This window comes from Eubalaena glacialis, chromosome 7, assembly GCF_028564815.1.
Source record: "Eubalaena glacialis isolate mEubGla1 chromosome 7, mEubGla1.1.hap2.+ XY, whole genome shotgun sequence".
Taxonomy (NCBI): domain Eukaryota; kingdom Metazoa; phylum Chordata; class Mammalia; order Artiodactyla; family Balaenidae; genus Eubalaena; species Eubalaena glacialis.
This window is the reverse complement of record NC_083722.1, coordinates 110,699,143-110,983,649: the sequence shown is the minus strand read 5'-3', so window position 1 is coordinate 110,983,649 and position 284,507 is coordinate 110,699,143. Positions and strand designations below refer to the sequence as shown.

Sequence of the window (284,507 nt, the reverse complement as noted above, 5' to 3'; positions counted from 1 at the left end):
AGTAAGAATATGTTTAGTTTTTAAGAAATTGCCAAACTGTCTTCCAAAGTGGTTCTACGGCTTGTGGCATTTCTACCAGCAAACTGGCATTCCATCAGCAATGAGGGCACGAGAGTTCCTGTTGCTCCACATCCTTGTCAGCACTTGGTGCTGTCAATGTTTTGGATTTTGGCCATCCTAACAGGCGTGCAGTGGTAGCTCATTGTTTTAATTTGCATTTCCCTGATGACATATGTCGAACATCTCGTCATTTGCATATTTGCCATCTCTGTATCTTCTTTGGTGGTTTGTCTGTTCAGGGTCTTTGCCCATTTAAAAAAAAAATCAGGTTGTTTTCTTATTACTGAGTTTAAGAGTTCTTTGTATATTTTGGATAATAGTCCTTTATCACATGTGTCTTTTGCGAATATTTTCTCCCAGTCTGTGGCTTGTCTTGTGGTTCATTCTCTTGACAGTGTCTTTCCCAGAGCAGAAATTTTTAATTTTAACAAAGTCCAGGTTATCAACCATTTTTGATGGATCATGCCTTTGTTGTATTTAAAAAATCATAGCCATACTCACGGTCATCTAGATTTTCTCCTGTGTTGTATTCTAGGGGTTTTAAAGTTTTGAAGGGTGTAAGGTCTGTGTCTAATTTTTTTTTAATTATTGGAGTATAGTGGATTTACAATGTTGTGTTAGTTTCAGGTGTACAGCAAAGTGAATCTGTTATACGTATACATATATCCACTCTTTTTTAGAGTCTTTTCCCATATAGGCCATTACAGAGTATTGAGTAGAGTTCTCTGTGCTATACAGTAGGTTCTTATTAGATATCTGTTTTATATATAGTAGTGTGTATATGTCAGTCCCAATCTCCCATTTTATCCCTACCCCACCTTACCCTCTGGTAAGCATAATTTTGTTTTCTACATCTGTAACTCTATTTCTGTTATGTAGATAAGTTCATTTGTACCCTTTTTTTTAGATTCCATATATGAGCGATATCACATGACATTTGTCTTTCTCTGTCTGACTTACTTAACTCAGTATGATAATCTCTAGGTCCATCCGTGTTGCTGCAAGTGGCATTATTTCGGTCTTTTTTATGGCTGAGTAATATTCCATGGTATATATGTACCACATCTTCTTTATCCATTCCTCTGTCGACGGACACTTAGGTTGTTTCCATGTCTTGGATATTGCAAATAGTGCTGCAATGAACATTGGGGTGCATGTATCTTTTCAACTTATGGTTTTCTTCAGATATATGCCCAGGAGTGGGATTGCTGGATCATATGATAGTTATATTTTTAGTTTTCTGAGGAACCTCCATACTGTTTTCCATAGTGGCTGCGCCAATTTACATTCCCACCAACAGTGTAGGAGGGTTCCCTTTTCTCCACACCCTCTCCAGCGTTTGTTATTTGTAGACTTTTTAATGATGGCCATTCTGACCAGTGTGAGGTAGTACAATTCCACACTGTCGTGATGACTGTAGTTTTGTCCTAAGTCTTGAAGTCTGATACTGCCAGTCCTTCAGGTTTGTTCTTCTCTTTCAATATTGAGTTGGCAACTCTGGGTCTTTGGCCTCTCCATATAAACTTGAGAATCAGATGGTCAATACCCACAAAATAACTTGCTGGAATTTTGATCAGAAATGCACTGAATGGAGAGATCAACTTGAACTGACATCTTGACAATATTGAGTCTTCCTGTCCATGAACATGGACTATACCTCCATTTATTTCATTTAAAAAAAAAATAAATTTATTTATTTTATTATTTTATTTTATTTATTTTTTGTTTATTTTTGGCTGCGTTGGGTCTTTGTTGCTGCGTGGGGGCTACTCTTCGTTGCGGTGCACGGGCTCCAGGCGCGTGGGCTTCTGTATTTGTGGCACATGGGCTCAGTAGTTGTGGCTCACGGGGTCTAGAGCGCAGGCTCAGTAGTTGTGGCGTACGGGCTTAGTTGCTCCGCGGCATGTGGGAGCCTCCCAGACCAGGAGTCCCCTGCATTGGCAGGTGGATTCTTAACCACTGTGCCACCAGGGAAGCCCTCCATTTATTTCTTTATTTTATTGGAGTTTTCTAATTTTCCTCATATAGATCTTGTACACATTTGTTAGATTCATATCTAAGTATTTCATTTTTGACGGTGCTAATGTAAATGGCATTGTGTTTTGATTTCAAATTTCACTTGTTTGTTGCTGGTATTAGAAAAACAGTTGACTTTTGTATATTAACCTTGTATCCTGCAATCTTACTATAGTTGCTTTTTAATTCCCTTTTTCATTGATTTTTTTGGATTTCTATGTAGATGATCATGTCATCTGCAAATGAAGGCAGTTTTGTTTCTTCCTTCCTAATCTGTATTGCCTTTTGCCTTAGTCACAAGATACTATATACTGAGGGGCTTAAACAACAAGTATATTTATTTCTCACAGTTCTGGAGGCTGGGAGTCCGAGATCAGGGTGCCAGCATGATCAGGTTCTTGGTCGGGCCCTCCTCCTGGTTTACAGATGGCCCCTTTTCTCGTTGTAGCCTCACATGATGGAGACACAGAGAGAGGAAGCATGTTCCATGTCCGTTCTCATAAGGGCACTAATCATCCTGAGGGCTGCACCCTTGTGACCTAATCATCTCCCAAAGGTCTCATCTTCCAATACCATCACTTTGGAGATTAGGGTTTCAACATATGTTGGGATACAGATATTCAGTCCATAACACCTTTTATTTCCTTTTCTTGTCTTTTGCATTAGCTAGGACTTCCAGTAAGATGTTGAAGATGAATGCTGAGAGGGACATCTTGCCTTGTTCCTGATCTTAGTGGGAGTGTCTAGTTTCTCACCATTAAGTGTGATGTTCACTGTAGGTTTTCTGTAGATGTTCTTTATCAAACTGAGGAAGTTCCCCTCTATTCCTAGTTTGCTGACAGTTGTTTTTTTAAAATCATTAATGGATGTTGGATTTTTTTTAAAATGTCTTTTCCGCATCTATTGATATGATCATGTGATTTTTCTTCATCCTGTTGATGTGATGGATTACATTAGTTGATTATTGAACGTTGAAACAGCCTTGCATACCTGGGATAAATCCCACTTGTTCATGGTGTATAATTCTTTTTATACAGTGTTGGATTGGATTTGCTAATATTTTGTTGACGATTTTTGCATCAGTGTTCATGAGACATACTGTCTTCAGTTTTCTTTTTTTTTTGGCTGCACCGTGTGGCTTGCGGGATCTTAGTTCCCTGACCAGGGATTGAACCTGCACCACAGCAGTGAAAGCGCTGAGTCCTAACCACTGGACCTCCAGGGAATTCCCCAGTTTTCTTTTCTTATAATGTCTTTGTACAGTTTTGGTATTAGGGTAATGCTGGCCTCATAGAGTGAGTTAGGAAGTATTCCCTCTGCTTCTATCTTCTGGGAGAGATTGTAAAGCATTGGAAAAATTTCTTCCTTAAATGTTTGGTAGAGTTTACCAGTGAACCCATCTGGGCCTGTACTTTCTCTTTTGGAAGGTTATTAGTTATTAATTCAATTATTTGATAGATATAGGTCTATTCAGATTTCTTCTTGTGTGAGTTTTGGCGGATAGTGTCTTTCACAGAATTGGTTCATTTCATTTAGGTTCAGATTTGTGGGCTTAGAGTTCATAGTTTTCCTTTATTATCCTTTCAATGTCAATGGAATCTATAGTAAGATCGCCTCTTTTATTCCTGATATTAGTAATTTGTGTCTTCTCTCTTTTTCTTTTTTTTTTCCTTTTTTATTTTTGGCTGCGTTGGGTCTTCGTTGCTGCACGTGGGCTTTTCTCTAGCTTTGGCGAGCGGGAGCTAGTCTTCCTTGTGATGTATGGGCTTCTCATTGCAGGTGGCTTCTCTTCAGGCTTTAGGCACGCGGGCTTCAGTAGTTGTGGCACACGGGCTCAGCAGTTGTGGCTCGTGGGCTCTAGAGCACAGGCTCGATAGTTGTGACACACGGGCTTAGTTGCTCCACAGCATGTGGGATCTTCCCAGACCAGAGATCGAACCCATGTCCCCTGCATTGGCAGGCAGATTCTTAACCACTGTGCCACCAGGGAAGTCCCTTCTCTCTTTTTCTTAATTAGCCTGCCTAGAGGCTAGTTGATTTTATTGATCTTTTCAAAGAATCAGCTTTTGGTGTCATTGATTTTTTCCCTCTATTTTCCTATTTTTAATTTTATTGATTTCTGCTCTAATTTTTATTTTATTGAAGTATAGTTGATTTAAAATATTGTGTTAGTTTCAGGTGTACAGCATAGTGTTTAAGTATTTTTTCAGATTATATTTCATTATAGGTTATTATAAGATATTATCTTATAATTATAAGATAATGGGTGTATTCCCTGTGCTATATAGTATATCCTTGTTGCTTGTTTGTTTTATATATATGTAGTTTGTATCTGATAATTCCATAATTATCCGTAATTCCATAATTTCTTACCCCTTCCCTCTCCCCTTTGGTAACTACAAGTTTATTTTTTATATCTGTGAGTCTGTTTTTGCATATACATTCATTTGTATTATTTTTTAGATTCCAAATATGAGTGATATCATGTAGTATGTCTTTCTGTCTTATTTCACCAAGCATAATATTCCCTAGGTCCATCCACGTTGCTGCAAATGGCAGTATTTCGTTTCTTTTTTTTATGGTGGAGTAATATTCCAGTGCGTGTGTGTGTGTGTGTGTGTGTGTGTGTGTGTATCTTAATCCAGTTGGCTGTTCATGGGCACTTAAGTTGCTTCCTTGTCTTGGCTGTTGTATATAGTGCTGCAATGAATGTTGGGGTGCATGTATCTTTTCAAATTACTGTTTTCGTTGTCTTCAGATATAAGCCCAGGAGTGGAATTGCTGGATCATGTGGTAGTTCTAGTTTTAGTTTTTTGAGGAAACTCCATACTGTTTTCTACAGTGGCTGCACCAATTTACATTCCCACCGACAGTGTACAAAGGTTCCCTTTCTCCACGTCCTTGCCAACATTTGTTTTTTGTGGTCTTTTTGACAGTAGCCATTCTAACAGGTGTGAGGTGATATCTCATTGTGGTTTTGATTTACATTTCTCTGATTAGCAGTGTTGAGCATCTTGTCACATGTCTGTTGGCCATCTGTATGTCTTTGGGAAAATGTCTATTCAGGTCTTCTGCCTATTTTAAAAATTGGGTTTTTAAAAAATTTTGAATTGTTTGAGCTGTTTACATAATTTTGGATATTAACACCTTAATGGTTATATCACTTGCAAATATTTACTCCCATTCAGTAGGTTATCTTTTCATTTTGTTGATGGTTTTCTTTTCTGTGCAAAAGCTTTTAAGTTGACCTTTTAAACAAAGGTTCCATTTGTGTTTTTTTTTCCTTTACCTTAGGAGACAGATCCAAAAAATTCCTGTGATTTATGTCAGAGTGTCTGCCTGTGTTTTCCTCTAGGAGTTTTATCCCTCTAAGAGTTTTCCTCCAGGAGTTCCAGCCTGGTATTTAAGGCTTTAATCCATTTTGAGTTTATTTTTGTATATGGTGTGAGAAAATATTCTAATTTCATTGTTTTACATGCAGCTGTCCAGTTTTCCCAGCCCATTTATTGAAGAGATTCTTCCCCCCATTGTAAATTCTTGCCTCCATTGTTGTAGATTAATTGGCCATAGGTTTGTGGGTTTATTTCTGGGCTCTCTATTCTGTTCCACTGATCTATGTGTCTGTTTTTGTACCAATACCATACTGCCTTGATTACTGTAGTTTTGTAGTATAATCTGAATCACAGAGCATGGTACCTCCTCCTCTGTTCTTTCTCAAGATTGTTTCGGCTATTCAGGGTCTTTTGTATTTCCATACAAATGAAAAAAATTTTCTAGTTTTGTGTAAAATGCCATTGGTAATTTTCTAGTTTTGTGGAAAATGCCATTGGTAATTTGATAGAGATTGCATTGAATCTGTAGATTGCCTTGAGTAGTATGGTCATTTTAACAGTATTCTTCCAACCATGAACACGGTAAACCTTTTCCATCTGTTTGTGTTGTCTTTGATTTCTTTCATCAGTGTCTTACAGTTTTTTGAGTACAGGCCTTTTGCCTCCTTAGTTAGATTTACTCCTAGGTGTTTTCTTCTTCTTCTTTTTTTGCTGCGCCGTGTGGCTTGTGGGATCTCAGTTCCCCAACCAGGGATTGAACCCAGGCCACAGCAGTGAAAGCCTAAAATCCTAACCACTAGGCCACCAGCGAACTCCCTATTTTATATTTTATTCTTTTTGATGTGATTGTAAATGGAATTGTTTCCTTAATTTCTCTTTCTGATAGTTCATCTTTAGTGTATAGAAATGTAATAGATTTCTGTACATTAACTTTGTATCTACGAATTTACCAAATTCATTGAGCTCTAGTAGTTTTTTTGGTGGCATCTTTAGGATTTTCTGTGTATAGCATCATGTCATCTGCAAACTGTGACAATTTTACCCTTCCTTTCCAATTTGGATTCCTTTTATTTCTTTTTCTTGTCTGATTGCTGTGGCTAGGTCTTCCAATACTATGTTAAGTAAAAGTGGTAGACTGGATATCCCTGATCTTAGAGGAAATGCTTTCACCTTTTCACCATTGAGTATATTAGCTGCGGGCTTATTGTATATGGCCTTTATTATGTTGAGGTATATTCCTTCTATATCCACTTTCTGGAGAGTTTTTTTTTTTTTTATCATAAAAGGATGTTGAATTTTGTCAAAAGCTTTTTCTGCATCTATTGAGATGATCATATGATTTTTAAAAAATTAATTAATTAATTAATTTTGGCTGCATTGGGTCTTCGTTGCTGCGCACGGGCTTTCTCTAGTTGTGGCGAGTGGGGGCAACTCTTCATTGCAGTGTGCAGGTTTCTCTTGCACGGGCTCTAGGCGCACAGCCTTCAGTAGTTGTGGCACATGGGCTCAGTAGTTGTGGCTTGCAGGCTCCAGAGCACAGGCTCAGCAGTTGTGGCGCGTGGGCCCAGTTGCTCTGCGGCATGTGGGATCTTTCCAGACCAGGGCTCGAACCCATGTCCCCCGTATTGGCAGGCAGATTCTTAACCACTGCACCACCAGGAAAGTCCGATCATACAATTTTTTTATTCTGCAATTTGTTAATGTGGTGTATCACGTTGATATTTTTGTGTGTGGATATTGAAATATCCTTACATCCTTGGGATAAATCCCACCTGATCATGGTGTATGATCCTTTTAATGTATTGTTGGATTCGGTTTGCTAATATTTTGTTGAGGATTTTTTCATCTATGTTCATCAGTGATACTGGCCTATAATTGTCTTTTCTGTGTGTGTGTGTGTGTTATCTTTGTCTGGTTTTGGTACCAGGGTGATGCTGGCCTCATAGAGTGAATTTGGAAGCATTCCTTCCTCAGCAATTTTTTGGAATAGTTTGAGAAGGATAGATGTTTAACTCTTCTCTATATGTTTGGTAGAATTCACCTGTGAAGCCATCTGGTCCTGGACTTTTGTTGGGAGTTTTTTTTCTTTTAATTACTGATTCAGTTTCAGATTTCAGCACTGGTAATTAGTCTGTTCATTTTCTCTATTTCTTCCTGGTTCAGCCTTGGGAGGTTGTACATTTCTAGGAATTTGTCCATTTTTTTCTAGGTTGTCCATTTTATTGGTGTATGGTTGTTTGTAGTAATATCTTATGCTCCTTTGTATTTCTGTGGTGTAGGTTGTAACTTCTCCTTTTTCATTTCTGATTTTATTGATTTGGGCCCTCTTTCTTCCTTGATGAGTCTGGCTAAAGGTTTATCAATATTTATCTTTTCAAAGAACGAGCTCTTAGTTTCATTGATTTTTTTCTATTTTTTTTTCAGTCTCAGTCTCATTTATTTCCACTCTGATCTTTATGATTTCTTTCTAACTTTAGGTTTTGTTCTCCTTTTCCTAGTTCCTCTAGGTATAAAGTTAGGATGGTTGGTTTGAGATTTTTCTTTTTCCTAAGGTAGGCTTGTATCACTATAAACTTCCCTCTCTGAATTGCTTTTGCTGTGTTCCATAGATTTTTTTAAACATCTTTATTGGAGTATAATTGTGTTCCATAGATTTTGTGGTGGGGGGGGGATCGTTGTGTTTTCATTTGTCTCCAAGTATTTTTTATTTCCTCTTTGACTTTTTTTTTTCAGTGATTCATTGGTTGTTTAGTAGCATATTGTTTAGCCTCCACATGTTCGTGTTTTTTTGCAGTTTTTTCCCTTGTAGTTGATTTCTTAGCTTTTGTGGTCAGAAAAGATGCGTGATACAACTTCAGGTTTTTTAAATTTGATGAGGTTTGTTTTGTGGCCTAGCACGTAATCTATCAGGGAGAATGTTCTATGTACACTTGATAAGCAGTATATTCTGCTGTTTTTGTATGGACTGACCTACACATTCTCTTAAGTCCATCTGTTCTAATGTGTCATTTAAGGCTAGTGTTTCCTTATTGTTTTTTTTCTGTCTGGATGATCTGTCCATTGATGTAAGTGGGGTGTTAAAATTCCCTACTATTATTCTGTTACTGTCAATTTCTCCATTTATGTCTGTTAATATTTGCTTTATGTATTTAGGCACTCCTATGTTGGGTGCATATTTACAGTTGTTATATCTTCTTGGATTGATCCCTTGATCATTATGTAATGTCCTTTTTTGTCTCTTCTTGCAGTCTTTGTTTTAAAATCTATTTTGTCTGATGTAAGTATTGCTATCCCAACTTTCTTTTGATTTCCATTTGCATGGAATGTCTTTTTTCATCCCCTCACTTTCAGTCTGTGTGTCTCTTTAGATCTGAAGTGAGTCCCTTGTAGGCAGCATATATACGTTTTTATATCCATTCAGCCACTCTGTCTTTTGATTGGAGCATTTAGCTCATTTACATTTGAAGTAATTTTTGATAGGCATGTAATTATTGACACTTTGTTTAATTGTTTTGGGGTTTTTGTTCCCTCATTCTTCTTTTCCCTTATGATATGATGACTATCTTTAGTGTTGTATTTAGATTCCTTTCTCTTTTTGTGCGTGTATCTATTATAGATTTTTAGTTTGAGGTTACCATGAGGTTTATATATAGCAATCTATATATGTGTGATTATTTTAAGTTGCTGACCTTTTAATGTCAAACACATTTTAACATCCCTGCATTTGTACTCCCCTCCCCTCATAATTACTGTGACTTTTTTTTTTTTTTTGGCCTTGCTGCATGGCATGCGGGATCTTAGTTCCCTGACCAGGGATGGAGCTTGCGCCCCCTGTCTTGGAAGCGCGGAGTCTTAACCACTGGACCACCAGAGAACTCCCACTGTGATGTTTTTGACATCACATTTTACGTGTTTTTGTGTATCCCTTAACTGCTTACTGTGGATATAGATTTTACTACTTTTGTCTTTTAACCTTCCTACTAGCTTTGTATGTGGCTGATTTACTACCTTTAGTGTATATTTGCTTTACCAATGAGTTTTTTCCTTTCATAATTTTCATGTTTATAGTTGTGGTCTCTTCTTTTTTGCTTAGAGAAGTCTCTTGAACATTTCTTGTAAAGCTGGTTGGGTGGTGCTGTAAAACTTTTGATCTCTCCCTCAAATCTGAATGAGAGTCTTGCCTGGTAAAGTATTCTTGAGTGTAGGTTTTTCCCTTTCATCACTTTAAATACATTGTGCCACTCCTTTCTGGCCTGCAGAGCTTCTGCTGAAAAGTCAGCTGATAGCCTTATGGGAGTTCCCTTGTATGTAACTTGTTGCTTTTCCTTGCTGTTTTTAATGTTCTTTCTTTATCTTTAATTTTTGCCATTTTAATTAGAATGTGTCTCGGTGTGGTCCTTTTTGGGGTTGCTCTTGTTGGGATTCTCTGTGATTCCTGGACCTGAATGTCTGTTTCCTTTTCCAGGTTAGGGAAGTTTTCAGCTACAATGTCTTCAAATAAATTCTCTGTCCCTTTTTCTTTCTCTTTTCCTTCTAGGACCCCTATAATGCTAATGTGAGTACACTTGATGTTATCCCAGAGGTCTCTTAAACCGTTTTCATTTCTGTTCTTTTTTCTCTTCAGCTTCAGTGATTTCCACTACTCTCTTCCAATTCGCTGATCTGTTCCTCTGTATCATATAATCTACTGTTGATTCCTTCCACTGTATGTTTTTCATTTCATTTATTGTATCCTTCATCTCTGTTTGGTGGTTCTTTATATTTTCTAACTCTTTGTTAAAAACTTCTAACTTCTCACTCTGTTCATCTATTCTTCTCCTGAGTTCTTTGATTATCTTTATGATCATTACCTTGAACTCTTTCTTGGGGAGATTGCCTATCTCCGCTTCACTTAACTCTTCTGGGGTTTTATGTTATTCCTTCATTTGGAACACATTCCTCTGTCACCTCATTATTGCCTAATTTGCTATTTTTATTTCTATGTATCTGGTAGGTTGGTTACATTACCCAACTTTGGAGAAGCGGCCTTTTGTAGGAGATGTCCTATGTGTCCCAGCAATGCACTCTCCTCCAGCCAGGCTATATGCCATAGGGTGTCCCCTATGTGGACTGCATAGGTCCTTCTGTTGTGGCAGGCTGACTACTGTGGGTGGTCTGGTGGGCGTGGCTGGCCCTGGTCCAGTTGGTTGCCTTTTTTCTTTTAATAATATTAGCATTAGCTGGATACGTGGTTTCCCAGCTATAGATGATATTTCCCAGCATCCCTTGCAGCTAGGTATGGCCAACGGGATGAGAGTAGAGGAGATGTGAGCCAGAGTGCCTGACCCTTCCCTTCCTCTCTCCTCCTTCCTGTGGAGGGCAGATGCGATGCTGGTGAATTGGCTTCCACCATGCAAAGGAGGATGACACCCTAGGGCAAGGCAGAGCAACAAAGTGGAAGGAACCTTGATCCCTGCGTGACTCCATGGAGCAGAGCTGCTCTGTCAACCAGGACCACTCGCCTCTGGACTGTTACAGGAGAGAGAGTTCTATCCTGTTTGACCCAGAGTATATCGGGATCTCTTTTATCAGGGTGGTTTAGCCTGTACCATAACTAATCCAGACCCCAAGCCTGGGGTTTCCTAGCCAGAGACAGCTGGAAGTGGTAGGAATTGTGTGAGATATGAGGTTAGAAAACAGGCCTCAGTCCAGTCTTGGATGCTAATTTGCTGTGTGTTGCTGGGTAGCTCATCCAGCCTCTCTGGGCACTTCTACATCCTAGTCCACATTATAAACTTGCCTCCAATGAGATGAGGTTCGTAGAAGACACGAGGCTGGGCTTTGTCCTCCAGCCCTCCCTGTGGCTCCTGCCCAGGAGTGCCTGCTGGTCCCGGGCTCCCCTGATCTCCCTCCCCCACGGTTCCCCTTCTGTGTCCCCATGACTCTGCTCCAGCCCCCTGGCGACCCCTTGCTCCCAGAGTCCTGTAGCCTCCTGTCTCCTCCCCTCTGCTCCACCCTCTGGGAGGCAGGTCAGAACCCTCCAGGGCCCCCATTGCCTGGGGGATGGAGTCCTAAACCCTCGGCTGTCATCAAGGCCCCCCTGACCTGCCCCGTCCCTGCCAGGCGCCCCCGTCCCTGCCAGGCATCTGCCCTCGTCCTGCCATCTCTGTAGTGCTTCATCCTCCTTGGTTCGAACTGATCCCTCTCGGCTGAGCTCTCAGAACCCTCTCTTCTTTTTTTTTTTTTTAATAAAAATATTATCAAACCATTACCTTTGATAATTGACTTTATTTGTGGAGTTTTTTGTATACACAAAAATTTTAATTTTCGTATATTCTCATATGCCTTCACATTCTTACATAGCTTTGGAGTTTGCAGTTTTAATTAAGAACCCTCTCTTCTACCTCAGGGTAGCCCGGATTTCAGCCGCGTTGCACTACTTGCCAACGTATCTGTCTCCCCTACGAGAGTTTAAGGTAGATGAGACCAGGCAGCTTGTCCTGCTCTTTCCTGTGACCCCATGAGGCCTGGTACCTACTGTGTGCTCAGGAAAGAGGGGCTCTGGGTTCTGTACTAATGGGGGCCCTTTCTGGTACCACACTTGTGCTCTCGCTGTTACCTCACATGAAATGCCCTTCCCTCCTCTCTGCCTATCTAAATCCTATCCCTCTTCTAGAGCTCGTTCAAGGCCAGCTCCACCAGGAAGCCTGCAGTGATCACGCTGCCCCCCTTGGAGTTCCCCCAGCCCTGCCTGACCTTCCACAATTCCTGAGGCATGAGTAGTTTCCCTGGTGGACCGGGGGACACAGAGTCCCTGCGGCAGGCATGCTGTGGGGAGGAAGGAGAGGAGACCCTGGGAGCCCAGGGAAGGGATTCTGGACTGGACCTGGCAGGAGAGTGTGCAGCTCCACTCCAAGGGCAGGGGAGACTGCAGCAGGTACAGGCTGATCCAGCAACCGTAGGGCAGTGTGGACCCTGGCAGCAGGAATGCAGGGGCTGCAAGGGAATCTGGGAGGAACCCAAGGAAGGGATGGCTGCCGGGCTCTGAACTTGGGCCAGTCTCAGAAGGAGGCTGCACCTCCAGGGTTCTGAGGATGTGATGGTGGCCAGGCTGTTCCTCGAGGCTGGTCTGATGGTGGCCAGGCTGCCCAGGGGGCCCACAGACTGGGCTAGCAACCTCAGCAGGAGATGAGGAGGGAGTTGCTGAGTGCTGGAGCTGCAGAGGCTGGTGCCGAGGGCTCTCTACGCAGGAGCTCACAGCCAGCCAAAGCTCGGTGCAGGGCATCCAGCATGGCTGAGGGGCCAGACGTCCCCTCTGGAAAGAAAGAGTGGGCAGCAGGGCGGGTCAGTCTGCTCCCTCTGGCCCACAGAGCTGCTCCCCCTCCTCCCTGGGCCCTCCCCAGCCCTGTTCAGCTGTGCCCCCCTCTTGCTCCTCTCCCACTGAGGACCCTGGGGAAGGGACCTTCTAATGCACAGTTTCTGACCTCCTCCTTGGTGCCAGGGACTATTCAGGGCACTGGACATACCTGACCCCTGCCCAGCGGTGCCCAGTGAGGCCAGCGAGCAAATGCTCATCACCAGTCTGTCTCCCCGTCAGCCTGTGAGGCCCTGTCAGACAGGAGCCGGCCTTGCTCCTCCTGATTTCATCAGGCACAAGCTGGCACTGATGAGATTCTGCTGCCCTGAACTTTGTCTAAACAACGGGGCCACGTGACCTAGTGCTTAAGGGAGAGAACTGAGGTCTTGGCACAGCTGGCCCTTGGCCTCTCTGTGCCTCCATCTTCCCATCTGTGGAATGGGTATGATAACAGCCCTTCCTCTGCAGTAAGCCCAGGACTGTGGGCGAGTCTAAACTGCCCACAGGGAACTGCCTGGCTCCCTCGGGGTCTGGCCACACTGGCTTCTGTTGGGCCTTTTCCCTGGGGTGTCTGCTCCCTGCTCTTGTCAAATAGCACCTTCAGCTTCCTGAAGCCTGTTCCTGAATGTACCCTTTGCAGGTGGGCAGGGCAGGAATGAGGTGGCATTTTGCAGCCCAGACACTTAGGACAGAGGTGCTAGGTCAGGATGCCCTCCGGCTGCAGCCAGGCTCTGGAAGATGGGGTCAGGGGGCTCACCTACCATGTGCAGGGTCCCTGCAAGCGTCCAGTGTGCTCAGCAAAATCTTCCCCAGGGCTCTTTTCGATATGTTCTTAAAAAGAAATGGAGGGCGGGTGGCACTTGGTGGCCCTTGAGAGCTTCTGTGTGGCTCCCTGTGGCAGATAGAGTACCCCTGCCCATGGTCCCTCCCTGGCCCCCACCCCTAGGGTGGCCACACTGCCCAGACTCTAGGTGGGTGACGGAGCAGCACGCAGGACCCATTTCTTCAAAGATCACGTGCTTACAGATTACTGTCCTTGGGCCCAAGTAGGCACTTGGGAAATGACTGTGAACAGAGATGATGCATCAGCTCCTTTAATCCTTGAAAGAGCTTCTTTTATTCTCATTTGAAGCAGTGAAAAAAGCAATTCTGGGGACTTCCCTGGTGGCGCAGTGGTTAAGAATCCGCCTGCCAATGCAGGGGACACGGGTTCGAGCCCTGGTCTGGGAAGATCCCACATGCCGCAGAGCAACTAAGCCTGTGTGCCACAACTACTGAGCCTGTGCTCTAGAGCCCGTGAGCCACAACTGCTGAGCCCGTGTGCCTAGAGCCCGTGCTCCACAACTAGAGAAGCCACCACAGTGAGAAGCCTGTGCACCACAACAAAGAGTAGCCCCCGCTTGCCGCAACTAGAGAAAACCCGCGCGTAGAAACGAAGACCCAACGCAGCCAAAAATAAATAAATAAATATTTAAAAAATTAAAAAAAAAAAAGCAATGCTGAGAAAATGAGAAATCTGCCCAAAGCCACCCAGCTGGGAGATGGAAGAACCAGCATTTGCCCTCAGGCTCCATGGCCCAGAGCTGTGCTGGGAACCACTACCCTCACAGCCCACAGGTGCAGGGCTGCCACTTGCCACTCTCCCAGGCTGTGTCACATCAGGCTGGGCCTCGGTAGCCCTACATCCTGGGCAGCCTGAAGCACAGGCAGAGCCCACTTCAAACCCTGAAGACCTGTGTTCACATCCTACTTCCATCTCATAGTGGCTGTGCAATCCTGGCTAAGTTAGTGTCTCTTAAGAAAAATTTTTAAATGGTTTGCTGATGCTATTTAGAAATATTGATTTCTGTGTTATGATTTTTTAAAACATTGGGCACCTTGCCAAAGAATCACAATAATTTGCCTTTAGATTCTCTTCGGTATTCTGTGTGGATAAATGTGATACATAATTACTAATCACTTTGTTTCTTCCTTTCGAGTCCTTACATCCTTTCTTTTTCTTATTATTTATTTATTTATTTATTTATTTATTTTTGGCTGTGTCGGGTCTTCGTTGCTTTGTGCGGGCTTTCTCTAGTTGTGGTGAGTGGGGGCTGGTCTTTGTTGCGGTGTGCGGGCTCTAGGTGCGCGGGTTTCAGTAATTGTGGCATGTGGGCTTAGTAGTTGTGGGTTGCAGGCTCTAGAGTGCAGGCTCAGTAGTTGTGGTGCATGGGCTTAGTTGCTCCGTGGCATGTGGGATCTTCCCGGACCAGGCCTCGAACCCATGGCCCCTGCATTGGCAGGCGGATTCTTAACCCCTGCGCCCCCAGGGAAGCCCACATCCTTTCTTTTTCTTGTCTTACTGCATTGGCTAGAACCTCTATGTGGCACAAGCAGTGATGACAGGCATGCTTGTCTTGATTCTGATTTTTAGAAGGATTCCTTCTAACATTTCACTAATAAGTGTGAGGTTTGTGAGAGGCAGTTGGCTGAGACTCCTAATCTGATTAAGGACGATCCCTCCTGTTCTTAACTTGCCAAGAGGTTTTATAATAAGAGGAGCTGTTACTGACTGTTCATCTATTGAGATGAACACGTGGTTTTTCTCCTTTTAATCTGCACTGTGGTGTACTGTGTTAATAGATGTTTGATCTTGAATCCTCTTTGAATTCCTGGGATAAATCCAACTTAGTCATATTGCATGTCTTTAAACACTGCCAGATTTGGTTTACTAATATGCTATTTAATATTTTTGCATCCATATTTAAATACGACAGTAGCTTATCATTTTCCTTTCTTATTTATTGTCCTCTGGTTTTGAGATCAAAGTTATATTAGCTTCATAAAATGAATGAGAGAGCCTCCCCTTTTTTTGGATTAGCTTCCCTGAGCTCTTTCTGCATCTGGAAGTAGAGATGACACCTGCCCACGTGGGGAGAGCTCAGAGCCAGTCCCCGACACAGGCCGGGCTCCCCAGCCCCGCACCCCAAGCTCCTCCCCTGCCCTGGCTGTGCCAGCTTCCGTGAGCCTACCAGGTCCCGGAGCCTCTGCAGGAGCTGCAGCACGTCCTCCAGCTTCTCCTCCAGCAGGGACAGCCGCACCCTCTCTGTCTCCACCATCTGCAGCTCCAGCCTCAGGCACTCGTTCTCATCGACCTGCTGCTGCAGCTCCGCCTGTGGGGACCAACGGGCTCAGCGCCCACCCTGCTGCCCTCTGCCCCATACTCACAGCACCATCCCCAGGCGGGGCCCATGGTCTGCCTTGACCCTTTCACAGAGGCCATCTCATCTGGCCCCCCTGCCAAGCCTGCCAGGTGGCCAGGCAGATAGAAGCCCCACCGTCTCCCCAGGGATGGCACCGAGGCCCAGAGAAGCTGAATGCCGGGCCTAAGGCCACACAGTGAGTCAGGCTGATGTAAGAATACACATCCTTCCTTTTCTGGTGGAAGGACTCCATCCTCCCTTCTCTTCTCTATCCATCTGCTTTTTCTTTTTGAAGTTTTTTGGCTGCAAGCAACAAAAACCGATCTGGCTAGTTTGAACAGAAGGGGAATTCACTGGCAGGCTAGTACCTTGTTCCCAGAACAGACAGGAAGCTGGAGAACCTCAGGACGAGGCAGCAGAAACATCTCAAGCCTCTTGTCCGGGTGCTGCAGCTGAGAACGCTCTCCAGCCACTCCCCTCCCACCCCCGCCGCTCGGGACAGAGAGCCCCAGGAGAGGGGCCCGACCGGCCCAGCCACAGTCACTGGCCCACCCCTGGCCAGGGGGCACTGACGCTGTCGATCCCATCAAAATACCAGAGGGTGGATGGGGGGAGGTCGCAAAATGTTGCATGGCCACCTGCCTTCTAAAGCAGGGATGGCAGGAGTGAGGCAGCCCCCTCTCTTAGCACCGATGGAGGGAAAGAGAAGCAGCCGAAGGCATGGTGCCATTGGACGCTCAGCTTCGGGCAGGAGAGAGGAGGCCTGGGAACATGGTCTGTGGCTCTCAGGAACTGAGCTCCCCAGCCGCCTGTTTGAGATTTAATTAGAAAGGAGTGGTCGCTATGCCCTTTGGAACTGTATCAGATCACAGATATGTTTAAAAAACAAAACAAAACAAAACAGTACGGATTTAGAATTTCAGGTATATAAATATAAAACTCTTTCATCAAAATCAGTTTGCAAAAGTGCATTGTGCTAGAGGGCTTAGTGAAATAATAACTTTCCATAGCATTCTATGTTTGATTACTATGCAACAGGGAAGTTGCCATGGTGTAGACAGATGAGAAAAAAAATGCTAAGTGGTCTTGTTGAGATGGAGACACCTCTCTTGGTGTTGCCCAGCGCCACCCTCCTCCTCCACAACAAACTCACTAACTTTCCTTGAGGGAAGTGTCCCTCTTCCATTTCATCTGACTTTGATGGAGCTGCCAGTCATGGGACCCTGCCCGCCTACCACAGGGATTGGCCCTGGCATGGGCACATGACTGATCCTGGACCATTGGAGTTCTTCCCTGGGATTTAATGTACTCGGCTATTATTGTTCCCCTGGGGTTTCTTCAGTGGGCTGATGGGAGCCTAGAGCTGCCTGTGGTCCTACCTTCCCTTCCCCCGCCACATGGAGCAAGCCCCTCTGAAGTAGGGGAAAGTGAGGTCAGCACCCAGAAAAACACAGAGCAGATAGGTGGAGGCAACCTGAGTCCCTGGATCTATCTTAGGAAGCTGAAGTGCCTGAAGCTCATCTTAGCTGTTCTTTTGAAACTGTTCTCCCAGCTCCGTATTCTAATAAATTCCTGTTTTTCACTCGAGCTAATCTGAGATGTATCCTTTCACTTGCAACCAAAATATTCTTCATTAGATCTAAATCATCTTCTCTCTGAGTCTTGGTTTACGCATCTGTGAATGGGGCATAGCCCTTGGCTGAGATCCCTCAGTTCTTCCGCCTGTGAGAGACTCTAGCATTGGTCCAGCTCTCAGCCTGTGGGACTCAGCTGACCTCCTCCCCTGGTGTCCCCAGGGTCTTCCCACTGCAGCCCTGGGTCCCCAGCTGCTCCAGCTCCCCCAGGGCACGGGCATGGTCGGCACTGCCAAAGTGGGTGAAGTAGGTCATGAGCTTCTTGGCCGTCTGGTCATCACACCTGCAGTGAAGGAGAGTGCCAGCACTGAGGGAGCTGCTTTCCAAAGTCTGCTCCAGCCTGGGGGGGGGGTGTTATTACCAAGTCTGTCTCCCCTGAAAGCTAAGCGGGGCTGTGGCACCCCCTGCTCACCCACCCCCGTGGCCCCTCATCTCATCAGAGCAAAAGCCAGAGGCCTCGCCCACTCTGCCCCGTGACCTCCCGACCTTCCTCCCACCCACCTTCACTCATTCTACTCCAGCCACCGCAGGCTCCTTATGGCCCCTCCTACATGCCTCTGGGCCTTTGCACTTGCTGTTCCCTCTGCCTGGAATGCTTTTCCCTCATTTCCTTCAGGGCTGTGCTCAAACAGCACCTTCTCAGAGGCCCTCGCAGCATGTCCTGCCCCTGCCCCGCCTCTCCCTCACACCTGTCACCACTCACTGGAACAGAGGCTCCAGGGCAGAGGGCCTGTCTTGGTTAGTGCTGTTTTCCCGGTGCCCCCAAATTTGTTTGGCACAGAGTAGGTGCTGAGTATATGTTTGTTGACTTAAAGGGTTGGTGATAACAATGACCCTGGAAAATCAACCGAACTTTACAATATAATTTAAAAAGTCAAGGCCGCCCCCCAGTGGAGTACCTGCTGGGATCGGGCACCCGTGGGGCATTTTACATCCTCGATGGAGAATCCTCACAAAACCTCTGCCCGACAGGTGTTACTGTCCCATCTGAGAGACAGGAAGACTGAGGCTCAGAAGTTGGGCGACTTGGCCGGGGCGCCCCAGGTGTCAGGAGCAGTGGGTTAGGAAAGGGACCAATGTGTTGAGGGTCCCACTAGAGCTTCGGGGCAGGTCCTGGGACCACGGCCAAGGCAGTGAGAATCAGTGGGAATTAAACCACCAGGAACTGTGCCTTGGCTCGTCTCATTTCACCCTCACCCATGCCGGGGGCCGTCTTCTCCCCTCCCGCAACAGATGAGGGGACAGAGCGTCAGAGGGCAGGGAGGTGACCCAGCCTGGACGTGAATCAGGGTCTGTCACTGCATGGAGGGGCCGCCCTGCGCTTCCAGGACGACTGGGAGAGCCCGGCCCCCCGGCGCCCGGTCCTGCCGTCCTCACCAGCATACGCACCCACTGCCGCAGCTGGAGAGGCCGGCCAGCAGGGCCTTGACCTCAGCCGGTGGCCGCTGCGCCTCTTGCCACTTCCCATTGTCGTCCTCCTCGTCAGAGGCGGCCTGGCCCTCGACCGAGCGGAACAGCTGCTCGTCCGCTGCTGGAGAAGCACGGGCTGCAGGTAAGGGACAGAGGGAGGGGAAGCAGGCAGCTCTCCTGGGGGGGGGGCGGGGGGAGGGGAGAGAGGCCCTGGTGCCATCTCCCCTCCTGGTCCCCAACCCCCTCCGCCAGACAGCGGCTCTCCCACCCCCTTGGCCTGTGCCGTGCGGCCCCCTCCCGTGTGCCTGGCCCGGGACCCCCTCCCTGGGTTTCACACGGGGACACTGGGAGCGAGGAGCCCTCCTCTCTTCTCTGCTGAGAAGCCAGGGCCCATCTGTGCCCTCAACGGGCGTGTTATTTCCCACTGAGGACACGGTGATCCCAGCCAAGGGGGCCAAGACCCTCTCTGGGGCTGGGCCGGGGCTCTGCAGGGCTCGGGCGCCCCGTGAACCGACCTTCAGCTCTCAGGGACCGCGTGCTTCCAACGCCCAGGGATGTGCAGGGAGGGGTGTCACACGTGTGACTCCATATGCTCCCCGACGTGGCCATGCCTCCTGGTGCACTCCAGCCGGAATGGGCGTCAGAAACCCCGGGCTGTGTCGTGCCCGCCTGGGGTCCGGCTGCCCGGCGTCAGGCCCCGTCTCCGGGGGCACCTCCACTCCACCCTGGCTCGGGGGACATGTGAGTCCAGCCTGGCCGGTCAGAGCGCAGACCACTGAGCCACATGACTGGTGCAGGCAGGGCCAGGGATCCAGCGTAGCCAGGGAGAGTCGGGCCAGAACTTGACTCAAACTTCCAGGGAAGGGTGACACCGCTGTTCCTCCAGCCTGGGGCCTGGAGGGCGTGGGTCTGAGCTGCTGGGGGCCGCCTTGTCAGTGTGAGGGGAGCCCATGCACAGGACGGCAGGTGAGGCCGGGAGGGATGGGGTCTGCTGACACTCTTGGGCTTTTAAGTGAATTATGTGAAGCAGCAAGTTCCCTTTAACTAGAGCCGGTTCAGGCCGAATGGCCTGACACTCCCGGACAATGTCCTGACTGGCACGGCCGTGGAACCCTCCACCTCCCCGCCCCCAGAGGATCACACGCAGCAGCTTGGGGGTGGGCCTCGGCACCTGTATTTCTTTCTTTCTTTTTTTTTAATAAATTTATTTGCTTATTTATTTTTAATTTTTGGTTGTGTTGGGTCTTCATTGCTGCATACCGGCTTTCTCTAGTTGCGGTGAGTGGGGGCTACTCTTCATTGCTGTGCACGGGCTTCTCATTGCGGTGGCTTCTCTTGTTGCGGAGCATGGGCTCTAGGCGCATGGGCTTCAGTAGTTGCAGCACGCGGGCTCAGTAGTTGTGGCTCGCGGGCTCTAGAGCGCAGGCTCAGTAGTTGTGGTGCACGGGCTTAGTTGCTCCGCGGCATGTGGGATCTTCCTGGACCAGGGCTCGAACCCATGTCCCCTGCATTGGCAGGCGGATTCTTAACCACTGCGCCACCAGGGAAGTCCCTGGGCACCTGCATTTCATGAGGCTCCTGGGTGATCCTGGGCAGCTGGCAGGTTTGGGAACCACTGGCTCAGGTGTCCTGATTTTGGACACCCAGCTGGGTGGGTGCAGGGCCATTCTGTTTTGTCTCAATAAAAAGTGTCCCAGACCCAAGAGAACAGGGTTGAGGTGACTGGTCCATGACTTTTTGATTATGTGTGTTTTCAGTATTGATGATTTGTTTTTCGTTGTGGGAATTTCCTGATGATGTGTGTGTGTGTGTGTGTGTGTGTGGTGTCATTATCGTCACAGTCGTCCTGGTGCCCGAGGCAGGGGCAGTAGGGGCTCTGAAGTCGGGTGGGAGGGATGGCACCCAGCAGCCCGTCCACTCCTGCCTGTAGCTGGGCTGGAAGAGCCCTGAGAGCCCTGGGGCACTGGCTCAGACAGCTTTTCTCTCCTTACCTCCTGATGCTCCACAGCCACCAGACCCAGGTTCTTAAGATGATGGGCCTCTCTGCGCTCTTCTTGAGGGGTGACCGTCCAACCCTACTTACACACCTCTTATGATGGGGAGCTTACTCCACCCCAGGTCCCTGGCCCGACCCACCCCTGCACGGGATTGACAAGAGACATATTCTCCCATGCTGAGCCAGAACCTGCCTCCCTGGATCCCACCCTCCCCCACTGGGTGTCTGCTCTCAGGCCCGGGTGTAGGGGGGCTGGGGGCCGGGGACGCCCAGCCTCAGCAGGTAGGGGATGGGGTTCTGTCTGGAGGCCAGATTGCAGCATCAGCTCAGACAGGACCCTGCGAGCAGGGCTGGGGCACAGCCTGGTCAGTCGTGAGCTGGCAGCAAGCCTGGGTGTGCGGGACAAACCTTCGTCCAGGGGTCGGCTCCCCGAGCTGCTGTCGGACCCCCAGGCTCCCTCTGGAGGGGAGTCTGGGCCTCTGGTCCCACCATCCTCAGGTTCACTACTTTTGGCTTCTGGCTCTGGGCTGGCTCGTGGTGAGGTTGGGAGGTGGGTGTCCTCTGACCTGTGGGTGTGGGAAGACACAGGTGTTGAGAGGGAGGGGGCTCAGCCAGATCCCTGTGGGAGAGCGTGGGGTATGGGCCCGCCCTTCTCCACTCCTTGCTCTGCACAGCTAAGCTGTCTGTGACATGCCTGCAGAAGCCCCTGTGTGGTCTCTGTGGCTGACCCCATTGGCTCCCTACCCAGTGGCCAGTATGGCCGAGTCAGCCTTCCATGGTGGATATTCACCCAGCCTCCCTTGCAGCTAAGACGTAGGCTTATAACTGAATTTTAGCCAATGAGACTAAAGGCAAAATCTTCTGAGGAGCGTCTGCATCCAGGAGGGCCGGGCAGGGGTCCTTGATTCCAACCCCAGCGCTGCCAATAGGAACTGGCAGTGGGACTTGGGCTCCATTTTGCAGGTGGGTCACTGGAGCCGATGCCTCTGAGGTCCTCCCAGCTGTGACTGGGTTCTTGCGGTCGGGCCTCTGCGAGAGGGCAGGCACCCGGAAGCCATTGGCTTGGCCAGGAGCTCCTCTGGCCGCGTGCCGGTCAGGGGGACCACGGCAGCTGTCCTGGAGTAACTGGGACACGGGGAGAAGGCACGACAGAGAGCCTGAGCAGGTGTGGGCGCCCAGGGTTGGTCAGGTGAACTCACCACCCAGAGGACCATCTGCTGAGCCAAACAAGTGGGGGTCTGCAAGGTTGTACATGAGGCCCAGGGTAAGCCATCCGCCGCTTGGGGCCATCCAGCACCCCCTCCCCAGGGGTGACAGCTCCCCGATTGTCCCCGCCCCCAGCCACAGGCTGCTCACCTGCTCAGAGGAGGGCGTAGCACACAAATCAACATAATCCCACCCCCAGCCACCATGATTGGCTAAGGGCTGCACAGGTAGCCAATGAGATTCAAGGAGCTGTAGGCGCGGGGATTTCCCAGAGGCAGCTCCCCAACCAAGCAGGGGTGCCGTGGGGAGATGTGACAGCCACCTGGAGACGCTGGGGGCTACGGATAGAGCCTAACAATGACGGCAATAGGAACGGATCCTTGGTAACATTATTAGAGTTGCTGGATCAGGCTCTGCCTGAAGCTAGAGCTAAGCCTAACCTTTTGTGTTTTATGAGCCAGTAACTCTGACTGATAAAGTCCTGCTTTCAGGCTCCCCCAGTGCAAGCCGAGAATGGGAAGGTGCTTGGCAGTAATCAGTGTGAGACCCCCCCCTGGATGGGGATTCTTGGTTCAAAGAGAAACCGTGTGATTAGAGCTTAGGTCATATCATTTGAGGTCTGCCTGGGCAGGTGACAGTCCCTCTCAATTCCAGAGGCTCAGACCACAGCCAAAAGAAGAGAAGACACAGGGGTATAGGGTCATTGTCTCCAAGACTCAGGGGAGGAGGCGAGTAGCCTTTATGTGGCCCCAGAGGGCAGTGCTTGACCAGGATGAAGGGGAGGGGCAGCAAAGACGAGAGAGAGTCAAAAGAAGGCAGTTTTAGCTCCCTTTGAGGAAAAACTTTCTCACAAGGACTGCTGACCAAGAATGGAACGGGCTGTGTTGGGAGGTGGTGAGCTTCCTGGCAGAGGAGGTATGTAAGCAGATAAGGGACTTTAATGGGTGGAATTTTGCATAGAGTCAGACTAGGCGATGTCTAAGTCTTCCCACTGTGAGGAATTAATTTTTTCCCTAAATTATTTAAGGGCTTCAACAAGCAAAATGAGATGGGGGGACAGCCCTTATTCACAGTTTCCTAGCAGAGGCTGGGCCTCCCCTCCCTGCATCCCCTCAGCCACTGGAGTCTCAGAAGCCGGGTCCAAGAGCGACTTCCTGCGTCAACACAACGGTAAATCTTTCGGCGTGCTCGCTAGGTGCCAGGCACTGTTCTAGGGCTTTGAACATTTCCTCACAACAACCCCACGCGGTAGGTACCATCGTTCCCCCCATTTTGCCAGAGTAACTGGCTCAAGCCGCACAGCTCGGAAATGGAGGAGCTGGGTTTACACTCCGGCCCCTGGCTCTAGGCCCGCATCTCAGGGGCCCCGCCAGGTGCAGGGGAAGCTTGCAAGGCAAGCTTGGAATGGCCCAGCCCAGCTGCTGTCCTCGTTAGGTGACCACAGGTCACATGCAACGAAGTGGGGAAGAGGAAGCCAGCGAGGACAGAGTTCGGAGAGTGGGACGGATGAGGGCACACTTTGGAATTTTCCAAGTGCAACGGGGCTGCAGAGAAACAGAGTGGGGTGTTACTCTCGTCCAGCAACTGGTCTCTGACGGCCTGTATCGCCGCCCCTCTCTCCGCTGGGTCCATCTGCAGGATCGTTCGCGTGCCACACAGATGAGCTGTGATATCTCCACCTTGAAACAAACGAAACCACCCTCCCGCCATACGGCCCCTCCACCCGCTTCTCTGCCTGCTCTGCTCACATCTTGTCACCCGGCACCGCCACACTGCCGGGCCTGCAGAGGCAGGGCCGACCCCACATCGCTCCCTCACTGGACGCCTCCTTCCCTCGGCTTCCGGGAGACGCTCCACCTCCCCTGCACCCTTTCTTGTCTACTCTGCTCGTTCCTCCTCTTCATCCTGACCCCTAACCCCAGCGGCCCTCGGGCCCCACCCGAGGACCTCTTCTCTTCTTCGCATGCACTCCCTCTGTAAGGTCTCAGCCAGTGCTGTGGCTTCAAGCACCAGTGGCTTCCAAGTCTGCCTCTAGCTCTGGCTTCTCAGATCTGGTTTCCCAGTGAGCTCCCCAGCGCGGCCGCTGCCTTGGCGTCTCCGCCTGGAGGTCCCACAGCATCTCCAGCGCCTCCTTGCCTTCCTCCCTCTGCCCCTCCTGCTGCCCCCCATCCCCGTGTGAAGCGCCATCACCCACTTGGCCACCCAAACAGTGTCCATTGGGCTTGGCCACCTGGAGGTCATAGGCAGGGCCTAGCCCAGGGGGGCCGCAGCAACAGTGCTGGGCAGAGGGCTGCAGTATAGATGCTATTCTGTGGCACCTACAATGCCTGGGTCCGTGCAGGCGGGGGTGGGCGGGGAGAGGGGCGCAGTCCCTGCCCTCAGGGGTCCTCTGGGTGGAGACACGGGACCATCAGGCAGGGAGAGCAGAGACAGCCCTCATTCTTCAGGGCCGTGCCCGCCGGACGCAGGGCTGGACCTCCCCCAGACAAGGAGGGCGCTGGGTCTGCAGAGCGGGGCGGGCGGCCTGAAGGAGGCAGGACCTGGGGTTGAGCAGAATGAAGGAGGCCTGGGCGGAAGAAGAGAGGTGGCAGGTGTTTGGGGACAGACGGGGGCAGCAGGGCCAGGGTAGAGGGCTCGCAGAGCAGACCAGAGAGCGGGTGAGCTGGCCCTGACCTGGCACCCTGCTCTGGGCTGGGCCTTGGTGTGCTATTCTGGGCAACTCTCCTCCCTGGGCTCTGAGGTTGCTGCTTCTCAGAGGACGAAAAGATTATGTCACAGAGGTGTTGGGGGCAGGACGGTGATCCGGACCCGGGTCCACGCCCTGCCCAGCCCGACCTCCCCACGGCCCACTCCCTGCTTCACAGGCCCTGGAAGGCCCCACCGAGCTTCATACTACAGGTGGTGGAAGCATGTGTTAGGCTGACCCAGATGGAATTGCTGACTTTTCCTGCTTTTGGCCTGCAAAAGGCCACTTGAGAGTGGTTCAGGCTAAGAGGACACGTCTGTGTAATATTTCTTGATTGACTGACTGCAAACCCTCACTGCAGTAGTTTGGGAAAGGCTTTGTTGTTGGAATAGTCCGGCCTTAGAAATCTGACAGCTCTTGGCCCTGGGACCGGACCACAGGGCCCAGTGGTTTAATGAGGGTTTCCCGTAAGAACGAGATCCCTGGGGTTGGCTCTGGGGAGGAGATGGAGTGACCTGGGGGCAGGTGGAGGCCACCTGTGGTCCCCCCCTGGGTGGGCTGAGTGCTATGGCCCCCCTGACTTGCAGCTCCAGCTTCTTTGAATGCTCCAGCCCCAGAGTCACAGAGAGGACCCTGTAACCTGATAAGTATGTGTCTCTTTCCACCCACCCCCAGGCCATCAGCACTTGCTGTCATGGCCAGTTTCTGGAAAACAGCTCTGACCCTGCTCCAAAGCCTTCTGTGTCTTCCCATGGCCGACCAGAGAAGTCCAGATCCCCCCATATTCCAGCCGCTCCCCAAGGGAGTTTCCGCAAGTGATGAAGCTAAGATCCGGAGGAGGAAAGGATATATTTTGTTCCAGAGGGTCCCACAGGTGGCGAGAAGTCCCCCTGCCCGCCTCCACTTCTGCCCACTCTACTCTGGCTGCCAAAGGGAGCAGAGGTCAGCTCTGACCCCGTCCGTCTTCCCTGCAAAATGCTTCAGTGGCTCCCTGTGGCCAAGAGAAAGAACGCCAGTGGCCGTCACACAACCTGGAAGGTCCTCCACGGTCCGACCCGGCCCAGCCCTCCAGCTCAAGGCTGCTGATGCCCCCGGGCATGGCAGAGCCAGACCCACCGACCCTCCGGCGCGTTGCCCTCTGCGTCCTGGCACGTGATGACCACGGCCAGCACCTTACTGTGTGCCAGACGCTGCTCTGAGTGTCTTTTTTTCCCCTTATATATACAGATTTAATTTTTTAAAATTGAAGTATAGTTAATTTACGTTATGTTAGTTTCAAGTGTACCGCAAAGTGATTCAGTTCTACGTGTGTGTATGTGTATGTATATACATACACACACATATTCTTTTTCAGATTCTTTTCCCGCATAGGTTATTACAAGATACTGAGTAGAGTTCCCTGTGCTCTACGGTCGGTCCTTGTTGTTTACCTATTTATTTTATAGATCGTATGTACGCTCTGAGTGTTTTAATGAAAAAACTCATCTGTTCCTCCCAGCAGCCCTAAGAAAAACTTATTCTCATTCCTGCCATTTCACAGATGAGAAAACTGACGTCCAGAGCTGGGGGAACTTGCTGAGACCACGCAGATCCCTCGAGCTGCAGTGTGCACCCATCCCGAGCTAGTTCCGCCTGGAAAACCCTGCTGGTCCTTCAACCACCCACCTGCCGGGTCCCCGACACAAATGTCACTTCCTTTCAGAACTTGTCTCCCTACCTGGATGCCCTGAGCTCCCACGGTCTCCAGCGGCTGTTGTGCTGTGTTTCCCCCATCAGACTGCGTTTCCTGGAGGGCAGCCAGCACAGGACAGAGTGGCCCGTCAAGGTTTGTTGAACGATGAATGCGGGAACGGATGAATGACACCATTGGCGGCAGTTCAGGTCACTAGTGGGAGGGCAGGTCAGGCGAGGACAAGCCCAGCGCCCAGGGCGGGGGGGATTCCAGCTCCTCCCCGTCCCTCTGCTCTTGGATTGTTCCAGAAAGACAGTCAGGAGAGCGCTAGCTTTGGAGCCACAGACCGGGGGCGAGTCCCAGCCCCATCACTGTCGAGTCCCATGGATGGGGGCTGACAGAGGGGTGGACCCTCCAGGTGAGAGGGTGAGGAGGACCTTCCCAAACTGCAGGCATTTTGGGTCACTGGCCCTATTGTTGACTAGTACAGATTTCCTTTCATAGGAAACATTATCACCAAGAGTAAAAAGCCAGTGTCTCTTGCCATAAATAGAAGGTAACCAGAAAAACAAAGACAACAAAACAGCCAGTTCTAGCTAGATCCTGTTTTCAGGCTGTTCTTTCTTTGTTAAAAAGAGAGGTTGGCTAAGGGGAGTTAGAGATTCACCAGGTCAGTCCAGGACCTGAGACAACCAGGACTGCAAAGGCCGGCAGAGGCCCTCGCTGGCCTGTGACCCCACATTCACCCCCTGCCCACCTTGGGCCACTCTCCTCTGGGGGCACGGAGGGGCTGGGGGAACTTCTGGGGCCTGCAGAGACGCCTGTCACCCCACAGGCATAGCGGAGCACCTCCCTCTCAGCTCCAGGCCCTCCTGGGGAGAGGCGGGCCCGCGGCTGCCCACTGTCCCCTCATGCCCTCACGCCCGAACAGACCGCATCCTCGTGCCAGCAGGGCGTTCCCTCCAGCTGCACACCTCTGTGTGCCGCCCTGAGCCCCGAGTGAGCCTCCCTCTGACGCCTTCTTCCTGCTGGAGCCCGGCGGCCAACACGATCTGACAAGGGCCAGATGTTCCCCTCTACTCCTTCCATTCCTGGCCGCTCACGCCCAGCTCTGGGCCTCCGACGGACAGAGCCTCCCTTGGTTCTGCGATGCAAAGAGGGGGGTTCTCAGGAGCTGCCTAATCTGGGTTCCACCCCGCAGGACCGTGGCTTTGCGGTGTGACACTCCACAACTGCCCCTGCCCCCCGGCCTCCATCTCAATCCTCTGTTCATTCACCAGTAAACACTGATGGGCCCTGGGGTCCCATGAAGATGAAATGAAATAATGGTACTTTTAAACACGGGGACCTCCTGCCTCCGTTTAGTATTCAAGGGGATTTTAGGTGGCACTCGGATGAACAGGTGTGTGTGTGTGTGTGTGTGTGTTTTAAACAGTTAAGTATTTAGTATAATGTGTACTAAAGACAATTAATGAACCATTTTAGTTTTATGTTTATGACAGTGATAAAACTTCCTTTTAAATTAAGTAAAAAGAGTGAGATGATTTAAGGAAAAATAGTAACTAAAGGATAACAACACGGGTGCTCTGCAGGTATGGTAAAAGATGACACAGCTCCTAGGAGAGTGTCTGAAATTTGGCAAATGCTTGGACAGCAGCGCATCATAAGCTGTGGGCACTGTCGGAGCCAAGCTCTTGCCCTGTCCCTCAGCCACTCGTTCTGTCCCCCGCACAGCAGAGGACCCCACCGCTAACATACTGACACCCTCTTTTTATAACGGATATTTTGGAACATTCCTGTGCTATCCCTAAATGAGCTAATAGACCCTGTCTTTACATATACTTTGAAGAAATTAATGTGATGCCTTGTGATTTAGAGGAGAGAGAAAGGAATTTTATAACATACATTTCAATAAGTAAATGCTCAGATATAAAGAAAATTTCAGATGCTTAAAACTATTTATAATGGCTAAGTTTGAATTTGAGAGAGGTGAGGTAATGTTCAGTGGAATGTTGTTGACACTCTTTCCCTATAGTTGACATTTTGAAATAAGGACTAGGAAAACATATTCAGATAGATGGATGGAGGGACAGATGGACAGACAGATAGACAGATATGCAGACTCCCTGGGACACAGAGTAATGAATGCCAGTGGACACAGGAACTCCTTACCAGCTGGTTAAGCTTCACAAATGTTGCTATCATCTGTGATGTGGTTATGCAATGATGAGCCACCCTTGGAAAATTCCAAACAAATCAAAGTATAACCTTCCCTCAACTCACACAGCATTGCATTCTTGCAAAATTCTTTGTATATTAAACCTGTGCAAAAAAACTGTGTTTGTATGGAAAGCAGACTTAGGACCTAGGCTCAGATAATTGCAGTGAAAGCAAGTTTTTCGCAGAACGAACACACAGCAGGGCATTTGGAAGTCATGTGGGGTGCAAGGCAATCCTGGTGGGTTGTACAAGGCCTACCTGGAGGCCTGTATCCCTGGAATCCACCCCCAAGTGCTGGGAGCACTGTCCTCCTAGTCACGGAAACAAACAGTCCCTCCCCATAAATTTCCAGAATGTCTCTGGGGGAGATATTGCTCCCATGGAGACACCTTGTCCTCACCACATTCACAGGCTGCAGGAATTAGGGTGTGGGATCTCAGGGATCATTCCTAGAAATTCTGCCCACCAGCACAGTAGCCATGGTGCTGCCACAGCAAGACAGACACTTCATTGGAAAGAAAGGAGAAGTGAGTTGTTCAAGGCTGTACCCAAGCCAGGGGTTCATGGTTGCAACAACAGAAAACATCATTGAAGCAGGAAAGGAATTGGTGGGCAGGACACCCAGGAGCTAACAGAGTCGATCGACAGCTTGGAGGGCCAGGCTTGGGCAGAAAGCAAGGGAGGGCAGACCCAGCTGGTGCAGGAGCAGAATTTCTAGGAATGACCCCCAAGATCCCACACCCTAATTCCTGCAGCCTGTGAATGTGGTATCACTCCTGGGATAGTGTTATGTTATATGGGACAGCTGACCTCAAGCTGTGTCACCTCGTCACACGTGTCCCTTTAAAAGCAGAGAACTTTGTTGGCTGGTGCAGAAGAGGAAGTTAGGGAGATGTGAAGTGTGAGAAGGACTTGGGTCATTGCTGGCTGGAGGATGAACAGGGACACAGGAGATGGCATGTAGAGAGCGACCCCTGCTGACAGTCAGCAAGGGATGGGGATCTCAGTCCTACAACCACAAGGATCTGAATTCTGTCAACCCCCGGGTGAACTTGGAAACAGATTCTTCCCCTCAGCCCAAGGTCAACAGCACCTTAATTTCAGCCTTGTGGGAGCCTAGGCAGAGAACCCGGGCGAGCCTGCCTGGACTTCTGGCCTGCGGAATGTGAGATCATAAGTGGATGTTGTTTTGAGTGCCTATGTTTGTGGTAATTTGTTATGGTTGCATAGGAACCAAATACAACAACCCAAACAATCACACTCCATCTGTCTTGTTGGCACAATCTCAATTATTCCGTCAGGCACTGAGTGGCCAAGTGCTTCCAGACAGGAGATCTGATTGGTTTAAGCTGATCATGATTATTCCTTCCTTTTGCCAAGGATTGGTTTAGGAACAGGCATGTGATGTGATCCTGGCCAATGAGAGATGAGGGGAGGTCTTCCAGGAGGGTCTCTGGGAACAGAGAAGTTGAAGAAGGAAGTTATTTTTCTGTCTCTGGATGTGGCAGTGATGCCTGGGCCATGGCAGCTATCTTGTGACCATGAGGGGCCTTTGCTGATAGGCCAAGATGACAGGCTAAGAGTCGAAAGATGGAGAATTGGGTCCTTGCAGACATCACTGAGCTGCTGTCCCCTGGACTTCTCATGCAGGATTATCAATGTCCCTGTGGTTTAAGCCATTGTGAGTTGAGTTTTCTGTTACTTGCAGCCTAAAGCACTGTCACTGATAAACACTTCACAGCACTGCTTGGGGGTTAAATGAGGTTGTATATGTGAAGTCGTTAGTGCAGTGCATCATGACCACAGGTGCACAGAAACGCTGGCCTCTGTCCCCTCCTGCCTCAACCCCTGGTTGAGTCAGGGTTCAACCAGAGAAGTGGGGCCAGTAGGGGATGCCCATCTACATCCACGTCTGTAGCTACAGTGCTGTCTCAAGAGCTTTGTAACCAGGAAGTGGCCTCTGTGCTTGTGGGGCCAGCTCAGCGAGTCTGAAATCCAGAGGCAGGGGAGCGCACAGGCGGGCTAGACCCTTGGGCACAGCAGAAACTGTGTCCACAGGCGGAACCTCTTGGTTTCAGGGAAGCCTTCGGCCTTGCTTTAAGGTCTATTGAGTGATTAAATGGGGCTCACCCAGATTAACCAGGATCATCTCCCTTACTCAGAGTCAACTGGTTAAAGACTTTAATTCATATGCAAAATGCCTCAAGGCAACCTTAGGTTAGCGCTTGAATGACTTGGGCTGGAACCAAGTAACTCAGCAAGGTGACCCAGCCGGAGACCATCACACCCCTGGATTCAGCTTTTTCTGAAATGGATAGAAAACGTTACTCTCATTTGCTTCCCTCTCTGCATTCAACCCTCTGACACCCAGTGGCCCCCGAGCTTTGGGAAGCTGCAGGGCAGACAGGACATGCAGGGCCTGGCCAGGGCTGGCCAGGAGTGGGGTCGCCAGGCAGCCAGAGGTCCTGGAGGCTCGCACACCGGCTGCCTTTGCTGTGTGGCGTTTCCTGAGTGAAGGCTCGCAGGAAACAGAGACGGGTGTGTGAAAACAAAAGAACAACAGTAGGAAGAAGAGCTTGAGGGGGGGCCTTGGAGGAAGAGCCGAAAATAAATCCTGAAGAGGGGAGTGTGCAGACAGGCCTCGGGGCCTGGGAAGCCTTTTTGACTGTTCCTCGTTTGTGGTCCCTACCTGAATGCGGGGCACTGCCTCTACTGGGGGATGGGTGCAAGGGGGTGTCTGAGCAGACCCCCCACAGTCCGAGCTGCTAATTTGGCTCTGCAGTTCATCCCACAGATGAATTGTGTGCTGGAGACACTGTGCTTAGCAGAACGGCCCGACCTCCTGGAGCCTCCCTTCCCCTGGGCGACACGGACCCCAGTGAAGTCACAACAAAAATAAATGGAGGATGGAAAGGCCAGGGGCTGTGAGAGATGACAGGGGAGCAGGCTGGCCGGGCCGGGGCCTCTGAAGAGTCGTGGGATGTAGCCAAGACAGCTGGGTGGATGCGAATTAGTCAGGAGCTGGCTGGGAGCAGTCGGGGAACCCTGTGCCCAAAGTGGACCAGGGAGGGGTTTGGGGTTCAAGGAACAGAGAGGTCAGCATGGCTGGAGGGGTGCACAGCGGGCAGAGTGGAGGAAGCTGGGGCCGGAGTGGGGGCCCCATCTCTCAGGGCCACGGTCATGGCAAGGAGGCCCTCAGCCCAGGTATCTCAGGATGTGACTGTATTACTGTATTTGGAGACAGGGCCTTTAAAGAGGTGATTAAGTAAAAATGAGGTCCTAGGGTGGCCGTCATCCAATGTGACTGGTCTCCTTGTAAGGAGAGGAGGTTAGGACAGAGACATGCACTGAGGAATGACTGTGTGAGGACACAGGGAAGAGATGGCCGTCACCAGGCCAAGGAGAGAGGCCTCAGGGGAAACCAGTGCTGCCCACACCTTGATCTTGGACTTCCGGCCTCCAGAACTGCGAGACGGTGCACATCTGTGGTTGAGGCCGCCCAGACCATGGTATTTGTCATGCAGCCCGAGCTGACTAATACACTGCCACTAACACACTGTAGCAAAGCAGCCACCTCCACCGCGCCCTCCCCTTATTCATCCCGTGTACTGTCACCTGTTGGTCAGCGGTCTCCCCCCAGGATGTCAGCCCCATGAGGGCAGGGACTTTGCCTCATTCATGGCTGTTTCCCTTGGACCCAGGGCAGCACGGCAGTCTGGGCATGTGACAAAATGTGGTTGGATAAAGAAGAGTCAGTGGTTAATTCTGACAGAAAATCGTGAAGAGACCCCACAGAGAATCTCTGTCCCCTCCCTGCTTCAGGGTCTCTGATGTCAGTGGCTCCAGCCTTCTCTAAGTCATCTCTGTCCTCTCAGGAGGATTCAGGGCAGGTGATGGGAGCCTCAGGCGTTTCCCATGGTCCGTGCACCTGCCTGGTCAGGAGGAAACACCTGCCTTTCTGGGCCAGGCCCTCTGCTTGGCAATGGCCACAGGGGCAGAAAGGAGGGGCATTGGGCACCATTGCTGCCCACAGGAGCTCCCAGTCAAGAGGGACTGCTGTTCTTTGCAGAAGCCACCTCCCCTTCAATCCATCCGTGAGACCCAGGTCCGGTGAACCAGAGTGGCAGTGATTGGTCCAGAGTAGTCACATGACACCCCGCCAACCTAGCCAGTCAGCATATTCCAACATCCCTGGTACCACTGATTGGTTCAGGGATGGGCGTGACCCATGTCAGGATAATCAAGAGTTAATCTAAGGATTTTCTTGGAACTACTGGGAAAGAAATGCTCATTCTATTGGGTTACCCCATTAGAAGGATTGGTGCTAATCCTGGGCTCAGAGGCCCAAACATCCACTTTCTCATCTTCCCTTTGCTTGGTGCCACACTGCAGCCTTCACTCGTCTTGGATTCTCACTTCTAAGGGGAAGGTCACGAGGTGGAGTTTGTTGTTCTTGTCTCATGGCATCCTCCTTCTATCTCCTGATAACAGCCCCCACTTTGCTTTCAGGAACTGTCCCGCCCCCTACCCATCCTAGCATCCACCTCTCCCAGGCCACAGGGCTGAGTGTGCGTCCGAGTCCTGGTTGGCTGGCGTATCCTAGCGCCCTGGCCACGGTGATGGCCTAGAGGTGGCCTGTCACCCAGGCTGGGCTGGGCAGCGTTCTTCCCTGAGACTTTATCTGCAGGTGCTGGGAAGCAGTATGCAGGTCACTGAATTTGGAAAGTTATGGATCTGGGGTCACTGCAGCCTGTCCCCTCCCGTGTGCAGCAGGAGTGCGTGAAACCAAGCAGGGACAAGCAGAGATTCGGGGTGGATGGACAGAGCTGGTGGCACGGGATTTAACGTCTGCTCCCTGCAGGTAAGCGCCAACTGATGACAATGAAATTGGTGGACTACTTACTACGTGCCGGGCACACGTCGAAGTGCTTTTTACACGTTACCTCATTTAAGTCTTACCTATGACGTAGGCACTAAAATTAACCTCATTTTCCAGATGAGCAAATGGAGGCAAAAACAGGTAGAGTCAGAGCCTCTCAAGAAGTGTCAAGGCACCAAAGAAGATGGGCAAAGCAGGCAGTGACCAAAGGCGACTGACTGGTCTGGCACTTGAGGCCACCCCGGGTCCTCTGCGGCTGCCCCTGACCTGGGAAACCGATATCGTAGTCCTCTTGTCACCTGTCTGTGTGCCTGAGGCCACCCACCTGGCTTGGAACTGGGAAAGCAGGGCTCGCGAACGTAGGGTCTCAGAGCATCCCCAACTAACCTCGAAGGCACAGAGCCGAGGCCTGTTCCCGAGCCCCGAGGGAAGCAACACGAGAGCCCGGGACTCTTGGGCCCTTGAGGACGGAGTCCAGCCTGGGCTATGCCCTGACTGCCTGGGTGACCTTGGCCAGATCACCTCAGAGAGGGACTCTATCCACCGAACAACTCAACAGGTGGTCCCCGGCTCCCCGCCCCTCACTGCCTGCACTCATTCCCTGGCTCTGCTGCCCTCTGGGGCCCCGTCCTGGCTGTTGGGCTCACACGGACGTGCACTTGTGGTTTCTGGGCAGGCCTTGCTTTTCTGGATAGAAACGAACAGATGTCCTGTGCTTTCTGCCTTTAATAGCGTTGTGGAGGCCACGTGTCTGAGGGACATCGCCAAGACTCATCACAGAGCCCGCCCCGGACTTCTGGTCAGGAGCAGACAATGAAACCCAAAGCCCAGTGTGTTCCAAGCACTGTTAGGTGAGTTCCTGTAACTTTCGGCTGAAGGGCATCCCTAACTGATGAACCCACTGCTAGAGATGTCTTCCCAGCTGCCCCTGGAAGGTCATCTTCACGCAGGTGTGGTGTGACCGCCCACGTGCCATGCTGGCCGTAGTGGGTAACCTGTGGCCAGTGGAGCGAGAGGTGTCGGGGATGCAGCGAGAAATTGTAGGTGGGACTTGAGTTTAGGTCCAGGCAGTGTGGCTTCTTAGCAAACTCTGGCTGCAATTTCAGGGTGATGTATCAGGGGGATAAAAGGTCCGGTAATCCCCCATCGAAGGCTTCCTGTGTCCCAGCCGGACCCTGAGGACTCAGGAGGAACCACAGTCACCTGACACCCCCCTCCTCAGCCTGTACGCAGTGAGATCCTTTGCTGAATTGGGCTCCTGGGGGTCCGTGACTGTGAACGTGACCAGGTAAGATTCTCGAGGCACGGTGCTCACTCCCACTGACCCCTGAGGTCCTGGCTCACCATCCAGCCGGCAGCGCATAACGTGCCCACGACACTTCGGAGTGCTCTGTTAACGCTAGGGTGAAAGCCACTCGTGTTTGCTCTCCCCAACCCAGCACGAGGTGAGGACACCAAGGCTGGCTCTGGGTGACCCCTTGCTGGCTCCTCCCCCCAGAGGTAGGTCCCCATTGCCAACCTGGCTGCTGCCTGTGGCTCTAATGCCTGTTTCACCCTGCAAATCCTAAGGTGCTGTCCTTGAGGAAGGCTCTGACCTAGAACGGAGAATGGCAGGTTGAGGCTCTGCCCAGCTCCAGGTAAGGCCTCCAGGTGTGGGGCTGGTGGTCCATCCCTTCTCAGGCGCTGGACCCAGAAATGGTCTCCTCACCAGCCACCTTGCCTCTCACCTCCCCTCCTGCCCATTTGTCCTTCACAGGCAGCCTAAAGGGTCGCTCTGAAGCTCAAAGTGATCACTTCACTTCTGTTTCAAGCCCTTCTCTGTCTCCCTCGTTCTCTGGGGTGAAGGCCTCATGCCTCAGCCTGGTGCTCAGGGCCCTTCGCCATCCTCGCCTGCCCTTCCAGCTTCCTTTCCTGCCACTTTCCACCTCAAACCCGCCAGCCACAATACGTCTCCCTGTTCCCAAGAGGCACCAAGGCCTTCACACCTCCAAGCCTTTGCACTCACGGCAACCTGAATCTGTGATACCTCAGAAAACTCCTACTCATCCTTCAACACCCAGCTCAGATGACGGCATTCCCCCAAGAGATGCCCTAGCCAGCGTCACTCACGCTGGGGTCAGGGTCCTGTGCTTGCCCACACTCTGCAGTTCCGGTAGGACCCTGACACTCAGCTGACACTGTCCACTCCTTGTGGTGGTCTCCACACACAGGGTTCTCTGGGGCCAGACTCTGTTCATATCAAAAACACCAACCACCACTACCATTACAATTTATGGGGGGTACTGTGATAGGGATAAATAAAATAATAATCTCCAGCATTCGTCAAGAGTTTTCTCAAGGCTAAGCGTTATTCTAGGTGCTTTGTACGTATTAGCACTTTATCTTCAAATTCCCTATGAGGTGAATATAATAATCATTATTATACTTGTCACCCTCATTTTACAGATGAGGAAAAGGAGGCTCACAGAAGCAAGAATGACTGAGACATGGGCTTCCCTGGTGGCACAGTGGTTAAGAATCCATCTGCCAATGCAGGGGACATGGGTTCGAGCCCTGGTCTGGGAAGATCCCACATGCCGCGGAGCAGCTAAGCCCGTGCGCCACAACTACTGAGCCCACGTGCCACAACTACTGAAGCCCACGTGCCTACAGCCCGTGCTTGGCAACAAGAAAAGCCACCGCAATGAGAAGCCCGCACACCACGACAAAGAGTAGCCCCCGCTCGCCGCAACTAGAGAAAGCCTGCACGCAGCAACGAAGACCCAACGCAGCCAGAAACAATAAATAAATAAATAAATTTATTTAAAAAAAAAAAAATGACTGAGGCAGGTCAGAGCCCAGAGCTGCCCGCTCAGCCTGCACCTCCCTGCCCCCACGTCACTGAACACACACGTCCAGGGCAACGGGGCCCCAGCCCACTTCACAGATGAGGTAACTGAGGCACAGGGGGAGGGGCCAGCTCAAGGTCCCACCGTAAAGATCTGGAAAAGCTGGGATTCAAGCCCAGGTTGGGCTGGGCCTCCCGAGCCTGGGCCTCCACCCACCAAGCCCCGCTCTGCATCTCGACGGCCCCGGGTGGGCCTGCAGCAGGTGCTGGGCCAGCAGTGTCCCTTTGTGAGCCTGGGGTATTGTTCCCTGGACAAAGGCCTCAGTTCCCACTAGCGACCACCCACACGCTCACTTCTAAGGATAATGGAATCCACAGCCAGCCGCCCCCCAGCTCCAGATGGCGCCCCCCCGCCCGTCTGCTTCCCTCCTGACCCACTGACTGCGCCCACCCCCCATCAGGCCGGGCTGCTGCACTGGGGCGGAAGAAAGGAGGTGGCCCTCCAAGGCCTCATCTTTGTGTCCTCAGCATGGTGGCCGGCCCAGTGAGCTGCCCTACGCCTCCCTCCCCCCCCATTCATCCCAGCCTTTTCATCCTTCCCGGACGACAACAAAGCCACAGAGGCGGCCCCTCCTCTGGCTCCAGCTGAGCTAGGTTTTCTGTCTTCTGGGCGTTGGAGCCCAGCCCCTGCCCAGCAGTGCTGGCCCCAGGCAGCTGCCCAGGCGTCTTAAAGGCCCAGCTTCTTCTCCATGGCGCAGAGCAAGGGGCGGCAGGGCAGAGAAATGGCTGAGACACGGGGCTTCAAGAGAATCTAGTCACCGGGTGGAGGATGGTTCCCCTCGAAGCAGGATCAGGCCATTGGACCACTCGGGGCTCGCCTGGTGCTGGACTCCTGCACGCCCACGCCCTTTCGGCCAAGACGTTTTTGAGGCTGCATCCATCCATATGCTTGTTGGTCCGTTCACTTGTTCATTCAGCGTCTTACTGGGAGCCGTGGGCTGGGTGCTGGGCCAAACAACGTCAAGACATCGTGCTTCCCTAGGAGGGCTCACGGGCTGGGCCAGGAGGCCAGTAATAAGGATCCTTTTGGCCCATCCTCCCAGCAGGTTCTGAAGCACTGAGACAGGCAAGGTTGGTGAGGGTGCAGAGTGCCCCCAACTATCCCAAAGCGTTCAGCAGCCTGGGAGAGCTGACTTTGAGACAAGCCTGTCCTGCGTTTAAGCAGGATTCCTTCCGGGGCCTCCACTCAGAGATTCTTCAGTTGCCACAGGTGGGCTGTTCCCGAGACAAGAAAGGGGATTTGGGCTGTGAGTTCCCGAGAGGAGCAAAGGCAGGGGTGTGTGTTGTTTAACACGTCTGGAATATGTGCTCCCATGATTCTCCTGGGAGGATCTCAGTCTCAGAGTTCGACAGGGTTGGCTGTGGGTTTGTATATGTTTGGTGGGTAAGTGATTAAAGTTTGGTCAATCAGAGCATCCAATCATCCTGGCCCCCTGATGGGTTCTGGGATGAACATGTTTCCAAGTTGGTCCATTGAGGCTCAGCCTGGCACTCCAGTGGGATAGCTCAGACAAGAGATGACCTTTCGAGATGTAAGTGCCCCAGAGGCTACCAGGGGAGAGAACTTGCCTGAGAGTGAAGCAGAACTTCCATATCCTGGTGACATTGTTTGAGTACCTGGATCCAGCCATGCCTGAAGCTGGACATGCTTAAACTTTACTGAGAGCCAGCTTCTTTTTTAAGCAAGTCAGTTTGAGTCAGGCTTTCTGGCACTCATCTAAGAGACCTGGCTGATAGGAAGAAAGAGAAAACAGAGGAGAGAAAGGTGGAGAGGGTTTGGGTGTAGTTTGGGAGAAGTGACAGGGAAACACTCTAGATGGATGGGGGCAGAGGTTAAATGACACTGTATGAATCGTGATGTTAAATATTCCATATGAAACTATTTGCATCAGTGCAACGTAATCCGCGTCTTCCCCTCTGCATCATCTGTCAGGGTTACTATGCTCACAAATGTGCTGGGAGGAGGGACTGTCTTGTGGGATTTGCAGGAGCTGAGTCTCCCATCTGGGACGAGGTGGACCCAGGAGACCAGCCGTGGGAAGCAGCAGCTGATGGGGTTGTGGTGGACCGGGTAATCCTCCGCAGACTGGGCTGGCTGGGTGAGCCCAGGGTCTTTGCCCAGCTCCAGGAGGCTGCAGATCACGTTGACATGTGGAATACTTGTATCTGATCCAGGACTCCCATGGTTCTGAAAGCAGCAGTTACTCTCTTGGGGCCCCTCTGCACAAAGCATGTTTGTGTCCCAACATGCGTGTTCATGGCCTGTTCCATTCAGGCCCAGGAGACCCTCAGAGGGCAGTGGGCATGCCTGTACCAGTTCTGTGTACCCAGGTATCCGCACAGGACTTTGTCCATAGAAGGTGCTTAGAAAATGTGGAACGAATACATGAGTGTCTCCAATGGCTTAAATACTTACTGTCTATTCTCTTAGGTTCCTGGTCAGGATGGCGGATTGAGGTGCTACGGGAAGCTCTCTTTCTATCTACAAACACACAGAAGTGCTGGATAGAATATAACCATTTAAAAGAATCCAGAGTCAAGGTCAAAAACAAAAAGGTAAGATGCCCAGCTTGTGTAGGGAGCAGGAGATGGAGGTGAATTGCCCTTGAGGGGTCAGGACTTGGGTTCTGAGGCCCAAGTGGGGAAGGGGCAGGAGACCCTGCGTGCTGAGTGAAGACAAGGAGGCCCTGCATGAAGCCCAGGGCCATCCAGGGCCGTCTCATCCACAGACAGAGGCGAGAAAAACCCTGCTGACTGACCTTGGGATGTTATCCTAAGGTGTGGAGCTCAACTTCTCCCCACCTGTGTAGTGAGAAACTTTGAGCTAAGAAACGCATTTAGAAACCAGCCCAGAATCAGGCCCTGGTTGAGGCAGAGGGCGAGCTCCATGACCCTGGAGATCAGGGGGACCCTCCAGGATCCTGGCTTCTGCCAAAGCTAGGCTCATGGGCAGCAACCACAGAGCACACTGGGAACTCATCATCACGATGGGAAGAGCTGGGCGAGCTCGGGGTTACAGCAACCCCAAAGAGACGCGACAGAACGAGGTTTACCTGAGAAACAGGGAAAGGACTGGGTAGAACCCACAACAAAAGACTGAGTGGGAGGGAAAAGAAGGTGCAGGTTTGAGAAAGAACTAAAGAGAAGTCTGAGCAATGAGAAAGAGAGTTGCTGAGATTGCCCTTGAGGAGGTGGCAGAGAAGGGGAAGGAGGTTTGATTTGGAGTTGGGAAGCTCAGCTGAGTTCTGGATCCATCAAGCTTGGCTACGTGACTGGTGTTCTCAACTGTTCTATCCCCTCCCCTTTCCTTTCTCCAAAGAGGGAGAGCTTTGGGGGCAAGTCAGCCCACAAACCTGCAAGCTCTGACTACAGAAAACGGGGAGAGGAGGTTTGCTTCTGGGGCTGGGCGAGGTTTAGGGACAGGGAAACAAGTGACAACCATCACCTAATCACCGTGTGAAGGTCACTCTCTGGTCCTTGGTTTCCTCATTCATTGGGCATCTCCTTTGGATCCTCTGCAATATCTGCTCCCTTTTTCCTTCCTAAGAGAGACTCAGGTTTGTTTGGGGCATCAATATCACCAGACTCTCTTGCAGGTACGGGCAGCCACGTGACGCAGTTCTGGCCAAGCTGATGGAGGTACAAGTTCTGGCGGGAGAAGGTGGAGGGGCCTCTCCCTGAATACAAAGGCAAAGCTCACTAGAAGAAAATCCTTCCCACCCCCAATATCACTGGTCCTTCTTATGCCTGGACAGCAGACATGAGGCCTGGAGGTGCAGCAGCTGTCTTGTAACCATGAGTCAGCAACAAAAAAGGTAAAGTGGAAAGATAGAAAGAACACAGGCTGTGGGGGCAGACAGACCTTCCTTTTCCACTTTCTGGCTGTGTGGCCTTGGGTACGTCACTTAACTTCTCGGAGCCTCACTTCCCAAAACGTGTAAGATGGGGATAAAACCTCTTCCTTGAACAGTCCTTGTGAGGATAAAATACTGCATTGACTATGGATCCACTTTTTCTCCTGTAAAGAGCTATCCCAATGTTTGGAGTTATTTTTACAATCATGCTGTGACAGTTACTTTAGAGCAAAAGAAAGAAGAGACCCTTTATTTCTCCTCTTGGAGAAAGTTCCAAGGCGGGATACGGGCCTCAAGCCAACGGGCCCTGCTCTTTGGCCGATCAGCTATGCAAACAGGAAGTGACTATCCAAACATTTGGAGCTGCAGAAGGCTAGCCCAGAGCCAGCCTCCTCTCTCCACCATGGTGCCTCCTCGTCTCCCTGCTGGGAGCACCTCAAAAGTCAAGGACATGGTCCCCCCGATGAGGAACTAGGTTCAAAGCCACCCCTTCTGGCTGCCCTGCCCACCAGTCTGGGCCAGACCGCCTGCCTTTTGGGCTGAAGTCGGACAGCAGCCCCTTGCCCGGCTCCCACTGTCTTCTGCCCTTCCCCTCTCCTTCCATCTCTTTGTCACAACTGTAGCCAGGGTGATTTTTTTGCAGTGCAAGTCTGTTCCTGTCGCCCCCTTGCTAGAACTTTCCCATGGCTTCATGCTCTCTCGAGGGAAAGGCTGAAGACCTTGTCACAACCATTGGGGTTGGCCTGGCCTCGGCGTGCCTCCCCAGCTTTACCCCTCCAGCTGCTGTTCTAGCTGCTGGACCGGGCCAAGGTCCCTCCTGCCTCTGCGCTTGGCCCACACTGTTCCCGTTTTCTAGCACGCTCTCCCCCCTCCCCCTCCCTGGCCCATCTCGCCAGGTCACGTCGCACCCTCAGCACTCCGCTCCCGGGTCAGGTCTGCAGGCGCTGGCTGAGCCTGCAGCGGGCATGACGAGGGCCCTGCTCTCCCTGACAGCAGGCAGCCAGCTGTTGCCACACATCTGCTCACGTGGGGACCTCACACGCTCAGGGCGAGGATTTCGGAATGTCTTGTTCCGAATGACACCCCCGGTGGCTGGCATAGACCCTGTGCAGAGCTGGTGCTCGGTAAATGTGGAAGGCAGGCAGGCCGGGTGCCTTGTGATTGGAAAGGGAGGGAGCTCTGTTTACCGAGCACCTAAGTGAGCCAGGCCGGGCCTCACTGCTTCTTCACAGCCTCCCTGGCAGGCAGGGGCCCCAAGCTCTGTTCCATCCAAGAGGAAACAGGGACTCCAGGGGGGCCGTGACTTGCCCAAAGTCACACATCTGTCAGAGGGCCTGCCAGGATTTGAACCTTGGTCCCGAGCCCAGCTTCCTACCCTGGTGGAGCTAGCACAAGGGATCACTGCACATCTGTTTCCTCAGCTGGAGAATGGGGACATAATGGTACCTACCTCACAGGTCCGGTGGCTGTGAGCACTCAGTGAGTTACATCAGATAAGAGCTTAGCTCAGAGCCTGGCGCACCTTAGGTGCTCGGTAAGTGTTAGCTGTTATCATCGTTATTGCAATGCTCAAAGAACAAATATATCCTATTGCCCCCAGCGAATAGGCAAATGGAGGGGCTTTATGGGGGAACAGGCCCACGGATGGATGGGTGGGTGGATACCTGAAGACGTGAACAACACGGGGATGAGTTGAGGGGAGGAAAGCACACCTGAGGTGCGGGAGAGCGGGAGCTGATCTGGGGCACCCGGGCCGCCGGCTCACCTGTAGCGCCGCAGCTCGCCCTCCAGCCGCCGCACCCAGCGCTGCAGGCCGGGCACCTGCCGCGCCAGCGCCTCGAGCTCGCGCACGCGCGCCAGGCTGCGCAGCACTGCCTGCCGGGCCTCCTCCGCGTGCCGCCGCACCTCGGCCTGGCCCCGGCGCAGCCGCCCCGCGCGGGCCTCGGCTGCCGCCAGCGCGCCCCGCGCCTGCCGCAGCTCCCGCGCCGCCGCCTCGGGCCCGCCGTGCGCCGCCTCCTGGGCGCCCGCCTGGCTCTTCCAGAGGCCGACCTGCCGGAACAGGGCAGCAGGGCAGGCGGTGAGCGCCTCGCGCCAGACCCCACCCGGCCCAGGGCGCGTGAGCAAAGCAACCTGGCACGTTTCTCGCGCTCGTGCTCGCCGCCCTGGGCTCATCTGAAGTCGTTTAACCCTCGCCCTAACTCTACCGAGGCGGGAGCTCATGTCACTCCCTTTTAATAGATGCGGGCCACTGAGGCACAAAGCCCATATTCTGTTGTTTGCACAGTTCCAGTGAGTCCCAAACGCCTGCGCTCTTCTCTGCCCACCTCCTGCCCTCGGGGCACTCCGCTCCCCCGTGCTCCTCCACCCCTAGACTGGGGAGCGCTCTATGGGCGTTCCCGGCCCTCCCCGCTGTCTGCTGCTAGGCAGCCGGCTCCTTGAGGGTGCGGTTTTCTTCTGTCGTGTTCACTGCTGGGCGTCCAGCGCCTAAAACAGGCCTGGCACACAGTAGGTGCTCAGCAAATACTTGGAGAACTAATGATCCTGGACGATCTTATTCCACATAATGGCAGTACTTTCCCGCCCCGGACTTGGCTTCTCCGATGCCCGCTGGCCGTGGCCCCTGAAATCCGCGCCTTGCACCCCAGCGCACTCCCTGGCCTCTCTCTACCCCTCAGGGCTGTGACCCCGGGCTGTGTGGGGATAGGGCAGGGCTACTAGAACGTCAGCTCCCTCCTGGCCTGTGGTCCCTTGGGTCAGAGGCCGTCTGGTCCTCGTCTGACCCCCACCCCCCGCATGGCCTTTGACACACGGCTGGGCACAGCGCTCAAGTGCTTGTTGACTGAATTGCAGATGCCTGGGCTGCGCCCATGCCTCTCTCGGTGCCTGGCCCCCGCAGCGCTGAGTGGCCAGACCTGCCTGGTCGACAGTGACACTGTCTATCTAGCATCGGGACACCAGGCCTGGCCCTGAGGGAGGCCCTCCAATGTTTGTTGAGTGACTGCGCCGAGCTGCCTATGCACCTCGTTAGCTCCTTAAGGGTGGGGACAGGCCTTCCTCACACCGTATCTCCTAGGCCTCCTGGAATCCTGGCACCGCGGAGAGCTCCGGAGGCGTATGTGTGCGAGACTGCCCAGGTTTCCTGCGAGGGTCCACGGCTGGGTCAGAGAGGCAGGATGAGATGGGCTGTGTGTGTGTGGTGGGGGAATGGTTTTCTCGGAGGGACTGGAGTTCTGGGGGGCTGGAATGGATGATGTGAGTAGGGGAGGGGACTAGGGTGTGTTGGAGTGGAATGGGGTGGCCAGGGACAGGATGCAAGTAGGCTCAAGTGGGGAGGGCTGCCCTTTCTCCCCGTCCTCTTCCTCTGCCCAGCAGGGGCTCTGCAGCCAGCCCGCTGTCAAATGCCCCCCCCCCCGCCCCATTCCGTCATCACCCTCCGCCCCGGGACCAGGCGCACCTGCAGTGCTAGGCAGCGCGCGTCACTGCTCTGCAGCGCGGCCCGCAGGTCCTCCACCAGCTCGCGCAGGCTGCTGTTTTCTTCCTCCAAGCGCGCCAGGCGTTCGCTGTCCGGGCCGCCGTCGGGGCCGGGCGTACGGGGCGCTCGGCGGCGGCGGCGGCGCGGACGGCGCAGGCGGATCTGCGTCTCGATGTGCTCGCTGAGAGCGCCGCGGGGCAGACGGGGCCCGGCGCGGGTGCCGAAGTAGCCGCAGAGGCGCGCGTGGAACTGGCGGAAGGTGAGCTCAGGCGGCTCGGCGCGCAGTGCCAGGCGCGCCTCCTCCTCCGCATCCGCGTCCCCAGCGGTGGCCACCCCAGCGATCACATCCCCGGAGTTCATGTCTCCCGCGGCTGTATCCCCGGCGGCCTCCCAGGTGGCGGCGGCCTCCCAGGTGGCGGCAGCCTCCTCGGCGCGCAGCCCCAGCACCGCGCAGAGCGCGCGGAAGTCGGCGCGGGGCAGGCGGCCGGCGCCTCGGCAGTCCAGGTGGTGGAAGACCTCCTGCAGATACTGGTCCAGGCCCGTGGCCAGCACCACGATCTCGTTCTCCACGCCTCGGTCCAGCCCGTAGTGGTGCGCCAGGGCGCTCAGCAGCCACTGCGTGCGCCGCGCTGGTCGCTGGTACGGGTCGCCCGCCGCGCCTTCCACGCCGGTCCCCGTGCCCGGGCCGCTGGGCTCCATCGCCGCCGAGCGCCGCTCCTCGGGTCCCTCCGCCCCGCCACTTCCAGGGGCGGCCCCAGAGTTTCTTGAAAGGAGGGGCTTAGCGGTGGCGGTCTGGTTGGAGCGGCGCCGAGGGCCGTGTCCAGCAGCTGCGCTGGCCTGTCAGGGCGTCTGTGTTTACCCGGGTTGGCTTGGAGGGGGCTTGGTTAGGGGACCCAGGAGCCCCGAGACCCCCGCGGGGCCACCACTGCCTGGTCTCCCTCCTGATCTTGCTTCTCTCGGTGACCCCTGCACTCTTCTCCCCTCATCACTCCCGGGGCGTTCCTGGCATCCCCTCTTTTCCTCCCATTCCCGGGTCTGTCTGCTTTCAACTCCCCCACTCTCCACCCAGCTGCGTTGTGCAGAGAGTGTGCCCCGAGACGGGGACAAGGGGTGGGCTCGGGATAGGAAGCTGGGGAGGGGCTGGAGGGTGGCCCCCTGGTCCGGTGGACCCCTGGTCTGGTCCACGCCCACGCGTCACTCCACCCCTTCTCGCCAGAAAACCTTTCGAGGGTAGCCCCGCAAGCTAGCTGGGACTGTACTCTACTCCCGTTAAGTACGGAGAAGCCCCCCTCCCCTTAAATTCAGCGACTGGGTTCTTAAACCCGCTTCTCGCTCCACCAGGGCTGGTGCAAAGGGCCTCACGTGGTAACTAGAGCAGAGGAAAGCCCAGCTCCGAGAAGTGAGGGGATGCGTTAGGGCCATCCCGCTGGATAGAAACCTATCTGAGCCGGACCCTTGCTCTCTAAGCTCTGTGTGTGTTGAAGTGGGGGCGGGGGGGTAGGAAAGCCGTGGCCTTCCATCTTCACACCCGTTTGTGCCTGGGGAGTGGATTGGCCCTGTGACCGGAATTCCATCTCTGAGCTGGGGTTAGGCTACCAGGTAGCTGTTTGACCAACATTTTCTCTGGTGCCTTAGAACACCTTTCTGGAAGATGAAAGAAAAATCAGCCTCTCAGGTGAATGCAAGGCTGCTTTTCCTTTTTTTTTTTTTTTTTTTTGACAAGAGAGGTGTAGAGATGTCCTAACCTGATACCTGCACTGGGAACCCTCATCCAGCCTCGCAGGGGCAAGAGGCAGATTTCTTCAACTGCCCTTGGCTATACGATGGGCAGAATCTGGCCTGTGTACAGCTCTAGGAATTTAAATGTTAAATCCTGGAATTTGAAAAAGCACTAAAATTCTATCTCCTCTGCTGCAGTACCCCAGAATAAGCACTTTGTCCATTTGGCAAATTTCTACTCATTCTTGAAAACTTTGCCCACCACACACCTCTGCCAGGAAGGAGTTAGGTCCTTCTTCCCAACCATTTTGGATGTGCATTTTAAAAAAAATTATTAAAGTGGTAGCAATTTGACAAAAAATTTTACATCAACTCCAATTCTTGGCTTCTGCCTTAGAAAAAACACGTGCACAGGATGTTCATTGCATCGTTGTTTATAATAGTGAGAAACTGGAGACAACATTTTGCCCATTGGTACAGCAGCTGGGATGAATCACCACAAAAGGATGAGTGGAAAAAGCGACAATAACAACACCCACACAAAACGGTACTAAATATTTTCTGTGAGGACATGTGTATGTAAGCGCATAGAAAAAGATGGAGGGATTCACAGACGGATTCAGTGGTTATTTCCAGGGCTCGGAGGAGTTTGGCTTTCAGTGTAACATCTCTCTTTTTGACAAGGGAGATGTTTTTGTTTGTTTCTTTTCTCTTTTTCTTGTGGGGGGGGAAGACATACTTTATTTGCCATTTACAGACCACAAAGTTCACCCATTTAAGGTATATTAATAAGTGGTTTCTGGTATATTTATAGAGCATATAACCAGCATCACAATTTCATTTTTAGAACATTATCATCACTCACCCCCCAAAAAAAACCTTGTACTGGGTAGCCCACCTCCTGCTCCAGTTTCCTACCCTCCACTCCCAACCCCCAGCCCTAGGAAACCACTATTTTCTGTTTCTCTGGATTCGACTATTCTGGACATTGTATATAAAACAGAATTATACAATATGTAACGTTTTGTGACTGGCTCCTTTTTGAGAACATTAACAATAATGTTTTCCAGCTTCATCCAGGTTGTAGCTGGCATGCGTTTCATTCCTTTTTATTGTTGAGTAATATTCCATTGTATGGCTGGACCACCTTTTTTTTTTTAATTTTTATTTATTTATTTATTTATTTATTTATGGCTGTGTTGGGTCGTCGTTTCTGTGCGAGGGCTTTCTCTAGTTGTGGCAAGCGGGGGCCACTCTTCATCGCGGTGCGCGGGCCTCTCACTATCGCGGCCTCTCTTGTTGCGGAGCACAGGCTCCAGACGCGCAAGCTGAGTAGTTGTGGCTCACGGGCCCAGCTGCTCCGCGGCATGTGGGATCTTCCCAGACCAGGGCTCGAACCCGTGTCCCCTGCATTGGCAGGCAGATTCTCAACCACTGCGCCACCAGGGAAGCCCTGGACCACCTTTTGTTTATCCATTCATCTGTCGATGGACACTTGGGTTGTTTCCGCTTTTTGGCTGTTATGAATAATGCTGCTGTAAACATTCATGCAGAAGTTTTTGTATGTTCATATATTTTCACTTTTCTTGGGTATATACCTAGGGGTGAGATTGCTGGGTTGTGTGGTAGTTTTATGTTTAACTTTTGAGGGCCTGCCAGGCCATTTTCCAAAGTGGTTGCACCATTTTCATTCCTACCAGCAGTGTAATTCATGTATTTCTCAATGGGTAAAGGAGTACAGATGTTCTCAGTCCTGGACTCCTTCCCCTCCTCCCCTTCACAACCTCGATCTCAGTTCGCGGGGCCTCCAGCCTCCCTCGGCAAATCCCTACCGTCTTGGGTTCTTCTGTCACTTTCACGCCCACATCCGGTCTGTCAGGCTGTGCACCTTCAGAGCTCACCCCCAATCTGACCCCCTCTTCCTGCTCCACTGCTACCCTGGACCAAGCCCCCAGCATCTCTCACCTGTATCATTGCAACAGCCTTCTCCCAAGAAGTGCCCCTGAATTCCTACGTCTGTCCTCCACAGCCAGAGGACGCCCTCCTTCGCTCAGCACCCACCGTATCTCCCTCTCTCAGGGACTAAAGGCCCAGTACAGTGGGCGCCCATGTCCCCCGTAACCTCCTGCAATGCCTCCCTCACTGACCTCCTTGCCGTTCTTCTAACTCACCTCAGGGCCTTTGCATCTGCTTCCCCATATGTTTACAGCCCGCCCCCTCACCTCCAAGTCCCTTGCTCCAGCATCAGCCCCCTCAGTGAGGCCTTCGGTGACATTGCAAGCCCTTTGCGCCCCTAACAGACTCTCTTGCCTGGTGCGTCTGTCTGTCTCCCTGTAACGCACTATCAGCCGTGAGGGGAGGGACGCTTGCCTGTCTGTCCGCCGGGCTTGGTGTCGGGGACACTGAGAGAAGAGCTCCAGCCCCTTTCTGAGCTGCCTGCCCGCAGCTGCTGCTGGGCACAGTGTGGCATGAGGCTCTCCATGCGCTTTCTTTGCCTACAGGTGAGACGTACTTTTTAACTTGTATTTTAAGAAACAGCATTGTACCACATTGCCATTTATTTGCAGGCCTGCCACGAGGGCTGAGCTTCACAAGGCCAGAGACCTGGTACCCCCATGCCCAGCACAGGGCCTGGCATTAAGTAGGCACTAATTATGTCATTTGTAGATGTGGACACACTGCATTAGAAGGAAAACTACATGTAGCTGGCATCCCTGGGATTCAGGCATCCCTGGGCCCAGAAATGCTGGAGTCAGCGAGACTCCAGATGTTAGGTTGATTGGACTCCCAGCTGGACCGTAGAAACTTCTAGGCTGGGAGTCCCACCGCCGGGGGCATTGCTGTCTGCACTTAGAACAGGACTCTGGGGACTTCCCTGATGGTCCAGTGGCTAAGACTCTGCACTCCCAGTGCAGGGGTCCCAGGTCCGATCCCTGGTCGGGGAACTAGAGCCCTCATGCCTGCCGCAACTGAAGATCCCACATGCGCCAATGAAGATCCCGCGTGCCGCAACTAAGACCCAGTGCAGCCAAATTAAAAAGAAAAAAAAAAAAAGAATGGGACGCTGGAACTTGACTCTGGACTTTTTTTTTCCCCACACCTTTATGGGAGTATAAATGCTTTACAATGTTGTGTTAGCTTCTGCTGTACAGCAAAGTGAAGCAGCAATATGTATACGTATATCCCCATATCCCCTCCCTCTTGTGGCTCTGGACTTTTGAGCCGCGTCTCTGCAGATGAATCTGATTCAATTTCATGTTAATGCTGAGAGCTGGTGACCCAAGGGAGACTACCCCCGTTGCTGCAGCTGGCGACGGCTTTTGAGGAAGGAATCCTTTGAAAAGGAACTTTTCTGGGCCAGTCAGTATTGAAAAGAAAGACTTTAAATATCTTGCCGTGGAGCCATCGCCTGGCCTCTGCCCCCCGCAGCTCCTTGGGGGCAGGGGAGTCCGTGTTGATAATGGGGCGCTGTCAGGCCCATCTGTCTGTGGGCAGTGTTACCAGGCGCCTCTGAAATCATCCCCGTTGGACCCACAAGGTTTTTGTTTAAGGCTTGAAGTGAGCAAACTCAGAGGTCTCCTGCGCTTTTGTCTGAGCTGGGGGATGGGTGTGTGTCTGCGTTGGGGGGAGAGCCGAGAGAAGTGATTTTTCTGAAGTCAGCTCAGTATTGTTTGAGCCATTCCAAATAGTATATTGTTCACAGTGTCTAGAAACAGCCCAGCAAAATGCTAAAAAGCAAAAAAACCATCCCCCCTTGTGCCAACAAGAGAAGAACACAGGGTTCTTTTGATGTATTTGTTTTCAGATGTTTTCCACGCATTTAAGCATGAAAGAACTTTTGGGGGTGGTGAAAACATTCTATATCTTCATTGGGGTGGTAGTTACATGACTGTATACACCTGTCAAAGCACTTACAAGGGTAAATTTTACAGGATGTCAGTTGTACCTCCTTCATTGTGACATAAAGAAACGAGTTGAAATGCTGCTGTTGGGATCTTTCCTTGCACATCAAGCATCTTCCTAAATGGCTCCGCCATCATTACCATTGCTGCGTGACATTGTTCTCAAAGGCTGGTCCACACTCCCTCTTAGGACTGACCCGGTAGGTGCTTTGTCGTCCCAATAGGTGCATATCGAGGTGGTTTGCCGTTTTTCTCCATTCAAACAACACTGTGAACGGTTGGCTCTGTTTCCTGGGTGCTTTACTGCAGGGCCAAGGAGTGCGGACATTTTATAAGCTCTTGATGTTGTCAAACTGTTTTTCAGAAAGTTTGTGTCATTCTGTACAGTCCCCTGGAGTGTCTGGGATTCTCCGAGAGCCATCATTTTTAGTGTCAAAGCTTTTACATTTTTAGGAGTCTTGGTTAGTGGATTTGCTTAGTGTTCAGACGCCAAGTTTGACTTCTCTCTATTAAAAATGGGCCCGGGTTAGGCAAAGATTTCTTAGATACAACACCAAACACATGGTCCAAAAAAAGAAAAAAAATCAATACATTGGATCTCATCAAAATTCAGAACTTTTGCACTTCAAAGCGCAGTGGTAAAGGCGCCATTAAGAAATGACCGGACAAGCAGGCGACTGGGAGAAAATCTTGACAAAACACATGCGCAATACGGGCCTTGTATTCAGAATTGACAAAGAACTCCGACAGCTCAATAAGAAGAAGACAAACAACCCAATCGAAAAATGGGTGAAAGACAGGGACAGACATTTCCCCAAAGAATATATATGGATGGCCAATAAGCATGAGAAAAGATCCCAGTACCATCAGGCATTAGGGAAATACAAAGAAGAACCTCAGTGAGAGACTATTTCGCCCTCACAAGAATGGCGATAATAACTGACGGACAATAAATGTTTTTGAGGATGTAGAGAAATAGGAACCTTCACACGTTGCTGGTGGGAATGTGAAATGGTGCAGCCACGTTGGAGAACAGTTTGGCAGTAAAAGATAAGCATAAAGCCTGATGCATAAGTGTAGCATACTACGTGACCCAGCTCTCCCACTGCTAGATGCCTCTACTCAAGAGAAACGAAAACATCTGTCCACACAGAGACCCTCACGTGAATGTCCTCAGCAGCATTCTTCATAAATGTCTAAATGTCCAACCTTAATGTCCATGAACTGATGGCTGGATAGACAAAATGGATTTATGGCTCCATTTATAGGAAATGTTCAGAAAAAGGCACGTTTTTAGAGACAGAAAGTAGATTAATGGTTGTCTAGAGCTTGGGGTGGGAACAGAGATTAATTATAATTAATTATAGTACTTTTGGGTGAAACTTGTACACAAAGGATCTTATTAGGGAGATGAAAATGTTCTAAAACTTATTTATAATGATGATTTCACCACTTGGTGAAGTTATTAAAAATCATTGAATTATACACTTGAAATGGGTGCATCGTATGATATAAAATACACCTCAGTAAAGTTGTTATAAGTTGGGTGGGGGCGCTTTGCTTAGGAGAGGGATGGCAAGAAGAAAATGGGTGTATGCTTCCAGCTGCCAGAGTCTTGCGATAACTTCAGAAAGCTCTCTGGGTGCCGTGGGAGCTTTGGCGCTCCACTGCCCTGGAGGAAGAAGGAAGCGGGGACAGATTGCCCTCAGATTGCTGCACTCCACGGGGTGCCCCTTTGCAATGTGACTTTGCCCTTCCTCCTGTCTTATTCCTCACCCCCTTGAGTCTGGGCTGGCCCTTGTGACTTGCTCTGGTCAATGGACTATGGCGAAAGTGACGCCATGCTAGTTTCTAAGCTTAGGTCTCAAGAGGCCTTGCAGCTTCTACCTTGGCCCTCTTGGCACCCTGCCCTGAGAAGCCCATCTGAGGAAGCCACTGCCGCCTGGTGGAGGATAAGCAGCCACGTGGAGAGGAAGTGAGGTGCCCTAGGCAACGGCACCAACCTCCAGACATGTGGGCCAGGCCAGCTTGGACCTTCTGGCCCTGTCGACCCTCCACATGAGTATAACCCGGTGAGTGAGCCTGGGGGCCACCAGTGAAGAACCGCCCAGCTGACCCAGAGAACTGTGAGAAATAGCTAGTGGCTGTTGTCTTATCCACTAAGTTTTTGGGGTGGTTTGTTATGCAGCAATAGACAGTTGAAACAAATAACCCCTTTCCTTTCCTTTGACTTTGCCAGCCCTGACGCCGTCTTTGCTGAGGGGAGGTTGTAGACCCACCCCTCGTGCCTGAGTCTCAGGTGGCACACCTTTGCCCTCATTCCACCCCATGATGCCCCGGCTCTTGACCTGGACACTACCTCCCTCAGGGAAGTGGTTCCACATCTTGGCTGTGCAATGGGATCTTGGTGGAGGTGACTTTAACAAATAAGGGTTCTGTTCCAGTTATTTATTATTGCACAACAAGTAATCCCCACACTTAGTGGGTTAGGACAACAGTAACTTACTTTGCTGATAAATCTGCAATTTGCAGAGGGCTTGATGGGGACAGCTGGTTTCTGCTACACATGGTGTCAGCCAGGTGACTCAAAGGCTGGGCGCTGGAATCACCTGAGGTCTGGCTCTCACACTTTCGGCAGTGAGGCTGGCAGTTGGCCGGGAACCCGGCCGGCTGTTGGCCAGAGCATCTACACGTGGCCTTTCCATGAGGCTGCTTGGGCCTCCTCACAAAATGGTGCTGGATTCCTAGAGTGAGAGCCTCAAAGAACAAGGCAGAAGCGCATGTAATTTGTATGACCTGGCTTCAGATGTCACCTAGTGTCACTTCCACCCTACTCTGTTGGCTGAGGTGGTCCCAAAGTTCTGTCTGGGTTCAAGGGGGAGGGGACTAGACCCACCACGGGATGTGAAGAGTGTTGACATCACACTGTAAGAAGAGAGGGTGGGAGGGAATCTATTGAGGTGTTTGGAAAATACAATCTATCACCGGTTCCTAAGCCCCACCTCTGGAGAATCAATTCCACAGGTCTGGAGTGAAGCCTCAGGATTGAAGATTTGACATGATCCTGGGTGATTCTCATGCACATCCAGGACCAAGGCTCTTTGGTCTAAGACCTCTCAAGCCTGAGTTCAGGGCCGCCCCACAGGAGATGCTGGAGAGATTGGCTGCTGCCCTTGGTAACAAGGTGATCGAGGACCCTTTGGAGCAAAACCAGCCACAGGCAGCAGGTGGCACCTGACGGGCAGGAGGCCTGCTGTCTGTCCCAGGGAGGGTGGTGTCACTGACCAGCTCTTGTTAATGGGGCCTTTTGGGAGCTGGTGTATCCTAGTAGCCTTTTCCCCTTGCAACCCTGAGTGTCTCTTTAGTACTTCCTTGCTTATGGACGGTAGTCTGCAGGCTGCTGGACGGGGTATCATGGCACTCAGTGGTGAAACTTGAGTCCTTCTCCCCAGGGGACCTCACTGCCATTTGGAGACCTCCCCTCACAGCTGTTCTTGAGGTTCAGTTTTTTTAGACTGATCGAACCTGAGGAATGTCGGAGGGCCCCCGTCAGTGGGCAGTATTCTGGAATACTGGACTACTGTCCCCAGCCGCTGGGGATGGCCTAGGGAGGTGGGCACTGGGAGGCAGGGGGCTTGCGTCCACAGTTTTGCTCTTTGGCCACGGGTAGGTTGTGTCTCAGCTCAGAGCCTCAGTTTCTGCAACAGCTAAGTGTGTGTGGAGATTCTGCGCCCATTCGCTTGAACAAACTACTGCCCAGGGGCTTGGTACTGGGGCCCCCGCGCGCCACTCCCGCCTCATCATCCCTTCCCTGAACTTGCCACACGTTTTCACTCCGCTTGGCCTTTGCATATGCTGTGTCCTCTGCCTGGAATGCCTTCTCTTGCTTTCCTCGCCTGGCAAACCCCACAGTTTGGCTTTTGTCACCTCCTCCGTGAAGCCTGCCCCAACCCTTCCGGACAGTCGCTTCTGCGATGTGTCCCTCCGCCGCGGCCCCTTTGGTGGTCTGTGGTCTTCTACATCGGAAGCAGCAGCTAGGGGTCTCTCATCTGGGGGTGGGGGGCAGGGTGTCCGTCAGATAGTCTGGATTTCAATCCAGTGCCGCCCTATACCTGTGTGACCTCAGGCAAATCGCTTCACCTCTCTAAGCCTCGGTTTCCTCATCGCTGAGTTTGGGGCTCATGATGACTGAAAAGAATTCTCGGGCTTCCCTGGTGGCGCAGTGGTTGGGAGTCTGCCTGCCAGTGCGGGGGACACGGGTTCGAGTCCTGGTCTGGGAGGATCCCACGTGCCGCGGAGCGGCTGGGCCCGTGAGCCACAATTACTGAGCCTGCGCGTCTGGAGCCTGTGCTCCGCAGCAAGAGAGGCCGAGATAATGAGAGGCCCCCGCTTGCCGCAACTGGAGAAAGCCCTCGCGCAGAAACGAAGACCCAACACAGCCATAAATAAATAAATGAATGAATGAATGAATGAATGTATGTTAAAAAGTTAATTGAAATAATTTAAAAAAAAAAAGAATTCTCATGATATTTGAAGGACGTCAGTGACAGAAGCAGAGAGTCTATGCCAGAGAAGGATGGGGGGTGGGGTGGGGTCGGGTCATCTGAGTTTGCAGAGCCCAGTGCTTCCTTTGCCTTCATCAAAGAACGGGAGGGGGCCGCTGATGGAGCTGTAGTGGGGAGCTGGCAACGCCTCTCCCCTGTACTGCAGGTAAGGCTCAGGCGCATAATAGGTGCTCACGTTCAGAGCAGGAATTCCTTAAAGACTGAATGGGGGCTTCCCTGGCGGTCCAGTGGTTAAGACTTCGCCTTCCAATGCAGGGGGTGCGGGTTCGATCCCTGGTCGGGGAGCTAAGATGGCACATGCCTCACGGCCAAAAAAACCACAAAAAAACAAAACATAAAAAGCAGTATTGTAAAACATTCAATAAAGACTTAAAAAATGGTCCACATCAAAAAAAAAGACTGAGTGGATGACCGAATAACTGAAGGCATGAAGGCAGCTGGTTCTGCATTTGTATACACCTCTCTGCCGGACCTTGTCTGGGCACCTGGCCTGGGCCCCGCGGCTGAGGCGGGGAGCCCCGCCCCCAGGAGCCCCGCCCTTGGGCTGTGGCCACGCGCGTCTCCTAGCAACCGCCAAACATAGTGGCGAGGCGGCTCCTGCGGGCCTCCCTGCCCGGGTGGACAGACCAGGTCCTCGGAGCCTCCTCCGTCAGGAGGCTGTGCAGCTGCTGTGCGAGCTGACCGACGCCGTCGTCTGAGCCCACGCGGCTGCCCAGCGCGTCCGCTCACAGGTGCCGCAGGTACCCCCCCCCTCCGCCCCGTCCCCCGCTCCAGCTGCGCAGCCCCTTCTTAGCGTTTGCTGGCGTGCGGCGTCCATGGAGGGCGCTTGTGCCCTGAGCCCAGTACTCAGTGCTCGGTCGGGTCTTGCCTCGGGGTCCTCGCCCTCCTTGGCCTCACCAGGCTCTTGCGCGTGCTGTCCCCAAACCAAGGTCATATTGTGCTTTGGCACAGCTAACCCGAGGCCCTCACCCGCCACCCCTCCCTTGTGGTTCTTGGGGAATTGCACTCACCTGGAGCAGGCATTCCAGACGTGCTCAATGATTAACTTTGATCCTGAAAGGAGGAACAGCTGGGGCCGGGAGGACGGGACTCGATTTGGAGACACTGGCTTTGCTGATTATCACGATTACTGACGGCACCATTCACTGAGGTTCATCTAATCTTTGTTGAGTGCCCGCTGTGTGCCAGGCAGTGTCTGAGGCCTTGGCTGGTCATCCCGGAACAGGACAAGGCACGGGGGGAGGAGGGGGCAGGCAGGGCTTCCCTCCTGGGAGCAATGGTGGTGACGGCGGTGCCTTTATTTCCTTGCAGCCGGGAGTGCCGGCCGCGTGGGCCGCGCTGCAGCATGTGGCTGCACGCCTGTGAGTGGGAGGATGAGGACGAGGCGAGCACGGGGGCCGTGTCCTCCATGGGCAGCTTTTACCAGTCCGGGAGCGAGTGTGAAGTGGAGGAGAACCTGAAGGTTAGGGCCTGGGCCCAGGAGTCGGCCACCGGCCACCAGTGCAGCGGCGAGTCCTCAGAAGGGCCTGCCAGCACCTTCGACTCGGACGTGCCCCACGTCGTGCCCTGCAAGTTCATCATCTCTCTGGCCTTCCCAGTGACCGCGGGTAAGTGTGAGAGCAGAGAGGGAGTGTACCAGTGACCGTCTCCCAGGAGTGTAGGGCACCTGTGCTCCCTCTGCTGGCTCCCTAGGTAGGGTGGCCAGTGACAGGAGCAGAGGTCCGGAAAGAAACTGCCACTTTAGAGCCCACTGTGGTCCAGGCAAGGAACAGTTGTATGGGCTTCACAGACTCAATCCTCTCAAAACAAGAAGCAGGTGATGTTATTTCTGCTTTTTGCAAATAAAGAAATGACGGAGAGGTTAAGGCATTTTTTTCCCCCCATAAGCTGGTTGTGCATCATCTAATTCCTTGTTTAAATACAAATTCTCAGATTATTGGATCAAAATCTCTGAGTGCAGAGGTAATCAGCTACTGCCAAAAAATGCTGTGTAACAAACGCAAACAACTCCCCATTTCATTGGCTTCAAACAGAAATCCCTGTCCTGGGTGAGCAGGCCAGTTGATCCAGGCTGGGCTTCCTGCAGTAGCTCTGCCCTGCTTCTGTCTCTCTCATCCTCCTCTCGGATGTGTGAGCAACCCAGACGCATTCCTGCCATGGAAAGGCAGGGCACAAAAGAGGGCAAGCCCAGTCACCCCAGCACTCTTCAGGTCTTTGGGCACCTCCCACCTGCAGACATTTTATTGGCCAAAGCAAGGCACATGGTTGAACCCCAAGATTAAGGGCAGAGAAAAGTACTCCACTTTTTTTAAGGTGGACTATCTTTTTTTATATCAGCTTTTTAATTGAAATATAGTTAATTTACAATGTTGTCTTCGTTTCAAGTGTACAGCAAAGAGATTCAGTCATATGTGTTCTTTTTCAGATTCTTTTCCATTGTAGGTTATTACAAGATATAGAGTATAGTTCCCTGTGCTATACAGTAGGTCCTTGTTGTTTATCTATTTTATATATAGTGGTGTGTATATGTTAATCCCAACCTCCTAATTTATCTCCCCTCCGCTACTATCCCTTTTGGTAACCATAAGCTTGTTTTCTATGTCTGCGAGTCTATTTCTGTTTTGTAAATAAGTTCATTTGTTTCATTTTTTTAGGTTCTGCATCTAAGTGATATCATATAATATTTGTCTTTGTCTGAGTTACTTCACTTAATGTGATCATCTCTAGGTCCATCCATGTTTCTGCAAATGGCATTATTTCATTCTTTTCATGGCTGAGTAATATTCCATTGTGTATATATACCACATCTTCTTTATCCATTCTTCTGTCGATGGACATTTAGGTTGCTTCCATGTCTTGGCTATTGTATACAGTGCTGCTATGAACACTGAGGTGCATGTATCTTTTTGAATTAGAGTTTTCTCAAGATCTATCCCCAGGAGTGGGATTGCAGGATCATATGGTAACTCTATTTTTAGTTTTTTAATGAACCTCCATACTGTTCTCCACAGTGGCTGCACCAATTTACATTCCCACCAACAGTGTGGGAGGGTTCCCTTTTCTCCACACCCTCTCCAGCATTTACTGTTTGTGGATTTTTAATGATGGCCATTCTGACTGGTGTGAGGTGATGCCTCATTGTAGTTTCGATTTTTCATTTCTCTAGTAATGAGTGACATTGAGCATCTTTTCCTGTGCTTGTTGGCCAACTATATGTCTTCTTGGAGAAATGTCTACTTATGTCTTCTGCCCATTTTTTCATTGTGTTGTTTTTTTTTTGATATTGAGCTCCATGAGCTGTTTGTAAATTTTGGAAATTAATCCCTTGTTGGTAGCATCATTTGCAAATATTTGCTCCCAGACCTTAGGTTATCTTTTCATTTTGTTTATGGTTTCATTTGCTGTGTAAAAGCTCTTAAGTTGAATTAGGTCCCATTTGTTTATTTTTGTTTTTATTTCCATCACTCTAGAAGATGGATCCAAAAAAATATTGCTGCGATTTACGTCAAAGAGTGTTCTGCCTATGTTTTCCTCTAGGAGTTTTATAATATCCTGTCTTACATGTAGCTCTTTAATCCATTTTGAGTTTGTTTTTGTGTATGGTATTAGAGAATGTTCTAATTTCATTCTTTTACACGTAGCTGTCCAGTTTTTCCATCACCACTTATTGAAGAGACTGTCTTATCTCCAATGTATATTCTTGCCTCCTTTGTCATAGATTAATTGACCATAAATGCGTGGGTTTGTTTCTGGGCTTTCTATCCTGTTCCATTAATCTCTGTGTCTGTTTTTGTGCCAGTACCATACTGTTTAGATCACTGTAGCTTTGTTGTATAGTCTGAAGTCAGGGAGCATTATTCCTCCAGCTCCATTCTTTCTCAAGATTTCAGGGTCTTTTGTGTTTCCATACAAATTAAAAATTTTTTTGTTCTAGTTCTGTGAAAAATGCCATTGACAGTTTGATAGGGATTGTGTTGAATCTGTAGATTGCCTTAGATATTATGGTCATTTTAACAATATTGACTCTTCCAATCCAAGAACATGTGGTATATCTTTCCATCTGTTTGTGTCGTCTTTGATTTCTTTCATCAGTGTCTTATAGTTTTTGGAGTACAGGTCTTTTGCCTCCTTAGGTAGGTGTATTCCTAGATATATCAAGAAGTACTCCATTTTTTGATATGTCTTTTTTTGTTGTTCTGCCTGAAATATCTCCCCATGATGATTAATTTCAACTTCTCCTTGTAGTTCTGTTGATGGTTGCTTCAGATATTTTGGAGGCTATTTGGTTAGGTGTATACCATGTTTTAGAATTGACCTATCTTCTCGGTGAATTGAATTTTTGGTCATTGTGTGTGACCTCCTCTATCCATAATGGTGCTTTTTATCTTTGGTCGGTTGATATCAAGCAAAAGAGCCTGAAAAAAGACATCTGCAAATACCACCCAAAAGAAAACTGGTGCTTATTTGATTACCTTTAATCCTCACATCTCTTGCAGCATCTCCTAGATTTGTTTTTCTTAGTTTGGCACTTATTCCAAAGGCGTTTACAAAATAGGTCTCAACTTATGAGACCTTGCCTGAGAGTATTTTTATGGTGCCAGTACCTTCAAAGGATCTATCTTTGGCTGGATATAAAATTCTAGCTTCAATGTTTTTTCCTTCAATACCTAAATAGTTATGAATTTATTTATGAATGTTTATGTAAGTTGTTTACTTAAGAGAAATGAGATCCTATGTATCCTGTTGTACAACTTGCTCGTTAAAAATTTGATGGCACCTCTTAGATATCTTACAGGATATGAGCAGACCTGGTTTTACTTTGTTGTCGTTTGTTTTAAACACCTATATAGTATTCCATCGTATGTGTCTAATTTATCCTACCCTGTATTGGTGGGGTTTTTTTGGGTTTTTTTTTAACCTGCCTCTTACTGTCGAGACTAGGGGCAGGCAGGTAAGTGCCTGCAGTAAAAAAATTTAAGGAGATGCTCACCTCAGAGTCACGCGCTATAATTCCGCACACTGGCTTCCAGCCCTGGGGCTGCTCCTCTGGTGGCTGGGAGGACCGGACATGCATCTTAACTCCAAGCGGGCGGCAGCGGGGAGTCTGCACACGGCACCTCCTCCAGCCTTGGGCTCTTCTTGATTCCAGGGAATCGTGGAGACGGGTCTGCTTTCCCATGTGAGATTAGAACAAGTCTCATTACATCTGTATCTTCTAGGTCACAAAGGAAAATATTCAAGTTTGGTTGAAAAATATAGGAGACACCCTAAAATGGACAAACCTATTGCAAAGGTTCGCCATTACTACCACATCGAGTATTTCCTCCTGCCTGATGATGGGGAGCCTAAAAAGGTTGATGTGGTGGTGTTTCCAGCCTTGGCCAAAGTGTTCCTGGATTCAGGAATAAAGGTGAGTGTGTGTGTGTGTGTGTGTGTGTGTGTGGCCTTGCATATAGTCTGATACCCACAAGAAATAGCACGAGCCACAAAGGATGCTTGCTTCCCCTGGAACTTGCTAGAAATGTAGGATCTTGGTCTCCACCCTAGGCCTACTGAATGGGAATCTGTACAAACCTAATAACATTGATAGCAACTCTATAATTTTCTATGAAGGTATTTTTACCTAATAATTTCTTTGGTGTTTCAAAAGTTTTGGCAGCTCTTGTTATTTCTTTCTGTGTGTACACGTGAGTACGTGTGTGTACACGCGCACGCCTGTGTGTGCACACCCGCCACCCGCACACGCATGCACACTCCCGCCTGGGGCAGGGCTCTGGGTCAGGATGGGGAGTCCCTGGAGGGACACTCTTTGCAGGGAATTGCTTTTACTTTATTTTTCCGAGCAACCCAGAGGCGTGCAGGCCCGTCTGTGGCACCCATTTCCTGATTCCCTATGTGAGTTGGGAGCCAGAAGGGGGTGGGATGCACAGACAGACAAGCGGAAGGCAGGGCCTGCCACATCGTGGTAGCGGTCAGATCTTGGCCTCTGAGCTTTCAACGCTGAGAGTCTCTTGTTGTCCTTTTACACAGACCATCAGGCCATGGCAAGAAGGGGACAAGGTCTGGGTGTCGTGGACCCAAAGTTTTAACATCAACATGACAAAGGAGTTACTAAAGAAAATAAATTTTCACCAAATCACCTTGAGGCTCTGGGACACCAAGGACAAGGTTTCGAAAAAAGCCAAGCATTATCGATTAAAACCTTGCGGGTTTCTGGAAGATGCAGGATCTTTTGGTAAGTCAGGCATTCATGTTTGATTTGAGATGTTTCCGGAGGCGTGTGGCTTCTCACCGGTAACAGCAGAAAAGCCAGCCAGCATCTCCTCATTTGTGCATCTGGTTTTCCTGGGGCCCACGCTGGTTTCTGTCAGCGCAGTGACACCCCCTCCCTCCAGGACACGTGCGGCGATGGGAAGGGCGCCCCAAGTCTGTGTGCCGCCCGTCAGCCACCACTCTGGGCAGTGCTGAGGCAGGCATCCACCACCGGCCTGTGTCCCAGGATGAGTCTGGTGTGCTCCCTGAACAAAAAAATTAGAGGCTATCGAGAAACGAAACAGAAAACTCGAAAGTCCCACAGCCCTGTTTCCATTAGGCCCTTCAGACTCTTCCTCGTGTAAAGATTGTATCAGTGCCAGAAAGTCTCCTTTCGAACTCCCCTCAAAGTAGAGAGGCCTAGGTTGAAGTCACGCAGCTGAATTGAACCCTGTCTCCATCCTGAGCTAATGGTGACCTTGGGCACCTACTTCATCTGGCCAGATGCCTGGGGGCAGGGTGGTGGGAGTGCGCCTCCCTCCCCCTGCAATAAGGAGGATTGCATTGTGTAGAGGGAATTTTAAAACTATCATAAAATGCTGCCACTTAAAATATGCAGCAGCATTCTTGTAAGATGCATCCCAGTTTTCGGAGCTATTAGAAGGTAAAGTCGACGTGCTTCAGAGAATGGGTGGAATGAGGCACTGTTACGGCTGCTGATCGCGGCTTCCAGACAGGTACAACCCTCCCCACTTTCCATGAGCAAAGTAGGCCTGGACTTGCTTGTAGCGAGAGGCAGCGCCAGAATCAGAACCCAGTTTTGTGTGACTGGAAAGTCTTTTTTCTCCGGTTTCCAGCCTGCCCTCCTCAAAGAGCCTTCCCGACCTTGGGGGCCTGGGGCTTCCGAGTTTTAATCTTTCATTGCTATCCCGGGTTTCTTACCCTCGGCAGTGTTGGCATCTTGGGTCGGATCGTTCCTTGTTGCAGGGACCGTCCTGGGCACTGGAGGACTGTAGCAGCATCCCTGACCTCTATGCACTAGACGCCAGGACTAGCCTCCCAGCTGTGACAACTAGAAATTTCTTCAGACATTGTCCACAGGTGCAAAATCGCCCCTGGCTGAAAATCACTGATTTGCCTCTAAACTACTAGTCCTGGGTGAGAAAATGGGATTCAAGTTCTCTTTTCTCACTTGGACCAAAGGAAAGACCCGTGTCCTCAGAGCATGGGCTCTAAACCACCCGCATTGGACGCACTTGGAGTGCAGCCTCAATGCAGATTCCAGGGCCTGCCCCAGAGCTGCCAAGCCCAAATTTCTGGTAAACATCTGCCTGGCAGTGGGCTTACCCTGGAGCAGAGATGCCAGGGTGGGTGTACCAGGAGGACTTCCTGGAGGAGGGGCCATGGAGACAAGTTTGGAAGGGTAAGTGGAATCAGCTGGCCGGAAAAGGGAGGAGGCCGGGTGTCACAGGCCCTTCAGTGGGGCCCCTGGGCCTTTTGCTCTGCGCGTCCTTGGGGCCACTGCTCCTCCTTGAACCCTGTCCCACGCCTGGCGTCACTGCCTCTTAAGTTAACTAATTTTTTTCCATTAAAAATATCAGTGTGTGTTCACTTTGCAAAACAATTTAGAAGTAGATTAGCCAAAGGGAGAAAAAATTAAAATCATATGATGTCTGAGCAGAGACAGTCATTGCTAACATTTTCCTGTGCGTTTTACAACTGGGTACAAAATTTTAACAAAGACGGATCCAGTGTACATACTGTCTTAAGTCCTGCCTTTTTCCACTTAAGAAGTTATCATCTTTTTTTTTTTTATTTTGGAGGAGCTTTTTTTTAATCAATATTTTTTAATTGAAGTATAGTTGATTTACAGTGTTTACTGCTGTACACTAAAGTGATTCAGTTATTTGTGTATACATTCTTCTTTTTAAAAAATTCTTTTCCATTATGGTTTATCATAGGATATTGAATATAGTTCCCTGTGCTATACAGTAGGGCCTTGTTGTTATCCATTCTATATATAATAGCTTCCATCTGCTAACCCCAACCTCCCACTCCATCCCTCCCCCAACCCCCTGCCCCTTGGCAACCACCAGTCTGTTCTCTGTGTCTGTGAGTCTGTTTCTGTTTCATAGACAGGTTCATTTGTGTCATATTTTAGATTCCACATATAAGTGATATCATATGGCATTTGTCTTTCTCTTTCTGACTTACTTCACTTAGTGTGATAATCTCTAGTTGCATCCATGTTGCTGCAAATGGCATTATTTCATTCTTTTTTATGGCTGAGTAATATTCCATTGTATATATGTACCGCATCTTTTTTTTTTAACATCTTTATTGGAGTATAATTGCTTTACAATGTTGTGTTAGTTTCTGCTGTATAACAATGTGAATCAGCTGTATGTATACATATAGCCCCATATCCTCTCCCTCTTGAGCCTCCCTCCCACCCTCCCTATCCCACCCGCCTAGGTGGTCACAAAGCACCGAGCTGATCTCCCTGTGCTATGCAGCTGCTTCCCACTAGCTATGTATTTTACATTTGGTAGTGTATATATGTCAATGCTACTCTCTCACTTCATCCCAGCTTACCCTTCCCCCTCCCCATGTCCTCAAGGTACCACATCTTCTTTATCCATTCATCCGTTGATGGACATTTAGGTTGTTTCCATGTTTTGGCTATTGTGAATAGTGCTGCTATGAACATAGGGATGCATGTATCTTTTTGAATTATAGTTTTGTCTGGGTATATGCCCAGGAGTGGGATTGCTGGATTGTATGGTAATTCTATTTTTAGTTTTCTGAGGAACCTCCATGCTGTTCTCCATAGTGGCTCCCACCAACAGTGTATGAGGGTTCTCTTTTCTCCACATCCTCTCCAGCATTTGTTATTTGTAAGACATTTTAATGATGTCCATTCTGACCAATGTGAGGTGGTACCTCACTGAAGTTTTGATTTGCATTTCTCTAATAATTAGCGGTATTGGGCATCTTTTCATGTGCCTATTGGCCATCTGTATGTCTTCTTTGGAGAAATGTCTATTTAGGTTTTCTGCCCATTTTTTGATTGGGTTGTTTTGTTGTTGTTATTGAATTGTATGAGCTGTTTGTATACTTTAGAAATTAAGCCCTTGATAGTTGTATCATTTCCAAATATTTTCCCCCATTCTGTAGGTTGTCTTTTCATTTTATTTATGGTTTCCTTTGCTGTGCAAAAGCTTATAAGTTTGATTAGGTCCCATTTGTTTATTTTTGTTTTTATTTCTATTGCTTTGAGAGACTGACCTAAGAAAACATTGGTACGATTTATGTCAGAGGATGTCTTGCGTATGATCTCTTCTTAGGAGTTTAATGGTGTCATGTCTTATGTTTAAGTCTTTAAGCCATTTTGAGTTTATTTTTGTGTGTGGTGTGAGGGTGTGTTCTAACTTCATTGATTTGCATGCAGCTGTCCAACTTTCCCAGCACCATTTGCTGAAGAGACTGTATTTTTTCCATTGTATATTCTTGCCTCCTTTGTTGAAGATTAATTGACATAGGTGTGTGGGTTTATTTCTGGGCTGTCTGTTCTGTTCCATTGAGCCATATGTCTGTTTTTGTGTCAATACCACACTGTTTTGATTCCTGTAGCTTTGTAGTATCATCTGAAGTCTGGGAGGGCTATGCCTCCTGCTTTGTTCTTTTTCTTCAGGATTGCTTTGGCAATTCTGGGTCTTTTATGGTCCCACGTGAATTTTAGGATTATTTGTTCTAGTTCTGTGAAAAAGGTCATGGGTAATTTTATGGGGATCACATTAAATCTGTAGATTGCTTTGGGTAGTATGGCCATTTTAACACTATTAATTCTTCCAACCCAAGAGCATGGGATATCTTTCCATTTCTTTGAATCCTCTTCAGTTTCCTTTATTAATGTTTTATAGTCCTCAGTGTATAAGTCTTTCACCTCCTTAGTCAGATTTATTCCTAAATATTTTATTTTGGGGGGTGTGAGTTTAAAAGGGATTGTTGTTTACATTCCCTATCTGATATTTCATTGTTGATGAAGAAGTTATCTTCTTTTTTGTTTTAATTTATTAAATTTATTTATTTTTGGCTGCATTGGGTCTTTGTTGCTGCATGTGGGCTTTCTCTAGTTGCGGCGGCTCTTCGTTGTGGTGCATGGGCCTCTCATTGTGGTGGCTTCTCTTGTTGCAGAGCATGGGCTCTAGGCGTGTGGGCTCAGTAGTTGTGGCACGCGGGCTCAGTAGTTGTGGCATGTGGGCTCTAGAGCGCAGGCTCAGTAATTGTGGTGCACGGGCTTAGTTGCTCCGCGGCACGTGGGATCTTCCCGGACCAGGGCTCGAACCCGTGTCCCCTGCGTTGGCAGGCGGATTCTTAACCACTGTGCCACCAGGGAAGCCCGAGAAGTTATTCTTGAAACTCCTGTTTCCTGGGAGCAGAGACACATGAGGCCAAGGGAATGGGAAGTTCATCACCTGCGAGAACTTGTCAGCTTTCAGCCTCCCGGTCTTGAACAGAGCATCCCAGCAAGAGTTAGCATTTTCTTCTCTTAAATCTGCTCAGCCCCTTGGTTTCTCAGTACTGTGGGACAAAGACCGTCTGAAGCCCCCCAGGTCATGGCTGACTCCTGCTATGCCCTCAACTCTTGGCCACGCCCCACCCAGCACCTACTTGGTGTCACTGCCTGTGTGTTGCTCTCTGGAGTTCTCTAGCCCTCAGCTGCCTCTTCTTTCTGCACCCACGTTTATTTTTGTCTCGTCTCTCCTGCATTGCTCCCTGACCTTCCTGTATCACCCCTCAGACCCTCGCACTTCACTGCTCTGCAGCTTTTTATGGCTGCCCAGTGCCTTCGGGAACCAAGTCTGACATCTGAGTCCAGCCTCGAAGGCATCGTGCACCTTGCTCCCCAGGCCTCCTTTCTCATCTCTGCTGTCACCTTCACACCTGCTCCAGCCCTGGTCCCTGAAAACACTAGGCTTTTCCCCATTGTAGGGCTTGCCTTCGGGCATCAGGGGCTCTTAGCCTAATCTCTTGCTCCGAAAACTGTTATGCATCCTTCAGTGCTGCATCCAGCCACATCTCTTTTCTCTCCACATCTTTCTTCAGCATCCGTTACTGCCATTCGTTCGCTCCTTCCCTCTGCTCGTTCTTCGTTCCACACGTATTGGCTGCTGCTGTGTGCGTGCAAAGCCCCGCACTGATAGACGTGAAAGACACGGAGGGGTGTCACCCTTGCTGGGGATTGTCCTCACTTTGGTAAAGGATCAGCGCCCTGACCACAGGAGGGTGACTTAAGCGTCAATAAAATGGGGAGGTGGTGATGCCTTTCTTAGAGTGCAGCGTGAACATCAAATGCAACAACAGATACCGAGTGCTTAGTGACCTAGTTTGGGAGAAGCCGTTGCCAGTTGAGGTTTGCATTTCCCCGTGTTTTGAAGCAGCTCCCGGAGGGCAGCGGCCTTGCCTCCATTATTGGTCCAGCACCAGAAGAGTGATTGTCACAGCGTGGGTATCAGTGTGTATTTCTGATTGAGTCCGTGATGCTTTCTTCTCCTGCATTCTAGAGGAGGTGAAACATTTGGTTTTAAGTCAGAGAAGTTCGTCTGAACAGGGCATTCACGTCAAAGAGAAGCTGCACCAGGACCACGCACCAGGGAAGCCAGAAGAAGCAAGAAAAGGCTTAAGCTCTGGACATGGTGAGTGGAGACCCCGGCAGGGAAGGTGGTTGGCTGGTGTTGCTGGAGTGGCGCGTGCGCACTGGCGTCCGCCCCGCGTGGGCAGTGGCTGCGCTGCGCCCCTTCACCCTCCGAAGCGGGCGCGGCTCTCCCTGCACCACTCTTTCGTCGTGGATTCTTGTCCTTTCATTTTTGTGACTTACCAAAAAAAAAAAAAAACCTTTCCTAGCCGTAGAAGTTAGATACATCTTTTTTGTTTGTTTTTTAGAATATTCAGTGAATATGCTGGGCTGGCCAAAAAGTTCGTTCGGGTTTTTCCCGTAAGATGTTATAAAGTATAAAACAAGCAGGGAAAATAATCTGTCGTTCCGTCACCAGGAACAAACGTAATATTTTGGTTATCATATTATGGCAACTCCTTTGTTTTTGTGCTAAGATTTTTTTTTTGGATGAGGTTATTCTGGTCACATAATTTTCTGTTCTGAGATTACTACGTCATCACATGCACTATCCTGTTTCCTTAAGAACTTTCCGTAAACTTCATCTGTGGTGACTTTGTAATATTTCCTCTGCTGGCGACACTGTAATGTGCTTAACTATTCCCTGTTGGTGGGAACTTAGGAATCTTGGGGGTGTTTTCAGTATTCTCTACGGTGCTGAAGTGGACAGTTGAACAGATGGTAGACTTTTCTTCTTTTTTGTTCTCTGGGGGGTTAGATAAGGACCTAGAGGCCTTCTCTTGCCTCCATTTGTCCAAAGTAACCATAGTTATTCTGTGTATTCATTCATTACTCACGTATTATTGACAGACCTTTTTTCTGAATGCTTGGGGACTGTTGCCTGGGGGCTGGCATTGCATGTGCCTTAGTGAACTCGTGTAGAACAGGAAGTTTGGAGACGCTGGCTAATATTACTGACTTCTCACCCAGCAGAAAAGGCAACTCTTCCCAAGACCACTGAGAACTCTGAAGAGCTGCTCAGGACGGAAGATCTTGACACAGCACAGTAAGGATGGCCCTGTGTTATTTTGGAGTGTGGGAGTGGAACCCCCTCTTGTACTTGCCCCACAGATTCTCACCCAGAGTCATGTTGATTTTTGGTAACTTCACTTATGTTCGATATCACGCATTCCAGCTGAGATTAACGGAACGGAGAGAGGCATGCTGTGTCTTTGAGTGTGTGTAGTGCATCGGGCCCCATGCTTTTGCGTGCGTTACTGTATCGCATTTAATCATCAGCATTATCACTCTGTGGGGTGGTATTACCATCTCCATTTTCTCCATAAAGTAACTGAGAGGTTACGTGATTTTTACAAAGTTATAAAACTAGAATTCTTGGTCATCTTGAGAGTGTTGGTAACGCCAGGATCCCAGCCCACACCTTCAGATGACTGAGTCCACAGCCTTCCCTGTTGGGAGTGCAGTTGCTCTTGGGGCCTCCTGTAGCCTAATGAGGGTCCAGCGAAGGAGGCTTCTCAGATGCTGTGGGGGGTCAGGGAGAATGGAGGCCCAGCTGGTGGCTTGATGGGATAGGATGGGAAGAACCAGAGAACATGTCATTTTTTTCAAAAATTTTATTGAATTATAGTTGATTTACAATGTTGTATTAATTTCTTCTGTACAGCAAACTGACTCAGAACATGTTTTAAAGTGTTGATTAAAAATTTGTTTTGCAGGAATTTACAGATTAATTTGGGGAGAATTGACTTTTTTTCCCCCCCAGAATATATATATATATTTAACATCTTTATTGGAATATAATTGCTTTACAATGCTGTGTTAGTTTCTGCTTTATAACAAAGTGAATCAGTTATACATATACATATGTTCCCATATCTCTTCCCTCTTGCGTCTCCCTCCCTCCCACCCTCCCTATCCCACCCCTCTAGGTGGTCACAAAGCACCGAGCTGATCTCCCTGTGCAATGTGGCTGCTTCCCACTAGCTATCTATTTTACATTTGGTAGTGTATATATGTCCGTGCCACTCTCTCACTTCGTCCCAGCTTCCCCTTCCCCCTCTCCGTGTCCTCAAGTCCATTCTCTAGTAGGTCTGTGTCTTTATTCCCGTCCCGCCCCTAGGTTCTTCATAAACATTTTTTTTTAATTCCATATATATGTTACCATACGGTATTTGTTTTTCTCTTTCTGACTTACTTCACTCTGTATGAAAGACTCCAGATCCATCCACCTCACTACAAATAACTCAATTTCGTTTCTTTGTATGGCTGAGTAATATTCCATTGTATATATGTGCCACATCCTCTTTATCCATTCATCTGACGATGGACACCTAGGTTGCTTCCATGTCCTGGCTATTGTAAATAGTGCTGCAATGAACATTGTGTGAATCAATCATCTTTTTGTGTTTTTTTTTTTGTTTTTTTAATCTCTGTGTGGACAATGATAATCCAACAGTATTATTATCATCAACAACAGATTTTGTTTTAAATTTTTAAATTTAATTTAATTTTATTTTTATACAGCAGGTTCTTATTAGTCATCAATTTTATACACATCAGTGTATACATGTCAATCCCAATCGCCCAATTCATCACACCATCACCCACCCTCCGCCACTTTCCCCCCTTGGTGTCCATACGTTTGTTCTCTACATCTGTGTCTCAATTTCTGCCCTGCAAACCAGTTCATCTGTACCATTTTTCTAGGTTCCACATATATGCATTAATATACGATATTTATTTTTCTCTTTCTGACCTACTTCACTCTGTTTGACAATCTCTAGATCCATCCACGTCTCAAAAAATGACCCAATTTTGTTCCTTTTTATGGCTGAGTAATATTCCATTGTATATATGTACCACATCTTCTTTATCCATTTGTCTGTCGATGGGTATTTAGGTTGCTTCCATGACCTGGCTATTGTAAATAGTGCTGCAATGAACATTGGGGTGCATGTGTCTTTTTGAATTATGGTTTTCTCTGGGTATATGCCCAATAGTGGGATTGCTGGATCATATGGTAATTCTGTTTTTAGTTTTTTAAGGAACCTCCATACTGTTCTCCATAGTAGATGTATCAATTTACATTCCCACCAACAGTGCAAGAGGGTTCACTTTTCTCCGCACCCTCTCCAGCGTTTGTTGTTTGTAGATTTTCTGATGATGCCCATTCTAACTGGTGTGAGGTGATACCTCACTGTAGTTTTGATTTGCATTTCTCTAATAATTAGTGATGTTGAGCAGCTTTTCATGTGCTTCTTGGCCATCTGTATGTCTCCTTTGGAGAAATGTCTATTTAGGTCTTCTGCCCATTTTTGGATTGGGTTTTTTTTTAATATTGAGCTGCATGAGCTATTTATATATTTTGGAGATTAATCCTTTGTCTGTTGATTCGTTTGCAAATATTTTCTCCCATTCTGAGGGTTGTCTTTTCGTCTTATTTATGGTTTCCTTTGCTGTGCAAAAGCTTTGAAGTTTCATTAGGTCCCATTTGTTTATTTTTGTTTTTATTTTCATTACTCTAGGAGGTGGATCAAAAAAGATCTTGCTGTGATTTATGTCAAAGAGTGTTCTTCCTATGTTTTCCTCTAAGAGTTTTATAGTGTCCGGTCTTACATTTAGGTCTCTAATCCATTTTGAGTTTATTTTTGTGTATGGTGTTAGGGAGTGTTCTAATTTCATTCTTTTACGTGTAGCTGCCCAGTTTTCCCAGCACCACTTAGTGAAGAGACTGTCTTTTATCCATTGTATATCCTTGCCTCCTTTGTCATAGATTAGTCGACCATAGGTGCGTGGGTTTATCTCTGGGTTTTCTATCTTGTTCCATTGATCTATATTTCTGTTTTTGTGCCAGTACCATATTGTCTTGATTACTGTAGCTTTGTAGTATGGTCTGAAGTCAGGGAGTCTGATTCCTCCAGCTCCGCTTTTTTCCCTCAAGACTGCTTTGGCTATTCGGGGTCTTTTGTGTCTCCATACAAATTTTAAGAGTTTTTTGTTCTAGTTCTGTAAAAAATGCCATTGGTAATTTGATAGGGATTGCATTGAATCTGTAGATTGCTTTGGGTAGTGTAGTCGTTTTCACAGTACTGATTTTTCCAATCTAAGAACATGGTATATCTCTCCATCTGTTGGTATCATCTTTAATTTCTTTCATCAGTGTCTTATAGTTTTCTGCATACAGGTCTTTTGTCTCCCTAGGTAGGTTTATTCCTAGGTATTTTATTCTTTTTGTTGCAATGGTAAATGGGAGTGTTTCCTTAATTTCTCTTTCAGATTTTTCATCATTAGTGTATAGGAATGCAAGAGATTTCTGTGCGTTAATTTTGTTTCCTGCAACTTTACCAAATTCATTGAATAGCTTTAGTAGTTTTCTGGGGGCATCATTAGGATTCTCTATGTATAGTATCATGTCGTCTGCAAACAGTGACAGTTTTACTTCTTCTTTTCCAATTTGTATTCCTTTTATTTCTTTTTCTTCTCTGATTGCCATGGCTAGGACTTCCAAAACTGTGTTGAATAATAGTGGCAAGAGTGGACATCCTTGTCTTGTTCCTGATCTTGGAGGAAATGCTTTCAGTTTTTCACCATTGAGAATGATGTTTGCTGTGGTTTGTCGTACATGGCCTTTATTATGTTGTGGTAGGTTCCCTCTATGCCCACTTTCTGGAGAGTTTTTATCATAAATGGGTGTTGAGTTTTGTCAAAAGCTTCTTCTGCATCTATTGAGATGATCATATGGTTTTTATTCTTCAGTTTGTTAATATGGTGTATCACACTGATTGATTTGAGTATATTGAAGAATCCTTGCATCCCTGAGATAAATCCCACTTGATCATGGTGTATGATCCTTTAATGTGTTGTTGGATTCTGTTTGCTAGTATTTTGTTGAGGATTTTTGCATCTATATTCATCAGTGATATTGGTCTGTAATTTTCTTTTTTTGTAGTATCTTTGTCTGGTTTTGGTATCAGGGTGATGGTGGCCTCATAGAATGAGTTTGGGAGTGTTCCTTCCTTCGTAATTTTTTGGAAGAGTTTGAGAAGGATGGGTGTTAGCTCTTCTCTAAATGTTTGATAGAATTCACCTGTGAAGCCATCTGGTCCTGGACTTTTGTTTGTTGGAAGATTTTTTTAAACTTTATTATTAATTAATTAATTTATTTATTTTATTCATTTATTTTTGGCTGCATTGGGTCTTCGTTGCTGCGTGCGGGCTTTCTCTACTTGCGGCGAGTGGGGGCTACTCTTTGTTGCGGTGCACAGGCTTCTCATTGTGGTGGCTTCTCCTGTTGTGGAGCATGGGCTCTAGGCACGTGGGCCTTAGCAGTTGCGGCACGTGGGCTCAGTAGTTGTGGCTCACGGGCTCTAGAGCACAGGCTCAGTAGTTGTGGCACATGGGCTTAGTTGCTCTGCGGCATGTGGGATCTTCCCGGACCAGGGCTCAAACCCGTGTCCCCTGCATTGGCAGGCGGATTCCTAACCACTGCACCACCAGGGAAGTCCCTGTTGGAAGATTTTTAATCACAGTTTCAATTTCATTACTTGTGATTGGTCTGTTCATATTTTCTATTTCTTCTTGGTTCAGTCTTGGAAGGTTATACCTTTCTAAGAACTTGTCCATTTCTTCCAGCTTGTCCATTTTATTGGCATAGAGTTGCTTGTAGTAGTCTCTTAGGATGCTTTGTATTTCTGCAGTGTCTGTTGTAACTTCTCGTTTTTCATTTCTAATTTTATTTATTTGAGTCCTCTCCCTCTTGATGAGTCTGGCTAATGGTTTATCAATTTTGTTTATCTTCTCAAAGAACCAGCTTTTAGTTTTATTGATCTTTGCACTTGTTTTCTTTGTTTCTATTTCATTTATTTCTGCTCTGATCTTTATGATTTCTTTCCTTCTGCTAATTTTGGGTTTTGCCTGTTCTTCTTTCTCTAGGTCCTTTAGGTGTAAGGTTAGATTGTTTATTTGAGATTTTCCTTGTTTCTTGAGGTAGGCTTGTATAGCTATAAACTTCCCTCTTAAAACTGCTTTTGCTGCATCCCGTAGGTTTTGGATCGTCGTGTTTTCATTGTCATTTGTCTCTAGGTATTTTTTGATTTCCTCAGTGATCTCTTGGTTATTTAGTAATGTATTGTTTAGCCTCCATGTGTTTGTGTTTTTTACGTTTTTTTCCCTGTAATTCATTTCTAATCTCATAGCGTTGTGGTCAGAAAAGATGCTTGATATGATTTCAGTTTTCTTAAATTTCCTGAGGCTTGATTTGTGACCCAAGATGTGATCTATCCTGGAGAATGTTCCATGCGCACTTGAGAAGAAAGTGTAATCTTCTGTTTTTGGATGGAATGTCCTATAAATATCAATTAAATCTATCTGGTCTATTGTGTCATTTAAAGCTTCTGTTTCCTTATTTATTTTCATTTTGGATGATCTGTCCATTGGTGTAAGTGAGGTGTTAAAGTCCCCCACTATTATTGTGTTACTGTCGATTTCCTCTTTTATAGCTGTTAGCAGTTGCCTTATGTATTGAGGTGCTCCTATGTTGGGTGCATATATATTTATAACTGTTATATCTTCTTCTTGGATTGATCCCTTGAGCATTATGTAGTGTCCTTCCTTGTCTCTTGTAACATTCTTTATTTTAAAGTCTATTTTATCTGATATGAGTATAGCTACTCCAGCTTTCTTTTGATTTCCATTTGCATGGAATATCTTTTTCCATCCCCTCACTTTCAGTCTGTATGTGTCCCTAGGTCTGAAGTGGGTCTCTTGTAGACAGCATATATATGGGTCTTAATTTTGTATCCATTCAGCAAGCCTGTGTCTTTTGGTTGGAGCATTTAATCCATTCACGTTTAAGGTAATTATCGATATATATGTTCCTATGACCATTTTCTTAATTGTTATGGGTTTGTTTTTGTAGGTCCTTTTCTTCTCTTGTGTTTCCCACTTAGAGAAGTTCCTTTAGCATTTGTTGTAGAGCTGGTTTGGTGGTGCTGAATTCTCTGAGCTTTTGCTTGTCTGTAAAGCTTTTGATTTCTCCCTCGAATCTGAATGAGATCCTTGCTGGGTAGAGTAATCTTGGTTATAGGTTCTTCCCTTTCATCACTTTAAGTATATCATGCCACGCCCTTCTGGCTTCTAGAGTTTCTGCTGAGAAATCAGCTGTTAACCTTATGGGAGTTCCCTTGTATGTTATTTGTCATTTTTCCCTTGCTGCTTTCAATAATTTTTCTTTGTCTTTAATTTTTGCCACTTTGATTACTATGTGTCTCGGCATGTTTCTCCTTGGGTTTATCCTGTATGGGACTCTCTGTGCTTCCTGGACTTGGGTGACTATTTCCTTTCCCATGTTAGGGAAGTTTTCAACTATAATCTCTTCAAATATTTTCTCTGGTCCTTTCTCTCTCTCTTCTCCTTCTGGGACCCTTATAATGCGAATGTTGTTGCATTTAATGTTGTCCCAGAGGTCTCTTAGGCTGTCTTCATTTCTTTTCATTCTTTTTTCTTTAGTCTGTTCCGCAGCAGTGAATTCCACCATTCTGTCTTCCAGGTCACTTCTCCGTTCTTCTGCCTCAGTTATTCTGCTATTGATTCCTTCTAGTGTATTTTTCATTTCAGTTATTGAATGTTCATCTCTGTTTGTTCTTTAATGCTTCTAGGTCTTTGTTAAACATTTCTTGCATCTTCTCGACCTTTGCCTCCATTCTTTTTCCGAGGTCCTGGATCGTCTTCACTATCATGATTCTGAATTCTTTTTCTGAAAGGTTGCCTATCTCCACTTCATTTAGTTGTTTTTCTGGGGTTTTATCTTGTTCCTTCATCTGGTACATAGCCCTCTGCCTTTTCATCTTGTCTATCTTTCTGTGAATGTGGTTTTTGTTCCACAAGCTGCAGGATTGTAGTTCTTCTTGCTTCTGCTGTCAGCCCTCTGGTGGATGAGGCTATCTAAGAGGCTTGTGTAAGTTTCCTGATGGGAGGGACTGGTACATGACTCTTTTTGAATTATGGTTTTCTCAGGGTAGAGAATGGACATTTTTACATTTTGAAGTTCTCCCATCCATGATCATGGTGTATCTTTTCACCTAATTCAGCTCCTCCTTTATGACTTTTAATAGGGTTGATTTTTTTTTCTTCCTATAGATGTTGTGGATAATTCCTGTAAAAGAATTCCTGAATATTTTAGAGTTTCAGTTGCTTTTTATAAAATATATTAATTTTTCCATCATAATTGATAATGCAAGTTTGTCTGCAGACTGGCAGCCTCAGCATGACTGGGAGCTTGTTAGAAATGGGAATCTCAGGGCCACCCCAGGCTTGCTGAACCACAATCTGCATTTTATTCAGTGATTCATATTCATGTTGAAATTTGAGAAGCACTGGGTTAGAGGAATGCAATGTTATATTTTTAAAAATCTGCTTACATGCCGTCCAGTAAATAGATTCTTAGATCTGGTCCCTGATTTTTCTCACTTTCATTTATTTTTCTCTTTGTGAATTTTCTAGATGTGGTACTTCAAGACCAGTCATTTCTTTGGGAGGGGCAACCACTACGGAGATGAAGGAGTTAATTGAGAGGCCGTCATTTAGCAGCTTAACAAACTTGTTGGAAAAGCAAAAATTTCAAAGTAAGTTAGGATGGGACTTTGGAAATTTATAGTATAACTAGACCTGGAAAAGAATTATGAAATATTTCAAATTCAGGATACTTCAATAAGATTCAAATATTATTCAAAAGTAAAAACTACTACATGCAATTTTAACTTACCCGGTCCATCTCACCTCATCCGTCTGCCCATCCCATCCCATCCCATCCCATCCCACCCCACCCCACCCCACCCCACCCCACCCCACCCCACCCCACCCCACCAATATTTCTGTGCTCCTGGTCCATGGTGTTGTGTGTATGGGAAACATGAAAATCTCTAATATTGACCAGAGACTTCCAGATAAATAATTACACTTCTATGTGATAGATGCTTTGTAGGGTGGGTATGTGGGATGTGCCGGGGTGGAGAGGCTCTCTTTGGAAGATGAGAAGCCATTTGCTTCTTACGGTGGAATGCGGGAAATGGCACTCCTGAAAGCATGGGATCTGAGTGTCCGACTCCCAGCAAGGACCCTCCGGTCCCTGAGTCTACCTCCTCGTTCTTGGCCTAGATCTCCTCAGCAGTGTTTCAGCAAGCGGTTGTGTTTCCAGTATGAGGTGGAAAATTCTAGAGCCGGGGCACTTGCTTCCCATTTCCCATTCGTTGAGCTGTAACTGCTGCACATCGTTTCCTTAGCCCTCCGTCAATCCGCTTTTCCCAGTTCTAGTCCAATCCTGAAGCTTCTGGAGTCAGGCTCCTCACTGGCCGTGGGAGATGTAGGGCAGTAACGTCAGTCCTGTTTTTCAGGCCCTAAAAGACTAGGAACACCTTGCAACTCCTTCCAAGTTTTCTCTTTCCAGGTTAAACAGCCTCAGTCCTTTTTAATGTCCTTTAAGCATTTTAATGAGGTTTTCAAGCCATGCATTTTTTTTTTAAACTTTCAAAATTATTTAGTAGTTTCTTACAAAGTTAAGCATGAATCAACTCCATGGTCCAACAATCCTATTCCTAGACATTCCCAAAGAAAAATGAAAGTTATGCCCACAAAAGCAGTTGTACAAAAATTTCATAAAAGTATTATATATAATAACAAATAAAGTAAAACAAAATAAAACTGAGAACAACCCAAATGTCAAACCATAGGAAAATGGATAAACACAATTGTGATGTATTCATACAATGAAATAGTACCCAGCAATTAAAAAAAAACAAAAAAAGGAATACACTAGAGATACATGCAGTAGCAGAGACATTAGTGAAAGAATCTAGAGACACACACATACACACAGACATTACAGTGTGAAATTAAATTCCCATCAGGTACACATGAACTAGCAAAACCAGTCTATGATGATAGTCAGTGAGTGGGGAAGAGTGGGAATTATGATTGAAAGGGTAAAGAATTTTCTGGAGTGAGGAAAATGTTTCATATATTATTTGGAATGGTGATTACACACTTTTAAAAACTCATCTTAATAACTGTACATTGTATTATATATAAATCATGCCCCTTTTTTTTTCAGATAATAACCATTTGCATTATTGAGACATATAGTTGATATGTTAACATGCATATAATAAGAATTATGACTTACTGGCTTATAATTACAATAAAAAACCTCTGTCATTATTTTTTTTTTACACACACACACTGTATTTTATTTTTACAAGAGATAAATAGACTGACACCAAGCATTGTACATGGATGACCACAACAAAAGCAACAATGATTGCAATTACCAAACATGAAACACACTCATACTATGTCATAATATTGACATTCAGTCCAGTAATCCTCCACTGTAACAGCTCCTTTACTTTGCAGTGAAAATTGATTTGTATATTCTTTGCCTCTGAGTCCTTGTGGGATTTTTTTTTTTTAATTCAAACAGAAAGTCACAAAAATTATACTCATCCTCATCAGTTCACTCAGTCCCATGTAATTAATTTTTTTCTTCATCTTGATCTTTTGTTAGCACTTTATGAGTTCATCAGTTTTTCATTAGAGTTCTGAAATGCTTATTCATTCAGTTCAGCAGTACAGTCAGTTACCAGAAACCTGTACTTGTCAGAGTCTTTTCCATGAATTTCTTGAAGATGAAACCCTTTTATAGGAACATATTTGCAAAAGCATCAGAGTACACCCAGAACTGTCTGTAAATGACAAAAGAATTAAAAATGACCACGGTTAAAGATTTGATGAAAGTTCATAATAATGCAGTTGACAAGAAAATTAGTTATTTCTGAGATATACATTTTAAAGTAATAACTAGGATTATGACTTATAACATTATACCAGAACATATAAGATTTTTACAAATTTCATGTAATGTCTGAAACATTTATATTAACATATTTCCATACCAATAACCCAATGAAAGTTTAGTATTAGTTGTTCTGTTTGTTTGTTTTCTTATACTGCAGGTTCTTATTAGTCATCAGTTTTATACACATCAGTGTATACATGTCAATCCCAATCGCCCAATTCAGCACACGACCATCCCCACCCCACTGCAGTTTTCCCCCCTTGGTGTCCATATGTCTGTTCTCTACATCTGTGTCTCAAATTCTGCCCTGCAAACCGGCTCATCTGTACCATTTTTCTAGTTTCCACATACATGCGTTAATATACGATATTTATTTTTCTCTTTCTGACTTACTTCACTCTGTATGACAGTCTCTAGATCCATCCACGTCTCAACAAATGACTCAATTTCGTTCCTTTTTATGGCTGAGTAATATTCCATTGTATATATGTACCACCACTTCTTTATCCATTCATCTGTTGATGGGCATTTAGGTTGCTTCCATGACCTGGCTATTGTAAATAGTGCTGCAATGAACATTGGGGTGCATGTGTCTTTTTGAATTACGGTTTTCTCTGGGTATATGCCCAGTAGTGGGATTGCTGGGTCATATGGTAATTCTATTTTTAGTTTTTTGAGGAACCTCCATATTGTTCTCCATAGTGGCTGTATCAATTTACATTCCCACCAACAGTGCAAGAGGGTTCCCTTTTCTCCACACCCTCTCCAGCATTTGTTGTTTGTAGATTTTCTGATGATGCCCATTCTAACTGGTGTGAGGTGATACCTCATTGTAGTTTTGATTTGCATTTCTCTAATAATTAGTGATGTTGAGCATCTTTTCATGTGGTTCGTGGCCGTCTGTATGTCTTCTTTGGAGAAATGTCTATTTAGGTCTTCTGCCCATTTTTGGATTGGGGTGTTTGTTTCTTTAATATTGAGCTGCATGAGCTGTTTATATATTTTGGAGATTAATCCTTTGTCCGTTGATTCGTTTGCAAATATTTTCTCCCATTCTGAGGGTTGTCTTTTCGTCTTGTTTATGGTTTCCTTTGCTGTGCAAAAGCTTTGAAGTTTCATTAGGTCCCATTTGTTTATTTTTGTTTTTATTTTCATTACTCTAGGAGGTGGATCAAAAAAGATCTTGCTGTGATTTATGTCAAAGAGTGTTCTTCCTATGTTTTCCTCTAAGAGTTTTATAGTGTCCGGTCTTACATTTAGGTCTCTAATCCATTTTGAGTTTATTTTTGTGTATGGTGTTAGGGAGTATTCTAATTTCATTCTTTTACATGTAGCTGTCCAGTTTTCCCAGCACCACTTATTGAAGAGACTGTCTTTTCTCCATTGTATATCTTTGCCTCCTTTGTCATAGATTAGTTGACCGTAGGTGCGTGGGTTTATCTCTGGGCTTTCTATCTTGTTCCATTGATCTATGTTTCTGTTTTTGTGCCAGTACCATATTGTCTTGATTACTGTAGCTTTGTAGTATGGTCTGAAGTCAGGGAGTCTGATTCCTCCAGCTCCGTTTTTTTCCCTCAAGACTGCTTTGGCTATTCGGGGTCTTTTGTGTCTCCATGCAAATTTTAAGATGATTTGTTCTAGCTCCTTAAAAAATGCCATTGGTAATTTGATAGGGATTTCATTGAATCTGTAGATTGCTTTGGGTAGTATAGTCATTTTCACAATGTTGATTCTTCCAATCCAAGAACATGGTATATCTCTCCATCTGTTGGTATCATCTTTAATTTCTTTCATCAGTGTCTTACAGTTTTCTGCATACAGGTCTTTTGTCTCCCTAGGTAGGTTTATTCCTAGGTATTTTATTCTTTTTGTTGCAATGGTAAATGGGAGTGTTTCCATAATTTCTCTTTCAGATTTTTCATCATTAGTGTATAGGAATGCAAGAGATTTCTGTGCATTAATTTTGTGTCCTGCAACTTTACCATATTCATTAATTAGCTCTAGCAGTTTTCTGGTGGCAGTTTTAGGATTCTGTATGTATAGTATCATGTCATCTGCAAACAGTGACAGTTTTACTCTTCTTTTCCAATTTGTATTCCTTTTATTTCTTTTTCTTCTCTGATTGCCGTGGCTAGGACTTCCAGAACTATGTTGAATAATACTGGTGAGAGTGGACATCCTTGTCTCGTTCCTGATCTTAGAGGAAATGCTTTCAGTTTTTCACCATTGAGAATGATGTTTGCTGTGGGTTTGTCATATATGGCCTTTATTATGTTGTGGTAGGTTCCCTCTATGCCCACTTTCTGGAGAGTTTTTATCATAAATGGGTGTTGAATTTTGTCAAAAGCTTTTTCTGCATCTATTGAGATGATCATATGGTTTTTATTCTTCAGTTTGTTAACATGGTGTATCACATTGATTGATTTGCGTATATTGAAGAATCCTTGCATCCCTGGGATAAATCCCACTTGATCGTGGTGTATGATCCTTTTAATGTGTTGTTGGATTCTGTTTGCTAGTATTTTGTTGAGGATTTTTGCATCTATATTCATCAGTGATATTGGTCTGTAATTTTCTTTTTTTGTAGTATCTTTGTCTGGTTTTGGTATCAGGGTGATGGTGGCCTCATAGAATGAGTTTGGGAGTGTTCCTTCCTCTGCAATTTTTTGGAAGAGTTTGAGAAGGATAGGTGTTTGCTCTTCTCTAAATGTTTGATAGAATTCACCTGTGAAGCCATCTGGTCCTGGACTTTTATTTGTTGGAAGATTTTTAATCACAGTTTCAATTTCATTACTTGTGATTGGTCTGTTCATATTTTCTGTTTCTTCCTGGTTCAATCTTGGAAGCTTATACCTTTCTAAGAATTTGTCCATTTCTTCCAGGTTGTCCATTTTATTGGCATAAAGTTGCTTGTAGTAGTCTCTTATGATGCTTTGTATTTCTGTGGTGTCTGTTGTAACTTCTCCTTTTTCATTTCTGATTTTATTGATTTGAGTCCTCTCCCTCTTTTTCTTGATGAGTCTGGCTAATGGCTTATCAATTTTGTTTATCTTCTCAAAGAACCAGCTTTTAGTTTTATTGATCTTTGCTATTGTTTTCTTTGTTTCTATTTCATTTATTTCCGCTCTGATCTTTATGATTTCTTTCCTTCTGCTAACTTTGGGTTTTGTTTGTTCTTCTTTCTCTAGTTTCTTTAGGTGTAAGTTTAGATTGTTTACTTGAGATTTTTCTTGTTTCTTTAGGTAGGCTTGTATAGCTATAAACTTCCCTCTTAGAACTGCTTTTGCTGCATCCCATAGGTTTTGGGTCGTCGTGTTTTCATTGTCATTTGTCTCTAGGTATTTTTTGATTTCCTCTTTGATTTCTTCAGTGATCTCTTGGTTATTTAGTAACGTATTGTTTAGCCTCCATGTGTTTGTGTTTTTCACGTTTTTTTCCCTGTAATTCATTTCTAATCTCATAGCATTGTGGTCAGAAAAGATGCTTGATATGATTTCAATTTTCTTAAATTTACTGAGGCTTGATTTGTGGCCCAGGATGTGATCTATCCTGGAGAATGTTCTGTGCGCACTTGAGAAGAACGTGTAATCTGTTTTTGGATGGAATGTCCTATAAATATCAATTAAATCTATCTGGTCTATTGTGTCATTTAAAGCTTCTGTTTCCTTATTTATTTTCATTTTGGATGATCTGTCCATTGGTGTAAGTGAGGTGTTAAAGTCCCCCACCATTATTGTGTTACTGTCGATTTCCTCTTTTATAGCTGTTAGCAGTTGCCTTATGTATTGAGGTGCTCCTATGTTGGGTGCATATATATTTATAACTGTTATATCTTCTTCTTGGATTGATCCCTTGAGCATTATGTAGTGTCCTTCCTTGTCTCTTGTAACATTCTTTATTTTAAAGTCTATTTTATCTGATATGAGTATAGCTACTCCAGCTTTCTTTTGATTTCCATTTGCATGGAATATCTTTTTCCATCCCCTCACTTTCAGTCTGTATGTGTCCCTAGGTCTAAAGTGGGTCTCTTGTAGACAGCATATATATGGGTCTTAATTTTGTATCCATTCAGCAAGCCTGTGTCTTTTGGTTGGAGCATTTAATCCATTCACGTTTAAGGTAATTATCGATATATATGTTCCTATGACCATTTTCTTAATTGTTTTGGGTTTGTTTTTGTAGGTCCTTTTCTTCTCTTGTGTTTCCCACTTAGAGAAGTTCCTTTAGCATTTGTTGTAGAGCTGGTTTGGTGGTGCTGAATTCTCTGAGCTTTTGCTTGTCTGTAAAGCTTTTGATTTCTCCATCAAATCTAAATGAGATCCTTGCCGGGTAGAGTAATCTTGGTTGTAGGTTCCTCCCTTTCATCACTTTAAGTATATCGTGCCACTCCCTTCTGGCTTGTACAGTTTCTGCTGAGAAATCAGCTGTTAACCTTATGGGTGTTCCCTTGTATGTTATTTGTCGTTCTTCCCTTGCTGCTTTCAATAATTTTTCTTTGTCTTTAATTTTTGCCACTTTGATTACTATGTGTCTCGGCGTGTTTCTCCTTGGGTTTATCTTGTATGGGACTCTCTGCGCTTCCTGGACTTGGGTGACTATTTCCTTTCCCATGTTAGGGAAGTTTTCGACTATAATCTCTTCAAATATTTTCTCTGGTCCTTTCTCTCTCTCTTCTCCTTCTGGGACCCCTATAATGTGAATGTTGTTGCGTTTAATGTTGTCCCAGAGGTCTCTTAGGCTGCCTTCATTTCTTTTCATTCTTTTTTCTTTAGTCTGTTCCGCAGCAGTGAATTCCACCATTCTGTCTTCCAGGTCACTTCTCCGTTCTTCTGCCTCAGTTATTCTGCTATTGATTCCTTCTAGTGTAGTTTTCATTTCAGTTATTGTATTGGTCATCTCTGTTTGTTTGTTCTTTAATGCTTCTAGGTCTTTGTTAATCATTTCTTGCATCTTCTCAATCTTTGCCTCCATTCTTATTCCGAGGTCCTGGATCATCTTCACTATCATTATTCTGAATTCTTTTTCTGGAAGGTTGCCTATCTCCACTTCATTTAGTTGTTTTTCTGGGTTTTTTTCTTGTTCCTTCATCTGGTATATAGCCCTCTGCCTTTTCATCTTGTCCTTTTTAATGTCCTTTAAGCATTTTAATGAGGTTTTCAAGCCATGCTTTTTTTTTTTTGAAGTAAAGTACACAGAAAAATGTACAACAATGTACCCACAATTTAGGTATTAATATTTTGCCATATTTCCTTTATTTCTTTCTTGTTCCTTTTTCTTTTCTTTCTTTCTCTCTTTTCTGTTCTTTTTTTTTTAAAGGAAATTAGAGGCTACAGATACAGTTTACGCGCGCTTGGCTTCCCGTGCTTTTGAGAAGCGTACAGCTACCCTCGCCTAGAAATCAGTGTAACCCCCCCTCCCGCCCTTTCTCACACGTTCACACAACATTGTAGTGATTTTTGGTTTCGTGAGTTACAGAAATGACTTCACGCATGCATATTTAACAGCAACTTGCTCTTTCTCTTGACTTTATTTCTGAGATTTATTGGTGTCAGTACATCTCAGTCCAGCCCCTTCTTCTACCTTCTGTAAAGTGCCCTGTCGGGTAGTGCCCCCTTCATCCCTGCAGGCCCCCTGAGGGGCGTTTGAATAGTCACCAGTTTCCTGCTGTCACCAGCGCTGCGACAGCGACCGTCCTTGCGCGGGGCTCCAGCGCACGTTTAGGAGGGTCTAGGGCGCATGCCCGGCAGGGTCACGGGTGTAAGAAATGCGCCGTGACCGCTCAGGGGATGCTGCCGGTTTAGGGTCCCGGTTGTACTTCTTTGCCCTCCTGACAGCAGCCCCGAGATTTCCCGCTTCTCCTCCATGTCACCCTTGCATAGTCAGGGGCCCAGTTCCTGATTATTGGGATTGAGAGTATCTAGAATGCTTATCTGGTCAGCACTTAGGTCATTTGCCTATTCCCATTTCTTCACTTATGTTGTTCCGTTGTGTTTAGATTTTTTTTCTTGTTGATCCCCAAGCCTTTTTTTTTTAAGGTCTTTTGAATAACTCTGCATAGTTTCAGGCTGGGGTCTGTATCTTACCCTTTCCCTTCATGTAGGGTGTCTTGTTGTGTACCCCGGGTATTCACCTCTTCCCATCCAGTTTGTACTCTGGGTAACACTTAAGAGACCCTTCCTCATCCAGATGGCAGTCTAGTCTCCCAAGTATTCTTCTAACGATTTTGAAGTTTTTGTTTTCCACCTTCAGTCTGCAACTCATTTTGCATACAGCATGAGGTGCCCTATAATTTCATTTGCCTCCAGGTGGATAGTCAGTATCATTGATCGACTGGTACATCTTTTCCCACTGATTTGAAATGCCACCTCCGGCCTCTGTTAAGTCTCCCTATGTGTGTGGCTCTATTTCTGGGCTTGCCCGCAATGGTCTGTTGCATTGGTCTCTGTGTCACAGAACCTATAGCTCATGGTTTTAGTTACCCACACTTATGTGTCTTATCATCTCCTTTTTCTTCTTGATCTAAGCTGGGTGCTGAGCTGAGCATCTTATGTACCTTTGACCACTAACTCTTCTCGATGCCCTTAGGAGTCAGGTGCTGCCCTCATTCGACAGACGGGGGCGTCGAGGCTCAGAATAGTTAAGGCGCTTTCCCTGCAGGAGGGAGAGAGCTGATTCTAGAACTTTGGTGGTCCAGCTTCAAAGCGCTTCAAAGCAACCCTCAGCGCTGCACTGCGGTTATAAGCCGACAGGAGGAGAACTTGGGTATTGTGTGGCGCTGGTGTCGTCACAGCTGGCTCTGGGTAGTGGCGAGTGGGGGATCAGGACCCCGTAGTTTCTTGCTGCGTGTAACTGACGACTGCTGTCCGCGCTGGGATGCGTCTCCCGGTTGCTGGGATAGAGCAGGGGCACAGACTCTGCCTCCAGGGAGCCCCCCAGAGCCTTCCGCATCCCTGACACGTGAAGCAGTCACATACAGCCTCTGGGACAGGAGCTCCTCTTAACGTTTATTCCCTTCCTCTGATTTCACAGTTAAACGGAAAGAATCAGACACGGGGAGGAAAAGCCAGAGGAGGAGGGAGCGATCTCGCGTGGAGACAGACTCCAGGCTGGCAGGCCACGGGAAGCAGGGCACCTTCGCCATGCAGCTGGCGGTGATGCCGCTCCTCGCAGGTAGCCACACCCGTTCCCAGCAGCGTCCGGTCTCCTTGTCCCGTGTGGCTAGAATGCCCGCAAACAGGACACTCGCGGTGACCGAGCCCCTGCCCTACGCTGTCAGCCACCCCCGCCAAGTGGGCGTGTCTCCACTATACAGAGCGGGAAACGGAGGCGCAGCGAGTGGAGGCGCAGCGAGGTCAAACGCGTCGGCCAAGAGGACGCAGCGAGTAAGCGAAGCCTGGGTTTGAACCTAGGTCTGATTCCAAAGTCCAAGCAAACGTGAGAATAAGAAACGTCACGGTTTTGTTTGCTACATAAGATGCTCCTTTGTATAAACACGTTCCTGCAGATTTTTACAAAGACGTCTAGCAAAGGAAATGAGGAAAGGCAACCAGTATTTATGCCCTATCATTTACTTCTCACGACCAACTCTGATCTTCCCAGTGAACTGGTGCTGGTGGTATGGGGGGTGGTTATCATTGTCACGATTTTTTCAGGGAGGAATCAAAACTCAGAGAAGTCAAGCAACTTAACCTGAGGGCACACAGCTCAGTGGCAGAACAGGGGTTTGCTTCATCTGCTTTGCAAGATCTATCACAGTTTATAAACTAAGTTTGATAAACAATAAGTAGGTATTTATTATGTCCATATGTTTAGATAATGGAAGGCTCAGAATATATTTTGGGTAAAATTATGTGACTTTGTTTTAAAAAGGGAATATTGGGGGAACCCTCTTCTTTTTTTTTTTTAGAGAAAATAATTTCAAACTTATTTCACTGTGGGGTTTTTGGACATCAGGGTGAACGAGTGCCCCCTTCTGGCCGATCTGGAGAAACTTAGGCAAACGCGGGGGGTCAGTGAAACCCCATAGGGTCAGAGTCCAGTGCTGGGGGTGCCGGGAAAATCCTTATTCCCACAAGCGCTTGGGTTGATGTCGATATGTTTTGAGGAACTACTATTAACTTTTTTGTCCACACGTTTAGATGGATTTTTGAAAATTAGTTCCACCCAAAGTGAGTTTTCAGAGACTCTTACCCACTGCTGAGCCGTGTCCAGGAGGACCGGGCCTTTCACGCAGCGGCCACGTGGCCCCGCCTGGGGCAGTGACTTTGGTTCATGCTTCTTTGGTCTTGAACCCAGAAGCAACTGGTGCTGCTCCAGGCGGGTGGGCCCCGGGGGACCTGCCTGACCTGCTCCTTACTTTGCTGTGATGGGGGGGAGACGCTGAATGGTCCTGGTCTGCCCGGTGTGACCATTTCCAGCAGGTGAAGCCAAGAGGTGCCTGGGCCTCCCCTCCCTTTAACCTGTGCCGCCATGGCCCTGTACAGTGACAGTTATTGCAAGAGTGACAAACAGACTTTGAATCCTGGCTCAGCCCTTTACCAGCAGGTCACCTGCTTTCTCTGAGTCTCAGTTGCCTCATCTGTAAAATGGGGACAAGAACTCCCACCCCAGGGGGCTGTAGGAAGGATCACGGGAGATAATGTGTGTAAACGGCTTAGCGGGGAGCCCTGCACACAGCAGAACTCAGGCAGGTTACTGGTGAGGAGGTGGCAGCTGCTTTGCCCGGACATCTGGGTGGGCTGCGTGCAGGGCCCTGGGCCTCCGGCAAGGGGGGCAGAAAGACCCCTGCTCCCTTGCACCGAGGCCACGGCTCGTGGTCATGACTGCAAGTGGCCGTGGCTCAGCAGGCCAATTGTAGGTTTCTTTTTGCCATAAAATAGAATAGCATAAGATTATTCCAAAGTTAGAATGATTATTTTTGGTCATCTTCAATTTAATTTTTTTAAAATAAATTATTTTTTTGTATTTATTTTTGCCTGTGTTGGGTCACCGTTGCTGCGCGCCGGCTTTCTCTAGTTGAGGCAAGCGGGGGCTACTCTTCTTTGCGGTGCGCGGGCCTCTCATCGTGGTGGCTTCTCTTGTTGAAGAGCACGGGCTCTAGGCATGTGGGCTTCAGTAGTTGTGGCACGTGGGTTCAGTAGTTGTGACTCGCGGCTCTAGAGCGCAGGCTCAGTAGTTGTGGCGCACGGGCTTAGTTGCTCCGCGGCATGTGGGATCTTCCCGGACCAGGGCTCGAACCCGTGTCTCCTGCATGCAGGCGGATTCTCAACCACTGCACCGCCAGGGAAGCCCCATCTTCAATTTAAGATTAGGCTGCAGACTTTGCATACCTTAGTGGTAAATATTGTTGGCCAGTAAGTGTCTAGAAAGGTTCTGTGTTTGGAGTGAACTCTTCTGTTTACTGCATAGAGGAGGGGCCACACTTTTAGCCACGCAGGACTGGTTTTGACACTGGTTCTGCTGCTTATTGGCCAAGAGTCCTTGGACGATCACTTGACATCCCTGGACCTATCATGTTCAAGTCCGGCAGCTGTAGGTGCACAAACCTTGTGGTGGCCACTCGCCCTTGCCTTGTTCCTTACGTGGGACAGTGGTTCTCACCTTGGGCACTTATGCCCCCGGGGACACTTGGCACTCTGTGAGGCATCTTTGGGTGTCACAAGTGGGAGTGGGACACTGCTGAATGTCCCATGATGCACAGGATGGTCCTCATGACGAATAATTGTCAGTCCTCAAGTGTCAGTAGTGCTGAGGTTGAGATCCCTGCCCTGGATCATGGCTGACATCACCTGAGATTTCTGAATGTTGATATGAGTAGATGTTTGCACTAGAGAGTCCTTCTAAACTGGGCAATCTTCTCTGAAAAGGCTTGCAAAGTTCTAGAACACAAATCAGAATTGGCTATGGTCTTAATGAGTTGGTTTATTGAAGAGAGTCACAGGGAGAAGTGGGGGGTCCCCAGGAGATGCCCACGGCCCAGGCAGACAGTGCACACCTGGGCCCAGGACTTGTTCTGGAAGCAACTGCTCTTTCTGAGTGTGAGTGATGGGGCTCTCACGTGCCCTAAAAATATATTTACCAGCATCATGAAAGAAACAGAATTGGTCTTTTTGAGCACGGACCCTGTGCTAAGAGGGGCAGTGTTCCTGACACCTTCCCGTACATAATCCCTCTTCATCCTCTTAACCCTAAGAAAGGTGGTATCTCTGGCCATTTTGCACATGACGAAATCGAGCCTCAAAGAGCCTCTACCTTGTTGTAGGTCACATGATGCCTAACAGTCGGATTTAGGGTTTGAAAAATCTGCTTGCAAATCTGGAGCTTTGCTTTTTTTTTTTTTTTGGCCTTCACCAGTGTCTCTCCACCTGGTGAAATGTATGGGCTCCTTTTGCGAGAAAAGTATTCTCACAGCTGCCCATGTGCCCTGCAGTGGTCAAGTCACCCACCCTTTTCTGCAGTTGCACTGTTGCACAACTGTCACGGCAGGAGGTGTGCCAGGCTGGATTTGGCTCGAATGTACCACTTGTGTTCACTTGTGTCAGTACCTACACTTCCCTCCCTGGATTACAACAGTGAAAGTGACACCGCTGGGCACCAAACACAGACACTGGTGTTATTTGTTCCTGAATGTGTTCTAGTCTAAGAGAACTGCCTGGAGAAGTGCTCCAGAGCTTTCTACAGTGAAGGACTTGTTCCGTGTCTGCTCATAGCCACACATGGCTGCTGAGCGTGTGACGTGGGACTCATGTGATGAAGGAAGTGCCTTTTAATTAATTAATTTATTTATTTATTGGCCATGCTGCGCGGCATGTGGGATCTTAGTTCCCCGACCAGGGATTGAACCTGTGCCCCCTGCAGTGGAAGCGTGGAGTCTTAACCACTGGACCAACAGGGAAGTCCGAAGGAAGTGCATTTTAAATTATATTTAATTTTAATTAATTTAAACATAAATATCCACATACGGCCAGTAACTATGGGACTCGCAGCGCAAGTCTGGTGGTTCTAGAATTACCTGGAGAGATTTTTAAAAATCCCAGTGTGGAGGCTACAGCCCAGACCAAGCCCATGAGACTGGGGGTGGGACCCAAGCGTCATTGTTCCTGATCGTAGCCTATAGATGATTCAGGAAATGCTTATGTCACAAGGTGATCATCAAGATTAAATCACAAAATGAAATTCTCTTAGAGAACCTATGGGACCCCAGTTGAAAAAGTGGTGCAGACATGCTGCCTGTAGGTGTTTCCCAATTATTATTTTTTTAAGTTTTCCTCTTTTCGGTGTAGTTTTATCTTTGGCTCTCAGGTTGCCTGATCCCTTCTGTGCTGGCCTGGGGGCCGTCCTGAGTAACATCCTAACGCTGCGTGTATCTCCCCGCAGGATGGCAAACTGTCGTGAGTCGTGGCAGTGGGAGGTCGGCCAACGTCTTAGATTGTTTTTTGACCCTAACAACAGAAGTTCCCCTCATGACTGAAGAGCAAAAGCGGGACTTAAACCCCCTGACCATAGAGGTCAAGTGTGTTTCCTGCCTTCCATCACCGTCTGTGTCCTTCAGTGAACTAGAGGTAAGAGTGAGCCAGCCCAGCTGGTTTGAAAGCTGCTTTTCCCAGCCATCTGCCCATCGCCTGTCGCCCCTCACCCACAGTGGCCCTACATGAGAAGTATGATCATCAACCCCATTTCCTCATTTAGGATCTCACAGCCAGACAGCAAAGAGATTAGGTTCCTGGGATCAGGAGTTACCAAGTGTGAGGTCTCCTCTGCTACACCACAGGGTTCTTCAGGTGCAGGTAGCGACCCTCCGCTTAGGAGGAGCCCTGTGCTTCCTTGTTTCAGCAGCGGTGCTTGCCTAGTTCTCACTGATTTTGAACCAGCCAGTTTAGTGCTGCTGTTTACCTTGGGAGCCCCCTGTTCCTCTCCTGGTGGGTCCCTGTCCCTGGATTCTGTGTCTTGCTCTTGCTTTGTTTCCTCTTTGATTTTGCTGGAGCACATCCTCCTGTAGCCTTCTGAGAAGAGGTTAATGGGAGATACTTGTTTTATGATCTCCTATGTCTGAAAATATCCTTATTCTACCCTTATACTTGATTGATAGTTAGGGTATAGAATTCCAGGTTAAAAAATCATTTTCCTTCAGTTTTAAAATTTTTTTTATTGGAGTATAGTTGATTTACAATGTTGTGTTAGTTTCAGGTACACAGTAAAGTGAATCAGTTATACATATACACATATCCACCCTTTTTGCATTCTTTTCCTATATAGATCATTCCTACGTAGAATTCCCTGTGCTATACTGTAGCTCCTTGTTATTTATCTATTTTATATATAGTGGTGTGTATATATCAATCCCAATCTCCCAGTTTATCCCTCCCCCCTCTCCCCTGGTAACCATAAGTTTGTTTTCTACATCTGTGACTCTATTTCTGTTTTGTAAATAAGTTCATTTGTACCATTTTTTTATAATGGTACAATTATCCACATATAAGCAATATCGTATGATATTTGTCCTTCTCTGTCTGACTTACGTCACTTAGTAGGATAATTTCTAGGTCCATCCATGTTGCTGCAAATGGCATTATTTCATTCTGTTTAATGGCTGAGTAATATTCCATTGTGTATATGTACCACAACTTCTTTATCCACTCCTGGATAAATTATCCATCCATCGATGGACAATTAGGTTTCTTCCATGTCCTAGCTGTTGTAAACAGAGCTGCAGTGAACACTGGGGTACATGTATCTTTTTTTTTTTAATGTATATAAATTTATTTATTTATTTATTTTTGGCTGCACTGGGTCTTCGTTGCTGCACGCAGGCTTTTCTCTAGTTGCGGCGAGCGGGGGCTACTCTTCATTGCGGTGCGCAGGCTTCTCATTGTGGTGGCGTCTCTTGTTGCGGAGCATGGGCTCTAGGTGCATGGGCTTCAGTAGCTGTGGCACGTGGGCTCAGTAGTTGTGGCTTGCGGGCTCTAGAGCACAGGCTCAGTAGTTGTGGCGCACGGGCTTAGTTGCTCCGCGGCATGTGAGATCTTCCTGGACCAGGGCTTGAACCCATGTCCCCTGCGTTGGCAGGTGGATTCTTAACCACTGTGCCACCGGGGAAGCCCCATGTATCTTTTTGAATTACGGTTTTCTCCAGATATATGCCCAGTAGTGGGATTGCTGGGTCATATGGTAGCTTTATTTTTAGTTTTTTAAGGAACCTCCATACTGTTCTCCGTAGTGGCTGCACCAATTTATATTCTCACCACCAGTGTAGGAGGGTTCCCTTTTCTCCACACCCTCTCCAGCATTTATTGTTTGCAGATTTTTTTGATGATGGCCATTCTCACTGGTGTGAGGTGATACCTCATTGTATTTTTGATTTGCATTTCTCTGATAATTAGAGATGTTGAACATCTTTTCACGTGCTTTTTGGCCATCTGTATGTATTCTTTTTTTTTTTTAATATTTATTTATTTATTTATTTATTTATTTATTTATTTATTTATGGCTGTGTTGGGTCTTCGTTTCTGTGTGAGGGCTTTCTCTAGTTGTGGCAAGCGGGGGCCACTCTTCATCACGGTGCGCGGGCCTCTCACTATCGCGGCCTCTCTTGTTGCGGAGCACAGGCTCCAGACACGCAGGCTCAGTAGTTGTGGCTCATGGACCTAGTTGCTCCACGGCATGTGGGATCTTCCCAGACCAGGGCTCGAACCCGTGTCCCCTGCATTGGCAGGCAGATTCTCAACCACTGCACCACCAGGGAAGCCCTGTATGTATTCTTTAGAGAATTGTCTGTTTGGATCTTCTGTCCATTTCTTAATTGGGTTGTTGGTTTTTTTGATATTGAGCTGCATGAGCTGTTTGTATATTTTGGAGATTAATCCTTTGTTGGTCTTTTCGTTTGCAAATATTTTCTCCCATTCTGTGGGTTGTCTTCTTGTTTTGTTTTTGGTTTCCTTTGCTGTGCAAAAGCTTTTAAGTTTAATTAGGCTCCATTTGTTTATTTTTTGTTTTCATTTTCATTACTCTAGGAGGTGGATCCAAAAAGATACTGCTGCAATTTATGTCAGAGAGTGTTCTGCCTATGTTTTCCTCTAAGAGTTTAATAGTATCCGGTCTTACATTTAGGTCTTTAATCCATTTTGAGTTTATTTTTGTGTATGGTGTTAAGGAGTGTTCTAATTTCATTGTTTTACATGTAGTTATCCAGTTTTTCCAGCACCACTTATTGAAGAGACTGTTTTTTCTCCATTTTATATCCTTGCCTCCTTTGTCACAGATTAGGTGACCATAGGTGCATGGGTTTATTTCTGGGCCTTCTATCCCGATCCATTGATCTACATTTCTGTTTTTGTGCCAGTACCATACTGTTTTGATTACTGTAGCTTTGTAGTATAGTCTGAAGTCAGGGAGTGTGATTCCTCCAGCTCCGTTTTTCTTTCTCAAGATTGATTTGGCTATTTGGGGTGTTTTGTGTTTCGATACCAATTTTAAAATTTTTTGTTCTAGTTCTGTGAAAAATGCCATTGGTAATTTAATAGGGATTGTATTGAATCTAGATTGCCAAGATGACTATCTATAAAAAGTTCTGCTTGAAAAGCTGGCCCTTGGCAGGTGTCTAGGAACTTGAATCGTTCTCTGATGAGAGTGGTTCCTGGGCCTGACTGTTTCTGCCAACAGTGCTGACCATGCTTTCCTCCAGGGTGCCTGGCATATTGGGACACAGGCTGGGGGAGCCTAGTACCCAGCCCCAATCAAAACCCTGGGTGCTAGGTCTCCAGTGAGCTCCCTGGTGGACAGTACGTCACCTGAGTTGTCACAGTCAGTTGTGCAGCAGCTTAGTGCATCCTGGGACACACAGGAGGAGGCCATGGGGAGATGGCGCCTGTCCCCCTGCTTTGCCTCGCAGCCCTTTTCCCTTTGCAGGCTTTGCCTGGTGTCCTCTGGCCTTTGTGAAGCCCAGCTGTGGGTCCGACCACAGCCGAGTCCTGAGGTCCTCCTAGAGAATCATGGATCTGGGGGTGGCCCAGGGGCCGCAGACTCAGCAGTGTTTTCCTGCTTCGCGGGTCGCCGTCCCTGTTTGTACAGTCCTTGTTTCCTCAAGTTGGTTTTTCTGTTTGTTTGGTCTCCATCATCATATCTGTCTTAATCCCCTGGTTCGCTGCTCATAGGTAAGAGTGGGGGCCTCAAAAGCAGCCTTGGATGCCGAGCTGGCTTGTGGGTTCTGAGCCTCATGCTGCAGTGGCCTGGGTGGGCTGGTGGTGGGGAGACCTCAAGGTCGGTCTCTGGAGGTCTCTCCCAGTTGCCCGCCTGGAGGGTAAGGGTCTGGTAGCCAAGGGATGAAAAGGACGTGGGGTCTGCATTGGATGGTCCGTGAGCATTTGGTCACCTAATACATCTGGTTTGGATAGGAGCTGAATGCCATCAGCTGTCCCTCATTCCAGAGACCCTCTGGTTTTTTAATTTTTAAAATAGCAAGCAGAAAAGTAAAAATATCCTACAGAATCGACGATTTTCTCTTGGTGTACAGTTCTGTAAATTTCAATTCATGTGTGGATCAGCGTTGTCACCACCACAGTGAGGATACAGAACACCTCTATGACCGCAGCCCCCAAACTCTTCTGTACTAGCCCTTTATGACCGCATCTTCCCCACCCGCACTCCCGGCAACCGCAGATGTGTTCGTCGTGATAGTTTTAACTTTTGAAGATTGTCGTACAGATGGGGTTATATGTTGTGTAACATCCACACTAACAACCTCTGCTCCAGCAGGGAACAACACGTACAGGCTCCTTCACTCAGCACGATGCCGGCGAGATTCCTGTGAGCTAGAATTCATCCCTTTTTGCTGCTGAGTCGTATCCTGCAGCTGGATGTAACCGCAGTCTGTCTGTCCGTTAACCCATGGATGATGTTTAGGTTGTTTCTGGTTTGGGGCAGTTACGAATACAGCTGCTAAAACATCTGTGTACGTGCTTTTGTGTGAACGTAAACCTTCAGTTCTTTAGGATAAATGCCCACAAGTGGGCTTCCCGGGCTCTCTGGAGAGGGTATGGCTGCCTTCTCACCAGTGGTGTGCCGAGGGTTCTAGCTGCTCCTTATCCTCCCCAGAACTTGGTATTGTCAGTGTTTTATTTTTAATTTTGGCCACTCTAATGAGTATGCAGTGTTATCTCATCGGGGTTTACCATGCATTTCCCTCATGTAGAGTGATGTGGCGCGTCTCTTAATCTGCTTATCTGCCACTTTATGGCCCCTTTGGTGAAGTGTCCATTCAAGTTTTTGCCCACATTTCAACTGAGTTTTTTTTTTTTTAATAAATTTATTTATTTTTGGCTGCATTGGGTTTTCGTTGCTGTGCACGGGCTTTCTCTAGTTGGGGCGAGTGGGGACTACTCTTCGTTGCAGTGCGTGGGCTTCTCATTGCGGTGGCTTCTCTTGTTGCGGAGCATAGGCTTCAGTAGCTGTGGCTCACGGGTTCCAGAGCGCAGGCTCAGTAGTTGTGGCTCACGGGCTTAGTTGCTCCGCGGCATGTAGGATCTTCCCGGACCAGGGCCCGAACCCGTGTCCCCTTCATTGGCAGGCGGATTCATAACCACTGCGCCACCAGAGAAGTTCTCAACTGAGTACTTAGTTTTCCTGTTGTTGAGTTGAGAGTTTTTGAATCTATTCTGGATACAAGTCCTCTTTTGGATATATTCTTTGCAGATATTTTCTCCCAGTCTGTAGTCTGCCTTTTTATTCTCTTATTTTAATTTTGATGAAGTCTAAATTATACATTTTTGTCTTCTATGGATTGTGTTTTTGTGTCACATCTAAGAACTCTTCGCCTAACCCCTGGTGACAGGGGTTTTCTTCTATATGTTTATAGTTTTACATTTGGATCTATAATCAGTTTTGAGTTAATTTATGTATAAGGTTTAAGTTAATGTTCATTTTTTTTTTTTTGCATACACATGACTAATTGTTCCAGCACCATTTGTGGAAAAGACTTTTTTTTTTTTTCATTGAATTTCTTTTGCATTTCTGACAAAAATCAGTTTGCCGTACTGGTAGAGGTCTATTTCTGGATTCTTTATTCTTCTTTTTCAAAATTGTGTTAGCTCTTCCAGTTTCTTTGCCCTTTCATATAAATTTTAGAATCAGCTTGTCTCTATCTACAAAAACTTGTGCTAGGATTTTGCCTGGCTTTGCATTAAATCCATAGATCAGTCTGGGGAGAACTGACGTCTTACTGTGTTGAGCCTTCCAACCCCTGAATTCAGTGTGCCTCTCCATTAGTTTAGGTCTCCTCTTTTCTCTCTCATCAGTGTTTTGAAGCTCTCAGGACCCTGTATTCATTTGCCTGCACAACAAACTAGCAGCCTCCCGCCAAGCAGTAGGGGAGGGGAGGGCACTTGGGCCAGATGGCTTCTCAGGGGACTCACAACGGTTCCCTTGCTGGGCTCTTCCCTGTGACCCCCAGATCCAGACATGCTGGGTCCTGCCAGTTCCCAAGTCTTTCGAGGATTTTGCAGAGAATGTGGCTGGTTCTCAGCTTCTCCATCACGTGCTTGGGATTTGGCCTCCTCACCTGTGCTGTGTCTGCACCACTTGCTTGTCACCCTCCCAGCGCTCATGCTGGCTTCTCTTCTCTTCTCCTTGTCCTTGTATGTTTACATCTTAAAAAAAAATTCCCTGTGGTTTTAGGGGAGTTCGGTGAGGGGTGTAACCAGATGTATGTGTTCAGTCTGCCACTTAAACCGCATGACCTGATGTTTAGTTCATGTCCCCAGTGGGCTGAAGTCGCCCACACAAGGGACCATGGTGTCAGCGTCCCTGGCGCCCAGCCCGGGGCCTGGTACAAACAGGAGCTCGGTGACCATCAGTCAAGCATGAGAGCCAAGGAACTGGACATTTTGATACACTGTTTGTATCACAGTTCATCTGTTCAAAGAGGATTCCCCTCACTCAGATTTTCAGTTGCCTGCCCAGCTGCTGCCACTGCAAACAGATTACAGGTTGGGAACTTAAACTTGCCGGAGGGCAGGTCCAGGAGAGAAAAGCAATAGGGGATTTCCTTCCACTCTCTCTGTCTCATAGGGTTCCCCCACCCCATTCCTTGGAACAGAAAGGGAGCTCTGTCTCTCCATGCCTGGTGCATAATTCTGGGATTCAGGCTTCCTTTGCGTCTAGTCTGGGACATGCAGGAAGAGAATAAAACCCAGGAAACTCACTGGGTTTGGCCTGTTTCTCCAGTCTGCCCACTGTCTTTTACTTTTCAGAAGCTGCTCCGTGCATCTCTCTAGGGTTTTTTTTTCTTTAATATTTATTTATTTATTTAGGCTGCGCCGGATCTTAGTTGCGGCACACGGGACCTTCGTTGTGGCATGCGGGCTTCTTAGTTGCGGCATGCGGACTCTTAGTTGAAGCATGCTTTCTGTTGTATTCAGTGGGAGGTGCAGGGTGGGTGTGCTTATTCCATTTAACCAGATTTGAAAGCTCCTCTTTTATTTTTGTTTTTGATTATTGATTTATAGATACTCTTTTTATTAATATATAGTGGATACAAGTCCTTTGTCAGATATATATTCATTGTACGTATTTTCTGCCCATCTGGAGCTTGACTTTAATTTTCTTAATAGTGTCTTTGATGAAGTCCATCTTATCAACTCTTTCTGTTATGATTAGTGCTTTTTGTGTCATATCAAATAAATCTTTTTTCCACCCCAAGTTTATGAAAATACTACCCTGTGTTTTCTTCTAGAAGGGGTATGATTTTAGCTTTTCTGTTTATGTCTATGATTCCTCTAGAATTAATTGCATTTTCCTAACCATAAAAATGGTATATTTCTTCATTTAGATTTTCTTTAATTTCTCTCTGCAATGTTTTGTAGTTTTCAGTGTACAGGTCTTACACATCTTTCATTTCTTCCTAAGCATTTTATGTTTTGATGCTGTTGTAGGTGATATTTTAAAATTTTCAGTTTGAGAATTTTCATTGCTAGTAAATAGAATTACGATAGTTTTGACCTTGATGATATACTTTTACTTTTTAAAAACTGAACAAATAGATTTATTTTACGTACCTGATCATTCTAATACCTGTGCCTTTGTACATCTGGTTTTGCTAGTGGTACCTTTTTCCCTTAGGAGTTTTGTGATTTTTACTATGATCCCATGTTCGATGGAACTTTCTCTGTGGGAATTCTTTGAGGCCTAGGTTGGAAGTGGATTTCTCCAGAAGGTTTTCTTAATTATTTCTGCCAGGTACCTGGGAGCCCTACCAACCCAGGATTATTCTAAAATAAAATTTCAGCATCAATGGTAAAAGAAATAGTAAAATAAATAGTACCCTTGGAGTATGCATTCGGACCACACACTTGTGTAACGGTGAGCTTCTGATGATAAAGTCGTAGCATGCGCCAGGTTCCCTGTTTCTGTCCCGACACAGCCCTGCCCCCCGCCTCCAGCTCAGCCTGTGAGTCCTCTTAAACCCAGACCCAAGTTCTGCTTGGTCACTTTATATGCTAAAGATGAGCCGTGCCAGCCCTCCAGATGCGTGTCTGGGAAACACGAATTCTCTGTTCTAAAAGCCACTCCTCTCCGCACTTTCTGTGCCCGGCCATGGGACGGGAAGAAAGCACAGGGCCTGTCCTCGTGGCACTGGCCATCTTGGGGAAGTAGTTGCTTCAGCCGCCAGCTCGGCGCTGTACACGTGGCTCTCGGGCCTCGCGGTGGCCTTGCAGAGTGGGCTCTGTCCTTGGGGTTTGTGAATGAGGAACCACGGGCCGCAGGGGCTGCAGGGGCTGCCGGGGGTGAGCCTGGGGCCGGGATTTGAGCCCCTGGGTGGGGGCCACCTGGAGGGGAGGCGGGCCGGCAGGGGGCGCCGCGGCTGCACCCGTGACCGCCGCCCCTGCTCTCTCGCAGCGGCTGTGCACGCCCGTGTACTGCAGGTACCAGTTCCACAGGACCCCGGTGCACAGGACTGAGGGCCAGCCCCATGGGACCCACGTCTACTTCCAGGACGTCAACGTCATCTTCCTGGGGGCCATGCACCCCAGCGACCTGAGGGAATACCTGGAGGGCCCCCCCATGGTGGTGGAAGTTCATGACCGAGACCGCAAGTCAGAGGGGTATTCCCGCAAGCCCGTCCTGTTTGGGGAGGACCCACTGGATTCGTACCTCAACCTCCAGGCCCTAATTTCCCCCAGAGACACGGAGAACAACCCCTTTGAAACCCAGGATAAGATGTGGGACCCTTACGGGGTTGCCCAGGTCAGCTTTGCCGACCTCCTCCTTGGCCACAAGTACTTGAACCTGGTCGTCTCCGTCCACAGCTGCGAGCCCAAGGCCACGCGCCTCGGCCATGACGGCAGGAGCAGGAAGGTGGTGGGGTTCCGGGTGCCCGGAGACGGCCTGCGGCACGGCCCGATGCCCCCGGGCGGCTACCTGGAAGCCGGCTGCGTGCTGAAGCTGCGGGTGGGCGTGGCGGTGCCGCTGCGGGCCGGGACCGAGGCCCTGCACGCCGACCCCACGGCCTCCCGGTTTGGCCGCGTCATCTTCGTGTTCGCCTCCAGTAACCTTTCACTCCTGCACGGCCTCCTGCAGGACGTCACCGTGATCAACGCCGGGGCCCTGGGCCTGGACTCCTGCCCCGTGGAGGACATCCCGCAGATCCTGTCCGCCGTGAAGATGCGGGCGAAGATCCAGGAGCGGCCGGACCTGGACGTGCTCACCGGCTTCCACCTGCTGGACGGGCGGGGCCGCCTCCTCATCCTGGAGGGCTTGGCCGACCGGGGCCTGAGGCGGCTGTGGGAGAGCCACCAGAGCCGGTAGGTAGGTCGCCGCGTTTCTGGGTGGGGAGGGGTGGCCAAGCTCAGGTTCCGTGTCGCCGACTGTGGGAGGCACCTGTTGATTCGGTGCCTCTCGGGGTTTTCATAAGGCACTTCGCAGAGCTCAGCAACTGGGAGAACCGCTTGCCTTTGGTTGAAGCGAAGACTTCAGGGGTATATGGAAGGGAGGCTGGTTCAGGAAACTGGGTGCTGCCTTCAGCCTCCCGAGGCGCCCCCCGGCCGGCGGGGGGCAGAGTGTCCTGCACGGCCCTGAGCGGGAGACCCCAGGGACACAGACGTCAGCTCGTCCCAAGGGAGACAGGGCGGGTTATTGTGAGGCCGGAGGGCTGCGTACGCTGCAGAAGTCCCCTTCCCTGGAGGCCCAGGCGTCCCCGATGGCCGCCCCCTGGAGGTGTTGCAGAGGCAACGGAAGCGTCCCCTTCTGGGCTGCAGCCGGTGGCCCTTCGTGGTCCTTCCGTTCTTTAGTTTTGGTGACGGGATACCTCTCTTTTTCTTTCATGATTTGCAGCTGTCCTAGTTTGGATCAATAGGGCCTTCCTTCTCTAGTCTGGAGGCCCCCCTGTCTGTTCTCAGAGCTCAGATGCCCCATGACCCAGATGCTGACCACAGCAGGGAGTCCAGGTGTTGACTCTGTCCACCCAGGAGGGGGCCTGTCTTGATGTGCTGATGGCCAAGAGCATGGGGGCGGGGGAGGCGGGGAGGCTGCCTCCTGGCTGGTTATCCTCCCAGGAGAACTGAAAGCATGCATACACACAAAAACGTGCACATGGATGTTCATAGCACCATTATTTATAATAATCAGAAAGTGAAACAACTCAAATGTCCATCAGCTGATGAACAAAACATCCATACCATGGAATAATATTCAGCCGTCAAAAAGGAATGAAGTATTGATACAGATACTTCAACACAGATGAACCTTAAAAACATTATGCTAGGGGACTTCCCTGGTGGCGCAGTGGGTAAGACTCGCGCTCCCAACGCAGGGGGCCCGAGTTTGATCCGTGGTCCAGGAACTAGATCCCTCATGCATGCCGCAACTAAGAGTTCGCATACCACAGCTAAGGAGCCGGTGAGCTGCAACTAAGGAGCCCGCCTGCCGCAACTAAGGAGCCCGCGAGCCACAACTAAGGAGCCTGCGAGCTGCAACTAAGGAGCATGCCTGCCGCAACTAAGACCTGGCTCAACCAAAACAAACAAACAAAACCTCATTATGCTAAGTGACCTGGAGGGCATTGTGCTAAGTGAAATAAGTCAGACAGAGAAAGACAAACACTGTATGTTATCACCTACATGTGGAATCTAAAAAATAAACTAGTGAATACAACAAAAAAGAAACAGACTCACAGGGAGGACAAACTAGTGGTTACCAGTGGGGAGAGGGAAGGGAGGAGGGGCAAGATAGGGGCAGGGGAGGAAGAGGTACAGACTATTGCATATAAAATAAATAAGCTACAAGGATCTATTGTACAGCACAGTACAATATTTTGTAGTAACTATAAATGGAGCATAATCTATAAAAATTTTGAATCACTATGTTGTACACCTAAAACTAATATTGTAATCAACTATGCCTGAATTAAAAATTATGCTAATAGGGACTTCCCTGGTGGCACAGTGGTTAAGAATCCGCCTGTCAGTGCATGGGACGCAGGTTCAATCCCTGGTCCAGGAAGATCCCACATGCCGCAGAGCAACTTAGCCCACGCGCCACAACTACTGAAGCCCGTGTGCCTAGAGCCCGTGCTCCGCAACAAGAGAAGCCACCGCAATGAGAAGCCCGCGCACCGCAACGAAGAGTAGCCCCCGCTCGCTGCAACTAGAGAAAGCCCGTGTGCAGCAATGAAGACCCACCACAGCCAAAAATAAATAAGTAAAAATATTATGCTAATAAAAGGAGCCAGACATAAAAGGCTACCTATTATATGATTCCATTCATATGAAATGTCTAGAATAGTCAAGTCCGTAGAGATAGAGCAGTGGTTTCCAAGGTCTGAGAGGAGGGATTCAGGAGAAGTGGGCAGTGATGAAAATGTTCTAGGATTAGACAGTGTTTGTGGTTGTACAACATGGGGAGTATACTAAAACCGCTGGATTGTACACTTATTTTGGGGGGGGGTATACTATTTTATTCAAATTTAAATGTCACCATCAAATACTGAACTTAAGTATATGCTGGCCCTGTGTTTAGATTTTTGAAATAAAGGTGGACAGCTTTAAGGGTGCAATGTATTAAACACTGCACAATATATTAAACAATTAGAGAAAATCTAGGGGTGCTATAACTCTATATACCTTTGTACATTGAGTGGCGTTAAGTACAGGGACAAGCCCAGCACCTGGAGGAAAAGCCCACTGAGGACTGAACAGAGGCCCTCGGCTGCTGTCAGAATCTCCCCTTGACTTTCAACAAACCAAGGAGTCTGTCCGTGTACAGAAACCGCCGAATCTGGGACAAACAGCAACAGGATGAATATTAAGGAACTGGCTCTTGCCAGTTAGGACTGTGGGGGCTGGTCTGAAGCACGCGGGGCTGGCTAGAGCTGGGACGTGTTGCAGCTCAAGTCTGGGATCTGTAGGTCAGAGCAACAATCGATTCTAGAGACAGAATGGTGAGTGCATTCTGCAAAAACCCCTGGGGTTTGCCGACAAGTTCCTAGGATGCTCTCCTCAAATGGCAGGAATCGTACACTTCAAAAGAGTGAACTTCATAGTGTGTAGGAAAGAACTTGGCCTTGCCCAAGAGAGGTCTGGCTTTTGCCCTTGGCTTCTCGGAGGTGAGCTGTGTCATGCCTGATAGGAGTATCTTTGGTTAGGTTGGGGGCTGACCACACTGGATCTTAGGCTGAAGCCTCACCAGAGAGTCACAGGATGGAGGTTGGTGGGGCCGGAAAGACCAACAGCGTGACTTAGGGCAGGGGCTTTGGGTCGTGCAGTGTCATGGACACGTTTTTGTGTGGATGCATGTTTTCAGTTCTCCTGGGCAGATAACCAGCCACGAGGTAGCCTCCCCCTGCCCGCCGCCCCCTGCTGTGCTCTTGGCCATCAGCACATCAAGACACGGCCCCTCCTGACATGGAGACTGAGATTGCTATGTGGGCCATCAATCAATCAATCAGTCATTAATGGAGCCCCAGTAAAAACTCTGGACACCAAGGCTAGGGGGAGCTACTCTGTGTAGTGATTCTTTCATCATCTTAAATATATCTTTTCCAAAGAAAAAGTTTTGAATTTTGATAGAGTCCAATTTATTGATTATTTTTTCTTTTGTACACTATGCTTTTGGAGACATGTTTAGGAATTCTTCACAAAGCCTTAGGTCTTGAGTATTTTTTCTCTGTTTTCTTCTAAAAGACTCATGGCTTTATGGTTTACTTTTAAGTTTATGATTCGTTTTGAGTTAATTTTTGTATAAAGTACAAGGTTTAGATTGAGTTTTTCCCTTTTTTAAAAAAATTGAGGTATACTTTGCATGTAACAGTATGTTAGCTTTGGGTATACAGCTTCATGATTCGATATTTGTATATGTTGTGAAATGATCACCACAATAAATCTAGTTAACATCCATCATCATACAAGTTACAGAATTTTTTGCAATGAGAATGTTTAACGCCTACTCCCTTAGTAACTTTCAGATACGCAGTACAATATTACTAACTATAGTCACACTGCTGTACGTAACTAAATGTCTTTGTAACCTCTTGACCCCCTTCATCCATTTTGCTCACTCCACACACCCTGCCTCTGGGTGGGCAGCCACCAGTTTGCTCTCTGTATCTGTGAGCTTGGGTTTTTACTATTTTGCTTCTGTTTTTTTTACATTCCACGTGTAAGTGAGATCATATGGTATTTGTCTTTCTCTGACTTATTTCACTCCGTATGATGCCCTGGGGATGCATCCATGTTGTCCCTACTGTCAAGATTCTCTTTTTTTATGATGGAATAATGTTTCATTGTGTAAATGAACACATTTTCTTTTGTTTTTTTTATTAATCCATCAGCAGACACTTAGGTTGTTTCTGTCTCTTGGCTATTGTAAATAATGCTGCATTGAACACGGTGATGCAGATATCTGTTCGAATTAGTGTTTTTGTTTCCTTAGGATGAATACCCAGAAGTGGAACTGCTGGATCATATGGCAATTCTTATTTTTAACTTTTTGAGGAACCTCCAAAGTGTTTTCCATAGTAGCTGTACCAATTTATTAATACATCCTTACCAACAGTGCTTGAGGGTTTCCTGTACTCCACATCCTCACCAAAATTATTATTTCTTGTCTTTTTTATAATAACCATTCTCAACAGGTATGAGGTAATATTCCACTTTTGTTTCAATTTGCATTTCCCTGATGATTAGTGATGTTGAGCATCTTTTCCTGTACCTGTTGGCCATCTGTTTGTCATCTTTGGTAAAATGTCTATTCAGATCTTCTGCCCATTTATTTATTTATTTTTCCTTTTCTGTGATTTTATTGACTTTAAAATTATTTTTTTATTGAAGTATAGTTGATTTACAATGTTGTGTTAATTTCTGCTGTACAGCAAAGTGATTCAGTTATACATACATACATATATATATATATATATATATATATACACACTTTATTTTTAAGCACCTTCGTTTCTTTCCTTTTTTTTTAAGTTTATTTATTTATTTATTTTTGGCTGCCTTGGGTCTTTGTTGCTGTGCGGGGGCTTCTCATCGCGGTGGCTTCTCTTGTTGTGGAGCACAGGCTCTAGGCACGCAGGCTTCAGTAGCTGTGGCATGAGGGCTTAGTAGTTGTGGCTCGTGGGCTCTGGAGCGCAGGCTCAGTAGTTGTGGCGCACGGGCTTAGTTGCTCCGCAGTATGTGGGATCTTCCCAGACCAGGGCTTGAACCACGTCCCCTGCATTGGCAGGCAGAGTCTTAACCACTGCGGCACCAGGGAAGTCCCCACACATTCTTTTTTTTAATATTCTTTTCCATTACGGTTTATCATAGGATACTGAATATAGTTCCCTGTGCTATACAGTAGAACCTTGTTGTGTATCTATTCTATATATAATAGCTTACATCTGCTAACCCCAACCTCCCACTCATCCCTCTCCCATCTCCCTCCCCCTTGGCAACCACAAGTCTGTTTTCTATGTCCATGAGTCTGTTTCTGTTTTGTAGATAAGTTCGTTTGTGGTATATTTTAGATTCCATGTATAAGTGATATCATATGGTATTTGTCTATTTCTTTTTTTAAAAAAAAATTATTTATTTGGCTACGCTGGGTCTTAGTTGCGGCATGCGGGATCTTCAGTTGTGGCATGTGGGATCTTCAGTCGTGGCATTGGGATCTTTTAGTTGTGGCATGTGGGATCTTTAGTTGCGGCATGTGGGATCTAGTTCCCTGACCAGGGATCGAACCCGGGCCCCCTCCATTGGGAGCACACAGTCTTAGCCACTGGACCACCAGGAAAGTCCCTATCTTTCTCTTTCTGACTTATTTCACTTTTTATGATAATCTCTACGTCCATCCATGTTGCTGCAAATGGCATTATTTCGTTTTTTTAATGGCTGAATAGTATCCCATTGTATATATGTACCATATCTTCTTTATCCATTCATCTGTTGATAGACATTTAGGTTGTTTCCATGTATTGGGTATTGTGAATAGTGCTGCTATGAACATAGGGGTGCATGTATCTTTTTGGATTATAGTCTTGTCTGGATATATGCCCAGGAGTAGGATTGCAGGATCATCTGGTAGCTCTATTTTTAGTTTTCTGAGGAACCTTCGTACTATTTTCCATAGTGGCTGTACCAACTTACGTTCCTACCAACAGTGCAAGAGGGTTCCCTTTTCTCCACACCCTCTCCAGCATTTATTATTTGTAGACTTTTTAATGATGGCCATTCAGACTGGCGTGAGATGGTACCTCATTGCAGTTTTGATTTGCATTTCTCTAATAATTAGTGATGTTGAGCATCTTTTCATGTGCCTATTGGCCATCTGTATGTCTTCTTTGGAGAAATGTCTCTTTAGGTCTTCTGCCCATTTTTTGATTGGGTTGTTTGTTTTGTTGTTGTTGAGTTGTATAAGCTGTTTGTATGTTTTGGAAATTAAGCGCTGTCAGTCGCATCGTTTGCAAATATTTTCTCCCATTCTGTAGGTTGTCTTTTCATTTTGTTTATGGTTTCCTTTTCTCTGCAGAAGCGTGTAAGTTTGATTAGGTCCCATTTGTTTATTTTTGTTTTTATTTCTTTTGCCTTGGGAGATTGACCTAAGAAAACATTGGTACGATTTATGTCAGAGAATGTTTTGCTTATGATCTCTTCTAGGAGTTTTATGATGTCATGACTTATGTTGAAGTTTTTAAGCCACTTTGAGTTTATTTTGGTGTGTGGTGAGAGGGTGTGTTCTAACTTCATTGATTTACATGCAGCTGTCCAACTTTCCCAACACCCCTTGCTGAAGAGACTGTCTTTTTCCCGTTGTATATTCTATTTTTTAAAATAATTAATTAATTAATTAATTAATTAATCTTTGGCTGCATTGGGTCTTCTTTGCTGAGCGTGGGCTTTCTCTAGTTGCTGTGAGCAGGGGCTACTCTAAGTTGCGGTGCGCGGGCTTCTCATTTTGGCGGCTTCTCTTGTTGTAGAGCACGGGCTCTAGGCGCGCGGGCTTCAGTAGTTGTGGCTTGCGGGCTCTAGAGCACAGGCTCAGTAGTTGTGGCGCACGGGCTTAGTTGCTCCGTGGCATGTGGGATCTTCCCGGACCAGGGCTCAAACCCATGTCCCCTGCATTGGCAGGCGGGTTCTTAACCACTGCACCACCAGGGAAGTCCCTCCTGTTGTATATTCTCGCCTCCTTTGTTTAAGATTAATTGACCATAGGTGTGTGGGTTTATTTCTGGGCTGTCTGTTCTGTTCCATTGATCCATATGTCTGTTTTTGTGCCAGTACCATGTTGTTTTGATTACTGTAGCTTTGTAGTATTGTCTGAAGTCTGGGAGAGTTATGCCTCCTGCTTTTTTTTTTTTTTTTTCTCCCCTCAGGATTGCTCTGGCAATTCTGGGTCTTCTATGGGTCCATATAAATTTTTGGATTATTCTACTTCTGTGAAAAATGTCATGAGTAATTTGATAGGGATCACATTAAATCTGTAGATTGCTTTGGGTAGTATGGTCATTTTAATAATATTAATTATTCAAATCCAAGAGCATGGGATATCTTTCCATTTCTTTGACTCCTCTTCACTTTCCTTTATTAATGTTTTATAGTTCTCAGCGTATAAGTCTTTCACCTCCTTGGTGAGGTTTATTTCTAAGTATTTTATTTTGGGGGTTGCAATTTTAAAAGGTTTTTTTTTTGCATTCCCTTTCTGATATTTCACTGTTGGTGTAAAGAAATGCCACCAATTTCTGTATGTTAATCTTGTATCCTGCTACCTTGTTGAATTCATTTATCAGTTCTAGTAGTTTTTGTGTGGAGTCTTCAGGGTTTTCTATATATAGTATCATATCATCTGCATATAATGACAGTTTTACCTCTTCCCTTCCAATTTGGATACCTTTTATTTCTTTTTCTTGTCTGATTGCTGTGGCTAGGACTTCCAATACTATGTTGAAGAGAAGTGGTGAGAGTGGGCATCCTTGTCTTGTTCCAGATTTTAGTGGGAAGGCTTTCAACTTTTTACTATTGAGCATTATATTGACTGTGGGTTTGTCATAAATAGCTTTTACTATTTTGAGATATGTTCCCTCTATACCCCCTGTGGTAAGAGTTTTTATCGTGAATGGATGTTGAATTTTGTCAAATGCTTTTTCTGCATCTGTTGAGATTATCATGTGGTTTTTGTCTTTTGTTTATGTGGTGTTTGTGTCAAGGTATTTTTTGTCTTTTCTTTTGTTGTGGTGGTGTATCAGATTGATTGATTTGTGTATACTGAACCATCCTTGTGAACTTGGGTTGAATCCTGCTTGGTCATGGCGTATGATCTTTTTTACGTGTTGTTAGATTTGGTTTGCTAATATTTTGTTGAGAATTTTTGCATCTATATTCATCAAAGATATTGGCCTGTAATTTTCTTTTTTTTGGTGGTATCTTTGTCTGGTTTTGGTATCAGGGTGATTGTGGCTTCACAGAATGTCTTTGGGAGTGTTCCCTCCTCTTCAGTCTTTTGGAAGTGTTTGAGAAGAATCAGTATAAGTTCTTCTTTGTATGCTTGGTAGAATTCGCCTGTGAGGCCATCTGATCCTGGACTTTTGTTTGTAGGAAGTTTTTTATTACAGATTTGATTTCACTTCTAGTGATTGGTCTGTAGAAATTATCTATTTCTTTTTGATTAAATTTTGGTGGGCTGTATGTTTCTAGACAATTCCATTTCTTCTAGGTTGTCAAATTTGTTGGCATATAATTGTTCCTAGTATTCTCTCATGGTTTTTTGTATTTCTGTGGTATCAGTTGAGATTTTTCCTTTTTCATTTCTTATTTTGTTTATTTGGATTCTCTCTCGTCTTGGTGAGCCTGGCTAGAGGTTTGTCAATTTTGTCAATTTTGTTTACCCTTTCAAAGAACCAGCTTTTGGTTTTGTTGATTTTTTTTTTCTATTTTAAAAAAAAACTCTACTTTATTTCCTCCCTGATCTTTATTATTTCCTTCCTTCTGCTGACTTTAGGTTTTGTTTGTTCTTCTTTGTCTAATTCTTTTAGGTGGTAGGTTAGGTTGTTCATTTGAGATTTTTCTTGTTTTTGATGAAGGCCTGTATTGCTATGAACTTTCCTCTAAGAACTGCTTTTGCTGTGTCCCATAGATTTTGTATGGTTGTGTTTGCATTGTCCAGGAAGGAGGTGGCTGGGGCTTTCGACCACTCCTGGTGCCTGGGCAGGTGTGTCAGTGGCCCACGACCAGTCTTGTCCTGGAGGGAGTTGGTGGAGGCTCACAACAACTCCTGGGTTCTGGGCAGGAGTTGGTGCAGTCCCTCAACCACTCCTAGGGTCTGGGAGGGTTTTAGTGGGGGCTTGCAACCACTCCTGGCATCAGGGTGGGTGGCGGTGGAGGTCTGCAACTGCCCCTGGAGCCTGGGCAGGCTGTGTCTTGCCCTCTGGGAGCACACATACAGGGAAAAAAGGCTATAGTCTAGGTCCCACCTATCCCCTCCTACACCACCCAAACAATGCTGACTGGCCTCTGAGGCGTCTCAGGCTTCCTCCGCTTATACCCCCAGCTGTGGTGGCACTGGATTCCTCCCCCCGCCCCCCAGTCTGTCTCTACACAGCCAACCCCAGTCCTCTCCCTCGTTCTGATCTCTGGAGCCCAAGTCGTTCCAGCACCCAGCCCCTGCCAGCACTGGGGATGTGCGTGTCAGGCTGGGGAGTGCAGGTCTGCGGTACTGACCATCTGTGCAGTTCTCCCTCTGCTCTGGCTGCCACAAACTGACTGCTGCATTCTTCTCAGAGGCTCTGAAGCTCCCCTTCTGTCCTGGCAGATCTCCCTGCCAGTGAGGGGGCTTCCCAGGGTGCATGAACCTTTCCTCTTTCACAGCCCTCTCCCAGGGGTGCAGGTCCCATCTGGATATCTTTCTCACTTCTTTTTTTTTCTTTTTTCCTACCTGGTTAACATGGAGATTTTCTTGCCCTTACAGCAGTCTGAAGCCTTCTGCCAGTGTTCAGTAGATATTCTGTGAGAATCGTTCCACATGTAGATGTATTTTTGTTGTAGATGTGCGAGAGAGCGAGCTTTGTGTCCTACTACTCTGCCATCTTGATCAGTCTCGTGTTTTCTGTTAGCAATTAGCATCCTTTCTTTTCAACTGAAAGAAGTCCCTTTAACATTTTTGTAAGGCCAGTTTAGTGGTGATGAACCCTGTTAGTTTTTCTTATCTGGAAAACTCTTTTATCTCTCCTTCAATTCTGAATGATAACTTTGCCAGGTAGAGTATTCTTTGTTGGAAGACTTTTTCTCTTGGCACTTTGAATATATAGTGCCACTCCCTTCTGGCCTACAAAGTGTCCGCTTAAAAATCTGCTGATAGCCTTATGGGAGTTACCTTGTGTGTAACAAGTTGTTTTTCTCTTGCTGCTTTTAAGCTTCTCTCTTTGTCTTTAACTTTTGACCTTTTAATTATAATGTGTCTTGGTGTGGGTCTCTGGGCTCATCTTATTTGGAATTCTGTTTTGATGTGGCCTGTTTCTCTTTTGCCCTATGTGAAGGGGTCATTCAGCTAGTTTTTAGTTTTTGTTTTTGTATTTTTTCCCCCAGAGGAAATTGTTCCATACGTAGCTGTAGATTTGGTGTGTCCTTGGGAGGAGGCGAGTTCAGGATCTTCCTACATCACCATCTTGAACTGGAACCTAGGTTGAGTTTTTGTTTTGTTTTGTTTTGCCTACATATATCCAATTGCTACAGCACCATTTGTTGAAAATATTATCTTCCTTTACGGAATTGCTTTTGCATCTTTATAAAAAGTCAGTTGGTCATAATTGTATGGATTTATTTCTAGGTTCTCAATTCTGTTCCATTGATCTGTGTGTCTGTCCCTTCACCAATACTACACAGTCTTGATTACCATAGCTATATAATCAAAGTCAGGACGCTTTATTCTTTTTCAAAATTGTTTTTGTTGTTCTAGATCCTTTGCCTTTTCATATAAATTTTACAATATGCTGTATATATCTACAAAACATCTTTCTAGAATGCTGATAGGAATTATGCTAAACTTATGTATCATTTGGAGAGAACTATTTGAGCCTTCCAATCCATGAATATGGTATGTTTCTCCACTTATTTAGATTTTTAAAAATTTCTTTCATCAGCGTATTCAGCATACAAGACCTGTACGTATTTGGTAGATTTATATCTAAGTATTTTATTTTTTGAGTTATTTTTAAATGGTACTGTATTTTTTAATTTCAGTTTCCAGTTGTGCATTGCTTGTATATAGAAATATAATTGATTTTTCTATGTTGATTCTACAGCCTTGCTAAACTCACTTATTGGTTTGAGGAGTTTTGTTTGTTTGATTGTTTGTTTTTGGTAGATTCCTTGGGATTTTCTACACTGACCAAGATGTCATCTGCAAATAGGAATAGTTGAATTCCTTCCTTTCCAGTCTGTATATCTTCATTTCCTTAGTGTGCTAGCTAAGACTTGAAGTACTATTTTATGTAAGAGTTGTCACATCCTTGCTTTGTTTCTGATCTTTGGTGGAAGGCAGTCTTTCCCCATTATGTGTAGGTTTTTTGTAGATGTCCTTTATTAACTTGAGGAAGTTCCACTCTATTCCTTATTCGCTGAGAGTTTCCTAATTTGCTGGCTCACACAATTCACAAAAATCAATCCCAGACAGAGTAAAAACTTATTTGAAATAATTATGGACTCACAATAAGTTGCAAAAATCATAGAGAGGTTCCAGGTACCCAACACCCTGTCTCCCCCAGTGGTGACATCTGACATATTGATGGATGCAGTACAGTTAACTAGACCACAGTTGTCTGTTCTTACTCAGATTTCACCAGAAAAATCTTGTTGTTGTTCATTTTATTTTTCAGATTCCACACATAAGTGAGAACATACAGTATTTGTCTTTCTCTGACTTATTTTACTAAGTTTAATACCTTCCAAGGTCCATCCATGTTGTTGCAAATGGCAAAATTTCATTCTCTTTAATGGCAGAGCAATATTCCACTGTATCTGTATATCGTGTCTTCTTTATCCATTCATCTGCTGATGGGCACTTAGGTTGCTTACATATCTTGGCTGTTGTAAATTGGGGTGCATATATCTTTTCAAAATATTTTTTCATTTTCTTTCGATACATACCCAGGAGTGGAATTGTTGGATCATATAGTAGTTCTATTTTTAATTTGTTGAGGAGCCTCCATACTGTTTTCCATACTGGCTGCACCAGTTTACATTCCCACCAACAGTGTAGGAGGGTTCCCTTTTCTTCACATCCTTACGAACACTTTATTTCTTGTCTTTTTGATGATAGCCATTCTGTGAGGTGATACCTCATTGTGGTTTTGATTTACATTTCCCTAATAATTAGTAATATTGAACATCTTTTCATGTACCTGTTTGCCATCTGTATGTCTTCTTTGGAAAATGCCTGTTCAGGTCCTCTGCCCATTTATTAATTGGGTTGTTTTTTTAACACTGAGTTGTATGAGTTCTTTATATATTTTAGATATTAACCCCGTATCAGACGTATCATTTGCCAATGTTCTCTCATTCAGTAGGCTGCCTTTACATTTTGTTGATGGTTTCCTTTGCTGTGCAAAAGCTTTTAAGTTTGATTAGGTCCCATTTGTTTATTTTTGCTTTTGCTTCCCTTGCCTGAGGAGACAGATCCAAAAAATTATTGCTAAGACCAATGTCAAAGAACATATTGCCTATGTTTTCTTCTTATATTTAGGTCTGTAATCCATTTTGAGTTTATTTTATATATGGTATGAGAAAATGTTCTAATTTCATTCTTCGACACGTAGCTGTCTAGTTTTCCCAGCACCACTTATGGAAGAGTGTCTTTTCCCCGTTGTATATTCTCACCTTTCTTGTAGAAGAAAAATCTATTGTAAAGCTTATAGATAATACTATAGGAGGACATATTCATGACCTCAGAATAAAGAAAGACTTCTTGAATAAGACAGAAGTAGAAAAAATAAAGGAAAAAAATGACAGGTTTGGCTATATTAAAATTAGTAACTTCTGTTCACCCAAAGACCATAAAAATTGCGAAAAGAAAAGCCACAAACTGAGAAAAAAGTATATGCAATGTATGGAGCTAGTATTCTGAGAATACAGAAACGCCTGTGAACAAATAAGAAAACAGTAAAAACATCCCAGTGGAAGAATGGGCAGAAGACTTGAACAGGGACCCCCCCGCCAAAGGGGAACCGCCCCCACCCCAACACACAGACTCAGGGTGGGATGCGCAGGCTCCGTGCAGATTCACCGGGTTCAAGAAGGTGGAGGAACCTGAGCCCAACACAGTGGGTGGCACAGCGGTCGGGGGGGGGGGGGGGGGGAGGAGGACGCAGAGTCAGTGGGAGGGGCGGGTCGGTAGGGGAGGGGGAGGAGACAGAGATGGGGCGGGGGCGGCGGGACACACGCAAGCCCAGGCCAGTGGCAGGGTTTTCACCGCCAGCGTCCCTGGGAAAGCGCCGAGCTCCGTGGCGGGCAGAGCGGCAGCGGCGTGGGGCCCCTCTTCTCTCTTGCAGGGTCGCGCGGGCGGAGCCCGGCTCCTACAAGGCGCTCTACAACTCGCAGCTGCGCTTCCGCCGCCGCCTCTACGCCGACCTGGAGACTGTCCCGTACCACGTGCGCCTGTCCCAGCCGCTGGCGCAGCTGGTGAAGCACGCGGCGCTCTACGTGCGCAACACGGTGCCACCGCAGGTCTTTCAGGCGCTGAGCAGGTGCGGCACGGCCCGTGCGCCGCCGTCCCGCATGCTCTGCCAGGGGGCCTTCGGAAGCGTGCTGCGGACAGAAGGCAGCCTAACCCGAACCCCAGCTGTGCCTGCTGAATGTCTTTTTAACAAGGGGCCGTCCGCTCACCCTGGTGGGGGTGGGGGTGACCACTCAGTCCTCGAGCTGTGCTGACATGAGGCTCTGTGCCTTGTACCCTCTGCCTGGGCGGGAAGGAGCTCTGGGGTCCACACCCCCGATGGCCAGCCCGTTGAGGCCACTCCCTGGTGGGGCGTGGCTTGGTGCGAGGTAGGGAATAAGGCCATCGGAACTGAAAAATAATCAGAGCAGAAAGTGGGAAGCCTTTAACTGCGGGGGGACTGAGAGGGGAGAGGGAAGGGGATATCTCCCCCCACCTCAACCCCGTGGGCTCAGCACATGGCATCTAAGCTTCCCGTGCACGAGCTGGGTGACCCGGGACCAGCTCATCAACCTCTCTGTGTTTTCGTTTCCTCTCATAAAATGGGGGCCGTCTGACCTGTCGTGCCAGGCAGGCAGGCTGAGTGGGGCTCTTCTGTGTTCCAGGATCTACTGCATCTGCCATTACAGCTCCAGGCTCAGGGAGGTGATCACCGGGGACCTGCTGCCCTCCTCCTCCATGATCAAGGAGCTGAGCCAGGAGTTTGGGTTGCCCATTTCCCAGGAAGATCTTACAGAGGGAAAACTGCTGGCTATGTCCCCTCCTCCTGCCCCCAGTCTGGAGGACTTCCGGAGCCGGAATTCCACCCTCACTTCTGAGATCCAGGCCCACCAGGAGAAGTACCTGCAGTGGCGGAACACCATGATCCTGAAGAACAGAGACCAGAAGTACAGCCTGATCCAGGTAGGCGCTCCCACCCCCAGGCATCCCAGGCCTCCTGCGGCCTGTGTCTGTTTTCCTGGGCAGGGATCCCAGGCGGGATGGGCAGGAAGTGCTGCTTGCAGGGCACAACTGCGCCAGGAGCTTTGCCTCCCAACCCTGGAGTATCTTGTCCTTCCTGAAAGGTGAAGAGGAACTCTCTTATGTGTAATTCCTTTCCCTTGGCCCTGGAGTTCATCTTAGAGGAAGAACTGTGTGTGTGTGTGTGTTAACATTTTGCTTAAGCTACTGAGGGCATGGATGTTATATGATGTCCAAGCAACACAGGAGACAAACTAACCTGTGTGAGAAAATGTGAGTAGAGAGGAAGAGAACAGGAGACTGAGAAGCTGGTGAGGTGATGGAAGGTCAGGTGTATGTGGCCTGAATGGCCAAAGGCCTCCCTCAGCCCATACCAACCAAAAAGGCTTAAAAACGCCAACATCTGAGGTGTGCCTTGAACTCGTAGTCTGTATGAGTGAAGCCCACCCATGGGCTGTGTGGGTGAAGCCACTGCCTGGCCCTCCCACCCCAATCTCTAGTAAAAATTGTCTTAGTAGTTTCTAAGTTTTATATATGTGCCTTCTTTATGAAAATCAACAAGGAGGTGGTTGTGTTTTTCCATCGGTGTTCAAGTTTTTAGCTTTCTCAAAAGAACTGGTTCTTTGATTTATCAATCTACTTTTTTTGTTTTCCTAATTCATTAACTTCAACTTTTACTTTTTAAAATTTATTTTATTTATTTATTTATTTATTTTGGCTGTGTTAGGTCTTCGTTGCTGCATGTGGGCTTTCTCTAGTTGCGGTGAGTGGGGGCTACTCTTCGTTCAGGTGCGCAGGCTTCTCATTGCGGTGGCTTCTCGTCGTGGAGCAGGGGCTCTAGGCATGCAGGCTTCGGTAGTTGTGGCACGTGAGCTCAGTAGTTGTGGCTCGCGGGCTCTAGAGCACAGGCTCAGTAGTTGTGGCGCACGGGCTTAGTTGCTCCGTGGCATGTGGGATCTTCCCGGACCAGGGCTCGAACCCGTGTCCCCTGCATTGGCAGGCAGATTCTTAACCACTGTGCCACCGGGGAAACCCATCAACTTTCATTTTTTATGATATTTTAAAACACATTTTTCTCTTTTCCCCCTAGCTTGAGTTGACTATTTCATTTAATTGTTTTCTAATAAGAAAGGCTATTAATTTTCCTCTGTATATATCCTTGGCTATATTCTGTAAAGTGTTACATATGTGCTGTGTATTCTGGTGTTATTTGCCTTAAATTTCTTATAAATTACAGAACAAGACCTAGGTACATACCTATAAAAAAGTAAAACAGTATGGAGAGTATTAGCTGTCTTTCCTTACCTGTTTATCCCACCTCAGTGCACTTACATATGTACACATATGTGCACATATGTACATGAATATGTTACATTCATATATGGATTAGTACTGTTTTGTTAATGCCATTTAACAAGGCGTCTTGAAGATTTTACAATAATACAGCTGTACAGAATTTTATGTTAGTACAATTTATTTAACATGCCCTTATCTCTTATATTTTGTTGAAATCCTTGGAAATATTGTTCCAGATTTTTAAGAAATTATGTTTTTAATGTCTTAGGAATTGCTACTTTAAAATGGCTTTATTCATATTAAGATCAATAATTGAAACCCAACCATTATTTAATTTTTTTCTGTTTATAGTAAGATGTAATTAACATTAAAATCCATGAAATCCACTCATTTTAATTGTATATAAGTGGTGTCTTAACCACTGGACTGCCAGGGAAGCCCCAAATCAATGATTATTTAGTAAATTTATGGAGTTGCACAACCATTACATTCCAGTTTTAGAACATTTCCATTGTCACAAGTTTCCTTATGCTTGTTTGCAGTCAGACCCTGTTCCCACTCCCAGCCCCAGATATCCACTGATATGCTTTTTGCCTCTTACACGTGTGCCTTTTCTGGACATTTTATGTAAATGGCATCATACAATATGCGACCTTTCGTGTCTGGCTTCTTTCACTAAGCGTGTTTCTGAGGTTCATCTGTGTTGCAGAGCGTACCAGAAGTTTGTTCCTCTTTAAATTGCTGAGTGGTATTCTATTGGTTGAGTGTACCACAATTTATCCATCCATTCAACACTTGGTAGATTGTATTGCTTCTGGTTTAGGGTTATTATGAATATTGCTGCTATGAACATTTGCGTACAGATCATTGTGTGGAAATGTGTTTTCATTTCTCTTGGGAAGAAACCCAGAAGTATAATTTTTTTTAATTTATTTTTTTATTTTTGGCTGCATTGGGTCTTCATTGCTGTGCGGGCTTTCTCTAGTTGTGGCGAGCGGGGGCTACTCTTTGTTTCGGTGCGCGGGCTTCTCATTGTGGTGGCCTGTCTTGTTGCGGAGCACAGGCTCTAGGCGTGTGGGCTCAGTAGTTGTGGCTCGCGGGCTGTAGAGCTCAGGCTCAGTAGTTGTGGCACACGGGCTTAGTTGCTCCATGGCACGTGGGATCTTCCCAGACCAGGGCTCGAACCCGTGTCCCCTGCATTGGCAGGTGGATTCTTAACCACTGCGCCACCAGGGAAGCCCCAGAAGTAGAATTTTTGGGTCATTTAGTAAGTTTATGTTTAACATTTCAAGAAACTGTCAAGCAGTTTTTCACTGTTGTTCCAGCATTTTATGTCACCAAAAGCAATGCACGAGGGTTCCAGTTTCTCCACATCCTCACAAACGCTTGTTGCTTTCAGTGTTTTTGATTATAGCCATTCTAGTGTGTGTGTAGTGGTACCTTAGTGTGGTTTTACTTGGATTTTATAATCACTAGTGGTGTTGGATATCTTTTACTGTACTTATTAGCAATTTATCTATCTTCTTTGATGGAATATCTATTCATATCTTTAACCCATTTTAAAATCAGATTGTCTTCTTATTGTCAAGGTGTAAGAGTTCTTTGTATGTTACAAATACAGTTGCTTATTCAGAAATGTGATTTGTAAATATTTCCTCTGTATCTGTGGCTTATCTTTTTATTTCTTAATCATGCAAGGAAAAACTCCAATTTATCAATTTTTTTCTCTTTCAGTCATGCTTTTGGTGTCATAGCTAAGAACTCTGCCTAGCCCAAAGTCACACACAGATTTTTTCCCCAATGCATTATTCTGGGAGATACATATTTTTAGCATACATTTAGGCCTATGAACCATTTTTGACCAAGTTGTTTTGTGTCTTTATGATGTAAGGTATGGGTCTAAATTCATCATTTTATGTATGGATATCCAGTTGTTCTAGCACCATTTCTCAAAAAGTCTAACTCTTCCCCCACTGAATTGCCTTGGCACCTTTGTCAAGAATCAATTGACTATAAGTATTTTCTGTGTTCTCTTATGTTCCATCGACTTACATGCCTGTCCTTACACCAGCCCCACATTGTTTTGATAACTGTAGCGTTATAGTCAATTTTGAAATTGGATTGTGTAAGTCCTTTAAGTTCTTTTTCAAAACTGTTAGACTATTTTGGGTCCTTCGCATTTCCAAATAAATTTTAGGATCAGTTTCCCAGTTTCTACAAGAAAGCCTGTGGGAGTTTTCATGAAAGTTGTTATTGAATCTATAGATCAACTTGGGGAGAATTGCCATCTTTAACAGTTTTGAAGCTGCTAATTCATAAACCTGAACTGTCTCTGTTTTTATTAAGTCTTCTTAAATTTCCCTCAGTAATTTCTGTTGTCAGTGTACACGTCTTACACTTTGTGAAATTAATGGTATTATGAATTGAATCATTTAGTTTTTATATAGTTTATTGCCAGGATGTAGAAATACAATTGATTTTCATATATTGATTTTGTATACTGCAACCTTCTGAAATTGGATCATGTCATCCATGGGTAAAGATCACTTTACTTCTTCCTTTCCAATATGGATTCTTCCCTTCCTTCCTTCCTTTCCTTCCTGTATTAGTCAGCTCAGGCTTCCACACAAAACACCACAGGTTGGTGGCTTACACATCAGAAATTAATTTCCTCACAGTTCTGGAGGCTGGGAAGTCCAAGATCATGGTGCTGGCAAAGTAGGTCTCATCCTGAGGCCTCTTCTCTTGGCTTGTGGATGGCTGCCATCTCACTGTGTGCCCGTATGACCTCTTCTTTGTGAGCAGGGTCAGGAGGGTGAGCCAGCTCTGTGGTGCCTCTTCTTATAAGGACGTGAACCCTCTTGGATAAGCCCCACCCTTATGACCTCATTTAACCTTAATCTCTTCCGTTCTCCAGATGCGGCCACAGTGGGTAGGGATTCAAAGTACGGATTTGGGGGGACACAGATACTCAGTGCATAAGCCTCCCACCCTGCCCTCCCCTCCTCCGCACTGCCTGCAACCTCCAGTACAGAACACACTGTCGTATGTTGGGTTGTGGAAGAGACATGCTCTCCTTGTTTCTGATCTTGAGGGGATGCACTCAGTCTTTAACCACGAGGTTGGATATTCATTGCGGGTTTGGGGGAGATGCAGTTTATCAGGTTGAGGAAGTTCTCTTGTAGTATTAGTTTGTTGAGAGTTTTTATCATGAATAGATGCTGGATTTTGTCAGTTGCTTTTTTTCTGAATATACTGAGGTGTGGTTCTTATGTGTTATTAATATATTACATTACTTGATGTTTAGATTTTAAAACAGCCTTGCATTCTTGGGATAAATCCTACTTGGTCATGGTGTTTAATCTTTTCTCTATATGTTGCTGGATTTGGTTTGCTGATATTTTTTATTTTTCTCATGATATCTTTGTCTGCCTGTAGTGTCAGGGTAATATTTATTGGCCCTGTAGAATGAGTTGGGAAGTGTTTCTTTCTCTTTTATTTTCTGGAAATTTGTGAAAGGCTGGTCTTCGTTCTTTCAATGTTTGGTAGAACTAACCAGTGAAGCCCCTAAGCCTGAGCTTTTCTTTCTTTTTTCTTTTTTTAAGTTAATTAATTAATTAATTAAATTTTGTCTGTGTTGGGTCTTTGTTGCTGCGCGCGGGCTTTCTCTAGTTGCGGTGAGCGGGGGCTACTCTTTGTTGTGGTGTGCGGGCTTCTCAGTGCGGTGGCTTCTCTTGTTGCAGAGCCTGGGCTCTAGGTGCGCAGGCTTCAGTAGTTGTGGCACGTGGGCTCAGCAGTTGTGGCTCGTGGGCTCTAGAGCGCAGGCTCAGTAGTTGTGGTGCACGGGATTAGGTGCTCCGTGGCATGTGGGATCTTCTCGGACCAGGGATCAAACCCGTGTCCCCTGCATTGGCAGGCGGATTCTTAACCACTGTGCCACCAGGGAAGCCCCCAAGCCTGAGCTTTTCTTGGTGGGGAATTTTAAAATTACTGTTTGTCTCTATTCTTGTTATTTAGTCTATTCAGATATTTATTTCTTCTTAAGACAGGTTTGGTAATTTCTATCTTTCTAGGAAATTTTCCATTTCATCTAAGTTATCTAGTTTGTTGGCATATAGTTATTCATAGTATTCTCTTAGAATCCTTTATAACCTTTAAATTTCTGTAAAATCAATAGAATATCTCCTCTTTGATTCCTGATTTTACTAATTTGTGTCTTTTTCTTGGTCAGTCTAGTTAAAGGTTTGTCAATATTGGTTTTTTCAGAGAACCAGTTTTGGTATTCATTTGTTTTCTCTGTTGTTGTATTTCATTTATTTCCACTCTAAACTGTGTTATAACTTTCTTCCTTCTGCTGGTACTTTGGATTTAATTGGTACCTTTAGTTCTTGAGAGAAGTTAGGGTTTTAAATTTGAGATCTTCTTTCATACATGTATTTTAGCTACAGATTTCCTCCTGAACAGTACTTTAGCTGCATCCCATAAATTTAATATGTTGTATTTTCATTTTCAGAAAATATTTTATAATTTCCATTGTGGTTTTTAGAATTGTGTTGCTTAATATCCAAATACTTGGAGATTTATCAAATGTCTTACTATTGGTAATTTTAAATTAAATTTTGTTGTGACTGGAGGATGTACTTTGTATGATTTCTGTGGTGTGAACATATTGCAGTTTGTCTTACGGCCTCACATATGCTCCATCCTCAGGCTTGAAAGGAAAACATGTTCTTCTGATGTTGGGAGGAGTATCATATAAATGGCAAGTCAGGTCAGTTAATTGTTGTTCAGATCGCCTACATCGCTGTTGATTTTCTTTCTAGTTCTATTATTACTGATGGAGGTATTGGCGTCACTGTCAATGGCTGATTTACTGTTTCTCCTTTCAAATCTGTCACTTTTTGCTGATCGTATTTTGGTACATTTGTGTTTATAGTTGTTACATCTTCCTGATGAATTGACCGTTTAATCATGGTGAAATACCCCTTTGTTTCTAGTACATTTCTTGTCATAAAGACCAATCTGTCTTAAATTACTGTACCCCCTCCAGCTCTCTTCTGTATTTTTTCCCCCATCCTTTTACTTTGAAACTATTTGTGCCTTTGAATCTAAAGTGTGTCTTCTATGGACAGCGTATAGTTGGATCCTGTCTTTTATTTTTAAAACCAGTCTGACAGTCTCTGCCTGTTGATCGTCGGTTTATGTGTGTTATAACTATTGATGTGGGAGGAGTTATGTCTTCCGGGTTTTTTCCTGTGTATTTCACGTTGGTTTTGCTCTGCTGCTGCTGCTTTACTGCCTCCTTTGGCCTTGAACGGATATTTTTAGTGTACAATTGTAACACCTTTGATTTTGACCTTTAAAAAAGTGACTTCTGAGTGGTTTCTCTAGGTGTTTTCTTTCGTATGCATCTTTTTTTAAAAAATAAATTTATTTATTTTTTATTTATTTATTTTTGGCCGCATTGGGTCTTTGTTGCTGCGCGCGGGCTTTCTCTAGTTGCGGCGAGCGGGGGCTACTTTTAGTTGTGGTGCGTGGGCTTCTCCCTGCGGTGGCTTCTCTTGTTGTGGAGCATGGGCTCTAGGCACTCGGGCTTCAGTAGTTGTGGCACGCAGGCTCAACAGTTGTGGCGCTCAGACTCAGTAGTTGTGGCTTGCGGGCTCAGTAGTTGTGGCACATGGGCTTAGTTGCTCCGTGGCATGTGGGATCTTCCTGGACCAGGGCTCAAACCCGTGTCCCCTGCATTGGCAGGTGGATTCTTAACCACTGCACCACCAGGGAAGCCCGCGTTGGGTCTTCGTGGCTGCACGTGGGCTTTCTCTAGTTGCGGCGAGTGGGGGCTACTCTTTGTTGCAGTAGGCGGGCTTCTCATTGCAGTGGCTTCTTTTGTTGCAGAGCACGGGTTCTAGGTGCACAGGCTTCAGTAGTTGTGGCACGTGGGCTCAGTAGTTGTGGCTCACAGGCTCAGTAGTTGTGGCACACGGGCTTAGTTGCTCTGTGGCATGTGGGATCTTCCCGGACCACGGCTCGAACCCGTATCCCCTGCGTTGGCAGGTGGATTCTTAACCACTGTGCCACCAGGGAAGTCCCTTTAGTATGCATCTTAATTTACCATTCTACTTCAGATGATTACTAATTTAATTTGGGTAAAATGTAGAAACTATTCTACAATATAGTTCCATTTCCTTCCCTCCTTTGTGCTATTATTGTCATATTAAATCTATATATGCAGTGACCCCCCAAATACAGTGCTATAATTATTTTATGCAGTCATGTCTTTTAAATTGAAAGTTGAGAAAGGAAAATTTTATTTATATAATCTTTTATATTTACCCACATATTTTTTCCAGTGATGTTTCTTTCTGTAGATTCTAGTTACCATCTGGCGTCACTTTTTCTTTCAGCCTTAAAGCACCTGCTTTAGTATATCTGATAAGGTAGCTCACTACCAACAAATCCTGTGTTTAAATCAGAGAATATCTTTCTTTCACCTTCATTTCTGAAGGATAGTTTTTGCTAAATATAGAATTCTTGGTTCACACTATTTTTTTTCTTTCAGCACTTAGAAAATGTCGTGTTGTGGTCTCTGTTGTTTCTGATAAGTGTTTAGCCATTAATCACATTGTTGTTCCCCTGTACATGATGGTTTTTTTTTTTTCTTGTTGTTTCTAGGATTTTCTCGTCTTTTTCTTTCAACTGTTTGATATGTCCAGTTGTGGCTCTCTTTGTATTTATCCTACTTGGGACTCACTGGTAGGTTAATGTTTTGGGTCATTAGCTCTTCAAAAAATTTGTTCTATTCCTCCTCCCTCCCCCCCGCTTCCCCAGACTCCTAGTACATGTATGTTGGTTCACTAGATAATGTCCTGCAGGTCTTGAGGATCTGTTAATTTTTTAAAAATATTTTTTGTTTTTGTTTTTCAGATTGGATAATCTCTGGTTTTGTTGTCCCCATTTTCAAATTCAGATTCTTTGTCAGCTCAAATCAGCCACTGAGTCCCTCTAGTGAATTTTCAGTTTCAGTTCCTATATGTTCTAACTCCAGAATTTTCAGTTAGCTCTTTTAAAAAATGATTCCTCTTTGTTAATATTGTCTATTTCTTTATTCAGTGTTCTATACTTTCCTTGAACTTTCAGAATAATTTTTAAGTTTTTTTTTTTCATAATAGCTGCTTTGAAATCTTTGTCTACTAAGTCAACCTGCTGGACCCACTCTATTGACTGCTTTGCTTTCCTGAGTAAGGTTTACACATTCCTATTTCTTTGCATGCCTTCTAGTTTTTCATCAAAAGCTGGACATCTGACATACATGGCCACACCTTTGGATTCTGACTCTCTCCGCCTGGGGGAGAGGGGTGGTTGTCTGCTGAGTAACTTGCCTGCACTTCATCTGTGGAATCTGTCTCCTCAGGGGGTGTGGCCATCGCTATCTCTGCCGATATTTTCATTGTTTTCATTTTTAAGCCTGGTTTCCCTTGGGTCAACTCTGTGTCTGCGTCACTTCGTGATGAGCCAACCACTGGTCGGAAGTCGTGCTGAAGCACCTGGAGCCAGGAAGGTGCCGGCCTTTCCAGGGGATCTGGGGGTGCGTCCAGACTGCGCCAGCTCTGGCCTCCCACTGGGCCCTCTCACGTCTCCTCTGCACGCGCAGGCAGCCTGTCAGCGAGGGATGTGTGTCGAGCTTACCAAGGTCCCCTGAGGCCATCCGTTTCCTGTATCTTCCTGTTCAGTTCTGATGAATCTGCTGGTCTGTCGCTTGAGCCATGTAGGCTCACGACCTCAGCCCCACAGAGCATCCGGCCTTCCCTGTTTGCTGTTGAGATGGCTGTTGTCCCTTACAGTGACCACACATCTGGGGTTCTACAAGCTCCAATCTGACTCAAGTGAGCCTGTAATAGAGTGAGCAGTGCAGCCGCTGATTTTCACAGCTTGCCCACGGTAGAAGGATGACTGCTCTGACCGTGCTGAGATGTCAGGAATGATGCTGACGCCTACTCTCCTTACCTGAGGTTCAGTAGTTTTATGAGTTAACGCTTCTCACCTTGTTGTATGCCTTTGGACAGTTTCCAGTGGTAGCTTTTGACAGTTTTGTCCAGTTTTATCCTTGCTCTTTGAGGAAAGGACCAAGCTCCCAGCTTCACCATGTTAAAAGTCCTACCATCCTCCTGCCCAACTACAAGCTTTACTTATTTTTGTGTTTCCTACTATATTTGGAGTCTGTGTCTACTTTACCCTTTGTTTTGCTATTTTTTTTGACAGTAAGCTTTCAGAGTGCTTGCAGATCCAAGGTCTTAACTCTGTCTTTGCACTTGAGACATGGCTGGGCTGTTTTCAGGATTATAGAATCAAATCCTCCTCCCCCCTCTCCCCCAAATCCATTGCTTTTTAGAATCAAGTGTTGCAGATAAGTCTGATGCCTACCTGATTATGTTTCCTTTTTAGCTAAACTATGATTTCCTCTACTCTTTTAAAACTTTTTCTTAATCCTTGGTTCTAGGTGTGCAGGTGGGGGATTTTTTTTGTTTTTCACCAGAACTTAAAGGGCCTTCCACCATGATTTTTTTCCCTCTTAATTTGTACTTGTTGGTCTTTTGCACTGAGTTCAGCTATATCTTCCACTTTGACCACTGTTAGTCACAATTGTTAATAATTTCTCATTTTAAATTGCACCAGTCATATTTTATTTTCTAGAAATTCTCATGATTTCCTGTGCTATTTTCACAAATGATATAATTTTGTTATTATTAAAATATACATGTAAGAGCGTGTGTGTGTGTACTGTCAAAAATAACAAAAGCAGTATCTTTTTTTTTTTTTTTAACATCCTTAGTGGAGTATGATTGCTTTACAATGCTGTTAGTTTCTGCTGTATAACAAAGTGAATCAGCTATATGTATACATATACCCCCATATCCCCTCCCTCTTGAGCCTCCCTCCCATCCTCCCTATCCCACCCTTCTAGGTGGTCACAAAAGCACCGAGCTGATCTCCCTGTGCTATGTGGCTGCTTCCCACTAGCTATCTGTTTTACATGTGGTAGTGTATATATGTCAGTGCTACTCTCTCACTTCATCCCAGCTTCCCCTTCCCCCTCCCCATGTCCTCAACTCTATTCTCTACGTCTGCATCTTTATTCCTGTCTTTCCCCTAGGTTCATCAGAACCATTTTTTCCCCTTAGATTCCGTATATATGTGTGAGCTTACAGTATTTGTTTTTCTCTTTCTGACTTGCTTCACTCCATATGACAGACTCTAGGTCCATCCACCTCACTACAAATAACTCAATTTCGTTTCTTTTTATGGCTGAGTAATATTCCATTGTATATATGTGCCACATCTTCTTTATCCTTTCATCTGTTGATGGACACTTAGGTTGCTTCCATGTCCTGGCTATTGTAAATAGTGCTGCAATGAACATTGTGGTACATGACTCTTTTTGAGTTACGGTTTTCTCTGGGTATATGCCCAGTAGTGGGATTGCTGGGTCATATGGTAGCTCTGTTTTTAGTTTTTTAAGGAACCTCCATACTGTTCTCCATAGTGGCTGTATCAATTTACATTCCCACCAACAGTGCAAGAGGGTTCCCTTTTCTCCACACCCTCTCCAGCATTTATTGTTTGTAGATTTTTTGATGATGGCCATTCTGACCGGTGTGAGGTGATACCTCATTGTAGTCTTGATTTGCATTTCTCTAATGATTAGTGATGTTGAGCATCTTTTCATGTGCTTGTTGGCAATATGTATATCTTCTTTGGAGAAATGTCTGTTTAGGTCTTCTGCCCATTTTTGGATTGGGTTGGTTTTTTTGATATTGAGCTCCATGAGCTGCTTGTATATTCTGGAGATTAATTCTTTGTCAGTTGCTTCGTTTGCAAATATTTTCTCCCATTCAGAGGGTTGTCTTTTCTTCTTGTTTATGGTTTCCTTTGCTCTGCAAAAGGTAACAAAAGCAATATCTTATACCCACTATCCAACTTAAGAAATCAAACATTATCAGTATTTCCATAGTTTTCCATGTGTCCTTTCCCATCTCTTACCCCTTACCCATAAATAACCACTATCTCAACTTTTATCTTTCGCTTGCTTTTCTCTATAATTTTACTACATATGTATATAATCTACAATTTTAATTTTTGCTTAGTATTAATGATATTCAACCATGTTTGTGTATATAGCTATACGAATATACCATTATTTATTAATAAGCATTTGTATTTTCTTTTGTTATTTTAAAGTGTGATTATAAACATATGTTAACATGTCTTCTCCTTAAAAATAGGCAAGATTTTATTTCATAAGATACATACCTAGGATTACAAGCACTGATTGTACTTCCACTTGTCTGGAAAATACTTTAAATCTGACTATAAATTATCACTAATATGATGTATAATACCTCATGGAAGTTTTAATTTGCATTTCACTGTTTACTAGTGAGGTGGAATATCTTTTTATAGACTTGATAATTTCTTCTTTCATGAAAAAGTTTTTCCCTTGAATTTCAGGTTTGGTTTGGTTTTAATGTTCTTAATGCTATTGCAGTGGTATTTATATACGTGGTAAGTTTCTTCTGGTGTCTAAGTTGTCTTTTTACTTTCTTAATGGTGCCTTTTAATCGACAAAAGTTATTTTAAATTTTGTAAATTACCCATTTGTTCCCTTATGATTGAATTGTTTTTACCTTAAGAAATCTTTTCCTAACCCAGGGTTATAAAATTATTCCGAGGTTTCCTCTACAAGATTTAAAGTTTTGTTCATTTCATTTAAAGTTTTAATCCATATGGAATTTATTTTTTGTATGAGGATAGGAATCTAATTTCATTTCCTTCATATGACCTATGGTAGCAGCACTCTGTGAGAAGTTTGTCCCTTCCCCAGTGATCTATATGCCAGGTCTGTCAGAGCAAGTTGAGTTGCTGTTTCTTGGGTGATTGGGATCTTTATTGAAATTTCATTTACAAATGAATTCTTCTCTTCAAAGAAAATGTTCTTTGTTGCTTTTTAAAATTTCTGTGTTGTACCTTTATTTTCTATCGCACTGATTTCTGCTCTTATTCATTTCTTTTTAAAAAAATTTATTTGCTATTTTTATCCTTTTAAGCTTTAATTTTTATTTTTTATTGAAGTATAGTTGATTTATAATATTATAATAGTTCCTGGTGTTATTAATTATGTACATATACTTTTCATATTCTTCTCCAACATAGGTAATCATCACAAGATATTGAATATATTTCCCTGTTATAGAGTAGGACCTTGTTTATTTTGTACACAATAGGGTGTATCTGCTAATCCCAAACTCCTACCTTATCCCTTGCCACCCTTACTGCTCTGGTAACCATAAATTTGTTTTCTATGTCTGACTCTGCTTCTGTTTTGTAAATAAGCCCCATTCTCTCATGCTGTTTTTTTTTGTTCTTATAATTTTTATTGGAGTATAGTTGATTTACAATGTTGCTAGTTTCTGCTGTACAGCAAACTGAATCGGTTATACATATAACCACTCTTTTTTAGATTCTTTTCCCATATATATTATTACAGATTATTGAGTATAGTTCCCTGTATTACACTTACAACATGTTTTAGATTCCACATATAAGTGATATCATACGATATTGGTCTATCTCTGTCTGACTTGCTTCACTTAGTATGATAATCTCTAGGTGGATCCATGTTGCTGCAAATGGCATTATTTCATTCTTCTTTATGGCTGACTGATATTCCATTGTATTTATTTACTTATTTTAATAATGTATTTGTTTATCTTTGGCTGCATTGGGTCTTTGTTGCTGCGCGCGGGCTTTCTCTAGTTGCGGCGAGCCGGGGATGCTCTTCGTTGTGGTGCGCGGGCTTCTCATTGCAGTGGCTTCTCTTGTTGCGGAGCACGGGCTCTAGGCGCACGGGCTTCAGTAGTTGCAGCACGCAGGCTCTGCAGTTGTGGCTCGCGGGCTCTAGCGCACAGGCTCAGTAGTTGTGGCGCACGGGCTTAGTTGCTGCGCAGCATGTGGGATCTTCCCGGACCAGGGCTCGAACCCGTGTCCCCTGCATTGGCAGGCGGATTCTTAACCACTGCACCACCAGTGAAGCCCTCCATTGTGTTTATATACCATGTTTTCCTTACCCATTCATCTGTCAGTGGACACTTAGGTTGCTTCCATGTCTTGGCTATTGTAATAGTAATGCTGTGAACATTAGGGTGCATGATCTTTTCCAACTACACTTTTCTCCAGAGATAAGCCAAGGAGTGGGATTGTTGCATTGTATGGTAACTCTGCAAAGTTTTTTAAGGAACCTGCATACTGTTCTCCATAGTGGCTGCACCAATTTACTTTCCCACCAACACTGTAGAGGGTTCCCTGTTTTCTAGGCTCACCGCAGCATTTACTGCTTGTAGATTTTTTGATGCTGGCCATTGTGGCTGGTGGAAGGTGACACCTCACTGTAGTTTTCATTGGCATTGCTCTCAGAATTAGCAATGTTGAGCATCTTGTTATCTTCCTCTTTGGGTTTTTTTTCCTCTTCAAACAGTATAAAATTCGCCTCTTCAAATTGGCTTTTTGAAAGTCGGCTGTGTTTGGGATTCAGCGTTATTAACAGCCCTTCAGGCTTTGTGAATATGAGGTGCCCTGAAGCACCCGTTGTAAAGTTGTTCCGGGAAACGTCCACAAGGCGGCAGCATTTCTTCATGCCCAACTCCGGTTACTTGGCAACAAAAAGCCTTAGGGAAAGTCTGCTTCCTGGGCTGTGAATTAGAGGGGAATGTGCCAGAGCAAAGTCTCAAGGGCTTGGGTCTCACTACTTCTTCCCCCTTCAGCCTCACCCCTGCCCCCCGAGACAAACGGCCCTGAGTGTGTGCTGTGTTTCATAGGTAGGGTGACTCCCAGGAAGGAGGCTGGAGGCCCCCTGCCTGCAGGAGATGTGCAGACCAGGTGACTTCTCGAAGCTCCTCCAGCCCAGAGGGTCCACCGTCGTTTGGGTGCACTCGGCTTCGTTTAGGTGTAGGAGGGCCCACCTGGAGACGGTGGTCCCCTCCCGAGGGGAACGGACAAGACAGGTCCAAGGGGGGCCCCATTTGGGAGCACACCCTGCCGTGCTCCCTCATCCCCAGCACAGTCCAGCCGTGGGACCGAAGTCTGCTCAGGCTTCAGGTGTGTGACACCAGCCCGGGTCCCCAAGGCCAGAGGGGAATGGAGCAGGCGTTTCTTTGCTAGCCTTGTTCATTTTCATGGTATGTTGGAGTATAGTTGGTTTACAATGTTGTGTTGTTTTCAGGTGTACAGCAACCTGATTCACTTATTGATATTCATGTATCTATTCTATCCTGAGTTCTTTTCCCATATAGGTTATTGCAGAGCGTTGAGCAGGGTTCCCTGTGCTGCACAGGAAGGAGTCCTTGTCGGCCATCCATCACATGTGTCTGTACACGTACATACACACACATACACACACACACACACACACATACACAGATGCACATGTATATACACACACACATACACACACACAGACGCACATGTATATATACACACACATACACAGATGCACATATATATACACACACACACACATACACAAATGCACATATATATACACACACAGATGCACATATATACACACACACATACACAGATGCACATGTATATACACACACATACACATACACAGATGCACGTGTATATATACACACACATACACATACACAGACGCACATGTATATATACACACACATACACACAGATGCACATGTATATATACACACACATACACATATATATATATAAATACACTTGTGTGTATATGAAGCCCAACCTCCTAATTTGTCCTTGGCCCCCCACTTTTCCTTTTTGGTAACCCTACGTTCGTTTTCCGTGTGTGTGTGTGTGTGTGTGTGGCTGTTTTCTGAATGAGTTCATGTGTATCTGTTGTTCAGTCCCAGGTATAGGTGATATCATATGGTGTTCGTCTTCCTCTGTCTGACTCACTTCACTTACTGTTTGTGCATCCCAGGTCCATGCATGTTGCTGCCAGTAGCATTATTTCATTCTTGTTTATGGCTAATAGTCCATTGTATATACGTACCACGTTGTCTTATCCAGTCATCTGTTGGTGGACATTTTGGTTGTTTCTGTGTCCTGGCTGTTGGAACTAGTGCTGCAATGAACCGCGGGGCGCCTGGTTCATTTCCAATTATGGGTTTCTCCAGATAGATGCCCGGGAGTGCTCCTGGGGCCGGGCTCTTTTTAGTTTTGTTAGGAACTTCGATACTGTCCTTTATGGTGGCTTTTACCAATGTACATTCCCACGCAAACGGAGGAGGGGTCCACTTTTTTGGTCCTCGAATTACGATGTGGACAGTGAGGGCTTGTCTCGATGGTCCTTTTGGCAGAGGTCTGTTTACGCTCTCAGGACAGGTACCTGCAGGGCAGCCATGTCCCAGAGATCAGCTGGCTGGATACACACTGACAGTTGCTGGCGAGCAGGCCGCTTGTGAGGAGTGACTGGTGTCTCTTTCTCCAGAAAAACATCTCGGGGGCCTACGAGGTCAGCAAGAAGTCTCCCAAGTCTGTTGTGAAGGTGATGAAGATCTCAGCCCCGGCCAAGGATGCTGTCTATAACTATAGTATCCAGACCCTGAACTCTACAGAGCTTGCAAAGGAGGAGCTGTATCGAGAGATGGCCAAGGTGAGTTAAGGCCCAGGGTGGGGAGCAGCGACGCACCTCCACTCCAGGCAGGGCGGTGGGGGCTCTCCGGAGTGGGGAGGAGCCGACAAGGGACGAGCGCCGGCACAGAGAGGCGTGAACCCCCTACATGCCACATTGAGCCCAGAGGCCCCCAGCGCCTGTCCAGGTTTGCGTGGCTCTCAGTAGCCCTTCATTGCTGCCTAGGAAAGGCAGCCTAACCCCGGCGGGGAAAGCCTGGGCTTAGGCTTCCTTCCCGCCCTGACCACTTCAGAAAAGGGCTCTGTCAAAGGGGACGTGGCCCTCGCTGGGCTGCTGCCTGGCTCTGGTAACCAGCAGGCACCCCGCACCGCCAGCATCCTGCCCCCAAGACTGACAGCCGGTCAGCCCCACCAAGGTCTGCTGCCAGCCCGTCTATCTACGTCTGCTCGCGTTTCCAGGAGCCGAGGAAGAGACTCACGTACTCCCAGAGCCACCTGTCAGCCACAGTGGAGCCTCAGGATTCAGAGGAGGAGAAGAGAAAAGCCGAGAGGAAGTCCCGCGACGCCTGGCTCACACCCAGCGGGTTCCAAGTGACCGGTCTTCACAGCACGGGCAGGACACATCACCTGGGGCTGCCACCCCTTGGCGCCATCACAGAGGTGGGTGGCGGGAGTGGGTCTCCGGCGGGCGTCCGCAGGGGCCTCCCCCTGACCTGCTGCCCCCCGACGTAGGAGTGGAGGGAGAAGGCACTGTTTGCTAACGTGCTGGAGCCGGTGCTGCACCGAGAGAGCTGGGGCTGGGACCGGCGCCACCAGGACTTCGATCTGTACACGCAGCCGCCGCCGTTCTTGGAGCTGCCGCCCCCTCCGGCGCCAAAGCCCGGGACAGGTAACCGTGGGCAGCACCCGTTCTGTTTTAGCAGCCACACTCCTGGGCTGGGAAATCAGGATTCGGGGTGGGGGGGTGGGGGGGTGGGCTGGTGTCAGAGCGCAGGCTGGGCTGGAACTTCTGGTTCCAGCTGGATTCGTCACTTGCTGTGTGACGGGGGGCAGGTCCCGCCCCGGATCTGGGCTTGGTTTCTGTGAAAGGGAGGCGTTGGAAGGTAGGGCTAAGGGCTTTCAGGCTTCACACTGTGTTACCCATGACCAGCCTCGGGAAGGCTCTGGGCGCTGCTGGGCCCTTCCAGCTCCCAGACACGGCCAGTTGTCACCCGTGGGGGAGGGCGGGAGCCTGGCCACACCAACCCCTCCAAGTCCTCTTCATCCCCCTGTTTGTGAAGAGGGACCAGAAAATCATTTATAGGTAGAGAACCAAATCTGTGAATTAACAGAACCAGAATCTTCAGGGAGAAAGAGGAGAGGCGAGTTGATCTGGCCACAGACCCCTCGCCCAGAAAGCTAGACTGGATAAACAAACGGCGGAGTGCTTTCCCTCCCTGACTCCTAAGGGCCGCTGGTAACAGCTCCATGAAACCGGAGGACGTGCTGACAAGCTGCTGAAACTGGTCTCTCCCCTCCTCTGCACTGTGCCACCTCCCTTCAGTGGAGGCCCCAGGCTCTGGGGCTGCAGGCCGGGTCCCAGGCTCAGGGGCACTGCTGTGGTCCAGCCCAGGCTCGCTGCCCCGGCCCCAGTTCCCAGGGCGCACGGCTGAAGACACACGGCTCAGAGCTGCTCCCCACAGCGGGGGAGAAGGAGAACCTGCTGCAGAGGGGGCCGCCCCCTCCCGAGGGCTCCGCGCAGACTGCTGTCCCGGCACCAGGTGCGAAGCCGTGACCTCTCCCTCCGCGCCAGCACAGAAGCTGGGGTGTCGTCGGGAAGACGAGGCCGGCAGCAGGCCCAGCCCCACGCCCAGGTGGATGACTGACGACTCCTACTCGCAGGGGGAACGCCTGGCCGCCTCAAGGCAACGTCTGTGACGGACACGCCGCCGGGAACCGACCCGAGCGTGAAGCCTGCCAGGTGAGCACACCAGGACGAGTGTGTAGGGGCCCGTGTGTGCCACCGGAAGACGCTGCTTGTCTTGTCAAGCGGCAGAGAGAAGCGCCCGCTGGGAGCAGCACCTGCTGTCACGCAGCAGCACCATCACCTGAGAAGGACCAAAGCCTCACGGCACCGTGGGCCGGGCACCTGCCCCTCTGCTGCTGGAGCCCTCTTCGCACACAGGAGGACAAAGGGCGCTGGAAGCCATCACCAGAGGGGGGATCGGAGGGTCAACTTGTTAGGCTGGCTCTGAGGAAGCAGGTGACTGACTAGTGCAGCAAACAAACACTACAAGGGGAAACGCAAACTGTCCTCTTCTGTTAAACCGTTCCTGTTTTAAGTAAGTGCCTTTGGCTCCTAGCTTAAAGAATGACACATACGCAGTTTTCAAGCTGTTTCTTGGAAAACGTGTGGTCTGGCAGAAATGGCCACCCTGCTGAGACCCGTCCCCACCACCGCCGGCGAGCTTCCACCCCGAAGCCTCCCGATCAGGCGAGTCTCAGCAGCTCCGCGCTCTCCCCGTGTTCGCTCAGAGCCCGGGATCGTGTCCGTCAGGCAGCAGTGCCCAGGGGGGCCTGGAGAAAGCCCGTCAGAGAACTGGGAGAAACGGTTAACTTGTAATAAAGCACGTTCTCTACCTTCTGGAAGGCGTGTGTCGGGCGGACAGCAGCAGGGACGCTGACCCCCTGCTTCAGGACGTCCGGTCCAGAGGGTGGGCACAGACGTAGGCTCGCTTCTCCAGGACCTGCTGGGACACTTTCTTGATCAGTTCATCGAGATTTTCCGGAGAATCTGGGAGGGAAAGAGTAGGCGATCTTTGGAAAAAAATGTTCCAGCAATTCCTGTTATCATGAAGTCAGCCCTCCAGTGTGAAGGAGCCCTGAAGGTGGCAGCCTGTCCCCAGGAAGTGATTCTGGGCTGCCACCTGGCGACCCCAGCCTGCTGGAGGAGACGCCCTGTGGTGACAGCCGCGTCAGCAAGGTGGGCGTGGGGCGCCAGTGCCCAGAGCTGCGTGGAGTCCCACGCTCCTCCCTCTGCAGGTTGGCCGGGTACGGGGTCCCCCCAGAGGCTCTCGCCTCGCTGCGCTCCTGCTGGCAGGCCTCACCCAGCCCTTGGTGAGCAGAAGTCTGTGCGCAGCCAGCAGCCTTGGGAGGCCACCGCCAGGTCACCTGGCATCAGGTCCCACCCCCCATTCTCCCCCAGCCCGAGCCGCCCACTTACGCTTGTCCAGCTGAGACAGGGTGCAGAGATTCTGGTGGTAAGCTTCCGTGCAGAAGATGTTGGCCAACAGAACCTGCCAGAACCAAAGTCAGAGAGGATGACTGCTGAGGACCCTGGGATCTCCGGGCCTTAGGGCCGCCCCTGCCTGGAGCCTGACCTCTGAGCTTCAAAGGAACTCAGTCTGTCAGCCAAAGCGGGCAGCTTGACCAGGGTCAGGTGGCCTGGCTCAGAAGCCATGGCAGCCCTGAGCCAAACCAGCCCTGCCCCCAAGGCAAGTGACTCAACCCCTCTGAGCCTCAGTTTGCTCCTTGGCGGGAGAACGTCTCAATCCCCACAGCCACGGGGCGCGTCAAGATGAGGGCGTGCACACAGCAGGTGCCGCACCCACCCTACTAGCAGACGGGGTGAGGGCGCTGGGTTTCGGATTCTGACACTCACTCCCCACCCCCCGCCCCAGGCAGAAAGGTGAAAGGCAGTGGCCCTGTGTCCTGAACAGCACAGACCCGCCCATCGGAGATGAGAGCACCGGCTGTGGCCACAGACACAACTTGGCAACCCCACCCGTCTCTGGGTCAGCTGGCGTGGACCCTATGCTCACCCCCGACCCCCCGGACGCACCCAGCCCCTCCCTTCCCCACTGCCCGGCTTCATTAAAGTGCAGCAGGATGACGGCTGCAGGGAGGCTGCCTGGGCGGGCGGGAGAGGCGGGCCCACCTCGTGGTCGTGGTTCTGGAGCCCCACGCGGATAGAGCGGCTGGCCCGCGACAGCACGGCCGTCATCCCGTACAGGTTGATGAGGACGTTGGCCACTCGCTTCAAGACCAGCTGCTCCTCCACGATGGTCTGGGAACAGAGGGCAGAGGGGAGACTTGCCACCGGGACACAACGCCAACACGCTTGCGCTCTCTCTCTCCCGGGCCCACCTTTGCGCATCTCTGAGCCTCGCTCTACACCCTGGGGGAGCAGGGCTAACAAACACTGCCTTCCCTTCGGGTTTCCCCTTAGCTCTGTCCAGATCTGGGCAGGAGTCAAGACAAGATCATGTCCCAGAAGCCTGGCTGAGACCACCGGCCAGCGCTTATTATCACCTTTGGATGCAAGAGACACAGATCAGGTCCTAAGAGTAAGGTCCAGGTGGGGCTGCCCCTCCCGGCTCCAGGGAGCGTCTGGTCACCTAGACGGTGCCCACCCAGCAGGGGCTCCCCCCACGCTCCCCAGCTAGCTGAGTGGTCCCCAGGGCGGGCAGCCACAGCCAGCCCTGCTTCCCCAGCCCTCCGTGGTGACCGAGATTTCCAGGCCTCATGGCCGCTGGCCCGCCTCCCCGCCCCCAGGTACCTTGCCAAAGCGAAGCAGCAGGGTCTCCACGGTGCGGCTGAAGTAGTGCACGCTCTGTTCGAGCTTGTGGGCGCTGTCCTGGGGGGCCGGGGGGAGGGTTCCGCTCAGCACCGCCCTCCCGCGGTGCCCAGGCCCTGCTGCCAGGCTTGGCTCTTCTCCACCGTGACAGGGTGCAGAGGGCATCTGGTGACCCTCGGGCTGCCTGGTCCTCCCCGGTGCCCCCGGCCACGCCCCCTCTGGGAAGGGGATAGCCGGTGGGGGGGGGGGTACCCCTGGCTGGACCCACTCACCGCCATGCTGGGGTGCACGACTCCGAGCTTCCCTGTCAGCCCAAGGTCCACAGTTCGGCCCAGGGAGTCCCGAAGCCTCTGGCCGATAGTCTCCATGATGGTGGTCACATTGCCCTGTTTAAGCTGCCTGCAGAGAGCCCAGGCTCTGTAAGCTGAGGCCCCGCAGCCGGCTCCTGCTGCCCAGCAACACGGCCCCGCCTCGGTGCCAGCAGCTCTAGGGAACCCGGGCAAGCTCCCTGACTACGCAAAGCCAGAGGGGCCACCTGGACACAACCCAGGACCTGGCCAGCCCTTCAGGGAGCAGCCGTCTCCTCTACGGCCGGAGGGGACACCCGGGTCACACCTGCTTCCAGGTCATTCTCTCCCCGAGTAGCCTGAAAAATCCTCTGAGCAAGCCATGCCTGGGCGCTGGCAGGGACTACTCACTGTTCTGGCCCCAGGACGGGGGTCAGGAGAGGAAACTAGTCTTGTGTTGGCCTTGGAGCTGGCACCTACTCAAGGATCACCTCTCCTTGCCCCGGTTCTAGAAGCAGCTCCCTGCCGCACCGGAGACGAGAGCTGCAGGGGAGGAGGGCAGGGCCCTGGCGGCTTCCCAGGCAGCTGGCCCCTCCCTGTCCCCTCCCTCCAGCCAGCCTGTGAGTCAGCTGAGCCCTGCAAGGCTGCACGCCTGGTCCACGGATGAGGCAGCGCCCTCCTCTGGCTGCCCTGGGGCAGGCCTCTGCTGGGCAGGGTGGGTGGACCCGAGGGGCAGACGGTGGACGCGTTACCTACTTGACCCTTGCAGTCAGGATGCGGCCGGCATGCTGCAAGCCTGTCAGGGCGATGTACATCCGGAGAATCTCGTTGGTTCCCTGTGGCCAACATTATCCAGGTCAAAGGCCGCCCACATCAGGGCAGCCCTAGCAGTGCCGCGTGCGTGACTGGCTAGGCCATGCTGCTTCCCGCTAACTCTTCGGAAGCAGCTGGGAGCAGGGCTGTGACCGGGGGCCAGGGCAACACGCAGGCTACTGCTTCCACGGGACAAGTTGGGGCTGACCAGATGGCGGTGGCCTCCCTCTGGGACCTACCCCATCCCATGACCAACTGTGCATGAATCATTCCTTTTTCCAAGCTTCCGATTTTACTTCTTTTAAGCAGAGAAACAGTTCCCCTTAAAAGAAGCGAAGAATACTAGTACCCAGGACACAGCAAGTCCTCAGTGAACCCACTACTAGCTCAGTCCAGGCCAGGCTCCTCGGGAAGCAGCTGGCCGCACCGCAGTGCCAGGTGCCAACACCCTGGGGCCGCCTCTTCCCTGCTGCCACCCCCGGGCACCCCCCCCCCACTGTGAGCCACGTGACCTCGGGGACGCAGACCAGGGGGCTTGTGCCCGTTGTGCACGGTGGTGCTGAGGGTCAGAGGGGCAGGGGCTGGACTGAGGCACACCGCCAGGCCACGCCACGGATGGAGACTCCGTGGGAGCGGAAGTGGGAGCAAGGAGAACTCCAGGCTGACCCAGGCCCGTCCGGGGCGGTCTCGGCTTCACGCTGAGGGCCCTGCACCCTTCAGAGCTCCTGAACCCGTGCTGACCACCCCACCAGCCACGGAGGACCGCACTCGCCCGGGCCAAGGGGAGGGGCCTTGGGAGAGGCAGGCCTGGGGCAGCAGGGTCGTGACGTGGGAACTGCCCCCGGGGCCTCGGGCTGGCCGCGCCCTGTCTGTCCACTAAGGGAGAGGACACAGGGAACACCAGCAGCCAATGAGGTCTTCCCTCCCCGAGGGGGAGCCTCCCGGGCACCCAGCCTCGCACTGGTCCAAGGGTCTGCCTCCGCACACCTGTGTCCAGCCTGAAATCCTGCCCGGCCTCCCTCCACGGCCGCTGGCCGCACTGCTGCAACCCACGCCCTGGGCAGGCTCGGGGCATTTCCAGGGACGCGAACACAAACAAGCCATTCTCTGCTCCAAACTCTGTTACCGCTTCTTGGCCCTCACGGTAAGATCCAAATGGGCTTCCGTGGCTGGCTACTCTCTGGCCTTCCCGCCCAGCCCCTCTGCCCTGCCCACCCTGCCCCACCCATACCCCAGCCCCGCCGAGCAGGACCGGCCGCTGCTCCTTCCGTTTACCTGGTGCCGGCAGGGAAGGTCCCGTCAGGGCCTGGCACACTCCACTCCCCTGCCCTCTCTGCCCCCAAGGCCCAGTGCGCTGCTTCCCGAGACCCCAGCCCCTCACCACACTGGTGTTCTGGAGTCGTCCTCTCTCAGCCAGGCTGCACGACCAGACCAGCAGCGCCCCAAAGGCGACTCTGGGGTCCCAACGCCCTTTCCTCCCTGCTCCCGGCCTGTGAACTCCCAACATCAGAGTCGCCAGGGAACGCCCTCGGGGTGACCCTGCCTCATCACCTGGACTGGGCACCTCAGGCAGCACCCCGGCCTCCCAGGCGGAGACCTGCGGGCGGTCGGGCGAGAGGACGCGCCAGCCAGCCTGGGCTCTGCGGCCTGGTGCCAGGACCACGAGGCTCTGGGGTCCACAGCGGAGCGGGGCGGGGCCGAGAGCTCAGCGGGGCGGCACACTCACCTCAAAGATGAGCAGGATACGGCTGTCGCGCAGGATGCGCTCGTACGGGTAGTCCCTCATGTAGCCCGAGCCCCCGAGGACCTGGAGCGCCTCGCTCACGCACTGCCACGCGGCCTCGGAGCTGAACACCTGCCACGGGCCCGGGCGAGGTCAGCACCAAAGCCCCTTCAGGAGGGGGACCCTCTGCCTCGGGGCCAGGTGGCTGCGGGCGGGGTGGGAGGCTCCATGCGGAGAACTGGGCTTTGGGACGAGACGACCCAGGTAGGAGCCCTGACTGTCACGTCTCACTGGTGGCCAAAAAATGACCCCCCTCCCCAAAACAAGACAGAAGCACCGGGAACTCTGTGCTATCTACCTCAACCAGATATTTCATGAAAGGAAGTTTTGATACCAAAATGTAGGAAGACCACAGACTCAGGACAACACAGTCCTTCCCAGGGAAGCCCAGCTGCTTTGTTAGGCAGACACGAAGTTACAATACCCAGTCTGTATTCTCTTCTTTCGCTACGATCACCGTCAGCTGGTGACAGCCTGGCACAAACCATGCGGGGAGACACTGGCCTCCCGTAAGCGGGACACTGCCCTCTGCTCCTGCTCCTATGCTACTCCGCTCTGCCCAACTGCATCCCAGGGTGCCTGGCATGCTGGGTACCTCGTAAATACCTAAGCAGTGACAAACTGAGGAGGAGGACGGCAGGCACGCTGCGTGTGGGGTTACCTTCACCATGGCGGCCTCGATGGAGCAGTCAGGAAAGCCCGGCTGGTCCAGCATCCCCGCGGTGAGGTAGGCCATGCTTTCCATCACGTAAGCCTTCTGAGCCATCAGGGCAAACTTCTCCTGGAGCGTTCAGAAAAATACACAATCAAGAAAGAATCTGCCTGTACTGAGACCCAAACCTGCCGAGCAGCAGAGAAGGTAATTCAGACCAAGCCCAGTGCCCAAGAGCACCAAGGCCTGGCACTCGTAAAAGGGGCCACGTGCTCATCTCCCCGAACCACCGCCTAGGAGTCGGCAGTACAGACCCCCAAGCACGCTTTCAGTGCCCACAAGGTAGAGTCAGCCCATGCGGTGCTCTGGACCCTCCATACCTGAATCAATCCAAACTCGCTGAGGTTCCTGTTGAACTGTTTCCTTGTGCACGCGTACTCGGCGGTCATTTCTGAAGAGGGGCAGAGTTATCAAAGAACAATTTTCCGGCTGTCTTAAAATGATTTCCTCAGTCTATCGTCACCACCTTTCAAACACTCAGGCAAGAGCTACGAGAAGCGGGTCTGCTGAGACCAACACCCTGAAAGTGAGAGCCCTGCCTTCCAACAACTCCGGGTCCAGGAGCGACTGTCCCCTCTGAGTGGCACCTGGGGTGGGGGACGGAGCAGGATCAGGGGCCAGTCAGACACGTCCGGACCCAACTCTCGCTCTTCCCAGCCAAGCCTGGGCCACATGGCCTCCCCGCCCTCATCAACACTATTGACCTCAGAGACACGGCAAAGGCCACGGGACGCCCTGCACGGAGAAGCAGGCTCACACCCGGCACATGTGTCCATCTGGCAGCAGGAGGGTGGCCCGTGGCTTCTGCGCCAGCCCTGCAGGCGCCCACGTGCCCATGGCGGCCCCCCTCCCTGCAGCCAGTGCTCTCCCAACACTCCCCACGGACCTCCACGCGTAACCCACTCTCACAGCGGGCTCGCAGGGTAGATAGGCTCCCACCTTCCCCCATTTCTGGGCCTTGCGATCTCAGGGGCTCTACATCCTTTGGGGACAGACTGACCACGAGAGCGAAGCCCTTGCAATGAGGAGTTTTCCAGACAAGGAAGCAGAGTCCAGATGGGCTCAGGGCCTTGGGGGAAGCTTAGCAGAGGGAGGTGAGCCCTGAGCTTGCAGTCTGATGGGGGGGGTGTGGTCTCCGGCAAATCACTCCCCCGCTCTGAGCGTCCGTCCCTTCGTCTATAAACGAACTCTGCCCTGAACTCCGAGGAGCTTCCTGAGCACCCAGTGGGGAGCCGGCCCCGGGTACGCCCGCGCCGCAGCCAGGGCCCTGCGTGTCCCTGTGGTCCCTGCCACAAAGCAAAGATGGCAGTGACGTTCTGTGCCCCGCAAAACCCCTATCAGGCTGTTTTACCTTCACTGGCAAAGGGAAGTCTAGGGTTCAGTGAGCGTAACAGAAGAAAAGGACAATCGAAAGGCTGAGGGACCAGGGTCCCCGGTCTGACCCCGCGGCTCACCCACTGCGCAGTCATCCACAGAGAACCAGTGCTCAGGCTTTTCGGTGTCCAGCTCACATTCAGGTGCTCGCTCAGCAGCCCCGTCCTCAGCGGCCAGAGCAGCCACCCCCGTCTACCTCCACCAGAAAGTCCCCCGCCTCCCCCATCCCGTGCGTGTTGAAACCGCAACACTAGCCCTTCAGGGGCAGCCTCAGTGCACCCTTCAGTCTAAATCGAAGCCCTGATCCTAGACTTGGACAGGACCGGCTGTCAGTGGCTTGGCTCAGCGCTGGCCTGCCCAGGGACGGGGCAGAGCCCCTGGGCCGGAGCAGGCAGGGGCAGCAGGGGCAAGGTGCCGTCCCTGACTTACGCACCTATCAGTGTCTTGAGCATCCCGGCCACGGCACTGCCCATGCTGAACCGCCCGCTGTTGAGGATGTTCATGGCCACCTGCGGAGAGAGGAGGGCTCAGCGCGGGCCGCTCCCTCCGTGTCCAGCTGGGAGAGCTGAGGGCCCTAGAGGGCTGAAGGGGACAGACCGCAACAGGGCTTGTCTGCTTTTACCAGACAAAAGGCAGCATGCAGATGGAGTTAACCCTCCCTGGGCCGGGGGAGAACACAGTCCCAAGGCCTCAAAACCAGGCGATCTGTCACGGAGATGCTCTCACAAACATCCCTGCAGGCACCCCCCCACCAAAAAAAAAGAAATGGGACACGCTTATTCCAAAGGAAGTGGCCACTTCCCTCAGCCTCAGGGGAGGGGAGCAGAAACTAAGACTGGCTGGGTACCCACTGCCAACTCCTCACTTTCCCAGCAACGCGTCAGCGTCAGGGTCCTCCTTTCACAGAAGAAGAGCCGGAGGTTCCAGGTGGTGACCAGTCACAGACAGAGCAAGCACCTGCCTGGCGTGCACCCTGCACTGAGCCAGCCCCTTGCACGGACGCGACAGGCTCCTCCTCCCCCAGTGCCTACAGTAATGACCCTAGCCAAGGAGTTTTGTCAGCTTCACGCCTCTCTCCCGACCCCAACTTTCTACCTAAAGCCGACGGCAAGCACACACACTGCTTCCCAAGTACCAGACTACCCGGGCTTGGGGAGGCACCCCCTTACAGACGTGAAGGGACCTAGAGACCATAGCCACCCAGGCAGCAGGGGAGGACGGGCATCCCAGGCACACCGTGGACGCGTGGCCACAGCACGAGGCTCCTAGAGGACGCTGTGACCTGCCCACCTCTGCTCAACCTGTGAGGCCCAGGGAGGAGGCCTCAAGGCAGGGCCGGGGTCTGGGGGCCGCAAGCAGCCTGGGACTCAGCTTCACACGTGGCACTGCTCGTACTCACTGCTCGCCTGCGTGGCTGGGATTAACCAAACGTGCCTCTGAGTTTGAATTTATGATTACTTGCTCAATACCATGAAGGGAGACTCTCAGAACAGATCCTGTGGGGCTGGGGAGACGGGAAACACCTGCTCCAGACACTGGGCAGGCAGCACTGGTCCTGACAGGCGAGGCCGAGGCGGGTGGGCACCTCGGTGGGCACGGCCAGAAGCTGGGGCTCAGCTAGGTCGCAGCGCAGTGTGGCCTGTTGTGCCTCCTGCTCTGGCCTGTGGCCTGTAATGTCAGACTCCCTGTGTGTCAGGACATGGAGGGGGGATGAGGAGGGGGGACACCGGTCCTGCTCCACCTGCCAGGACTGAGCAGGAGCTGAACTCCCCACCTTTGGTCCCTTTTCCCAGACTGGTTCTCAAAGGCCAGCTCGCAGTTTCATGAACAAACTTACTTCACAGCCCCTTCGTGGTTGATTCTCAGCTTCACTTACAACAAGAACAAGAGGAGGAGAAGACTGGACGCCAGGCCCCAGTCCCCAGGAGGGTGGAAGGCCTGGCAGGCTCGGCCTCACCTGAAAGGGCTCGTGAGCCCAGGCGGTCCCTCCTACCCAGGCCTGACCGTGCTGCGTGGTCACCTTCCTACCACAGAGCAGTCCCCTCCCACACCTACACTCCAGGTACGAGACACGGCCGTCCCCGCAGCCCCCGTCGCTGACCGCCTCTGCGCCCCGATGAACCTCCTACCTGACCTCACGCAGCATCGGCGTTCCCCGGGCCTGTGGTCATCCTACCCGCCATCTCTGGGATCGCCCTAGCGTGTCGTGCTTTTCAGTGTTGAGGCTGACTGGCAGGCTATCCCACTCATCACAAGAGAGGGCTTTAGCGATCTGTTTTTCTTTTGCATACTAAAACCATCACTTCTCACCCAATACAATGGAAACAAATTTTTTAATGCAGTGTTGGGAAGGACTGGGCAAAGACCTCACACACAGTCCAACCGTCCAGCAGGCGACATGGCAACATGGACCAAGAACTTAAAAATGACCACGCCCTCTGACCCAGAAACTTGACTCGTATTTAAACTCAGGAGATAATGAGAAGTGTGCAAGATATGTATAAGGATACATGTCATGCAATGCACTCCCGAGTGGGGAAGAAGGGAAACTGTGCTAAATGCTCAATCCTGGAGACCCAGGGACAGTGAATGTGGCGTCACCACATGAGGAAATGCTGTGTGGTTCTGAACCTCAGCAAATCACATTCCCTAGCATGAAAAGACTATGAGGGCTTGTTGATAAGTGAAAAATGCCAGCTATCACCTCTTACACACACACACACAGAAATACTTCAGTGATGTAAACTCTTTAAAAAGATGTAGAAAGACAAACACCAAAAGTGTGAACAGTGGAGACAGCAGAAGCAAGAAGAACTACAATCCTGCAGCCTGTGGAACAAAAACCACATTCACAGAAAGACAGACAAGATGAAAAGGCAGAGGGCTATGTACCAGATGAAGGAACAAGATAAAACACCAGAAAAACAACTAAATGAAGTGGAGATAGGCAACCTTCCAGAAAAAGAATTCAGAATAATGATAGTGAAGATGATCCAGGACCTCGGAAAAAGAATGGAGGCAAAGATCGAGAAGATGCAAGAAATGTTTAACAAAGATCTAGAAGAATTAAAGAACAAACAAACAGAGATGAACAATACAATAACTGAAATGAAAACTACACTAGAAGGAATCAGTAGCAGAATAACTGAGGCAGAAGAATGGATAAGCGACCTGGAAGACAGAATGGTAGAATTCACTGCTGTGGAACAGAATAAAGAAAAAAGAATGAAGAGAAATAAAGACAGCCTAAGAGACCTCTGGGACAACATTAAAGGCAACAACATTTGCATTATAGGGGTCCCAGAAGGAGAAGAGAGAGAGAAAGGACCAGAGAAAATATTTGAAGAGATTATAGTCAAAAACTTCCCTAACATGGGAAAGGAAAGAGCCACCCAAGTCCAGGAAGCTCAGAGAGTTGCATACAAGATAAACCCAAGGAGAAACACACTGAGACACATAGTAATCAAAGTGGCAAAAATTAAAGACAAAGAAAAATTACTGAAAGCAGCAAGGGAAAAATGACAAATAACATACAAGGGAACTCCCCATAAGGTTAACAGCTGATTTCTCAGCAGAAACTCTACAAGCCAGAAGGGAGTGGGCACGACATATTTAAAGTGATGAAAGGGAAGAACCTACAACCAAGATTACTCTACCCGGCAAGGATCTCATTCAGATTCGAGAGAGAAATCAAAAGCTTTACAGACAAGCAAAAGCTCAGAGAATTCAGCACTACCAAACCAGCTCTACAACAAATGCTAAAGGAACTTCTCTAAGTGGGAAACACAAGAGAAGAAAAGGACCTACAAAAACAAACCCAAAACAATTAAGAAAATGGTAATGGGAACATACATATCGATAATTACCTTAAACGTGAATGGATTAAATGCTCCAACCAAAAGACACAGGCTCACTGAATGGATACAAAAATAAGACCCATATATATGCTGTCTACAAGAAACCCACTTCAGACCTAGGGACACATACAGACTGAAAGTGAGGGGATGGAAAACGATATTCCATGCAAATGGAAATCAAAAGAAAGCTGGAGTAGCTATACTCATATCAGATAAAATAGACTTTAAAATAAAGAATGTTACAAGAGAAAAGGAAGGACACTACATAATGCTCAAGGGATCAATCCAAGAAGAAGATATAACAGTTATAAATATATATGCACCCAACATAGGAGCACCTCAATACATAAGGCAACTGCTAACAGCTATAAAAGAGGAAATCGACAGTAACACAATAATAATGGGGGACTTTAACACCTCACTTACACCAATGGACAGATCATCCAGACAGAAAATTAATAAGGAAACACAAGCTTTAAAGGATACAATAGACCAGAGAGATTTAATTGATATTTATAGGACATTCCATCCAAAAACAGCAGATTACACTTTCTTCTCAAGTGCACACAGAATATTCTCCAGGATAGATCACATCTTGGGTCACAAATCAAGCCTCAGTAAATTTAAGAAAACAAATCATATCAAGCATGTTTTCTGACCACAACACTATGAGATCAGAAATAAATTACAGGAAGAAAAACGTAAAACACACAAACATATGGAGGCTAAACAATACGTTACAAAATAACCAAGAGATCACTGAAGAAATCAAAGAGGAAATCAAAAATACCTAGAGACAAATGACAATGAAAACACGACGATCTAAAACCTATGGGATGCAGCAAAAGCAGTTCTAAGAGGGAAGTTTATAGCAATACAATCCTACCTCAAGAAACACAAACATCTCAAATAAACAATCTAACCTAAAGGAACTAGAGAAAGAAGAACAAACAAAACCCAAAGTTAGTAGAAGGAAAGAAATCATAAAGATCAGAGCAGAAATAAATAGAAACAAAGAAAACAATTGCAAAGATCAATAAAAGTAAAAGCTGGTTCTTGGAGAAGATAAACAAAATTGATAAACCATTAGCCAGACTCATCAAGAAAAAGAGAGAGAGGACTCAAATCAATAAAATTAAAAATGAAAAAGGAGAAGTTACAACAGACACTGCAGAAATACAAAGCATCCTAAGAGACTACTACAAGCAACTCTATGCCAATAAAATGGACAACCTGGAAGAAATGGACAAATTCTTAGAAAGGTATAACCTTCCAAGACTGAACCAGGAAGAAATAAAAAATATGAACAGACCAATCACAAGTAATGAAATTGAAACTGTGATTAAAAATCTTCCAACAAACAAAAGCCCAGGACCAGATGGCTTCACAGGTGAATTCTATCAAACATTTAGAGAAGAGCTAACACCCATCCTTCTCAAACTCTTCCAAAAATTGCAGAGGGAGGAACACTCACAAACTCATTCTATGAGACCACCCTGATACCAAAACCAGACAAAGATACTACAAAAAAAGAAAATTACAGTCCAATATCACTGATGAATATAGATGCAAAAATCCTCAACAAAATACTAGCAAACAGAATCCAACAACACATTAAAAGGATCATACACCATGATCAAGTGGGATTTATCCCAGGGATGCAAGGATTCTTCAATATATGCAAATCAATCAATGTGATACACCATATTAACAAATTGAAAAAGAAAAACCATACGATCATCTCAATAGATGCAGAAAAAGCTTTTGACAAAATTTGACACCCATGTATGATAAAAAGTCTCCAGAAAGTGGGCACAGAGGGAACCTACCTCAACATATAAAGGCCATATACAGTAAACCCACAGCAAACATCATTGTCCATGGTGAAAAACTGAAAGCATTTCCTCCAAGATCAGGAACAAGACAAGGATGTCCACCCTCACCAGTATTATTCAACATAGTTTTGGAAGTCCTAGCCATGGCAATCAGAGAAGAAAAAGAAATAAAAGGAATACAAATTGGAAAAGAAGAAGTAAAACTGTCACTGTTTGCAGATGACATGATGCTATACATAGAGAATCCTAAAGATGCCACCAGAAAACTACTAGAGCTAATCAATGAATTTGGGAAAGTTGCAGGATACAAAATTAATGCACAGAAATCTCTTGCATTTCTATACACTAATGATGAAAAATTTGAAAGAGAAATGAAGGAAACACTACCATTTACCATTGCAACAAAAAGAATAAAATACCTAGGAATAAACCTACCTAGGGAGACAAAAGACCTGTATGCAGAAAACTATAAGACACTGATGAAAAAAATTAAAGATGATACCAACAGATGGAGAGATATACCATGTTCTTGGATTGGAAGAATCAATATTGTGAAAATGACTATATTACCCAAAGCAATCTACAGATTCAGTGTAATCCCTATCAACTTACCAGTGGCATTTTTTTACAGAACTAGAACCAAAAAAAATCTTAAAATTTGTATGGAGACACAAAATACCCCGAATAGCCAAAGCAGTCTTGAGGGAAAAAAACAGAGCTGGAGGAATCAGACTCCCTGACTTCAGACTATACTACAAAGCTACAGTAATCAAGACAGTATGGTACTGGCACAAAAACAGAAATATAGATCAACGGAACAGGATAGAAAGCCCAGAGATAAACCCACACACCTATGGTCAACTAATCTATGACAAACGAGGCAAGGATATACAATGGAGAAAAGACAGTCTCTTCAATAAGTGGTGCTGGGAAAACTGGACAGCTACATGTAAAAGAATGAAATTAGAACACTCCTGAACACCATACACAAAAATAAACTCAAAATGGATTACAGATCTAAATGTAAGACCAGACACTATAAAACTCTAAGAGGAAAATGTAGGAAGAACACTCTTTGACATAAATCTGAGCAAGATCTTTTATGATCCACCTCCTAGAGTAATGAAAATAAAAACAAAAATAAACAAATGGGACCTAATGAAAATTCAAAGCTTTTGCAAAGCAAAGGAAACTACAAACAAGACGAAAAGACAACCCTCAGAATGGGAGAAAATATTTGCAAACAAATCAACGGACAAAGGATTAATCTCCAAAATATATAAACAGCTCATGCAACTCAATATTAAAAAAACAAACAACCCAATCCAAAAGTGGGCAGAAGACCTAAATAGACATTTCTCCAAAGAAGACATACAGATGGCCAAGAAGCACATGAAAAGCTGCTCAATATCACTAAATATTAGAGAAATGCAAATCAAAACTACAATGAGGTTATCACTTCACACCAGTCAGAATGGGCATCATCAGAAAATCTACAAACAACAAATGCTGGAGAGGGTGTGGAGAAAAGGGAACCCTCTTGCACTGTTGGTGGGAATGTAAATTGATACAGCCACTATGGAGGACAGTATGGAGGTTGCTTAAAAAACTAAAAATAGAATTACCATATGACCCAGCAATCCCACTACTGGGCATATACCCAGAGAAAACCATAATTCAAAAAGACACATGCACCCCAGTGTTCACTGCAGCACTGTTTACAATAGCCAGGACATGGAAGCAACCTAAATGCCCACTGACAGACGAATGGATAAAGAAGATGTGGTACATATATACAATGAAATATTACTCAGCCATAAAAAGAAACGAAACTGGGTCATTTGTAGAGATGTGGACGGATCTAGAGACTGTCATACAGAGTGAAGTAAGTCAGAAAGAGAAAAAGAAATATCGTGTATTAACGCATATATATGGAACCTAGAAAAATGGTACAGATGAACCGGTTTGCAGGACAGAAATTGAGACACAGATGTAGAGAACAAACGTATGGACTCCAAGGGGGGAAAGCGCCAGGGGGTGGGAGGTGGTGGTGTGATGAATTGGGAGATTGGGATTGACATATACACTAATATATACCACTAAAATGGATAACTAATAAGAACCTGGTGTACAAAAAAATAAAATTCAAAAAAATAAAATAATAAAAAAATAAAATAGGTAAACAAAAAAGTGTTAACAGTGGACGGCAACTCCCCTGGGACGGGCTTTGGGGGACCCACGTGTTCCCTCATCTGTGTGTGACATATGCACACGGACGCCCCTCATGTGCCCTTCACCTCCCCTACCCTCTGCTCCACACTTCCCGGGCAGCAGTGGCTGGAGCCCTGGCTGACGGCCCTTGGGTGATTCCTGTAACGCCCAGGTGGCCGGGGAGGTCCTGCTTTGATCCCTGTTCACAGCCAAGGTGGGGGCAGCTCCCCGCTGTGAAGACACTTACCCAGGCCACCCAGTAATTAGGGCAGAGCAGCAATATAAAGACAAATAGCCCAATTTAAAGACGGGCAAAGGATTTGGAAAAATATTTCTTCAAAGGAGATAAACAGCCCATGGAAACAACCTTAATGTCCACTGACAGATGAATGGATAAAGAAGATGTGGTACATATATACAACGGAATATTACTCAGCCATAAAAAAGAATGAAATAATGCCATTTGCAGCAACATGGGTGCAACTAGAGATTATCGTCAAGTAAGTCAGAAAGACTTATTATCTGAAGTAAGTCAGAAAGAGAAAGACAAATACCATCTGATATCACTTATATGTGTAATCTAAAACACGGCACAAATGGACGTGTCTACAAAATGGAAACAGACTCACAGACATAGAAAACAGACTTGTGGTTGCCAAGGGGGAGAGGGGAGGGGGAGAAAAGGATTGGGAGTGTGGGACTAGCAGATGTAAACTATTATATATAGAATGGATAAATAACAAGGTCTTACTGTATAGCACAGGGAACTATATTCAGTATCCTGTGACAAACCATAACGAAAAAGAGTATTAAAAAAAAAAGAATCTACGTGTATAACAGTTACTTTGCTGTACAGCAGACAATGGCACAACATTGTAAATTAACTATACTTCAATAAAATATTGGGTTGGCCAAAAACTGACTTCAGTTTTTAAGTAAAAGACACATTTTTCATTTTCAGCAAGAACTTTATTGAACATATTCACCCTTTTGTTCCACTACCTTCCGCCATTTTTCAGGCAACTTCATAATTCCATCTTCGCAAAACTTTTTATCTTTTTGAGCAAAGAACTGTTCCAGGTACCTTTTACAGTCTTCCAGGGAATTGAAATTTTTCCCAGTAAGAGAATTTTGTAAAGACCAAAATAAATGGAAATCCGAAGGTGCAATGCCTGGTGAATATGGCGGATGAATCAGAACTTCCCAGCGAAGCTGTAACAGTTTTTGCCTGGTCATCAAAGAAACATGCGGTCTTGCGTTATTCTGATGGAAGATTATGCATTTTCTGTTGATTAATTCCGGATGCTTTTCTTCGAGTGCTGCTTTCAGTTGGTCTAACTGGGAACAGTACTTGTTGGATTTAATCATTTGGTTTTCCGGAAGGAGCTCATAATAGAGGACTCCATTCTAATCCCACCATACATACAACATCACCTTCTTTGGATGAAGACCAGCCTTTGGTGTGGTTGGTGGTGGTCCATTTTGCTTGCTCCACAATCTCTTCCGTTCCACATTATTGTACAGTATCCACTTTTCATTGCCGGTCACAATTTGTTTTGAAAATGGAATGTTTTCATTACATTCCAGTAGAGAATCACATGTGGAAATATGGCCAAGAAGGTTTTTTTCACTTAACTTACGTGGACCCCAAACATCAAAGTGATTAAGATAACCTAGCTGGTGCAAATGATTTTCAACATTTGATTTGGATATTTTGAGTATGTCGGCTATCTCTCTTGTGGTATAACGTTGATTGTTCTCAATTAGTGTCTCGATTTCATATCTATCAACTTCAACTGGTCTACCCGACCGTGGAGCATCGTCCGGCAAGAAATCTCCAGCACAAACTTCGCAAACCACTTTCGACACGTTCGATCAGTCACAGCACCTTCTCCATGCACTGCACAAATATTTTTTTGCGTTTCAGTTGCATTTTTACCTTTCTTGAAATAATGAAGCATAATATGCCCAAAATGTTGCTTTTTTTCCTTCCACCTTCAATATTAAAACGGCTACACAAAAATTCACCGGTTTTAATAAGTTTTTTAAAAAATGCATGCTGATATGACAGCTGTCAAAATACAATCTAGCAAAATTGTTTCGAATGAAATTAAAGACAACTAAATGCTACTAGAGCCATCTTACAGAAAACGCCGAACGAACTTTTTGGCCAACCCAATAAAATAAAATAAAAAACCAAAAAAACAAAGGAGATAAATAACCAATAAGCTCACAAAAAGATGCTCAATGCTCAACACGACTAATCATCAGGGAAATGCAAATCAAACCACAACGAGATACACTTCACACCCACGAGGATGGCTGTAATTTTAAAAATGGACGATCACACATATTGACAAGGATGTGGAGCAACTGGAACCCTAACGCACTGCTGGTGGGAACGTGAAACAGCTGTTGTGGAAAAGAGTTTGGCGGTTCCTCAAAAAGCTAAACATACAGTCACCATTTGACCCTCCATTTCTTCCAGGTGTGCACCCAAAAGAATGGAAAACAGCATTCACACAAAAACGTGCACATGAGTGTTCACAGCAGCATTATTCAAACGGCCAAAAATTGAAACAACCCAAATGTCCATCAGCTGATGACAGATGGACAAAACGTGGTCCATGCACATGATGGAACGTTACTCAGCTATAAGAAGGAGTGACACCTGCTAGACTTGGATAAACCTTGAAAACATTATGCAGCGTGAAAGAAGCCATACAAGAAGGACCACACATGGAGTCCATCTAAATGAAACATTCAAAATAGGCAGATGGGGCTTCCCTGGTGGCGCAGTGGTTAAGAATCCGCCTGCCAATGCAGGGGACACGAGTTCAAGCCCTGGTCCGGGAAGATCCCACATACAGTGGAGCAACGAAGCCCACGCGCCACAACTACTGAGCCTGTGCTCTAGAGCCCGCAAGCCACAACTACTGAACCCACGTGCCACAACTACTGAAGCCCGCATGCCTAGAGCCTGTGCTCCGCAACAAGAGAAGCCACCGCAATGAGAAGCCCGTGCACCACAACGAAGAGTAGCCCCCGCTCGCCGCAACTAGAGAAAGCCTGCACACAGCAACAAAGACCCAATGCAGCCAAAAACAAAAATAAAATAAATTTATAAACAAACAAACAAACAAAACAGGCAGATCCACAGAAGCAGCAAGTAAAACAGCGACGGCTGAGGGCTGGGAGAGTGGAAATGAGAAAGTATGGCGTGTCTTGCTGGGGTGATGGCAACGTTCTAGAATTAGACCATGGAGATGGTTGCACAAGCACAGTGAATATACTAAAAACCAACAAAGCATTCATTTGAAAATGGTAAATTTTGTCATATGAGTTACCTGTTATTAAAAAAAATACTCTTACTCTAAGAAAAAAAAAATCAGGGTAAGCACTCGGGACCCAGGGCTGTACATCCTGAGCTTTGCAGGGCCACTGGGCTCCTCTCTCCACTGGCTGGGGGAGGACTCTACCCCTACGTGAGGGAGGGTGAGACCAAGCGCTGCTGCACCCCTGCCTCCCAGGGCTGACTTCTCTCTGCTCTGCTGACCTCCCTGCAGAGAGCCTTGCATGGCCGCCCGGCCAGCCCAGCCCAGTGCACTGCCAGCAGGGAGGTAACGGGAAGCTGGGCCAACGCACACGAGACTGCAACAAAGGTCAGCACACGCAGGGCAACACACCTTAAAGCCGCCTCCAACTTCTCCGAGGACGTTTCCCACGGGCACCCTGGTGTTCTCAAAGTGGACCTCGCAGGCTGGAACACACGACATCCAGGACCTCAGCTGAGGGGGACGAAGCGCTCTATCCCCGACCCCCACTCAGGGGATGCGGTTCATTCACTCACTCGCTCATTCATTCAGACCCTCCACAGTCCGAGCTAAGGGACCCAAGAGGCTGAGCCTCGTGAGGACCGCAGGGCAGCTCCAGGTGGGCCGAGGGCCACTTACAGGACACCAGCCTCAAGTGAACTGAGTGCCAACCAGGCCTGGGTGGGGAGGAGGGAGAAGGGAGAAAGGAGGAGTCCCAGGCTGGAAAGATGGGGGTCTGCTGTACTGCAACACTGACCCAGGACCCCCCAGCACCACCTCCCTCCAAGGCTGAGCGCCACGAGGTGGCGATGACCTCACCTTGAAGTTATCACTGCCCGATGTGCGGAGAGATTTTGCCAAATGCTTGGGTGGAAACAAAACTACTTAGGTCTCATGTTATCTTGATGTTTGATATCTTTTTAACAAGATAAAAGCTCACCTTGTCTCTCTCTCTCTCATACACACACATGCATGCACGTGCCACTCACTGTTGGAGCCTCGGATGCCTAACTTATCCTCAGGTTTCCCGCTGGTGACTCCACCAAAGTCTCTCTCTACTATGAACGCTGTGACCTTGTCCTTTACTGAGCCATTAGCATCAACAACCTCTGTCTTTGCAAACACAGTAAAAACACTGGCCAGTCCTCCATTGGTGATCCAGACCTGAGGAAAGAAAGCAAAAGGGCTCCAGAGAAAACCAAACTACTACAAACTGGCCACCTCAGCACCAGCTGCCCATCACAGCTCAGGCCAGGACGGGCTCAACCCAGCATCCCCAGAGCACGGATTTCCCCAGGAGATACAGGTGGCCCTGCACGTGTGTCTGTGCGTGTGTCAAGCAGCTCCAACTCAGCATGGAACAGCTGGGGGTAGGGAGGGAGGCAGAAAGGAGGGAAAGGGGGAGGGGGAGGAGGAGGGGGGAGGGAAGGGGGAGGGGGAGGGGAGATGGGGAGGGGAGAGGGAGGGAGGGGGAGGGGAGATGGGGAGGGGAGGGGGAGGGGAGATGGGGGAGGGGAGAGGGAGGGAGGGGGAGGGGAGAGGGAGGGAGGGGGAGGGGAGGGGAGAAGGAGGGGAAGGAGGGGAGGGGAGAGGGGAGAAGGAGGGGAAGGAGGGGAGGAAGAGGGAGAGGAGGGGAGGGAGGGGACGGGTAGGGAGAGGGGGAACAGACTTCTCAACAAACTGCTCCATATAGAACTTATTTGGATCTTAATTCAAGCAACTTGTTTGTAAAAAAGAAGTATGAGACAATCAGGGAAGTCTGAACGTTAAGCAGATAGTAAGAAATGATCAAGGTTTAAGTGTACGCCGTGACTTTCTCAGGCCCGTCCTGCAGAGATGCACTGAGCTCGTCACGGTTGCCATCCAGAACTGCAGTGTGACAGAGGAAGCACTGAAGCCGGGAGACGGGGGTGGACGTTCATGACACTGAACTTTCAAATTCCGTGTAATAAAAAGTTAAAAGAATGGCCACACGAGAGCAGCTCAGGGAGGTGGGCAGCACTACAGAGGCCTGCAGGCGCAGGAGCCAGGACACCTTGGTTCCCATCCTGCCACTAAGCGGACGGTATGGTGGCGGGTCACGTAACCTGAGCCACCGTTTCTTCTTCCAAAAAAGGAGGCGCATCACCCGAGGATGACGGTTACGGGGTGATGTGCCTGCCCTTTATGATCCCTGGAGCATGGGAAGTGGTCAGTGCGTGGTGGTGAAGGTCAGGACGGCCACGGAGGCCACGCAGCTGTACCTTGGAGCCGTTGAGGACGTAGTGTTTCTTATCTTCACTTAACGTGGCCCTGGTCCGGATGGAGGCGGCATCGCTCCCACTGCAGGGACAGAAATATGCGGTTGAGGGGTAACGCTGGAGACAGAGAAGAGCGGTTTTCAGGCCCCACGGAAAACAAAGGGCCAGCTAATAGATATATTCAGCTTTGCAGCCACAGACAATCTGTAGACAGACAGGCATGTTCCAGTAAAACTTCATCTATGAAAACAGGTGGCGAGGTGGATTTGGCCAACCCTGCTCTGTCACATCGGGTGAAAAGGCGGCAGTGACAATGTTTGGAGGTCTAAACACGGAAATGCCGGCTCACACAGGCTCTAAGCTCCTGCAAGGTGAGTGCAGGGGACCCAGGTCCCCAGGTGGGGGAAGCAGGACGGAAAGGGGCTGGATAACGGACTTGCCATCACGGCAGCTGTGAGACTGGGGGCTCATCACCCCATCTCACTGAACCTCAGTTCACAGCCTGTAAAGTGGGGACAATACCACCTGCCCTTCATACTCTAAAAGTCGCTGTGAAGCCTGAATGCATTACTGTATATAAGGAGGGTTGCAAAGCACAAAAAAATTACAGGTGCTGTCAGCCATGTTATCTCATTTGTAAAGGTCACCAGGAAAGAGAAGTAAGGTAAAGATAAGAGAGCATGAAGTGAATGGGTGAGAAAAGCTGTGGACTCAACTCCCGGGAAGTCTTCAGGGAGGGAAGAAGCCAGCCCCCCCTCTTCCGTAAAAGCCCCTGGACCCTGAAGCCGTGAGTGACGCGCAGGGCTGACCTGGCCGGCTCCGTCAGGCAGAAGGCGGCCACGTGCTCCCCGGACGCCAGCTTGGGCAGGTACCTGGCCTTCTGCTCCTCGCTGCCGGCCAAGATGATGCCCTGACAACACACATGGGCTGCTTTCAGCGGTGGCAAGAGAGAAGTGTGTGAAACGGGCTTGCAGAACACGGCCCCTTCTGGAACATGCTTCCTTCACACAAGAGCTGGCAGCCGCAGTAAAAAATGGGGAGCTGTTGGGGGGTCTGGGGAGCTGGGCTGCCAGGGAGACCCCCAGGCGCACAGTCCAGGGTGGCGTGGCACAGCTCCAGGGAGGGCCTCAGTCTTTCCGGCAGTTCCTCCACTTCCCGGCAGGGTGGCCGGGGCCGGGTGGCTGGAGCCACAGCTGGTGCTTGGGCAGCGCCACGCCCGGGCGCCAAGCCTGCTGTGCACTCAGCCCCCTCGGTTTCTATGCTGAGCAAGAACCACCCAAGGAATGAGCTGTGGGCCCCTGGCCCTGCCCTGAGAGACGCCAAGCCCAGCGGAGTAGGACAGGCGCCAACAGCAGGGGGGACACGCTCAGGCCCCGAGGGAGCCAATCAAGAGGTGGGATCACCTCCAGCCCGTGGTGAAGGCAGGCTCCCTGGAGGCAGTGGCATCTGACCTGGGCCTGGAAGGATGGGTCAGAGGCGATGGGGCAGGAGGAGGTTTCAAAAGGAAGGACAGGGCCACCGAAGGGCACTGAGCACGGTACAGCGAGGCTGCAGGACAGCGGGCCTTCCTCCGAGACGCTGAGCCGGCTGCCCCCTCGCCGCCGCGGAAACCCAGACCCCTGACCTTGAGGCCGATGGCCTGGTGTGCTGCCAGTGTCACGGCGATGGAGCTATCCAGGCTGATGATCTCCCCCAGCCGCGCGTACATGGTGTTGGAGAGGCCCAGGCCACCTAGGGCAGAAACAGGCCAGCTTCACTTACGCTCCAGCCCCAAATTCCTCCCAGAAAAGGCAAGTGGCTTTATAAAGTAAAGCCAGCTCACCATTTTTTAAAAATCACAACACAGAACGGTACAAAGGAAACAGAAATTACCCATAAACTTATCACTCAGAAAGAGCATTTTTGTGTACATCCTTTCAGACTTTTTCTAGGCATATAAGCATATACAGGTGTATATTTTAATATAAAAATGTAATATTTAATACAGAAGTATATAAACACCTAAACATACATAAAGTTACTTGAAATGCTGTGAATACTTCCTATCACAGATCTTGGGCTTCACAGACGTGAACCCCATTCTGCATCCCACCCCCAGTATCTCGCGGCCTCCAGGAAAGGTCTCTCCGCCTGGGATACTGGCATCCGGGGCTGGGTCCTTCTGTCGCAGGGGCGCCCCGTGTGCTGTAGGACGTGGGGTGGCATTCTTGACCTCTGCCCACTAGATGCCAGTAGTTCCCCCTCCTCCACAGTTCTGACAACATAAATGTCTCTAGATGTTGCGAAATGCCCACCCGGGGTTGGGGGGGGAAGTCACCCTCGGAAGGAGTCAGTGTTCTAGGAGCAAAAAGAGAAAACACTAAAAACGCAGACTCCGCTGAACTGGGGTATTCCGCATTTTATCTTCAACTTCCGGCGGTGGTGGGGTGGCCTTGTGTGCACCTGACAAATGACTACCCGAGGCCTAAGGTCAGGCGCGGCCCAACTGCAGGGGGCGCCTTCCACACAGGGGAGGGCCGAGTCCCTACAGGGGTGCGCAGCGTCCCCTGCGCTCAGCGGGGACCCAGGGAAGGCCAGGGCCCTGCGGCACCCATCACCATGCCGCTTTCAGTCAAAACGCTTGTGCTCCTACTTATTTCACATACTGAAGTCAGTGTTGCTTGTTAAAAAAAAAAAACTGTCATTTTTTTCCCCATGAAAGTATCAGAAAAATCATGGGGGGAGGACAGTCAATGGGGACAGATGACAGGTGGGTGGAGACTGCTTGACGGGGGAGGGGCTGAGGGGCAGGAAAGACCCGGGGGGACCCAGGGAACTGGGGGCGGAAACCAGGCTGCCGGTGGAAAGCCCTCTTTTCCAGGATGGCGGTTTCCAACCCGCCTTCAGAACACTCCAGGACTGGGAATAATTCCCGAAAATGTTTTGGGCATGAAAATAAGGTTGCTGTCGCCTTAATTTCCCCAGGAAGGATTTAAAGAAGGAAAGACAATGAAATAGTCCCACATGTGACCACTGTTATCTCATGAAAGAAAAGAGCATTTTCACACCCAAGAAGGGGACATAAAACAGGAATAAGGGATGGATTTGTGCAATCACATACATACACACACAGCACCCCCCCACTCCCACACACACGTGCTGGCATGAAACACAGAGAGATCCAAAAAGACATATTCCAATTTCACAGGAAAATTGTCTGGAGGAAAACTTAACTGCTGCTTCTCATCAGTCAAGAAGTAGTTTCTTAACAATTCTGAAGGGGAAACAGATACTATCACCAGCCTGGCTGTGTCTGCCAGCTTTCCTCTGCTATGTGTTTTCTCCAAGCACGTATTTTTCTCAGCTGATGACACCAACCACCGCTCTGTGGCTCAGCCCCACCTGGTCTCTATTCTAACATTCGACGTGGCCCCCACCTTCCGGCAGACAGTTCCCCGGGGCCTGGTCTCGAGGTCTGGGGAGAGCTCAGTCCCCTGTCCCCAGAGGCTGCAGGTGTAGCTCCCCCCGAGAGGCCTGTGCGGCATCCCGCCACCAGGGGGAGCAGCAATTAGCTCGTGTTTTCTGCACGGACTCTAACTTCTATACATTTGGAAATGCGGTGAGAGGGATTTCACAGGATGACAAGGAGGAGACATCCTTTAACAGCTTAATACACTGCGACAGACACACATATAAACGAAGATTTAACCTGATTAAAATACGCCTCTAAATTAAGGAAATGAGGCATCAAACTCGTTTGTTGTAAATTTTCACATTCTGTCTCAGACTGGAGCAGCTGCGGGCTAGGTCCCCGTGGGACTTCCTGCACAGGCAGCGAGGGCCCCCGCCCTCGGCTGTGGGGTGGCGTGTGCGGGGGCACAGGGCTCACTTCAGCCCCGCAGATAAACCTGGCGGAGGCAGAACGTCAAGGACAGCTCCCGCGTCCGGGCCCCGCCGTGCAGGCCTAACCCGCGGCCTGGCTGGGAGAACACACCCGGATGTCACACACCACCTACAGCTCTCGGGTCCAAACCCCTGACCCTGTGCTGATGAGGCCGGAAGCCGCCTCAGCCTGGGCTCGGCGGGAGGGCTCAGAGAGCAGGGGGTGCGGGGTGAAGGCCACACGTCTTCGTCCAAAGATCCCGAGAGTGAAAATACAGGGACGTGCGTCCGTGCCAGCGCTCGCGAGGGGTTGTTTTGTCCCTGCTCCTCCCTCACACACTCCGTGCCTGTCCCCTTACTCCCACAGAACTGAGAGGACCACCCCTAGATCAGGCAGGAGACACACAAGCTGCATGATGGGCTCAGTCTAACAGGGCACAGCCACCGGGCGGGGATCCTGGGGGAAAGGCAGGGCCTCTCACTGTAAACCTCCAACAGCAACGGGCACGGCCCAGAGGACAACGGGCCTGCTCGAAGGCTCCCGGGGCCAGAGCCCCAGCCCCGAGGCGGCCCGCACCCCACAGCCGTGCACCCACCCCTTTGGCCGCTGGGCCCTGGCCCCTGGGCGCGCACCGCGTGGCCTTCCCTACACACAAAAGCACTTGCGGGCCTGCGGCAGCTCCTCTGCCACAGAGACCACAGGGCTCCACAGTGGAGACCACGCTGCACCGGCCCGAGCTGGCCAGAGGTGATACCCACCCCTCCTCCCCCACCCAAGGGACCCAGAGAGCACAGACATCCTGCAGGGTCCCTTCCCACCTCCGAGGAGGAAGGCACAGAACTGGATACCTCTTCCTGCTGAAAAGCCTCTTAGGCCACACATTCACCAGCCAGCCACCCTGGATTTAACCCACAAAGGGAGGTTTAACAGCCTGACCTTGGACTTCATGCATTTTCAAAGGCCACCTTTCTGGAACAGAACCCTTTTTTGGACAAATACGGAGGGTTTTCTTAAAAGCCAAACTGGTGGGCTTCCCTGGTGGCGCAGTGGTTGAGAATCTGCCTGCCAATGCAGGGGACACGGGTTTGAGCCCTGTTCTGGGAAGATCCCACATGCCGCGGAGCAACTAGGCCCGTGAGCCACAACTACTGAGCCTGCGCATCTGGAGCCTGTGCTCCGCAACAAGAGAGGCCGCGATAGTGAGAGGCCCGCGCACCACGATGAAGAGTGGCCCCCACCTGCCGCAACTAGAGAAAGCCCTCGCACAGAAACGAAGACCCAACACAGCCAAAAATAAATAAATAAATAAATTAAAAAAATAAAGGAATTCCTTTAAAAAAATAAATAAATAAATTGATTAAAAAAAAAAAAAAAGCCAAACTGGTTGGGTGGTGGTTTCCTTTACTTACCATATTCTTCTGGGACTTGCATCCCAAAAAGCCCCAGGCTCTTCAGTTTCTCTAAAGTTTCATTTGGGATTTTTCCCTCCCGGTCGATTTTTTGAGAGTCCACTGCCAAGAGGAAATATTTTGATTAAACAAAATATAACCTATGTTTACACAAACAAAAGTAAACAGAACAATTGTTGTATATTACACAATCCCAGCGTCAGAAACTTCAGAACTGGAAATTGTCTAGCCATGGTCATTCAGCATGTGTTCAATTTTACCTCATTCGCCCAGCAAGAATTGCATTTCAGAAAATTACCACTACCAGGTAATGTTCTGTTTCTTGATCTGGGTGTATTCATTGCGTAAAACTGCAGAAACTATACACTTATGAGACCTAAACTTTTCTGCAGGCATTTATTACTAAACTTGAACTTTTGTTTTATCACGTGTACCTTCTAGAAAATTAGACAATAAACACGCAACTGCCAGCACTGCCCTAAAACGTTTGGCTGCATAGCCAGACTCTAGGCAGCTTCTGGGCCCAGCTCCACCAGTGTTCAGAACCACACCCTTTCCCCAGAGTCCACAGGTTCTTGAGAACAGGTCAGTCTGTTTACCACCAACACACACAATCATCACAGCAAAACTCAACCATCACTGCGTTAGCTCTGCAACTGCACACTTTTATATGAATCAAGTAAAAGTGTTTTCATCAACTGCCAACAAATTAAACTTCATCACTATTATAAATCATTAAAACAACCATAATCACGCTTATAAATTTTTATACATATGGGTCACTAATGAGAAATACAGGTTCCCCAAATGGAGTCCAAACCCCTCATTTATTACTTTTACAATTTTATTGACATATATAATTGGTACACAATAAACTGCACATATTTAGAATAATTTTTTGAGTTCTGACATCTGTTCACCCATGAAACCATTCCCACAATCAACAAAAGCATTTCCTTTTCCACCGAAGTTTCCTCATGTCCCTCTGTGATCAATCCTTCCCTCCACCTCCATCTCCAGGCAACCACTAATCTTTTCGGCTATAGACTGGTTTGCATTTTTGAGTTTTTATATAAATGGAATCACAAGGTACTTTTTTGGATCTGGCCTAATTTGGCCTAATGATTTTGAAATTCATCCATATTGTTGCAGGTATAAATACTTCATTCCTTTTTATTGTTCAGTACCTACTGTATGGGTATAAAATTGTTTATCTATTCACCCCTTGAAGGACATTTGGTTGGTTCCTAGTTTTTGGCTCTTAGAAATAAAGATCCTGTGAACATTCATATTCAAGTTTTGGTGCAACTACATGTTTTCATTTTACTTTGGAGCGCAGTGGCTGGGCTGTATGGTAGGGTATGTTGAACTCTGAAGAAACTGCCAGGATCTGGGAAGACTTCCTTCCCGCAAGATGGAGATACAGGGGACTGGATTTATCTTGCTGCCTTAGAATACAGGGTATTAGATACAAGGAGGAAGAGTTATGTGTTACTAATAGCAAAGGATCAGCCCGAGACCATGCATTCTCAACAGGGCAACATCACCCCCAAGGGGGTGAAAATGGTTCTGGAGGAAGGGGAGCAAAAAAATATTTTTTTATGTATAAAGCACAGCAACACGTATAATATATAAACAGATAATAATATAGTTGTGGCATTAAAATTTCACAGAGGGATGTGATTAGGATAAAAAGATGTCTAAAAAGGCTCTGGGGGGGGAAGAGAGTGCAGTTAAAAAAGTTGAAAAACACTGCCCTACAGGCTTCTCTGCTCCTCCTAACAACACTTAAAAGCAAGTGTCGAATAGATCAAACTATTCCAAGTAACTTAATTGTGCCCTGGAACAAAGCTTAAGACCATACTACACACACCCACACACACACCCACACACATACACACATCCAGCACCAATAATGTAAAATCCACAATGACTGGCATCCAATAGAAAACTACCAGGCACATGAAGAAGCAAGAAAATATGAGTGATGAGAAGAAAAATCAATCAACTGAACATGACCTAGAAATAACAAAGATGACAGTGGACAAGGGTATTACATGAGTTATTATAGGGGCTTCCCTGGTGGCGCAGTGGTTGAGAATCCACCTGCCAATGCAGGGGACACGGGTTCGAGCCCTGGTCCGGGAAGATCCCACATGCCGCAGAGCAACTAAGTCTGTGCGCCACGACTACTGAGCCTGCGCTCTAGAGCCCGTGTGCCACAACTGTTGAAGCCCGCGTGCCTAGAGCCCGTGCTCCACAGCAAGAGAAGCCACCACAATGAGAAGCCCACGCACCACAACGAAGAGTAGCCCCCACTCGCTGCAACTAGAGAAAGCCCATGCGCAGCAACGAAAACCCAACACAGCCAAAAATAAATAAAATAAATAAATTTATTTTAAAAAAGAGTTATTATAACCAAATTCCAAATGCTCAAAAACGTAGAAGAAAATATGAGCATATTAAAGAGAGACACGGAAAAATAAAAAGACACAAATCAAATTTCCAGAGATGAAACAATGCTTAAGATGAAAAACACTGGGTCGGATTAACAGTAGACCAAATACCGGGGAAAAGAAGATTAGTGAACATGAGACATAATAATAAAAGCTATACAAAATAAAAAAGACAAAAAAACAACAACAGAGCATCAGTGAGTTGTGGGACAACCTCAAGCAAATATATATATCTATATCTTTATATGTCTTTTTATAGATATGTATACTTTATATATATATAAAATCTCCAAAGGAGAGCAGGGAGGAAGGAGTGTGGGAATGTGGTATGGTTGGTGATAAAACAATGTTTAAAGAAATAATGACCAAAATTTACCAAAGTTGATAAACACTATAAACACACAGATCCAAGAAGTTCAAAGAACCCTGAGAAAAATGTGAAGAAAACTACACTAATATCAATTTCTCTAAAACCACTTAAAAGCAGCCAGATAGGAAGAAACACACATGAAAAAAAACAAAGATAATATGGTAGCAGATGTCTCATCAGAAACAATGTTAAATCAGAAGAGACTGCTGAAAGAAAAATGTTGTCAACACAGAACTCTTTTCTGATGAAACAGACTTTCCAGATACATAAAAGCTGTAGATACTCACCCCTGCAAAGCTGCACCACAAGAAATGTGAAAAGAAGTCCCTCCCACAGAAGAATGATGGTACCAAGAGGAAGTCAATAAATAAAATGGTAAACTTTATTCCATGTACATTTTATGACAGAAAGAAAGAAAGAAAGGAAGAAAGAAAGGAAGAAAGAAAGGAAATAAAGTATTGTAGGGTTTATAAAGAATGTAGAAATAAAATGTATGAAACAGAACATGGGCTGGGAAAGCAGAAATGTAAGGTTCTTACACCATACATGAAGTGGTATAATATCAGCTGAAAGCAGATTTTGATAAGACATAGTATATGTTTACATACTATAAATTCTAAAGCAACCACTTATAAAACAAAAGAGGCATAACAAACCAACAAAAAAGATAAAATGGAATCATAAAAAATACTCCATTAATCCAAAAAAAGCAGGAAAAGAGAGAAAAAGATCAAAGAAAATATGGGAGAAATAAACAGCTAGATGATAACGTTAAACCCAACTATATATATATCAATAATCACATTAAAATAATCATATATCAAAAACCAATTAAAAGGTACAGAATGGGGGAGGGTGAAATGCGTAAAGGAGATCAAGTGTATGGTGATAGATGGAAACTGAAGTTTTGGTGGTATGGCATAATATACACAGAAATAGGAATATAGTGTTCTACACAGGAAACTTAATGTTACAAACCAACATTACCTCAATAAAAAATAAATTTAAAAAAGGAGGGCTTCCCTGATGGCACAGTGGTTAAGAATCCGCCTGCCAATGCAGGGGACACGGGTTCGAGCCCTGGTCCGGGAATATCCCACATGCCGTGGACCAACGAAGCCCATGTGCTACAACTACTGAGCCTGCGCTCTAGAGCCCACGAGCCACAACTACTGAGCCCACGTGCCACAACTACTGAAGCACATGCGCCTAGAGCCCATGCTCCGCAACAAGAGAAGCCACCGCAATGAGAAGCCCGTGCACCACAACGAAGAGTAGCCCCTGCTCACCGCAACTAGAGAAAGCCCGCACCCAGCAACGAAGACCCAACGCAGCCAAAAATAAAATAATTAAATTTATTAAAAAAATAAAAAAGGAAAAAAGACTGTCAAATTGGATTTAAAAAACTATATTCAACTACGCTGCCCATAAGAAATCACTTTTTCATTTTTATTTTAAACTTTTATTTTCACATAATTTTAGATTTAAAGAAAAGTCACAAAAATAGTATAGGGTTCCCGTATACTCTTCATCCAGCTTCTCCTAACAGAAGCTAATAGAACCATGGGGAAACTATCAAAATTAAGAAATGGACATTCATACAATATTACTAAGTTACAGAATTAATTTGAATTTCATCAGTTTGTCCATTAATGCCCTATTTCTTTCCTGGGATCCAATCCAGGATCCCAACTGTATTTAGCTGTCATGTCCCCTTAACATCCTCCAGAGTGAATCCAACAATACAAAAAAGGATAATATATCACAACCAAGGGGAACTATCCTGGGAATGTAAGTGCCGTTCAGTGTTCAAAACCCAGTCAATGTAATTTACTACGTCAACAGAATAAACAATAAAAAAACATAATCATCTTCATAGATGCAGAAAAAAACACTGGGCACAATTTGATACAATTTATGATGAAAACACACTACAAACTAGAAATAAAGGGAAACTTCCTTAACCTGGTACAGGGCACTCCAAAAAAATGTACAGCTAACTCATACTTAATGGTAAAAGACAATGTTTTCTCCCTAAAATCAGGCACAAGGCAAGGAAGTTGGCTCTGACCACTCCTATTCAACATACTAGAGATGTTAGCCATTGAATTAAACAAAGAAAAGAAAGGGAAACCAGGCTGGAAAGGAAGACATGAAACTGCCCTCATCACCAACCACATGACTGTCTATGTACTAAACCCTCTGGGATCGATCAAAAAAGTTGCAAGAGCTAATAGATGAGCTTAAGAAGGCTGCAGGATACAAGGCCAATATACAAAAACCAACTGTACTCACTGAAGAGGCTACATTAGGGAACAACTAAACACATGAAAAAATGTTCAACATCATCGGGCATCAGGGAAATGCAAATTAAAACCACAATGAGATAACACTCCACATCTATCAGAATGGCCAAAATTTTTTAAAGTTTTTTTTAAAACAAAACCAGTGACAACACCAAATCCTGGCAAAAAAGGCACAGAAACTGGATCACATACACTGCTATTGGGAACGTAAAACGGTTCAGCCAACACTTTGAAAATAATTAAACACAGAACTACCTCAGGACCCAACAACTGCACTCCTGGGCATTTATCCCAGAGAAAAGAAAACATGTTCACACAAAGCTTGTACACAAATGTACGCAGAAGTTTTATTCGTAAGAGCCTCAAAACTGGAAACAACCAAGATGTACTTCAACATCAGAATAGTCAACAAATTGTGTTAACCTGTAACATGGAAAACTACCGAACAATAAAAAAGAACAAACCACTGATACATGGCAACTTACAGGAGAATTATGCTGAGTAAAAAAGGCCAATCCCGAGGTTTATATACTGTATGGTTCCATTAATACAACATTTTTGAAATAACAAAATTATAAAAATGGAGAACAGACTAGTGGTTTCCAGAAGCTGGGGAGGAGAGGGCAAGAAGTGGCTACGTCTATAAAAGGAACGCATGAGGGATTCTTGTGATGTAACTGTTCTGTATCATGATTGTGGTGCTTGTCTCATGAATCTATATATATGACAAAATTACAGAAGTACATACACACACAATCAGTAAATGTACAACTGGCAAAATCTGAATAAGGTGGATGTCAATTTCCTGGTTGTGATAACGTTCTGTAGTTACGCAAGACGCATTCCATAAAGCTATGCATTGGGGGAAACTGATTGGGTGAAGGGTATAACTGATCTCTGAATTATTTCTTACAACTGCATGTGAATCTACAATTATCTCAAAGTTTTTTAAAGCAAATAATGTCATCATGAAATGTTATCATATTACATACATATTAAATTTAATGGGAATAACCCTGAGGTTGAATTAAGAAATCCCCACGAAAACACCCACATCTGCTGAAGTTCAACTAAAATTGATTTTCAACAACAAAAACTATGACACAATGGGTGACATTTTTCTTTCATCCTGTTTATAGTTCCTAAAGCTCCTTTAAATGAGTGTGAATTTCTTTTATTAATGAAATAAAATATAGATGAAGAAAAATTTCAGAAATAGAAACAAGTATATACAGAAAAAAGTGAACTTCCATACCACTGTAAAAATAATGTGTAAAAACTCAACTGTATTTCTATACACAAACAACAAACAATCAGAAATTGGAATTTTAAAAAATACCATTTACGATAATGTCAAAGAATTTTAAATACTTACGGATGCATTTTACAAACCATCAAAAAAACATTAAGGATAAGTTGAGAAACCATCAGAAACTTTTGTCAAAATTTGTCCAAGGTCGGGACTTCCCTGGTGGCGCAGTGGTTAAGAATCCGCCTGCCAATGCAGGGGACACGGGTTTGATCCCTGGTCCGGGAAGATCCCACATGCCGCAGAGCAACTAAGCCTGTGCGCCACAACTACTGAGCCTGCGCTCTAGAGCCCACGTGCCACAACTACTGGAGCCCACGCACTGCAACTACTGAAGCCCACGGGCTCTAGGGCCTGCATGCCGCAACTACTGAGCAGGCATACGGCAACTACTGAAGCCTGTGCTCTGCAACAAGTGAAACCACCACAACGAGAAGCCTACGCACTGCAACGAAGAGTAGCCCCTGCTCGCCGCAACTAGAGAAAGCCTGCACACAACAACGAAGACCCAATGCAGCCAAAAAAAAAAAAAAAAAAAAAATTGTCCAAGGTCTATACACTGACCATGACGCACAAAATGCTGCTGAGAGAATTATATAAGAATCAAATAAATGGGGAGATATCCCACAATCGTGGATTTGAAAATTCAGTATTGTTATAATCTCAATTCTCCCTCAAACTGACTTACAGATTTATTGTAACCCCAATCATAACACACAAAGGCCTTTTTGTTGAAGCTGAAAAGCTGATTCTAAAATTTATAAGCAAATGCAAAGGACCTAGAGGAGCCAAACAACTTCAGAAAAGAACAAGGCTGGAGGACAAACACTACTTGGTTTCAAGCCCATTACAAAGCTCAGTAAAGAAGGCAACATGATACTTGCATCAAAAGAGACAAATAGAACAGAGGATTCAGAAACAGACCTTCACATAAATGATTGATTTTTTCCATTTTTTTATATTGTGGCAAAATACACATAAAATTTACTATCTTAGCCAGTTTTAAGTGTGCAATTCAGTAGTATTAAGTACATTCACATTACCGTGCAACCATCATCACCACCCATTCTCCAGAACTCGTTTCACCGTTCAGAACAGTTAACTCTGCCCTCATTAAACAATAACTCCCCATTCCTCCTCCCCCCCACCCCCTGGCAACCACCATTCTATTACTTTCTGTCTCTATGGATTTGACTGCTCTCAGTATCAATACTTCATACAGGTGAAATCAATCAGTATGTGTCCTTTTCTGACCAGCTTATTTCACTTAGCGTAATGTCCTCAAGGTTCATGTTGTAGCATTGGTCCAAATTTCCCTCCTTTTAAAGGTTAAATAATATTCCATTGTATGCATATACATTTTGTTTACCCATTTATCTGTTAACCTGGTTGTGTCTTTGGATCTAAACTGAATCTCCTGTAGACAAGATATAGCTGGATTATTTTTTAAATCTGGCGACTTCTGACTTTTGATGGAAGAGTTTAATCTATTTACTTTTAAAGTAATTAGTGATAAGGAAAGACTTCTGTCATTTTGTTATTTATATAGGTTTTTTGTCCATCTTTTTTTTTGCATTACTGTCTTTTTACTTGATTTTTTTTGCAGTGAAACATTTCAATTCCTCTCTCATTTGCTTTCATGCATATTCTTTAGGTATTTTCTTTGTGGTTACCATGGGGATCACACTGAACATCTCAAAGTTATAACACTCTCATATGAATTTACACCAGCTTAACTTAAATAACATACTAAAATTCTGTTCCTTTAAAGGCTCCATATCTACCCTTTTTCTTTTATTGTTGTCACAAAATTACATCTTTATGCACCATGTCCAAAAACATAAACTAATAATTGTTTCAAACGATTTTTAGTCTCTTAAATTATTACACAGAACAAAACGTAGAGTTACAAAGTTAGTGATACTAGCTTTGAGACTGATGTTTTTCTAAAAAATATATTAGACTCCTAAATCAAGTAGAAAACAAAAACTACAGTTATAAGCCACTGTTACAGTAATACTAGGTTTTATACCTGCCCATGTATTTACCTTCAATGAGATCTTTATTTCTTTACATGGACTTGAGTTACTGTCTAGTGTCCTGAGCATTTCTTGTAGGGCAGAGCCAGTGGTAACAAACTCTCTCAGCTTTTATCTGGGAATGTCTTAATTTCTCCCTTACTTGTAAAGGACAGTTTGCCAGATACAGCATTCTTGGTTGAGAATTTTTTCCTTTTAGCACTTTGAATATATTGGCCCACTGCTTTCTGGCCTCCAAAGCTTCTGATGAGAAATCTACTGATGATCTTATTGAGGATCCCTTGTTGCTTCTCTCTTACAGCTCTCAAGACTCTTTTGGTCTTTGTCTTCTGACAGTGTGATTATATAACATGTCTTGGTGTAGGTCTCTATGATTCATCTTATTTGGAGTTTGCTTAGCTTCTTGGATGTTTATATTCATGTCTTTCACGAAATTTGAGAAGTTTTCAACCAATGTTTCTTCAAATAGTCTCTCTTCTCCTTCTGGGACTCCCACAATATGTATGCATTTAACAGTGTTCCACAGGTCCCTCAGGTTCACTTTTCTTCAATCTTTTTTTTTTTCCTGTTCTTCAGACTTGATTATTTTCCATTATCCTATCAGCAAGTTCACTGATTCTTCTGCCTTCTCAAATCTGTCTTTGAACCCCTCTAGAGAACTCTTCCTTTCAGTCACTGTACTTTTCAGCTCACACATGTCATTTGTTTCTTTTTAGGTTTACTACCTCTTTATTGATATTTCCATTTTGTTCACACTTTCTTCACTTCCTGCATGTCTTGTTAGTTGAGCATCTTTAAGATGGCTATGTTTAAGTCTTTGTCTAGTAGATCCTCCATCAGGTCTTTTACAGGACGAGTTTTTTGTTGGTTCTTTTTTTTTTTCTTTGTATGGGTCATACTTTTCTGCTCTGCTTTTGTTGAAAACTGGACATGTGAATTAATAATGTGGTAACTTTGGAAATCAGATTTTCCCTCTTCCCAGGGTTTGCTCCTTTTTCTTTTTTGGCCATGCTGTGTGGCATGTGGGATCTTAGTTCCCCGACCAGGGATCAAACCTGTGCCCCTGCAGTGGAAGCACAGAGTCTTAACCACTGGACCACCAGGGAAATCCCCAGGGTTTGCTCTTTTTTCCTTAATCTAACATATTTGACATATAACATTGTCTAAGTTCAAGGTGTACAACATGTTGATTTGATACATTTATATATTGCAATAGGATTGCCACCATAGCCTTAGCTAATACCTCTACTACATAACATAATTATCATTTCTTTTTGAGGCGGTAATCATTAAGATCTATTCTGTTAGCACATTTGATATGTATAGTACAGTGCTGTTGTCTATAATCACAATAATGTACATTAGATCTCCAGGACTCACTTATCTACTAGTTCCAAGTGTATACCTTTAAACAACACCTCTCCAATTCCCCCATTCCCCAGCCCCTAGTAATCACATATTCAACTGTTTTAGGAGTTCAGCTTTTTTAGATTCTACATATAAGTGATTATCACAATACTTGTCTTTCTCTGACTTATTACACTAAGCATAGTATCCTCAAGGTCCATCCATGTTGTTGCAAATGGCAGGACTTCCTTTCTCATGGATGAATAATATTCTATTTTACTTACATATATCTTGGTATCTTACATCTTCTTTATCCATTCAACAACTGGAGAACACTTAGGTTGTTTCCATACCTTGGCTATTGTGAATAATGTTGCAATAAACATGGGAGTGCATATTATCTCTTTGGGTTAGTGTTTTCATTTTTTTTAATTTATTTATTTATTTTTGGCTGCATTGGGTCTTCATTGCTGCACGCAGACTTTCTCTAGTTGTGGTGAGCGGAGGCTACTCTTCGTTGTGGTGTGCAGGCTTCTCACTGTGGTGGCTTCCCTCGTTGCAGAGCACGGGCTCTAGGCACGTGGGCTTCAGTAGTTGCAGCACACGGGCTTCAGTAGTTGCGGGACACAGGCTCAGTAGTTGTGGTGCACGGGCTTAGCTGCTCCGCAGCATGTGGGATCTTCCCGGACCAGGGATCGAATCCGTGTCCCCTGCACTGGCAGGTGGATTCCTAACCACTGCGCCATCAGGGAAGTCCCAGTGTTTTCATTTCTTTTGGGTATATACCAAGAAGTGAATTACTGGATATGGTAGTTCAATTTTAATTTTTTAAGGAGCCTCCATACTGTTTTCCATAGTGGCTGACAAATTTACAATCCCACCAACAGTGCACAAGGGTTCCATTTTGCCACATCTTTATCAACATTTGTTACCTGTGGTCTTTTTGATGACAGTCATTCTAACAGGTGTGAGGTGTTATCTCACTGTGGTTTTGACTTGCATTTCCCTGTTGACTGATGTTCAGCACTTTTTTCATAGATCTGTTGGACATCTGTATGTCTTCTCTAGAAAAAAGTCTATTTAGTTCCTCTGCCCATTTTTTAACCTTTTTTTTTTGCTCTTGAGTTGCATGAGTTCTTTATATATTTTGGATATTAGTCCCCTATCCAATATACGCTTTGCAAATATTTTCTCCCATTCCTTAGGATGCCTTTTCATTTTGTTGATTATTTCCTTTGCTATGCAGAAGATTTTAGGTTTCATATTCCACATGTTGATTTTTATTTTTGTTGTTTGTGCTTTTGGGTTTTGTTTTGTTTTTTAATTGTTGTAGGCTTTGTCTATGCCGAGGACCCGCCTGAGGTGTAAACTTAAGGTGTTTACAGGTCTTTCCTGAGCCTGTCCCTTTCCCAAGTCATGCATGGTGACTTTCTAATTTGCCGCCCATATATGTGATTGCTTTAGAAGGTCCTAGTATTCCATCTGGCTCCTGAAAAAACAAAAAGAGGGACTTCCCTGGCAGTCCAGTAGTTAAGACTCCGCCCACCCACTGCAGGGGGCACAGGTTTGATCCTTGGTTGGGGAACTAAGATCCCACATGCCACATGGCCAAAAAAAAAAAGGCAAAAATGAAGAGGAAAAAAGGCACTAGCCCTTTAAATCCCCTAGAAGTGACTTCCGTCAGAGGGGGAGGGGCTTGCAACATTGTAAGAAGCTGCAACACCATGGCCTCTGCCTCCTTGTCTGCACCTCTGACCAGAAGCAGCAATCAGCAACCAGCACAGATCCCTAATACCTGATGCACAGGATCCGTTTTGCCCACTCTGGCTCCCACAAGCTGTGTACAGGCTGCTCCAGGAACAAGTGCATAGCAGCCTGCTTTGGCTCTGGGGGTGGGTAGCTGCTTCTGTGCTCAGAGCTGAAACTGATTGAAATTAACCACATTTTTGTCCAGGGCCCTGCCCCACCCCTCCCCCACCCCCCTCCCACCCCCGGCTCCACCACCTAGACTCCAGAGCTCCTCAACAGTTACAACAGACAGATTCTGCCAGTGCAATTGTTGTCTGCCGGGGGTTGGGGGGGGGGCGGAGACAGATTCCTGGTGCTTCATACTCTGCCATCTTCCGAAAATCTTATGGTCAATTGATTTTTGACAAAAGTATCAAAGTCAGTTAAATAGGGAAAGGATCATCCTTTCAATAAATGTTGCTAGAACGATTGGATAGCCACATGCAAAAAAGAAATCCTCAAACTTTACCTCACATCGTGAACAAAATTACCTGGGAATGGATCATAAATCTAAATGTTAACAGATAAAAATATAAACCTTCTAAAAGAAGATATAGACGAAAATCATCATGACCTTGGGTTTGGTAGATATTTTATGTACAATACAAAAAGCATGAACTACAAAAGAAAAAACTTGTACCGAATCAACATTAAAAACTTTTGCTCTTTGAGACACTGTTAAGAAAATGAAAAGTCAAGCCACAGACCAGGAGAAAATTTTTGTAAAACATACACCAATTAAAAGTCTTAAATCCCAGTTTCTAAAAAATGCATAAAATATTTGAAAGACACTTCACCAAAAAAAGACATACAGATGGCAAATAAGCACATGAAAAGATGACCAACATCTTGTCAGTCATTAAGGCAATGAAAATTACAACCACAATGAGATACCATAGCACACCCAGTAGAATGACTAGAATTGAAAAGACTGACCATACCAAGTGCTGACAAAAATGTGGAGCAACTGGAACTCCAATGCACTAGTGGGGATGTGAAGTGGTGACCACTTTGGAAAACAGTTTGGCACTTTCTTAGATTTCAGCATGAACCTACCATATGGTTCAGACTCTCCACTCCTAGGTATTTCCCCAAGAGAAATGCAAGCACATGTGTACACCAGACTCACAAAAAAATGTTCACAACATCCCTTTTTGTGATAGCAAAAGTCTGGATACCTACCAAATGTCAATGAATAGGTGAATGGATAAACAAATTTTGGTATATGCATACAGCATTAAAAAGAAACGAACTATTGATGCACACAACATGGATGAAACTCTAAGTTAGGCCAAAAACAGCTGGACAAAAACTTATATAACATATGAATCTATTTAAATAAAATTCCAGAAATTGCAAATTAAGCTGCAGTGACAGAAAGCACATTAGTGGTTGCCTGGGGACAGAGAGAGAATGAAAGGGGCACAAGAAAACTTTTATGGGTTAAAAAAAAAATGATACAAAAGACCTTGAGGGATTGGATCCAGATGGTGGAAAAGCAAAACGTGGAGCTCACCTTCTCCCCACAGATACATCAAAAATACACCTACGGGACTTCCCTGGTGGCACAGTGGTTAAGAATCCGCCTGCCAATGCAGGGGACACAGGTTCCAGCCCTGGGCTGGGAAAATCCCACATGCCGTGGAGCAACTAAGCCCGTGCACCACAACTACTGAGTCTGTGTGCCACAACTACTGAAGCCCACGCGCCTAGAGCCCAGGCTCCGCAACAAGAGAAGCCACCACAATGAGAAGCCCGCGCACCGCAACAAAGAGTAGCCCCCACTCGCCGCAACTAGAGAAAGCCCGTGCACAGCAACGAAGACCAATGCAGCCAAAAATAAATAAATAAATTTATATATATATTAAAAAAAACAACTGAAGTCAAGGTCTTGAAGAAATATTTGTACACACATGTTCATAGAAACATTATTCATAATAGCCAAAAGGTGGAAGCAACTGAAGTGCTGAGCAACAGATGAGTGGGTAAGCAAAATGTGACAGATATAGATAGTCCACTGGATAGATATTATAGATTTGTGAACAGATATATAGATATATAACTGTGATATAGATATATACATGGAATATCATTCCACCTTAAAAAGGAAAGAAATGGTGACACACGCTACAACATGGATGAACCTTGAGGACACTAAGCTGTGAAATAAGCCAGTTATAAAAAGACAATACTGTATGATTCCACTTCAGTGAGGTATCTAGAGTAGTCACATCCTTAGGTACAGAAAAGTGGATGGTAGTTGCCAGAGACTGGGAAGAGGGGTGATGGGAGGTAATGTTTAATGGGTACAAGTTTTGGGTTCTGAAGATGAAATGAGCTCTGAAAATGAATGCTGGTGATTGCACAACAATATGAACGTACGTAATATCACTGAACTGCACACTTCTAAATCATTAAGATAGTTAAATTTTATTATGTGTCTTTTACCACAATAAAAAATTTTCAAAAAACTTAAAAAAAAATTAAATTAAATTTAAATGAATTAAAATTAAAAAAAAATGTTTCTACATGTGGAACGACTCTTACAGAACATCTACTGAATGCTGGCAGAAGACCTCAGACTTCCAAAAGGGCAAGGAAATCTCCATGTAACTGGATAGAGCAGAGGGAAAAAGAAAAAAGAGAGAGAGAAAGGAATCAGGATGGGACCTGCGCCTCTGGGAGGGAGCTGTGAAGTGGAAAGGTTTCTGCACACTGGGAAGGGTCTTGGGAGCAGGTGCAGATCACTGCCCCCACCTTCCCAGGAGCCTACGTGGCTCACCCTGCCGAGGGCCTCGCGACCTGGTGCCAACCGCCCAGGGGCACGTGACCCGCCATCACCGCTGCGGAGGGACCCATGACCGGAAGCCAACCACTGCTCCCGCCTCCCTGGGAGTCCGCGTGAGCTGTGCACCTGCGTACGTGCACGCCCCTACCAAAGGGATATGAGCCAGCATATGCTGAGGAAAGAGACGGCAAGCATCCACAACAAAAACTGCCCTCACGCCAAAAAAATATTAAACCCACACAAGCTACACAGGGACGCTCCTGCATATAAGTAGCCCTCCAAGATTACAGTAGGTAACTGTTTCTCCTAAACTCACAGACTAAGAGAAATATAAGCAAAATGAAGAAGCAGAGGAATCACTCTCAGTTAAAAGACCAAGAAAATTCCCCTGAAGGAACAATGAAACAGACCTCTTCAGTCTAATAGACACCAAGGGACTTCCCTGGTGGTCCACTGGCTAAGACTCCATGCTCCTAATGTAGGGGGCCTGGGTTCAATCCCTGGTCAGGGAATTAGATCCCACATGCCACAACTAAGAGTTCGCATGCTGCAACTAAAGATGCCCCATGCCACAACTAAAAGATCCCGCATGCTGCAACGAAGACCCAGCACAGACAAATAAATAAATAAATAAATAAAACAGACACTGAGTTCAAGAAGGAGATAATGAAAATACTGAAGGAATTAAGAAAGGTTATTGACAGAAATTCAGATAACTGTAAAAATGAACTAGAAACTATAAGAAGGACCCAAGAAAAGTTAGAAAATTCATTTGCTGAGACGAAAGCCGAGCTCAAGGCAATGAAGAACAGAATGAATAATGCAGAGGAAAGAATAAGTGACCTGGAAGATAGACTAATGGAAATTACCCAGTCAAAACAGCAGACAGGAAACCAAATGCAAAAAAATGAAAGCAGTATAAGAGACCTATGGGATAATATAAAGTGGGTCAATCTACACATAATAGGGATTCCAGAAGGAGAAGAAAGAGAAAAGGGGATTGAAAATGTATCTGAAGAAATTATAGCTGAAAACTTCCCAAACCTAAAGAAGGAAACATATACAGATACAGGAAGCACAGGGGGTCCCACACAAGTTGAACCCAAACAGACCTACACCAAGACATATTATAATAAAAGTGGCAAAAGTTAAAGATAAAGAGAGGATTCTAAAGGCAGCAAGAGGAAAACATACATTTCTTTACAAAGGAACCCCCATAAGGCTATCAGCTGATTTCTCTACAAAAACTCTGCAGGCCACAAGGGAGTGGCAAAATACATTCAAAGTCTTGAAAGAGAAAAATGTGCAACCTAGAATACTCTACCCAGCAAGATTATCATTTAGAATAGGAGGAGAAATAAAGAATTTCTCAGACAAGCAAAAACTAAAAATACAGCAATACTAAACCTATCCTAAAAGAAATATTGAAAGGTCACCATCTCTAAACAGAAAAGAAGCAAGAAGAAATAGGAAGGAGGAAACCACAATTGGAAGTAAATCACTTAAATTAGCCAGTATACAGATCAAAAAGAAAAGAAAAAAAACCTATTTGTGAAAGCAATGATAAACACAACGAACAGCAAAAGGATAAACATGAAGATGCAAAAAGGGACATCAAAATCATAAAATGTGGGGAAGGGGAGTAAAAAAAATGCAGTTTTTTTTTTAGAATGTGTTTGAGACTACCAGTCTAAAGAAAGCAGATATGGGAAAGGGTTAACATATAATACTTGAAAAACAGGGCAACCACAAATCAAAAACATACAATAGATTCACAAAAACCTAGTAGAGGAGAACACAAGCATAAAAGGAAATCATCAAACCACAAAAAGAAAAAAAGAAAAGGGAACAAAGAAGAAACAAGGTTTGAAATGGCAATAAATACTTATGTAACAGTAATTACCTTAAATGTCAATGGACTAAATGCTCCAATCAAAAGACAGAGTGGCAGACAGGATTAAAAAAAACAAGAGCCTACTATATGCTGCCTACCAGAGACCCACCTGAGGGCAAACACATAGACTGAAAGTGAGGGGGTGGAAAAATATATTTCATGCAAACTGAAATGACAAGAAAGCAGGAGTTGCAATACTCATATCAGATAAAATAGATTAAAGCAAACGCTATAGAGAAAGATAAAGAAGGACACTATATGATAACCGGATCAGTACAAGAAGAGGATTTTATACTCATCAACATATGCACCTAATATAGGACCACCCATACATACCACAAATACTAACAGACAAAGGGAGAATGGATAGGAATACAATAGTAGGAGACTTTAATACTCCACTCACATCAATGGACAGATCTTCCAGACAGAATCAATAAGGCAACAGAGGTCCTAAATGATACAACAGAACAGTTAGACTTAATTGATAATTTTCAGGACACTACATCAAAAAAAACCAGAATAGGGCTTCCCTGGTGGCGCAGTGGTTGAGAATCTGCCTGCCAATGCAGGGGACACGGGTTCGAGCCCTGGTCTGGTAAGATTCCACATGCCGCGGAGCACCTAGGCCCGTGAGCCACAACTACTGAGCCTGCGCGTCTGGAGCCTGTGCCCTGCAACAAGACAGGCCGTGACAGTGAAAGGCCCGCACACCGCGATGAAAAGTGGCCCCTGCTTGCCGCAACTAGAGAAAGCCCTCGCACAGAAACGAAGACCAACACAGCCAAAAATAAAAATAAATTAATAAAAAAAAAAAAACAGAATATACATTCATTTCAAGTGTACACGGAACATTCTCTAGGACTGACCACATCCTAGGGCACAAAACTAACTTCAACAAATTTAATAGGAGTACAGAAATTATTTCAAGCATCTTCCCTGACCACAATGGCATGAAACTAGAAATCAACAACAGAAAAGAAACGAGAAAAAAAGATTACATGGAGACAAAATACCATGCTACTAAAACACCAATGGGTCAATAAGGAAATTAAAAAGGAAATTAAAATATACCTTGAGACAAATGACAAGGAAAACACAAGTATGCAAAGTCTATGGGATGCAGCAAAAGCAGTTCTTAGAGGGAAGTTCGTAGAGATACAGGCCTTCATCAAAAAACAAGAAAAATCTCAAGTAAACAACCTAACCTACCATCTAGAAAGAATTAGAAAAAGAAGAACAAGCTAAACCTTACATCAGTAGAAGGAAGGAAATAATAAAGATCAGGGAGAAAATAAACGAATTAGAGATTGAAAAAACAATAGAAAAAATCAACAAAAATAAGAGCTGGTTCTTCGAAAGGGTAAACAAAATTGACAAACCTCTGGCCATGCTCACCAAGAAAAGACAGAGAACCCAAATAAACAAGAAATGAAAAAGGAGAAATGAAATCTCAACTGATATTGCAGAAATACAAAAGACCGTAAGAGAATACTATGAACAATTACATGTCAACAAATTTGACAACCTAGAAGAAATGGACAATTTTCTAGAAACATACAGCCCACCAAATTTAATCAAGAAGAAATAGATAATTTGAACAGAACGATCACTAGAAGAGAAACAGAATCGGTAATAAAAAAAACTTCCTACAAACAAAAGTCCAGGACCCGATGGCTTCACAGGTGAATTCTACCAAACATACAAAGAAGAACTTATATGGATTCTTCTCAAACTCTTCCAAAAGACTGCAGAGGAGGGAACACTCCCAAAGACATTCTGTGAAGCCACAATCATCCTGATACCAAAACCAGACAAAGATACCACCAAAAAAAGAAAATTACAGGTCAATATCTTTGATGAATATAGATGCAAAAATTCTCAACAAGATATTAGCAAACCAAATCTAACAACACGTAAAAAAGATCATACGCCATGACCAAGTGGGATTCATCTGAGGTTCAAAAGGATGCTTCAACATATGCAAATCAATCAATGTAATACAAATTAATAAAAGAAAAGTAAAAAACCACATGATCATCTCAATAGATGCAGAAAAAGCATTTGACAAAATTCAGCATCCATTCATGATAAAAACTCTTACCAAAGTGGGAATAGAGAGAACATATCTCAACATAATAAAAGCCATTTATGAGAAATCCCAATATAATACCCAATATAATACAAAGAGCCAACATAATACTCAATGGTGAAAAGCTGAAAGACTTCAGACAAGAAAAAGAAATAAAAGGCATCCAAATTGGAAGGCAAGAGGTAAAACTGTAACTACATGCAGATGACATGATACTATATATAGATAACCCTAAGGACTCTACACAAAAACTACCAGATCTAATAAATGAATTCAGAAAAGTAGCAGGATACAAGATAAACATTCAGAAATCGGGTGCATTCCTTTACACTAACAATGAAATATCAGAAAGGGAATGTAAAAAAAAAAAAACTACCATTTAAAATTACACCAATAGGGACTTCCCTGGTGGCGCAGTGGTTAAGCATCCGCCTGCCAGGGCAGGGGACGCAGGTTCAAGCCCTGGTCCGGGAAGATGCCACATGCCACGGAGCAACTAAGCCCGTGCGCCACAACTACTGAGCCTGCGCTCTAGAGCCCGCGAGCCACAACTACTGAGCCCGTGTGCTGCAACTACTGAAGCCTGTGCGCCTAGAGCCCGTGCTCTGCAACCAGAGAAGCCACCGCAGTGAGAAGCCCGCGCACCGCAACGAAGAGTAGCCCCCGCTCGCTGCAACTGGAGAAAACCCCACGCGCAGCAATGAAGAGTCAATGCAGCCAAAAATAAATAAAAATTTAAAAAAATAAAATAAAATAAAATAAAATAAAATTACACCAATAAAAAAAAAAAAAAACACCTAGGAATAAACCTGACCAAGGAGATGAAATATTTACACGCTGAGAACTATAAAACATTAATAAAGGAAATAAAAGAGGATTCAAAGAAATGGAAAAATATCCCACACTCTTGGATTGGAAGAATTAATATTGCTAAAATGGCAATACTACCCAAAGCGATCTACAGATTTAATGCGATCCCTATCAAATTACCCACGACATTTTTCACAGAAGTAGAATAATCCAAAAATTTATATGGACCCATAAAAGACCCAGAATTGCCAGAGCAATCCTGAGCGGGGGGAGGGGAAAGCAGGAGGCATAACTCTCCCAGACTTCAGACAATACTACAAAGCTACAGGGACTTCCCTGGTGGTCCAGTGGCTAAGACTCCACGCTCCCAATGCAGGGGGCCCGGGTTCGATCCCTGGTCAGGGAACTAGATCCCACATGCCGCATCTAAGAGTTTGCATGCCGCAACTAAGTCCTGCATGCTGCAACTAAAGATCCCACAGGCCACAACTAAAGATCCCGTATGCTGCAACAAAGATCCTGCGTGCTGTAACTAAGACCCGGTGCAGCCAAATAAATAAATATTAAAACAAAACAAAACAAAGCTACAGTAATCAAAACAGTGTGTTATTGGTACAAAAACAAGCATACGGATCAATGGAATAGAATAGAAAAACATAGAATAGAAAGCCCAAAAATAAACCCAGACACCTATGGTCAACTAATTTTTGACAAAGGAGGCAAGAATATAAAATGGGAAAAAGACTGTCTCTTCAGCAAGTGGTGCTGGGAAAGTTTGACAGCTGCATGTAAATCAATGAAGTTAGAACACAACCTCACACTATACACAAAAATAAACTCAAAATGGCTTAAAGACTTAAACATAAGACATGACACCATTAAACTCCTAAGAAGAGATCATACGCAAGACATTCTCTGACATAAATCGTACCAATGTTTTCTTAGGTCAGTCTCCCAAGGCAACAGAAAGAAAACCAAAAATAAACAAACAGGACCTAATCAAACTTACAAGCTTTTGCACAGCAAAGGAAACCATAAAAAAAACGAAAAGACAACCTATGGAATGGGAGAAAATATTTGCAAATGATGGGACAGACAAGGACTTAATCTCCAAAATATACAAACAGCTCATACAACTCAACAACAAAAAAACAATCCAAGCGAAAAATGGACAGAAGACCTAAATAGACATTTCTTCAAAGAAGACATACAGCTGGCCAGTAGGCATATGAAAAGATGCTCAACATCTCTAATCATTAGAGAAATGCAAATCAATCTACAATGAGGTACCACCTCACACTGGTCAGAATGGCCATCATTAAAAAGTCTACAAATAACAAATGCTGGAGAGGGTATGGAGACAAGGGAACCTTCCTACACTGTTGGTGGGAATGTAAATTGGTACAGCCACTATGGAAAACAGTATGGAGGTTTCTCAGAAAACTAAAAATAGAATTAACGTATGATCCAGCAATCCCACTCCTGGGAATATATCCAGACAAAACTCTAATCCAGAAAGATACGTGCACCCGCATGTGCACAGCAGCACTATTCACAATAGCCAAGACATGGAAACAACCTAAATGTCCACCGACAGATGAATGGATCAAGATGTGGTACATGTATACAATGGAATACTACTCAGCCATAAAAAAGAATGAAATAATGCCATTTGCAGCAACACGGGTGCAACTAGAGATTATAATACTAAGTGAAGTAAGTCAGAATAAGAAAGACAAATACCGTATGATATCACTTATATGGGGAATCTAAAATATGGCACAAATGAACTTATCTACAAAACAGAAACAGACTCACAGACATAGAGAACAGACCTGTGGTTGCCCCAGCGCAGGGGTGGGGGGTAGAGATGAACTGGGAGTTTGTGGTTGGTAGATGCAAACTATTACATATAGAATGGATGAAGAACAAGGTCCTACATATAGCACAGGGAACTATATTCAATATCCTGTGACATACCATAATGGAAAAGAATATTAAAAAAAGAACCTATATATGTGTATAGCTGAGTCACTTTGCTGTACAGCAAAGACTGGCACAGCATTGTAAATCAGCTATACTTCAATTAAAAAAGGAAAAAAAAAGACCTTATTTACAAAGCAGAAAGAGACTCACAGACATAGAAAACAATCTTATGGTTACCAAAGGGGAAAGGTGTGGGGAGGGATAAATTAGGAGGTTGGGATTAACACATACACACTACTATACACAATACAGATAACCAACAAGAACCTACCATATAGCCCAGGGAACTATACTGAGTATTTTGTAACAACCTATAAGGGAAAAGAATCTGAAAAAGAATATATATATATCTGAATCACTGTGCTGTACACCTGAAACTAACACAACTTTGTAAATGAACTATAATTAAAAAAAAGTTTAATAATGAATTTTAATTGTTAAACTTTGAAAAAAAACTTTTAGAGGTAATGGGTATGTTTATTACATTAATTGTGTTGATGATTCCTTGGCAGTAATGTTTACATGCCAAAATTTATCAAACTGTACACTTTAAATGTGTAATTTATTGTAAATTAATTATACCTCAATAAAAATTGGAATGAAAAAAAAGCCTGACAAACCAGATAGTAAGTATAAATAGAAGAACAAGGAACTAAGGAACTAAAAATAGTAGTAGTAAGATAACCACTAGAACAAAAATAGAATAGAAACAAAACATATTTATACACAACTCAGCAACTTTTAAAACTAGAAACATGATAGCTCTGTAGATCAGCAGTTCTCAACAGGGTGCCCAGGGGACCCGCCAGACTTCCAGGGAGTCCACAGAAGAAAACTATCTTAATAAAAGAAAGATGCTCTTTGCCTTTTTAATCCTAGTTCTGTCATACGCCTACAGTGAAGTCTTCCAGGGCCTATGTGGTTTGTATCACAGATTAAATGTAGAAACATATATGAGAATCCAGCTGTCTTTCAATAAGCCAAAAAATCTGCAAAACTGTAAAACAATGCCACTCTTCATCAAAAACACTGTTTATTCATTGCAGCACCATTTACAACAGCCAAGACATGGAAGCAACCAAAATGCCCAACAACAGAGGAATGGATCAAGATGTGGTGGACTTCCCTGGTCGTGCAGTGGTTAAGAATCTGCCTGCCAATGCAGGAGACACGGGTTCGATCCCTGGTCCAGGAAGATCCCACATGCCGCGGAGCAACTAAGCCCCTGTGCCACAACTACTGAGGCTGCATGCCACAACTACTGAAGCCCGTGAGGCTAGAGCCCGTGCTCCACAACAAGAGAAGCCACCACAATGAGAAGCCTGCACACCACAATGAAGAGTAGCCCCCGCTTGCCGCAACTAGAGAAAGCCTGCGCGCAGCAGCAAAGACCCAACGAAGCCATAAATAAATAAATTTATTTTTTAAAAAAGAGATGGGGGGGCTTCCCTGGTGGCGCAGTGGTTGAGAATCTGCCTGCCAGTGCAGGGGACGCGGGTTCGAGCCCTGGTCTGGGAGGATCCCACATGCCGCAGAGCAGCTGGGCCCGTGAGCCACAATTGCTGAGCCTGCGCGTCTGGAGCCTGTGCTCCGCAACAAGAGAGGCCCCGATAGTGAGAGGCCCGCGCACCGCGATGAAGAGTGGCCCCCACTTGCCACAACTAGAGAAAGCCCTCGCACAGAAACGAAGACCCAACACAGCCATAAATAAATAAATAAATAAATAAATAAAATTAAAAAAAAAAAGCTGTGGTACACATATACAATGGAATATTACCCATATACAATGGGATATTGCTCAGTAATATACAATGGAATATTACTAAAAATGAAATAATGCCATTTGCAGCAACATGGATGGACCTAGAGATTATCATACTAAGTCTAATAAGTCAGACAGAGAAAGACAAATATCACTTATATGGAATCTAATTTTAAAAAAATCATACAAATGAACTTACAAAACAGAAACAGACCTACAGATATCGAACACAAACTCATGGTTACCAAAGGGGAAACGTGGGAGGGAGGGATAAATTAGGAGGTTGGGATATATATATATATACTATATATAAGATAGATAACGAACAAGGACCTACCGTATAGCACAGGAAACTCTACACAATAATCTGTTATAGGGCTTCCCTGATGCCCAGTGGTTAAGAATCTGCCTGCCAACGCAGGGGAGACAGGTTCGAGCCCTGGTCTGGGAAGATCCCACATGCCGTGGAGCAGCTAAGCCCGTGTGCCACAACTACTGAGCCCGTGAGCCACAACTACTGAAGCCTGCACGCCTAGAGCCCATGCTCCACAACAAGAGAAGCCACCGCAATGAGTAGCCCCTGCTCGCCGCAACTAGAGAAAGCCCATGCGCAGCAACGAAGACCCAATGCAGCCAAAAAATAAATAAATAAATTTATAAAAAATAAATAAAATCTTGTTAAAAAAATAATCTGTGAAAACCTATATCATAAAAGAATCTGAAAAATGAATATATGTATAACTGAATCACTTTGCTGTACACCTGAAACTAATACATTATAAATCAACTACACTCCAATAAAATAAAAAAAAGTTTAATAACTGAAAAAAAACATTGTTTATGTTAACATGTGATGGGCTTATTATTTTTAAATGAAGTAATAAATGAACACAGCATTTAAAAAATTCCTCAGTTTTAATTTGTAAAAGGGCACCAGTTGATAGATAAAACCCACACAAAGAAAACTCCTTGGGGTCCTGAGCGGTGGGGCAGCACTGCTGTCAATCTGTCATCGCTCAACCCCCCAAGGGACTCCCACGGGCAGAGGTCACTGCCCTTGCTAAGGGCAGTGACCCCTGAGTGAGGGACCCTGCACTCCACACTGGTGCCCTCAACCTATGGTCTGGTACCTAGATCATCCCCGGTTCCTAACAAGCTAAGTACAGAAATCGAGATCAAACCTTCAGAAACATTTACAGCAATTTTACATTGCCGCACAACCCAGCACATGATCGATGTATTTTGTATGTTTTTTTAATTCCATTTTTCTAATTGTTCATTTTTATTGTATTTTACAAAACTGTTAGTCTGCAACAGTTTGAAATGTTTCAAGTGGTCCTTCACCACAGATACATTAAGAAGCACTAAAGTAAGGACTTCCCTGGTGGTCCAGTGGCTTAAACTCCATGCTCCCAATGCAGGGGGCCCGGGTTCAATCCCTGGTCAGGGAACTGGATCCCACATGCAGCCAAAAGAAAAAAAAAAAAAAAAAAAAAAAGGCACTGAACTAGATATCATATAATTAAAGCACAGTTGGATTTATTGATTTATTTATTTATGGCTGTGCTGGGTCTTCATCGCGGTGCGCCGGCTTCTCACTGCGGTGGTTTCTCTTACTGTGGAGCATGGGCTCCAGAGCGCAGGCTCAGCAGTTGTGGCGCACGGGCTTAGTTGCTCCGCGGCATGTGGGATCTTCCCGGACCAGGGCTCGAACCCGTGTCCCCTGCATTAGCAGGCGGATTCTTAACCACTGCGCTGCCAGGGAAGCCCTGGAATGATCTTTTAAGCAAAATATGTCGATAGTACTATTTCTCCATGATTAATGTACACTGCTTCTAATATAAATATCAAAGCATTGCCATTAAAATGGAAATCGGTAATGATAAAGAAAATCATACATACCCTCTTCAGTGAAGAATTTTTCTACAGGTCCCACAAACTGATTAATTTCATTAAGTTCATCTTGGCTAACTTCGGGAAATGGGAAAACTTCTTTCTAAAAATGATAAACATGTAGTAAAAATTTAATTTCTGGCAACCTCCCATAGTGGCAATATCAACCGAAAGGGAAGGAAAAAGACTTGCTAGCTTCCACCCTGGCTGGCAGGGCCTTGCTCGCTGAAGGAGCCGGAAAGCAAACTTCAGAAGGAGCTTAAGACAGAAATGGCGTTAGACTCCAGCACCGTGGTTCATCCCCCTCCCTGACCCAAAGCTGTTCCTAATCTTGGTCAGCTTGCCCCACGGAGCGGAGGCCCTGGACTAACATTTCACACCCCAGTCTGGGCCCTGATTTGCAGCTGACTAACTGGGCAGCCTTCGTCACATCCCCTCGCCGGTCCACACTGCCGTTTCCTCACCTATAATGAGCAGGGAATATGTACTCAAGGTCGTTGTGAGGCCCATGGAAGATAATGGATGGGCAAGCTCTTTACCAAGACACAGAAATCCACCTCAGTTATCCTGTGAGCTCAAAAATGCTGCCACTGACAAGAACGTACTGTGGTCACGGGTCTGACATCTTGCCGGGTTCCCACCTGGCTGCTCGCTCCAGCACCCGCCCGTCCGGCCTCACGATCCCTGCTCCGTGTGCTGACCAGGGCCACCAGAGGAGGCCCAGCCGAGGGGCCAGATCAACCGGAATGCAGCCCTGGCTCTGCCGATTCTTAGATGTGTGATGGGCAAGTCACACCCCTTCTCAGTGTCAGTCTCTCTCCCGCTACAGGTGATGCCTCAGAAGGCAGCTGTGAGGCTCAAAGGAGATGAGGCGTCCTGAACACGAAATAGCTGCAATTATCTGTATTGGGTACTGGCTCTGCTCCTGTCCCCACAGCCTGGAAAGCGACTCCGCTTCAAGTCTACCTCAAACTGACAGAGGAGTGGACAACGCTTCCAACTGACCCTGGATTCCCAACCGGGCCATCGCTATATGCTGCCTAAAATCATCCCGCTGTGCCCTCTGGCTTTTGGGCTCCACCCCCCACCCCCGTTAGCTGTCAGCGTGACCCGAGTATCTGGATTTGACCGACACCTGCTGAGAAGTGATGTCCCAGGCCCTAAGCCGCCCCCAGGAGCCCTGCCTCTCCTCACAGCACCTCTCACCAAGCGTCTTGAGAAAGGTCTTCAAAGCAGAGGAGTCCTGGCTCCTCTCCAGCCCTGAAAATAATCAGCCACTCTAGTTACAGGCTCCCAAATCTACTTTCTTCTCTCCGGCCACCTGCACAGGTGACAGGTGGGTGCCATGCCCAAACTTAAAGGAATCCCTGCCTCCAGGCCACCCTCAACCCTGCCCCTAAGGTGGTCTACAAGGAAATTGCGCTGAGCTGTCACCACCCCGCAGCCGCTTAGAACAAAGCCGGCTCTTTAGCCGAATGTAGAGGCCACGTCCACTGCGCCGGCCTGCACGGGCTCACCTGGGCCTGGTGCAATGGCTGTGTTAGAGGGAGATGATTCTGGTACCAGCGAGCAGCCAGGTGAGAGGAGAGAACAGCCTGGGAACCAGGTGGCCTCAACTGCAACCAAAGGACAACTGTCCCCAGGAGAGAGATCTCAAGCACGTGTGAGAACAAATCTCTGATGGCAGTGTTCAGAGTCTAAATGGGGTGCCTCATGGGTGCTGGGTTCAATTTCATCAGCACTTTTCAAATTTTTGAGAGTACAACCGGTTTTCCAAATAAATCCAGTGCAGAAACCAAATATGCAAAACAGATGCAAGCCAAGCTGCTCTGGCTGAGGCTGTGAACGGGGAGAAAAGTCACCCAGATCCCTCCCACTTGACTCCCCCACTGGTCCCTGCAGCAGCCCTGGGGGTGCTCTCAGGAACAGCCTGGGTCCAACTGAGGGCAGGGGGACAACTGCCGGCCTGCGTGATCATGAAGGTCTCCTTCTATTCCGAGATTCTAAGCATCTCGGATACCACGTTGCTGCTCAAACCCCAACAATACTGAGAGAGACGATGTCTGCCTGAACCAGGGAGGTACCGGCGGAAGTGCTTAAAAGCTGTCAGATTCTAAAGAGAACCTGAACGTAGAGAAAACGGGATTTGCTGTCGGATTAGACGTGGATTATGAGAACAGGAGGTGTCAAAGCTGAGTCCAGGTATTTGACCTGAACACGTGCAACGGCAGAGTCACCACCCTCTCCGACAAGAAGAGCGGGAGGAAAGACAGGACTGGGTGGAGAGACCAGGAGCTCAGTTTTGGGTGGGCTAGACTGGCGATGCCTAGTAACATCCAAGTGTAGCTTTTGAGTAGAAAGGTAGATATAAAGAGTATGGAGTTCAGGGGAGAAATCTCAGCTGGAGAAATAAATGTGCATCTTCAGGATACTGACAGCATGATACTGAATTAGATTATCAGAGGAATGCTTGTAGATGAAAAGAGAAGTCCACAGACTGAGCCTTAGAAAACTTCAACTCCGACTGAGCTGGTTGGAAATGTTGTCTAATGTTTAGACTTGTCAAGGAGCCAAGAAGGAATCAATGTCCTTGAGTAGCTGAGAAAGTTTGGGGTATAGCTGGCCTTTGCTGGGAGTGGACGGTTCCCCCACATCAATGCAGAGAACGCAGACCACACGGGCACACGTGTGGGGAGGAGGGGGTAAGCGTGGTGGTAGAAGTTCTTACCTGACTGCGTGTATTTTCTCAGTGAAACAGGCAGCAAAGCCGACAGGTGAGAGTGAGGATGGGGGAGGTGGCGCCAGAGGTTTGGAGAAAGAGGAGCATGAAACGAGACAGGCTGGGACCTGGGACTCTTTGCTGCAGTGCTGCAATCATTGCACCTGGACACACCTCCCCTTGAGCGACAAAACACAAAGAAACTGTATGGGACTAAAAATAACTGCGTGCCTGTGCAGTTGGGGCAAATTCTGGATCCAACAGATACAAAAAGACCAAAAAAAAAAAACCAACTGCCACTTTTGAAGAGCCTGGAGCAAAAACAGGGTACCCCACATGCCCCCTGCACACACCACCACCTAAGGGGTGGACAAAACACCTAAGCCACCCCTCCGGCCTGACCCCTGGACACACTCCTACCCTCACCCCATATAAGAAACAAGCTTGCCCCGCTCGGGGATTGAGCGAGCAAGGGAACGTGCTGTTTGTTCTTGCTCCCCCCGGCTGCAGCAGAGGCCCCGCTAAAGCCTTGCCTGAATTTCTTGTCTGGCCTCTAGTCATTTTCTATTGCGTGGGGAAGGCCATAGAACCCTGGTCGGTAACAGAAAAATGTGTGTTCTTTCTTCCCCAAGCTGCTGGGAGCCACGGGGGTCCCACGACAGAGCACCACACAGCCCCAGGTTCCGGAGGAAACGGCTTCTCTAACTTGAAGACCTAGCTTCGTACTTCTAGCAGGGCAAACCACTCCAGGCAGAGCGTCTGCATCTGTAATGCCTGACGACCTTAGAGAATGTCCTGGAAAAACCAGGGAATAACTCCCAAAGTAATACAGAATCAGCCAACATTCCAGCCAAGCGCAAAGCACTTTACACACATTTTTCTTTGGCTTGCGGGCCACCTGTAGGAGGGGGCGAGGGCTGTTTTTACTCCTGTTTTCTGTATGAGAGCACTGAGGCACTTCACAGGAGTTATGAGCCCAAGGTCACAAGACTCGTAGGTGTTGACGCCAGCACCGACTACTCATTCTACTGCTTCATGAATCTGTACCGCATCTTAACAGTTTAAAAAGCATTTCCACGTATATACGTCTCTTACAACACATCTGAGACGGAGAACACATCGCAAGCTCCGTTTTAAGGCTGAAAGAACTGGGACTCAAAGTCACAGAGTCAAGGTCAAATCCAAGTCTTCTGACTATAAGAGTCCGGTGAGTGCTTAGTAACACTAGGTCGTGCGACCCGTGGAAGGGACGGGCCGGGAAGGCACCTCTGAGCCGCGGGCTTCTGGGGAACCTGAAAGGTGGGGTGAGGCGTTGAGACTCGGCCGTGGAAGCCAACAGAGAGAGGAGCGGCATGGTCCGGGCTGTGCTTAGGAAACAGAGAGGAACCCCCTCCCGCCCCCCCAGTTCACGGCCGGAGTGCTGAGTTGAGGATCACTTAGCGACCACCTCGCCTAGGGTTTCCCAGGGTGTCCCGGCAGGCGTTAGCTCGAACACAGGTCAAAACCATAGCCGCTCAGAGCCACAGGGTTAATGAGCACGCCCGCCCGCAGGTGCGTTTCTAAGGCAGGTGTGGGGGCGCTAACCAGGCTCGACCGGGCCCTTCCCGCAAAGGGCAAAAGGCGAGGAGGAAGGGCAATGGCCGGCCGGGGCTCGGCTTTACCTTCTCGATTTTGCCCAGGAAGAGCTCCTTGGCGAAAGCTTGGCTCGGTGGACTGGTGCGCAGCGGGCGCCGACTCGCGGTGAAGGCCACCAGGGCACGGCACGAGCGCGCCGCCGCCACCGAGCGCAAGAAGAGCCCGCAGCCGCTCATGCTGTCCCGAGTCGCTCTCGCCGCCGCCGCCGCCGCCGCCGCCGCCGCCGCTTTCCCAGCGCCTTAAGTCACTCGCCCCGGGAGCGCGCCTCCCGATGACGCCACCCACCTGCGCCGCCCCGCCGGCCGCCAACGCGCTTGCGCGGCCTCGGGCCCTGGCCGGGGCCGCGGCCAATCTTGGCGGTTTTGCGATTGGGTGGCTTCGCCATTGGGCGGCGGCGGCGGCATGCTGTTTTCAATCACCTGCAGTGGTTGCCTAAATGCCGTAAATTACCAGCCGGGGCAGCGTCTCTGGGCGCCGGAACCTAAGCGGTGGCCCAGCTGCCTCCACTTTGCCTCCCTCTCGCCAGCTGGGGCGACGAGGACATGGTGGAACTACAAAGCGGGGGTGGGGGAAATTCACGATACTGGTTATCCCTGGAGGGAGAGCACACACGGGTTACGGTCCTTGCTTTAAGTGGGTGGTTGATTCGTGAGGATTCCTTTGGTTTTGCTTCATAGCTTACGTATTTGTCACATATATGCGGGGTAGGGGAGAAGAAAAGGAAAGAGATATTCCACCAGAGAGGTCTGGATAAAACCCTGTAGTTACTACGTCCCTGGGAAACGCCAACCTGAAGGGCAAGGGTGGGCGGGGCTGGGGGAGAAGCTGGAGCTGGGACCGGTGGCGGGGACGGGATAGGGGGGAGGGCGCCCCCCTCCCCACACCCAGCGATGCCCTGAAGGCCCTCCTCACCTGTGCCTGTGCCTGCGCCCTGCCTGTCGCATTTACAGGGCAGTAACAATGCGCCTTATTCTCATTGGAAATGCTCTCTGCCACCGTCAATATTCAGAGAGCGGTGGGAAACGCATTCAGCTCAACGTGCTGTGCCAGACCCAATAAAAAGTACACTTGTTTGGGTAAAGACTTGATGATGAAAACGCAGTCCTTCTCGGGAGGGATTCGAACCCAGCCAAAACTCAGATTGGGACTCAACCCCCCCCCCCTGCATCTCAGATGTGGACGCGAACCCACTGTCATTTAATTAAAACCTCTCACCTGGTGTTAGGACTTAACTGAAGCTCAGGTTCTTTTGTCTGGTTGCAGAAGGAAGTCGGTGTGAGGCAAAGTGATAGGCAAAGAGTGAGTCTGTTAGCATAGGACGCTTGTGAGAGATACAAGCAAGCTGGCAAGGGAACGGAGCCCTGAGAACCAAGAGGGCTACATCTTTATCCTCCAAGAAAAAGTGGGCAGGGGAGAAGACCACCTTCTTCCTCATTCTTGGGCAAACGTCAAGGCTTACATCATTAGTTCCTCCTGTGACCCTATATGGTCTGACCGGGGCTGTCATGGCGCTATTTAATTCATATTTATATTAGCAAAAGGGTAGTAACATAGACTAAAATATGGTAATTAATCTCAGGTTTCAGTATAACGTCCCCTTTCACCTAGTTTCTTTCCTTTTCACCTGTATTTCTGTCTTGGCTACACGCAGAAATGCTATTCTTAAAGGATGATTAACTCCCTGACTTCATGTAACAAGATTCAGACCCCATGACTTTTGTCTTGTGCTTTAACTATCAGGGTTTCTGGCTTGAGTGTGCCTAGTGCTTGGAGGCACCTGTCTTCCTTCAAGGTAGTGTAGATCGTTGCTAGGTTACTGGATTCTTCTCTTGAGTGGTCATTAGCTTACACAGTCTCCCAAACTCCCTTAAAATTCCCTGTCTTTAATCCCCTAGTGGGATTTCTAAACTGACTATTTGATTATCCTACTCTATCCCGATCAATGACACAGCATCAGGGAAAAAAGAGCTCAAAAACTTCCTTGGTTGCAAAATACCTGTACTTGCAGGCATCTTCTGCAATGTGTTCTCTATTTTATCTTTAACTTTTAAAGGCTTGTCACCTGGTTTCTTCATCAGTGGTCAGTATTTGCCAGTTTCAGCATTCAGCTTCTCAAGAAGGCATTTGGTAACAAGTGTCTTTGTGAATTAACTCTGCGGGTGAAACAAAGAAAAAGTGACATTGCTGGGTTTTAAGTTTGAGCTGGTGTACATTTTGGCCAAAACAAATGTAGTCAGATCAATCAAGTCATCCGATAATGTGTTGGATCCTCTTTAGTGGATCCTAATTTGGTTGGATCCTCCCTAAATTAACCAAGTGAGAAATTCAGTGGCACACAGTTTCCAAAACAAAAATTAGAAAAAAATTAAGGCATAATTTCTACGTACTCTAGTAGCATGTACAATGGGAAAAGTTTTGGAGTTCTACTACTTTGCCAGTTTCTAAATTCAGTTTTCTCATCTGCAAAAATGAGTATAATATCACTTACCTCACAGAACTTTTGTGAGAATTAACTAAATCCTTACAGAAGCATCTACCACAGTAAATGATCAATGTTTTTCTGGTAATAATATAAAAATAAAAAATGGTTACACACTGAGATTTCCATCTTATACTTGAGTATTAGCCTCTGAGAAATAGGATGCCATTTTTAAAGTTTGCTTTAGACATAGAATTTCCACATTTCATACACTCTCACCGAGTACCTCTGAATGTCCTTCTGTATGATCATGTCAGTACAACTGGTTCTCATACATGACTTACCAGCAAATAATCTGGCACTCTTGTGTGGCCATCGTGTTGGTGTTAGCATACCAGGATGCTTGGCTCTGGGCCTCTGGCACATCCTCTGAGTAGGAAACTATTCCTACACCCCTCAGTGTGAAAGCCATACAGTGGGCAGGGTCATGGAGACATTTACTAACACAGAATTAGAAGAAAGGGGTGGCGTTGTCTCCTGTCCTAAGGCTACAAGGTCAATAGTCAGTCATGTGAAAAATGAGAGTCTAGTCAAGGTTCCTGCCTCGTAGCCATCAGCATCCTAACTAAAGGCTCACAGATAAATCATGCAGTTATCACCAGTGCATTTCCTGCTGAGAGAAGTTGGCTGACACCTCACTGCCCAGACATCAAACACCTGCAAGAAGAGAGGTGTCCCTCGAAGAATAATGGTGTCTCATACACTCAATTATGTTGTCCACTACTACTTCCTTCCTTTTTGATGTGTATTTGTCCACTTTATCACGGAAACATGGAAGTCCCTGGCTTGTTGAAAGCCACAAAGGTAACGAGGTGTTATGGGTTGAATTGTGTCCCCCAAAATTCATTTGTTGAAATCCTAACCCCCAGCGCCTGAGAACGTGACCTTATTTGGAATGAGGGTTTCCTATTGCATTGTGTTGCAGATGCAATGAGCTAAATTAGGAAGAGGTCATAGCGGGGCGGTGCGGACGCCTAGTCCAGTACAACCGGTGCCCTTATAAGAAGGAGAAATGTGGGCAGAGACGTGCACACAGGGAGATGCCATGTGAGGGTGAAGACAGAGATCAAGATAACGCTTCTACAGGCCAAGGAAGGCCAAGATGGCCAGCAAACTGCAGAAGCTGGGAGAGAGGCCTGGGACAGATTCTCAGCCCTCGGAAGGAACCAACCCTGCCAACACCTTGATCTTGGACTTCTAGCCACCAGAAGTGGGAGACAGCGGACTGTTTTAGCCCCCAGTCTGTGGTTCTTTGTTAGAGCGGCCCTTGCAGACTAAGACATGAGGGCCTGTGATTCTTGGCACACGGCAACATCTATAAATAGGGCCTAACAGCGACCACGGGGCTGGGGCCGTGTCTCACAGCCCACACACCCAGGGCTCCTGCTATGGTTTAGAATCAATAGCTTCCTTCCAGCTTTTAAGAAATGAGTGGTCATTCTCTGCTGCCTCCTCTTCCACCAGCTGGAAGCAGAGGACTCGGCCCTAGTGGGTGGCGGGACGAGATGGGAAAAGCCTAGGTCTTTGACTATTGATCTTTTCCTCCAAAGGAGGAAAGCCAGCCACGGAATAGGGACACCCATGTTGAATATTAACAGGAGCAAGATATATGTACTGTATGAAGCCACTGACATTTGGGGGTTTGTTACAGCAGCCCCCAACCAATAAAAATACCTTCCAAGCGTTAAGGAAAACACTATAAGGAACAGTATAAAGAGTCATCATTTTAGGGGCCAGTCACACCTGTCATGCAGGTAAACTGAGCCCCAAGCAACCAGGTTGTCATTGCTGAGCCCCACCCTGGTCACCCAGGATGAGTGCCCTTCTATGCCAGACACTGGCTCATGTGCCTTATGTGTATCAGTATCATTTAATCCTCTAAAGGAGCCTGTGAATTCAGTTACTTTATGCCCATTTTGCAAATGGGAAACACAGGCACTGAAAGCTCACACAGTCCTAAACAGCAAAGCCAGGCTCCGGGCCCCGCGGGCTGGCTCCTGGGCCTGTGTCCTCATCCCCCCCGCCTGTACTGCCTTCCTGAAGGCGGCAAGGCAAGACTTGGCGGGTGAAAAATGACCTCTTTCTCTGTCATCACTCGCCCCCATTACTGGCCAACCTGAAGTAAGGTGAAATTACCCTGATGGAGGTCAGAAACCCCATCAGGCCTTGGTGTCACTCTCCACCTCTGCCAGCTCGATGGGGTGACACACCCTTAGGTCAAGTTGCAAGGAGGGTCAAGCACGGCCCTTGGTACTTAGGTGCCCATTTGACATGTGTTCTGGCTCTTCCTTCTTTTGTGGGATTGTCGGTCTGAATGTTTCGGACTGACTTGTCTAAGAGAGCCTTCGGCTCAGTGATGCGTTTTCACCAATCCCCTTCACCCTCCTCCTCCACCGCCAGACCTCGGGCAAGGCACGTCCTATTCCAGAGTCCCAGTTTCCTCACCTATCAGATGAGGAAATCAACACAAAACATGGATCTTTATGCAAATTAAGTGGTCTAACATTTAGTTCTCCTCCCACTCCACACACTGTAGATTTCAGGGTCTAGCAACCCTGAAAAAAAAGAGTCTAAAAATAGGGGCTCTTAAGTTGAGACTTGGTCCTACTGATATCAGTTTTTGAAAATCTCAGGAGAGCTGAAATTTTAACAGCATTAAAAACGACAAAAACAAAATACCTCTGATTTTTCCTTATGCTTCAAAAGCCAAAAGAACCTAAGATTCAACCAAGTTCTAGAGCGTGTGCCCCCCACTATTACAGCATGAAAAGCATGTTAAGATAACATGCAACAAACGCTGTGTTGAAACCGCCAGCATTCCCAAAGCAACTGCTGTAATGTAAGAGCCAAACAAGCACGTTAACTCACTGGGGTCTTATCTGTTTGCACAAAAGCCAGTAGAGCCTGAAATCTTATTTCAAGATGCCCAAGTGGCAGAGCCAGCATCCTTAACTCATGGGAAACTGCCCTAAAAGAAGATGCGATGCCAGTCCTTGCTGAAGGGACTTACTGTGGACTATTCCTCTTCAACTCAAACAAATAACTCCCAGGAAACATACTGGGGGAAGCAGAGTCCATCACCGTGATGCCTACAGTAGCGGAATCCTGGCGCACAGCGAGATCCGGCTGGGTCATTGTCGGGAAGCCCTGCAGTCAGCCTCTTGCCAGAAAACCCTGGGGGCCCCTGCAAAGGCGTTTGGCACTCAGCACTAACATTTCTTTGAAACCAACAACAATATTTTTTTGTAATCCTTTAAGCCAGTGACTGTGGGGCTGCAAACCAGACAATGAAGCGTGATGGGGGAGAATTCATCTTAACGGTTCACCCACTGATCCCGGGAGGTAGAGACAGCTCAGGCCCCAAGTCGGTCCCTGCGTTTCAAAAAGCTTTCAGTGCTCACTCAGCATGAGCTGATAAAGAATAAAGTTTGCTCGCCATTAAAGCTCAATAAAAATATCTAGCGGACCACACTGTGATTTCCTAGGCAGAGACTGATCATCAGCTCTGTTCTCCACATTTGTTCACTTATCATTTCTACCCTGCCTGCCTCCGAGACGGGACTGGCCTGTATATTCACACACCATGGTGGTGAGAATGAAATGCACGAAAAAATCCTCTTTCCATCGTTCCTGGATGTTGTAAATGCAGATTACAGGACCATGGAGAGTCGGCATTAAGTCAAAAATTATTGATAATTGCTGTGTCTTTTCTCTTTTAAGGAAAATTACTCCTCTTGATTTTTTAAAATAAATTTTATTTATTTATTTATTTTTGGCTGCATTGGGTCTTCATTGCTGTGCGTAGGCTTTCTCTAGTTGTGGTGAGCAGGGGCTACTCTTCATTGCGGTGCACGGGCTTCTCATTGCGGTGGCCTGTCTTTGTTGCGGAGCACGGGCTCTAGGCGTGCGGGCTTCAGTAGTTGTGGCATGTGGGCTCAGTAGGTGTACCTCACAGGCTCTAGAGCGCAGGCTCAGTAGTTGTGGCACGGGCTTAGTTGCTCCGCGGCATGTGGGATCTTCCCGGACCAGGGCTTGAACTCGTGTCCCCTGCATTGGCAGGTGGGTTCTTAACCACTGCGCCACCAGGGGAGCCCCACTCCTCTTAATTACTTAATAGAACTTGGCATTTACTCAAATTCATTTTTTTCCCAGTTGTAAGTTGTAGGAGAGATAACCAAGTGAAACTCATCTGAGGACCTCATTTTGTATTTTTCCCTGCAATACACTGTAATTAATAGTTTTTTTTTTTTTCCTTTTTCTTCTTTTCCTGAAGATCCAATATTCTCCCGCTGGCCAGATTGCAGTATGTAAACTGTATGTGTCCAGCACTGCCCTACAAACAGCTCCCGTCCTGGCTGTTGATTACAAAAGGCCGACAGCAGTGGGTTTTCAGGAAGTCTAGCCAAAGGTGTCAGACATCCCGGTTTGGACTCCAGGTCACAAGGAAAGGGCCATTTGGGGTGCCATTTACTAAGAAATACTCTCTAGACTGAAAGCCGGTCCCGCCAAATGTGGATGAGGAAGTACCTCCCCAACTTGGATGCAAAGTCCGGTTAAGCATATGAATCCAGCTTGTGAGATAAAGCAGCCTTTTGTCACCAACACTTTTTCTGCGGAGAGCAGAGATGTTTTTTAAGAGAATAAACGCTCAACATACATTACAGCTGCATTACGCTAGCTCCTTATGGGTGTTAAAGATAATGAGTTTAGCTTGAGTCCATGACATGCAAAATGGGTTTTAACCAGCAAAGTGAGAAGGAAGACTGTGGGGTAAAGGATGGCCTTCAGACCCGAAGTTGATGCAAACGTACTTCCCCTTTCAAACCTCTCCCTCGTTATGGCTTTGATGCCAGATAAGCCTACAGGATCTACCGGAATATTGTTGTGACCAAGCAGGACACTATGGGGTCTTTCTAGAACAGGACCAACCCCCATGTCCTCTGCCTGCCTTTTTTTTGTCTGTAAAAAAACTTTAGTCGAAGAATAAATTTAATCAGACAAGTGAGACAATGCAGAAAGAAAAGCAAACAGTCAAGCAAGACAAAATAATAACAGTTTAGCCATTAACCAAAGTCAAGGACCTTTAGTTCCTCCTCAAGGGCTATAGGTAATATTCTGACTCATGGCCTTTGAGCTGTTTTGCAGCTACTGAAACCCTCATCGGGTGGAAGAAGTTAACTGTCTGCTGCCCGGAAGCCCACAGACCCCAGACCAGTTGGAACCAGAAGGTGGATGATGCAGACTCCCGATGACCTCACCACCAACCAATCAGAAGGATGTCCACGAGCTGATCGCACACCCCACAAACCCCTTCACTCACCTTGTCTTTATAAACCTTTCCCTGAAAGCCTTTTGGGACTTTGGGCCTTTTAAGCACTAGCTACCTGACTCCTTGCTTGGGGACTGCAATAAACGCTGCACTTTCCTTCACCCCAACCTGGTGTCAGCAGATCCTGCCCCACACAGAGGTCCTAGCCGTTGTCATACTGTCATCACCCTCAAGGGCAGCCCTCCTGAGGCTCCAAAGGCGTTCACTTCAATGACACTTCATCCAGTCATCACAGATGACAGCCACTGCATGCCTGGGCTGCCAGCATCCTGTTTCCCATGGGATGCACTCAAGCCCAGGCCTCCCCACAAGTAGCTCCCAAATCCCATCATCACTGTGGGGCTATCTTCTCGCACCACTCACGGCACCAGTTTTGCATCCGTCAGAGTCCAGGGGACAGAAACCTCAGGGTAATTTGATCAGGGAAGGTTTAATACAAAGACTTTTAAACTATTTAGAGGGGATTCAATACTAAGAAGGGATAGAAAAAGGATTCTCAAAAAAAACACCCTTGAAAGAGACAAACTGTGGGGCGTGGGCCCTTCCGAAGACCACACTTTACACTCATCGGAGCTCTGCTTGCAGCCGGCTGGGTGCCCTGGGCTCCAAAGGGCCTACAGTCACCAAGTCAAAGGCAGGCGGGGACCTCGGGCAGGAGCAGCAAGCAGGAAACCTCCCACCTGGGGCGGGCCAGGGTGCTGAGGTTTGTGGCAGGGAACCGCCTCCTGGGTCGGCGAGCGGTGAAGCCTGGCCAGATGCACACGGTGCAAAAAAGACAGCCGCCTACCGAACCTGGAAGAAAATCCCCCTCCGGCGGCGCCCCCCCATGCACCCTCCATCGACAAGGTGACAAAGCGAAGCATCATGCCAGGCGGCAGATGAGGTAGAGTCCAGTCCGGATCACAGAGCCGGGCCAGTGGGGTGCAGCGGGGCCAATATATTGGTAACATCGGAGTGACTGTAAGTGCACAAATGCACACCCTGTGCTGCCTTTTGTGGAGGAAAGGCTGGGAAGAACTCTCTGTGTATCTTTGCTTAACTCTGTGAAAGGACACATGGGAATGATCAACCTAGAAAGGAACACAAATGGTTACATGGAGCCCCCAGGACGGAGATAAGGATGGAGAGAGCAGTGAAGTGACAATTTCTGAAAATAGCTTTGCTTTTTTTCCTTTTGGCCGTGTGGCTTGAGGGATCTCAGTTCCCTGACCAAGGACTGAACCCGGGCCACGGCAATGAAAGCGTGGAATCCTAACCACTAGAACACGAGGGAACTCCCCTGAAAATAGTTTCTTATGTGGTTTTGACTTTCGAACCATGTGTCCAAAAAATAGAATTAAAAAAACAAAAAGCAAACCTTAACCGGTCTCACCATAGATCCACCATCACCAAGGACTAAGCTGGTTCACTTCAGAGGTGGAGGGGCTTCCTGAAAACGCAGTTACCACACCCCCGGGGGGCAGCACCCCGAAAGGACGGGTTCTGTGTTACGGGGTGCAGGCCACGCTTTGAGCCAGCGTCCACTGTGTGGTGGTGTCACCCCCATGGTCAGCACACACAGGTGCAGAAACGACAGCGGGGTGGCTCCTCTCACCATTACACCCAAGGGCCTGCGCACAGAGTTTTTACATCCCATCCCAGCAACTCTGAGCTCTGCGTGTTTGGAGGTCTTAGATCCTGGGGGCGGGGGGGCGGGGAACGCTTCCACCAGAGGAAATGGAGCGATGGTCCTGCTCAGAGGGAGGTGGGACGGCCACCTGGCCCCTGGGCTCCCTGTTGCCCCCGAACCACCAGGAAGCAGTAGGGTTTACTCTCCTAGCTGGAAGGGTGGGTCCCAATGACCAAGGGGAGCGTGGGCTGCGGCCACACAGCGGGGGCAAGAAGGGTTATGTCTGCAACCCACGGGGTCCCCTGCGGCACCTCTTAGTACGTCCACGCGCAATAGCAACAGTTAATGCAAAACTATAGCAACCAAAACAGGGAGGACGCTTGAAGACTCAGACCACTCGGGATGATGGTTTGACTCATTCCCCCAGACAAGGAAGCCGGGCTGGGTCATGGAGTACGGCTGACCCCTTCATATCACGGGTTTGAACTGCGAGGGTCCACTCATATGCAGATATTTTTCAGTAGTAAATACTACACACAGGGTGGGGGCAGGGAGGGTAAATTAGGAGGTCAGGATTAACACATACACGCCACTGTACATACAACAGATAATCAAAGGACCTGCTGTCACAGGGCACTCTGCTCAGTACTCCGTAATGGCCTATATGGGAAAAGAATCTGAAAAAGAATGGATATATATATATATGTATAACTGAATCACTGTGCTGTATACTGGAAACTAACACAACTTTGTAGGTCTACTATACTCCAATATAAAACAAAATTTAAATTAAAAATTAAAAAAATAAAAACAAGCAGACAAAATACTACAGTACAACACAGTCTGAGGTTGGTTGAAACCGCAGATGTGGAGGGCCAACTATAAATTATAGGTGGATTAACCCCGACATTGTTTAACGGTCAACTGTATATTAGTTTACATTTAATGCGACATTAGATGTTTGCTATTGTTTTATTCGCACTTCTGCTTTGGTTGTCTGTAGTTTTGTATTTATGCAAGCTTTATCAGGGTTAGAAAACGTTGCTACAGTCACTTCATAAAAAAGAATTTGTAAGTTTTCCTTCCATTGCTGTGATCTGAAACAGTTTAAATACCGTTGAGATTATCTGAAATTTAAAAGTTTGCAAGAATTCCTCTATGAAAGCAATATGGACCTGGCAAGTTGATTACTTTTTTCTATTTCTATTATGGATATTTGTCTGTTTAAAATCTCTGTCTCTCCAGGGGTCAGTTTTGGCTAATTATCAATTTTGTCTAGGTTTTTCAGATTTATTTGCATGAAATTGTTCAAAGTAGCATTGCTATAAATTTTTTCCTTCATTGTAATAGTTTCTTCCCTCTTATCATTTCTTATTCTGTGTGTTTGTGCTTTCTTTTCATCTTGATTTGGTTACGTATAGGTTAGTCAACTTTGTTTATTTGATTCTCTGACAGCACGTCGTTCAAATAGGGCCCTTATTTTAGCTGCTCCTTTCTTTCCCTTCGTCACCAGGCCTCCGGGAAATCTCCCCTTTCCAGGGTGCTTCCCTCTTCTCCGGAAGCAGGGCTTCTGCAACCTCTGGTCTCAGAACTTTCTCAGTCTCTCCCGCTTGATTCCGAAGTGGCCAGTACTCTCACCCACCGGCTCTCACGTTTCCTCTGAGGGTCGGTCTGTCCTTACGGGTGTGACCCCTAGTTGATGACATGTTTCCTCTATTCCGTGCAGTCCTCACCTGGATCTACATTCTGGTGTGGGATTCCCTGGCAACTCGGCTAGTCCAAGATGTTTGTTTTCCCACTGACCTCTCATTGAGATTTGTGATCGTTGGTCTTTCCTGGTTACACTGTAGGTCTGGGCTATGGGTGGTTTTATTTGTTCTTTTTCTGAACAGTCCTCAGGATGTGGGAAGAGATTCCGATTTAGGTGGCCTCCACTACCCCCTGGCGTTTTTATTTTAGAACGTTTTCTTCCCTATTAACCCCACGGAAGATGACACCTGAGGAGCTTTAGTCCCCATCTTTCAGATTTAAATGGGACTTTTTCCATATAGGACACCGGTCACGTCATGGAGGTGCAGGTGGACCAGAAATAATAGAAAGAGGAGAAGGCAGTTCCCTAAAAGGGCCTTAGAAGTCTCGAAGTACACGTCAGAAATGGGGTAAGCATCCTTCACGACACACCTGCGTCGGCAGCTGGTACATCTTTACCGCAGACCCACTCAGGGCTGAAAGGTGAGGTGGGTTCCCGCGGGCGGGGAGCGCTGAATGAATACACCCAAGGAGAGGCTTCTCAGGTGACGCCGTGGCTGCCCTGGGCCACCAAAGTAGTGTCGCTGTTCATCCCAGGAGCTCCGGCCTAAAGTCAGACTCAGGGGTGCCCCCCTCCCCCAGGCCCCAGTCCCTACCAGAGTCACCAAATCTGCTCAGAAACTCTACGATTTCCATCCATCTGGTCCTTCTTCACCAAAACAACACTATCTGATGGCAAGCACATCAGGGGCCACCCATACGATGGGCCAGTGTGCAAACGTCATCAACTGTTGCATCTTTTATAACATCCGGATATATTAAGGAAAAAAGGAAATACAATTTACACATACAAACTTCAACTAACCCGTATGCTGTAGAATGCAACAGAGTTCCACCGCTACAGACGTTTGGGAAACGCGGCACAGACTATCTTTCGGAGACTTACAACAAATGTCATCTTTCTAAGAGGCTCTTGAAACAGAGCAGGACCCTATGGTCCTTGCCCCCCATGTCCTCAGCCTGACTCTTGTCTGTAGAAAAACTTTAGCCAAAGAGTAAGTTTAATCAGAGAAGTGAGAAAATGCAGAAACAGAGGAAAACAGTCAAAGGAGACCAAATAACAATAGTTTAGTCATTAAACAAAGTCAAGGACCTTTAGTTCCTCCTCAAGGGTTATAGATAATATCCTGAGCCATATCCTGCGAGCTGTCTTACAGATACTGAAACCTCCACCAGGTGGAAGAAGTGAACTACATGATGACCAGACCACAGTCATGACACAAGCTGACACAATTCCTAGAACTGGCCTCAAAGAAATGGGAACAAACCGACCCTGGAACTGAAGACTAACTGTACTTAAAACAATCAAGATGATGCTGATCAGACCACTGCAGGACCAATCTCAAGATGACTGTCAGAGCTGACTGTGCTGTTTCTGCCTGGAGCCCCCTCCCTCTGTCTATAAAAGCTCTTCTCCACTGATTGTCAGGGCGGAGGGAGTTGACCTTCGGACAGGCGTCTGTCCCCCACCGCCCCCTCCCATGCTGGCCTCCGAAATAAAGCAAACTTTCCTTTCCACTAACTTTGCCTCTTTATTGTCTTTTGAGCTGCGGGCAGCCGGATCCCACTTTTGGTAACACTCTGAGACATCCTGCAGGACAGAGACAGTTTAACTCTGATCTGACCTGGCGTCTCCTAGATGGCTTCCACTGTGAAACTCTTTCTTCACGAGGGGCACCGAATAACACTTACAGACTGTTTGGGACACACATCAAAGATCTGAACTAATAAATAAAGTTACCATTAAAAAAAAAAAAATCTGAACTAGGTAACCGAGAAACATGCCCAAAGACAGGGTGGGAAGAAGGGAGACTAAATGCTCAATTATAACTGTTTTTGGGTGGTGGGACTGTGGGTGATTTTTCCCCCTGCTTGTTATGAATCTATTCTTTCCAAATCCTCTGAATGTTAAAAACATAATTGATGAAGTTAAAACACAGTGATTAAAAGCTTCCAGCCATCGCCCAAATTATTCCTTGAACTGACAAGGAAGCGGCAGGACCCAGTCTTTCCCTGCCTCTGGCCCATGCCGCTTCCCTAGGTCTCTGATCTCACCGTGAACCACCAAAGTGCGTTGTGCATTTCGGCACTAAGTCTCCTTCTTCGGGCGTTGGTACTCATCTATTCACTCAACAAACACTGGCTGAAGCCCTTTGTGCCACGTGTTAGGATTACAGCTGTGCAAGGACCTGACCTTGTGACTCTTCGGCAATGAAACAATCACACCACTGAATATACAACTACGCAAACGCATTGCAGAGCGGGTAGTGGCTGAGCTGAAATTTGATGCAGGAAATAGAAGCTAACTCAACAAAGATGCAAGGAAGAGCATCCTACCTTCGGGGAACGGCCAGGGTCATACTTGCACAGGCCCGGAGGCAGGGGGAACACGGCTTCCCTGGGCGTCTGAAGGGCTAGTGTGGCTGGAATGAAAGGGGACAGCGAGGGTCAAGGGCCAGACCATGCAGGCCTCACGCAGCCCATGTCAAGGGTCTTCTGTTATTTTCTTTTTAATCCTGAGGACAACAGGAAGCCACTGACGTGGCTTCAAGCAGGCAGCATCTTAAAAAGACCCCCCTGGTGCCAGTGGAGAATGGGGTCGAGGGACCCACCGTGGAGATCGGGAGCCCAGGTACCGAGCGGGTGACAGACAGACAACGGCCTGAAGGCAGGTGAGAGATGTGAAGAGGCACAGATAGATTCAAGAACACACAGGAGGTAAAAATCAAGAGGGCTAGGGACTTCCCCGGTGGTCCAGTGGCTGGGACTCCACGCTCCCAACGCAGGGGGCCCGGGTTCGATCCCTGGTTGGGGAACTAGATCCCGCATGCATGCCGCAACTAAAGATCCCACATGCTGCAACTAAGACCTGGCACAGCCAAATAAATAAATATTAAAAAAAAAAAATCAAAAGGGCTTGGTGACAGCACAGATTTGGGGAGTCAGGGAAAGGACAGGTGTCCAGAACAATTCCTAAATTCTAACTTACACCCCTCACAGGGATGCTATTCATCAATGCGGGGGGCCCAGGGAGGCCCCAGCTCCACGTGTGTCCGTGTGCGACCATGGATTTGGTCCTCCTGGGGAGAGTTGCTACTGAAAGATCCAAGGGATGTGGGTGTTGGGAGCAGAGGTCTGGGCTGGAGATTCGAATTTGGGAATCGCTATAGGAAAACAGAAAGCCAGCCGAAGCTGTGGGCTTGTGTGACGTTGCCGAGAAGTAGGAAGGAAGGAAGAGGAGGGCTTTCTGCGTCCCTGAGACCAACACGTCATGGCTCCGGGGAGGGGTGTTACCCTGCAAAGGAGACACAGGAGGAGCTCCCCACCTCCTCCCTCGGAGAGGAAGGAGAGAGTGTGCGACCAAAGACACCACACGTTTCACGAAGGGACATGTGAACAGCGTTGAAAGCTTTGAGGTCAAATAAAACGTGGGCTAAAGGACACGGTCAGTGAGCAGGAAACAATCTCGGAGAAGTTTCACTGTGTCACCTGCATCTCCAGCTAGATTCTCTGTGGCAGGAGCAGCAGAGGGCCGAGCAAACAACTGTCCATCAATCTGGGGTGCTGACGATCTACACACCCTCAGACCAGCCAGTGGTTCTGCTGTGACCCCCGCCCCCTTCCAACCACCGATTCGTTTTCGGATGCATCTTGACAGGAGCAGTCCTGTGCTGGGCACCGGACACAGAGAAGGGGACCACATGCACCCTTTGCCCCAGGAGCTCGCAGTCTGCTGGGGAGACAAACCCGAAACCCAGAGAACGGTCGCACCGCAGCACTGGCTGAGCGGCTCAGGTGCCCCGAGTGGCAGGCGTCAGCAGCCCCGTGCGTGGTGGCATCACGCGCTGAAGCAGACCTAAGTATTCCCAGCAATTCCGGGAACCGGCTCCCCTCCCTCGGAGGCCCCCGAGGGCCTGGGAGAGGGACGGCCCCCCCGCTGCAGAGACCTGAGACCGTCTTCCCATAGGGACCCACTTCTCTGTGAAGGGTGAGCCACAGCTGATGGTGGCCGCTGACGTCAACCTCTTCATGTTTCCCACAAATTAGGTCTACCAGTCTTACTTGGTTTCATGATACGTACTGAAACTTTTAAGGGGTATTCTCTGGAACTGGATTTGGCTCAAGGAAAGGAGAAACAGTACAAGCCCATCACGTTCCCACAGAACACCTGCTCGCAGCAGGATCAGAATTCCTTCCCTGGCTTCCACATCACGTGATGGGGACTGGGCCCCTGGGTGTTTCTCTGCCCCCACCAGTCCCTCCCAGCCCACCTGCACACTTCATACGGTCCACCTCCTGTCTCTTTCTAACTCAACGAAAGCACACAATTTTGTCGAAAGTTGCTAGAAATTATAAATACCTCTGAATCTTCTACCAGTGCCTACGTTGCGACGTGTACCTTTATCTTAAGCCATCCATCAGCATCCTCAAATTAACGTCTTCCCGGAAAGCCGGAGCCCACAGCAGTCACGACAAGGGATGGGCCGCCCTGTCACCTGGAGATCTCTGTGTGTGGCCAACAGGGAAACTGCTGGACTTCCCAGAAAAAGTAAGAACTCGAGGGTTTTGAAGCATTTATTTGATTTCTCCACATGATCACAGCTATGGTTTTACATCAGTAGAGTCTGTTACTACTTACACACAGAACGCATAGGAAAACAAAAGCACTTCTTTCCTCCCCAAAGTTACATCGTGGGTGCCGGGCTTCCTGCGAGCGAGGTGGCCCTTGAGGTCTGAAGAGCCCGCATTCGAGACCTGGTTCTAAGTGTGTGAAACGACTCGAGGTGAATGACAGTGCCCCAGAGGAGATGGTCCCACACACGACCCTGGCATGACCGCAGGCGGGTCACACGGTGACGCCCCCCCCACCCCCCCTCGCTGTGCCCATTCACCACCCTCACCTCACGCCGATTCATTCTGCAACCCGCTTCCTGGATTATTGTTGTTGTATTGAAAATACTTACAAAAGGACTCGTTTTTCAGGCAGGAAGGGTGATGATATTTTACAACGGACTGTTAGATGCATGCTTACCTGTAGCGACATAGCTTCGTACGGTGCTGAGTCAACACCTAGGGTCATGTTTAACATCTGCTGTCTTTCCAGCTCATCTTAAAGAAAACCAAGAGGTTTCTGCTGCATGCAGGGCGAGATGGAAAAATCACTCTACCCGGGATGACTGAGGATGTTTTTAAGCAAGATGTGCACATCGTATTAGGATGAACTTTATTTTTACATTGTTGTGCAATCCATTCATAAACTTAAAAAAAAAAAACAAACAACATGATTTAATTGTTGTCCCAGAAAAGATTTCTGTGATGGTACCAACTGCTTTCTCTAAGGGTCACCTGCTGAAATAATCTGTGACTTGAACAAAATGCCCCACGTGTATCTTGACAGTGAGAAAGGATGACACACATCCCGGTGGTGCCCAGCCTCCCACCTCCTGTGCCAGGGGGTGAACCACAGGTGCCCACAGCTGCGACCCTGGGATGGGCTGGGATCCCGAGAGGGCAGTCTCAAGAAAGCTACCTGGGGCCACAAGCTTTTCAGGAGCATCTGCCTCCCAAACGAGTTTGGGGCAGCCTGGCTCCAGCCTCCTCCAGGGAACAGTGTACCTTTTGGGAACACTTATTCCACGACAAGTTTGGAAACGAAACACAAAGACTGATGAAACCTCACTGACCAGAACCCAATCCAGCAGAAAGTTGGAAACACGGGGATAGACTCCCCCCACCTTTAGGGACCCAGCCCGGTGACAGTCTGGAGGTGAGGGTCCCGAATGGCCTGCAGAGAGAGGGCACCCTCCCCGCCGGCTCTACCCAGCTTGGCTCTGTTTCCATCAGTGACTGCCCTTCGGAAAGGGCGACCTAGTGTCAATCAGCCTGCCTGCATCTTTTCTGGAACAACCTGGAGTTTACAGTTAGAGCCTACGATTGGTACAGAGGGTGAAGAAAAGCCGACATACTTAATATGTTATCACTTTACTTCAACTATTTGTCAACAGTAACACTGAGAGAGTTTGCAAATACACAGAACACAAAGTGTGGCCTCGTGCCCGACGCCAGAGGACATGCAGTACAATTCGACTGTTCCTTGTCATCACAACGCCCTTTACACCACAAGACACAGAACGCCTCGGGAGCGGGACTCTGGAGGGAAACCAAGGAGCTTCGGGGTCCGCGAAACTGGGGAGCCTCCCACCAGCCCGGCCTGGACCAAATCAGACACGCCCGTGCTTTTCATTTCTCTTCTTTCTGAGCAGATGAGAGAGAAGGATGACACGGACGGGAAGATAAAGGCGGGCAGGTTAAAGTCACACTTCTTTCAAAAAAGGAAAAAAAAAAAAAGCTAAACTCTAGATTGCTGTACTTGCTCTCTATGGAGATTAACAAAGTGCTCGGTTTGCAGATTTGCTGGTTTGGTGACCTGGATGATGCGACAAAGGGGGCGGTGGGCGGGCAGAGCCCCGCGCCCGCGGAGTCCCGCGCCAGCTTCGCCCTTTCTGGAAGAGCTCCCTGCCCGGCAGGTGCCGGGGGCGATCCTCGGGTCCACGGCTTAGGAGCACAGCACTGGTGGCTGCAGTGGCTCGAAGGGCTGAAACTACAAAGTACGTCCCGTGGGTGACTCAGGCACAGAACCAGGCGCGTGCGGCGCCAGCCCCGGGGGAGCGGATGGTGTCACCACAACATGGAAGCGACAAGAGCACAGCGGAGAGTCGTGATGCCCCGGCAGCCGCCTGACCGTGAGGAGGCGGCGGGGCCACACTGGCGGGGCCGGGCACTCGTCGGCCGGGGTCAGATGGGCCACGGTGATGACACGGGGGTCGCGCTAGCACACGGCCACATGGAATCACGATGATCACGGCCACCACTCAGAAAACAAAACGGGAAACACACACACTGCCCTGGGTCGCTAAACGCTAAGAGCAGCCTTCGGGTTCCGGGGCGTCTGCCTGCTGCGGTTGGAAACAGGATGAGGGAGCTATGGTGCTGGGGACACAGGATGAGTTGGTCGTTTTCATGTTGGAGATGAATACCTCTGCCGTGTATGGGGCCCCCCGCAGAGGGCTCTGAATGAGTGTGCATTAAATCAAATGCATACAAAAGAAACATGGATCATGGAAATTCACAGTTATTGCAGCCATTAAAGTGTCTAAGAATCTGTAACCAACGGTCCAAGGCAACCAGTTCTTAACTAGCTGTCTCGAGTTGCTACTGTAGAGTTTACTGCATTTTATCTATTTGCTTACCTGAAATAACAGAGCAGTTATAATACTGATTACTTATGATAGTCTTCTGTTAATAAAATAAGGATTTATACAAAGCAATATCGGACTTTTAAAACAGTTAGATGCTATGTTACTTGGCACAGTTAGTAATGATCGTGTAAAGATTTCCGCCAGTCCTAGGGGGGGGCTTCTCTTTTTTATGAAAATACGGAAGAATATGAATTTTGTCCCTAGCATTTAAGTTTTTGGTCTACCCTCTCACACGTTTGTCTAAGGTACTGTTTTCCTATCAGGTAAGAGGAGCTCCTTGTAAAGTCTATATTGCTAATTTCGTGGACTGAAACGTTTGCCTTTCACACACAAATACTACCTATACAGTATATATATATATATATTTATATATTTATATATTTATATTATATAAAGTTTACTTACGTATTTTCATCAACCATATCAGGTCTACTTAATTTTTGCCCATTGTCAATAAAAGAGCAATAATGCAGCAAGTTTTGGGTTTTTTGTTTGGTTCTGTCTCTGGTTTTTTGTGTCGTCTCTTCTTTTCCTAGGCTGGGTTCTCATCTGCATGTACAGTGAGGGAGCAGAGAGCTGAGGGCTGCAGGTGGGGGGTCAGGGCGGGGAGCTCAACATCTACTTGGCCGGCGGCACCGTTTCAGGGCTGATGGTGGCCGAGGCCCACCTCCCGGGCTGAGGTGGATGGAGCCCAGGGCGCCACCGCTAAATGAAACTAGGGGGGGTTTGTTCCCTGTGACACAAGCCCCGGGGCTCGGGGGGCTCCATCCGGGCCGGGAGCAGACGGGGAGGTGGAAACAGAAAGTGCCCTGGGTCTGGTCTGGGGCTGCCGCCCCTGGGCGTGCCTGTGTGGTGTGCACTTGCTCTGGGGGTCCCGGGACCCCCGCCCAGGCTGTCTACACAATTGTGCTGATGCCGCTGGGTTTGGCCTTGCTGCTGGGGAGGGGCGGCGGGGCAGGGGGCTGCCCGTGGTGGTGCACGGGGTGGCCCACGTGGCCCGGGTGGCCGGCGTGGGCCGAGGGCAGCGGCGGGTGGCTGTGCGTGTGGGCCCCGTAGGCGGGCTGCCCCCCGTGGGGGCCGTGGTGGTACTGGTGTACGTGCTGGACGTGCTGGGGTGGGTGGTAGTGGTGGTGGTGATGGTAGGGGGGCGGGTTCTGCTGGAGGGGGCAGTACTGGCCGTGGTGCCCGTGCACTGGGGCCTGCAAGGGGCCCTCCACGGGCCCCTGGGGGTGGCCGGGCGAGGGATGAGGCGGGTGGGGGGGCAGCTGGGGAGGGGCTGGGGGCAAGTGGGCCTGGGGAGGGGGCTTCCCTCTCTTACTCCCAAATAAGGAGCCCAGGAGGGAGGAGGAGTTGGGCATGGCCTGGTGTGGGCGAGATGGACAGTCTCGTGTTGATGTAGCTCTCCGGCGCATGTGAGGACTGCTAATGATGGACCCCTAAAAAGGAAATTCATAGAAACCAAAATTAAAACGGCTTAGAGCACTTACATCAGAATGATTCTTAAGAATGTCAAAAAAAAGTTCACCCACTGACTGCTAAGCCTTAGTTCAACTCGCTAGCCGCAGAGGCCGGGCCATGTGAGGCTGGACTCAGGCGCCACCTCCGGACACTGCCGTGCAGGTCGGCTGGGGGGGCCGGGAGGGGGCCTTCGGGAAGAAAGGTCGTTGGGGGGGGATGCAGCCGCGGCGGGTCAAGGTTGACCTCTGCTCTTGGCCTGATGAGCACCTTGTTGCCGGAGGCGGCCGGAGCTTTCAGATCAGAACCGTGTGTCTGCGGGTGTGTGTAAGCGGCGTGTGCTGGGTAGGGCGGGGCGGGCGGGCGGGCCGCGTGCAGGGGAAGGGCCAGTCCTGCCGCCTCCTGCCCTAAGCTCTCCTGGGTCCTCTCAACGTCCGAGGGCGTGTGCTCTGCCTGTGCCGGTCCCCAGGTTTCTGGGGGAGGTGGCGAGGGGGACAAGAGGGGCTGGGGAAGCCCCGTCCTGGGGGTGGGCACCGCCTAGGCATTTCACTGCGGCTACCTACTGCAAACCAAACATGGGAAAAGAAGGAAACAGAAAGGTCTGCAAGCTGAGGTTAGATGTGAACAGGAATATCGAGATGGCTGGAGGATGAATGAAATCTCATGAAATCCACACTGAATTCCTCTTGCTCTCATGGCTCTCCTCCCCCGAGCTAGCTGAGCAATTCCGTGGTGCCCTGACTGCAGACACACAGCAATCGAACCTCCAGGAGGGAAGCGATGGGGATGGCGGAGCATGGAAGTCCCGAGGTGGCAGAACCCGACAGTGAGGGGCGGGGGAGGGTGCCTGGCGGCCGCCGCCTCCAGCCCAGGATGAGCGGGAAGCTGGGATGTGAACCATGCTCGGACCGCGGGGATGGGTTAGGCGGAGACTAAACCACAACATCCAGACCCACCCCCTCCGCTGCAGCCCAAACAAGCGGTGAGGGGCACGGGAACGCCAGGCGGGCGGCATGCACGGACGAGGCAGGCGGGGGGTCTGAGCCTCTGTGCAGAAGGGGAGGAGGAGCAAAACAAAAAGACACCAGGAGGCGACACACGACAGCCAGCTGGACGGGGGCTTCCGACTTACTTCCACATTGCTCTCTAGCGATCCCGCACTGCTGCGACGCCCTCGCTTCCCTGCCCAGAACATGCAATACCACAGGTTAGACGCGACACGGGGCCGGGCGCTGCCGCCGGATGGCCCGGGGGAGCCGGTGGCAGGGCAGTAATGAGTTAACAAGACAATGGGGTTCTTAAAAAGCAAAAAAAGAAAAAAAAAAAAACATTTTTCAACCAGCCCAACTTTAACCCCCTCTCCTGGACCGGGAGGCTGGGGGGAGGGGCCTCCGGGGGGCTGGGGTGGGCGCACGGGCCCGGCTGACTCCGAGCTCCAGGGGGCCTCAGCCGCCTGCCAGCGGGGACGGGCAAGGGCAGCTCCTCCCACAGCTAAGACGAGCCAAGCGTGGTCCTGCCCGGCCTGACCTGCGGTGGATTTCACATACGTATGTACGGACATACGTACACACACACACACACACATCTGCCTCCCCGGCTGCTGGTGGGCCTGACGGTGAGGAGACTAACTCCACATCCTCTTTCTCCTGGTGGAGCAGGGGGGCCGCACCCTGGGGCCGTGTTTGGTTTGTGCAGTGTCTGGCCAGGGAAAGGGACGCTGGGACTTCCTCCCAGCCCAGGGCCTGGAGTCCTCTGTGGGCATGGCCCGCTGGGACGCCACACGCGTTCCCCAGTCGTGAGCCCTCGCTGCCAACGCCTCTGCGTCCCCTGAACATGGCACGTAGCAGGCACGCAACCTGTGTTGGCTGTGCCAGAGGAGACTGAGCCGGCCTCTTGGTTCTGGACGTCCAGCGCCCGCCCTGGCCCCCGCCGGTCCCCCGGGCGACTTCTCCAGGCATGTCTGCAGGACACCGAGGCTGAGGCAGAGAAGGGGCTCCAAGACGGCTTCCAGCTTCCACCTGTGCCGGCCTGGCAAGCCCCACGGGGCAGGACAGGTGTCCCTCTGTCCCCACCAGCAGGAGACGGAAGCTCTGGCCGATGGCCTGACCGGCTCAACCCCCAGTGAGCACGTTCACGCCGCGTCCGCCCGTCCACCTGAGGCAGGAAATCTTGGCCACGCTGCCTTCTGAGCTGGACCCGGGCCGGACCCAGGAGCCTGGAAGATGGAAGGCGCTGCCTCGTGCCGCCCTGTGGCCCACACCCCGACCCGTGCTGGGTGGAGAGGGTGTGTCTGGACCCTTCGGGCCTCATGGTGGCAGCTGCGCGTGCCTGGGACAGGCCCTCGGGCCTGGGCTCACAACGGCAGGCTCAGGGGAGCTCCGGTGCCTTTGCCTTGCCTGCTGACCCCCAAACCTGAGTTCCAGCTGGGAGCCTGGGGTCCACCGAAGGCCGTGCTGGACCCTGGCCTCAGAGCCCACTCGGAACTGCGCCACACAGCGGATGAGGTTGCTGAAGACCATGGACCACCAGGCGGGAGCTGGCCCTCGTTCCCAGCTGAAAATGACCTTTCCCTTCCTCATCTTTCCACTGGTGTGAGAAGAGGGGTGACCTTTCCTTCCTGCCTTCTGTCCCAACACGGTGGTCCAGGGACATGGAACAGAAGTAGAGCCCAGACTCCAGAAGGGGGGCTCTGCAGCTGGCGGGGTGACCCTACCTGGCACGCCGTCCACTCTTTGCCTCAGTTTCCACATCTGTCCACTAGGCACGGCCCCCGATCCCTGGGGCAGCTGTGCTCAGACCTCTGCTGTCCTTGGGGGGTCTCGATCTGCTCTCTAGCCTCTCTAAGGCTGGGGACACTCCTCTAAGGACCAGGGACAGAGAGGGAAGACAGAGGCCCCGCCGGGCCAGCAGCGCCCTCCAGCCGGCCTGCTTCTCCCAACAGGACTGGCCCAGGCCCGGGGCTGGGGGTTGCGGCTTCATACGCTGCCCCCGCTGGAGCTGAACAGGCCCCGCTCCTGCCCACCGTGGGCCAAGACTCAGGAGAGCTCTAACTTGGATGTCTTGGAGTGATTCTGAGTTTCTCAGACTTCACCGTTTCAACTTCTCAAGTCAGCAGGAGATATGGGATGTCCCCGCAGGAGTCCTGCACTCCAGTCCCGGGCACACCCGCGGACACCCGCCCATGGCAGACGCACGTGTGGGCGTCTGCACACGTGCACACCACCTACTGACGGAGGAGGAGCTGGGACAGCTGCTCCCACTCACGCACCCCTACCACTCCTTCCTTGCCTGCCCTGTTTTGGGGTCCCCCCCAACCACCTCCGGATCCTGCACAAGCCTCAGGTGAGCCCTGCCCCAGCTGGCGCCTCTTGAGGGCCAGAGCAGGCCCTGCCAGCCCGGCCACGGACAGCTTGGGAGCCGCATCCACACGGGGCGCCTGGCGAGGCTCTTCCCAGCCTTCCTGGCTTCTCAGCGTTGGGACAGCAGGCAGACAGGGCTCTGCCCGAGGTCTTGCGCCGTGGCCCTAGCAACGCTGAGGGTGACAACAGCCAGCACACGGGCCAGGCCCCACCCTCAGTGCTCTGTGGGTACTGACTCTCACAGATCCTGGAGGGCAGCGCTAGTCTCACCTGCATCTGGGGAACCCAAGCCCAGAGGTGTAACTCGACCAGGGCCCGGAGCCAAAGACCCCGGAATCGGCGTGCTGCGTGGCCCTCTGATGGGCTCTGCTTGGGAGGCCACCCCGAGCGTGGCCCCCACCCCAGGAGAGGCAGCCACTGGCCCACTGGCTGCTACACGTGCGGAGTGCCCATCGTGGGACAGCAGGGGCTGCTCTGGAAACTGGCCGCCAGGAGCCGCCGGCTCTTCCCCAACAGGTGCAGGACGTGGCAGGCTTCCAGCTGTGCCCCAGGTAACGACGGCAGACCCCGCGGGCCCAGGAGATGTCCTCTCCGTGGGGACTGGTGCTGGGCAGCTCGGCTGGCGAGGGGCTGGGGGCCTCAGGGTCCGTGGACGGTGTCCACTGTGACTTGACTGATCTGTGGCAGGAGCTAAGGCCCAGTCACACCCGTGTCGGAGGTCCTTGTGGGTCCTTGATCTCAGGCTGGCAGGGCTCTGGTGCCACTGAAACGAGCAGGGGGCCCAGCTGAAGGAAGACCACGCGGAGACACGGGACGAGGCCTCGCAGCTCAGCGGGGAGCCGGGCTGGGGGCCAGGCCCCTCCTCCTGCCTCTTAGAAAGTCTGCTGCCCCGTTCTTCCTGGGCCGTCAAACCACGACTGCCTCCCAGGTCCCCGAGGTTCGTGCCGGGCCGAGGGCACATCCCCGGGTGCTGTCTCCTGGATGGACGTGTGGTCGCAGGTCTGGGGCAGCTGCTCTGGGAACGATGACAAGCCGGCTGCTGGGCGTCACTGTCCCGAGGGGAAAGGCTGGCCCTGCGCCTCACCTCTTGCCGACAAGCCCATCTCGGCCAGGGCATGGCGGGTGCGGGAGAGCTTCGCCCCGACCTAGTCCAGCACATAGGGGCACGTCTCTGGCGTCTTCCGGCAGGCAGCTGGCGCCGGCCCGTCTTCCTCTGGAGGTCGCAGGGGGCCTGTCCCAGTCTGGGGCTTTGGCGGTCACCAGGACTCAAACACCCACCTTACCGCCCCTCTCACCTTCGGCGCAGGGGGCGCTTTCCCGGGGCTTCTCTTCGCGGCGGTTTAGGACCCGAGAGGACTCGCTCCCTGGAGTCCTTCTCGGCCCAGAATCCCCAGACAAAAATGGCAACGGTAATGATAAACAGAAGTCAGCCAGAGCTCGGAGCTCCGCCCTTCTCATGGCCATGCACCCGGGCACGCGGCTCTGTCTGGCCCCCAAGCAGAGAGTGGACAGCTGCGGCCCTGACCACCGGGAGCTGGAGGGGCCGTAGCCGGCTGCGCTGAGGCCACTGCTACCCGAGGGGGCTGGACAGGACCCAGAGAGGCCAGAACCTGCCCCACTGCACACACTCAAACACGGGCCCTGGGCCCCCAGCCTGCAGAGGCCCCGAGCAGTCTGGTTATGATTAGCTGGGTGTAACAAGCCACGGGGAAAACCAGCGGTTCTCAACCACGGCAATTCTGCCCGCCAGGGGTGGTATTTCTCCCCCAGAGGGCACCTGGCAATTTGGGGGGACATTACTGGCTGTCAGGACTGGGGGGTGTTACTGGCGTCTGGTGGGCAGAGGCCAGGGATGCTCTGGCACAAGATGTCAACAGAGCCGGGGTTGAGAAGCCCTGCTTGACTCTCACGCTGGCCATGCAATTCGGATTTTCACTATGGAAAAAAAAAAATGACGAGACAGAAACAAAGAAAAAAATCCAACTCAAAAAAAAAAAGAAAAAAAAAGGAAAAACATTTCTGGGAAATGAGTAAGCTGAAGGGAGGGATGGGGTCATCAGCAGGCTCTGTACAGGGGCCCAGCGCTGGTCAAGCGGTGATGCCTGAGGCCGGTGGGGTGGGCGAGGCCCTGGTGGGGAGGGGTCCGCTGGGCCCTGGAGAGGAGGAGGCTGGTCTCAGCCTGAGAGGGTCTTCGCCAGCAGAGCCAGGGTTATGTCAGGCTCCTGCGGCTGGGACAGCTGGGGCCTCGGGGTGGGAGCCTGGGGTCCTGGCACAGCCATGTGCCCCCGTGTCCGGCTCCCTCCGCTGTGCCGCAGCCCCTGAGCTCCCTCATGGGAGAAGCTGCCTGGCTGGACACGCCTAGTGGGGGGCTGAAGAGCCGCTGGCGTGCATCCCCTCACCCCGTGGCTCCTCCGACCGACCGCGCTGGCAGGCAAAGCAGGCTGCAGCAGCGCTCCCCTCCCCGCTCCCCTCCCCAGCCGAGGTCAGGCAGGGCCGCCAGCAGAAGCTCCCTGCTCACTGATGCTCCACGCACAGCCCCCGCCCCAGGAACCCTGGGCGGCTCGAGGGGTGCTGCTTGCTTGCACGCTAAGAGGCTGGCAGCGAATCAGACACACACAAAGGAACAAAGAAACAACAACAAAAATCACATTTCCGCCAGGGCTTTCCCCTGACGCCCCAGGGCCAGGCGTGGCCGCGTCTCTGGGCTGGACGGAGGCCCGGGTTTCCCAGGAAGGGAGACCTCTGTGCGGAAAGCAAGACCTGGGACAGTGGGAGACGGGGTCCCAGACACAGTGTCAAGGGCTTCACTCCATCTCATTCATCAGCATGAAGCACAGGGACGGGGCAGCACAGAGTACAGGGGACACACCCATCAGCGGGGCCAGCTCACTCTGCGTGAGAGCAAATTTCAGAAAACAAATAAAAGAATAAAATAAATAAGCAAGGGAGACCAGGGGTCACCTCCCGGCTGTCCTGCCTTTGACCATTCGGCCCCGTTTCCTTTGGCCTTTGGGGGACGCCCTCTCCGCGTGGCCACATGCTGCTGTGGTTTGCGGACGGCCACCCAAGTTAGCTCCGTCCGAGCCCCTCCACCGTCCGAGCCTCCAACACAGCCCCTTCCGGCCGACGCAAGCCCCGCCGGCCACGGGCGGCCGAGTCCCGCGTGCGCTGGGTAGGGGGCGGTCCTGGGCCCAGCTCTTACCCGCTTCTGAGAGGTCACGCAGGGAGCTGCTGAGGGCGCTGCGCTTGAGGCCCTCGCCGCTGGCGTAGCTGTCGTCCAGGCAGGCCCGGCTCAGGGTCCCGCCGCCGGGCTCCTTTTTGAGGCTGGAGCACTGGGACATGCTGGGCCGCACGACACCCTTCTGCTTCTCGAGCTCCGCTGGAACAGAGGCCGAGCGGCCCAGTGAGGGGAGCGTGGCCCCCAGCCAAGGGTGGCTTGGGGAGGGCAAGGGGCTGGGCCCCCCTGGAGGGCAACGCAGAGGACTCGGGGGGGCCTCTGCTCAGGGTGGCACCGGGCTGAGCTGCCACCTTCCCGGAAGGGGGCAAGTGAGGGGCAAGGCCGTCTGGGAAAGAGGAGGAGCGATGGCACCTGCGACCAAAGGGGCTGAAAGGAGACCGCGGAAAGGAGGCTGGAGAGGCCAGAGTGCCTGAGGTCTGCAGGAAGGTCAGTCACTTTCCTAGGAGGCGGATTTGCGCGGGTCTGGAGACGAGTTAACCCGGCCTGGCTGTGGATGGAGGCCAGGGGTGGGGGCACCCATGTGCCTCCAGGAAGGAGGCTTAGAGCTAGGAGAAGCAGGGGTATCATCGGCTTTAACGAAAACCAGGGGATGGCCCCAGCCCTGATCCCTCCGGGTGGTCGGGCACAGAAGACACAAATACCAACCACGGTCAAGTGCAAAGGGCTCAGGTCCAGGGCTCTGGACACGGGGTGACCAGGGTCCCGAGAGGCCCCCCCCTCAGGGCACACAACGTAGTTCCCCGGGCAGGACAGGCCTGGGCCTTGGAAGCCCGGCTCCCACCACGCAGAGACCCCTGCCCACCCCTCCTTCCTCTGTGCCGCCTCCCGTGACCTGGGCGGGTGGGCTGCCTGGTCACGTGGCCGTGGGAAGGCCAGAAGAGGCCGAGAGCATCTCACCTCTGGGCTCACAGAGTCCCTGCACCCTGGCCTCTCACCACTGTCTTGGCCCCCAGATGGGAGGCAACGCCTGCACCCAGCAGGCCCCCCGCCGGGCATCCGTGACTTACTCTCTATCCTGTGCTTTTCCATCTCCTGCACCTCCGCGATGGACTCCCGCAGGTCATCAGTGAATTTCTTCCGGTCTTGAGGATTGGGAGCGTTAAAGTTTATTAGCACTTTGATGTCTGCTCCGGGGACGGCGGATGTGAGCCGGATGCCGTTGGGGTAATCTGCAGAAGAGGAGGAGAGCGCGGGCCTCAGGGCGGGCTCTGCCACCTCCCTTCTGGCTGGCAAAGTACCAGCGGGTCTCCATTTAGCCGGGGGGTGGGAGCACGCCGAGGCGAGGCTCCCAGAGGACGCATCCCTCCAGGGAGGAGAGGCTTCACGGTGCACCCTGGACAGACCACCAGGCAGTCTCCGGCTCCTGACCTGGGTCTGTGTTGCTCTGTGTTCAAGTCAAGGGCAGACCCGACTGATCTGAGGCAAAGCCAGGGCCCTCGTTCTTCCCCACCGGAAGGGCGTGGAGCCTGGACTCTTTAGGGTCAGGATCCTTGATCACTCGGCCAGGCGCCAAGCCTGGGAGGAGGGGGAGGTGGTGTCCCCACTGGGGGACAGTCTTATCCAGTCACTTCGGACTCTTCTGTCCTCTCCCGACTGGTCTCCAGGCCCCCAGCTCCCTTGGGGTACACTGTGGGCACCCCACACCCAACAGTCTTCTGCTCAGACCTGCCCGGTGCCTCCTCCGTGCTCGCGGGGTCTCTGGGGCTTTGGTGTCCTGGAAGCCTCTCCCCTCAGTGGGAATCGAGCATCCACCACTGAGTGTGTGAAGGTTCTTGGCCCAAACACCAATCCCACCACGGTTCAGACCTGGGTCAGGGCTGGGATCTCAAACGCCTAGAGGCCTGAGCGGGTTTTCTAAATGCAGGAAGCGGGCAGGGTAAGACTGCGGCTGCAGAGTCTGGGGGGTGGGGTGTGCAGCCCGCTACTGCCCGCCATCCGCCCAAACCTAGCTTTACAAGACGAGCCACGGATACCTGAATCTTACGGGAAGATGTTAGTATGAGCTCAACGAATTTAAAATAAAGTTCAAATGTAACATAACTGAGCTGCGAACGACCAGGGTCTGCCAGTTTGAGACCCCGGGTGTGAGGCATGTCCTACAGAAGGTCGGGGTCGGCTCTCGCTAGCACCGCGTCCAGGGCCGAGGGCTGAGCCCTGGGAACCTGAAAGTGGTCTGGGCGCGGCCTCTGCCTGAGGACTCGGTCTGCTCGGGCCGCTGCTGGGTGGTCACTACCACCGCCACCCCTTCCAAGAGGGGCCTGCCGGCCAGGACAGTGCGCGTGGCACCAGCCTCCCTGGTGCTGCCTGGGAGAAACCAAGGCAAGGCCGGCCTTCCGGCCTGGGGTGCAGTGATGGCGGGGTCTGCATCCTGAGCTCCTTACAGGCACGTGAGAAAGGAGGAGCTGGCAGGTCCGGTCCTGTTTAGCACAGAGAAGCCCTCAGGCCCCGTGTTCTGGGATGGCCCAGCCACGGGTCCCTGGCACCTTTCAACCCGCAGAGGGAAGGCGGACGGGACACGCCCCGACGCTCCACTGTGGCGGCCCTTCCCTTGGCCCCTCCGGAACACGGGGGGCAGCAGGACACCCCCCACCCCACCCCAGGAGCACTGGCTCAGCCTGTAGCTCGAGGTCCTCCGACAGGGAGGGGACAGAGAGGGAGAGAGGAAAAGGGAAGGGCGTGGGTGGCGAGGAGGAACAAGACCGAAAGGACCCGTCCGCGGGTGTTGCAGGGGCGGCCAGCTCCCCTCCAGGATGCCCAGGCCCAGGACCCACTCACACCCAAAGGCCTGAACAAGTACCTCCCCTGGGCCACGGGCTGTCCTGGCCTTCATGTGAACGGCCTCACCTCATCCTGAGGCAGGCACCATCATCACCCCACTGATGGACCAAGGGAACCGGGCCGGAGAGGTCCAACAGGCAGAACACATGGCGCTGAAACCCGAGCGGATGGACCGGGGCTCTGCTCGTGACCCCTGCCTGCAGTCTCTCCGGCGCGACCCTCGCCTGACTGTTCGGCCGTATCTGTATATCACCTGTGCCATTCACTCGATGTCTTCCTATCAACATTTTATTTAAATAAACTCACTCTGCACTAAATTTAAAAATCTTATGCCCTGTAAGAAGTAACGGTAAAAGTAAACCCGATGAGTCCTACATACAGTGATACTGAATTCTCCCTGGTTACCCCCAGCCGGCAACCTGCCCTCTGTTGGGAAAGTGGGAATAAGAACACCGGAGAGGCCACCCTGGGGTCGTCCCTGATGGAGCCAGGAGGAAGAAGAGGGGACGGCGGAGGAGAGCTTCCTCGCTACACGGATGGACCAAGCGAGGCCGCCTCCTGCCACGGGGTGCAGGCCATGTGTGGACGGGCCCAGGGACTCACTCACACTGGTTCTCGAAGAGTAGGACCTGCATGCCGTACAGGGAGAAGGACTGTCGGAAGCTGTACGTCACCGAGTTCTTCTTCTTCTGGAAGATCTTGGTGACCTGGGGGCAGCCAGAGACAGAGGCTGAGCCACTGGGCCCGAGCGGCCGGGAGCAGCCCTGGGCGCTCAGGATTCTAAGTGGGCCCACAGTTCGAGTTCTCCTGGGTGAGGACCCTCCTGCGGTTCCAAGGTCAGGAGGCCCCCGGGGCGGGGAAGGGCCGATACAGGGAGGGACACTCACGCCCGCCATCCCCATGCACGGCCCAAAGGCACCGTGAAACCCTCTGAGAGATGAGTTCTACAGAGAAGGACACTGAGGCCAGGGGTCTGAAACGACCTGCTCAAGGTCAGGAACTCTTAAAGGACTCGAACCCACATGTCTAGATTCCAGCCTCAGGAAGCCGAGAAGAGCAGCTGGTCCTCAATCAGGTGGGGAAAGGGGATAAGGTCTCGGGCAAGAAGGGGGTCTGCAGGAGGCAAGAGCTCCAAAGGGCAGACCCCCTGCTCCCTGCGGGAACATCTTTATCTCCCTGGCTCACATCTGTGCTGTTTCGGGGCAAGAGCTCAACTTCCCTTTGGGGAGCCCATCTCTGCCATGTTCAGCCCATTAGTCCTGGGGCTGAGACCCAGGCCAGCGAGACAGCACCGCACCCGCCTGGCCCCAGAGGCGGGCTTGGGCAGCAGCGAGACCTCTGCTCAGAGTCTCGGGAAGAGGATCCCCCAGCGGCCGAGGGGACAGGATTAGGCCTGGACCTGCGGAGGCTGACTTTCCCCTCCTGGATGAGCCTGCCTGAGGTGGGAGCCCAGGCGGCCGACACCGGGAGCAGCCGGGGCCACTCTCCCAAGCCGCTCTGGGGTCTGCACACCCAGCCCCTCACCCGTGGGGACCACGTACCACCAGGAGGTCATTGAACAGGAAGATTTCTCGCTGGTGCAGCCCCAGCTTCTGGGGCTTATTTGGGTCTGGAACCTCGAAGAGCCGGCAGTAGCAGACCAGGCGCCGGTGCGGCAGCGAGAGCACCTGTGTGGAAGGGCGGCGTCAGCTCCACGCACCTGCGGGGACGAGGGACTCCCCCACCCTGCCCTCCCTCGGGCCTCCGGAGGCCCCTGCTCCAGGGAGACCGCCTTCCGACTCCTCTCAGCACTGGGCTTGTGGAGCCCCCACCAGGGGGCCACGCGTATCTTCTGAGCCCCCAAAGCACCCGCCATGTGCACCCCGAGCCACACACACAGGAGGCTGCAGAGCCCGGGCTTCCCCGCCCCCAGGCCCTCCCTCCTGAAGGCTCTCAGCCCCGACAGCTGGGTCTGGGGGAGCCGTGCAGGGTCCCGAGCCAGCAGTCACCACCTCGAGGGGCTGGTCCCTGCCCTCTGCACACGTGGCCGTGGGCACACACGGCCCTGCGTGGGGCTGCTCTCCAGGCCCGAGCTCAGCGACCCGCAGATGAGAGGGAGGGGACGCGGGCCCAGCCTGGTGCCCTCAGGGGGCAGCGTTGTCCGCAGCGGAGTGTGAGCGAGAAAGGAGGGCAGGACGCAGGGCTGGGGAGGTGGGCGAGGGCAGGTCACGGGAGTGCCGGGGGTCTCGGGCCCTCTACAGGGGCAGCTGACCCGGCTGCCAGGGTGGGGTAAGGAGCAGACCACATGACGGCCAGCAGGCACACTACTGCCAGCCCTGGCAGCGAAAGGGACCTGGGAGGCACAGCGTGGGCTGGGTGGGGACGGGGAGGCCTCAGCGCCACACCAAGGTCATCTGTTCAGGCACAGGGTCTCGGGGCCGAGGGACAAGCGGCATCTCTGAGCTCAACCGGCCCAGACAAGACGGGAGGGGACCAGCTGCTCTGGGCCTGACAGCACAGCCCTCCCGCGTGCTCGCAGAGATCTGAGGCGGAGATAACTGTGAAAATCAAATTTCTTATGGCTCCGGAAATTAACTCATGCAGCCAGAACTGTGGGTCTGGGAGCCGCGAGCTGCGGGGGAGTGGGGATCACGGAAGGCGAAAGCCGAGGGGAACTCACACAGCCGAGCCCGTGGTGCAGGGATCCAATCTACAGGGGGGAGCAGTGAACAGACAACAAGAGATGTTAATGTTCCAAATACACACCTGGGCCCCGACGGAGACCCCGGGGTGACGCCCTGCCCACAGCGCCTCCCAGGGCGCCCCCAGCGGGCTCTGACGGGGAGCCCAGGCCGCCAGGGAGCCACTGCACAGCCCCGGCCATTGGTTTATTAAGAGCCTCAGATTCTCCTCAAAGGCGACCCAGAGAGAAGGGTTGTTACTCCCTTAAAAAGCCCCAAACCTGACATAATTCACCAACCCCACCTGGAAGGGAACAGGTTCCAAAGGCGCTGCGGCTACTGGCCGAAGCCGAGCCAGCGGGGCAGCCTGGGGTCGCGGGGCGGGTGGGTCTTGGGAACCCCGGGCCTCCCGCGGCGGCGCCCCCCGCGGTGGGGACGGAGACCACCTACCGGCTTCTTCCCCACGATGAGCTTCTCCACCTTCTGCACCTGCGACACGTGGTCCTCGTTGGTCTTCAGCTCCCGCTTCCGGATCCGCTCGTAGATCCCAATCAGCATCTCCCGGGGGATGTCCTCCCCGTCGTCCACGCCTGGTAGGGGACAGGGGCAGGGCTCACCCCAAGGCACCGGGTTCTGTCCCCCTGCCAGCCCCCAGCTGAACCAAAGGCCTCCAGACCCCCAGCAGCTGGCCCTGCTCCGTCCACTACACATGTTCTCGGAGCCCCCGCACCAGGGACCAGGCTGGCACTGCCCCCGGATGAGTGTGGAGGGGCCTGTGCCACCTTGCAGCCTCGCCCAGGGGGCTCCGCACACACGGCCCCGCTCGATCCCGGCCGCCGCCCTGTGGGGTGGGCACCACGGTCCCCATTGCACCGATGGGCTGGCGGGGGCCTGGGGACGGGGCTGGGGTGCTGGGAGGCTGTGAGGATGGGGTTGCCCGGCCCACATCCTCACTTTGCCCCTTGTCGGCCTGAGCCGTGGTCTCTCTGAGCTACGAGTCCTCTCCTCAGTGACACAGGCCACCAAGAGCACGGTGACTTTACAGGGACCAGGGCAGCTCACGGGGCCACCCCCACCCCCCTGACACGAGAGCTCAGGGGGTCTGAGTGGCTGCTGTCCCAGTTCTGGGACTTGAACCCGGGTCGCTCTGACAACAAGCGTGCGTCCTTTCTGCTGCACGGCCCCAAAAGTGCTGTCAGGAAGTCCCAGCCCTGCTCACGACAGAGACGCGAAGCCTCCCGGCTCTCAGTCTGCAGGCTGCTGGCGGTACGTGGGGCAGTGGGACGGCTCAAGCCCTCTGGTGGGTTGTCCGGCACCACCTGCTAGTCATAAATTCAAACACCCTCGGGCCCACTGAGTGGATCTGGGGGATCTGTCATGTGGGGCGTGACATTCAACGCGGCGCTGCTTCCAAATTGCAGAAAACGGGAGCTAACCCATTTGCACACTCACAGGGGACTGGCTAAGCGGTCCGCATACGAGGACTCCTGGGACAGGGGTCACTGCACGCCCGCAGGAACGAGGAAGGCCACGGCAAGCCTTGGCAACAGCCCTTAGATTTACCGAACGCAAGAGTGAGGCGCCGAGTGGAAGAGGGTCAGACCAGCCGTGCATGTCTGTACCGGCTCCCACGAGAAGCGCTGGTGGCACAGCAGGGACTCAAAGCCGATGACCTCCAGGGATGGGAAGGGCCCTGCTGTGCACCTTCTACACTTTCTGGCTTTTTTCTAATTGGCTGTTTTTTCAGAGCAGTTTTAAGGTCATAGCGAAATTCAGGGGAGAGCACAGAGAGCTCCCATATACCCCCCCCCTCCCCGACAATCAGCACCCCGACCAGAATGGTGCCTTCGTTACAACTGAAGAGCCCACGCGGACACGTCCCGGTCACCAGAGCCCACGGCTCACACGAGAGTTCGCTCTTGCTGCTGTCCACCTTACGGGTCTGGACAAATGGACGATGCCACGTGTCCGCCATCATAATACCATACAGAATTTTCCCTGCCCTAAAAACCCCTCTGTGCTTCTCCTTTCCATCCCTCCCCCCGCCACCACTGGCAACCACTGGTCTCTTGACGGTCTCCACAGCTTCGCCTCCTGTAGAACGCGGCACAGCTGGAATCAGGGTGCAGGCTTTCAGATAGGTTGCTTTCACTTAGCCATGTTCCTTTAAGGTTCCCCCGTGTCTTTTCATGACTTGGTAGCTCATTTCTTTTCAGTGCTGAATAATATCCCATCGTCTGGATGGACCAAAGTTTATCCACTCATCTACGGAAGGACAGCTTGGTGGTGTCCTAGTTTTGGCGAATATGAATAAAGCTGCTATAAACATCCGTGTGCAGGTTTCTGTGTGGACGTAAGTTTTCAGCTCATCTGGGTAAATTCCAAGGAGGGCAACTGCTGGGTCATGTTACTTTCTGGGTTTTGAACTATGTGAGGATAAGACCCATTCAAAATAGACATTTAAAAAATCTGAAGGCAAGTATCAATAAAAGCAAAATATCGCTTGCCTAGCTTCCAGGTTCTTCCCCTGCCTATCCCTGAATTCCCAGAGCCCCCCCCCGCTGCTGGACCCACTGGGCACACTGAGCGATTCCAGAGAAAACGTGTGTCCGCTGCACGTTGCAGCAGGGGGGCACTCTCTAAAAAGAACAAGCTGGGACGTGTGCTCAGCGCAGAGCGCCGACCTGGCTTTGGGAGGCCAGCGTCCTGCCTCCTCTGACACACACTTGCTGTGTGACCTCAGGCAAGTCCCCTCCCTCTCTGAACCTTCTGAAGCTCAAGGAAGATGGGGCAGAGAACGCTCGAGTCCCTGGCTTGAAGAAAAGAGGTGATTGGTGGGAACAGCCCAGGCTCGCGTGAAAGAATCAGTGGCTTCCTCTCCTGGTTCTGGGGTGCTCAGCCCCTGCCCTGGGAACTGGGGTGACAAAGCCCCCCTCCCCCAGACTGCTGGGATGGCGGATGCGCACGAACCATGAAGCCGCGGATATGAGGGCGGCCGACCGGCAGGTATCTGACCCAGCAGCCTTGTCTTCCCCCGAGCCTCTCTCCACGGGCCTCGTTTCTGTCTCAATTCTCACACAGGAGAGGCCCCGGTTACATGGCTGAGCTGCTAAACCAGAGACAAAAATCAGAGTCCCTTAAGCTCCCCGGGGTCGCCAACAGCACGCAGCTCACGGCCAGCTTTCCCGGCAGCTACAGAGCAGCCGCCTGCATCCAGGGCCATGGGGACGCCGTGGAGTCCAGACCAGACTAGGCCCAGCGAGGAGAGGGGCTTGAGGTGACGGAGAGGAGGGGAGGGGGTGCAGCCCCCCGGACCATCAGTGTCTGCTGACCGCCCTGCTCCCTCACCTGGCCTGGCGACTTGATCTCTTATTAATGAGGTTCCTAGGAACTACAGCTGAGACCTGCCCCTCCTTGGGGCCTGCGGAGGGCCGCATGGGGAGGGCCCTGAGCCCACCTCCCTGCGGGACCGCCTGTCAGGGTGGGGCCCACCCCCAGGGGGCGCCAGCACAGACCCTCCGCTCTGGGGGACGGGACGACGGAGCAGTTTTACAGAAATGAAGGACAAAATGAAAAATTTAAACAGCTCGAAAAGTTGGACTTGATTCAGATCAGTTGTTTCCCTTTTATAAAATTATGATGTCATTTCTAAAGGGACTTCAGTCCCTTACAGCTGTTTCCCAAGGAGAGGGACAGTCCCCCCGCCCGGGACTCCACAGACAGGAGGGACCTGCCGGCAGCAAACACGGAGACAGCCGTTCCCTTTTCCATCCCTCTCCTGCCTGGCGACACAGGAGGAAGCCTCCGTCTGGCTGCCCAGCCCCTGGGCACCTGCCCCACATGGGCCCACCTGCCAGGGAGGAGAGGGCAGCCTCGGGCCCGGGGCCCAGCCAGGAACAGCTTGGCTGGAACCCACAGCGGTTTTGCCTTTTCACGGCGCTCGTTCTCGTAAATGATGCCCACGTGTGACAAATGCTACCGGCTTCCCGCTTACAGTGATGACATAAAGTCCCTTTTAAAAATACATACGTTTAAGTAAGAAGACAAAAACAAGAAGGCAAGTCTGTTCCACGAGGACCACTGAGGGAGGGGGGTGGTGGGCGATGCTGTGTGGGCAGCAGTGATGGGGGCAGGGCAGTGCCGGCCCCCGCCCGGCCCCCATCCCGTCCCACCCCCCGTGCTCGGAGGCCCCAGGGCGCCCAGCACCCAGCCTGCGGTCCATCCTCCCTCTGGCCCTGCAAGCAGGCCTGGATCCACTGTGTGCGGCCCGGCCCTGGGCGCTGAGCCGAGCTGCGCTCTCAGGCCTCTGCCCTCTGGCGCCCTGGGCCTGCCGAACCCCGCGGTCCTCTGAGACAAGACGCCGCCTCGCCCCCGGAGTGCCCCCGCCACAGCATTCAGCGCCCTCTGCGGGAACGTGCGCTGTGTGGGCTCCTTCGGGGAGGAAGCCCCGCCCTCCCCACGTGAGGCCGCGCTGCGCGCACCCCGGTCAGGTGCGTGCTGGCGGCGAGGGGGGCGCGTCCCGCCGGGGCCAGGGCAGCTCACCTCGCAGGTTCTTGACGAAGTCCTCCAGCTTCATCTTGCGCTCGGGCTTGACATTGGGGCTGTACATGTCGGTGTTGAGCAGGATGATGGCGAAGGCCAGGATGAAGATGGTGTCTGGGTTCCGGAACTGCCGCACCACCCCGGGGTTGCAGATGCAGTACCGCTGGCTGGGGGCGGACGGGGGTGGTGCTTCAGCCGGGGCAGGAGGCCAGTCTGCCCCTCACCCGTGAGCGGCCCTAAACAGCTGAGGCTGTTCACTGACCTCGGAGCCTCCGTTTCTGGTACACGGGGATGTCACCTGTCTGGCAGAGCCAGCCCTGACCGTCCACTCACACCCACCCCATGTGAGTTAAGTCCCACCCGCCCGTAGTTCGGCCGGCACGTGGCTGCTCGGGGCTGAGGACCACACCCCTCGGTCCCCGCGCAGCCACGTGCTAAGTTCCGGCCGATGCGATGTCGGCACCTTCGAGGCTGTGCCTTAAAGGCAGGGGGTGCCCTCCATGCCCTCTGCCTGCCTGGAACGTGGATGTGATGGGTGTTGCATCTGCCCCCGGGGACCTCAGGTGACAGGAGCCCAGGCCTCCTCCACGCCAGCTCAGAGGGCGGCCCACCTCCGGGGCGTTTCAGCCACGGCGGCTGCGGTGGGCGTCTTTGTTGTGGCAGCCGAACTAACAGCCTTGCTACAAACTGCCTCACAAGGGTCATCTGCTCACGTTCTCACTGCCTCGAATACGCCCCACACCCCACCCCACGGTTCCCTCCACTGGCGACCTTGTGCAGGGATAGGTGGGTGGGGCAGGGATGGAGAAGAGGAACCGGGTGGGGCACCGTGACCGAGGCCCACATCCCACAGGCAGCAGCCATGGGAGCTTAGACGATGTGGGCTTCAATTTCGTCTTCCTTGTTAAGTGCCGCCCCCTCCAGGAAGCCCTCCTGAATGGAAGTGTCTGAACACTCCCCTCCCAGGGCCTGGGGTTTCTCCTCCTGCGACCTTGCTCCTCTGTGAACCCACCACCCCTGCTGAGCCCAGAGGACTGGGTCTCCCACACCCAGCGCGGGGCACGGACCCCCTACGCGGCCAGCGTGCACACCATCCCAGCATGGAAGATGGTGCAGGGACAGCCCACCTTGACTGCAGGCTCTCTGGGGGACCAGGCGCTGGGCGGAGTGCGCCCACACGGCCTGAGTGGTTTAATCCTTCCACCCCCTCCAGGGTAGGTGCCTTCATTAACCCCTCTCTACTGGCAAGGACGTGAGACACAGAGAGGTTAAGTAACCAGCGCAAGGTCACACAGTGGTGCAGGTGTCAGAACCAGGCCCTCTGCGTCACTGAGGGAGCACCTGTCCCCGTGAATGAGCAGACGAGTGACGACACAGGTGGACTCACGAACCAGTGAGGACGAGAGGACCACGAAGACGTTGGAGGCCCTGGCTCCAGCACTGAGCCGCACAGCACGCGGCAGAGGAGGGGCTGCGGGCCCCCGCACCCCCTCCCCTGAAAGCTCATGGCCACCTGACCCTGAAGGGGAGTCTGCCCTTGAGCCACGGTCTTCGAGTGGGGACGCTTTTTCTACCTGACACCTGCCCCGCCCCCACCTGAAGGCCTCGATCAGCCGCTCCACCTTCTGGGCCTCCCCCTGGACCCGGATGTGCGCCTGGAACTTCCGGAGGGCCTCGTCCAGCTCCATGGCGGAGAAGTCCATCTCGTCCACCACGCAGCTGAAATGAGAGAAGAAGGCCCCGTCAGCGGCCCCTGCCCACCTTCCCGCCGGGTGCAAGGCGAGCACGGCCCGCAGAGGGCGGAGGGGGCACAAGGGGTCAGCGCCGGGAGGCCCGAGAGGGAGGGCGGCCGGAGTCGGCTCCCTCCTCCACAGGAGGTGGTGGAGGTCTCGGCACCCACTGGCCCTGCAGCCACCGCGCCCTGGGCCTGCCCCTCACGTCAACGCTTTCCCGGGCATTTCTGCGGGGCCTCTGGAGGGGCTGTGCCGCCCTCACCTGCCCATCCCACAAGGCGGGCAGAGCTGGGGAGGCCGCAGGTCACAGGTACCTCTTATCACAGCCCCGCCCCCAGCACAGCCTGCTCCTGCCTCTGACCGTGACCCCGAACGGTAGACGGGTCTGCAACAGGGACCCTTGCGTGACCACCCCGGTGGGGCTGCAGAGACCCCGGCCGTGGGCCCCCTCCCCTGGGGCGATGCTCTGAGCACTCAAGGCTGTTGGGGCAGGGTGAGGGCAGGGGCCCCGCAGGACAATTTGCTGACCAGCATCCGAGTAGGATGCCTGGGGGGGGTCTCGCTGCTTCCCGAGGCCGCTGCTATTTTCTGATCCGAGGAGAACAATGTGCGGATTTCCTACGGAAGAGGAGCAGCTCGGAGGGGGCGTGGGGGGGCGGAGCAGGGGTGGCTGCAGGGGAGGGGGCCAGACCACATGGTCTTGGGCCCCATTCATGGAGCAGCTAGCGTGCTCTCCTTGGACGGTTCCTCCCGGATTTCAAAGGGGGAGGGGGCACCAACCACACTATCAGGGCGGGACCAGAACTATCAGAAAGGCTGGACTGGGAGAGAGCAGCCCAGGTGGGACAGACGCCACAGCCAGCCACACGCCAGGCACTGCCAACGGCTCGCTGCCTCTCCGGTGTGTGTGTCTGCGTGTGACTGAGTGAACACTAGTGTACATATGTGTGTGCACGTGGGTGTGTATGGGGGGGCACCCAGGCCAGAACCCCCCCTCTCCCCGAGCCTAGGTCTGCTCACCTGTGAAACAGAGAGGCCACAGCCCACGCCCACCTCCTCCCAGGGGCGCCCGGAGGTGGCAGGTGTATGTGGCCAGGCCGCCCTGCCGTTTTTACTGAGGGTCAGTCTTTACCCTGCTTTGATCCCGTTCCTGGCCCACCGGCTGGGTCACCCATCCCGCGTGCAGCGTCTGGGTCGGCAATGTGCCCACAGCAGGCCTGGAGCTGCACCCCCAGGTCCCGGCAAAGGGGAGCAGGGCACCTGTTCCGAGCCGGCCTCCTGCTGGCCCTGGCTCCTCGTCTGCGGAAGGGGTTATGGACCCCTGACGCCCCCGCAGACGAGGTGAGGACACGGTCTGCACGTAGCAACTGCCCAGTGACCACAGGACCCAGGTGTGGTGGCTTTCTACTCAGGACAGTCTGGAGGAGGGCTGGGGGGTGCAGGGTACGTGCGGGCAGGACTTCTCAAAGCTGTCAGCAGTTCCCAGGGGGCTGGAAACCTGTTCTTCTGCAGGGTTCCAAGTAGCTGAGAGTCTATGGCTGCCAGCCTGGTTGGACTGTCATCCCACCTCCCGTCAGGAGAGGGAGGAGGAGGGGGGCTGAGCTCACCGGTTCCCCTCCCGCTGCCCCTGCGGGAGGTCGGCCCAGAGGCCACTGGGCCAGGGGAAGGGGCTGGCCCTGCTGGATGGGGCCAGAGGTGCTGGCAGGGCATCTCCGTGTGTCTGGGGGCCAGAAAGACAAAGGGGAGCGGGGAGCGGGGAGCCTGGGTGTGCGCGCAGCGCCGCAGCCCCACTCACTCGAGCACGTCGCGGTTGAACTGCTTCTGCCGGTTGCCCAGGAACTCCCCGATCATCTGCCGGCTCAGGCCCTTGCGCTGCAGCAGGAAGTGGGCCACCCCCACCGGCGTGTCGGGCACGAAGCCGCGCTCCATGAGGTACTGGACGCCCTTCTCGGGCTTCCTGGGGGACGAGAGATGGGCTCAGCCGGGCGCTCCCACCCCTCCAGCTCCCCCAGCCCTCGTCCCCCCCTCCTCCACGGCGCCCTGTTCTGCCCCACCCTGAGCCCACAACGCAGGGGAACCGGGGCGGCTTGGGCCCTGCAGGAGGGCTGGGCCAGCGCAGGAGCACGGAGGGTGCCGGGGGCTGGGGGGGGGGCACAGAAGGGCCCCACCCCTCCCGGCTCCATGGTCCCCTCTGTGCCGAGCTTCCAGGCAGGCTGGAGGGCCCCGCCCAGCACACGCTGGCCGCCTGTGGCACGTGCTCCGTGCCGTCACCGTCTGAGGACCCTGCACGCCAACTCAGTTCCCACACTACTCCCTGGGGTTGGCACGCGTGTCACCTGTGCTGCCCGACAGCCATGTGACCTTGCTGGGGACTCGACTGCCCGTGTCGTGAGACTTGCGTGTTAACACAGTCGGGCGCCTGGAACGCTGCACGCAGTAGGTGAGCAATGCCTGTAATGCTGCATGCAGTAGGTAAGCACCGGGAAGGTTTAGGATAAACCTCAACTGACGGCAGAGAACGTGGAGGCGCAGCGCCAGCCCCACCTGCAGTCAGAGGCCCGGGGCGGGGCTATGCCGGCCCCACAGGGCTGAGTGTCCACCCGGACCAGGAGCCTGGTGGCCGGGGCGCCCTCGGGGGCTAAGCAGTGAGGTCCCTTCTTCCCGGCGGCCTCGGGGCCTGGTGCCGGCTCGGCTGACCTCACGGGGAGGCGGTAGTCGAAAGAGACAGGGCAGGGGGAGGCGCCACTGACCCCTCCCTCTGCACCTGTGACCCTCGGAGGGCGGTGTCCTCCTGTGACAAACCCGGAGCCTCGATGGGCTGAGGAGCTGCAGAGCCCTTGGGTATACCTGGCACCCCACGCCTTGCCCCAGTGGTAGAGGTCAGTGTCCTGCTGGCCCCTGTGGGCATGGAGGTGAGGGCCAAGATCTGCCTGCCACCACCAGACGTGCGCTGACAGCAGGTCCCGCAGATGCCGTATTTCCACACGCAGGCCAACCTCCAGCCTCAAGATGACCCTGCTATTTTTATCCCAAGTGGCCACACACCCCAACCTTGCGCTCAGAGCTGGGCAGGGAGCGATTGCCGGCCACCTGGGTCCTGGCACAGAAGCGGTCACCAAGTGGCCCCGTTCCCCCACGTCCCCGTTCCTCCCGGCAACCCTGGGGTCTCCAACCAAGAACTGCCCCAGCCCCAGGCCTCTCCAGGCACTGGGCTACTGGTGCTGATGCTGCAACCGGGGGTGGGGTCGGGGTCGGGGCGGGTCGCGCTTCCTCACCGCCAGCTCCACAGCAGCCCCCGCAGGACCCCAGCCCATACCTGACCGCCCCCCATTTCCACGGTAGCCCACAGATGTGTTTTCTTCGGCCCACACAACGTTAACAGAAAGAATTCCAGTTGGTCGCCAATGTTTAGAAACCAGGAGCTTGGACACAGAACCCGGGTTTCCGGCTTCTCTTGAGAAGACAGTGTGGCACCCCCCGGCCTGGCTCCCATGTGAAAGTGACTGGAGAGCCCCCTCTCGGGTGCCCCTGTCACCCACCCGGGCCAGCCTGGCCCACCGAGGCCCTGACACCACGCCCGGGTCCAGCCCAGCCTCCTCCTGCCGCCCTGGGGTGGCTGCTCCCCTCTCTGCCCCGGCTGCTCCTGCCTGCGTTCACAGGCCAACTTCGTGCAGCCTCACAGCTGCCAGGCCCCCCCGCAGGGGCCGTAGGATGCGGACTCCCCATGGCGTTAAGTGCCGCATGCCGACTCTGTGCCGGGCGGCACTCTGGATGACAGCGGCGAGCATGGCTGGCCTCGAACGCCCGGCACGACAGCTGCCACCGCCCAGTCTGAAGGGCAAAGTGGCCAAGCGAGGGTGGGAGGGGTTCTGGCAGGGGAGGCAGAGGCCTTCTCTGAGCAGGTGACACAGTGACAAGAGTGCTCAAGGAACTTTTTGGTGGAGGCAATGGCGAATGCGAAGGCCCTGAGGTGGGAGTGGGTTTTGTAGGGTCGAGGCCATGAGGCTGCTCCAGGGCTCAGAGTAGGGGCCCCGGGGGAGGGGCAGCGGGGTGGACAGGCCACAGGGGCATCCGGCTCTCCCCTGAGTGGGATGAGAAGCCCGGCATGCTCTGCACAGCGCAGTGGAGGGACCTGGGTCCCCGTTTAAGAAGCCGCCTCTGGCTGTTCTACGGGAGCCCACTAGGAGACCCTCGCAGGCCCCCCAGCGCTGGTGCAGGAGTGGGGGAGGAGGGGCTGGCTCAGGACACCGCCTGGGGGCAGCGATCGCAACATATGCTAGTGACCCCGCGTGTGAGCCCGAGGGCTCCAGCCCTCAGCCCGAGGCGAACGGGGCAGGAGCCGCATCGACCTGGCACCCTTCACAGGATGCTGCAGGAGAGGAATGTGGACTGACCAGGCCACGACCAGAGACCAGGGGCTCCCAGCAAACTGAGAGGAAAGGTGCTGCGGCGGGAGGTACAGGCGGGGGTTCGGGCGGGGGCTCCAGGCTCGGGATGCGCGCGGCCAGCAAGGGGAGTGATCTCCCTGACCGTGGAGAGCCAGCACTGATATGAGTCCCTAGCCCACAGGATCTTGCTGGCCCCCAGCTGCCCCACGTGTACTCCGGGGGCCCTGCTGGGCAGGGGTCCTGGGTCCACTGGCCCCTCACAGGGCTCCGTGCTGACCGGAGCAGCCCAAGTGTCCTGCGTGGGTAGGTCACACACTCGGCCTGCGGCTCACCCACAGCCCTGCCCGCCCCCACTGGGGCAGTGAGGGGCACTGGACGGGCTCGGGCCAAGGCAGGAGGGTGGAAGACACATCCTGTGGGGCTTCGAGATCCCCCAGAGCACCCAGGGGACCCCATGGAAAGGAGCCTCTGCCCGCCTTGTCCCTGAGAGACTGGATGAGCGCAGCAGGCCCGGCCAACACGCAGCGGATGCGGCCGGGACAGAGAAGTTCACCCGGCTGTGACAGAGCCCACCCGACCGGGCAAAGGGGCTCGCCGCCACCCCCAGTTGTGGCTCCCCCTTCCCTGCCTGCGAGCTTGAACGCGGCTCCAGGCCCTCGGGACTGAAGAGGCGCAGCCTGGGGCCCTGCTGACTGTGCACCCTCAGGGGCCAGCGGGGGCCCGGCCCACATAGCGCAGGTCCGACCAGAGAAACAGAACGTGCTGTGTCCGGGGTAGGGGCCGACGTGGCTCTGGGAGGGGCTGCTTTGGCCCGTGCTCCCAGGACTCTGCTCTAGAACCTTCAGGGCCTCCCAAGCCTGCAGGACAAGTTCCGGCCCCTCGCTCCTCATTCAGTTCTCCGTTCACTCCAGGCATCCATCCAGCGCCTGCTCTGGGTGGGTGCGGCACCAGCACACCTGTGGTCCAGACAAAGTCCCTGCCCTTGAACACACATCCTCGCTGGAGCGCGATGAACTCCCAGGAGAGACACTCACAGGCATGGCTCAGATCCCAGCTCCACTCCCTGGCTGGGTGACCTAGGGCAAGTCACTTACCCTCTCTGTGCCTCAGCCTCCCCACCTGCGTAGTGGGGAGTGACAGTGCACACAGCAGAGTCACTGTGAAGATCAAACGAGTCAATGCCTCTAAGCCCTTGGAAATCACGCTGGTTTTATGGCTGTTTAAGAAAAGGGCCAGCACTAGGCAAAGCTAAACCAAGGGGAAGCCGTAGTGACCACAGAAGGCCTGGACTTCAGCTGGATGGGGTGAGAAGGGACGGTCCAGAAAGGCCTCCTCGGGAAGGTAGCATTGAACCTGGAGCCAGGAAGAAGGTCCCTGGGAGCAGGAACGACCAACGCAAAAGCCTTACTGGACACGTAACAAAACGGGGCACACCAAGGGGGGAAAGTGGTGCGGGGGTGGTGGTGGGATGAACTGGGAGAGTGGGATTGACATGTATACACTAATATGTATAAAATGGATGACTAACAAGAACCTGCTGTATAAAAAAATAAATAAAATTCAAAAAAAAAACAAACGGGGCCCAGAAAGGCCGAGTAGCTGTGCACCAGGCTGTCCAGCGAGGGAGAGCCAGGTTCTTACCCCTTTGCTCGTAGAAGCCCGTAAAGTTCCACTCTATGCTCCCAGCCCACCAGGGCTGCAAATCTGCTCTGCCCACCTCTGCGCAGCCAGCTCTCCCCATCTCTCCGGGTTCCCTCGATGACTCCTTCTCTAGCTTTCTGACCTCCACCCTCCAGGACCAGCATCCACGAGGTGCAGAGGCGACATTTTCACCATCTACACCTGACGCGCTTCTGCATCCCGGGCGCCCGGGCCTCTGCCCCCCACCCCCGCTGCCCGTCTGCTGGGCCTGCGAGCAGCCTCTGCTGTCCCCAGGTCCAGCTTTTCTCATCAACTGTGCCAGGTGAGCACGTGCAGACCACAGTGGTGCCGCCAGCCTCGCATCTCTGTCCTCGAGCCTGAGCCCGGGGCTCTCGGGAGGCGGTTACTACGAGGCCGGGCTCTGCACCTAAGGACCACCCACCTGCCGGAACCCCTCTCCTCCCAGCAGGGTCTTCAGGGGCCACAACGGCTCCTCCTGTCGCTTTCACTTGCTACAGCAGCTGAAGAGATGTGGACGTGGGCGTCTGCCCAGCACCCTGTCGGCCTCTGGATTTCCCACACCCCCCTCGAGCTCCGCCCCCTGATCCCACAGGCTGCCCGGTCTGGCCGGTCAGAGTGCTGCACCCCGCTGACCACAGCGAGCGGTTCAGAGGGCGCCGGCGGGAGCCTCTCTTCCTGTAGGGCTGCCGTGAGGCTGGACCACGAGCCTGGACTGCTGGCTACCCTCCTGCCCTGAGGGCGCGATGGTGGGGCACGGCCAAGAGATGCCCAGTGGCTTTTCAGGTCCACGAACCAGTAAGGCCTCTCTGCTTGAACCAGTTTGATCGGATGCCCATCATTTCCAATGAAGAAGGGCCTGATGCACACAGAGACCAACACGGGGTCTGCACAGACACCGGCAGGGCCCGAGGATGCCCCGAGGTCGGAGGCCGAGCCATCCCCGTGCTGTTCTCACTGGCCGCAGGGGCGAGGGATGGACTCACCAAGTTCAGCACCCAGAGGCCCTGCACGCCTGGAGGTGCCCTTCAATTCCGGAATCTAGGCTCGAACCCCTCCAATATCCTGCAGAGAAGCGGCCACCTCCCATCGGCTCGCACACCTCCACGGCCAGCAAGCTCATCACCTCCCCAGACTGCCTATTTTATCCAGCTCTGATTTTCACAAAGTTCTTTCTGATACTAGAAACCCAAGCTGAACGTGGCTGCTGGGGTCTTTTTTGCACTTATCCCAGAGACAAGGTGGAAGAATTACCCTCTGGCCCTCGTGCACTGTCGGTGGGAACGTAAACTGGTGCAGCCACTGTGGAAAACAGTATGTAAGTTCCTTAAAAAACTAAAAATAGAGCTACTATATGATCCAGCAATCCCACTCCTGGGAATATATCCAGACAAAACTGTAATTCGAAAAGATACATGCACCCCTATGTTTGTAGCAGCACTATTTACAATAGCCAACACGTGGAAACAACCTAAATGTCCATCGACAGAGGAGTGGATAAAGAAGATGTGGTACATATATATACAATGGGATGTTAGCCATAAAAAAGAATGAAACATTGCCATTTTCAGACCTAGAGATGATCATACTTAGTGAAGTAAGTCAGACAGAGAAAGATAAATAGCACATGATCTCACTTATACGTGGAACCTAGGGAGTTCCCCCACTGGTCCAGTGGTTAGGACTCTGTGCTTCCACTGCAGGGGGGCCCGTGTTCGATCCCTGGTCGGGGAACTTAAGATCCTGCAAGCCGTGTGGCGTGGCCAAAAATAAATAAATAAGTGGAACCTAAGAAATCATACAAATTAATCTATATACAGAACAGAAACAAACTCACAGACGTATGGTAGAAAACGAACTCATGGTTAATAGGGGGAGGAGGGGGGGGGAGGAGGGACAAATTAGGAGTATAGGATTAGTGGATACTGGGAGTTCCCTGGCAGTCTAGTGGTTAGGACTCAGCTCTTTCACTGCCATGGCCCCAGGTTCAATCCCTGGTCGGGGGACTAAGATCCCGCAAGCCGCGCAATGAGGCAAAAAAAAAAAAAAAAAAAAAAAAAGAAAAGAATTAATGGATACAAACTGCTATCCATAAAATAGATAAGCAACAAGGATTTACTGTAAAACCCAGGAAATTATATTCAATATCTTATAATAGCCTATAATAGAATATAATCTGAAAAAAAAAAAAAAACCAACTAAATCACTTGCCTGTATACCAACACAATATTATAAATCACCCATACTTCAGTTTAGAAAAAAGAGAAGGAACTGGCATGGCTGGAACACCCGTGGGGCCTGCCCCGCACTGCCTTCCTCCCTGAGGCCCTCGGCCCCAGCCAGCCCAGACCCAGGACAGCGCTCTGAGGGTGGTGCGGGCCGGAGGAGTGGCTCATGTCAAGGGGAATAGGACCCTGATCTGCAAAGTCCCAACTCAAAGTGCTCGTAAGAGAGCCACAGTCACTTAAACCGTCAGCACGTCCAGCACCAGCAGACGGCCCGGCACAGCCAGCACTTCTGGTTCTGCAGCCTCGAGCCAGCGCCTGGGGTCCCGCGGCCTGGCTCCCAGCAGCCACGCCTCCCAGGCCACCGTGAGGATTCGGCGAGATGCTGCACACAAAGTGCTCGGCACCAGCTGGCAACTTAACATGCAACTATGCAGGCTGGCTGTCATGACTGTCCTCTTCACTGGTCACAACAAACGTAACGCCCAAGGCGCACGGAATCCAGAGCCCAACCCGAGCTTTGCCGCTTACTGGGAGGCGGGCTGAGCCCCGAGCCCCGCGGACGTTGGAAGGGTGGAACCTCGGAGCACCCCAGCCTCGCGGCAGGGCTCTCTGCAGCAGCTCCAGCGGGCAGTGGACAGAGGGCAGGAGGAGAGGCAGGCGGCGGCCCAGCGCTGGGCGGAGAAGACCTGCCTCCAAACCAAACGCAGGCCCTGGGCGGGGAGGGACCTCGGAGGCCAGGTGAGCAGCTCCCTGCCCGTCGGGAGTCCCGGCACACCAAGTAGTCTCCGAGGCCCGGCTTACGTGCTCCTCAGACAAGAGGCCCTCACTCCCTTCCGAGGGCACCACTTCATCAGGGGCGGCTCTGGGGACGAGGACACTCGTCCAGAGTGGGGAGAGGGCTGGCCTGGCCCACAGTCACCTGGGCCTGCGCCCGAGGGCGAGAGGGAGGGGCATGAAGGAGGTCGCGCTGGGTGCCCCTCTGGGCTGTGGGGTGCGGACCCCAGCTCCTACCGCTGTGGCGGCGCCCCCTGGACTCTCAGCGCACACGCGAGGCCCAGCGAGCGGGCGGGGCCGCGGAGGCCGCGCTCTGGCCGCAGTCCCTGCACCGGGCTTTATGAGGCTGTGCTCAGGGGCCAGGCGGCAGAGGCGTGAATCCCCGTCCGGCCATCCACCGGCCGTGGGGCCTCGGGCAAGCTACCTCTCGGCACCTCAGCTCACTCAAACTGTAAAGCGGGCTAGTGACGGTCCCCTCCCTACGGTCTGCCGTGAGCACGGTGGGCTCGTATGACAGCACCGGGCACATGTCAGCGCACGTGGGCATCAGCCACTCCCGTGCTCCATGCTGCTCTGCCCGCTAAGCCACCTCCTGGGTCCTCTAAGGCCCGAGCCCCAGGACCCCTGCAATGGCTCCGGACGCAGGAGCCCCGCGGACCACAACAGCTGCCATCCGCTGCACCCTGGCCAGCGGCTCCTGGTTTCACGGTCTCTAACCCTCACCAGGCCCTGGGCGGGCAGGAACCTCACGGCCAATTTCTGGGCGCAGCCGGCGAGGCTCAGGGTGCAGGGAGGTGCCGAGTCCCTGCAGCGGATACGCTGAACTGGGGCTGAAACCCTCCTGCCTCGGCTCCCGGCCCCGGCCCAGTGCCCAGCGCCGGACATGCAGTCCTGGAGCCTGGGAGGCGCATCTGGATGCCAGGCAGACTGCGGCAGCCTCCTCTGTGGCCCCGGGGACAGCCCCTCCCCACCAACCTGTTTCACCTTCTCGGGTTTCATTTGTTTTCCCTCTCTCCTCCCCCGCTGGCTACTCACCCACTATGGATCCAGCGTTCAGGCCCTTCATGTACCCCCTGGAGGGGGCGGGTGTCTGTGCTGGAAAGCTCCCTCCCGGGAGTGGGTGGGACTTAAGAACTGTTGGAAAGGCAGCCTGGGTGCGGGCCTGGGTAGGCGCTGGGGAGGGAGGGAAATGGTGGGGGGAGAGGAGACCCACAGGGAGGGCATGGGGAGCAAAGGCGGGCAGTGGACACGTGGGGGTGAGAGAAGGGTGCCAGGAAGGGAAAGGACAGAGGCACTAAGGTCGGGCCTCCCAGGGAGGGGCCCCGGCCTCGGGCAGCAGGCTGCTCAGTGCCCATCCTCGTCCAGCGGCTCCAGGGCCTGCTCAGGGACATCCGGCTCCCAGCTTTGCTCGCCCCGCACAGGGCCTGGCCCTCTATCTACTCGGGTCGGACCACCAGCCCTTGCCGGGCCTGGTGAGACTCGGGAGATGGCCGGTGGCCACAGCGCTGTGGTTGCGCCTTCAATCCTCCAAACAACCCCCTAGGTGGACAACCGAGGCCGAGGAGGAGGAGGAGGAGGAGACTGAGGAGGGCCGGAGCTTGTCGCCGCACGACCTCCCAACACCTGTCCCGCACGCCGCTCGGAGGAGCCAGCCTGCCACCTGCCCCTCTCGGCGTGCGAGACCCGCGTCATCCAACGGCGGGCTCTGCAGCCGGGGGGGGGGGGGGACCATCCTGGACCCGTACTGCCAGGGACGCAGCCGCCAAGCACGTGTGGCCGGTGACCACCTGCACTGCGGCTTGCCACCGGGGGAGCTGGACGGACTGTAGTTACCTTCAACCTGAACTTAAACACCGCCTGTGGCTGGACCTCACCTCTGTCCCTCGACTTGTAAAGGGGCGAGGTCCCCCAAGCTCAAGGGGCTCCAGTGCAAAGTCCACCAGGAGTTTTCATGGTCTTAACGAGCTGACTCTGCAATCCATGTGGAACAGTAACTACCAACAAGAGCCAAGACCACTTTTTAAAAGAACAGAAGAGTGGTTTCTGTCCTAATAAAAAAACATATAAAACTGAAAGTCTGATGTTGGCAAAAGGACACACAGAGCCTCTACCCACTAGCGTGGAGCGTCGCAAGGGTCTTTATTCTGTTCAGGGCTGAGTCCAGGCCCCCTACACAGGGCTTGGCATGCAGCAGGTGTTCAATAAATATTTGCCAAGTGAACAAAAGGATCCAAGCACAGGCTCTGTTCACGTAGGAATTAGATGGGATTTCAAGTCAACAGAGAAAGGACAGACTACTCAATACACCGTCTGCAGACAACCAGCTAATTTACAAAGAACTATAAAAACTACACGCCTCACCTTGTACCATTCTCCAAACCAAACGCCAGGTTAAAGTCCTAAAGGATATGAAACAAAACTAAGAAAGTCCTGAAGAAAATATTTTAAAACTATATTATGACCTGGGGCAGAGCCTTCTAAAATAAAACATAAAAAAAAAAGTAATAAACAAAGAGAACACTGATGAATTGACTACATATATACAAATATTGAATCATTATGTTGTATGCCTGAAACTATGTTACATGTCAATTCCACCTCGATTAAAAAATGCAAAAATTAGTAACTTCTGTTAGACCAACAAAGCATACACAAAGTTAAAAGATATATAATTAAAAACCACTGAACTGTACACTTTTTAAGGGTGAATTTTTATGGTCTGTGAATTCTATTTCAGAAGTTTAAAAAAAAAAAAAGGCCAGTGACAAACAGGAAGAAAATATTTGTAACTATAAAGGATTAGTATCTATAATATATAAAGAACCACCAGTAAATCAAAATGAGAAATAACAGAAAAATGGGCAAAAAATAGAAACAGGCATTTTGTAAAAGAAAAAACCCAAATGGCCGAAAGACACACATAGGGATGCTGCATCTTAGAAGCAGGCAGGGAAATCCAAATTGAAACAATAGACACACTGTTTCTATGCTTTGATTGGGGTGGGAGACAAGGCTGAGTGCTGTCCAGCGTGTGGGGAAACGGGCCCTCCAGGTCAAGCTGCAGGCTCTACTTCAATGGACAACACGCCCACGTGAGCCCCAAACACTGCCCCCTCCAGCTATTCCCTTCCCCAGAGACTCGGGAGCGTGTGGGAGGGGCAGGCCCACGGTCACTGTCACGTGGTTGGTGACTGTGAAAACATGGGAGCGAGTGGCTAGACCACCCTGGACAGCCACACGTGGACCCCACGTAGCAGCACAGAGACCAGGTGGCCCGCGGCACCAATGGGAACAGCCTCCAACAGCAGACTGCATGGCAGCATCACAGGGGGGACAGTGTGTGTGGCCTGGGCCCAGGTAACGTCAACAGGGGCCACAGGGACAGCAGGGAGGCTCGGGCCCAGCTCGCTGCACGTCTGGCGCTGCTGAGCTTCCTATACATCCGCTCATCTCCAACTCACACTCCGCGAGGTGGACACCATTGGGCTCAGTGCCACCATGCAGATGAAGCTGCCGTGGCAGAGACCGAGCTGCCCAGGGACACACAGGCAGGAAGTGCAAGGACCGGGGTCTGCACCCAGGCGGCCTGGTCTGGAGCTGCGCTCTGGACCACACATGCACAGAAACTCGAGCTGGAAGGCTTTCACCTTCTACGCTGAGTGGAGAGTGCATTCACGCGTTACAGGTGTAACTAAAGACTAACAGCCAGAAAGAATCTACAGAGGCCAAGGCTGCTCGGGTGAGGGATGCAGCTTTTTCTGGCCTCCACCCGTCCACCCAGCTGGGACTCCCACGTCAGGACACAACGTCTGCCAGGGACGAGAGAACCTTGGGCACTGGGGGAGCCCCCAGGTCATCCCAGCCTCCCCCAAGAGGGTCCGAGATGATCCGGGAGCTGGCTGTGCCTGGAAGCAGGTGGGGGCAGGCTTTCAGGACAGACCTCAGGATGGGCTTGGCAGCTCATGACCTCCCCGTTCAGCGCGCTGTTCTGGCCACGGACTGCGTGGCAGTGGGACTGGTCCTCACGTGCAGATGGAGTCTCAGGAGAGCACCCCTGGCAGATGTGACGGGTCCAAGACTCTTAGTCCTTAGCTGATCGAGGACCAATGACCCCCAGCCCCTGGCGGCTCCTGTGGGACTGCACAGTTCCCCCACACGCGCCCTTCGGGACAGGTCTCCCTGAGTCCCCCAGCCGGCGCTGCCAGCTGCACCAGGGATGGCTCAGAAGTGCCCCCAAGACTCTCCACCCCCGTCTAGCAGAGGAAGCGGGGAGCAGGGAAGCACGGTGGACAGCTGTCAGTAGCCACCAAGCAGGCTGGCCACATCCCCTCCACGTCCCCCTCCCTGGAGGAGCCAGCGCCAGGCCGGCGTCTGGTGACCCCAAATCCAGAGGCCCTGTGGATGGAAGTGAGGAGAAATCCGAGGTTTAACAACCAGAGCTGCCAGTGGCCCCTCCGAGGGAATGCTCAGCCCGCCTGCCCTTCCACTTGCTATTTTCAGCCGTGCTAAGAATAGTGAGCTTTAAATACCAGCCGCCTGCCCCAGACCTGCTCTCAAGGCTGCCCCCACGGCGCCTCGCCAGAACGCGGCGTGGCGGCCATGCCACAGACCCAACGTACAGTCTCCCAGAGGGCGTAGGGCCTACCAGTGCCCTGCTCCCGGGTGCGGGCCCAAGTCCAGGCTGCACGGACACGGGCACGGACCTGCACCCGGCCCGCCCCTGCTCAGACCCCCGTGCCCGCACCACCCAGGGCCGGACGCTGGGGCCGGTGCGGCGCAGCAGGCGCCACCCCACGCGCCCCCCCGAGCCCCACCCCGGAGCCGCCCCTCATCCCGCCCGGGCCGCCAGGGGCCGGGGACTCACTTGTTGAAGAGGTTGAGGCCGATGCGGTAGTGCCGCCGGCGGATGACGTCGTTGCTGAAGGTGGGCGAGTCCCAGCTGTTGCGGGTCTCCTTGTGGTAGGTCTGCTTGCTGAGCGTCTGCTCGCGCAGGCTGTCGCGGGACGAAGACTCGGAGCTGCAGTTGATGGTGTCGTTGGAGTTGGACGTGCTGTTCAGGCTGTCGTTGTCCCCATCCGAGTAGTCCGACTCGGACTTGCTCTGCCTGTTGGCCGAGCCATTGATGGCCAGGTGGCCGTCCAGGGGCCTGGGCGCCCGGGCCCGCGGCTCCGGCTCCTCCCGGGGGAGGCCCCTGGGGGGCCCGTGGGGGCCGAGCTTGGGGCTGCCCTGCGGCCCGCCCAGGCCGCGCTCGTAGGCGCTCTGCCTCTTCAGCGAGCTGCGGTCCGAGCGGTCGCTGAGGTCCACGGAGCTGTCGCTGGGCGGCTCGACAGTGAGCAGGGGGAGGTGCTCCCCGCGCAGCCGCGGCTCCTGGGGCTCCAGCGAGGGCGTGCTCCGGCAGCTGGTGTCCGTGTCCCCCTTGTCGTCCCTGTGGGCCAGGGCCCAGTAGTCCTGGGCAACACCCCCGGGCCGCAGCCGCAGGTCCGACTCGGCGCTGGACGGGGGCAGGGGTGGCGACAGCTCCTCCTCGTCGATGTACAGGGTGACGTCGCTGTACGAGGCGGTCATCTCGTCCAGCTGGCGGTGCTCGGCGCCGTGCAGGGCCGGCGAGGGCTCGGCGTCCCGGGTCCGCCCTGCGTCGGGCGCGGGTGCCCCCTCGGTGTGCAGGCTGCGGCAGTTGAGCGCGTCGTCAATGGACTCGGCCAGCGACTTCACCTGCCGTGAGAAGGCGTCCTCCAGCTCCGTGATGGCATCCGCAAAGTCGCCGGCCGGGGCAGGGGCCTGGAGGGCAGGCGGCGGGCCCAGGTCTCCGCACTCGGCCGGCACCAGGGCCTCCAGCGGGGCACCCTTGTCGGTCACTGAGACCTGCTTGCCCTCGAAGTAGGAGCTGTGCACCTTCTCGGGTCCCTCGAAGGAGAACTGCATCCTCATGTTGGACAGCACGATGCGGCGCGACATGCGGTTCTCGGACATGGAGCTGCGCAGCCTCTCAAAGTTCTTGTTCATCTGGTACTGGCGGAAGGCTGTCTGGATGGTGCGGGCCGCATGGCGGGTCACGAGGCGGCCCCCATACTTCCGTTCTAGCATCTCCACCTGCGGGGGAAGGAGAGGAGCGTGAGGACGGCCCAGGAGGCCCAGCGCGTCCCAGGGGTCAGACCCAGTTAAAGCACGTGTTCCCTGCAGGACTTCTCAGAACCTTTAAAGGGTGGTGGTTTCCCAAAGTTCTCTGGCCACAGTAGTCTTTGGGCCTGGTGTACCTGGGGCATGCAGTTGAATGAGACTTGGAGGTGGTGGAAGAGGTGCAGGCAGCCCCTCCAGAGACAGGAAGCCTGCGGCAGGTACAGGTTAAGAGACCGGCCCGAGGGGCTTCGCTGGCGGTCCAGTGGTTAAGAATCCGCCTCCCAACGCAGGGGACGCGGGTTCGATCCCTGGTCAGGGAAGTAAGATCCCACATGCCGCAGGGCAACGAAGCCCACGCGCCGCAACTACTGAGCCCGCACGCCACAACTAGAGAGAAGCCCGCGCGCTGCAACGAGGAGCCTGTGCGCTGCAGCAGAGGATCCTGCACACCGCAAGGAAGATCCCACGTAACGCAACTAAGACCCGACGCAGCCAAAAAAAAAGCGAGAGACGGGCCCGAGACCCGAGCACGCCCTGGGCGCTGAGCACTGGCCGCAGGCCTCCAGCCTCGCTTCCGCCTGCGGCACTGCCCGAGGGCCTGGGTCTAGTCCTGGCCCTTCCCTTTGGCAGTGGAGTGACTCTGAGAAGCCCTGGACCCTGCGGTTGCTCAGACCCATCAGACGGACCTCGCAGGGCAGCGGTGGGCACAGGTGAGACAGGCCCTCGGCACATGCCAGCACAGGGCTGAGGAGGTGCAGGACCCTCGGCTGCACTCCTGGGAGGTGTAGACAGTTTGTGGGGGCCCCAAGTCCCCTCCCTGACAGATGGGGAAACTGAGGCCCAGAGAAGAGGCCCAGCACACCCCTGGAGGCCTCCAGACCGAGAGCACGCTCTGTGAGCCTGGCGATGGGGCCGGGCTGCAGGCAGGCACGGGCGCTGGGACTCCCGTGTGCCACGTGGGCCTGTGAAGTCCTAGGCTCATGCCGGCCGAGGACTACGGACAGCCCCCGAGGGCCGCTCCCCGTGCCTGCTTCCCGAGTGAGGCCAGAGCCCGCTCTTCGGAACCCAGGAAAGCCCAGGATAAGGAGCTGGCTGGTCGGCCAAGCCGAGCCCTTGGGTGCCGGGCAGAGTGGCCCCTGATGTGGGTGGAAAGGCCTCGGGTCCCTAGGAGTGAGGCGTGCTCACATCCCGAGGGGGCAGAGCACCGCTGTCTGCTCCATGCAGGCGCCACACCCACGCCGGTGGCAGGGGGACAAGGTCCCCACCCTCAAGAGGCCAAGTCTGTCCAGAACAGAGGCACACGCATCACTGAGCAAACCCCAGGCCGTGGCTGAGTGGGGCAGAGGGCTGCTCAGAGCCGCCTGAGGGTGGGCGGGAAGGCAGAGGGGGGCTCCGAGCCTCACTCAGGACTCAGGGTGGGTCCTGGTCTCCCTGAGGGATGCCAGCTCCCCCCAGACACAGACGTGCAGCTCTCCGGGGCCCACAGGAGGGGGAGCGGCAGGCGGGGCAGAGCGGCCCCTCGCACGAGAGGAGTTGGGGGGCGGGGTGAGGATGAAAATGACTTTTCAAAGCCCGGCCCTGGAGTCAGCCAGGGCGGGTCTGTTTTTCCTCTCGCCCTGAAGTTACTGAACGGCATCCAAAGCGATGACCTCACTTCCGCATCTGTGAGCAGCGTCTGTTTTCTGGGTTTGGAGTGGAGCTCTGAAAGCCCACGGCGCCGACAAAGGGCCCACGGTTGAGCTCTGGGAAGCCCTCTCCTCTCTGCCCTCCAAGGCCTGGGTTCCGGGCCCCTCGGGTGGGGAGGGGGAGGGGGAGGGGCACCGCACAGGTCAGAGTGCGCTCCACGGCCCCTTCTCTCCTTCTGACTCTGGATCTCGCGAACCCAGGAGCGACACTCCTGGCCTGAGACCGTCCCCCAAATCTGGGTGGGGACTTCGGGAAGGCAGACGTGGGCTCTGTGCTGCGTCGTCAAAGCCCCCTCAGCCCCTCCTACCGGCCTCCCCCAGGGGACACACAGACCCAGGCCCGCTCTTACTCAGCTCCCGGGCCCACCGTGGTCATTCATTCTTCCTTCCGGGCCAGAACCAACCCAAGGCCCAATCTGAACGCTAACTGGGGGTGCAGGGCAGGGACCCCAACCCGTCTGTGCTCGCCTGCTGGGCATCACCCTCACCTGACACAGCGTCTGGTCTGCAGAGGGACCCCAGGAGCCCCCCGCCCCCTGCAGAGGGGGACAGAGGCTCTGACAAGTGACGGGACGAGGAGCTGAGAGGCTCACCCTCCCACAAAGCAGAACTGCCACCCTTGCCAACTCAGGCCTCCCGCTCAGACAGGAAACTGCCAGAAGGTGCGGAGGCTGAGGGCCAGCGGACACTGCACGACCTTGCACTGGGCCCCTTCCACTAAAATGGGGCTTTGCGTCACCCAGACTCTACCCCTTCATGGAACTGGGCACCCTACCTTCATCTGGAAATTCCTGTGTAATCTGTCCTGTTCCTATTTTCACTTTGACTGCCAGGAGGCTCAGCAGAGAGTCGAATGCTCGGTGGCCCTCAGCATCACCTCCCCACCCCTCCCCTCTTCCTGGCCATCCCTTCCGCCAAGTGGTTCTGCCTCTGGCCTTCGTGCCTGCTGTTACCTCTTCCTGGAAGACCCCGTCCTCAAACACCCAGCTCTGATACCACCTCGGAGAGGTACCCCGCACCTCATCCAAGCTGTCTCCTCCCACAGGTGCTCGGCTTCTCTCCCTTCTTTCTTCATCCCCAGAGTTTGTATCACACTCTGGAATTAACCTGTGTCTTTACTGTTAACCTGTCTCTGGACCACAGCACCTGCTTTAGGGCTGGGGCTGCACCCTGTCCCCTGGTGACTCCCCGGCGCCCAGCACGGGGTCTGGCACACGGTGGGCATCGGGCTAACGTGCGAGGGATGAAAATGAACAGCTGTGGCCACATCAAGGCCGCAGGAAGCATATGATTACCTCCACAGGCCTCTCTGAAGTTTTAACCTTTCCCACTTCTATTTTCATGGTCCTGCTACAGACGTTTGTTACTATAAACTGTTTTTGATCCACTTTGGATATGGGTGAAACTGATAAATGGAACAGAGGCCCCTGCCGTGGGCCTGGCCACGAGGCCAAGCGCCACGAGGCCAGGGGTCTGTTTGCTCCCAAATATTTGCCTGACAGGGATCATCTGCTTCAGGCTCTGGCCACTTGCGGGCCCCACCCCCCCGTCAGTCCCAACTCACAGGCAGACAGATACAGACCAGGGCAGGCAGGCAGGGCTGTCCAAGGTCACAGGGCAGCGTCAAGAACAGGGAGAGGGGGCCGGTAGGGACTGAGTCGGGGGAAGACCCGCCCTGGGCAGTACCCACACCACACCGCTCCCCGCAGAAGTCTGGGGCTACACCAGGCCCAGACCTCTGCTCTGTAAGAGACAAACAGTTAGACTGGGGAGCAAACAGAGGGTCCAGGCCAGGATAGGCGTGAGAGGTGAGAGGGCAAGGCGACTTCTGCAGCCTGGTGTCTGAGGGGCTGCCGGGCAGGTCCTGCAGCCAGGCCGGGGCAGAGGCAGCCGCCCGGGCTCACAAGGAGACTGCCCACAGCTCAGGGCACAGGAGCTGGGGACAGCGACAGGCAGGCCGGCCCCGCACGCCGGCCCCGCTGCTTCTGGCAGCCTGGGGGTGCTCCTGAAGCCTGGGGCTTTCTGCCAGAGCTTCACACACAAATTCTGAGTAAAGTGCCTACTACGTGCCTGCACTCTGAGGGGCTGCGAGTGAGAAGCCTCTGTCCCCGCATGACCTCGCACTCCCTCTGCCCCCCACCTGCCACCCAACCGGGACACCCCCCCCCCATCAACCTAAGAGGCCAAGCAGGCAGGCCATGCATGCCCGTCGCTCTGTACACACGTGCCAGCCCCACAGTGGGTCTGGGCCAAGGCCCCGGGGAGGAGGGGCAACCTGCAAGGAGGCGACTTCCCCCAGGACACGGGGCTGTAAACTGAGGGGTGGAATGAACAGCCTGGCCTCGCTGGCTGGGGACGGGCTCGCTGTTCGGTTCAGAGCACATGCTTTTTCTGTGGTGAGCTGACCTCCCCCTCCCCGAAGGCCCCTCCTGCAGACCTCCCAAGGTTCAGCTCTCTCCTGGACCCCAGGACCTCAGTGGCCGCCACGGAACCCACGCGCACTGGCGGCACCAGGTCCTGACACCCAGCGTGGGCCCCGGAGCCCAGCGAGGAGGGCTGTGAGCCGGGCAGAGGCCGAGGCCGCACAGGAACGTCCCACATCGGATGCTTCCCTCGGAACCCTCCGCGCGTCGGGAGGAGCCAGCCCGGGCTGGGGCTGAGGCAGAGGCCACGTCCGCGGGGAACGGCCCCGGCCTCGGCGCGGCTGTGCAGCACGCGGGGCCCCCCGCGGCCCTGGGCGGCCCCAGCCAAGGGCCGTGTCGTCCGAGGCCGCGCAGGCACCGCAGCCTCCCCCAACCCCCCGCCAGCGCCTCTCCCCGCGTGGCCCGCGTGGCCGGCCGCCTACCTGCTTGTCCTGCAGGTCGGAGGAGAGCTCATAGCTCTCGGAGAGGGACCGTGAGCGCTTGATAGCCTCCTCCTCGGCCTGCTTGCGCAGGATGGAGGTCGAGTGCTGCAGCTTGGGCCTCCGCGTGCGCTGCTGCCCGGGCGGCCCCGCATACAGCCCATAGGCGCCCCCTGGCGCGTGCTCGGAGTGGTCGGCGCCCAGGCCGGAGCCGGGCGCCGAGGGGTCCTGGTGGTACGCGGAGGGGCTGTCCAGCGACGTGCCAGTCTCGCTGCTGGGGGCCTCGCCCTCGACACTGCAGAGAGAGGACGGGCCTCCGGTGAGCGGGAACCCAGAGCCCAGGGCCCCGCAGGCGTCCCCCCGCCCTCCTACAGGTGGTCCCCTGGGGCGGCCGGGGCCCACGTGACCCTCTGCTCCGTGCCTTCCCGAGGCTCCCCTCCCCTTGCGGTGATTCCGCTTTCTCTGTACAGCTCGCCCCTCCTCACAGCCAACACGCCTCCCTGAAGGACGCTGTTCACTGTGCGTCTCCCACGGGAAGGTCGGCCCCGTGGGTCCACTGACGAGCCCAGGACCTCGAGCGGGCCCGGCCCAGAGCAGGTGCCTAGTGACGTTCACTGACGGACAGCGGGTCCCGTCCCCTCCACTCCCTCACTCCCACTGCCTGGTTTAAGTAAACCACTCTTTTTTTTTTTTTTTTTTAACAGTAATTAACAAAATGGCTCTTCACTGCATACCTACAGGGGAGTCAGGCATTGTGCTGGTGTTTGTTATGGGCTGAACTGGTCCCTCCCCACCAACATGTGCCTACTTCAAGCCCTAACAGCCAGCACCTCAGAATGTGTCTGCGTTTGGAGATTGTCTTTAAGGAGGTAATTGAGTTAAAATGAGGTCATGAGGGTCCTAATCAAACTGACTGGTGTCCTCGAAGGCGAGATTAGGACACACACACACACACACACACACACACACACACACACACACACGGAGGGCCGACCTTGTGAGGATGCAGGGAGAAGAGGGCCGTCTACACGCCAAGGAGGGGCCTCAGGAGGAGCCACCCTGCCCACACCTTATCTTGGCCTCCAGCCTCCCATCGTGAGGCATCAACACCTGCTGTTCAAGCCACCCCATCTGTGCTGCTGGTTACAGCCAGCTTGGAGACAAACACAGAGCTGTGTGTACATTTTCTCTAAATCTTAAAGCCAGTCTCCCTCCAGAGGACGGATTATTACCCCTTTTCCAGGTGAGGACACTGAGGCCCACACAGCACAGGCCTTAGCCGAGGTTGCACAGGTAGAACGTAGGTGAGTCGGGATTAAAGCCCAACACCGGGGGCTCCCCTCCACCCCACCGCCCTCGTCCCAGGCCTGTGCAGATCCCTCAACCTTCCAAGTGCCCGGTGGGGGGACAGAGGGGTGGCTTACTCATCCCAAACTCATGGCCTTAGAAGACTCGGGACACAGAGAGAAGGGAGAAACGTGCAACCGAGTTTCTGGCAGCTTCTGGCGGCCTCTCCCGAGGCGCCCTGCCATCCCCCGGTCCATCGGATCCCTGGGGCCAGGGAGGGGTCCCTCTGGAAGTGGCCCAGCGGAGGGAAGGGCCCACAGACCCGTAAGCTGCAGCCCGTCCTCCAGAGTCCCGCCTTCAGAGGAGTGGGAACGCCCTGCATTCAGCAGCCTCTGTGACCGGCCCACCTGCCCAGCTCCGCTCCCACTGTCCCCACGGGTCCCAGGGCCGGCAGAGCCACCTGCCCAGCGTGTAACATGCCTCCTGGGGAGGGGGCATGGGCACGGAGGCCCTGGAGCCAGTATACCCCAGCCCAACTGGCTGTAAAGCCCAGCACGTGCTGCCCGGCGGGCCGTCTAAGAACAGTGCAGGCCCTCCGCTCTGGCCCGCGGGGACACACAGCGGGTCTCCTGCAGCAGAGGACATCCCAGCCGGCGCCCAGGGGCTGGGGTGTGATGAGGGTCCTTCCGCGGGGAAGAGTCCTGGGTGCCTGGCCTCAATGCGGCTTTGAGTCAAGGGCTCACGCTCATCGCAAGGCCTGGCCCTTGTCCGTGACCCAGGTGGGCCGCTCTCGGTGCCTCAGGCCCACCACCGCTCGAGACCCTCCTGCCGTTCGTGGTCACCCGGCAGCAGCTTCCTCGGGGCCTCGGGGGCCTGCGTGGGCTGGTGGACGGGGGCAGGGACAGGCAGCACGGCAAACTCTCCCGTTCTCCTGATAAAGCCCACAGCCCGGGATGGACAGCTGGAGGGGAGAGTGAAGGAGCCCACGGGCCCCGGAGGCGATGCATGCCCCGGAGGTGCCCGCCGCCGACCCGAGCCCCCGCCTGCGCCGCGCCTCCCCAGGGCCATCTCCACCTGCACCCCCACTGGAAGCACTTCTGTCAGAGCCTCTTCTGTCTTTCCCAGCAAGAGGGTGACAGCAAACAGAGAAGCAGCCGGGGCTCAGCTCGCCAGGATTTTAAACAGTCTCTGAGCCCTGAGTCTGCAGAGGCCACAGAGACGGGGCGGGGTCCGTGCAGGTCTGAGCGGGAAGTCCCTCCATGCCTCACGGGCCACTCCTGCCGGGGGCCTGGACTCTCCCCCAGCGCCCGACGCCCCCCGACGAAGGGGGTGTCCACCCTCACGGGGAAGAGGCTCGTCCCCTTACCCCTACCCTGCCCGCGCTCACCTGATCTCGGAGCGACATGAACAGGGGTCAACAGGTGAAAGGCCGTTCCCCTATCCCCCCGCAGTGGGCCGGGCCGGGCCGGTCTGGGGCAGAGGGAGCTGAGGAAGGACAGGCAGGGGACTGCCCCGGACCCACGGCCGCGCTCTGCCCTGCGGAGGGGCCAGGCCTGGCCGCCCGGCTGAGCTCAGGGACAGGACATCTGTGCGGAGCCCCTCCGTGTGGAGGCTGGGCCCCAGCAGGAGGGGCGCACTCGGGATCGGATGGGGATGGAGGTGTTTGGGGGGAGGCAGGGGCTTTCTGGGGCTGTGCCAGCCCGGGGTTCCTGCTCTGCCCATGACCTGGCTCCTGACCGTCTCGAGCCAGCAGGTTCCAGAAGGTGCCTGGCGGAGAGGGCCGGGCCTCCTTTAAGGTCAAGAGAAGGGGTTGACAGTCACCTGCAGCCTCCTCTCCCCTGTGAGCCCGACCTTCGAAACACCCCTACCTGCCCACTGGTCAGCAGGTGTTCCAGGCCAGCGCCACCGCGGCTCCCTGGATTATCACTCATGCCCCTGCCTCTCTTCTCCCCACGGCAGTCAGAGCAATCCTGACCGAACGGGAGCCACATCGAGTGCCTCCCTGCTACCCGTCACACTGGGAAGACACCGTCCTTCTTGCAATGCCCTTCAGGCCTGACCTCGGCTGACTGCACTTTGGCCCCTCTTCCCCTCGCTCATTCTATTCCAGCCTCACCGGCTTCCTTCCTCTCTTCTCCAAGGGGCCAGGCAGGCCTCAGGGCCTTTGCCCTGGCTGTTCCGTCTGCCTGGAAAGCTGTTCCCAGGATCTCAGCATGCACCACACCTTCACCTCCCTTGGGTCTTTACTCAGTGCCACTTTCCAATGAGGCCCCCACTACTCGCCCGAGTTAAAACCACGCCGCCCTCTCCCCAGCATCCCTAGTCCCACACTCAGTGGTCTGCCCACCAGCACGCTGTATAGTGTGATGTATTCTTCCTGTCTTTCCTTTGCCGTCTGCCCCCCACATCAGTATCTGAGCCCTGTGAGGACATGGGTCATTTTTCTGCGTTGCTGGCGGATGCTCCCCAAATGCCAACACATGTGCCGGACTAACAGGGCCCAGTGACACCTGCCGAGTGAGTGCAGGCACTTCCCAGGCCAGCCACCTGCCGGTCCCGGAATGCGGCTTCTTACATCACCCCCCGCCGGCACATCCCACCTGCCCCAAACCTAACCGGTGACGGTCGCCCATCACCACGCAGTGACGGAGCCAGAGTCCTGAGCTGAGTCACTAAGTTAGTCCCTCCCCTACGGCCAAACTCCCACCTTCACCCCATTCCATCTGTCCCCAAGTCCTGCCGAATCTACGTGAATGGGGTCCCTTGAGTTGTGCAATGTGGCAGCCCTTGCACACCCCCAAATCAAAACCTCAGACCATCCCGATAAGAAACGGCCAGGCCATCCTATGGCAGCCAGCATGACTCACTGTCCTCCAGGGGATGAGGGGGCAAAAGCGAGCACAGCACGTAGCGTAAGAACCCGTCTTGAGCCAGAGAACGTCACGCCTTCATGGCCCCAAACAGAAGCGACACACTATTAGACACCGAGAGAGTCTCCTTAACCAGAGCCAAAGCCCTGGTGAACACAAGGACAATGTCTGGCATGAAAACGCCCGGTGCCGACAAGCATGGGCAGCAACAGATGCTCTCAGGACACGCCGCTCTAAATTTTTCAGGGCAGCAGCTAGACCTGGTTGTTGACCTTCAGTCCTGCAGATGCTTGACCTGAACCCATGGAGACGTTTACCCACACCCTGGAGCTCAGGGCTCGAAGCCCGTCTGTCCTGGTTAGCACTCGCCTCTGCCCCCAGCTCCTTCCTGGGGGAGAAGGGACTGTCCCCTGAGCAGAACAGGCGCCCCACAGCAGGATGCCCACTGCAGGCTGCCCCAGGGACACAGATCTCTGGCCCAGCCCCCAGCCCGCCCTGCACGCCTCTTCCTCACCACCGCGCTCGACGGACGGGAGCTCCACCTCTCGCCACCCAGGTCCTTTCTCTCTTGGGGAAGCTTCTCCCAAAGCCTGTGTCCATCAGCCAGGACCGGACACCCCCGAGTCGGTCCTCAGCTGCCCAATGGAATTTGTGATCACGCACAGACTCCTGGGCCATGTGCACATCTAGGAATGGGCGGGCACCGTCCCAAGTCCCTGCCATTCTCTGACAGTTTAGAGTTTCTGGGACGTTCCATGACAGTTAAGGCTGGTGCCAGCACTCTGAGAAGATGCTCCTGATCCAGCAATCCCTCTTCCGGAGATTCACGCGAAGGAAATAAGACCGATACGCAAAGAGGTGAGTACAAGGAATTCCACCGCAGTGTTGTTTCTAATTATAAAAACTTGGAAATAATCTAAATGCCTGTCAACAAGGGATTGATTTAAATTAATTATACATCAATATACTGGAAACAATGGCAAGATGGGGGAAGGTTTAGCTTGATGGCTGTTCTTATGAAAAAGACTGGGGGACCTTTTTGGCTGACGTGAGTTTAATACAAACCGAGAAGCCAGTCACCAACAAGAACCAGTAAAAAGCCAGAAGCAGACCCAGCCCTACCATCCATTACAGGTATCGGATCATAGCAGAAGACCGTCTGAGCCCCAGACGGGTTCTTAAGCCTGGGCGGTTTTGCTCCCACCTTCTCCCGCCAGCCCAGGGCAGACATCGCTAATCCATCACAGACTCCCTTCTGCACATCTGCCAGCACGGCGCACCACACGACCACGATGGACGCCAGCTGGGGGCGAGAGGGGCCCCGTCTGCCAACCCCAATTACAGCTCGAGGCGACCTCCCACCAAGGGCTGAGACCGCGTAGCCAGGAGAACAGCGGCCAGAGGGGATATGAGGCCTGCGGTCAAGCCTCTGACGGGCTGACAGGCAGAGGACAGAGCAGATCCTGCTGCAGACAGAACTATGACCGGCATCGCCCTGCTCGAGAAAAAATGCTCTCATGTGGTCAGGGCTGCTCTGGAGGTGATGAGCTCCCTGTCACTGGAGGTGTGCAAGCTGCGGCAGGTCAGACACCTGTCAGAGGTGTGGCTGAAGGACTCCTGCACTGGCTAGAAGCCGCCATCCATCTGCACCCCACTGCCCTTCACTTGCATTTCTTGGCCTCTGAGGCCACACCCAGGTATCAGTTCAAGTCCCACTTCCTCTACAAGGCCACCCCTGCCTGCTGTGGCCCCTGCTCCCGCGCTCCCGGTCACCGTGGAGATCACCTGGGCGAGTGTGTATGGGGTCCATCCACCCCACTGGGAGTCCTGCTCTGTGAGGGCTGAGTCCCTGAAAGCCTCAGCCTCCAGCAAAGACCGGGACCCAAGACTGGCTCCTTCCCGAGGGGCCAAGCTCCGCACATGCACAACGGGGCCCCGAGGCTACAGAGCAGGAGGGGGCTGTGTGTGTGCGGGGGAGCTGCCGAGCGGCGGGTGCTGGAGAGTGGGGGAGCTGCACACAGAGGCGTCCACACTGGCCCTAGAGCCCCAGCCCTACCCACACCGGCCTGGGGACTCCAAGCTCTGCGTCGCCGAGTTACCCCAGGCCCCTCCTCCCCTTCTCCGGTTTTCCAAACATCCTTCTTGCACTAGAGGCTGGTCTGGGTTATGTTTACGTGGGGAAATGGCTGGATCACAGCGCCCGGAGCTTCCGACAGCCCTGGGATGACGGAAACCACATAAGAACAGAGGACACATCTGAAGCCTCCCCGCCTCCTCTCTGCCAAGCGAGGGGCTGGATGGGCTCCTGGCCGCCGCCTCTGAGCCAGACGTCTGGGTTGGAATTCTGGCTCCACTGCTCACCAGCTGTGTGACCACAGGTAGGAATCCTTCCGTGCCTCAGTTTCCTTTCCTGTAAAATGGGGGCGATTAGAGAGCCAACTTCACATGCCTGCTGTGAGGCTTTACAGAGTCGGTACATGAAAAGTCCTTAAAAGTTGCTCGGCTCATAAAAGCGCTTTCTGATTGCTGTCTCCAGTTATTCTGTGACTGAGAAGGCCTTGCCTGCATATCCCAGCAGTTAGAGGTGGGTCACCTACCCTGCCTGCTATAGGGCCCCTCCTTCTGCGGACACGCCCCTGCAGCACTGAGCCATGAATGTGGGTGAGGGGCTCCCAGGGGAAGGCAGGAGGGTCCTAGAAAGGGGCCCAGGCCCCACAGCCGAGACGCCACATCCTGACTCTAGCTGAGGAGAGTCAGGGCAGGGGGCCCTCGGCCTCTTGGGCCACGGATGTCTAATTATGGCCTGTGAGGTCATGAATGACTTTTCTTAAGAAAGATGTTAGTCAGAGGAGGCTCGGGGCAGAAGCAGGGACCCGCTGCTCACCCCCAACACTGATGATGCTGATGACAGAAATAATACTAATGTCTGCATAGTCAGTGGTGTTCTAAGCTGTATGTGCAGCTCATTTAGTCCTCTTGACCGCCCAACACACCCCACAGGCACAGAGAGGTTGGGCCCATCCTGAGGTCACACAGCTCACGAGTGAAATCAGAACCCAGGCAGCCTGGCCTCAGGGCCGACAGAAGTACGCCCTGTGCTTCTATGACTTCTGAGTGAAACACACACACACACACACACACACACACACACACACACGGGTTTGGGTTATACAGCAGCAACTCTCCTCTGTAAACCTGCTGGGTACAGGAGCTGTGGTAGGTGTTTAACCTACGTGGCCTGTAACCCAACCACCATCCCTGGGGACCGAGGCGGGGGTGGGGGGTGCTAGGCCACTGTCCCTTCTGTAGATGAGGAACGTGGGGCTGGTGGAACTGAGTCACTGGGCCAAGGTCACCCATGCAGGGGACCTGACCCCAGGCGGGTGCACCTGCCAGCTGGCAGCCCAGAGGAAGCATGTGCAGTTGACATGCTGGGGGCAGGGCTGGGGTTCAGGGCCTGGGGGTCTTGGGGTCGTGCACGGTCATGAGATAAGCCAGCCCGGGCTGCGTGGTGCCAGCTGTGGTCACATGACACGGAAAAGCCACCCTCTTCCGAGGGGGCCGGCCCCACACAGAGGAAGAGCGATCTGCAGGCCTGCCCGTGGTTAGACGCCCACGCCAGAGCCTCCCTCCAGACTCCCGGCGGTACGCACAGGCCCGAGCAAGACAGCCTCCCAAACACACACGCCCTCACGCCTCCAGGCCTCGTGGCCTCCACCACGCTCTGTTCAGGGTTTCTGATTTCCAGAAAGGGAGTCCAGGCCAGAGACAACTGACGCCCGGCCCTTGCAAGCTCCCCCTGGGCTCCTGTGACTCTGCTGCCTAGGCCAGGTTCACAGAGGTGTGTCGCCCAGAACGGGGAGGGGACGGTCTTGCTCTGCACTAGGTTCTGGGGGAGGAACGCAGGCAGACCAGGGCAGGGTCTGGAGGGGAGGGGAGGGGGGCAAGGAACTGGTGGCCGTGTCCTCCATCCTGGGGCAACAAGGGCAGGCAGGTCTGCGGGGCCACAGGCAGCGGGAAGGCAGCCTACAGGCTTCGGGAGGTGAGGCGTTCAGCAGTTCAGCTACTGGGGAAGGGCCGCCTCGGGGTAGGGCAGGCGTTCCATCGGGGTCTAGAAAACCAGTCTTCAGGGACTGCTGTGGCTTGGGGTGGGTCGTCACCCACATACACCCACCCAGCGTGCCACGTGGGAGCCCTGGCACAAGCTAAGTCCATGCATTTAATCCCCGCCGTGACCCCGTGGAGAAGGCACGGCTCTGCCCCCTCCGCTGACGGGAAAATGGAGACTCAGGGTTCAGGGCTCGCCCACGGATGCAGAGCCAGCATGCAAGTGCAGGCCATCCTCCCGGTCTTTCCCGCTCTGACACGTGCCTGGGCCCGCGGAGCAGCACACGAGGACACAGGGTGGGTGTGAAGGGAGACGCGAGTGTGCAAAGGGACAAAGAGCTGGTGTGCCCGCAAGAAGGGGGCAGAGGGCTTCCCCAGGGGACCGCGGAGGCCGCACCTATGCCGGTCACCCACCTCCTCCCTGGTCTGGGTGGAGGCAGCATCTCCAGGGAGGACTAAAGCCTCGCAGCCTGGACCACAGCTGGTAAGTGGTCCTCAGTGAAGACGGATGCCTAGCTGGCAACCGAAGGGACTTCTGGATCCCGGCGGACACCCCTAAGCCTTTCCCTCCCAGGGAGGAGAAGCTGGGGACCCCCTAGACTGAGGCCGGGCAATGCTAGGCACCTCCCCTGGTGGGCGGGTTGGGTCAGTGTGACCTAGAAGGACCTCAGGAGGGGCGGCGAGCAGGAGCGGGTGCATCTCAGCCTGTGGGGCTGGGTGGAAACCTGGGGAGGGTGGAGGGAGGGGCAGAGCGGGCGAGCCCACGGGGAGCACTCAGGGCCTCCAGACACCGCCGAGGCCTCAGACAGAGGGGTTGCGGGAGGCTGGAGCCACATCCACCTAAACACCCACCTAAACATCCAAGGTCACTTCTGGCTGCTTAACGAGGAGCACCATATCCAAAATGAGCGAGGTGACGAGCTTTCTGGACAATCTGGAGGCGGCCCTAGGGCTTGGCAGGCTCAGGGGAGTCAGCAGAGCTCCTGCTTTTACCCAGTTCCTAAACTTGCTTTAATGAGGCTCTACGGTGATCACAAAGGAACCGAATAAACGCGTGTCCAGCCCCAGGCGCACCCTCTCTGCTGCCCAGCAGACCCCTGGAACACAGGCTCCACTGAGCTCCTGCGTGGCCCCCACCCACCCCTGGAGCCGCCCCACCTCGGCCGATAGCAACTCCATCCTTCCAGCTGCTCAGGCCAATAATCTGACGGCCGCTCTTGGCAATTCTCTTTTTCTCACACCCAACTCCCCGTCTGTCAGCAAATCGGGCCGCTCCACCTTCAGAACAGAGCCAGCACCTGACTGCTTGGCCTACCCCCCACTAGCCCGGTCTGCGCAGGCCTCACCCTTTCCCTGCATTATGGCCACAGCCTCTCCAGCAGGCTCATCCGGCCCCGCTCACCCCTCCATTCAGCAGCTGGGATCTGTTAAAACACAACTCGGACCAGGTCCCTCCTCTGCTGTCCCTCATGGGGCTTAGAGCCAAGGCCTCACAGTGACCCGGAAGGCTCTGCAGGACCGGCTGTCCCCCTGCTACCCCTCCTCCATGCCCCCTTGGCCATCCCACCCCCACCCTGCTGGCTGTTCCTCCACATTCCTGACACACTCCAACCGCAGGGCCTTTGCACGTGCTTTCCCTCTGCTGGGGTCTTTTCCCAGATGTCCACCTGGCTCACGCCCTCACCTCCTTCAGGTCTCTGCTCAAAGGCTGCCCGAGTCTCAGCGAGGATGCCAGCCCTCCCCCAGTCTTCCCCTGCTGCATCTCTCTACAGAGCTATGCCACCGCCTCGCCACCATCTGTGGGAATGTCTGTCCCGTGAGATCTAGGCCCCAGAACAGCACCTGGCACATAGCAGGTGCACACACTCTGAACTACCCCTACCAAGCCAGGGAAGCCTTTTTAAAGAAACCCAGACTCCTGAGGGCTGCTCTGTCTGCCACGTGGACCGCAAGGTCTGTGGGAGCGGGACCTGGGCCCGGGTGGGCACCAACTTACAACAAACTGTCTCAGCTGGGCTGTGGACCCAACCCTCAGGTAAGGTTTCAGATCCCGGTTGGGGATGGTGGGATACGGAGCCACAGAGACCCAAAACACACCCAAAGTGACAATTTCAATGCAGAAAATCCACGCAAACATGACTCAGAATTGTCTAGAAATAGGTTTTTAAAGGAAAGCTGGAAGCTTTTCTACCTCCCCGCCCCTAAGTTTTGGGCTCAAAAGGGACAAGGACCCTCTGGCCGGACACTGACACCCCTCCCTCGCGAGGTGGTGCCCAGGTGACAGACACGAGATAACTGCAGAGGGCCTGGGGCATGTGGCCCCCAAACCGGGCTGGTCCCTAGACTCCCCTGGGAGACTCGGCAGCTGATTCCCACCCAAGTCTGGAGATCCCGAGAATTCAAAGGCTCAGCCAGCAGTGCGGCCCCTGAAACGGGACTTCAAAAAGAGCCCCGGCTGGTTGTGACCTGTGGCCTGTCTGGAATCCTGACTACCAAGCCAAGCCCCCCGTCAGACACAGAGGAAACTGGGGCCCAGGAGGAGAGACCCGGCCACCCCCCTCCCCTCCCGCCGCCCCACAGCCCTGGCTCTGGAAGCCCACCCACCGGCAAGGTGCACACCTGAGGTGGAGGGCCTGAGTCCAGCCCACGTGGCTCTGTCTGGTCTACACAGGGCAGTGGCCACCATCTTCTTTTTCTTTCTCAAGTGAGAACTAGGTACCAGGAGTGTTCACTCACCCAGATTTCTGGCTTTTCTTAGATAAAATCAGAAGAGAACGCATTCCAGCGTGGCCTCCATCGCTGAGCTCAGGGGCAGCCACCTGCAGTGCCCTGGGCCCCCGCCGGCCGCCTGTCTCGTGGTGGACGCCTGCCTGCCTGCCCCGCAGGTGCCGGGGCTGGTCCTGCTTCACTGGTACCGAGGGCACAGAGCCGCAGCCACGGGCCCAAGTCCCCCAAAGGGGTGACTTCCCCTGGCCTGACCTCAGGCTCCCAACAGTAAAATGGTCCAGCCAGGGCCCTGCAGCAGCGGCCTGATGGCTCAGTCCCCTCCGGGGCCCCCAAGGGACATGGCGTCCGCAGGCCGGAGCCTAAGGATTCGGCCTGACCAGCTCCCTTACTGAGGCTTTAAACATAGCTACATAGCTAATAAGATAACTTACTACAGAGTTTTGTTTTTTAAAAAAAGAATGGTGATTTTAAAACCTCACCGGTTTTAATCTCTCTCGAGATTTTCTCTGGACCTGAAACGTCTTATTCACCAAACCATGGACGGGGCAGCTGGGCTGCACGGGGACCGCAATGTAGACCCCAAAGCAGCCGCCCATGGGAAGGTCTGTCCTCCCCCAGGAGCCCCCCTGCAACCCCCTCCCCCAGGCTGGTCACTTCATCCCGTGAACTGAAGCCAACTATATGACACACCCAGGTCAGGGCCAGGGACGCGGGGGGACACAGACAATGACGACGGCTGGCGTTAGGACAGTCATGGGGGTGCATCAGGCGCCACAGGCTGGCGAGCAGAGCCCGAGCCCCAGCGCCCGAGGCGGGAAGCTTCCTGGGAGGCACACACCCTCTGCCAGGCCCCCAGGAGGAGCAGCGGGTGGCGGGTGAGGGCTCTTCCCGGATCAGGACACTGCGTGCGTGCAGGCTGAACAGCAGAGGTCGGGGTCCACTGTGTGCACAAGGGATGGGAAAGCTCAGTCTGGAGGGACACACATGGGGCTGCAGGAGCCAGCGTGTTTAGGACCTTGCAAGGCTTGTCAGGGAGGGTGCAGTGGACCGCAGGGTCGGGGCAAGGCCAAGGAAGGGTCTCGGGTTTACCTGGGGTGGGACGGACGGCAGTGGCACCCTAGAAGGAGAACGCTAACTGTGGAGCACAGGCCCCTCAGCCCCCGAGTCACTGCCTCCACCTCCCCCCATCCTTCCCCTGCAGCAACCCTCGGGGGCACAAGCAGGCCTGACAACGGGACGGGGGAAAGGGCTGGTCCCAGGGACGGTGACGGGCCAGAAGAGCGAGACAGCTATGCCCGTCCTCAGGTCCTGGAAGCCACGCTGTGGGGCCAGAGGTCACCGAGAAGCTGCGGAGGCTAAGGACAAGGACCCGCGCGGTGTGGCAGGGCTGCTGGCTGGTGAGGTGGGGCTGTGAGGGCCCGGGGAGGGGAGGGAGCTGGGGCAGGAGGAGGACGGGTGGGTGAGAGGAGGGGACGGGTGGTGGCTGAAGGGGCTGGCGCTCCAGGGAAGGCCTGAGGTGTGCGAGCTGGCAGGGACCTGGGCACACCTGAACGGCGACAGGAGAGGGCCCTGGAGGAGCCATCAGAGGAGAGGGCCCCAGCGGGTAGGACCGGGCAGCCCGGTAGGACCTCTCCCCTGCCTTGCTTCTCCGAGGGGCGGGGGGGGGAGGTGGTCAGTGGGCTGCTCCCGACCCCCAGCAAGCTGGGACTCGGGCACGGCCAGTTTTGGGAGCCCGAGGTCTGAATTAGACCAAAGCAAAAGAAATGGGGTTCACTCCAACCCTGTGTCCAGTTGCAGGGAGGGCCCGCAGCCCTGACACTGGCCCTGGCTCTCCACTCCCGCACCTCTTGGCCTCTGTGACCCGCAGACCCCTCGGATGGCCCCTGAGCCTGGAACAGCCCCTCCCCGGCCGCCCAGCCACCGTCCTCCCTGACATGGGCGGACAGGTCGCTGGCCCGACTGCCCCATCACCTCCGGGGAGAGGGCCGTGGCCGCAAAGCACCCCCTCCCCTGCCCTGAGGCCTGCCCTGCCAGGGGGACGAAGTCCAGCTCAGCTCAGCCTCCCGCCTCCCGGGCTGCAGACTGGCTCTACTGGCACCAAGGCCTCCAGAAGTGGTTTTTATATACGTATAAAAATATAGGACTCGGAACAATGAACTTCTCAGAGTGGGAGGCTATTTTTAGAGCCCTGCTAACTGCGCCAGCATTCAGCATCTCCCTGTTTGTCAGCTGCTGCCGGCGAGATGGGCCTCGGGCAGGAGCGGGGTCTCCTCAGGACGCGAGCGCATGAGGAGAGGCGCGGTGTTGGGATGCCTGAGCTGTGGGGCGTGGGGGCCGCCACCTGGCACTCCCCGCCCCAGGTCCTGAGTGCCCACACGGCCCTGCAGGGCACTCACCACTCCACGGTGTCCTGACGTGAGTCGGCAACAGTATGGGCGGGTGGCCAGCACCCCGGGGTCCAGCCACCCTCCCCAAGCCTCAGTTTCCCACCTGCAGAGCAGGAGCGGGGCCGCCACCTCGGGGGTATGGAGTCGGGGACCCGTTGCCGGGCAAGGACCCCTACGGACAGCCAATGCCGAGCCTAACTGGACGGGAACCCCTCCAGGGGGCGGGGCAGCGCCCTTCCTCAGACAGGCCTGTTCTCACCAGCGCACGGCCAGAGGGAAGGAACAGAAGTCGGCTGCGAAGCCAGGCCCTCGCCCTGTCCTGTCAACATCTTTCCAAGTCGCCCTTCCGCCCCGGGGAGGTGGCGGCTCCAGCATCCCTGGCGCAGGCCTGACTCCTAAACATAAAGAACGTCTGTCTACCCGCCCGCCAGAGCCTGGGCTGGACCTCCCGGCGGCTCTGCGTGAGTCACTCCCATTAAAATAGCCCAGGGGGCCGGAGGGTCAGAGGTCAGCACCAACAGCCTGCAGTCAGGTCCAGTGAAGGCCAAGGCCGTCCCACGGGGCTCAGGGCACCACAAACGCGGGGCATAAAGGTCACCCTGGCAACAGGGAAGGGAAAGGGGTTCTGCAGCGACCAGCCCCACCTCCCCCCACCTCCACTGTCTCCACCGCATCGAGCAGGCTGGTTATCTGACTGCCTTTGCCCCTGCATCCTGTGTCTCTGCCTTGGAAAGCTGGGGGGGCGGGGGCTGCATGCTGCTCGCCCCTCGCTCAGGCCCCCAGGGCTGACAACAGGGCTCGGGGAGCTCAGCGAGCATTTGCTGAATGAGTGAGTGAGTGATGCTACACGAGCGATGCCACCAGTGGCTAAGGGGCCCCAGTGAATCTGGGAAGTAGCATCCCTCGTTCGTTCGCTTATTCACTCAACAAACACAGAGATGAGAAGGATGAGTCCCACTGGACGATCAGGACCCAGAGCTGGGCACCAGGCGAACCTCCCAGCCTCCCCTCCCGCACCTGTGCCCTCACTTAGCTACTCCTGGACCAGGGGCCGCGTGCCCCTAACCTTCCCTGTAAGACCTTCGGGCGGCGCCCTCGGCCCCTCGGCCAGGCATGTCACTGGGGCCACTGCAGTCAGGCCCAGCAAGCCCGCAGCCGGGCTCACTCCTCCCCCACTTACAAGCGGGGGCACTGATGCCTGGTGGGGGGGCAGACTCATCCGACTCCCTCGACACACCCACAGCCGCGATGGGGCCTGGGACTCTGGACCTGCGCCCACGCCTGCTCCCTGGCCCTGCCGCCCGGCCTCGGCAGCACCAAACGGCCGCAGACACGGGCGAGTTTCTCCGAGGAACAGACATGTGTTCTGCACCCAGAACGCCGCTCCCCAGGCCTTGAGGCTCAAAGGAACAGGGGCCGCGTGCAGGCCACCTCGGGGGGGTTCGGCTCCCCTGGGCCACCTCTGCCCACGCCCACCTCCCCAGCCCTGGGAGGCCTGCTGGCTGGCACCGATGGGGTCTCAGACGGGAGGCAGGCACAGGGACCCCTCCGCAGGGGGCAAACGTGCGCTTTTACCTGGGCTGGAATCCAGCTGGTGGGGAAGCCACAGGCTCGGGTGGGGGCAGGGTCGTGGGGAAGGGGTGAGGGCCAACACACGCAACCCTCAATCCAGCCCAGCCAGGGCCTCTGCTCAGCGAGGGGCTGCTCACGTGGCATCACCAGCATTCCCGGGGGCCCCAACCTGCCTGAGGATCTCACCCCACATCCCAGGGACCAGAGCACCAAGCCAGGAGACAGGCCTAAACCAAGGGAAATGGGGCCTCTAACGCCAGTCCTGCAGCCAAACCCAGGACGGGCAGCCTTTCCAGAGAAAGGCTGTGAAAAAGCCTTTTATCCTCCCCAGGACCATCTGGGCGAGGACCAAAGGAAGGGTGAGGCCCAGCCATCTGGCACCCTGCGCCTCACCCCCAGGACGGCTGGCTGGGAGGCCTGGCACCCACTCTGCCACTCCTCACATGGGCACCTGAGGGGCAGAGCTCTCCGGGAGACAAGGGTCTCTGCGAGGGGAGCTCACGAGGTCTCAACACAGAGCTCCAGATGGGCAGCTGAGGATCAGGCCACATGGGCCCATATTCCAGCTTGGAAACAATCAGATGGGGCTGGGTGGCAGCCACACCCATCAGAGGGCAGGCACTCTCCCACCGCCACAGTCCTCACCACTCCCTATAGCCCGTCCACACCCGGCCTGCTCCTCTCCCTCACACCCCCTTCCTTTCAGAGCATCTGCATTTGCGTGCCATGCTTGCAAAGGACCAACATTCAAGACCCAACTCAAAGAGCAGAAAAGTCAGATCTGCAGCTCCGGGATCTGCTGTTCCCAAGGAACCTGATTTAGAATACCAAGTCCCGAGGGGCAGGGTTCCGGAATTCCCACAGCTCTGCACAGCGGTGGGAACGCCCAGGTCTTCCGCTCTGTCGCACCCTCTGACCGTTTGATTTTTGCAAGACCCACCAAAGTGGGTCCACGTGGATGACGATCCACAATCATGTAGTCGTCATGGCCACCAAAATTCAACTCACCAGACGTCCTCCTTCCTCAATGTCATGCGGCTAGGATATAACTTAAAAAGTGTTCATCCAAACCTGGATGCCCAGGTGACGTCCTGGGGTTTGCCCACCCTCAGCAGCCCCCTTAACCCGTCTGTGCAAGGAACGGTGCCCTGCAGCTCACGAAGCGCCCACAGGGAGTGTGGGGCGGCTCTGGGAGGAGGTCAGACCAGGTCGAGCTCCAGCTGCCCCACTGCCGGGCTGAGTGACCCCGAGCAGGTGACCTCACCTCTCCAGGCTTCCGCTGGCTCATCTTAGCAATGGGTATCACTCCTGCCCACTACCCAGCAGGCAAGGGGGAATCAAGTGAGGACAGGCTTTGCCAACTGCAAGCCCCCGTGTGAGCACGGGGCGTATTTCTGCTCTGCACACAGACGGACAAGGGCTTGGCCAAGAGCGTTTGCCAGGTTTGTCGAGGCCGGATAGAGGCGTGGGAAACGTGGTCTCCAGTCCAGCACCAACCTAAGCGCGCCCCGCTCGGGAGCCAGGAACACCTCGGTGCAGCTGCACAGAGCTTCATCCTTTCACTCCACCCGCAGCTTACCTGACAGTTTACAAGACTGCTCCCCTCACCGGGATCTCATCTGCAGACAGCATCACCTCTTCCCTGCCTGTATTTTTTTATTGGCCACTTCCTACAGCCTGCCCTCTGCCAGACAGTCACCCCCGGCTAAGCCAGGGCGGTTCTTGTTGGTTTTGACTGTTTGACTGCATAAGGATGACTGGGGCTTCCAATCCCTGGGCGCACTCGGAAAGATTTTTCCAAACACACACACACACATGCACGCAGCCAAAAATCTTCCCAGTTGAGCCAAATTAAATACAGAGGCCTCTAGTTATTTCCATACGCGCAACATGGACTTAAATAAAGCAGTTCTCTGTGGCAGGCTCCAGCAGACTGGGCTGGGCCGGGCCCCAGGGACCCCACCCACCCCCCTCCCGGCAGGGCGGGCAGGAGGCACCGGCTGGGGAGGTGGCTCCGGGGGAGCGAGCGGGCAGAGAGGGGACACCCGGCATGCAGGCCTCCCGTCTGCAGCCCACCCTGTCGGCCAGGGCCCGGCGTGGGGCCCTCTCGGAGCCCGGGACGCTCTCGGCCCAGCTGTCCAGTCCCATCCTAGACGGCGGGCCACCAAGCTGTTCTCGCCCCCTCCGCTGCCAGAAAGCACTTTCCAAACTGCAAATCATCCAAGTCCTCGCCGACCTAAAATCTTTGCCACCGTCCCGACTCCCTGGGGCAGCGCCCATGCCCCCTCCCACGGGGCCCTGCCCACCCCTCCCCTCGTGCGCCAGCCTGTGGCACTGTCCATGCCCTTCCCGGGACACTGGGTGCCCATGACGGAGGGGGCACAGCCCACAAGAGGCCCCGGGACGCCCTGCCCGACAGTGAGCTGACCCTGGGACGGGTGCACACGTTGTGTGTCTGTGTCCTCAGGGCCAGCACATCCTAGGATGAGTGAAGGAAGGAAGGAGCTGATGGTGACAAGAATCACTGCACAGCAGCAGGTGACAGCCACGCGCCCAGCCTGCTGAGCACCTCACAGGGAACCAACTAACCATCCAACAACTTTTTCCTTAATAGATGTTTATTCTTTAGAGTAGTTGTAGGTTCTCAGCAAAACGAAGCATCGAGTACAGGGTTCCCATACACCCGCCCCGACACGTGCACAGTCGTACTCCCATCAACACCCCCACCAGAGCGGCACCTCTGTCACAGTTGGGAACGCGCGGACACCGCACCGTCACCCAGAGGCCGCAGGTCACTGAGGGCTCACGCTCGGAGCTAAAGGTAGAGGCAGGTGCTCTATCACCTATCCATTTAGTCGACAGAGAAACTGAGACACAGAGGTAATGTAACTGAGCGAGTGGGGGAGGGGAGAAGGGAGGAGGCCTACCGAGGCACCGGGCCGCCAGCCGATGGGCCACGGTGCTTCACACCCGCACCTCTGCAGCCCCTTCCTCGGGAGGGGGAGCCCACCCCCCTTGTCTGCCCCCCGACCCCCTCCTGCCTCTCAGGACCTGGACCTGCAGCACCGCCGACAGGCCCCCACCCGCACGCGGCAGCCGGAGCCGGAACGGCGAGGGCCTGGGGAAGGATGCTGCCCCTCAACCTCCTGTAACAGCAGCACACGGCCCTCCCCTGTCTGGCACCTGGCAAGCAGGAGCTGTGCGACCTCGGGCAACTGACTAGGCCTCTCTGTGCGTCAGTTTCTTAGCCACAAGATGGGGGTGTTGTCCGGCTCACAGGGCTGCTGTGAGGGCCGCATGGTAACGCACACAAGTCCTCACCTGGGGCCTGAGAATCAGGACGTGCTCCGGGCTGCGTCGCACGGCGCCACGGGGACCGGGTGGCTGGAAGGCGGTGGGTGGGTGGCAGTGGGAAGAGACCTTAAGGAGCGGCCTTTGCTCAGAACCAGGCGTCAGACCATGCGACCCAAGACCAGCTCCCGCCTGAGGAGAGTGCGGCGTGCGCTGACTGGGCAGGCACCGGTTCAGAGCAGGAGTGGGGTGGGACTCGGGCACGCTGTGGCTTCTTAACTGAATCTGGTTGCGGGCCCTCCGTGTGCCCAGCACTGTGTCAGACGCCGGGGCGGTGACAGTGATATGTTAACATGTTCCTAAGGACCAGAGCAACTCACATTTCCTGAGCACCCACCGTGTGCCGGGCTGAGACACAATGCTGGGCGGGGGGTGTCAGGATGACTCCAGTCTCCTATCCAGAGCCCGAGCCAGGGTCGGGCGGGGAGATCTGGGGAGGGGGAGGCCGTAAGGAGCCAGATTACAAGCTGCAGGACAGAGAGGAGGGACGAGGGCCTGGTAGAGGCCCGGGTGGGAGAGGGGCTGGCCACGAGGGCTTGGACGGAGCTGCAGTGGTGCGCGTGGATGTGTCTTAAGCCAGAGGAAAGAGCACTTGGAGGCCACGTGTCAGGCCACCCAGAGGCCAGGCGAGATGAGAGGCCACTGTGTGGGGGGACAGGGGCGCAGGGGCCACTGTCACCCCACCACCGGGCGAGGGCAGCCCCGGGGCAGCAGGCAGGGTCCCGTGGGGACACTGAGCAGGGAGCCCAGTCCTGCCTGGGGGCCTGCGGGGTGAAGGCCAGCGCCTTGGGCATCCCACCCCATGACCTGACGGAGGGGCCTCGCAGGCCTGGCCTCCCCCGGGGGCCGGCGTCACTCGGGTCTCAAGGCCAGGAAACGGGGCCAGGCTCTGGGTTCCCAGGCTGGGCCACCACAGCCAAGGGCCATTGGAGGAACGCGGATGTGCCCCAGGGACCCACCCCGGCCACACGACCCCTCCACTGCCAGACATGAGGCTGACCGCACGACAGGTCCTTGATTTAAAATCAACAAAATGTCTGGGATCTGCCTCAGAATAATCCGGGAGCAAGGAAGTAAAAGTGCCCGTGGGAGCCATTATGCCATTCTCTCTACTTTGTATATGTTTGGAGTTTTCCGTAAGAAAGAGTTTAAAATAGTGCCAAGAATCTGCTGTCCACATCAAGGCCTATCATCTTCCTGGGCCATTCTGCCATTTTTACTGCATGGGGGAAAAAAACCCAAAGCCTGCACATTTAATTTACGGCTTTGAGAAAGTCAAGGCCGGAGGGAACAGAGAAGCCGAATCTGCAGGGCCGCACCTCGCCGTTCTGGCAGCAGAGGAAAGAGCCGTTTCCCAATCACTTCCTCTCCGGCCCCAGCACGGCACTGAGCTACCCTGGGGCCTGTCCAGGGTCTACACGGGGAAATAAGACCGATTCATAAGAACCCGGGAGCAGCCGGCAGTTCCTGAACAACTGCCACCAGCCCCTCCGCGGGGGAGCCGTCCCGACACTGTCAGGGGACCTGGAGGGCCCTTCTCACGCCGGGTGGCCTCCCAGGTGACCTCACGGGCCAGCAAACATGCTTTTGAGATGCCAGGCCACTAGCCAGAGCTGCAAGGGTGCCGCGCCCACTGCGAAGTGGACTCTGTGCTCTCCACACGTGGCTGCTGTGAGAACCCAGTGCTGCTGTCTGGCCTGGGGTGGGGGGGTCCCACACATTCCTGTCTGCCCCCCGCCCCTTCCTGCCTCTGCCTCATCCTCCATTCTTGAAAGCCCAAGCCCTCGCCACAACAAGGTCAGGGAGGGGGAAAGATATACTTTAACCTGAAGACCAAATCTACATTGTACAAAACATGAATGTGTTATTTCCATTTTCTCGCCTCAGTTTCCTTGTCTGTAAAATGGGAATAATACCAGCTACTTACTTCACAAGGCTCTTGGGAGGTTCAAATAGGATGTGTGTGTGTAAGATTCAAAGACCACCCAAATGTCAGATATTACCATTTTTATTCTGTGGCCCATTCCAGTCTGGATCAAACCTGTGCCAACTCCAGACCCACCAACCCAGCCAAGCCCTTCCCCTTCCCTGCAGGTGCCCAGCTGCACGTTTCCCAGTCTCTAGGCAAAACACTCCACTGTCCATCCTCCGTGGGAGGTTTCAATCCTCAGCTGTAAGCAGAGGCTACGAGCACACACACAAGCCCACGGGGCGTGTCACCCCTCACCAAGGCTGCGATCTGGGTCCTCCAGTCACCGCCGCCGTGCGCCACGAGCAGCCCTGGCCCTGCCCGCAGCCAAAACGAGGGGCCGTCCACTCCTGTCGAGGAACAACGCCGTGGAACCCCTCAACTCTGAAAGAGTGAGAAGCTACCGTCTACCAGGTGTTTACATTACACGCTTAAGCACTTTATGTGGACCAACTCATGTAATGAGCTCTTACTGTCACTCACCTTTTGCAAATGGGGAAACCAAGGCACAGAAAGGCTAAAGGACATTCCCAGGATCACAGAGAGTGTGAGGCCCAGGGCAGGGGTCACAGGCTACAGTATCTGCCCCCCAACCGCTGGACCAAACATCCCCCCTCAGCAAATGACCACGGGGGTCCCGCGGTCTTCACAGAGGTGGAAACCGAGGCCCAGAAAGAGGACGTGACGTGATGCCTGATGCCAGGGCTCCCACGGACGCCTCCTCTCTCTGGAATAATCAGGATAAATAATAACACTGACAGTGACCATAACTGATATTTACTGAGCTCCTTCTATAACACAGTAAGGCACCATGTTTCACTCGGACGACTGCATCCAGTTCTCACACCACCGAGCCTCCCAGCCAGAGACAGAAAAGCAAACACCGTTTGCTTCCATCTTCCATCTTCAGGCATCGGAAAGAAAGTGCACACGTTGGCAGACAGACACGGACCCTGCCTGGACCACAGCCATTTCGGGAAACCCAGACAAGGAGGCTGCCTCCCAGCTGGGACGCTTTCAAATTTTCCAGTTTTTTTTAATGGTCCTTCTCTCCTCCCATGGGATGGAATTCAACAGCCCACATGCATGTGTGTCCCCTCATGACGTCAAAGGCCATGCCCTTGGGCTTCCTCACCATGCCCAGGCCAGCTATGTTCGCACGGGTCCCTCAGCAAGTCAGGGGCAGTTGGCTACTGTCCCTGAGACCCCGTGCCACACCGAGACTGGCCTGGGGGTAAGCGTGCTACCCTCAAAATGCGGCAAGTACTTGGGACCGAGGGCATCCTCCAGCATCCTGCTGGAGTGTCTGGGGAAGTAGCTCTGGGGTCTGTCAAGACATTAGGAGAAAGGAGAGAGATGTCATCAACCTGCCTATAGCTGGCACGTTTGGGGACGCTCTGGGAATCCTCACAGCAGGGGGTACTAGACTCCTGTTCTGTGGTTCGGGAAAGATGCAAAAGGTTCTATTTGCGATGTGACATATTTTGCTGAAGATTATTTCGTCCCAGAGGGAGCAGAGCCTGGCTGTGAGGAGCGCAGACCTCGGAGCCAGGCAGACGGAGTTTAAAGCTCAGCTCTCGGGATTACTGGCTGGTGACCCTGGGCAAGGCATGTGACCTTCCCCCAACTGAAAAATGGGCCCAGCAGAAGCTCTTTCTCATAAACTGCTTTGAGAACTAAGTACTTCATACAGAGTTCACCAAACAGCAACCGCTGCTATCATTATTATTATACCAACCTTTGAACAAAGAGGAAAAAACAACATCATCATAGTTTCCCCATCTATACAAAGAGGGAGGGGACTCTGGCTATGGCTCTACACCTGGGCCTTAAGTTCACATTCAGCTGTCTCCGTGTGAGGAAACTGCAAACCAAGGAAATGAAATGGAAAGAATGGTCCTTTCCATCAAGGAGCAGAGAAGCTACAGCCATGTACGAATAAGGCATTAAAAGCTGTTAAAGTCAGAGCAACTAGGACCAGGCCCAGCGCCCCGTGCAGACTCCAGAAACCAGCGGGAAGGAAAGCAGCGAGGAGTACGTAATGATGGGCTGAGAGCTGCTGCTCCTTGCTGGGCATGTACCACGGGTCCTCAGTCACCAGGCAAAGCTGCACAGGCCCCACAATGTACTTTGGGGTCCCACTTCACAGATGAGAAAATCAAGGCTCAGACAGGGGAGGCAATATATCTGAAGCCACGCAGCTGGGAAGAGTCAGGGCTCTGTGCAACCCCGAGGTCCAGGCCCCGGGGCTCACGGCTTCACACGAGTAATCTGGTTCCCTTACATCGAGCCCAGGGCCTGGTAGAGCAGGTGCTTGGTGACTGTTTGGTGAGTGAATAAAGGAACACAGGAAGTGTGACGTGGCTGCCCCTGGGGCTGCACACGTCTCTCCGGAGAACAAAGCGCCCTCCGGGCCGGAGAGCGTGTACATCCACGGGTGCACTGCTCGCCGCGATGGCCAAGCACAAACCACAGCCCGGGGCTCGGGGGCACACGCCCAACCCAAGTGCAGCCACAGCAGCAGGAAGAGCAGCAGTTACCACGCCACGTCCTCCACCACGATTGCCACCACTTTCCCCTCAGTAGCCACTCACGCAGTAGGAACAGCCAGATTCTCTAAGGCCAGACCGATTACTTCTTCAAGAGCTGTAATGGCCTTTAAACTCGTTACGATTTGCTTTTCAAGAACAAACAATAAATCACACTCAAGAGCCTTTGCACACCCTCCCCCCGCCCCCCAGGCACACACAGTTCCAGGGCACCCGGGCTATCTCCACAGGACTCTCCCCTGGCTGGGTCCAAACCCATCAGCCCTGTGCCGTCACCTTGCCTCTGTGCTTACTGGGCGGATATTCCACACGTCATCATAATGCAGAGGAAATTTACAAAAGAGGAAGGAAGAAAATCCAATGGGTCCCTGGTGGTGGGAAGCACCTAGAGCTGACCGGGGCCAACTGTGCGCCTGACCGAGGCCGGGGCAGCCAGCCCAGCGAGGGCTTTTAGACGCCCGCTGGGAGGGCCTCGGGCCCCTCCGTGAACCAGCAGCACCATTCCCTGTCACAGATGGGGAAACAGAGGTTCGCGGGGTGTGGAAACTTGCACAAACTCACAGAGCTGAGCTGGGGTTTGGAATAACGTCTGTCCGCCTCCCCAAGCCCTTCTTTCCTGACGCCCTGAGCCGCCCTGGACCCACGGATTCTCCCGGCAAACCACGATCGCACATTCCAGAGCCCCGCCGGATAACACCGGCACATGTGCACACGTGTATACTGAGCTCCTGGAGCCTGGAGCCCTGTCCATACTCTTCCAGAAGGACCTATTTGTCCAGTCATCACACTGTTTGTGCAGCCAGCAGTCCTGTCCGTGTTTCTGAACCAAAGCTGTGTAAATATTAGCACAACCAGCTCAGAGTCCGACTTCCTTGGGCGAAAGCCCAAGGATGGCGGCAGGGCTGGCAGGGACCCTCCGCAGGCCTCCATCAGAACATGTGGGTTCTACTCTGGGCTCGCCTCATAATACTCTGGTCATGTCCCTGGATTCCCTGCCTCTATGTGCCCATGTAGAAAGGTAGGGTGGGAGAGGCTCAAAGAGCAGAGCACCCAGGACAGGTGCCAGGCATGCTGTTGGCCGGGGGGCGCGGCCGTGCCGGGACAGGTTGCCTTGGACCTGTTACACGCTGGGGGCGTCCCGAGGCCTCTGGAGCCTGCTGGGTCCTCTCTGTGTTTAAAGAAGGGGAGATGGCCCTCCCGGAAGGACTCTGCGCTGGGGGCAAGCTGGCCAGCCCAAGGAGCGCCCTGCTAAGCCTCCACAGGCCAGGGCTGGGCTGATCCTCTCCCGCCCTCCCCCAGGCACTCCGCAGCAAATGGGCCCCACCTGCTCGGAGGCCGGAGGGTGAGCTGCGGGCTGGGCCTGAGCAGGGCTTAATCTCCGGGGCACCTGGCCCGGCAGAGACCGAGGAGCAGCTGCTCAGCACCAGCTCTGACCACACAAGTGCCCAAGCAGGCTTCTCTGTACCTGGAAGATTTAGATTGGCTACACGGAGGGACTTCCAATGAGAAGGGATGCAGGACGTAGGAACATGCAGAAGAGGCGGCCACGGACATCCCCACGGGAAGGGTGGCACTGGACAAGTCCTAACGGACGGAGAGACTCCGCAGGCTCTCTCTGCTGACGACGCAGGAGGCCCAGCCAGCAGAGCGTGCCGACCACCGTGTCCCCGCTAGCCTGTGGCCCCAGGAGGACAAAGACTCTGAGTTCTGCTCACTGCTGTGTTCCCAGTGCCTAGAGCAGGGGCTGCATACAGCAGGCACTCACGCCACAGAGCCTCGGTGCTGACAACAGAAGGCTCAACCTCAGTGTGCGCCCCTGCAACATGGGGATGCGGTACCGCAAGGACGAGAACGCAGAGGAATACGGGGAGGACAGCTGCGCACGGCAGCGGCACCGGCACGTGTGGGATGTGAATATCATGACTCCCCCCCGCACCACTCTCGGACTGATGGCACTGACTCCAGACAGCTGGTCCTGCAGCTGCAGCCTGCCTGGCCTCCGCCCCAGACGCAAGGAGCCATGGGTCCCTGGGAACCACACCCCACAACCCCACGTGGAGCCTCAGTCCCAGGGCCCCGGCCCCTGAGGTGAGGTTGGGGGGCGCGGAGAGGAACATACGTGCGTTCTCAGCGCAGCTGCCAGACACACACTGCAGAATTTCTAAACTCAGAGATCAAACGGCTGAAGGTGGGCTCCCCCCGCAAGGGGCCTGACACAAGCCAAGACAGTTTGTCAACAAATCCCCTCCGCCCCACAGCCCTGCTCCTCCGGGGGGCCTGCAGACAGCTCAGGGGGCAGCTGTGCTGGCGGGCAGAGCGAGGAAATCGATATTCCCAGCACACACACACTCTCTCCCTCTCTCTCCATAAACACAGGCCCTTGGATGCTCAGCCAGCCACCCGCAGGCCCCGAAGAAGAACAGGGATCATCTCTGGGGCACACGCTCATCCCCGCCAGACTCCATCCCGGGCCGCACCAGACACACGTCAACAGACGCCCCCAACCCCACCAACGGCCCCCTCGCAGCCCCGCTCAGACACAGCAGCAGCCACACAGAACTCGGCCTTCCTGCTCCAGGTGCCCCGGTGCACTGCCAGGCGTCCCCGCCAGAGCACACCCGGGCACCTGCGCACAGCCCCGCACACTCTCCCCGGGGGTCTCCCGACAGAGCGGACGCAGGCCCCGGGTCCCGCATCAACAGGCCTGTGCGAGCGCTCCCTGACACCTCCGCCGGCCTGCCACCAGACACAGCACAGACGCCCGCTGGCCACGCTCCCTCCCACAAACTCCCGGCCCCCTGCGGGCCGCCTGCGCCGGATCCCAACTCCCAGTGGTCTCCCCACGAGACTCACCCACACGCGCTCCCGTCCGACAGTCGCTGGCGAGCGCGAACGCACAGCCTCCCCCGTTCTCGGGCCGCTTCTGGCTCGCACGCACACTAACGGGGAGCGCTGCCCCCGGAGCCCCCCAACGCCTCGCTCACACTCACTCGGACCCGCGTCGCACGACCGCACAAGCCCACCCCGCTCAGCCGGCCGCCCCGCCCCGGCCCTTACCCGCTGTCAAGCTCCAGCTCCAGCAGGGACTGCGTCCGCTCCGAGTGGCAGTGCAGGCACCACATGGCGGCCGCGGCGGGAGCTGGCGGGGCCGGGCGCCCGGGACCCAGGCCGGGCCAGCGGCGGCCGGACCCGGGCCGACACCCGACCGCCCGCGCCCTGCCCGCCCGCCACGCGACCACCTCGGGTCGCCCGGCCCAGCGCCCGCAGGTCCCCGCCGCTCCCGACCCCAAGTCCGAGCCCCAGGCCGGCCGAGCCCGCCCCGCCGCCGCCCGCCGCCCGCCTGGCGCAGCGCAAGGCCGGGCCGGAGGAATGTGGCCCCGGCGGGGGCGGGGCCGGGGCCGTGGGCGCGGGCGCGGGCGCGGGAGGAAGGCGCGAGGGGCGGGGCCGCGGGCGGAGGGGCGAAGGGCGGGGCCGGGCCGCGGGCGAGAGGGAGCGAGGGGCGGGGCCGCGAGCTGGAGCGGGATTCTCCCAAGGCAGCATCGTCCCCTGTCCCAGGCATGGGCCCTCTCCTGGGAGGACTGCGCACTCCCTCCAAGACGGCGCCCCCCAGTAGCCATATGTCCCTCCCAAGCGTGTAAGCACAACAAATACAAAACCCCAAACCAGCCAACTGCAGCCTACTCTGCCAACGGCGCCAACCTCTGCCACTCCTGACTTTGGCCTCACTTTATAAAACGGGGCTTTTGCTTTCCCAGACAGTGCGGGTCTAGGCTCTGACGCCCCTGCCCCGGAGATAGGGGAGTGGGTCCCATCCTGAGGCTGGGGATACCCTTTAGGGGACTTTTTGGGGAGGATCTGATGGAAGCAGCTTCTTTCTCCCTAAGCTCACCCAACCCTTTGCCCTCCCCTTACCCAGAGACAACTTCCAGACCCCCACGGCAAGTTTAAAGTAATACTAATTAGCATTTTAGAGCTTTTTACTGACATTTGGTCCTCAAGACAACATTGTGATGCAGGTGGAGTTATTACTGACCCCACTTTCCAGAAGAGGAAACTGAGGCTCAGTTTAACTGGGTTAACTCTGAGAGGCTTTGCCTCACCTTCACGGCTCCCAGGCTGCACAGCTCTCCCTACTAGAAGCAATCATGGCTTGCTGTTCTCGGTTTGCACATTTTTTGTATTGTCTGTCCTCCGGCTCCTTGAAGGCAGGCACAGTGCCCACCACCCACACTTGTGGAATGCCCAAATGCAGTTGGGAGACCTCAAGCAGATAGACACGATCAAAACCCCACCTGTCCTGGGCCGCCCCACCTGCAGGTACATCTCCTGGAGGGCCAGGCAGCTGGCAGGTCTGCAGGGGTCAGGAAGCTGTGGGAAGCCACGCATGCAGGGGCATCCGCTTGTGCCCTTCTGACTCTTTCATTTGGAGGGGGTGGTGCAACGGGCCCGATGAGGAGCATTATTCCCAGATGGGGAACTGGGGCGGGTGGGGAACAGGGGAGGAAGAGGGCTGGGCTGGCCCTGCTTGCGGCCCGGGAAAGGGCAAGCCCTAGAGCCAGTTTAGTGCTCCAGGGTTCCCAGGCGGGAGGCTGAGCGGGAATCCACAGCCCATCTCCACATGCCTCCTCTTCACTTCTGATGTTTTCTTTGCTACATTAGAAATAAATGAAGACCCGCGAAGGAAGTCCCGCGCGCCGCCTGCGCGGGCAGGGGTCCCCAAGTGGGTCGCGGAGACGGCGGAGGCCTTTTGGCGTTGTTCGACCCCGTAACCGCCGGGGCCTCGACCCGCGAGGTTGGAAAAATTACAGGGTGCACAGGCGGCCTCGGCTCTACAAACAACCAGCTGGGCATTTAAAGCCCTAAGTAAAGACGAAATCAGACGCGTGGGAGCATTTTTCTTTTAAACAATAAAGGTCATCATTCGGAAAAAAAAATTAAATAAATAAATGAAGACACAGGATGGGAGAAAATATTTTCAAATTATGCATCAAATAAGGGTCTAGTATCCATACTAGATAAAGGACTCTTACAACTCCATAATAAAATGGCAAATAACCCAATTAAAAAATGGGCAAAGGATCTGAGCAGACATTTCTCCAGAAAAGATATATGAATGGCCAATAAGCACGTGAAAATTTGCTCAACACCACTAGTCATTAGGGAAACACGAATCAAAACCACAGTGAGGTATCACCTCACAGCCGCTAGGATGGCTGGGATCAAGATGGACAAAAGCCCCTCCACATGGGGTTCTGGAAGGAGAAGACCTTCACATGCTGCATCCTGGCTGTGGGTGGGGAGATGGGAGGGGATATAGTTGATAGGGTTGAAACAGTCCAGTTGGGGAGGAGGGTGGAGAAGTCCCACCCCCACTTGAACTGCCCTCTAAAAATAGGCTGTAATAAATGGAGCCAAGAGAGTCGCCCCTCAGCTGCTAGAGCGCTCCAGACACCGGCTCTGACCGCCTCACGACCCGGATTCTCCAAGAATTCCAGGCACTTCTCCAGGCCCAGGGCCTCACCGCCCGCCAGGATAGTCTTGGCGACATAGTTCCGGCTGGGATTTAGAAAAAGGGCGTTGAGTCTCGCTGTTAGCATTTGGACTACCAGAGGATGGAGTCCCTGGAAACCAAATGCCTCTTCATTCTCTCGTTTTGTTTTATCTTCCTGCAGAGTGTGCCTTTTGCTTCTGGCTCTCAGTTAATTTCCTCACACATTAATAATTTAAGGAATCGTGAGGCAAGTGAGAAAAGTTCCAGCCTGGAGAGGTAGATTAAGCCAATTTTTCTGCTGGGCAGAAATGACTAGACTGGGCAGAAGTCTTACACGTGCCATTTGGGCAAATTGCTTAGGCTTCTGAGCCCCAGTTTCCTCAGCTGTAGAGTGAGGCTCATCAGCCGCCTCTCCGCTGGCTAATTCACCTCGCCCTTTCCTTTAATTTAGCAAACATGCATCAGTGCTTATTCCATGCTGCTGTTCTGAGGCACAGTGGGGAGACATTGCCGTGACAAGTGTCCCTGGGGATGACGTTAGGATAGTCTGGAGGAAGTCCCCCGTAACTCTGCCCCACAAGAGGCTCCAAAGATGAAGGGACATTTAGGCTGGGCCTTGAGAGGTGAGTAGGAGCCCACCTACAAGGCTGTAAGATGCAAGAAGGGCATGAAAATGTTTAGTTTCACTGTATCGTCCTGGGTTTCAGTCCTAACCTACTTGCCTTGGCCCATTTCACACACCCCCCAACCTGACTTCATCCCCATCTCCTGGGCCTCTGACAGCCTCCCGTCTTCCACTGCCTCCTTGCTCTCCTCTGACCAGACATGTGGCACGCATGCCCCCGAAGGCCAACCTTTGCAGTCCGTGTCCCAGAGGCCTCCTCCTGTGAGGCCTGGTCTGGTTCCTCTCTCCAGCCCTCGCCGCACCTCAAGCAACACTCCCCACTGTGCTGGCTGGTAGCCAGGACTTGGGTTTCAGCTTTCGATGTGACTTTACCCAGAAAGCCACCCTGACTGGCCCCCAATCCAAGTCAGAAACTGCCTTTACATGCTCCCCAGTTCCTTGCCAGGGGCAGAGGAACTGTGCTGTCCTTGCCAGGCAGGGCAGGCCTGCGTCCTTCTCTGCAGCATCCCCTGTGCCCGCTATAGGGCTGGGACACCGAGGTGCTCAGGCAAATCAATCAAATGCAAACTAAGGCCTGGGGGCAAGTCCAGCCCCCTGCATGCTTTTTTAAATAAAGTTTTATTGGAACAAAGTCACACTCATTCCGTTATGTATTGTCTATGGATACTTTTGTGCCACAACAAAGTCGAAGAGAAGACTGTGGCTCGCAAGCCTGAAATATTTCTGTCTAGTTATCCACAGAAAAGGTTTGTCAGCCTGACATAATGAAGCTCCCCTGAGGGAGTTTTGCATTAGCGCCACCTGAATTCTCTGCCTGTTCAGCCAACCCCCAAGTCCCTGCCTCAGGGCCGTGGATGAGATCTGGGAAAGAGAGTCCACGTGTCATGCGGAAGATGGTGATCAAAACGATAGGGCCAGGCCAGGCAACCTTCAGACAGATGGCCACAAGATGGGACCATCCACTGTTCGGAACAGAAACTTACAGAGAGAGCTACCTGCCCAGGTGCACAGAGACGCAGGTCCAAGGGTATTAGTTGTTTGTAACAGCAGAGCGCGGAGAAGGACACAGGCAACATCTGTCAATTGGTTATGTAAACTGCGGTACGGAGGAGCCCTACGTTAAAAGAACGGCAGCAGCACCGTACACACTTGCAGCAAAAGGTCTGAGACACAACATCGTGACAAAAAGTCCAGACAAATGTGAAAAGTACAGACAATAAAACATACAGAACACTAGTACGCTTATGTAGCATAATACGCTCAGAGACTGTTTCTTAAAGGAGACCCAAGAAACGGGTACTGGTGGTTGCCTCTGGGAAGGGAAACGGGGGTTCCAGAGATTCCTGGGGACACGCCTCTGCCCTCTAAGCTTGGGACACAGGGCGGGAAGGAGGAAGGAGCACTTTAGAACTACAGTGTTTGCAAAATTTTCAATAATTTTTTAAAAAGCCAGGGAAATGAAGAAATCCATAATAGACGTAACAATCCAAGGGACTACAGGTCTTCTAGCATCTTCTAGGAGACTCTGAAGCCCACCAGAGCCAGTCCACAGAGACCCCAAATGCCAGACTGTACTGAAGCCGCCTCTTGGGCCACTCTGTGAGAGGCTGTGTCCTATGGCAGCCATAAAAACAGGTTGTGGTCAAGCCCATCCGAGCCTCGCTCCTAGTGTCTGTTGATCACTAATAAGTTACTCTTCGCATCACTGAAAGGATCCTCCCCATGTCACAGCCACAGCTCTGTGACCCTCCCTCCAGCCCAATCCTTCACTCCACAGACAGGGAAACTGAGGCCCAGAGAGACGAAGGGATGATCCCAGGCGTGCGGCCAGGTCCTAGAAACAGTGACCCTGACCCAAGCGTCCTACCTCCCAGGCCACAGGCCCCCACTGCTGGGATGGCATGGCAGGGATGGGGACTGTCCAGCATACAGCCTGGGCGTGGGTGAGTTGTGGGTTCCGTATGGAATGGAACTTATTTATCTGAGCGTCGGATGCCATGAAAAACCACAGACACTGCACAGAACAGAGAACTCTGTAGCGTGATCTCTCTGGGAGCCCAGTCAGCCCCCCACAGGAGAAATTTCCCAGGTAAATAAAGCTGCTCTTATTAAGTGCCAAGTTATTTTTAAAATTTCAACCAGTTTTCAAAGAAACCTCTGCAAATCACGGACTTCCCTAATCTTACTAAACAAAGTAAACTAAATGACCCTGGGATAACTTATCTTGGGAGCCTGGGGTCACCCGGAGGTGGTGTAGGGCTGTTTACCGTGAACCAGACTATTTACCTGCTCAGGTACTACCTTGGTGACATCTAGCCCCTGACTCTTTCCAGCCTCATTCCCAGCTACCATCCCTCCCATACAGTGACTCCCAGAATGCACCAGGCACTTTCCTGCCCCAGTGCCTTTGCTTATGCTGTTCCCATTTCCTAGGTTGCCCTCTTCATCTGCTTGGCAACCTCCGACTCAACCTTCAAGGCCCAGCCCAAATGTCACCTTCTCTTTGAAGCCTCCTCTAGTGCCCCCGCCCCCCTAGGCTAAGCGAGAACCCCTCACCCAGACTGTGGGCGCCTTGAGGGCAGGGACAATGGCGCTCCATCACTCTCCCAGTGGTGGGGCTCAGGTGCGACTACTGCTTCACATAACCGGCCTGGTTCCTGACACCTGTCCTGGCACCAGGGGAAATGGGTCCCAACCACAAAAAACTCACTGGTACTTGGGTTGGCCAAGACCTGACCCACTCTGGTGAGATGAAAGTGGCCTTAACGTTAGTGTACCCTAGAACTTGAGAGCCGGAAGGAGTCACCGTGACCCAGTGCAGCCAGCTCTTATTCAGATGAGGAACCTCAGTCCTACAGTCCCCAAGTCAGTCTGGGGCACAGCCAAGAACAAGGCATCCTTTCCTCAGCTCCTTCCCACTGCTCTGGCAAAGGAAGCCACAGAGGTAGGGAACCATCGTGGTTGGCGGTGTACGGAGCTCTTTTCTTGTGGTCTTTAAATGAACACTAAAAATTCGATGCAGTTGTTATTAATGCCAACAGTTGACAAATGGGTGAACAGTCCTGCAAGGGCCTGGGAAAGCTCCTCCAGGAGGGTTACAATAATCGAACCACATGGTTGGGACACAGGGTCAGATGCAAGGAGAAAGAAAACCCCACATGGGATGGGGTAGCTCTGTGGAGCTGTGACAAACCTAGCACGACAATGCTCAGTGACTGACAAAGTCAACAGAACAGCCAAGAATGATCACCTCCTCTAAGAAGACCTCCTAGCCTGGATCCCCAGAGCACTTGTCACCCCTGCCGCACAGCAGATGCTGGTTTGTTATAAAAGTGAAGGAAGACGGGGGTGGTGGCCACAGGTGAGACCGTGCTCACCGCATCCCTCCACAGTCTGGGCACTCCTGGGAAACACCCCCTCCGCCCTCGTCCCTCTGCTGGGCCCAGCCAGGTGAACGGGACTGCTCGTCCTGAAGCCCCGGGGAAAGGGCCTGCAGAAAACAGACCTGCGGCTTCTAAGTGCGGCCACTTGAGTTATGAGTCTATTCAAGTGGATGGGAAATGGCCATCTGCTGGATTTCTTGCAGGATTCAAGGGGCCTGACAACATCAGGAAGAAATTCAGAAGCAAAAAGCTGAACTGCTTTCACCAGTGATGGTCTCCTCCCTGAGCCCCCTCGGCCCCAAAATTACCCTGTTCATCACACTCCCTGTCAGGGAGCCCTGCCAGCCCCAGGACACAATCAGAAGTGCCCCTCACACTCAACCCTCTTTTCCTGGCTGGTGGCACAAGGAAGCCACCGCCAGATCTCAGGGAGGGAGGGGTATGACCCACGATGCTTATGCCGAGTCCCTCCCTCGGGGACAGCTCCAGGAAATTGGCTCCAGACTGTTCCAGGACTGCCCCGTGCCCACTCTCTGTGCCTGAGAACAGCCTAAGCCGCCCCCAGGTAAAGCACACCCCCGTTCTCTCCATCTTGTCTAATTCCCTTTAAAGCCCATCTCACCGCCTGTTTATCCGGCTCAGTTACACGTTCCCTTGTTTACTGTCTATCCTCTACCAGAATGAAGCGTCACCACGGTGTCCCCAGCATCCGGAAGGTGCCTGGTCTACAGCAGGTGCTCAATAAATGATGAACAAACAAATCATGTAGAACCAGATTCATCCTGCTTCAGGGCCAGCCACGGGGCCAGCCCCCTCCGTGCTCCCCATTCACATCCTGGTCCTATCCAGTCTGAGCCAACGCCCCTCTTCACATGAAACTGGTTTTCAAAGACACTGCTTCTCATAACCAGGGTGCCCAGTACTTAAGGAACCTGTCAGCTAAAGATTCTCTAAAGAGAGGTACCCCTGGGGCAAAGCGAATGACCATTCTTGACGCATTTGGGTTTCTTTCCCAGGAGTTGCGTTTAACCAGGGCCCACCTGCACTAAAAGGGGTAGAGAGGGGGCTGCTAGGCCTTGCCCTGCCATGGACCACCCCGCTGGCGGCACTGATTCTTAACCGTCATGCCCACACCGCTACCAAGGGCCAGCCAAGCCGAGCCTCAGTGGCCCTCTGCTTTAATGAATAGAGCGTTCATTTATAACAAGTGCTTGGGACGCCCGTTTTGCAAACGGATGCCACTAGGTGCTCCGAAAACAACAGCTTCTCTCTTAAGTGGGTTAAACATTCCCCTCTGAAATCTTCTTTATGTTATTGATTTAAACAACCCCTTCTCTGGTCCCGGTGGGAGGAAGACTTCAACCAGCTTGACCCGGCTCCACGGATTTGGAATCAATGGGCGCGGGAGATGTGCAACATCTGATTCACTATTTGAATAAATAGATAACCGGCACATGTGCGTTCCTGAACATGGCCAGCAGCTGCCCCCCAGGCACAGCTTGGGTGTCTCAGAGCATCCGAGACACATCAGATGTGGGCCCTGCCCTCGGGAAGTTCGGTGGGGAGGGGGCGGGAGGCAACTCACATCGGTCGGTGCCAGCCCTGCTTCCACACACGTTCACACAATTCTGTACAAGGTGAGGTCACATCTCAGTTTCTCACGGAGGCCCTGAAGCCCAGAGAGGGTAAGTAATTTGTCCAGAGACACACAGCCCATAAATGATGGAGCCGGGAGGAGAACCCAGGAGAATGCTGTGTCCTTGCCCCTCCACCAGCAGTTCTCAGAGTGTGGTCCCAGGAACAGCAGCAACCGCAGTCCCAGCTGGGAATTCTGAGAAATGTACATTCTCACCCTCCAGGTGATTCTGACATCTGCAGAAGTTTCTGCAGAAGATCCTGCAGAGGATCTCACACTACGCCAGGGCACTGCAGTTGGTGATCAATGCAACCATGGGATCAACCTGGCACAGAAGCAGGAATGACTGTGAGCTGATGGGGTGGCCATCAGGGAGGGCTTCCTGGAGGAGGTGAAGCCTGTGTTGGGATTTGTGGCATGAATGGGAATTCACTGAAGGGCACCCCACGTACAGGGAACAGCATATATGGGAGCGTGAAGTGTGGGGATGGGCGCGCTGTGAGGAATGAGGCCAGAGGATGGGGCTGGGGTTTCATCCTATGGGTGTGTGTCGGTGGGGAGGAAGCCGGCAGAACTGGCCTGGATTTATCCCCAGGTTAGTTTTCCCAACGACCACATAAGCACCTGTATACCAATTACTTAATACTATTCTTCATATCAGGCTCACGTTATATCTGCTCCATTTGTGAAAAGCCAGTCTCGCTGAGCATAAATTGAATTTTCTCATAAAAAGAAATCACCCAAACCAAAACACTTATAAAATCCTGCTCAGATCTTGTTATCAGCAGAAGGCCTATGCTTGAGGCTTGCTCTTTCTTTAAAACAGAGATTAGCAAGTATAGAGAATCCATGTCACAGAGGGCAGCCATAAAACAGAAGAAGGATTCTCTTTATATCTGATAGGGAATGAGATACAAGATATATTGTAAGTGAAAAGGCTAAACTTAGAATGCTGTATGTGCCTAAAAAAAAAGGGAAGAAGAATACACACACACACACACACACACACACACACACACACACACACCCCACGCGCTGATAGACACACAAAGTATCTCTGGATGGTGGTTACCTCTGGGGGGCTGGGGCTGGGAGGGGGCTCACTGTTTGTCTTGTAGCCTTTTATATTTTTCACTGTTTAACCATGTGACACATTACTTCCTATAAAATAAGGAAATAGAATTAAGCTTTTTTTGGAGTGATAAAGGGGCATTAAAGAGATACTAGCCCCAACCAACACTCTGGGCTCAGTGTAATCGGAGGGGCTAAAAGAACTCCAGGAGGGGAATAGCTTTTTCCCGCGTCCGTATGATAGGCTCCGTGTCACCCAATGCAGCATCTATGACTCACCTGCAATCATTTCATGCCCACCTGTGGCCTGGGTCTTACACTTCCAGAAACCCAGGAATCTGAGAGTACACTCTCTGCAGCAAGAAATAACACCCTGAAGCACATAAGGAGTTCACAGCAACCTCAGGCTGGGGAGGGCTGCCTGGTGCCAGGGGGACCGAAGGCGGGGTTCCAGGGCCCTGGTCGCCTCCCTCCTCTTGGGAACAAAACCTGGCTGCTGCCTCACTGTGCACCTCCTGCATTGTGAGAGGAGAAAAGGCCCCCGGGGGCACCTCCTGCACGGAGGCGGGTGCCTGCAGCTGGACGGCCGCTATCTCTAGGAATCACTCATCAAGTCCCGTTATTTAGTCCATAAGGAAATTGAGACACAGAGAGGTCAGTGGCTGGAGGCCACTCAGCTGGTCGTGGCAGAGCTGGGATTCCAACCTGGGGGTCCATGTGTGAAAAGTCTAGGGCTGGGGGGCTTCCCTGCTGGCGCAGTGGTTGAGAATCTGCCTGCCAATGCAGGGGATACGGGTTTGAGCCCTGGTCCGAGAAGATCCCACATGCCGCGGAGCAACTAAGCCCGTGAACCACAACTACTGAGCCTGTGCTCGAGAGCCTGCGAGCCACAACTACTGAGCCTGCGTGCCACAACTACTGAGCCCGCGTGCCACAACTATTGAAGCCCACATGCCTAGAGCCCGTGCTCCACAACAAGAGAAGCCACAGTGAGAAGCCTGTGCACCGCAACGAAGAGTAGCCCCAGCTCGCCGCAACTAGAGAAAGCCCACGTGCAGCAACGCAGCCAAAAATAAATAAATAAAATAAATAAATTAAAAAAAAAAAAAAAAAGTCTAGGGCTGGGAATAGAATCTGACCCCACGAAACAGGAGTAAAGCTCGAGGCCCACACTGGGCCCCTCCAGGCTCCTGGAGCACATCCGCCAATGAGCATCTCTTACACAACACAATCCACAGACAATTCTGGTCTCTCTGGTAATTTCCATAAATGACTGTAATTTATGTGTTAATAGCACAGATATCAAGGTTTGGAAACCCCTGGAGTGTTAGAAACGTAATTTGTAATTACAAGCACACAACAATTTGTTCAATGTCAGTGATGTGTCCAGTAATTATCACGCTGGTGAAGAGGAACCCATATCGAGTACAGCGGGGTGCACGGGAGCCAGGGACAGAGAGCCAGCGCTGGGGGTGCTGGGCTTGGACCTGGGCGGTTTCCCTCAAGGCCACGTCCTATTCCAGGATCCCTCCTTTCCCTCCCGCAGTGCCCTGTCCTGGGGGCGTTTGCACCCGGTGGGCCTCTCACGGGGCTCGGCCCTGCCTGCCGGCACCCAAGCACGGACAAGTAGGCACCCCTTCCAGGGGGCATTCCTAGAGGAAACTGCCTCCTGCCCTCAGGAGGGGCCCTGTGTACGGGCCTGTTTCCTGTCCTTCCTGGGCAGTCTGGGGACAACGCTACCTTCCAGTAAATTCCCTCTTGCTTTGGTCAGCCAGCTTGCTGTGGGCCGCTTGCAATCGTGGCTCCAGCTTCTGCCCTTGGTCTCCCTTAGTGACCACCCATGGTTCCGAGGCAGGGATGGCTGGTTGCATTCCCAGTGGCAGTGGCTGCCCTTCCCTGAGCACCAGTTCGGTGCTGGATGCTCCAAAGGACTCCCATCGGGCGAGCAACCCTCCCACCTACAGAGAGGGTACCGTCCACATCTTACAGAAGGAATAGAACTCAAAAGGACCAAACCACTTGCCCAAGATGCCAGATCACACACCAGCCTCGGGGACCTGGGATGTGATACCAGCGATGGGCCAGGTGTGAGCGTTCCCACTCTGGGACTCAGCCTCTGGTGGGTAGGACACGTCTTCACTCAACACATGTCGGCTCCCTGTGCGTCCAGCCCCCATGCCAGGTGAGGGGGCCCCGGTGGAGCAGGGGAGGCACTGCCAGGCCCTGCAGGCCTCCTGGTGCCCAGCCCTGGCTGGGCCAACATTCCTTGGGCACTCAGCGTGTGCTGACGCACGCCCACCCTGGGAGGGGGCACCTCATTATCTGCATTTCACTGGCTGAGGCTGCAGAGCGGAGATCTGGACCGCAGTACTCCCCTGCAGAGGGTGGTTTCACCCAGCTGTTCCCCTGTCAGGCTTGGTGGCAAATTTAGATCGGCTTAAAACGTCAGCTCAGGTCACAGCTGATGGATGGTCCTCGGAGGGGATGAAAGACGGGGTGCTGGCAAACTGCGGGCTGGAGCCACCGAACCAGCAGTCTGGGTGCCACCTGGGGTGCGGGTGAGGGCAGGGGGAAGCGTGGCCCCGCCCCGGCCTGACCAGAGCTAGACCCAACCCCATCTGACCTGCGCTGGTCCCTGCTGGGCCAGCCCACCGGTCACCTCTGAGGGGCCGGCGCCACCTGTCGCCCTTCTGGAGAACTGCAGTCTGGCCTTCCCAGCCCCAAGCCTCCTGGATAGGGAGGTGCCCAGCCACGGGGCAGGCGCCCAGAGGAGCAGCTGAGGCAGCCTCTGGACCCCACGGTAAGCTTCCTCATTCAGATCTCCTCCTTCCGGCACAACCTTAAGACACCCTCCCCCCCCCGCCGCCCCCACCCCCATCACACAGCGGGAGGGCAGCTGGATCAGAGCCAGCACTCAAACCCAATTTCACTGACATTTCTATCTAACAAGTCACTGACCTGCTTCAAACCCTGGCTCCTCGCTGCTTAAGAAATAAGCAGCGAACTCCTCACCACGCCCACAAGCCCCTGTGGATTCGGCCTCTGCCTGCCTCTGCCCTCTGTCTCGGCTCCAGCCTCATACCCAGCAAGTTGGCTCCTGCCCCTGGGCCTTTGCACGTGCTGTTCCCACTGCCGGGTGCATACGTCTCTCTCTTTTCACCTACTTATCCCTGACTCCACTTTCAAGGAAGCCTTGCCTGACCTCCTTACAGGCCCCACTGAGCAAGTCCTCTCAGCCCCTGGTCCATGCTGTTCGTGGGGGGCATTTCCCTCTCCTTCACTGGACAGCTCCGTGAGGATAAAAGTCACGTCTGTGGGACTCAGCATTTATTGCCAGCCTGGCACACACTAGGTGCTGGAGAAATATTTGTGCATGAGATGAGTTCATATGAGTCCCTGTACCCAAATCAACATGCCTTCATAAATAAAGTGGCCCTGCTCAAGGGGCCAGGCACAGAGGTAAGGGTCCTTCATACTTGAGCTTTGGGGGGAGTATTAACAGATGCTAACGTGGAGGGTCTCTGCTGAGGAGTCCTGACCAGGAGCAGCTAGAGCTGCAATGTGGATGCAGGTCTACTCTGAGCCATGGCCCCGTTCCCTCTGAGGATCCACTGGGCTGGGTTTACCCAAGCTGCTCCCACAGACAGAGGAGAGTGTTTGGAGCTGCCTTTCCCCTGGGGTTACCAGCAGAGTCCTGGAGGGAGATTCTAGAAAACTGAGTAGAGGAAGAGCGCGTAAGTGGAGAGCAGGCACCTCTCCTTCACCAGCGAGCATGCAGGGCCTGCGTGTGAATTTGGAAAAAGCGCCCTCTTCTGGTGGACACAGCCTCTCAGGCCTGTGGCTTGGTAACAGTGCATTCTTCCTTTGCCAACTGCTCTTGTGCAGTGCACAACCTGAACATCTGCACACGGGCAGCGCCTGGAGCTCTGCCCCACTGGGTGACTGGCCACCCTCCCGACACCAACGGTGGATCCTGCTCTTGCTTCAAGGGGGCAGGGAGCCTTTCTGATGAAGCCTCCTAGTCACGCACATAGGGTATGTTGCCACATGTGGCCACCTGCTGCTTTCCTTTCTCAGAGGCTGGGAGAGATAAAGCCCTGACCCCAGCCCTCTGGGAGCTTTCCCTGGCAGAGATAAGAAGCCGGCAGGTCCAGGAGTCACAAGGCCCACAGAGAACGTATCAGTGAGACTTAGCGCTGATCTCGACTGTCTCCCCGAGAGCACCATCAAAGCTCAAGAGGAAGCAGTGAGAACTCCAGCCTACGTCATGCGCTTCTTCCCTGGGCCGGATGGGTGAGGCGTGGCTTGCTGGGTCCTCAAGAAGACAGACCCTTGGTCCTCTCACTGGGGCCACCACACGCCCTGGGTTTCTGCACTGAGTCGGGAGCCCAGAGGAGGCTCAAGGTCACCCGATGGACAGCTGGCAGCGGGCTGGGCCTCAGCCAGGTCCCCAGGCTCCACCCTTGCTCCAGACCCAGATCTGCTGGAGTGGGGAGGAGGGGGAGCCGGTCTCCAACTGGGGCCTTCACTGGGCACAGAGGGACCGTTCTTTGCGGCTCAACAATCCCCCTGTTTGCCCCGTGCCAGGCTGCAGCCTCCCTCAAGTCCTGCTGACGATGAAGATCTGGTGCCAGCATCCACAAATATGCGTGCCTTCTGCAGGGAAGCAGCCATCAGGCTCTCTAACCGAGTGGGTGGATTTAAAGGCCCAGAGGGAAGTCACAGGATAGGGGCAGAGCAAGCTGCTGGGTGCTCTCTTTAAAATATGGCAGAGGAACAAATATATACATAGGAACATTTCTGACCAGATACCCCCAAAATGCTCATCCTGTTTGCTCTGGGGAGGGGGCGGGGGGCATACGTCGTTTGCATTGCATACTCTTATAATGTTGAACATTTTACCACGTGCCTGTATTTCCTAAGCAAGTATTAAACTCATAGGAATAAATGCATGCATAAAGCCCAGGAAGAAAAGAAATGCACAGAAGCTCAGAAATTCAGAGGACGCAGTAAACTCAGGTATTGACCTTCCCTGTAAAAACAAAAGCTAAATGCCCGAGTGCCTGCTGGGAGCGGCCGTGTTTGGAAGCCCTTTCATGCACGGTGGCATTTCAGAGTGACCTGGAGAGGTGGGGCCTACTACTGTCACCCCCGCCATGGCACAAACGAGGAGACGGAGCCCAAGTCTTACCCACTAGCCTAGGCTGAGCTGGGCCCAGAGCCGCTGGCTCTTGTTCCCGCCCTGATGCCCCCCGGCAAGGACCTAGAGTTCTCAAAGAGCCCCAGGGAGCCGCAGCTCTGCACCAGAGGGGCTGTGCCTTTGGGCAGGGGGTGAGCAGAGCCTGCGACTTCTGGGGTCACGTAGGCAGGCTGCTGAGATGCTGGGGACTGTCCTCCCAGCCCAGGCCCCAGCTGGGCCATAGCCCATCTCCGAGCCTCAGTTTCCTCATCTATTAAATGGGCGAATCTTCCCTCCCTTGCAGGGTTGGAATAAAGATCACCCGAGGGGAGGTTCCCGGCACATAGACGGTGCTCAGCACACACCCACTTCCTCCTCCTCTCCCCTGCCCTGAAGACTCCAGGAGCACGAAGGTACCGGCCATTGCGGGGGGGGGGAGGGGCACCAGGATCTGGAGGGCGGACTGGAGGTTGGCAGTGCCACCCCCCCCACCCCCCAGTGGGCAGGCCCTCGTCACTGAAGAGGATGCGGAGTCCCTCAGGAGCTGGTGGGCAGGTGTGTGTACGTGTGTGTGTGAGCCCGGGTGAGTGTGCACCGGGGCCTGAGACCGGCAGGTCCTCGCTCTCGGCCGCCGCCCTCCACCTCCTGGCTCTCGGCTTCCCCCAATAGACCCAGATGGAAAGAGCTTGCGGGGGAGTGAGGCGGGGACATTTAATTTTCCAGACAGAAGTTCCCAGAGCTGGGCAGGGAAGTCACAGCCAAGGGCCCCCCGGCCCTCTCTTACCTTGCTCCAGTGCCCCGGCTGGGGGTGTCCTGAGGCAAACAGCGCAGCCTCGCTGGCCTCTGGGGGTCTCCTCTGCAGCCCACAGAGCTGAGCTCCCTCGGCCCTCCCGGGGGTCTGTGCAGTGGACGGTGCGGGTCATAAGCCCTGAGCCCCTGCTTAATCCGCCAGAGCCCGAGTCACCGCCAGAGCCCGAGTCACCGCCAGCTGGACACGTGACGGGCCCCACAGACCTGTTTGGCAGGAGCAGCAGCTGGTCCAGTGGGGGAGGGCTGTCCGCCC

General features: G+C 51.1%; 4 protein-coding genes across 14 annotated transcripts; 1 reads left to right on the top strand and 3 right to left on the bottom strand.

Moving 5' to 3' along the window:
* Positions 1-11,687: 11,687 nt before the first annotated feature.
* EFCC1 (EF-hand and coiled-coil domain containing 1) lies at positions 11,688-44,541 on the bottom strand. Its single transcript, XM_061195612.1, has 8 exons — positions 43,825-44,541; positions 42,136-42,419; positions 21,375-21,532; positions 18,938-19,106; positions 17,702-17,843; positions 15,756-15,896; positions 13,506-13,575; positions 11,688-12,702 (listed from the first exon to the last, which is right to left on the bottom strand). Exons 1-8 carry the CDS (start codon positions 44,539-44,541, stop codon positions 12,566-12,568), a joined length of 1,818 nt encoding a protein of 605 aa, XP_061051595.1. The 3' UTR covers positions 11,688-12,565.
* A 10,139-nt stretch (positions 44,542-54,680) lies between these two features.
* On the top strand, positions 54,681-131,692 carry CFAP92 (cilia and flagella associated protein 92 (putative)). 4 transcript variants are annotated; one of them, XM_061197347.1, is made up of 16 exons: positions 54,681-54,759; positions 55,340-55,635; positions 59,248-59,438; positions 60,059-60,263; positions 65,848-65,979; positions 66,888-66,963; positions 74,418-74,539; positions 83,797-83,937; positions 88,144-88,328; positions 96,655-97,559; positions 110,771-110,965; positions 111,540-111,837; positions 127,709-127,873; positions 128,311-128,511; positions 128,584-128,740; positions 131,511-131,692. In XM_061197347.1, exons 2-16 carry the CDS (start codon positions 55,374-55,376, stop codon positions 131,543-131,545), a joined length of 3,270 nt encoding a protein of 1,089 aa, XP_061053330.1. In that variant the 5' UTR covers positions 54,681-54,759; positions 55,340-55,373; the 3' UTR covers positions 131,546-131,692. The 4 variants fall into 4 exon arrangements, with proteins under 4 accessions (XP_061053330.1, XP_061053329.1, XP_061053331.1 ...); XM_061197346.1 differs by lacking the exon at positions 131,511-131,692 and adding an exon at positions 129,183-130,159 and having other exon boundaries at positions 66,891-66,963; XM_061197348.1 differs by lacking the exon at positions 131,511-131,692 and adding an exon at positions 129,300-130,159.
* ACAD9 (acyl-CoA dehydrogenase family member 9) lies at positions 120,026-185,540 on the bottom strand. Of its 2 annotated transcripts, XR_009701641.1 has the most exons (19): positions 185,324-185,540; positions 180,953-181,046; positions 156,104-156,205; positions 152,457-152,563; positions 151,642-151,742; positions 150,836-150,914; positions 149,582-149,756; positions 148,965-149,038; positions 137,809-137,884; positions 136,322-136,392; positions 135,951-136,070; positions 135,233-135,361; positions 133,450-133,529; positions 132,679-132,805; positions 132,389-132,466; positions 131,768-131,896; positions 131,054-131,126; positions 130,471-130,624; positions 120,026-123,122 (listed from the first exon to the last, which is right to left on the bottom strand). XR_009701641.1 is itself a non-coding variant. In XM_061197349.1 (18 exons), the coding sequence occupies exons 1-18, from the start codon at positions 185,471-185,473 to the stop codon at positions 130,524-130,526; spliced, it is 1,866 nt and encodes a 621-aa protein (XP_061053332.1). In that variant the 5' UTR covers positions 185,474-185,540; the 3' UTR covers positions 130,214-130,523. The 2 variants fall into 2 exon arrangements, 1 of the variants encoding a protein (XP_061053332.1); XM_061197349.1 differs by lacking the exon at positions 120,026-123,122 and having other exon boundaries at positions 130,214-130,624.
* A 16,167-nt stretch (positions 185,541-201,707) lies between these two features.
* On the bottom strand, positions 201,708-284,271 carry IQSEC1 (IQ motif and Sec7 domain ArfGEF 1). Of its 7 annotated transcripts, XM_061197334.1 has the most exons (15): positions 269,117-269,243; positions 243,244-243,535; positions 237,461-238,686; positions 225,343-225,504; positions 223,411-223,533; positions 221,815-221,981; positions 217,723-217,862; positions 217,272-217,301; positions 216,154-216,279; positions 215,220-215,319; positions 212,842-213,003; positions 211,799-211,975; positions 206,370-206,419; positions 205,101-205,218; positions 201,708-203,124 (listed from the first exon to the last, which is right to left on the bottom strand). In XM_061197334.1, exons 1-15 carry the CDS (start codon positions 269,179-269,181, stop codon positions 202,910-202,912), a joined length of 3,153 nt encoding a protein of 1,050 aa, XP_061053317.1. In that variant the 5' UTR covers positions 269,182-269,243; the 3' UTR covers positions 201,708-202,909. The 7 variants fall into 7 exon arrangements, with proteins under 7 accessions (XP_061053317.1, XP_061053318.1, XP_061053322.1 ...); XM_061197339.1 differs by lacking the exons at positions 201,708-203,124; positions 269,117-269,243 and adding an exon at positions 284,229-284,271 and having other exon boundaries at positions 203,309-205,218; XM_061197333.1 differs by lacking the exon at positions 201,708-203,124 and having other exon boundaries at positions 203,309-205,218.
* Positions 284,272-284,507: the final 236 nt, after the last annotated feature.

Excerpts from the sequence above, each read along its gene's own strand:
- EFCC1 (XM_061195612.1), bottom strand. The coding sequence starts at position 44,541 with ATGGAGCCCAGCGGCCCGGGCACGGGGACCGGCGTGGAAGGCGCGGCG. Across the intron at positions 21,533-42,135 it reads GGCGAGCTGCGGCGCTACAG|GTCAGAGGACACCCACCTCC; the intron begins GTGAGCCGGCGG and ends CCACACCCACAG. Across the intron at positions 19,107-21,374 it reads GAGCCGACCCCTGGACGAAG|CCCGTGCTTCTCCAGCAGCG; the intron begins GTTTGTCCCGCA and ends CCTTACCTGCAG.
- CFAP92 (XM_061197343.1), top strand. The coding sequence starts at position 55,374 with ATGTGGCTGCACGCCTGTGAGTGGGAGGATGAGGACGAGGCGAGCACG. Across the intron at positions 74,540-83,796 it reads GGAAAAGCAAAAATTTCAAA|TTAAACGGAAAGAATCAGAC; the intron begins GTAAGTTAGGAT and ends CTGATTTCACAG. Across the intron at positions 128,512-128,583 it reads CCCTTGGCGCCATCACAGAG|GAGTGGAGGGAGAAGGCACT; the intron begins GTGGGTGGCGGG and ends CCCCCGACGTAG.
- ACAD9 (XM_061197349.1), bottom strand. The coding sequence starts at position 185,473 with ATGAGCGGCTGCGGGCTCTTCTTGCGCTCGGTGGCGGCGGCGCGCTCG. Across the intron at positions 181,047-185,323 it reads TCCTGGGCAAAATCGAGAAG|AAAGAAGTTTTCCCATTTCC; the intron begins GTAAAGCCGAGC and ends TATCATTTTTAG. Across the intron at positions 137,885-148,964 it reads AAGTTGGAGGCGGCTTTAAG|GTGGCCATGAACATCCTCAA; the intron begins GTGTGTTGCCCT and ends CTCTCTCCGCAG.
- IQSEC1 (XM_061197333.1), bottom strand. The coding sequence starts at position 269,181 with ATGTGGTGCCTGCACTGCCACTCGGAGCGGACGCAGTCCCTGCTGGAG. Across the intron at positions 221,982-223,410 it reads CGGCTGATCGAGGCCTTCAG|CCAGCGGTACTGCATCTGCA; the intron begins GTGGGGGCGGGG and ends GTCCGCCCCCAG. Across the intron at positions 206,420-211,798 it reads GCGTGACCTCTCAGAAGCGG|GGAAGCGAGGGCGTCGCAGC; the intron begins GTAAGAGCTGGG and ends TGTTCTGGGCAG.